Source organism: Ctenopharyngodon idella, chromosome 12 (genome assembly GCF_019924925.1).
Source record: "Ctenopharyngodon idella isolate HZGC_01 chromosome 12, HZGC01, whole genome shotgun sequence".
Taxonomy (NCBI): domain Eukaryota; kingdom Metazoa; phylum Chordata; class Actinopteri; order Cypriniformes; family Xenocyprididae; genus Ctenopharyngodon; species Ctenopharyngodon idella.
This window is the reverse complement of record NC_067231.1, coordinates 5346567-5634924: the sequence shown is the minus strand read 5'-3', so window position 1 is coordinate 5634924 and position 288358 is coordinate 5346567. Positions and strand designations below refer to the sequence as shown.

The 288358-nt window shown below is 37.3% G+C and overlaps 1 protein-coding gene across 3 annotated transcripts; it reads left to right on the top strand.

The window, feature by feature from the left end:
* The first annotated feature begins 70171 nt into the window (after positions 1-70171).
* On the top strand, positions 70172-284603 carry pcdh15b (protocadherin-related 15b). Of its 3 annotated transcripts, XM_051914968.1 has the most exons (38): positions 70177-70520; positions 82087-82201; positions 97336-97350; positions 97703-97768; positions 120196-120356; positions 121335-121490; positions 126452-126571; positions 127660-127770; positions 128759-128929; positions 143783-143891; positions 144465-144577; positions 154082-154288; positions 161378-161512; positions 170560-170709; positions 172581-172774; positions 176716-176848; positions 178779-178858; positions 183106-183199; positions 193345-193473; positions 204187-204492; positions 206435-206662; positions 212097-212213; positions 222914-223054; positions 224404-224516; positions 246018-246127; positions 249446-249586; positions 251986-252113; positions 256696-256911; positions 259798-259886; positions 261511-261687; positions 265561-265779; positions 266536-266544; positions 267496-267606; positions 275516-275537; positions 278476-278514; positions 278613-278686; positions 279507-279636; positions 283299-284603. In XM_051914968.1, the coding sequence occupies exons 2-38, from the start codon at positions 82105-82107 to the stop codon at positions 283869-283871; spliced, it is 5184 nt and encodes a 1727-aa protein (XP_051770928.1). In that variant the 5' UTR covers positions 70177-70520; positions 82087-82104; the 3' UTR covers positions 283872-284603. The 3 variants fall into 3 exon arrangements, with proteins under 3 accessions (XP_051770925.1, XP_051770927.1, XP_051770928.1); XM_051914965.1 differs by lacking the exons at positions 266536-266544; positions 267496-267606; positions 275516-275537; ... (2 more) ...; positions 279507-279636; positions 283299-284603 and having other exon boundaries at positions 70172-70391; positions 265561-265830; XM_051914967.1 differs by lacking the exons at positions 97336-97350; positions 266536-266544; positions 267496-267606; ... (3 more) ...; positions 279507-279636; positions 283299-284603 and having other exon boundaries at positions 70172-70520; positions 265561-265830.
* Positions 284604-288358: the final 3755 nt, after the last annotated feature.

Sequence of the window (288358 nt, the reverse complement as noted above, 5' to 3'; positions counted from 1 at the left end):
GGAAACTGATGCCCCATTCTATTTCTGACATACTTCAATTGCTTGTGCTACTTCTGACATGAAGAACAATTGGATTTTCAATGTTCCCGTTGTCGCATCCTGTGTAGACAGTGTGTAACGCAAGACAAAGCACTGAGGAAAACTGAGGGTTTAAATACAGGAGTTTAATCAACAGAATATAAACAGGTGCATAACATAATCAGTAACCACAGAAACAAACAAGGATTGGTAACAAAGGCAAACAAGAACAGAACAGAACCAAAATAACATACTCTTGACAGATTTCTATTGTGCACATATTTTAAGCACAAATATTTGCATATGCAGGTTGTAATGATAGATGCAGTACTCTGAGTTCCCAGCAAAGCACTGCTACGTGAATAAGTTATGTGGATTGCTACTACCTTTTCTTTAGTGAGTGATACAGCATAGCAAGACCCATTTAAATCAAATGGAAAGTGCTGTTTGGTGGTGTTGTGAGTCATGTGCTAATGAAGATTTAGCTTGGGGGAAAAACACTTTTGTGTCAAAAGTTAAATGAATGTATGAAAAAAGCAGTATAGTTTCCTTGTAGCACTAGTGGCAGATGTAGAGCAACTAGAGAACTATTATTAAGTAGTGTTGCATGATTGCATTTCAGTTTAAGGCTGATTTAATTGATGCTTATATAGACAGCCTGGTGTGGTCAACAGATGGAAGGGACACGGTTCTGAAAGTATATCAGCTATAAAAATAAACCTGTTTTTGGTCAAGCATATTTAGAACATTTTCTATGTAAATGAATAAAAAAAACAAAAAACAAATTGTCATTCTGCGCCCACAGCCACCCACCCCTCAATCTGATCGTGTATCAGTATTGTTGCCAAATGCTGGCACATAAAAAGTTGGGAAAACAACAACAACAAAACACTTACTGATTTAGCAGATGCTTTTGTCCAAAGTGATTTACAAATGAGGAAAAACACAAGCAATTTATTGAGGAAGTTAAGCATCGAAATTTAAAGTTTTTGCTGTTTCTTACAATATTGTAACTTTTTCTGTAGCACTTTATTTTACAGTTCTGTTTCGCATGTACATGCTATATACTTATCGTAGTATTTACAATAACATAATAACTAGGTACTAGTCCTGAACCTACCAATAAACCTAATCTTAACCCATGTAGTTACCTTATATTAGTATAGTAATTCAGTAATTTCTTAGCAAATACATTGCAAGTGCAAATACTGTCTACATTGCATAACAAATATCTTATTTACAGTACAGTACATCATGTTTTAATATAGGATTTGAGAGGGTTAAAAAAAAAAATTTCGTAGCATTTTTATAATTTCAGTATCGCCAAAGTGTTTTTTTTTTTTTTTTTTTTACAGTAAGAGCAGTAAGCATATTTGGGCCATATAGAGGTGCTGGTCATATAATTAGAATATCATCAAAAAGTTGATTTATTTCACTAATTCCATTCAAAAAGTGAAACTTGTATATTATATTCATTCATTACACACAGACTGATATATTTCAAATGTTTATTTCTTTTAATTTTGATGATTATAAACGGACAACTAAGGAAAATCCCAAATTCAGTATCTCAGAAACTTAGAATATTACTTAAGACCAATACAAAGAAAGGATTTTTAGAAATCTTGGCCAACTGAAAAGTATGAACATGAAAAGCCATCACTGACTGTGGAAACTTTACACTGGACCTCAAGCAATGTGGATTGTGTGCCTCTCCTCTCTTCCTCCAGACTCTGGGACCCTGATTTCCAAAGGAAATGCAAAATTTACTTTCATCAGAGAACATAACTTTGGACCACTCAGCAACAGTCCAGTCCTTTTTGTCTTTAGCCCAGGCGAGACGCTTCTGACACTGTCTGTTGTTCAAGAGTGGCTTGACACAAGGAATGCGACAACTGAAACCCATGTCTTGCATACGTCTGTGCGTAGTGGTTCTTGAAGCACTGACTCCAGCTGCAGTCCACTCTTTGTGAATCTCCCCCACATTTTTGAATGGGTTTTGTTTCACAATCCTCTCCAGGGTGCGGTTATCCCTATTTACTTTTTTCTACCACATCTTTCCCTTCCTTTCGCCTCTCTATTAATGTGCTTGTACACAGAGCTCTGTGAACAGCCGGCCTCTTTTGCAATGAACTTTTGTGTCTTGCCCTCCTTGTGCAAGGTGTCAATGGTCATCTTTTGGACAACTGTCAAGTCAGCAGTCTTCCCCATGATTGTGTAGCCTACAGAACTAGACTGAGCGACCATTTAAAGGCCTTTGCAGGTGTTTTGAGTTAACTAGCTGATTAGAGTGTGGCACCAGGTGTCTTCAATATTGAACCTTTTCACAATATTCTAATTTTCTGAGATACTGAATTTGGGATTTTCCTTAGTTGTCAGTTATAATCATCAAAATTAAAAGAAATAAACATTTGAAATATATCAGTCTGTGTGTAATGAATGAATATCATATACAAGTTTCACTTTTTGAATGGAATTTGTGAAATAAATCAATTTTTTGATGATATTCTAATTATATGACCAGCACCTGTATAACTGTGCACAAACTTCATTGGTTAATTGGTGCATCATTAGTGCAGCAGCTTTGAAATGTGTGAAAGTCAGCTGGATTCTTTGAGAACCACTGATGTAAGCTATATGTTATTTCACATGATCGGTGTTTGGGTTAAGAGAGCTGTGTGTAAAATCTGACAAAGAATTATGTTGCTGATCTGAGCAGAAAGAGGAACAGAATGTAACCTATATAAGAAGCACAGGGGGACTTGCAACACTAATGTTTGATGTGATATTTATTGTCAGACTTGACATACCATCTGTGAATAGTGTAAACATTACCCATTTATGTTATCAGAGAGCAGAATAAGTTGTTCTAGCATAGATCTGTTCTTTGACCAACCCTAAGAGTATGAATAGAGATGAAAATGAGTATTTGCACATAAATTGGAATGTTTTACTGCAACCTTTTCCAACTTTTAATGAATAGTCCAATGCAATAATTAAATACAAGATTTCAGAGGAGCAAACTTCCATATTTGCTCCATTGTATCTTAATGTAAATGTCAAAGATAAAGTGTCTGGAAACTATTAGTTAAGCTCAAAGTGCAGAAAATTTGAGTTGCACATGATGTTTGCAAAGCAGATAAGAAATTGTACCCTGGTAAGGCACACTCTGTCTCCCACAATGGAAATCCATAAAATCCATTTAAAAAAACACAAAAGTATCTCCATCATAGGGTGTAAGCTGTGTAATCTCGCCTCTGTCATGCTGACTAGCTTCAACTCTGGTTTGATTTCCTGTTGACATGAGATGTCTTCTCCATCATACAATACGTTTTAAAATTAATTGCAAGCGGCGATTGTGGCATAATAAGAGCTCCACTGCTCGCGAGGCGTTTGTCGCATTCGTCTCTCATTAGCAATCGCTCTACGTCCTCGTTCAGCTCTCACATCACTCGCCCTGCTCTGCTTCGTACTACAGTAACGTTAATAATCTCATCCATGAATATGATTTCTGCCCGAGTTCCATCCCGATTCTTTTCCACTGACTGTGGCAAAAAAATAAAATCTCGATTTTTTTCAGAACGATTGACCGATTCACGATTTCGATATGATTTAAGTAACATTCTCTTTATTAACAATCTGGTTAAAAAAAAGTTCCATTCCAAGTGCACCACACATGAAGTGATCAACATGGTGTAAATGTAAAACAATTTGTTAAATATCTTTGCAGAAATATGCCTGAAATATGAAGGCAAATGTTGTACAAACTTATCTTGAACACATCCTATATACTCAGAAATAATATAAAATAAGAAAATGCTAAATATTTCTTAGCCAAAAAGTAATAGCAATAAATAACACCAGTAAAAGGCTATTATTAGCAGCAAATGCTTTGTAAAAACAGAAAACAACAGCAGCTTTCAGCCTGTCACCATCATGCAAACATGAAATATCAAACAGATTTACAGGCTTTTACATTCCATTGCGCTATTTGTCCTATCGTTTTTATGTTTGGCGGACATGTTTAGGTGTTGCACTTGTGTCTCGCGTCTTTTGTAGTGTCTCACCCATAAACGGCATTCTAAAAACATGGCGGTCAAGTAAAAAAAAAAAAAACGTTTAATAACTTTGCCTTTTTTTCTCATTCCACTGCCTGCGTCTCATTTTTATAATGCAATTACGCATTTCTGAATGAACAGCCGCTTAAGAATAGTGACGTGTTCTACGTTTATAGAGTGTCACATGAGAGCGGTTAATCAGGCGTGCCAGCGCCATCATGAGGTCGGATCATTTTCTTCTCCTAATACGGTTATCATTGCTGTATTGTCAACATGTCCAATTGTAACACTTGCTAACATTTTTCAGCGATTTCTCGATTGAAAAAATAACAAAATCGAGGCAAAACATTAAATTCGAATTAATCGGAAAAAATCGCCCAGCCCTACAGCATGCAAATACTGAATTGAGCTCTCTTTCACAGCTTCTTGCACTTGAATGGACAAATGCCCATCTTGGCAAGTATCCTAGTAAACATAGACAGTTATATGCTAAGTGAATGTAAACAGTCGAGAAAGACAACACATGTGTAACAGTATTAGTATATTGGAACCAGCAGCAGCCAGTCACGTGACAGAATGAGGGTATAAAAAAAAAAAAAAAAAAAAAATACAGACAAAATTACAGACAAAACACAAATATAGCTTTGACACATTGAATCTTGCATCGCAAGCAGGTTTAAATGTTTCTCGCATCAGTCACTTGCTTGGTCGCGTGAGAAAAGTCGTGGCTTTCTTTTACCGCAGTGCCACAGCAACAGCTGTGCTCACGGAAAAGCAAAAGATTCTTGCGATGCTTTGCCTTAAGAAGTTCTGTCTTAGGCTTCTTAATTCTAAGTTTATGTTAAACTTAACATTTTTTTCAGTGGCAGACAGACCTATTCAGTTGTTAATTTGTTATTTGTTATTAATTTGTTATTAATTTTGCTGTTAACAACAAAAGACTCCCTGCAAAAAATCACTCACAGCTCTTGACTGAATAACTTAACTTTAATAAGGATTCGTTTATATTTGAGTTATACAGTGAAGACTATGCAGTGTTGTTTTACATTTGTTTAATTTATTCAATTTCTGTACCTAATCTACCTAATCTGTATACTGAAAGATCTACCTGAAATTTTGCAAAGCACTTCACCAAACTTCAGTTTATTTCATTTGTATCTTTGTTCTGTTGTGTTTATATTAGCATAATTGTGCTATTGCTTGTAGTTTGATAATTTTATTCTCATTTTATTACAGACTGATTACTTATCTTTAATGTTTGAAGTGTATATTGTATTGTTATATTTTAGATTATATTTATATAAAATTTTTTTTTAAAATAAAAAATTTACTCGCCAATGGGGACTCAATCTTCACTGCGTCTGTAGAGCAGGGGTCTCCAAACTCGGTCCTGGAGGGCCACTGTCTTGCAGAGGTAAGTTCCAACCCCAATTAAACACACCTGAACCAGGTAATCAAGGTCAAACTAGGCAGAAACTTCCAGGCAGGTGTGTTGAGGCAAGCTGGAGCTAAACTCTGCAGGACAGTGGCCCTCCAGGACAGAGTTTGGAGACCCCTGCCGTAGAGGGTTTGCAGAATGTGACAATTCACTGTACAGGACAGAAAAGTCCTTATACTGAGATTGTTTGGGTGTGTAGTATACTAATTATCGACTGCAGGCACATGCTCCCTTATGTAGTATAATCTGGATTCATAAACATTAGAATGAGAGATACAACAACATTATGTATGGGCACAACTGGCAGAATTTACATGAAATTGGTGTAATTGGTACTACAATACATTAACATTTATGATACTTTTATTCAAAGAGACATGAAGAATGGGTGTACAATGCAAGGAATATTATCCACTTATCATTAACAATGGATTAAAATAAGAACATTTCAGAACAATAGGAACAATAAGAGATGATTTGCCTGTGATCACCATTAATCAAATGCAAAAACTGCAAAAAGTAATCGCTCATCAGAGACCCAGTGCTCCCCCCCCCAACACCCCCACCACACACACACACACACACACACACACAAAAAAAAAATATGATTACAATCAGCAGGGCCTATTATTAAATTATGAAATTCTTTCTCCTTGGGAATTCGCAGGCCGCTTCTGCTGAGAGTAGCACATCCAGTCTGCCACTTCCTGTAGTTTCAGTTCAATGACAAATCAGACTCGTATGCATATTACAAAGACTTGTACACCCTGTCAACACAATATCTCACCAAATTTATCAAATGTTTACATTAATAGAACTGATAAATAAAGTTATAGCCATGGTAGCATTTCATTAATTATGACACATGCAAATCTGTCTTTAATATTTCATTAGATTTCTTCGTTCTGCTCGTTACTGAGATGTCTCAGTAGCTCAGCATTCAAATTCTCGCCTTTAAAAGAAATAAATCACTGTACAACTAAATAAAAGGGATAGTTCACCCAAAAATGAAAATTCTGTCATCATTTACTCACCCTCATGTTGTTCCAAACCCATAAGACTTTCGTTCATCTTCGGAACACAAATGAAGATATTTTTAATGAAATCTGAAAGATTTCTGCCCCTCCTTTGACAGTCCACACAAGCAATCATAAATCTAATACAAATGCATTGAACGATTCAGTCCAAATTTTCTGAAGAGACTCGATTGCTTTATATGATGAACAGATTTAATTTAGGCTTTTATTCAGAAGATGAGCAAAAGTCTTACTGGTTTGGAACGACATGATGGTGAGTAATGAATGGCATTTTTTTCATTTTTCAGTAAACCAACCCCTTTAAGGACTTTTTCTTCCCTGTTGTTTTAAGACCTTTCAAAGTGCATGAATTCTCTTATTATTTGTTTTATAAAATGACGTTTTAAGTTCAAAAATGTTTTTCAGTCATAACTTTAATCTAATTAATCTAAAAGAGTAGAGTCAACAAAAAAAAAAAAAAAAAAAAAGACTTTCTTAATATATGTTCCTGGTAATATTGTAAATGATAAAGAAAAATTATTTTCTCTGTAGTATTTGATCAAAGCTTAATAACATTTTCCATCTCTGAAATGACTTTCCACTTTGTCACAAATCCCTGCTATTTTTTAACTGTTTCCCTCCAACCACTTGCATGCTCAGTTCTGCATTTAGCACCTATTTTAACGAACAAGAAATGACTATTATTGAAAAATGTATTACAATTAACAATAAAAAAACATAATCCCCCAGTTTCACAGACAAGGCTTAAGCTAGTCCTAGACTAAAAAGCATGTTTGAGCTGTTTTAACTGAGAGCAACTTGTACTGACATACCTTAAAATGTGTTTGTTTTTAAAGTTATATTTATGGGCATTTTGTGCCTTTATTCAGATAGGACAGTAGAGAGCAGGCAGGAAAGCATTGGGCAGAGAGAGGGGTCAGGATCAACAAAGGACCTCAAGACGGGAATTGAACTCGGGTCGCCGTGAACGCATTTGCGCCATGTGTCAACGCACTAACCACTAGGCTATTGGCGCCGACCTCTTAAAAAATGTTGTCTCAAGATGCACACCAGTAATGTTTTTGTCTATTGTACATTTATAAAACCTACTTAAACGTCCTAATTGAACTAAGGCCTAATCCTGGCTCAGTCTAAGCCCTGTCTGTGAAACCGGCCAATATTAAATATAAAAATTAAATAATGTACAAAAAAATGTAATGTCCTGCCCACAAAACAACAACAAAACAAACACTCTTTTCCCATTATATTCATTTAGACAATTCACTGGCTTAATGGATATTATTGAAATTTAGCTCATTAATTCTATGGCAATGTATTAAACAAGATTGCTCTTACGCTTCAGTGAATCTGAAGGCGCAGAACTGTGAATAGCTGATCACATCAACACATCAATAACAGCCAAAGATGCTTTATGATGTAGTTTAATGCATCGTACATTCAGCAAGCTTCCTGTAGCTTATGCAGCATGTTCATTTCAGACATTGATTTTGTCTCACTTGTCTCCCATAAACTTAGATCTGAGGGCAGACAGGTTGCCTATATATCATTAGACATTGATTGTGCTAATGTGTGAGTTGGTCACACTAGCCCTCTAAAAGATCATTAGTGGTCTTTGCTAAAGCAAGCATCATTATTACTATTGCTCATTCTTAAACCCCTAATGCAAAGTGTTCAATTTTGGTGTATCGGCTGTGCTATGGACTTGAATTAATCAAACCCAGATTCAGCGTGCACTTGGGGCAAAGCCTCTTTACTACTGGCTGTCAGAGGTGTCAGTGTCTATAGCAAGAGTTTGCTGAGTTTCTTACTTTAATACTTACTGGAGTTTTCAGTCTTTCAGGGTGCTTTCATGCTATGAGCTTTTGACGTGGAGAGTTTGTTTGACGTCAGAGTTCAGTTTGTTTGGTGTGAAAGCCTTTGTCTGAATGCAGAGTCCTCTTGAAAAGGTAAACTAGTTGTTAACAATTGGTTCGAAAGCAATCCGTCCTAACTCGTGGAAGTGCTGACATATAGTTGGCATCTTTACAAGCTAATTAAAGTTTAATGTATTTCTCATAGCTGAGAAAAAAAAAAAAAAAGAGCAGCTTGCCTTTTTCATATCTCCTCCAATGCATTTGCAGCAGAGAAACACGAGTGCTGTTCTGTGAAGTTTTGGTTGTAAATCCAAAGGGACACACACTTTAATAACAACTGCCTTCTTCTTGTCCTGAGCTGTTATCTGGTGACAGTGGTAAACAGCTGCCACTAGCACCCATGGTGATATTCACATTTATGATGCAAAGTCTACTGTAGATATAGACCCAAAATTTGTGAAAGCTTTATAGCTCAGATATATAATCACATCAATAATATACTTAAAAAGAGAGAGAGAACCAGTATGAGTTTAACTTGTATTGAAATATTAATTTAAGCCTTTTCAGCAGGGAAGCTACTGAAATACATACAGTACTAAATTCATTTAACATTCTCCCAACATTAACTTAACGAATAGTTCATGTTTGGTTCCCAAATTCCCAGCATTCTAAAAACTTTCTCTTTAGAGTCTTTTTTTGTAACTAAAAAAATCCAGTGTTCTCAAAACATTGCAGAAAGGGTTTTTTGTGTGTGTGACAACCTCTGTCTGTGTGTGCGTGTGTGTGTGTGTGTGTGTGTGTGTGTGTGAGATCAACAAATAAGAACTTACACAGAGCATTCTCTAATGCTTATTTTTAGGTTTTTATTTTTATGACCAAAAATAGGACTGGGCTGACATGTGGGTGATTATAATTGCAGGTATATTTTGTGTCCAAAGCCATTTTTTTCTGCTTTTTTCAGATGGTTATACTGTATTTTTAATTATTTTAATAATTTGGTACTCATTGTCATGGATCACAAGGTGTTACAGGCCATTATATAATATTTTCTGTAAAAAGTGTCTTATATAGCTGAAAAACGTGATTTCCTGTTGTCCGAATTAGTCAGTGTCAATTCTGTTATTGTCAAACTCTGTTACAAAGGTAGAGTAACAGTGTTGAATTAAAAACAGTGTGTAATTAAAAATATAACCATTTGAAAAAAGCTGAAAAAAAAGACTTTGTGTAAATGCAGCTCAAGCATTTTTTGAAGTTTTTGACATGTTAGAGCAATGAAGAAACATGCATGAACAAAACAATGATGTGCATGATGTTACAAAAGAGTTAAGCACTATATGTTGTGATTTAAAAACTGAAAGGGCCCTATTTTAATGATCTAAGCGTGTGGTGTAAAGCACACGGCGCAAGTGCCCTTAGGGCATGTCCGAATCCACTTTTGCTAGTTTAAGGATGGGAAAAAAGGTGGTCGGCGCGCCCGGTGCATGGTCTAAAAGGGTTGTCCCTATTCTCTTAATCAGTAATGGGTGTGTTTTGGGCGTAACATGCAATAAACCAATCAGAGTCTCATCTGCCATTCCCTTTAAAAGCCAGTTGCGCTCATGCCATGCCGGATTCGCTATTTACATGGCGGAATTTGCAAGTGGAAAAATTTTCTAGTGAGGAAACTACAGAGCCCATAAAGGGTAGTGGTGGTGGAAAAAATTTGGGATGGGACGAATTATTTATTTTTAAATCTTTTGCGTTCCCTCGCAAATATATTTGCATGGGAACGCAAAACTTTTGCGAGAGAACACAAAAGATTTGAATTTTTTTTCCCTCCCATCCCAAATTTTTTCCACCACCACGTCTCTTTAGGGGCTCCGTAGGAAACGGATCTGCTCAGGGATGCGCAGCAGCACACAAACTTTAACCTCGCGCATGAGCAGACCATTTACGGGAAAAGCTGGATTCCACCAAAGCATTTTTATCTTTACGTACACAATAATAATCTTTTACATTGTAATCCTTTTATTTTTAATATTTGGCATGTTTGTGTGCTGCTGCGCATCCCTGTGTGTGTAGTAAGCAGAGTGTACGCGCGTTGTGCACCCACACATAGCCGCATATTACTAACACGCTCTTTAAATAACAAAGCAAATATTGTGCCATTGACTTTAGACAAAGTTTCAGTTGGCGCAGTCTATTTCAGTTGCCTCAAAATTGTAATGCGCCAACAATGGGCCTGAACACACCTCGTTTTCAGACCAGCACGCCCATGGGTGCACAAATGGGCGCAAATGCATTTGCTATTTAAAAACGTGGAGAAGGATGTGAAAATGATAACTGCGTCGGGCTGAAACTAGCATAAAACACTTGTGTCGCGCCTGGCGCCGCATTGCGCAAGGTGTATGATAGGGCCCAAAGTGTTTAGTAACTGAGTTTAGTTTTTTTAAGGCAACTGATTTCCTCACTTTTTTTTTTTAAGTAAAGTCAACTAATCACTTTTTACACCACAATGAAAAAAAAAAAGTGTTTCCTTGACATAGTGATAAACACTTCCTGGTCTTTTAACTACCTTTGTTTGAGCGCGAGCCAAAGTAGCCAGCAAGCCGACATTATGCAAATGTGTTACATGGTGATGTTACATCACGGAAATAATGGCAGGACTACAAATGATGCATTTCAGGCAAGTGTTTTCTGTTAGAGAGATTCACTCCCTTTGGCAAAGACTTTGTGCTTTTGCAGATTGTTTACATGCACAGCCAGCAACATTCCACACTAAAGGAAAGGTAAAAAAAATAGCTGGGTAACTGTAATGGCTATGGTATTTTGGGTTAAACTATGGTTGCATGGTTGACCTACAGTCTATGAAGTCTCTCAACATGCATTCCTTATTATTTCATTTACTCAGCGCTGGCGACGTTCATGATGCTGAGGGGATTCTGAATTTGGACGCAGCTGAAATCTTAATTGAATTTGCTCGTGTGCGCTTACGGAAAATCCATGCTCATTCTGTTTTTGTAAATTGATGCAAGTTGGAGCAAATACAGCCATCTGCTGTGGAATGGAAATGGGTGGAGGTAGAGTTGGCTGCTGAAAAAATCTCCCCCTTAACTCTCATTATGCTAAAATTGTTGAGTGGGTGTGTGTTTTGCATACTAAATTTCCAAATGGAAGACCACTCTTTTAACATGCTCTTTTTCGGGTATTGTACCAGATGCTTTTTGCCTGATATTGCATTTGTGCAACCTGGATGCTGTGATATACACTATGTAACTTTTGTATTTGCTATATTTCAGCTTTTCAATGCCTTATTAAGGTGATATGCACTTCCTCCAACATAGAACCTCTTTAATGGAGACATTAAAATGCATGTCTAATTTTGGATCTTATACAGCAGTCGAGCATCACATCTCACAGCAGACTGTTCATATAAAAGCCGTATGTTCATTTGTATTCCTAAGTCAAGAAGGAGCATTTTATCTTTGTCAAGTTTGGAGGCGGTGAACCTTTAAATAAACCCACGGTGGTATGCCATGCGCACTGGGGCATACAGCATAAATATGAATATTTTTTTATTAAGGTCCAGTTGTTTGGAATACATGGACACCGCAACAGTAAAAAAAAAATATTTAAGACTAAATTAATGTATTTAAATTGCTTATAAATTGTCCATACATTTTTAAATAATCACATATTTAAATAATCATATTAACAAAATGCATGCATTTGAATGGCTTAGAATCAGCATAAATTAAAACTAAAAAATTATGAACATTGTTAAACTATGACTAGCTATGGGACAATATTCAATTAGTTAACATTTATGAGAGAAATCGAATATGAAAGAAACTGATTTATTGATAATAAACATATAAACCTGGTTATTGTGTATTTACAGTTTATCAGTACTATTACCGAAATTTTACCCATTATATTCTTTATGACTGACAAATATGCATGGCATTAAGTTTATTAGTTTATTTAAAAACTGTAATCCAAATGCAATTCAAATACATAAATCTTAAATTTAGGCCTAAATATTTTTTTTTTTAGTGAATGCAAAATTTCACAAAGCTCCATACTGTGTATATTTTACTTTACACATATTTTATTAATAAATAAATTAAAAATAAAGGTATGATAATTATATATAAATTCAATAGGTTATATGCTATTTTTATCTGCACTTACAATGTTAATTAATTCAATATAGACACAATATATACTACACCGTTTAATTTCCCCTTCACTAACAGTACAAAAAAGAGACCTGGTTAAAATGGATTGTATGTGGTTAGTGTATAAGACACATGCCTTTGTACTGAAACACTCTATGCATTAGTCTATCTTGTATCGATGCCTGCTTGATGCAACACAAGTATTTAACTTAATTTCAACTTGAACACCAAAATTTGTGTGCAGGGCCAACTCAAGCACTAGAAAAATCTATTCTAATATGTCTGAGAGGATGTCTCAATTAACTTGAGGTCATTGTTTAACACTCTACATTGATTCACAGGAAGAGGGCACCATCGTTGGTTGTTTATCCTTAAATATGGGATACAATGACCTTCACTAAGAAATGTGCCTGAGGGCAGTAACTAATACCAAACAACGACGACATGGGTTAATTCATGTCGAAGAGCTTTAAGTCCGAAGAGCTTTAAATATCACCTGTTAAATAACTGCACCACGCTTATACGGAAGTGGTGTAGCATAAGTATCTTGACTATTAGGTAGATATTAAGCACCGTGGTGCAAATTCACTAAACATTTCTGTCATGAAAATTCTCAGAATGTTTGGCATGGGAATAGATATGACAAAGTAGATTATTTTGGAATAGATCTTATACGCTGCTGCTGCTGCTGCTTCGGAGCAAGTACGGGACTGTACAATACATGAATTAACCATAGCAGATCTATACAGGTGAAGCTGGGGAAGGTGGAGGGTTTCTGAAAGTGTGCTGCAAACTGCTACATTATGTCACAAGTGAGGCTCCCGCACTTCCTTCCCCGCACCACCGGAGGGAGCCTTCACCGGAATACTGAGACTATCATTCAGACTACATTTCCCATAGGCCCTCATTCCTGGGACTGATTGCGCACACACCTGCATCACATCACACTCACACTATTTAAGCAGCACGCACACACACACACTGCGAAGTCTTGATTTGCCCCGGTGATCATTTCTAAGCGTTTTCTGTGGATTGTTTATACTGTTGCCGATTGGACTGTTTATCTCCTGTGATTCTCTGCTGCCTGCCTTGATCCTTGCCTGGTTACTGGACTGTGTTTGTTTGCTGCCTGCCCTGATCTCTGCCTGCTTCCTGATACCGTTTGTCTGCCGCCTGCCTCGACCATTGCCTGTCTCCGTTTACGTCTCTGCCTCTGCCCTTACCTGTGTATATACTATTCTTAATAAAAGCTGCAAATGGATCCCCATTCTGTTGACCCATCATTACACATTAGATGCTGACCAAGTATTTGAAAGTTGAGTAGCAAGCTCATTTGCTACTGGCCCTATAGAGAATTATGTGATTGTAAGCAGATTGAGTTAAGGTAGAAAGAAAGTAGAAAGAAAACCATATACCGGTTTGGAATGACATGAAGGTGAGTAACTGTTGACAGAATTTTTTTTTTTTTTTTTTTTTTTGGAGAACTATTCCTTTAAATCATTGTCATTCATGTGAGCACAAACGTCTCTTTCCATGCAAATGAGGTTCGTTATATGTTGTGGCATAAATTCATAAAACTGTGGTAAATGAAATTTCATTTAAAAGAGATATTTGAGATATTTGAGTACAGCCGACTCAGTTGCCATAGTGGAGCAAAAGTAACATGGTCCTAGCCTAGCATGCTAGGTTGGGGTAGTCTGTTACATCGTCTACAACCAGAACCAACCTTCGCATGGGGAATTCCAAAGTGCATTTAGCATTCATTTTGTGGGTGCATTCTCGCTTTGTCTGATTTGCATAATTCCTTTAGTAAATGGGGCGCTAAAACAGCACAGACAGCGCATGAAAATAAATAGAATTATCAGCAGCCTCAATTCATTCATAGTGAATTCTCCCGATCTCTCATTCATTTCTTCACATACATTAGCAGTTAGATGTTTGTGTTAAACACAGCAGCATTGAACTGTGTTTCACATTCATTTACTGATTTACAGACTTTCTCTTTAAAAATCTTTAAATCCCTATTCATGCTTTCGTAATTGTTTACGTGCACAAAACCTTCCCATCATCCTAAAATTGACAGCAAGAAAAATCTTAGAATACATTGCTCCCATCAGTGTAACTTTCCTTCAATCTCCATTCTTCCAGGTCGCTTCTGCTGAGGATTTGCAATTTGAGTAAGAGGGATTTTCACCCTAAATATTTGATGGTCCTGTTGAGGTTTGATCCAGCACAAAGCTGGCATGAAAAATTGTGTCAGGCAACATGTGAGAGGCCTTTTGGAATTTGGAAATAAATCAAAGCTATCAGCATGGTGTTGGCATCCTTGCAATATTTATGAATTAAATGGATTAATTGGTAAATATTGCATCTGGAACCATAGGTTTTATTTAGAATCACTCGCCTGAGTGTTGTTTTGACATGTTTACTGTAACTTGCTGATTTTGATAATCAAATGAAAAATTTCTTGATATGTTAAAGTCAGCATGAAATGAAACTTCACCCTATCTGTTTTCTAAATGCATGTTATAGATCTTATTGTGAACTATATGGTTATGCATACATTTCATTTTTTTAAATTTGTTTTTGACCTAGTAACTTTTAAAATCATAACTTAATTTTCGGTACAACAACACAGTCTCTATAGTGACGTACCTTAGACTTCTCCAGTCAGTTTCTTACAATCGACTGCAAACTCGCATTCAGATCTACCTCCATCCAATCAACAACTGACAGATAGAATTCCCAGATAGAATTCCTTGGATGTACACTCACCGGACACTTTATTAGGTACACCTGTTCAACTGCTCTTTATATCATATGTCTGATCAGCCAATCACATGGCAGCAACCCAGTGCATTTAGGAACGTAGACATGGGCTGTTAATCAATTCCAAGAATACAAAGAACAGACTTGCATTTTCGTGGAGACCGGTCTTGCCAGGCTACATTGAAAGAACGAATTCGGAAGGATGGAAGGACACAGAATGACACAGAACAGCATCTCTGAATGCACAAAACATTGAACCTTTAAGCAGATGAGCTACAGCAGCAAAAAGCACACCGGTGCCACTCCTGTCAGCGAAAAACAGGAAACTGAGGCTACAAAATTGGACAATAGAAGATTGGAAAAGTGTTGCCTGGTCTGATGAGTCTCGATTTTTGCTGCGACATTCAGATGGTCGGAATTTGGCGTAAACAACATGAAAGCATGGATCCATCCTGTCTTGAATCAATGGTTCAGGCTGCTGGTGGTGTAATGATGTGGGGGATATTTTCTAAGTAACAACTGAACAACGTTTAAATGCCCTGAGTATTGTTGCTGACCATGTCCATCCCATTATGACCACAGTGTACCCATTTTCTTCTAGCATGATAACACGGCATGTCACAAAGCTCAAATCGTCTCAAAATGGTTTCTTGAACATGACAATGAGTTCACTATACTCAAATGGCCTCCACAGTCACCAGATCTCAATCCAATAGAGCTACTTTTGGGAGATTCGCATCATGGTTGTGCAGCCGACAAATCTGCAGCAACTGTGTGATGCTATCATGTCAATATAGACCAAAATCTCTGAGGAATGTTTCCAGCACCTTGTTGAATCTAAGAGTTAAGGCATTTCTGAAGGCAAAAGGGGTCCAACCCAGTACCTAATAAAGTGGCCGGTGAGTGTATGTCACTATTTTGTTACATTGCAACGTTAAAGAGGACCTTTTTTTCAACTTTCTTTAGTGTGTAATGTTGCTGTTTGAGCATGAAAAAGGTTTGCAAAGTTATAAAGCAAAGTCTACTCCAAAGAGAGTTAATCAGTAAGCACTGTTTGCTGAACTCCCTGAAACGTCTCCATTGTAGTCTTGAGTTTTCTTCTGGGAACTTGATTGTAGTCTTGAGTTTTCTCCTGGGAACGTATGTCACTTAATTCCTCATTTAATTCAAACCCAAGGGGGAAAAAAAAGTAGCCTGGTTGAGTTGCATTAGTAGTTTCATGTTTGCTTTCACTTTGAAACAATTTTCACTCAGAAATTGCTAGTGAATTTCACAAATAATTACAAAGTAAATCCTACACCCTTTTTCAGTGTACCATGAAGTGGACGTATCAAACAGTGAAGACATGTATTTAGCTTTAGAACAAAAAAAAAAGACCTACCAACTGATTTGATTCTTTTCAGAAAAAAAAAGAAAAAGAAAAAAGATTGTCTTCAGATGCTCATGGTGAATTTAAATTAGCTCAAAAACTGAGGAACCATGGCGACAGCTTCCAGTTTCGATCAGTTTGACCTTTCCTTGAAAATTGGGAGCTTTTTTATATTAAAGTGACATACACATGTTGACAATTATAAAGCACAGAGAAAGAATACCAACCAAACACCAGATGACAACAAACAAAAAAAGCAGTAAGATGAATAAAATTAGGCACTCAATGTCATAAAATCATCACCTGTCAACACAATCTTTTGTAATATGGGCTTTTATGAAGGAACATAAAATAATAAAGAATTAATAATCATATATTGTGAAGAAATACATCTGTTGGGCTTGATGCAAGTGGCACACATACTTTCCAATTTACTCAGTCTGATTGAGTTCAGACAATTTAAGCAGTTTACAGCAGATTAATTACCATGTGGGTGTAAATACCCCCTCCCCCCATGCCAATTAGGTTTCATGATGATCAAATGTGTTATAATTGCCTGCGCCCAATAACCATATTATAATTTACAGATTTTTTTTTCTGTCTAAATCAGCAGTAAATGTCAGTGTCATCTTAATTATAGAATTTAACCAGATCTCTTTTGTGTATGTGTACATAGTTATGTTATATAGTGTTATTTTATGGTTATCGGTGTATGGGCCACCTGAATTCATCAACTAATCAATAACATATAGTTAAATCTTGTGTGATTGAAGATAACGATGCAATAACCAAAAAACTTTACTTAATTGAAGAGATGGAGCGCTCATCTTAATTACAACAGAACAGAGGAACATACTTCAAATATTTATGAGGATGTTTCCAATGATTGCCTTGATGAACATGGCTGAACCAAAGTAATTATCTGTGGCTGTTGTCAAGTCAGTTAATGTTGTCGTGCACTAGCGCATCTCTACTAGCCTCAATTCACCTAAGCATTTAATTAAAACACTTGATATGCAAACAGAGCCATTTCGTCAGTAGCCTGGGAACCATTTTATTCCGCTGCTTTGTTGTTTGTTTCTCATACCTGTTGCTGGCCCAGGAGATACGGCAGCCTTTCCGAATACAACTGTTGGTCTCTCTTAGTTAATGCACTGTGAACTAACATGAACAAACAATGAACAACTGTATTTTCATTAACTAAAGTTAACGAAGATTAGTGAAAACAGTAACAAATGTATTGCTCGGTTAGTTCATACAGTGTTCCCACTCTAAGCCAAATGTCAAATTCCCTGACTTTTCCCTGACTTTCACTGACTAAAAAGCTGAATTTCCATGACCTATAATGAATATAAAAACAGGCCGCTGTTGTGCTGAGCGCTGAGCAGACAAAAATCATCCTCAGACAGTATTTTAAATCCATCCATTTGCAAGCTTTATTTACTTGTTCACAGACGTTTTTAGTACAAAACTAAGTTAAATACTCATACACACTACTTTTTTTTTTTTTTTTTGCGCTTTTACCCATTAAATGCACTTTGATATTTTTCTGTACTTTTTCTACAGAAATTAATTTATATTTTTTATGCTTACAGGGGTTAAACGCTTTAGAGGATTTTCTGTTTCTCATCAAGTTCATCATTCAGTCTTTTGATTTCTTCACATTTAGTTTTTGCAGAGACCATCTTAGACTGTTTGACACTAGGCTATTTCTGTTATGATTATTTGAGTCTGAAATAAATAATTAATAATTATTAAATAATTAAGTCCCATAATATTTTCCTTCAGAAGTAATGTTGGTAGTTTATCCAATGTGCATTTATTAATTTATTCATATTTATTCATTCTACCATGGTGAATAAACGAAGGTAACGGCTATGCAAGACCAATTTGAAAATTCTGTGCGACTGCCACTAGAGGGCGAAATGAGACAATTGCGCAGTGAAAAGGCGGCTTACCGTGTCCTTTTTTTTTAAGCTTATCGTGTCCTAACCAAAGATTGTATATTATAGGGAGATGAGAGTCTCTGTATTTCTTACCATTGGAGAAAGCGTAACGGCTAACTTAATCACATGCGGCTCCTCTCAGCCTATTGTGTAATGGCAGTGACATCAGTGCCCGCTGTTCAAAACTCCTTCCCTGCATACTGCATATGCGTACCGCCAGAGCCGGAGCGTTAGCATTAGCCGTTATGCTTTTTGGGCTAAAGGTTATAGGCTTGCCTTCCAGTGGCTTTGTCCTAACCAGACTTGGCAAAGCTACAAGACAACAAAATCAATCATAAATCACAGCCAATCATAACAGCGTGTGGGCAGGCTCTGTTCGCAGCTAAACACGAAAACCAAACGAAATTGAACTAAACAAAATTAAACCATAAACATTATTCAAAATACATACTCAGTGACTGATACAATCTTTGTCATGAAATACACTTGTTTGAGCTTTGCTTAATATTAAAATGGTTTGAGCTTGAATATTTTGTATGACTTTAATAGCCACTATGAGAGCAACAATGGATAATTTACCTCAGAGTTTGAAAAGAAATAAAAGGAAACAAGAACGTTCAAACTGTAATACTTTTCATTGTGCATTTATGCCCTTGTTCCCGCTCTATGACCTGAACTATTAGCTGCAAAATCCCAGAAATATAGAAACCATTTCAAAAATAGAATCCTTTGTCGTGTCGCGGCTGGTTAGGACAGTCTTTGAAGTGGTCATTTTGTAGCCAAAGCTCTTGAAATGTACATTTTCCTGGCATGTTTGGCTTAGTTAACAGGTACAGGTGACTGTGTTTGACTTAAGTTGATGAGCGGGAAGGGAATATAATGCCGCTGAAAAATAGCCTAACCATAACAATACGCAAAACATGTGAAACAACGCGGTATAGAAAAATGACATTTTGATAAATGGAAACGTCTCGGTTACGTATGTAACCCTCGTTCCCTGAAGGAGGGAACGGAGACGTACGTCAGTAGTGACCGACGAATTGGGATATCGCTAGAGAGCCCTATCAGCTTCGAGTGAACTACAACAGGCCAATGAAGTTGGCGTGCGATATTTGCATAATGCGCACCGCCCCCGCCAGGTGGTATAAATAGGGGAGCAGATGCAATCGCACTCTGTTTTTCGCTGAGGAGACAACCTAGTCTGCACTACAGCGAGGGTACAGCAACTGTGGCGACGGGACGTACGTCTCCGTTCCCTCCTTCAGGGAACGAGGGTTACATACGTAACCGAGACGTTCCCTTTCAGTCGGTCACGTTCGACGTACGTCAGTAGTGACCGACGAATTGGGATCCCAAATAAAGCGCCACAGTATGAACCCCTTCCAGTGCCCAGCGCAAGCTCTAGCCACCCGGCGCACCAGTGGGACGGGGAAGGGGGCGAGCTTACGCCGAGAGAGTCTACTGCTGTTCCGATATACCCACTAAGTAAACTAGACTACACTGGGGAAGCGAACCCGTAGGGGACGCTGCGGAGACCACTACCCACCTGTAGGGGAGGAATTTACGTGGAGAGTACACATATGGACTGGCCGTGGGCAGTACGCATATGGAGTCCCTGGGATGGCTCCACCTGGGTAGGGGGGAGACTCATCTGACAGGTGACAGCAGAGCTGGCTCTGCTAGGGAAAGACACGGGCTCGCCGTAGGGAGTTGACCGTGGACAAATACACACATGGGACCGCTCACGTGGAGGGGTCACGACATGTGGAACCCAGCCAAACGTCAACGTCGGTGACGGAGGTTTGGCCTGGCATCAGACACTCCGCAATGTCCGAGCCGAAGGGGGAGGCGGAGGAACTCGACAGGGTTCGCCAAGCGGGGAACTCGACTGGAGTAAAAAGGATGCACGTATCCGGCCCAGGGGGCGGGAGTGGCATTGCAAGCCGACACTAGAACGGGCTCTTCGCGTCTACCGGCTGGTGGAAGCGAGTACACGGGAAGATACCGGTTCTACACGAAGGCTATAGAATCTAGCGAACGTGTTAGGTGTCGCCCAGCCCGCAGCTCTACAGATATCTGTCAGCGAGGAGCCGTGCGCCAGCGCCCAGGAAGAGGCCACTCCTCTGGTGTAGTGGGCTCTCAACCTGAGCGGGCAAGGCACGCCCTGGGACTCATACGCCAGGGCGATGGCGTCCACTATCCAGTGGGCCATCCTCTGCTTGGAGACAGCCTTTCCCTTCTGCTGGCCTCCGTAACAGACAAAGAGCTGATCTGAGGTCCTAAAGCTTCGCGTTCTGTCCACGTACAGGCGCAGAGCGTGGACGGGAGAGAGCAAAGCTAGGGCTGGGTCTGCCTCCTCCGAAGGCAGCGCTTGCAGGTTCACTACCTGATCTCGAAAGGGAGTGGTAGGAACCTTGGGCACATATCCAGGCCGGGGTCTCAGGATAACGTGAGAGTCACCGGGCCCGAATTCCAGGCACGATTCGTCAACCGAAAATGCGTGCAGGTCCCCTACCCTCTTGAGCGAGGCCAATGCAACCAGGAGGACGGTCTTTAGAACAGTACTTTTAACTCGACTGATTGCAAAGGCTCGAAGGGAAGACCCCGGAGAGATGTAAGAACCAGGGTCAGATCCCAAGAGGGTACAGAGGGGGGCCAGGGAGGATTAGTCTCCTCGCCCCCCTCAAGAACCTGACGATCAGATCGTGCTTCCCTAGCGATTTACCATCAACTGCATAGTGATGTGCGGCGACAGCGGCAACATACACCTTGAGGGTGGAGGGAGACAGCCTTCGCTCCAGGCCCTCTTGCAGAAAGGAAAGCACGGTTCTGACCGAACATGATCGGGGGTCCTCTCGCTCTGGTTGAGAGGAACACCATTCGACGAATAGGTTCCACTTCAGCGCATAGAGGTTCCTCGTAGAAGGAGCTCTAGCGGAAGTGATGGTGTCTGCGACCGCTTGCGGGAGATCACTCAGAACCTCCGCGTCCCGTCCAGGGACCACACATGGAGTTTCCACAGGTGGGGACGCGGGTGCCAGAGGGTGCCCCGTCTCTGAGTCAGGAGGTCCTTCCTCAGAGGAATGGGCCAGGGAGGTGCTGTCGCGAGGAGCATAAGGTCCGAGAACCAGGTCCGAGTGGGCCAGTATGGAGCCACTAACAAGACCTGCTCCTCGTCCTCCCTGACTTTGCACAGGAGCTGTGCGAGAAGGCTCACTGGGGGAAACGCATATTTGCGTAGGCCCCGGGGCCAGCTGATTGCCAGGGCATCCATGCCGAGCGTGCCGCCGGTCAGGGAATAGAACTGGCAGTGGGCAGTCTCCGGGAGGCGAACAGATCTATCTGTGCCTCGCCAAAGCGCTGCCAGATCAGCTGGACCACCTGGGGACGGAGTCGCCATTCGCCCGGAAGCGGAGGCTGCCGTGAGAGCTCGTCGGCTGCACGGTTGAGCACGCCTGGGGCGTGAATGGCACGAAGCGACCTCAGATGCTTCTGACTCCATAGCAAGAGATGGCGGGCGAGTTGCGACATACGGCGGGAGCGTAGACCACCCTGATGGTTGATGTACGCAACGGCCGCAGTGTTGTCCGAGCGGACCAGTACGTGCTTGTCTGTCAACAGCTCCTGGAAGCGGCCCAGTGCAAGACGTACTGCTAGCAACTCGAGGCAATTGATATGCCAATGCAGTTGGGGCCCCGTCCACAGACCCGATGCTGCATGCCCGTTGTACGTGGCCCCCCACACCGTGGCAGAGGCATCTGTGTGGACCACAGCATGCCTGGACACTTGTTCGAGGGGAACTCCAGCCCGCAGGAACGAAGAGTCTGACCACTTGGTGAGGGTGCGACGGCAGTTCGGTGTCACGGGGACACGGAACGTACCGCGCTGCCACGCCCATCTCGGGACCCGGCCGCGGAGCCAGTGTTGAAGCGGCCTCATATGAAGCAATCCGAGCGGCATGACTGCGGCTGCGGATGCCATATGCCCCAGGAGCCTCTGAAAGAGTTTCAGTGGGGCCGCCGTCCTGCGCTTGAGCGTACTCAGGCAGGTCAAGACTGACTGGACGCGCTCCTCGGAGAGGCGCGCGGTCCAGGCGACCGAATCCAGTTCCCTACTGAGATAAGAGATCCTCTGCCCGGGGGAGAGTTTGCTCTTGTCCCAGTTGACCCGAAGACCCAACCGACTGAGGTGAGCTAACACCATGTCCCTGTGTTCGCACAACTGCTCCCACGAGCTGGCCAGGATGAGCCAGTCGTCGAGGTAGTTGAGATGCGAACGCCCTGTTCCTTGAGCGGAACAATGGCCGCCTCCGCAACCTTCGTAAAGACGCGGGGCGACAGGGCCAGCCCGAAGGGTAGGACTTTGTACTGATATGCCCGACCCTCGAACGCAAACCGTAGGAGTCTGTGACGAGGCAGAATCGAGACATGAAAGTACGCGTCCTTCAGGTCGATCGCTGCAAACCAATCCTGGGGACGGATGCATTTGAAAATGCACTTCTGCATAAGCATCTTGAACGGCAGCCTGAGAAGGGACCGATTCAGGACACGCAGATCCAGGATTGGCCGTAGCCCACCGCCCTTCTTGGGTACAATGAAGTAGGGGCTGGAGAACCCTGACTTCAAATCGGCTGGAGGGACCGGCTCGACTGCATCCTTCGCCAGGAGGACAGCAATCTCCGCCCAGAGAACAGGTGCATTGTCCAGGGACACACGAGTGTAATGGACACCCCTGAACACCGGGGGACGCCGGGCGAACTGAATCGCATAGCCGAGTCTGATGGTACAAATGAGCCAGCGGGACGGGCTGGAAAGCGCTAGCCAGGCTTCCAGACACCGAACCAGCGGGACCAAATGGACCACAGACGTACCGGGCGTGGGGCAGCGAGGTAGAGTGCTGGACCCGACTCGGACGGCATAGCGGCCCGTAGTGTGGTCAGACTCTGCAAGGTGGCAGTGTAAATGGGAGACGGCACATGGGAGGCGGCCTCAACCAACACACTGGGACCTGCTGGCGAAGTGAGAGGGGGCTGAGAGGGGGCTGAGAGTGGCGAGGTGGGGCCTCGCGCACTGCCAGCCGCGCCCTCTTGGGACCTGGAGGGTCAGAAAACAGTTCTACTCCGTGGGCACCGCTGGTCTCCGGAGAGCCAGCGGCGGAACAAAACAAAATTCTCCACCCGGCCCTCCTCCGGAGAGAGAGCGATGCGGGCATCGTCTCCCGAAGAACTGTTTACCTCAGCTCCAGGTCACCAGTTTCTCCAGGACCGCTTCTCGCTAGCCAAGTGGCTTGGCTGCGGGCTGAGCGGGCTGGATTTTAGGCCAGCTTGTGAGATGAGCGCATCGAGAAAGCGTACTTAGACGATGACACACCTCTGCAAGGCTAGCCAGGGGTGTTTCCGGACCACCATGGTAGACATTGTCTGGCCAGGGGCCTGCGCTATGACTTGCATCATGCGTAGCTCAACCCCGACTCAGAACTACCCATATGCAATGAGTGCTTTGGCCTTCCACAGACTTGCCGGGGGCCAAGACCCATGCAGGGCAGAGGTGGTGTGCCCGTAGCACTGCCACCCCACCACAGAGGGTAGTGAGAGAGAAAAAAACTTAATGCAGATATGACCCTTTTGGTGTTCCATATTTGCCACCAAGAAAGGCTTCTAAACTGCCAAGTTTTTCATGCACGTCCAGGCTAAGACAGGGGGCGGGGCAAGGCGAGTACGCGTCACACCACGCCCCCAGGGGCCCGGGAAAGCATGGTCGTTAACTCTGAATCTGATTCAGCATGAGCACATCACAACCGTGGGACGCTCAGCCTCATCTTCATGTCCAGAGCCCAACAACCCTCTCTCCAATGTAGCAGTCGACATCTGATCCTCTGCTGGAGCCCTGACTAAGATGCTAGGTCCCCCATGAGAAGGACCAGCAATCCACCCAGAAGCTACCAGCCATGTGAGAGAGTGAACGTGGTCGTCTAACTGAACGACACACGGCGCTGAGCGCCGACGTGGCCATGTTTTTACCAAACATAAACCACCCACGAACACAGTCACAGCATGTTTGCAATGCGCTAGAGGAGTGGGGGGCCCACGGAGATTGGCTCGGCAGGTAATGCCCCACTGTGATCCTCTGGTCACCCTGGCTTATTCACCAAAAGTAGTACTTTTCTGATTCAGAAAGAGAAACTAGATCGGGGAATAGGTGAGGGGACTCCACCTCGTTTGAGGCACTCGAGTCTCGACCACGCATCTAGAGCGCCGAACAACGCGCTGGGTTGCCATGGCAACGCGCGCTGTCAGCCGGCAGCTCGACGGCACACGGCGCGCTGAGCGCTCAAGCCCTTACGAGAAAGGCAAGACGAACAACGCGCCGACGTGGGCATGCTCTCTTTTTTTTTTACAAGAGAATATGAACCACCCACAAACACAGTCTCAGCACGCTAAGCAGACATGAGAGAAAGTGATTGTGGCCATCAGTGAGGATAGGAAACGACCGCCTCCAGAAACGCACAGACAGAATGACGTCTTGAAAAAGACGCAGTGTCTGTCTGTGAAGCTCTTTTAGAAGCTCTTGTTCTTTGTGCCGAAGCACACAGGGAACAGCCGCGATGTGACTGCAGGTACACTTTTCACTCCCTGAGTCACACACACAGAGGAACCGGCCCAAATCGCAAACCAACGGGGCAAATAATGCTGTGAAAACAGCAGTTGAGAGCTGTATAACAGCTCGAGAAGCTCACTCTGGGAAGCTCGCGGCCTCGCTGTAAGGTGCCATAAAGCCAGCACTGTAGAACAAAAGCTCTTCAAAGGCTTGCGAAGTCACTCTCAGACTAACAGCAGGAACACACAGGTTGGCTCCGAAGCGAAAGACAGAGTGCGATTGCATCTGCTCCCCTATTTATACCACCTGGCGGGGGCGGTGCGCATTATGCAAATATCGCACGCCAACTTCATTGGCCTGTTGTAGTTCACTCGAAGCTGATAGGGCTCTCTAGCGATATCCCAATTCGTCGGTCACTACTGACGTACGTCGAACGTGACCGACTGAAAGGGAACTAAAATTTAAAGCGACAAACAAAAATCCCTGATATTCCATGACTTGGACAAAAAAATATAGAATTCCCTGATTTCAATGTTTGGAATAGACAGATATTCCAAAAATTCGAAACCATGGGCATTAAGGATAAGTCATTTTTCAAAAACACTGTTTGGAAGTTAGTCAGGTCGACACCAACAACAAATGTGTAACCAGTCAGCATTAGGGAGCGTATGACGGTTGAGGAGAGAGAACGAGCAAGAGGGAGATTTGAAGAAAGACTGCAGAAAGAGAGATGAGACACAGTACAAAAGAGCTCAAAAGAATATGACTGGAATGATGGTTTATGACTGAGCAAGTGCTGTAGGACCCGCGTTAATATTAGAAAAGCTTTCAAGCGCTGGAGAGAGCTAAGCGGGAAGGCCTGAACACAGAAACGGAGGCTACTTTGATTCCACTTCACATGTGAGTAACACTGGGTTTGAGTGTCATTGATTGAAGCTGCTGTGCTGTTGGCGGTTAACAACAAACTCTTGTTTGAATTTACTCTTGTGTACTGTACGTTCATTTTTTGTGCTTCCTTGTTGTTCGTTCATCAACTGCGCTTTATTTTTCGTGAAGCATTTTGTTGTGCGTCAGCTGTGATAAACAGACACTCTCGAATTGCGTGTGTAACAGTGGCCAGATAGTGAGAGTTGAGCAGGTAAACCACTGCGCACTGACGACCGCTAGAGAATGCCATGTTTAGCGTCATTGATAGTGCGCTCGCCGTGCCTGTCAGCAGCGTTCGGGCAGGGGTTCAAGACTGTCTTGGAGCAGGGTGGTTAGGATTGGAGGGTGAGTTTTAGAGGCGGAGCAATGAAGAGAGGATTGGGTTTTTTTGGGTTGATTTCAAATATTAACAATGTCCAAGAGTGTTTTTTAAAAATGGCTTACCCCACCTTTAAAGGGTTAGTTCACCCAAAAATGAAAATTATGTCATTAATTACTCACCCTCATGTCGTTCTACAACCGTAAGACCTTCATTTATCTTCGGAACACAAATTAAGATATTCGCCAGCAATAACACTCCCTTTTTTAATGCCCAGAAAGCTACTAAAAACATATTTAAAACAGTTCATGTGACTACAGTGGTTCAACTTTAATATTATAAAGTGACGAGAATACTTTTTGTTCGCCAAAAATAACAAAATAGCGACTTTATTCCACAATATCTAGTGATGGGCAATTTCAAAACACTGCTTCATGAAGCTTCGAAGCTTTAAGAATCACTTGTTTCTAATCAGTGGTTCAGAGCACCAAAATCACGTGATTTCAGTAAACGAGGCTTCGTTACATCATAAGTGTTTTGAAACTTCAATAGTTCATGTGACTCTGGCAGTTTGATTCACGCTTCGAACCACTGATTCGAAACAAAAGATTCATGAAGCTTCAAAGCTGTGTTTTGAAATTGCCCATCACTAGATATTGTTGAATAAAGTCTCTATTTTGTTTTTTTGGCGCACAAAAAGTATTCTCGTCGCTTTATAATATTAAAGTTGAACCACCATATGTTTTTAGTAGCTTTCTGGGCATTGAAAAAGGGAGTGTTATTGCTGGCAATGGAGGCCTCACTGAGCCATCGGATTTTATCAAAAATATCTTAATTTGTGTTCCGAAGATGAATGAAGGTCTTACAGGTGTAAAACGACATGAAGGTGAGTAATAAATGACATAATTTTCATTTTTGGGTGAACTAACCCTTTAATTGTGTTGGTCCTTCCCAAATGCTTCCACTCGTTTTCCACACACTAAAAAATGCTGGGTTAAAAACAACCCAAGTTGGGTTGAAAATGGACAAAACCAGTAGTGGTTGTTATTGCTTGCTTAAAATGAAACCAAAATATGTTGGAAAATAAACATTTATTAATATGTTTAATAAATTAACATTTATTAAATTGCTGATTAATAAATGTTCACCTTTTGATTATTATTGTTGCCTCTAGTAATTGTGTCTGATTTTTAATTTCCAACCTATTTTGGGTTCATTTTAAGCCAGCTACATAGTAATTTTTAAACAATAGTTGGGTTAAATAAAACTGTCCAGCACGTTGGGCAAACATTTAACTCAACCTCTTGGTTAGCTGGGTTTGTCCATTTTCATCCTAGCTTGGGTTGTTTTTAACCCAGCTTTTTTTGAGAGCGCAGTGGATGTTGAAACATGAGTGCAGGGATTTGCTTTTGTTAGGCTTGCTGTTTCAGTTCATCCCAATAGGGGTTCAGGTGTGGACTTTGTTCAAGCTAGTCAAGTTCTTCCACACCAGACTCACTAAATTATTTCTGTATGAGCCTCATTTTGTGTACAGGGGTTTTGTGATGCTGGAATAGAAAAGGGCCCTCCCCAAATTGCGTCTGTTTGTCTAAGGAGACTGTATGGCTGAATGCCTAATTTTATGCACCTGTTAATAATGGCTAAGGTTGAAATTGCTAATTTTCTTAATTTACAATGGTGTCCACACAATTTTGGTCATGTAGTGTAAATTTGGTCATGTAGTATACTATGTAGTGTGCACTTGTCCACTGCAGTAGAAGGTATATTATAGACATTCCAAAATACTTGGTGCATTAATATTTAGTGAGCCATGTTGAATTTAGGGATGGCTAGCTAGCTACAGTAAATAAATAAATAAACAATAACATGTAAAGAGTACAGTCATATTACATTATGGCTAAGGGTTAAAGGTCATCATCCTGTGGTTTGAATGTAAAATCACACCCTGACTGGTTAAAATGTCTTGGAGAGAAGAGAAAGGGTTAAAGTTTAAATACAGTCCTAAAGGAACATAAAGCATTGATTCAAGCCTTATCACAGTATGACACTTTAAAACATGTATATGTACACTTTTGTTTTCTTCAGTCTTGCTTTTCTGCCTGCAGGTTTACAGAGTGTGTGCAGAATGTTAAAATTAGATTTCTGTTATTTCATTGGTGGTGTTATTCAAACAATGACAATTATAGTAGATGATGGCTGTTGAATTAATTCCAGTGCAGGCATTAAATATTTTAGCGCATTGATTTATGAGTTTGAGCAACGGCACAGCAGTGCTTGAGCATTCCAAGTGTCATCTTTCATAATTTTGCTACCAAACTCAAACACAAGTGCGCTGAGGCTTGACTGAAAGGGTCTCGGTTTATTTCATATCTGGCAGAGAAAACCAATTCAGCCACCCTCAGATTTCTCAGGTTAGTTTAATTTAGTCTCAACTGAACGCTGTATCATTTAAAGTGTATTTTTGAGCAAATCTCTTTAAAAGTATCTTGTTACCTGGTGTCATAAAAGTATGTCATATATTTTGTGGTCTCCAATTAGGGCATTCATGTCAACCACCCATTGAGTTTTGAAGCTCAATAGGGTATGACTCATCTTATTTCATGTCTGCACTGCATCTCCTCCAAACTCATACAAACATCGAACACATCCTAGTGCCCTTTCATATGTCTTGGTCTGTTTATTTTATTATTTATAGTGTTTTCTTTTTGTGTGTACAGACTCGTTCCTCAGTTTATAGTTATGTAACGTCAAAGGATATTAAACAAATGTTACTGGGTTTACTGAATTTACATGGCCAAGAGATTACATTAAAAATTGGATTGTGACATAGATACATTTACATGCATCCAAATAATTTGTTAATAATCAGATCTCAACTGGACTGGAAAGCCTTGATGTAAATGTAACCGGTCCTACTCAACCCGCTCTGAGCGGGTTTGGAACCAGCATCTCCGGCATGGGATGCGTTAACAAGGATGCCGAAGACAACAGTCTCTAGCGTCAGTCCCCAGCACGCCTCTTGAGTCCAGGGGAGTGGGGTTTACACGAACAGCCTTTACTAGTTTGCCTCTGTTTCATAAAAACCTAAATCGATCAGAATAAAAGTTTGATTAGACTGAAAGGAGTGGTTTAGAACTAAAGTAATCCAGATACACTTATATCTGAAAATTGTGTCGCTCGGATTCAAAAATACATTATGCACATGTGCAGTGCCGTGAGTATGTTTATTTACCTCTCATGTTTTTTGAACCGCTCAGTTGGGGAAACTGAATATTTACTAAATATATGTACACAAAAAGAAAAAATCTTCTGACATATATGTCAGCTTTCTTTGAAGATATATCATCAAGGAAAAATTGTGCTCACTGTATCTCCAGTGCGGTTGCAGTCATAGTTCTGAACGTGGTGACACTGCGTTTTTTGTTCAGGAGTTTTGTTCAGAATACATGAAATCTACATGTAAACGAATATGTGAATTGGATTAGGTTCATTAACAGAATTTTCAGAATCTTAAACAAGATTGGATCATTCCAATTTACACAAATGAATGCATGTAAACATAATGATGGTTAAATTTTTGGAACAATGCAACAGTTTCAAATTTTAAATGTTTTGTCATTGTGCTATATATTTGGTCCATATGCAGCAGGTATGATAGTCGGTATTGTAGTCCAAAAACTTGAAACAAGTTAGTATTTTAGAACTTCCAGTTCCATCGTCCAAGTCAGTAGGGTTTTTTTGAATGGGTCTTTGGTTAAAAACCCATTCAAGTAAGATTTGAATTGTCTTGATAAAGGCGATTGCTAACAGTTGGCTAAACTGGACTACAAAGGTTGTCAGGTACATTAAACATCATCATGCCAAACAGGTAAACTCATCTACTAACTAGTCCGCTTTTACAGCCTCATTGTGTTTATAATCATGCTTTTGCAAACACCGGAGGAAAGTTTTCTTATAACTATTGGCGGAAGTACCCGCTTTTTTTTTATCCGCAACAACTGGGAACAATTTTAGTTATAGGAAGAACACCTTTTGGGGGAATAGATTAGATCCTACTTCAGAGTAGGCTCTAACCCAGCACAATAAGAACTACAAGTGACGTAAGTGTACGCTGATTGGCCGAACACATGTGAAACAGTGGCACCTGCCATTTTTAAAAAGCTGTGTAAACACACAATTTATAGCCTATATATTTACACCACGAACATGGAGCACAGCGATAGATGGGGAGGAAGGAGGAATTCGCTATGGAGGAATTCCAACACGACTTTGATGGGACCAAGTGAAACGTGATTATGTATCTCTGCTCAGCTTGCGACATTAGGCATCAACCACACGGCAATCCTTATAAAACTTTTTCATATACCGTTTACTTTCTTTGTATAACAATTCTATCTAATAACGTATTAGATAGGAGTGAAAAACATATCGTACACTAATGAAGATGGAGAATGGGAGCGCTACATGCTCAGGTTCTAGAGTTCTCAGTGCCGTCAAAATAAAAGTCCTGCACAACCACCAGAGTGGCAGGATGTAAGTGATGGAATTCCAACTGGCAGTGCAAATACAACCATGAAACTGGCCCTAGGGGAAAATTTAGTTCTCGGGGGACTGCCGTGGTGGCTACTACCTATAACTGAGTACCTACAACTACCAGGTGCTAATTCCGCTATTGGTGCCGTGACCCGGATGGGAGTGAGCTTTGGGGGGTGAGTGTAACAGAGGCCACCTATAGTTTGCAAGTGTGTGATTATAAACACAATGTGCGAGTAAACCTCAATCCCCTGGCCTCAAGAGGCACACTAGAGACTGCGATCTTTACCATACTTTTAGCGCACCCACCTCCTATGCCGGAAACTCTGGTTCGAATCCCGCTCGGAGCAGTGCAAGTAGAACCGGGGGGGTTGCACATAGCTTAATTTCTGCAATAATCCAAAAACCAATAGAAAAATTGGAATTTTTTTGTCAAAGGAATGAGGGTGATAACTTGCAGGTTGGCGGTTTTTTGGTGATGTCACAGTTGATTTAATCCACAATATTGCTTGAAAACACTGTTAACAAAAGATGTGGCATGAAGGAGTTCTGATTTTCATGTTTTACAGCAAAAAAATACTTTTTTCAACAAGGAATTGCAAAACCAGGGTGAAGAAACTGGCATTCTTCTGCACAAAGCAGCTTGATCCACTGTTAATTGCTGAAGCCGCAGTGAAGGAACACAAGACTAAATGAAGAAGCAAAAGTAAAAATCATGCATGACTTCTGTCATCATGGATACTAGGGTGATCTCAAGGCTGACCTGCAGCCACTGACAACACAAATGCTGATGTCTCATGTGGTTCCCAGAAACATCTTTGTCAGGATGTCCAATCCTGCTCCCTGTGGGAAAAATTAATGAGAAAAAAACTTCCGGAAACAAGATTACTGAAAAGGGTGGGCACTGTTATACTCTAGAGATAAGTTAAAGTATACAAATGAGTTTTGCAAGGAGAATGTTCTTACAAAAGCTTCACAATATGTTAGTTATATTAATCAAAATTAACTAGTTGATTTTTAATTGTTGTAGTCATGGTAACGTATGTGAGAGATATAGACAGGTTCGGTTATGTATCTAAGAAAACTGTAACAGCTACTTTAACAAAACCCAGTGCATACATGCATCATTCAGAGAATTATTGTGGAGGTTGTGGTGTTCAAATGGAGTGTCCTTCAGTCAGACTTATTACAAGCAAAAGAAATCAGATAGAGGTCAGGGTCAACATATCAATCTTTTTCATTTGCATATTTAAATTACATATGCTGCCATTGTCCTTGGATTTGTTGTTGGAAGCTCAAATGGATGGAAAGCATTCTTGACTATATGGAACAGGATGTACATATGAATTTAGATTCCCTCCTTCAAATAGTTAAAGGGACTGACTTCACTTTTGCAATTTTTCATCAGGGCTACCACATATCAGACTTGATTCAGTACTGTTCTTTGAAAACACAGACCATTTTATATATTTGGCAACATATGCTTCAAAAAATTGTTCATTTACTTATTTTACACACTTTACGCTGTCCAGAGTATGACGTATGAGGGAACCCACGATGAATCAAACATCAAATAAAGCAAAATGAAAAAGAAAAACTGTGACACATCCTCCACCTGCACGCGATGTCATTAATGACAGTCCTATATTGTTGAACTAATGTAGTTCAAACGACAGAGGTGCGACCGGTTTCGAAAGTAGTCATGACTAGCTAGTTTCTACAACGATTAATCATACTTCGGTGGTTAAGCACTGAGTTATGTTGTTGTATGGGAACCGCACCCCTAATCTGTGGGTTTGATATTTTCAGATATTTTGTATTTCAGTTCTGTAGTGTAATGTGTAGCTGAACAGTCAGTCATATATGAAATGGTGAAACTAATGTGTATAACTTGTGTGCATATAATTAACTAAAGCCTAGTTTGTGCTGAATACAGTGTAATGACACTTTTTCCATTAATATGTTTATGAACAACTGAAAAAAGCACAAATGTCAGGGCATGTCAAAACTTCTCCAGGGCCCCGAAAATCCTCAGACCCCAGAGGGTTAATATCATTTGTTCAATATTGCAAAGCAATATTTGTTTAGATGAGGGTTATTATCTTTCACTGAAACAAAAATTATATACAGTCAAATCAAAAATTATTCAGACAATTTTTATATTTTTGATATATTTTTACTAGTGGGTGCAGGACACTATAGTTCATTTATGTAAGTGAGGATAGCAAAATAAAGTAAACTGTGACATATTATACCCAAAAATTCTTCATACGGTGGACTATCAGTAAAATTGATAAAAATTTGGAACCAAAAATTATTCAGACACTTTGACCTGACCATGTTTTGCTTAAGTGTTATCTGACATAATTAAGAATTTTTTTTTTTTTTTCTGACAAAGTTTAACTTGTCATATTTTATTACCATTTTTTTTTAAACTATTGTGAATAAACTGTATTAATGAATGAAATGTTCAAGGTGTCTGAATAAATTTTGGTTTGACTGTATATGAAAATCATTACATGGAAAAAAAACATTAACTGAATAAAATGAAAAAAAAAAAAAAAAAAAAAAAAAAATATATATATATATATATATATATATATATATATATATATATATATATAAAGCTTATTTTATTTTAGCTACAGTTGCCAAGGCAACATTTCTTATTTTCATTTAGTTTAAGTTGAAGTAGCCTACTAAAATAACTAAAAGTAAATGAACTGAAACTTAAAAAAAAAAACTATATATAAACCTACAAATCTAATAAAAAAGACAAAAAAACACAACCAAATTACTAAAACTTACCAATTAAAATTAAAATAAAATATGAAAATAATATCCAATTCTAAATATTAATAGATACTATAATAGCATACCAATCATACTAAAATAACATTGGTTCAGGTTGTAAAATATCATGTGGGGCGATACCCCAAAAGTCAATATTTATCAATGATTAATTCATAATATTTGTAAAAATATCTTTCTACTTTGTAAAATATTTAAAATCTTTTGAAAAAATTATTAAGATGTGTACACAATGTAAGTAAAATATATTAATATTTTTTACTTGATGATTACACCACATGACATCTTAAGTAGTCAGTAAATCAGTAAATTTAAGTTAGTAAATTTAAACGTTTTTTTTGAAAATGGTGTTGAAAATATTTTTTTCTTTTCTTTTTCCCCCTTGCCGTCTGCAACTTATATAAGACCCATTTTTGGATGTGGCATATTAAGAGCCACCTATATGTTATATGATTGTGCACTTGTTTTATCCATGCACAAATACAACATTCTTCCAAAGAATGTATTAAAAACAGTACTGCAAAGCCGGCATAAATTCCTTCATGGGATATTTTCATCCATCGACCGTATAGCAATTACCAATAAATTGCACCCAGGCTTGTGGAAAGAATTTCAGTCAGCTGGTACGGCTGTGCTTTTCATTTATTGAAGTTTTTAGTTTACAGAACCAGTATTTTTTTTTGGAAGTACCACCCTAGTGGACTACTTTGTTCTAATGCAGTACGTATGAGCATCATACCGCTATGTAACTCTGTGAGAGTGTTTCAGCTGTTTAATGATCAGCAGTGTTGATAATGTTTAAGGATTGTAGGTCAGTTGATAGCATTGTGATAGTCATTGTGGTGCTTCAGTTTTATAAAATGCCCATACTTTAACCTCTATCCCATCTCAAGGTGATGCCTGCACTCTATTCAGCACAGAATATCGGTGTATTATGATTCGCAAGGCTCGTGCAGATACTGACAATCAATCATGCGTCAGGAACCCAAAGGCTATCATTTGTAGAGGATGTCAAATTATGAGCAGTTCGTTCATGTTTCTCTGGCCCTTTGTCCTCTAGTATTCTGTCGTCTATGTGTGTGAATATCATTATGCATGATCTCCTATACATTAGCTGTCAGCTTTTGAATTGATGGGTGGATGAGAGTACCAGACCTTCAAGAATCATGGGAGGTAGGGCTCCCATTTCATTTGATTTAGAAATGATTTAGAAAAGAGAAATGTTAATAATTGCTGCCATATAACCTGATTGTTTTGTTTTATTTTTTTCCCCTAACTTTTACTCAGTGATTGAAACAGATTTTTTTTTTTTTTTATTTGTCAGGAAAGTACTAATCACACCCAGTATGCCGTTTTATGAAACGTTTACAAAATGAGTCCAACTACAGATCCTCATTTTCACATGAGGATTAAAGTTACAAATTCTTTAAGTTATGATTTTATACACTAATGTTTTATATACATTTTATAATTTAATAGTTGATAGTGTAGTTTAAGTTATTGTGAACAATATTTTATGGCTGCTGATGCACAGTTGTATTCCTAGTAACAATTACCTTAGTCTCTGGGGTGTTTTGGCATAAATTGTTGTTGCTACCTGGACACATTTTCATCATAAAATGTAATTAGATCATTTTGAGATCATATGAAATTGGACATTGCATTATCATGGAAACAGTACTTTAAAAACCCTTGAACAGGCTCAATTTTTGTGATATCAGCTTCAAATACGAAACACAACTTGATTATACATATAGCTTTGATTTTCAGCAATTTTCCAAATTATTTAATATATTTGCTTTACAGTAAACTTAAATTTATATAACTTTTTTTACACTTACATTAAGTGCTTTCACTTTTGCAATAATTTGCTGTCTGTCTTCTTCAAAAAGAGACCAAACATAGGTCTGTATTCCAAAGCATTCATGAATTACAACCATTTAAGTTCAGATCTGTGCTTAAAGAGGGGTGACATTTAACAAGTTAATTCTTCAATTAAAGTGTTAATTTTTCTATTAAAGGGGGTTCTCAGGGCAAGAAGATGTGTTTAAACTGTAAGGGTGTATTAGGGTAATGCAATATATTAAGAAAGATATATTTTGCCCTGCTGTTCTTCAAATTTGAGTAAGAAATATCCAGCTGAGAGGCATGTTCGGCCACGTCACTGCTGTGTGTGTGCGTGCGTGCGTGTGTGTGTTCTAATTGAGTTTTAATTAAGATAAGTCTTTGAATTTTGGCATCACTGTATGGCCACCCAAATTTGGCACCAAGTGTACAAGAAGTTCAAACCAACTTTAATATTAAATTATTAAGAAAAATAGGCTCAGTGTCCTATTTAGTTAATCTTCTGTCATAATCATTAATATGTATATTTGGTAATTAACAAGACTGAACTCTGATTCAAATAAAGTAAACTGCCATCTCAGTTACAGTTTCACTTAAACCCCAGGAATTAAATCCTAAAATATAGCATTTCATTGCATATTTACAATATTTGCATGGTATATATTAAACCATCTGTAATAGGGTTATGTTGACAATATTGATTAATCAATTTTCATTTTGATATCTATATATCTATTCTTAAATCCTGAGATGGTTCTTTTAGTCTATGCTGTTTTCTGTTGATATGTAAACAAAATTTGTTTTTTGTAAAGCGCATCCCATTCAAAAATCATAACCTTTGTTTTGTTACTTTTGATATGAAACAAGTCTTCGCTTTCAAATTATATCCATTTTATCACAAAATTCAAACAACAAATGTTGTTTTGATGCATTTTAATGTGTCTGTTCAATAACAGCCGCCTCAGTTTAATTGGCACATGAACGGATAATCTCATCCACTTTACTACTAGTTACAGCCCAAAATGAACATGAATGAACATCGGAAGGTATGTTGAAAGAAATTATACTTATCACTGACATGTATCATGTCTCATGTAATAACTCTGTTATGTAATGTCTATAAAACAGCTTGTAAACAATGTCATGTAACAATTGCCATTCAATGTCCATAAACTCGTTAGTTCACTAGAAAAAAATAACTCTAGAGAGGAGCATTTTGCTAAATATATGCACTACATTAAATATTCATTATATTTTTACTAAACTTACCTGTTAGTGATGTCTTATTTAATGTATGTTTGAATGAATTGAAAATTGATGCATTAATGCATTAGAGTAGAAACATAATTATACCATTAAAAAGTTGATATACTGTAAAACTGCCTTATGTGCAATTTAAATGTTTGCATTTGAGTGTTCATTATTGTATCTAAAAATAAAAAGCAACTGAGTTTGGACTCTGTTGTTAATTTAAACCTTTTATATTATAGTAATGTACCAACTGACAGGGTTCCCTGTGTAGCTTATAGCATTAATTGGGAGATTTTTTTTTTCTTAAGAAAAACTGACATACTGTACCTGATATATATCCGAACACAATTATATATAATCAAATCAAGAGCTTGTAAATCAGAATTGATTTGATTTGAGACATCTGTCAATACCCAGCCATAATCTGTAAGTAACCAAACACCCTAGCAACTGCATAGCAACATGCTAAAAACCTTTCTGAACACCCTAGCATCATGCAGGTGATTTTCACTGACTATGAGAAAGACATAGAGAAATACATTATCTTTATGCGTATAGTTCCAGAGCAGTGATCCAGAATCAGCTTGAATGTTGTGAGGAGTCTGACTTCCGGAATGAACCATGTGCACGATTATACTCCACAAGACAGGTCAGAAGTAGATTTATTAGCCAGAAATGAAGGAGTTCATGCTTGTTTGCACAGTGCAGGTGATCGATGGAGTGACTTGGTGGGCCGTAGCGAGTGAGACAAAGGGACCCTGAGTTAAAAGAATACAATATCTGTCATTTTAAGATGATGGGCCAGCCAGTTCACAGCTCCCAGGCAGCAGTCTCTTCTCACAAATGGCTCACATTTATATCCCTACAAAGCAGTGAGATCTACTGAGTGAGATGATTAATGAGTTTGGGAGCTGCTCTCATAATTCCAGCTTTCCTTTGTGGTCTGTTCAACTGAGCATGACAAACCTGATACTGGATGCTTCTGCAAGCATGTTTTCATCATGTAGCATTTGTTATGGTATTTGTCAGTGAATATTCCAGTGAATTATATTGTTTTTATTATTATTATTATTATTATTATTATTTAAAAGTCATTGTACTATGCAAATGTACTAAAGTCACCATAAAATCAAAATTGACAATTCTTGTTTTTTATGGTATATTGCAGTATTAGTTATAAATAATTTATGATTTATCTTTTTTTTTTTTAATTCATGTGCCTCATGATCTTTAATCAAAATAACTTCAACTCCCTCTTGCAGCAACATCTCTTCTCTGATGACGTGTTTACTGGCGCAACACTGTAAACCCAAATAAGTTGGAAAAACTCAAAAAATTTGAGGTAATCAGTTAAGAAATTGTTTAAGGTAAGAAATTCAAAGTTTAAGTAAGCAGAACTGGCAGATTTTTATTTTGTACTTAAACAATTCAGTTGCTTTTAACTCCGCTTCGCGTAGTGCCTAACAATGCCCTTCAGCCGTGACTTATTCACAATACAGCACCAGCCTCGAGTACCTTATTGCTTTTATAAAACAGTTACCACACAATACAAATATTAATGCCAAAAAATATGTATCAATGCAACTTTCATGAAATAAAATCACTAAAAGCCTTCCTTCCGCCGGAAAAAAATAGTCCCTGACCGTGAACAGCAACAGAAGTTACATTATTACTCCATTAGATGGCGGCAAAGATTGTCTTTATGAGCGAGTCACTCAGTAGCGAAGACTTTTATATTGAAAAGAGTGAATTGTTGTGAACACGGAACAAGGCGCAACTGACAAATGCTTTGACTAGTGCTGTCAGTCACGGGAAAACCCCTTAACTGTTAAAAGGACAAGATATTGCAGAGGACACTTAAACAGATTTTTTATTATGAACATAGGACTGACCTGAAAGAAAATGCTAAATCTGAATGCAGGGAACTCGCTCACTCAATCTCTTTCTCACAATACTCTTCTACATAATACAGTAAGCTTCAATGAACAATATCAATTGAGAACAAACTGTTTATGTTTATGTGGTTGCTAAGGGTGTTGTGTAGTGATACACAGAACCGTTGGGTGAAGTGGTCATAGCCGTGTTTTATCGTGAATAAAACACAGCTATTGACCAATCAGAATCAAGGACAGGAACTAACCGTTTTATAAAGAACAATATAGAACATAATATAGACTCCCCCAAAAACCATAACAAAAACTCCACTTAATTTTAGCATTTACTCTCCTGCTTGTTTCAATATGTACTTCACTTTCTAAAACCTAAATTTGTTGTAGATCAAAGACCATTTGAGTGACTTTAGTAACATTTACAAATGCCGTTTATGCACACACACACACACACACACACACACTTGCTGTAAGACATTTCAAAATCATTAGCCTACAGAAGTGTTATCTCACTTAGGTGTCTCTCATGCCAAAGCAACCACTTCTTGCCATTTTCTTATCACTGAACTCTGAACTAACACTGAAACTCAGAAGTATCGGCTTTCAAGAAGTGCTCTGTCTCTATTATTGCTTCCATTGTTCTCAGACTTTGGGCTCTGTGTCTCTGCTGATATGCTGCGGCTATGAAAATCTGCCAGTAGTCAGGACAGAGAACCATTTCCACAGCCTCTAGGGCTTTAGGACTGTATTTCTTTCAGACTACAGCAACAACATAAGCTGTTGTGCCTCCACAGCTGGGAATAATTTACATTGAATTCATGTAAACATATATTTGCCTCCACAGAGTGTGCAGCTTTGCATTTTAGAGCTGGTCTGCATGTATTATTTAAGAGAGAATTAAGTTTTAATCACAGCAGTCAGGGAACCTTTATTAGACGAAAGCTTGTCTATATAATGATAATGTGTGTGCTTAGTACAAAACCCACATTTCTGACTTCATGAAAGAGATGTATCAGACCTGTAATCTCATGAATACACTGTTGAATTTCAGAAGTATATCCAGATTTCTGGAGTTTACTGGATGTACTTTTATGAGTCTGTATACATCTGGGGCCATATTCACAAAACATTTTATCTTACCACTAAGAGTAGTACCTCCTTAATAGCAGTAAAAGTTCTTAGCTAAGAGTTTTCTCTTAAAACCTATTCACAAAGCTGCTGAAACAAACTTTTACTAAGGAATAGACAAAAGTCTTAAGCGGGCGGGGTTGACCTCATTGCTATGGATGATGTCAACATGCTTACTATCTATGCCCACAGTGATTGGCTGATAGGGGAGGAGTCTCTGTCAGCGATTTAATCATAGAAATATTGTAGAATGAGGCATCATGTTTCCTTATTAAAATAAAGGTTTTAAAATACAAATGTTGCCCTCTTCAAAAAGATTTTTGTTTAATAAAAATGTTGCTATATTCAAATAAAGGTTTTAAAATGTAGGCTAAGTGTCACTAATTAAACTAGTATATGTTCAGTTAATTGTCAGCCTCTTACATGTCTGCGTCTCCAGAGAGATACAGAATTCAAGCAAATTATGTTTTATAAACAAAGTTTGGGAGGAGTGCATTCAAATGGTCTATCTAATCAGCTCGAGTGGAGGTATATATACACAGACGAGAGCCGACTCACCTATAGTTACCTCGGCAGTTTTCTGCATCCCTCCGCAACCCCGTTCCTTCCTCACTCTCGGCTGCGATACGAGGCAGAACTCTGGGTTTGGGCTAAATTCCAAGCTCAGAGCCCTCCATCCCCTTGGACAGCACGCCAAATAGACTTATTATATTTTTTTTACTCTATTCAATCATTTGTAAGTATGAACTCATGAAAACAACTGCCACAGGTAATCTTTTTTTTTTTTTTTTTTTTTTTTTGGTGTCTGATCGTAAATTCAAATGTATAAGTCAAAATATGTATTGCATTTATGAAGAAAAGGTTCAGCACCCAAGGCTCTATTGCTATTGCCTAATGGTGTACAGTGTCTTTGGGTGGATTAGGATCGTTTGCGATTTGGTCTTAGTGACTTAGGAGTCCTCTTGACTACTCCTAACGTTTCACAGATTTAGGAGCTAGTTTTAGTGCTAAAATGCTTTGTGAAATACTCATAGAACAAAAATTTAGGAGTCCTAAAATTAGGACTGACACGCCCATTATTTTTTAAGAGTTTCTCCTAAATCGGCAAGTTAGGAGCTACTTTTAGCCTTAAGATGGTTTGTGAATACGGCCCCTGGAATTCATTTTGGTGTGCACAAAATATGTGTTTTGTACCTGGATGTTGATAATTCAGGTGAAAATACATATTTCCTGGTGACAAAGAAACAGTGGCAAATATTAACTCAACAAGTTTCTCCGGCAATCCGTGTTTTCACTGTTATATGGTAGGGGGCGCTAGGGCTGCACAATTAATCGAATTTCTAATTGCGCTTACAATTACAGATGCCACGATTACAAAAATATCCACTCACATTATTCTGCGTGTTTAAGAGGTGTGTTATGAGCATGTCACGTTGTAAGAGGCGAATCACGAAACTTGTATATTATATTCATTCATTACACTCAGACTGATATATTTCAAATGTTTATTTCTTTTAATTTTGATGATTATAACTGACAACTAAGGAAAATCCCAAATTCAGTATCTCAGAAAATTAGAATATTGTGAAAAGGTTCAATATTGAAGACACCTGGTGCCACACTCTAATCAGCTAATTAACTCAAAACACCTGCAAAGGCCTTTAAATGGTCTCTCAGTCTAGTTCTGTAGGCTACACAATCATGGGGAAGACTGCTGACTTGACAGTTGTCCAAAAGACGACCATTGACACCTTGCACAAGGAAGGCAAGACACAAAAAGTCATTGCAAAAGAGGCTGGCTGTTCACAGAGCTCTGTGTCCAAGCACATTAATAGAGAGGCAAAGGGAAGGAAAAGATGTGGTAGAAAAAAGTGTACAAGCAATAGGGATAACTGCACCCTGGAGAGGATTGTGAAACAAAACCCATTCAAAAATGTGGGGGAGATTCACAAAGAGTGGACTGCAGCTGGAGTCAGTGCTTCAAGAACCACTACGTACAGACGTATGCAAGACATGGGTTTCAGCTGTCGCATTCCTTGAGTCAAGCCACTCTTGAACAACAGACAGCGTCAGAAGCGTCTCGCCTGGGCTAAAGACAAAAAGGACTGGACTGTTGCTGAGTGGTCCAAAGTTATGTTCTCTGATGAAAGTAAATTTTGCATTTCCTTTGGAAATCAGGGTCCCAGAGTCTGGAGGAAGAGAGGAGAGGCACACAATCCACGTTGCTTGAGGTCCAGTGTAAAGTTTCCACAGTCAGTGATGGTTTAGGGTGCCATGTCATCTGCTGGTGGTCCACTGTGTTTTCTGAGGTCCAAGGTCAACGCAGCCGTATACCAGGAAGTTTTAGAGCACTTCATGCTTCCTGCTGCTCACCAACTTTATGGAGATGCAGATTTCATTTTCCAACAGGACTTGGCACCTGCACACAGTGCCAAAGCTACCAGTACCTGGTTTAAGGACCATGGTATCCCTGTTCTTAATTGGCCAGCAAACTCGCCTGACCTTAACCCCATAGAAAATCTATGGGGTATTGTGAAGAGGAAGATGCGATATGCCAGACCCAACAATGCAGAAGAGCTGAAGGCCACTATCAGAGCAATCTGGGCTCTTATAACACCCGAGCAGTGCCACAGACTGATCGACTCCATGCCACGTCATAATCGTGCAGCCCTAGGGGGCGCTGTTACAGATCTTCTGAAATCTTCTCTGGATCCAAAAACAAGTGAAGAAGAACTGTGTAAACCAGAAGGAGAAGATAGAAGCTGTTTATGCACAAATAAGTTAATGTGATCAGCAAAGATTCAACAGCAAATAAATCAAAACTGCCTAATGTTACAGATTTTTTTTTTTTTTTTTGAACCTATGAAGATGTGTAACAATTGTGCAGACTTTGGGGGTGATGATGGACTCGATCTACTCTATCTATGTTTTGATCATCGTTCTGAATCAAATCCGGATTAAGTCTTTGATAAAAACGTGATTTTTCTCAACTTTTTGTTGTAAATTTTGTTACCAACATTTACCAACATTCATCCACTTTTGATATATTGACTGTTTAGATATTCATACAACAATATATTCTGGGGGCCATGAAAGTTTTGTGAATATGATCAAAAATGCTGCCGCTGGCTGGCAACTTAAAAATGAAACATTGACGGGGAAAGAGTTAACCAAGTTAACTTTACCCGAATCCCACCATAATAGCATCAAAAGTGTTTTGCAATACAACATGAACACAATAAGAACACTGTACTTTTTTTTTTTTTTGTAAATACATTACGTAGTAGTTAAAAACACCTAAAGTGTGACCAAAAATAGTTACATGCATTTCTAAAGTTAATTTAATTTTCTCTACCAACAATCTTTTTTTTTTTTTTTTTTTCTTTCTTATGTTTGTTACAGACAGCCTTCAGATGTATATAAATATAAATGTTATATTTTGGTATAATTAATTATTAATCCAGAACTAATTTATACATGGAGCTAAAATATACATTTTTACATGTTTTCTTATGAATTATCACAACTGTAACCTGTAACCTCATGGATATGTAATTCTCTCCTCTGTTTCAATGGAACTTTCTTCAGAGTCTTATTTGTAAAAAATAAATATTAAATAAATAAAGTTGTTTTGTTGAAATTTGGACTGGGATGTCTCAGGGGTCGTCATTATCCTAGCTGCTCTTGTTTTGCTGTGATGCGTTTAAAGTGTTTCAAGAGCAAGTGAACGACTGGGATGAGCTACACTTGATGAATCCTGACCTCTCTGAATAAAAGCACATCACTGCAGCTGGTTTAATGCGTAACAAAAAAAAAAAAAAAAAAAAAAAAAATCTTTGAATTCGTGGAAGGTGTTCAGAATACTGACTACTGTATTTAGGAGCTCACACAATGAGTTTTTCCATTCTGTTAATGTGTGTGGTATTTCAGTTGAATCATTTTTTGCTTAGCAGCTTGTGAAGCAGCTGTGCGGGAAAATCATGATAGAATTAAAGTGGCTCTTAATGACGTGATTCTCAGAAATGTGCAGGGTAAGACACTCAAGCCAGGGTTGCTGCACAGTTTAAAATCATATTTAAATCCTCTAAGATTCTAAGACCTTTCCATGACCTGAACATCTAAAAAACAATACTGTGTATGTCCATTTCAATTCAAACTCAAAATCTCAAAGTACATCATGTGTCATAGATTCAGATTAAAAGAGGCTTGACACTCATTCTGTATGGCCGCAAAACTTGTAACACTGCAAAATAGGGTATTTGCAACAAATTTAAAAGGTAAAACTTTACAATTATGGTCCATTGGTTAACATTAGTTAATGCATTACATTTGTTACAGTATTCCTACTACTACTACTACTAATAATAATAATAATTCGTTACATTTATATAGCACTTTTCTGGGTTCTCAAAGTGCTTTACATGGAAGGGGGGCATCTCCTCAACCACCACCAGTGTGCAGCATCCACCTAGATGATGTGACGGCAGCCATATTGCGCCAGTACGACCACTACACACAAGCTTATTGGTGGAGAGGAGACAGACTGATTGAGCCAATCAGTATATGGGGATGATTAGGAAGCCGTGATGGCCAGAGGCCAATGGGCAAATTGGGCCAGGATGCAGGGGTAAACCCCTACTCTTTTTCGAAGGACATCCTGGGATTTTTAATGACCACAGAGAGTCAGAACCTCAGTTAATGTCTCATCCGAAGGATGATGCTTTTTGACAGTACATTGTCCCCATCACTATACTGGGGTGTTAGGACCCACACAGACCACAGGGTGAGCACCCCCTGCTGGCCTCACTAACACCTCTTCCAGCAGCAACCTAGCTGAAGCAGATTGATATCTTATTGGTCTGGAGTGAGGTTTACATAAGGAAACGTGAAAATAAGCAAGGAAGTCTAAAATCTGCCCCAGTAGCTCTCAATTACAGTGCACTGCAGTTCCATTTTTCACCACAGATTTACATTGGACAATTGTAGGGTGCTGTAGAGCTGGGGAGGGCTTAGGCACCCACCCATAATACACACTTGTTAAAATATCCTGCTCACTTTACGACTTAAAATAGTCTAGAAAGTCTGAAAATAGTTGCTACAGAATGCTGACCACATTTACAATTTATTATTGATTCAGTTTATATAGAGGTCTATGTTTTGGATGAATATTTTGGTGGGAGTACTTACAGACAAGCCATGGCTGTATGCACACATGTTTTGCAAGATCCCCCCACCCCCTCCCTTCAACTGACTCAGTGTGTTAAACTTAGCTGTAAAATTGACATATATATATATATATATATATATATATATATATATATATATATATATATAAAATTTAAGGGGGTCTGAATACTTTCCGTACCCACTGTATATATATATATATATATATATATATATATATATATATATACATACTTTAAGCCTACAGAGGGACCTGCTGAAGTACCCCTGGTTGGGAATCACTGCTCTAATGATAAGAAGGAAATTGTTCACTAACTTCCACGTTTGTAAGAGCGAGAGAGTGTTCGACCCTCTGGGTATTTGACAGATCTTTGATCTCCACCTTTACTCTCATTAAAGGGGTGTTATCCAATGATGCAATTTACAGCTTTTCCTCAAACACTGGTGAGCAGGACAGAGAAACTGATGATCTCAGACTATTTCATGTTGCTGATTTTGGCATATTCCAAAATGCTGAGCTGATATAATAGATGGCTGCATGTGTTATAAGCACTTTTCTCATTTCATGTAAAGCACAGCTAATTATGAATTATTTTTTTCCCTCAATGAATGTAGTCTTTTTGATCAAAATAAAAACAAATAGTGAATGTACTTTGTGTATTTGTCAGTCATGGGTGGAAGGAATTCAGAATTCTGGTATCTTAAAGTCATTGTGAAATGTGGTCAAAAATCGGATGTATTTTTGAGTGAAACAGGATATACAATGAGAAGAAATGTAGAGCAGTACTTGATTTTATCCATCGAGAATTGATTGGATCGTGAAATGTGGATGTTAAATGGAGTCAAGCGGTTCAAGGGGAAGATTTGCAAGCATTTTGGGGTACTAAAGGTTTTTCAAGGACTTCCATGGTGACATTATCCATAATTTTGAAATAATATTAATAATATGCGATTTTTAGTTTTTTTTTAATAATGTGCACCAATAAATCATTGACAATAAGACCAGAAATGTGTATTTAAAAAAAGAAAATGGGGCTAATTTTGATTTCATGTTGATTTCAAATGCCCTTTTTCTTTCATTCACTTCATAATCCCCATAGATTTCCGAATACCATGATCACTTTCCAATGCTTTTTGCATATTTTTATGTTCTTATGGCCTGCACCTGCACAGGTCTGTGTCAATCATCCAGGAGCCCAGCTTACAGATCTGGGGACGGTTATGCAAACAGTGTGTAATTGGGTTTATTAATCAAATATATCACAGGACAAGTCCACATGCTGCCATGAAGGCTTTTTATTTACAGAGAAAGAACCTCTAGCGTCTTCCTCCTTTGATCTCTGAATTGCTGGCAATGCTTGATTTGCTCTGAATGAAAGCCAGTCTGCAGTGCCGTCTCCCTCCACAACAGTCGTTCTGCCGAGCACAAGGCGCAATGTAACAACAAGATTTTCAGCCCATAACAAACCATATAAACCCTAACCCAGAATTTAATAACATTTTTCAGTTTCTTTTCAGGCCAAAATAAGAAAGGTACTTTCATGTTGGTGCTGGTATGGAGATAGAGTTGGTGAGAAGAGTGAGTTCCGTAGACTCGGTTAGTGCGGCTCGCGTATGTTCTTGCTGTTATAGAATGTTTTGAGAGCCCTACCATCTTAGTGCAAGTCTTTCATAGTGTTGCCATGTTTTGAGTTACAGTGATGTAATGATATTGGACTTGCTAAAATTTCTTTTCTTCTATTTCTTTTTAAAGACCCCATGAAATACAATACATTTTTTTACTTTTAGTCTAGTTCAGGGGTGCAATACTCAGTTCCTGGAAGTTAAGTTCCAATCCTGCTCAATCACAAATACCTTTAGTTGTCATATCAGCCTAAGCCTGAAGGACTTGATTAGCTTGATCAGGTGCATTTAATTAGGGTTGAAACTAACTGTGGCCCTCCAGGAACTGAGGCTGTGTTCAAAATCGCCCCCTATACCCCATTCACTATTTCCTACATTACTCTACTAATATAGTTTTCTTTAAGGAGTAAATGTGAGTGAATTAGGACACTGAGTGCCCCGGAAGGGCTACCGCTTTTGCATAGTTTGTGTTTGCTGTCTAAGCCTTTCACATGTAAGTTTAAAATATTCTAGCTGAGTGAGTGAGTTTTTTTTAAGGCGACCGCTATTTTAGAACGTTTGCCCTTATTGTTTTCATGGTGACGCAACACAGCAGCCACAATAACACTGTATGACAGATGTAACACTTTTATTTTGTTTTTCCTTTTTTATTTAAAATATTCACAAACTTGCTTACCATGTCATGAACTATCTGATATTCCGATTCTCAAGTGTGTGTAAGTGAGTGTGCTTCGTCGTTTAAGAACCTTTATAAATGATCTTTATCTTGATCTATAATGCGAGATGGGCGCCGCCATCTTAGTTTGCACCGCAGTTCAGAGAGTCCTGTGAGTCGGATTTACAGCACGTGAATTCATCAGTTTCTCCCAAAATATATGTAAGTAAGAGGCCGGTGAACTAGGAGAATAATAGAGTAAACTTTATAGTTACTTAGGCCCACTATGTGTGTCTGATATGAATAAACATTGGCAAATTATATTTGAATGGATTGTTATTGCTGCTTCCACTGGGGTCTGACACCAGTGTGTATTTTATAAACTCTAAATGTATTGTTTTACTAGTGCTTATGTGTGTTTAAATGTCTGAAATCTAAAAAAAAAAAAAGTTGTGAAACTATATATGACAAGCGCTGAGTGTGTCCGTCTCTGGCTCGGCGCCAGCCAAAGTGCGAAAGCTCAGTTTGAATCTGGCAGTTATGTGACGTCACTGAACATTCTAAATCCCATATGTGGAACCGTACTCTGAGGGGCACAGAAATAAAAATCCCATATGTGGGACCGTACCGCTCAAAAGGTTAATAATCACTTGACACTTAGCAAACTGGCAGCTCCAGTAGAAATGAAAAGATTTATCTTGAACTTTGTCATGGAAACTAGCTTTTATAAACCTTAATTAATCAATTTAATAAATTAAAAAGGAATTTAAACCTGTATCGCTGTACCAACACTGGACCAGCAGTTTGGAAAATGGATGGATGGATGATTCAGCTGCGGGCGCAATCTTCTGATCAGACACGGGAATTCATTCGGCGCGCGACTCTTATGGTACATTATGGGTATTCTTGCTGTACACTCATTATCGTGGTGCATTATGGGATTGAATGAGTGCACTTTATAACGTCCGCTATGGTTTTGGACACCACCACGAATGGCAGTCCCCTGAAATAGTGCTCCAAATAGAGTTTTGCACCCCTGGTCTAGGTCTTGTAAATTTGAGGTCAAAATATGCTAGTGTAATATGCTAAAAATTCACAAAAAGGAGTTTTGTTACACTATAGGGCCTACTATACTATACTATACTATACTATATTATACTATATTCTACACTATACTAAATATCTTGCTGATTAGCATCATTTTTATTTATTTATTTATTTATTTTTGAACAAATACTGTCTGAACAAATGCTATCTAGAATAAAAATGAATGTTTTTGTTTGTTTGTTTGTTTGTTTCTGGTCAATAATTGTTTGCTCTTGTGTGTTTCCCTTTTATACATAAATAAAAATTGTTCTTTTACGTAAAAAATGGAGAAACTCTATTCAATAGCTATGTTTCCATCCGAGGTTGCGAATTTAACTTGTGCACAAAATTTAAATATCGTATAAAACATTCACAAATAAAGCAGCATTTCCATCCCATGTGTTCAAGAGAACAAAATCGTAATTTCTTGGGAAACTGGCGCAAAATATCTGTAATAAAAATTTAAGTTGTACAGACGAAATGCAATAAATGCTGTCATGTTTTCTTTTGCATTCCAGATGATGGTGTTTGGGAACGCAACCATGTGAGATGCTTCTGAGAGGGAATAAAACCAAATCATTTTAATGACAAACACTGGCTCTGGTATTTCAAAATGATCAAACCAACATTTGAGATGCTGTGCAATGAAATTTGTCCACTTGTTAGTCCAATTATCCAATCACATCCACTGTTGAGGCCAAGTCACATGAGTTTTTTGCTGCGCATTGAGTAAGTGTTTCCATTGTAGTTTATCTGCATTCCTTATCGGATAAAAAAATTATCCACCTCAACTGAGCGCATACATGCATTTTTTTAGGATTTATATGCATCTTGACATTTCCATCCAGTGTTTTTTTATGCAATATCCCAAAATGCGCATGAAAATAGGTGGATGGACACATAGCTAGTGTGGACAGACTGTGAAACTTTTTGTGATAAATAGTTAGGACACAGTGTAAGGCAGCATTTTTCTGCTTTCAGACACCCAGAAGAAAGAGTCATTTCATTGGGTCTTTAAAAGACAACACACACTAAGAAGTCATTAAAAAGGATTTAAAGCGTTCTAGCCTATTACCTGTGTAGTACCACCCTTACTTTTTCCGATATTTGTTTTCCAGGTGAACAGTCATCCTGGGAGAGCCATTGTTTTGAACGAAACCGTGCTCTCTCGCTCTATAATAAGAAAATAGAGTCCTATTTTATTCTGCCAAGATTCCAGGTCTCTTTAGAAAACATAATGGAAACATTGTGTCAAGTGTCAGAGCGATGAATAACATTTTGTAGCGTTGAGCTCAGAATGTCTCTTTGTTGGTGAGTCATAATGGGGCGGTGGTGTACTGACTGAAGGACTCTTGGGACAGTGCAAATAAATGCATGCGCTCCCAAAAGGGTAAGGAGGGATCGCTCGTGTCTCTTTGAAGGATGAGCAAGCATTTGCATGCTCTGCACAGCAATCCTTATTTCCAATATTGAAACCGTATGGAATGAGCTGAAATATCCTCAGAGGCCAAGATTCATTTCTGATTAATTTTAATTTCACTATAAACCTTTGGCTTTGCTGTATAAATGGTCATTTTTTTCTATCGATTGTGATGACATGGAGCATAAACGTATTGATTTTGAGTTTGACCATTATAAAACGATACCAGTACGTTATTGCATTTCTTAGCAAAACATGATGCGGATGGGCATTCAGCATTGCCATATGCTGGTCTCACACAGATGACTGGTGTAATAAAGAACCTAGATTGCTTTATTTGTCTTATGAAACAATGCATGTCTGTGATGATTTCAGTGTGTGTGCCATCATGACTTGGTTACTGACTTGAATATAATTTAGCCATGATTATAGACACTATTGAGAAAAACAAAATAATTTAGACCACAACGCAGAGTATTCTATTAAAAATGCATGATCCTTTTTTGTTCATCAAGCCGCAGATCTCTAAGGTCACCTGTGTTTGTGTAAAAATATATACAGCGAGATCAACCAGATTAACCAGCTGGGATTGCGGGCATTTTCCGGGAGCACACACACACATCACATCCAGGAGGTCAGGAGGATACACAACTGTAAAATGCCTATTTTTTTTATTATTATTATTATTATTTATCTATTAAAATCATTCTCTTTGAAATGTTTGTCATATCTATGAACATATTTGTCATCATATTTTGAGTATTTTTGTATTTGAGCATGACTAGATTGTGTTGACCAATCAGAAGGACCATAACTATCATTTTTATCACATAGTGCTTGCTGGTTTATTTTAGCATGATTTTTTTTTTTTTTTTTTTTTTGGCTTGCTTGTAACATGAATCTTGTTATAATGCAGCAATAGTTCTATGTCAGTTATGTAATTGCCATTGATGTGGAAATGATGCTCTATTTTTAAGTTAGGCTTATTCAGGAAGGCTTTCAGAACTCAACCAAAGATTTTTTTTTTTAAATCCGCTATATCTGTGGTCAATACACAACGCATCTGAGGTAAATGATCAGACAGTCTTAAGGGGAATGGAGTTTAGATAGCTTTGGGTCATTTAGCATGAGGCTTTAACATATAAGCCAAAAAAATGATCCTGCCATCCCAGCCTAACAGGACAGTCCAAATGCAAACAGATCGATATGATTTTCCACCCCCAAGAAATCTAAGACAGTTTAACCTTTCAATTGATCATTGAATTCGCCTGCTTTAATTGAGCAGTTATTAGGACTGTCTCCACATGTCTGAATAATATTGCTAATGCTGGTAAAGGTCATAGAAATAGATTGTATCTATTGAAATGATCTAATTTATCTTTATTCGTGTTTTTTGTCTGTTATGGACTGAAACTCTGCCACTCAGTATCATTTTTCTTGGTTTGAAGTGACTTATGGCATGTGTTGGTAATCCTAGTTTCTCCAAGATCATGGTTGGACAGCTCAATGATAATCTATAGTTTAAAGTTTGTTTTCTGAAGCTCAGAGAAGTACAAAGACAACAACAGAATTCTTAAAACCTTGTGTAACACAAAAAAAGATAGATTTGGGTGATAGGAAATATGTCTTATGTGACAACACACAGTGCATCGCACTCTGCAAAGTATGGGGCTGCATAGCTGCAGGCCAATCAGAGTGCCTATGATGACCCCTGTCCACCATTGAAAGGTCCTACAATGGGCACGTGACCATCTGAACTGACCTTGTAGCAGTGGAAGAAGGTCGCCTGGTCTAATGAGTCCTGTTTTCTTTGACATGTACGTGTTATACATGAGCGCCATTTACCTAGGGAAGTGATGGCACCAGGATGCACCGTGGAACGATGACAAGCCGGTGGAGGGAATGTGATGCTCCAGGCAATGTTCTGCTGGGAAACCCTGGGTCCGGCCATTCATGAGGGAGTAAATTTGACTCGTGCCACCTACAGTACCTAAACATTGTTACAGACCAGGTACACCCCTTCATGACAATGGTGTTCCCTGGTGGAAGTGGCCTCTTTCAGCAGGATAATGCAGCCTGCCACACTGAACACATTGTTCAGGAATGGTTTGAGGAACATGATGAAGAGTTCAAGGTGTTGCCCTGGACTCAAATTCCCCAGATTTCAATCCAGTTGAGCATCTGTTGGATGTGCTGAACCAACAAGTTTGATCCACAGCGGCTCCACCTCACAACAGGACTTGAAGGATCTGCTGCTAAAGTCTTGGTGCAAGAAAGCACAGGACACCTTTAAGGGTCTTACTGAGTCCATGTCTCGGCGGGTTGGCACTGTTTTGGCAGTACGTGGAGGACCAACAGCAAATTAGGCAGGTGGTCATAATGTTTTGGCTCATTGGTGTATGTGAGTCACTGTCACTTTATTTATAAAGCACAAATGTCTGTTGACCAAAATGCTGTATGTAATAACATAATATAGGTTAAAACACAATACATATAAGCAGGGCTTAACATAGACTTTTTTGCTCACCAGCCATTGTGGCTAGTGGTTTTCCAAAGTTACTAGCCACTCAGCATTTTCACTGGCCACAGTTTTGACATCGATACCAAGGGGAAAAACTGCCATATAGATATTTTTGATATTATCTCATAATTTGGCAGCAGGTATATTAGGCTGCTGTCACTTTAAGACCTGATGCATGGTACCACAGTGTAAGGCAGCATCTGTTACACATGCGTTTTCTTTCTCAACTGTTTACGTTCACTTAAAACATAACTGACTGTGTTTACATGAATACTCACCCAGACTGGCATTTATTTTTTGTGTATTTGACTGTTTAAGCATCATAAGCAGCAAAAAAGAACTCAATTTAGTACTCAGAGGTGGCTTTATGTGCATGGGAATGAGTAAAATTAAACCCAATACGCGCAATTCCATGCCGAAATTCAAGCCCTGTAACACCAACAATTTTCATCTGTTGTAAATGAAACGAGTGAGTAAGAGGAGGTGGGTTTGTATGTCAATTCGGTGTCTGAGAGATGAGAGAACGGGAAAGTACAGCTGGTATCATGTATCTATTCTGCAGAAACTAATATTTGAAGTGTTTCAGATATTTCAGTATTGATATGTATTGAAAAATTGATATTTTTGACAACACTACATTGTGCTTTTATTTTTTTTCAGATGCCTTTTTAAGAGACAACAATTGAAAAACGTATACATATATAAAATTCAACCCTCCAAAGTGTCTAGCAGGAGTGACTACGTACAGTCATCGCATCATTGATTGAAAATGTAAAGACAACAGATAAGATTTGAGTTTTGATTTAGAGTTATATACAGTTGTGGTGGTTATGATACTAACAGGGATACTATTCTACAGTTTTGGTGCTGCTACTGCAAATGCTCGGTCACCTCTACGTTTTAGTTTGGTCCTTGGAACTACTAATAGTCTCTGGTTTGAGGATCTCAGAGACCTTCCCAAGCCATTTAAAGATTTATAAACCATTAAAAGAACTTTAAATTAATTTCTGTAACAGACCGGCAACTATTTAAATGAGATGAATACAGGGGTGATCATGTCTGGCAGCTACATTTTGAACCATCTGTAGTCTAACCATTTATGTATTTGTTTAAATATATTGTTCTAGACCAGAATAAATGACAATGTGGACCATACCTCATGCTGATAGTCAAAGCTTTGCAACACTAGTGCTGGACTTACATGTGTGCTGGATAAAATATAATTGCTTTTTTTTTTTTTTTTAACAGTGTAGATCACATGACAGCTACATTCATCTCTGCATCGGTGTTCAAAACAGACACTTACTGTTCTGTAGTTAATGCTGAGAGACAATGAACTTGTTAAGTGAGTAAAATCTCATTTCATTTCATTCTGTTTCGACCTGCCTCATAAGACAAATTTAACGCTTGAGGGAGTTTGCAATGGTCTGAAGGATCCAGCAAAGGCCTTTTTTATTTCTTTGAAGGAAATGAGCTCCCAGATTAATTGAGCTTGCTAACATTATAGGGCTGATTTTTAAGGTGGATCTTGTGTTCATCACTCTGCTTTTTAAATGGGATCAGACCATGTGCTATGTGTTCTCACAGGATTCAGTGATAGTGGGATATGCTGTTAAAAGGAAATATGTTTTGTCATTAATATCTAGATGACCTAGCCAAATTGTCTCTTGCCTAAATGCTTTTGCAGATCAATGACATTTGTTAGGCTTACAGCTGGCAGGGACTGACAGGTAATTAAAAATAAAACAAACATGGGTTTCAGGGCCATATAACCAATAATTCCTCATTATCTCCTCAAAGCAGACATTAACGCACAGAGGGAGAGGGGAATTTGTGGAGCGGTGGTCATCCAGCTGAATATCAAGCTCATTTCAGGATGATATAGAGAAATATACAGAGCAATGATGTGACCTTTTTCAAAAAAGGAACTTAAGGGGAAGCTGGTTTGCTTAATATTACCAGAATAACATAGAGCATTACAGAATTATTCTTTTAATGCAATATCTAATAACAACTTCAGTAATTTGGCAAAATAACGGCAACATTTTTGTTTAACTGCGACTGTTTGTACTATTCTTTGCAATTTAATAATGGTAAAATATACATACATACATATTTATTATTTATGGAAATATGGATATGTTGTTTTAGTATTATTCAGATACTATTATAGTTTTTATTTAAGGGTTAGTTCACCCAAAAATGAAAATTCTGTTATTATTTACTCACCCTTGTGTCGTTCCACATCCACAAGATCCACCTTCGCTCATCTCCGGAACACAAATTAATATCTTTCTGATGAAGTCTGAGAGGTTTCTGTCTCTCCATATAGATCCAACACAACTACCACTCCAAGGTCCAGAAAGGTAGGAAAAATATATCATTAAAGTACCCCATGTGACTCCAGTGGCTTTAACTCAATTTAATGAAGCGACTTGAGTGTATATATATATATATATATATATTCAAAACTTTTTAAAATCACTTTACTAACCAGGGAAACTTTATATTGTTCAAATCAGAATGATTAATTATTCATATTTAATACTTCATGTGTGAAACAACCCCCAAACCCATATGCCAAACTTTCCCATTCACAATGCTTTCATAAATGATGTTACCCAGATGGCATAATTTATCATTGGTGGTGTTCTAAAAGTTCTTATGTTTATGAACAGAACTGGAATGTTTAACTTCTGTCACTCCGGTGACTGTGGTGTTCCAGAGCATGTGTGGAGCAGAAATTATCCACACACACGACATGCTATTGTTAAGTATTGAAAGTAATTAAAGGTGCTTAGCTACAAAAGCCTTCATAGATCTCTTTAATGTGAACAAACTTACTCAAGCGGAAGACAACAGCCATTGTCTAAAATGTGCACACTTTCTCTCAAATGAGTTTCAAGCCAGCCGGGTCATAACTTAGTAAGTGGATTGTCTAGGAAGTGGATTGTCACCAGCCATAAAGGAGAAGCATGAATAAAAACAGGAGCAAACAAATGGACTGGAAAAGAATCTTCTATGGCCTGGTGAAGTCATGTGACCTGACTATTGCTGCCACTTTGAACTGCTTGCTGAGTGTGTCTTAACTTGTAATTGAATTCTCAGTTGTCACAGGTACGCACATCCAGTTGTCTGACTCTGTATCGAGTTGAGGGCTCGTAGGATGTATTGACTGAGGGAAAATAACATCCTCTCTCAAATCAAACCAGCAGTTTAATTTAAAGTGAAAATGTTGCCTCATGTTCAGAAATTGGGTGGATGGTAAATTCACTCACCGGTCGTTTTGCTTACATAGCACTACTGAACCTATGCTAGCTTCATAAAGAAACACATATACTTCAGTATGTTTGACGCAAATTTTCTATGTGTCAGCGCTCTCTTTTTAAAGATGCCCAATATATTTCTGTAATGTAAAGCTGTAGTAGATTTTTTTGGGTTGCGTCAGGATATTTATTAATATTTCTCAGATTATGTTCATCAGAAAGAAGAAAGTCATATACACCTAGGATGGATTGAGGGTGAGTAAAACTTGGGCTAATTTTCATTTGAAAGTGAACTAATCCTTTAAAAATGCCTTACCCCTATTCACAATGATTTCGAATTTGAGATATCGGTTCAGCAGAAAATATTATATATATTACTCTTTTACTCTTACTGGACATTCTGGCTTAATTTTTCTACAGTGGAAAGAAGCAAAGTCGCTCGAGTACACTAAACTTTAGTTCATGTAGTTAAATAATGTTTAAAATGTTACCCAATAGCATCCTCCAAAAAAACTGAGAAGTTATGAAATATGAAAATACACAGAAATGCAGTTCTGTGGAAAGCTGTGGGATGTTTTTTTTTTAAACTCCTAACTGCATTTCGCTAAGGTACCCTCTTAATGCCAACTTTAGACAAATCTTCACAGCTATATACACAGCATATAAATTGGACACAGTGCCCAGTGGAGTGGTTTAGAATAAGCAGGTACACCGTAATAACCCCCCTTAAAGTCTGTCAGGTGTCTGAGGAGCAGAATCTCATGAAAGACCTTGTGGCGTCCTTCTAGTTCACTTGTAATTAGCTTCATTATTGCAAGTTCACTGCGGCAGGCATGTCGTCTCTCAGGTGCCACAGACCAGAGCTACAGGCAGGTGGAAGTAATCTGTGGTAATCACCCTTCTGCAGCGTCTTCAGGATCACAGTAATGACTTTTAGCTCCCACAAACTTTCGGACTCACATTTTTTGAGTCATTTGAGTTTCTATGGAAGACTCCAATCTGTGGATTCTAAGGCTGTGAAGTTTCCTGAGAAAAGTTGGCAAGTAAAACATGAATCATTCCTAATTATGCCTCCAGAGAGGGAGGTCAGGAATTAGGTTTTCCGGAGATTAGAGAGAATCTCAGTTATTTGCATGGGCCAAATCTTCAATGATTTTTAATATAATATAATAAGAATTGCATGGAGCTGCTGGCTGACTGTTTGTAAGCAGATTCATAACATCTACATAAATGCCCATATTTTTCATTCACATCAACATCACAACAGTTCAAGATGAGAGGGCCAAACCATGTTCATTATAATTGTGATGGATGCAGTGAAATCCAAAAATTCTGTCCCAAGGATCTGTAATTTTCATGCTAACTTTAATTAGCGTGAACGCACTGTCTTCTTATCCATTTTTGCTGTGCTTTGTTTTATAGTCTCAAAGAAGCACCACTTGCTGTGAGCAAAAACATGTTATAAATGCAAAATCATCAGAAATCTCACTGGACTGAGAATGAGATCCAAATCACAATTCAGTAATATTACAATTTAATTTTGAGCATAAATTGTTAAGTATTTAGTAAGGGTTATGCTTAAAATAAGAAAAAGAAAATAGGAAAAAAATATATATGTTAATATTATAGAGCTAAATCTTAATGGGACAGTTCACCCCAAAAAAAAAATTAAAAAATAGAAAACAAAAATCTTCATCATTAACCCACATGTTGTTCCAAACCTGTATCACTTTCTTATATAGTGATGGCCGATTTCAAAACACTGCTTCAGGAAGCTTCAGAGCGTTATGAATCAGCGTGTCGAATAATGATTCGAATCGCATGTCAAACCGCCAAACTGCTGAAATCATGTGACTTTGGCGCTCCGAACCGCTGATTCGACACGCTGATTCATAACGCTCCGAAGCTTCAAGAAGCAGTGTTTTGAAATCGGCCATCACTATATAAGTCGAAAAAAAAAAAATTTCGTCACTTTATAATATTAATATTGAACCACTGTACTCACATGAACTGATTTAAATATGTTTTTAGTACATTAATGGATCTTGAGAGAGGAAATGTCATTGCTGGCTATGGAGGCCTCACAGAGCCATTGGATTTCAACAAAAATATCTTAATTTGTGTTCTGAAGATGAATGAAGGTCTTACGGGTGTGGAACGGCATGAGGGTGAGTAATAAATGACATTATTTTTATTTCTGGGTGAACTAACCCTTTAAAATATAAGACAAAAACATTCATAGAAAGTAAGACTGTTTATTATAAAGACTATATCTTAATCTTAAGCCAGAATGTTACTTAATGTAGGTCGATATAATATTTTTTGGGACTTTTTACAACTTAATTTCAGCATAAACAAAAGCAAAAGTTTTAGATTGCATACTATTAAGAAAGAAATCTTCAAAAGACCTTAATATCTTTTTTAAAATATTGCATCATATTTTCTGTTCTGTACTAAACAAAGAAAGGAAAAAAAAAACACTAGAAAAATACAAATACCCACAGTAATTTCTACAGTCAGTAAAGCTAGCCAGTGTGTGTAAAGGCTGATTTATACTTCTGCGTCAGACCTACGGCAGAGCCTCTGCGCTGTAGGGTATCTGTCTGTTTTCATTTATACTTCTGTGTCGTTGTCCGCATCGGTGTGCAACATGCAGACCACTAGTAGGCAGTATCCACGTTCATGTTGAGTACCAAGGCAAAAGCCGAACAAGCAGCTTGTCATGTACATTGTCAGAGAAGCTTCAGCAGTGATGGCGGCAAATAGGCAATGACTTTTGTTGCAGATTGATGGCGCGTATCCTCTGAAACAGAGCGTTTTTTCATTCCATTAGAAGTTGAAAACGCTCATTGTTCTCCGCTTGCTCCGCGCCAGTTTTTTTGACCTGAGGGAGGGGTTCTAGCAGACCAATCACAGCGCTTGCAGTTCACGTAGAATTGACGCGTTTTTCCATTTGGAAGAGGTCCATGTCTTGAAGAGGCTACGTCGTTCTACACATAGCCTACACTGTAGCTACGGCGTACACTCGATGCAGAAGTATAAATCAGCCTTAACAGAGGCAAGGCTAGTAAAAGGCTGCGGTCTTTAGAGTCCTTGTTAGCTAACCCGCCTCCCGTGCCAGAGACACCAGTTCAAATCCCTCTTTGAGTAAGACCGATTACATTTGTTGCCGTGACCCGGATGGGAGTGAGGTTTAGGGGGGTGAGTGTAACAGAGGCAGGCTAATAAGAGCTGTGCATGTAAACCTCACTCCCCTGGCTTCGTGAGGTACACTAGAGGCTGCGGTCTTTAGCATCCTCGTTAGCGGCCACCTCCCATGCTGGAGGCACCGGTTCGAATCCCGCTCGGAGTGGGTCGAGTAAGCCTGGTTACATTTGGTGCCATGACCTGGATGGGAGTGAGGTTTAGTGGGGTGAGTGTGGAGGCAAGCTAATAAGAGCTGTGTGTGTAAACCTCACTCCTCATGAGGTGCACTAGAGACTGATGCTAGAGGCTGCGATCTTTGTTAGCGCCCACCTCCCATGCCGGAGACGCCGGTTCGAATATACTAAAAACATATTTAGAACAGTTCATGTGAGTTCAGTAGTTCTACCTTAATATTATAAAACGACGAGAATATTTTTGTGCGCCAAAAAAACTAAATAACGACTTTTCAACGGTACAGTGATGGGCCGATTTCAAAACACTGCTTCTGAGCTTTACGAATCGAATCAGTGACTCAGAGCACCAAAGTCATGTGATTTCAGCAGTTTAGCAGTTTGATAGGAGATCTGAGTCAGATTAGATTCGTAAAGTTCCGAAGCAGTGTTTTGAAATCGGCCCATCACTATATTGTTGAAAAGTCGTTATTTTGTTTTTTTTGGAGGCGGATTTGTCCCTTTTGGAACACAGCCAGTGTTGCTGTGTCAGGCTGGCCAGGCTGCTGCAATGTTTTGAAAGCACTATGGAGACACAGTTTTGACATCTTTTGTTTTGGGTGAATCAATCCTATATATAGCTAAATTATAGTTGTTTACCCACATTTAAGATGGGACGAGAGTATTTTAACATTGAAAAAAATAAGCCAATTCAGCATTAAATAAAGGAGCTGTGTCATTTAATAGTGGTTTTGACATTTGGAAGCAGATCGGCGGTGTGTTTAGCGATCTGTCACGTTGATGACCCCAGAGCCTCCACTCCATCACCAGAAGAAGCGCAATTAGTACTGTGATGATAGACTGCACTGTGGCCTTTTAGTTTTATGGACAAATCATTTGATTGGCTGATTTCATGCTGGGACTTGAGCTCACAGATTTCATAACCTGGTCTGCACATATCTCAGGGTACCAGCATACATAAGTTATAACAGTGCAGATTTTTTATTTTTTTTTACAATCTAATAAAATCGTTCTAGGGTTTGACTCATTATAACTGTCGCAGCTTAATAAATTAAGTGAACATCTTTTCCCTTTAGCCTAATACATCTAACATTTAATATTGGGAATGAAAAATGCACCTTCAATTTAATACAATGTAAGGAATAAAGAAAAAGAAAGAAAGAAAGAAAGAAAGAAAGAAAGAAAGAAAGAAAGAAAGAAAGAAGTGAAAAAGACACTTTTTACACATTTTACAAGACTTTTGCAACATTGTTTTTATAAAATTGCATTTTTCTCACACAGCCTAAATGATTCTATTTTAAAAATTTTCAGCATCATTACTCCACTCTTCAGTGTCACATATCTTCAAAAATCATTCTAATATGGTGAAACATGAATGAAACATGATTTTTCAAGAAAAATTTCTTATTATTATCAATGCTCAAAACAGCTGATATGTGTTTGACAATGTTATGACAATGTTATTAATATTATTATTATTATTATTATTATTTATGCTGCTGCTATTTCTGCTGCTGTTTATTATTGCTGTTGCTGCTGATCAAGTATGGGATTTACCACAACCAATACACGACTTGCTGCTGTGACAAAGAAAGACATGCTGCTGCTGTACAACAGCATACATGAATTATCTGTAGCAGATCTATACCGTCGGATAGTTTGGTTTCTGAAAGCGTGCTGCAAACTGCTACAGCAAATGCCGACCAAGTATTTGAAAGTTGAGAAGCAAGCTCATTGGCTGCTGATACAGCAGGAACCAATCAGCTGTGCCCTATAGAGAACGATGTGTTTGCAAGCAGACTGCAAGTTAAGCACCTATCAGGCTGCGCCATCTAGAGTTTCATGACAGAACTTTGTATACAGTATATATAGTAGAGAAATTGTGAAATGGTGAATAACAACATCTTTATCAAGGTCAGGATAGGGTTTTGTGTGTTTTGTCTAATCTCAATTTCATTTGTGTCCAATTAAACACATCTTCCTTTCTTTAGGTCTGTCAGTGTTGTCCTTGTGCTTTGGGGGTTCATATGTCACATTTCAGAAGGTTTATGAAGTCTCATTGGTCTTTGTTTCAGGGATGTTAGAGATCCAATTAAATTGTAAGGACACATCTTAGATGCTGAAGAAAATGACATGAATGGAATCTGAATGCCAATTATCTTCTACTTTTGATAAATTATATTTTGAAATTGAAAATAAAAAAGCCAGCTCCTTGAGCTGATATGAAGGCTGTATTTTAAACTAATTAAAATGAACAAATACTAAATTATTGAACATTTTTTTTTTTTTTTTATTCAGGTAAAAGCACACACAAGCCAAGTCAACAGACCAGTGGTGATGGATGTAGATTATTTTTATTTATGTATGCTGCAGAACAATGTGGTTTCTTCTTTGATGAAAACGGAAGAATAATATATAGATTTTTTTTCTTCTATGACGAGAAAGGCCATCTATGTTTATGACAGCTTCCTGTCCACCAAATGTTAGAAAAAGCTAGAAGCACTGCTCATTTTCTAAACCTGGGCCTGCAGAAACTGAGAGACTCTCCTCAAAGCCCATCTGAAAAATGTCAGCTTCTTTCTTTTACCCAACTCCACTGCAGAGGAGAGTGTTTTCAGCACCATGGACAGCGCAAGGAGAAAACAGCTCCATCATTGTCTGCCCATTCCAGGCATAGTGGATTTTGGTTGAATTTGCTTTATTTTCAAACTGACATGCGGTATTAATGTTTGTTTCATTTCACAGAGAGTAGCCTCTCTTATTTATCATATATAAATTACATGTAAATTAAAGGTGCAATAAGTGATTTATGAGAAAACACCCCTCCCTTCATTGCTCCGCCCCCAAAATGCACAAACATGAAATGCAAGCGTGAATGTCCCTTTATCATAGCTGATGCAAAGCAAAATAATGCTTCACGAAAAATAAAGTGATATTGATGAATGAATGACAAGGAAGAACAAAAAATTAACATACAGTACATAAGAGTATATTCAAGCAAGAGTTTGTTGTTAGTCCCCAGCAGCACAGCAGCTCCAGACAAACAACTGTCCTGTTACTATAGCTAACATTACAACAACAGCATATCTTGGTTCTGTGAAACATAGCAGAAACAATGCAACCTCTGCTTCCACTGTCAGGTTTTCCAGTTTAGGTTTCTCCAGCGCTGGAAAGCTTTTCTAATATTAACGAGGGTCCTAAAGCACTTGCCTGATCATAACCCTTCTTTTTCCAGTGATATTCCCCTGGCCTTTTCTCTTTGGTAATGTCTCTCAGCATCTCTCTTTCTACAGTCCCCCTGTAGTCAATAATTTTATCCTTTATAACTCATCTTTGATCAACAAAAATACATATTTAAACGTTTTTCCTGTGAAAATTTCTTCATTCCTTAAAATAGCTTGAATGTAACTCTACACCCTTGCCTAATTTAATATACGTGGATGAATATGCAAATTACACCTCCACTTGCTTACGCCAGCTCAGAGATCCATTTAGCCAACTTGTTGAGGTAAACTCTGCACAATGGTATCGCTCTTTACAATATCAGACACATAATTAATACCCGCCATGTTGTTAAATCTACATGATGTTTCATATCAACAGAAAAATAGAAAAACGGGATAACCTGGCTTCTCTCGAAACTCCCCTGCTAGTTCGCTGTTAATGCTATGCAAATTTGCACATGGTTTGTCTTAAAGACGCATATAAAATACTCCACATACATATATAAACAACATTAAAGGGGTGGTTCATTGCGATTCACTTTTTTAACTTTAGTTAGTGTGTAATGTTGCTGCTTGAGCATAAAAAGTAAGTTGCAGCGCTGAAAGATCAGCGCAAACAGAGATATTGTCTTTTAAAGAATTCTCTGTTTAAGGACTACAACAAATGGCTGGTAGGGACTACAACAAGTCTCTTCCCGGGTTAGTGACATCACTAACCTTAGAATTTACATAAACCCTGCCCCCTGAGAACACACAACAAAGGGGGTGAGTCCATGTTACTGCATTACAGTACAAAACACAAATGCAATAGCATGTCATAAAAGCAAGATGACAGCATGACAAGTTATAACTAAACTATATCTGTTCTTTCTTCATGCAGCATATATTCTCTGGCTTACAACAGTTCCCACAGGAGCGATTTATAGATTATCATGACAGAATATGCTAATCAATGAATTTAAGATAGTTAACTCCACATCAGCTACATAAATTCATCAACTAACTGTTCAGAAGAGTCCTGTTGCATTCAAAATGTTGTCTTGAGTCTCTCCATCATTGTCTGACTCCGTTTTGAACATAAATGGCAGAACAGTTTCTGCTTGTCTGCGTGAGGTAATGTGAGGTGCTGCTAAGTGCTAACAGGAGCTCCTGAAACCCCGCCCCCTTTTGAGAGCAGCAGGTCATTTGCATTTAAGGGGACATGCACAAAAACAGAGCGTTTTTGGTCACCCTCAAAAAGTGACAAATTTAACATGCTATAAAAAATGATCTGTAAAGTATTTTGAGCTAAAACTTCACATACACACTCTGGGGACTTATTTTACATCTTGTAAAAGTGGCATTATACCACCCCTTTAAAATCTTGATTTTCACCAAAGGGGTCTTTAAATCTCTCTTTTATCATCCTCCCCTATCATAAGTGGACACGCCTCCTACTGCTGATTGGCTACACGTGGGTTGTGGTCGGTCCGATCCACTTTCAGCAGCATTTCTTTTAAATTCTCACTTACTGCACCTTTAATATATAATACCAAAGGCTATAGAATAACACAAGACGCGTCACTCGTATTGTTTTGAATGGGAGAAAGTGTGGCGGAACGGCGCCTTCTAAAATAAGAGCCAATCGCCAACTGGTAAAGTCATCGCGTCACTGCAGCAGCCATTAAAAGCTCCGGTTCCTATAGAAACAGTCAGACGTGCGCTTTCTATAAAGACACGCAATTAGGACTGCGCATGTGCATTAGCTTGATACAGCCTGAAAAATACCGTTTTTTTTTTTATGATTCGAGCATTTAGAAACAAAATTTATGAAACAGCTGTTCTCAGATTTAATTGGTGATTTCAAGTATAAAATTTAATCAAAAGTTTGGCAAACAGCTTTGGAGAATTTGATGTTTCCCCATTGAAAGAGATAGGAGCTGCACTTGCATGCCCGAGAGGCATTTCAAAGATGGCCGCCGAGTGAAATCACTTGTCTTAAAGGGACTTTGATAATACATAATTAAATACAGTGGGCTCAAAACTCAGACCAATAAAGAAAGTGCTATTGTATGTAAATCCTAAAATTAAATAAAATTATTTTTAGCTTAAAATTTTGAATCCCAGATTTTTAATGCAGACTCGAACCTCTCGAACCCTTCTGTATGTACTTTTACTTAATTTCAAATATATATAGAACTAGGCTATATTTTGCTAATTCACACCTTCATAACTGAAACTTCCACTTTTATGTTGATATGTAAGTGAAAGTATCTCAACATATGACCTAATCTCATCTTACTTATTTGAGGATAGAGGAGGGGAAAAGTAGTGGCAGAATTGCACAGGTTGGGCACATGTCCAAATGAAATTAAGCTACATATAGATCCCTAAAGTAATTAGGCAAACAAAGATGGATATATTGTTACAGTTTCAAGTAATGAGAGATCAGTACTAATCCACTCTTGTGTTGTGTTAGGCAAAAGAAATGAACAGTTTAATCCAAGCCAGCCTGACGTAAGACCTGATTTTATTTGAAGTCTTATTTTTCTACTACACCACACCACTAGTATTAAGCAGCACACAGACGCTCTCATTCATTAGTGTGAACCGCTACTACTAATTTCGGCTTCGACAACAAGCTTTCTGATTGCATGTGCTGGGAAAGCAGGTGAAGCAATAGGCCTTTAAAAAGCCGTAAAATGACCTACAAGTACCTTAATACACATATCGCCTTTTAAATTAGTTATTCGTTACCCCTGACACGCAGCAGTGGAGCTCTGAAAGTTATTGAGGCTGTGTAATTTGAATAAACCCCAGTAAAAAATGTTTTCAATAGTGTTTTCTGGCACCACACCGCCAAGACCTTATTGGCTGTTTGGTTTCACGAGTCTCTCTGGGGAAGAGTCTCTCTACGAGGCTGTGAAGAAAATAGCGGGTTGGTAATGGTAGAGAATTGATATTGTGATAAGCACAACAAAAGCTTTCAGACACACAGGATAAGTCATCTTTGAGCGCAATAACGTCACATGCAGCATGTCAAACACTTCAAGTGCACTTCAAGGGCTGCACTATGTCTGCCGCTAGGCTATTTAGCATCTATAAGCGTTATTCATGGCATCCCTCTTTTATATTGGTGCTGTACATGAACCCATCTTTCTTTCTACAAGTGTGGCCTCTTTGTAGCAGCCATTGCACTACAGATTACGCATTTGAATGCTTCTCTTTGACAAATATGCATATTGAGTGGTATTGCAAGCTCTTCAGGCTTGGGCACATCTGAGCACCTGGCATTAAACAGTAGCCCTCAAATACCTGCAAGCTTATTTTTATGGTCAAGAGCTGGTATTCAGATCATGAGCACTGGAAAAAAAAGAAACGCATCACTTAATGAACAGATGTGTATTGTAAATCACCTATTACGCCTAATGAAACACACATTTTCAGATTGTGAAAGAGCTGAACATCTGCTCTTCATTGTGTAGACTAAACAAACAACACACAGTGTAGCTTTTTACAGATTTTTTGTTTGATTTTAGTCAGACACTCTTAGAAGAAAAGGTTTAATATAGAACTATAAAGAGTTCTGTCAGGCGCTTCAATTGCAGTACCTTTTGCCATCATGGGATCATTTTATGAGTTTAGGTTGCCTTCATCGGAGTGTCTATTTACACTAAGTGCAAATAGCATCCCTTGTTGGCAAACGCTGTTTACACTAGCTCCGCCCACCAATGTTAATATACAAAAATACTGAGGCGCAAATAGTATCTGCCAATATAAAGCATAGATAGCATCAAATTACTGTTTACTCTTATTGCAAAGAACTGATACTTTTACATGGTGTAAATAGAATATATCGCTATTTTCACCTAGTGTAAATAGCATATCGATAAGAAAATGCTGTTATTGTCACTTAGTGTAAATAGAATATATTGCTATTTTCACTTAGTGTAAATAGCATCTACAGCTATTTGCACTTAAATAGCATCTATCACTAAGAAAACATGCTATTTTCACTTTTTTTAATATTTCAATGTTTCATTTTTTTTCTAGTGATAAAGTATGTTAATGAGATGTTTAATTCATAAAACTGAAGAAAATTAAAAACTAAACACTGGCTATTTGCAATTAGTATAAATAGCATCTATCGCTAAGAAAACATGCTTATATGCTCACTTAGCATCTATTGCTATTTGCACTTAGTGCAAATAGCCGCTGTTTAGTTTTTAATTTTACTTCAGTTTTATGAATTAAACAGCTCATTAACATATTTTATCACTAGGAAAAAAATACAAAAATAAATAATGAAATAACCTGTTAGTTATTTAAAAAAATTCTCCTTAAATAGAACCTTTTTGGCATAAAGTGTTGTTTAAAATTGAGTCAAGAACCCTGTGTGTAGTTTTTCATAAATCTTACTTCATTGTCGTATTCCGTACTTTTAGTCAATTTTACTTTGACTAAAATGGCATCTAAATTTAATTCAACAAAAATCTTAATACTGCAAAATGAAAACAAATATTTATATTTAAATTAACAGCATGTGAATCTATATCCTTGTGATTTCTTGAAATAAGATACAATATTGTGAATTATTTTGCTTTAGTTGTTCATTGTCTATTTTTAGTGTGTTGTTATGAAAGCAACGTTTTTCATCGTAACATACACATTCTGAGTATACACATAGAAATTACTGAGTCCTATCTGTTGCAAAATTGTCTGTGAAATTGTCTCTTTCTGTTTTCAGTTTCAGTGTAAACTGAAAAAGTCAAAAATTGACTAATCCAAAACAAATGCTTAATAGCAAACATGTTGAAGATTAGCAAATACTGTATGCTGGCGATTTATTACCTGAATTTTCTGTCAGACACAGTCAATCACTGTGGATCCCATAGAAATAAATGAGAAATGCTGTAAAAGGAATCCTACTTATTGTAAAATTACCTGTAACTTCTCTTATAAAACAGCATTTTTTTCTAACCTTGGAGGTTCGCCTCTGATTTGCATCAGTACATGCATTTCTTCGTAATATTCCATTTATGATGATGATATAATTAATCTCAGATCTACAGGATGCCTTTGGGTGAGTTAATTAACCCACTAGCAAAGCGCTTTAGTTCATCCGTGTTCATTGACTTCTCAGCTTCAGCTCAAGCAGGTCAGTCCTCAACATTACTGACTGATTAGACTTTTTGAAAATCAAACTCAAAAAGCGCTTAATATTTTGCTGTTTTCTTATCATATTTTCATTAACAGTATGTTTTAATTAACATTTTTAATTGTCATCACAATGCACATTTTTCAAATCGTCTTTGTTGTTGCTAACAAAATCAAAAAACCTTTTGTTAACAAACAGCATATTTAATAATTCTGCCTCTGATGCATCACGGCACAGACACTCTTTTCATGGCTTAATCTTAAGTGTATTATGGTCTGTCTCTGCCAACACAATACAATTTTGACTGATCTCATATCCTATTAACATGAGTGTCCTAAAGCATGCTTGTTTAAAGTTCCCTGTATCTTTTGAGCTGTCCTCATACAGCTTATAAATTCCCTTTCTCCTTGGTAGACTATTTGATGGCCGTTTGGTGGATGGTTTTCTTAATACTGGGGCTGAATAGGATTTAATGTAATCCCACTCAGGGAACAGATGGACTGATAGCATTCCCTGCCTTAATACAGACCTACGTTTAACCCATGGGCTATATTTATAAGCCAGTGCAGCCCCTCCCAAAGCCTCTCACTGTCTTGGTTCATATCTAGACATCAGTTTACCCCCAACAATGATTAATTTCAGTGCATGAACATTTAGAGATGGATCTTCATTTTAGAGACTCTTTAATTAAGTACTTACACACACACACACACACACACACACACATATATATATATATATATAGGGCTTGACATTAACTTTTTTGCTCACTAATGGTTTTCCAAAGTTACTAGCCACTCAGCATTTTCACTGGCCACAATTTTGATATTTTAGATATTTTTAATATTATCTCATAATTTGGCAGAGGGTATATTAGGCTGCTGTCACTTTAAGACCTGACGCACGGATGCATTATACTGTTACACGTTTTCTTTCTCAACTGTTTACGTTCACTTAAAACATAACTGACTGTATTTATGTGAATACTTGGCAAGGCATTTTTACATTATTTTGTGTTTAAGCACAATAAGCAGTGAAAAACAGCTCAATTCAGTACTGAGAGGCGGTTTTATGTGTGTGCACTTTGGGTGTAAGCACAAAATCTGTGAGAATGAGTATAATTATGCGCAATAAGCCCAATCCTATGCTGAAATTCAAGCCCTGTAACACCAACAATTCTCATCTGAAGCAAATGAAAGGAGTGAGTGAGGGGAGGTGGGTTTGTTGGAGAGATGAGAGAGTGAGAAAGCGCAGCATGTATCATGTATCTATTCTGCGGAAAATAAGTATTGGAAACATTTCAGATATTTCAGTATCTATCTATCTATCTATCTATATACATATAGATCTATATTTTTGACAACACTACATTGCACTAAGTTTATTATTTCAGATGCCTTTTAAAAAGACTACAGATACAAATGTATACATTAAATCAACCTGCCAAAGTGGCTAGTAGGAGCGACTGTGTTACATGCCACTACGGAAATCCATATATATTGTAAGATCAAGTGGTTCATTAAAGAGTATAAATATAATTTCATTTGGCAACATTTGATGTCACAATGTTGATTACCACCAAAATGGAAGCGAAAGTGGCCAATCAGTAAATGTTAAAATAGACAGCTTCAAATCTATAGCCAAAAGGTGCAAACAATGTGCATGATAATATGATTTTATTGTTAACATTTTTTAATAATTAAGTTATATCCAAGTAAAGTTATATCTAATTTCACAAATTCATTGCCATGACAACGTAATGCGTAATGCCACAAACGAACAGTAAAAATGATGAAAACAACTTTGCAACTCAAATAATTTGCAAGTTTTAATAGAATTATTAAAGTATTGTAATTGCTTTTATAAAATTAGCTTTAGCTATTTACACCATGTAATTAGTGGTAATCAACATTATTCAACATTACTAATACTGAAAGCTACACCATGCAAATTTCGCCCCCCTAGCGGTAAAACAATAAAACTGTGAGTGGCCTACTGGCGGAAGAACATAGCGAATGTCACGAACATTAAAGACCTCTAAATAAATAAATAACAACAGAAAATGATTACCAGAAAACTTTAATCTACAACCGCACCATATGCGTAAAAAAATAAGGCACATCAGACATGCGGTCTTCTCTTTATTTACGGAAACACGCACGGACGAATGACGGAAGTATGACGGAAGTGTGCAATTTCCCGTGAAATCCGTCCCGACAGCTCTAAAATATAAGCGTTCGATATTAATAGGCTCAATGTAGTAAATTCTGTCAAAAAAGTTACATAATGTAAAAGTCATTATGTTCATTTATCCGAGTAGTTAGATATTTGATCTCCTTAGGAGAAATAAAGAAGTAGAAATTATGAGAAATTATGAGAAATTAGTGCTGTACAAATAATACGAATAGCAAAGCTCAGATCATTTTGCGTCTGGAGATTTTTATGGGAAATATTTGAGATTACCTATTGAGATGTCTGACTTTTATTACAGACTTAATACGAACACAGTTTTAGAGCTCCAATTTTCTCAGGAGAACAATCTGATAAGCATGAAGACTCCAATTGTTCTCCGTGTAATCCCATTGGTAGTAACATTTGAGATCTTAAAGAGATATAATTTGTGTTTTTTTCCTCTCATGTGGGTGGCCATGCGCTCTTCACACTCTAATAAGATTACTCCCACGCCACGGCAGGTGCATATTCACCAATTTGAGCTCTCAAAATAGATGGCTGCCATTAAGGCGGATGAGACCTCAGAGGCTAGATCGCATTGCCACCCAACTTCGTGATATTTTCTCTGTGTGGGAATCCTCGCTTTCCTCGGGAGTGAATTAAAGACAGAGGGCAGCAGAGCTCCTAAACCCGACTGCTCGGGATGTATTCGGCACTGAGGAGTTTCTGATACTCTCCAGCCGTCTGAGGAGGATTTGCATGGCTTTACAACTCACGCGGTAAGACTTTCTGCGCTTCTTCAATCGCTGCGCAGTAGCGCGTCAAGGAAAGTTAGTGACACTTCGCGCGCAAAGCGACTCGATTTTTGGATTGTTATTCCGATGGTTGACAAGTCGTTGGATGAGGAGGTGAGTGAATAAGTGAGGGGTTTATTTCTCTTTGGGTCGGCTGCACTGAATCACATTTGGGGCTCGGGTTGTGTGTGATGTGAATAGTATCTCGGTTCTTGGCGCGTAACGGCGCCTGGTAATGTTATGAATTGCACACAGGACGCGTTGACATGCTAGCAAATGTATTTAGAAGATTTATTGATAAAAACCGGCAAGTGGTTTTGATACAGTGACTGACACAGTTTTCCAGGCTGACATGAGGGATGTGTCTACAGGACTCCGGATTACCGTATGCTCATCCTATTACGCCGCACATTCCCGCAATCTGTTGCCTCCGCGTTTAATTCATTTAACGAAAGTAAAAGAGAAATTGATTAGACTTATTCAAACATTGATCACAGTCTAAAACATAAGATCCGTACGCATGAAAACTTTGACTTGCATCCAATCATTTTACTATCGTAAACACACATAATACTATAGTTAATACAGTTATTGCTGCTATTGTTATTGTTAGATCGCTTTCAAACAATACTCTCATTTTAATTTCCATTTATGACAGTGGTGGCTCTTAACCCACTTTTACAGTTGTAACAACTCTAACTGTGGCGTTTTGGCAATGACTATGTTTATCATTTTTGTAAGGAACTAATGGTAAATTATATTGTTAGTGTTAATGAAGATATTCTATACACTGTAAAAAAAAAAAAAAAAAAAAAAAAAGGTGAAAATGTGCAGTTGTTACCTTAGGGAAGCATTTCAACCTGACGTGACCCTTGAAAATGACTTCTGTATGTGTAACCTACTGTAGTTTGGTTGATTTAGTCATATTAAACTGACTTGAATAAAACCAGTTTATTTAGGTATTTCCAAATGAAGAGGACATTCTAAATATTTGAATTTAACAGAACCAGATAGATGTCAAAGAATTATATTCATCAACATTCAAAAGAATACAAGAAACAAAAAAGATATTTGCAGTTTTGATTGGCAAATCCCACAGAAAATAAATAAATAAATAAATAAATAAAATGAAATCTTATTAATATCTCAACTGTTTATTTTTGATTCTGAGAAAGTGTTATTTCTCATATGTTTCCTCTAAGGTTTCAAATGAGATCTCAACAATATCCAAAGGCTATCAATATGAACTCAAACATTTATTATCAAATTCTCCCAAGACCAAATGATCTGAGCTATGGCATCCATATTTGTTTTATTTTATATTTACATCCAAACTGAATTATATATTTAAAAGAAAAAGCTGATACTTAAAATCTACTGTAACTGAGAGTCTCCTGAGCTATACAAAATCAACAACTTCTGAACAATATAATTTTACTCTGGGAAAATGTCCCCATCTCAGTGTTCCTCGAGATATGTCATTGTGATCTGACACCAGTGATGAATTACAAAGTTAGACCATATAGAAGGAGCTGAAGTGGAACTACAGGACCACTAAATGCCAAGTGAACACAATGAAGTGCTGCCGGGCTTCTGATAACCTCTTCTGGAGCACGTATGGCTTCTACCCCTCCTTTCCTCATTAATTATTGACCCCCACCACATGTTCCTCAACTCCCGTGTTATTTGTGATGGTGTCTGTCTCTATGCCGCAGGTTAGGTCAACAGCTTGTGAGTCACCCAGTGGGTCTATTACCATGACGCTGTGTTTACCCCTTTTAAATATTTACAGAAACAGGCATGTGCGGGTGGGTTTTACAGTAAATTAAATACTGCGTGTTTAATGAGCTAATCCAACCTTATCCCCATTTCCTCCACTGACAGGAATATGAAAGGGATAATGTACATCCAGCTGGTTGTTATCGCAAAATAAACCCAGACAGGGTGATCAAGTCTTGTATCAACCTGAAGGGGTTTATGTTGTGCGATAACAACTGGCTGGATGTACATTTTTCTGCTTATTACACGGCTACTCATCACATAAGTAAATAATTATACACTAAATATTGATTTGAGTTGAAATATTTTATTAGCTCAATAAACGCAAAGCTTCCATGAAGAAAAACAGTTCTTAGCAAGCAGCTTTGAGCCTAGATAAATGAACAGGTTAATTTGTACAGATAATGTACAAGATAATGTACAGTCATATCACTTATTACACAGCTTTTCACTATAAATAATGATGGGACATGTAACATTTTAAAACCTGTTTATTATCTTATAGTGTACAAAGCAATTGTTCTAGCAACAAGATGCACACTTCAACAATATTACCATAGACCTACTGTTAGTACTGAAGTCCTCCAGTTTAATTTTCCTGTAAATACACCCTGTTGAAAAAAAAAAAAAAATGCTATGTATACTTGCCGCCAGACTAATTATCAGTATACTTCAAGTGTGCTAATGATTAGTTAACTTGAAGTGTGCTATTTTGGAACAACTAGCTTAATTTTGTACTAAGTATATTTTAGTTGCAATTAAATTGTAGTAAAGTATAATTTTAAGTGTATTTAGAGTACTTTTATGTGCTAAACTGAACAACTTCAAGTGTACTTAGTACACTTTAAGTATATGCATGTGTAGGGACTAATTACATGCTTGATTAGTGATATTAAAGAGTACTTTAGTTTGTGTTATAAGTACATTACAAATTTATTATGAGTGTCTTCAAACCACACAAGCAATATACCATAAATATATAATTTTTGAGGTAATAGTATATGCTCAGTAATACCAGTCAATAACTGATGCGCAAGATGGCACATTCGAATAAAACGAGAGAGAGAGAGACAGAGCCTGTCTGCGGTATTATCCGAAAGACATGAAAGAAGTGCTGGCCTCAAATACCTATATGACTGGTCATTATATAGCGTTGCTATTGACGACGGTCATTATCGGGGAATAACTGACTTCGGAATGTTGCAAATGACCTATCAGAATCAAGCATTTTAGAAAGCCATGTAATAAGGTAAATTAAATACCGTATATTTAATGAGCTAATCCAAACTTATCCCTATTTCCTCCACTGACAAGAATATTACTACATAATTTCCTCACAATATACTATCAGTTCTTTATGCGCATATTCATATTGGCTATTTTGAAATTGCCAATGTGGCCAAAAGCCAAGCATCCATCGCTTTGTAGCTACAGTATGCCCTACATGCTTGGGATTCTGTATATTTCAGTGTAACCTCCCCAACTGTCGTGCTTTGCGTGGGTTGATTCATTGCTAGGCTGCCCATCATTGTTTCACTGTCTCTGGCTGTCTCATTAAAGACACTGGCTAATAGGATTTATCCTGCTCTGAGGCAACCATAGTAAATGCTCATTTAGCTGGAGCACCCTCATCAAATGGGGCCTCTGTAATCAGACACTCAGGGACGTTCGTCCCTCCAATTCATCTCGGCCACCTGGTCTAAACACTGACTAGAGGTGGCGGCAGCATCACGAAGGGCTTGTGGGATACAGAGAGCCTGTCATTGGAAAGCAATGTCGTTTGACACGTTTGACCCATCTGGGGATGGCAAAACCTGGAAGGGGATAAAGTGAGAGAGTTTTGACCCTCTGATGGAGGTCGACCTCTGACAGAACCCTCAGTGGCTTTACATTTGCTCTTGGGCTGAATTCTGTCAAGGCTTAGAGGCCCACAGGTCTTTCTCCAGACTAAATACTTTTCAGCTTGTAGATCTTATGTCAGATTTGAGCTTAATATTTATAGATTATTTTCATTTCTGTGCTACTCTTGCAGGTCACAGGCTCGAAATCTAAGAAAAATGAGACAAAAGATACTTCCACATACTTGCTTGCATGCATTTCAAGAAATAGTTCACCCCAAAATGACAACTCAGACATTATTCACTCACTTTCAAGGGGTAGTTCACCCATCCACCCCCCCAAAGAAAAGAAAATCCTGTTTCTCACCTTCATGTTGTTCCAAACTCATAAGACTTTAGTTCATCTTCGAAATACAAATATCAACACATAAACATAGAGCGCATCAAATACTGTCAACTGAAGCTCAACCTTGCTTGCTTGTCAATGTTTGAGCTTCTGTTGATCCATTGATGTGCTCTATGTATGTTCACTGATCATTGTTTACATTTGAATAAAAGCCTAGTTTAGATATGTTCATCATATTAAGTGTTTGTGCCTCTTCAGAAGACATTACAGTCGGATTAAACCCATCAATTCATAAGGATCTCATTTTAGGGTCTCTGAAGGGCCACTTTCAATGGAGGGATAGAGATCTATCAGGTTTCATTTAAAATATCTTCATTTGTGTTTCAAAGATGAATCAAAAGTGTGATGGCTTTGGAACATTATCAGGGTGAGTAACTAATGATGGGATTTTCATTTTTTTGGTGAATTTCTTTCATGTCATTCTAAAACTGTATACTGTAACCTGTATTTTTTTCATGGAATAAAAAAAAAAAATAATAATAATAATTTTAATATTAGTTTATAAGTATCATTAGAGATCATGAAAATCTGGTAAGACTTTACAATAAGGTTCCATTTGTTAACTTTAGTTAACTACATACCTAGTCCTGTCATGAAACTCTAGATGGCACAGGCTAATAGGTCCTTAACTCAATTTGGTATCGATCACATCTGTGAGCTGTGGCTCAACATTCAAATGCTGGTAGTGTTTGCTGTTAGCTGTCTTCAATGTGCTTTTCAGAAACCCTCCACCTTCCCCAGCTCCACCTGTATAGATTTGTTACAGAGGTTATTTCATGTATGTTACGTGCAGCAGCAGCAGCATGTCTTACATGTTCACAGCAATGTTTGTTTGTTCTTTTAGTATGAATATGTTAGCCTTAAGATTATGAATAAGCTGGTGTGTTCACTGCACACTTCAGCTTCTCATCAAATCTTCTGTCCAATCAAATGCTCTCTAGAATCTGAAGTCCCGCCCCTCCTACACTATAAACAGACGCTGTAGCTGCGACTGAAATTGGTATTTTGTTCACACATTTACTAGTTTCTATATGGTGAATGGCACATATATAGGGGATAGGGACGATTCAGACAGTGTAAATAGGCTTTCCATTGATGCGAATGAAGTCCGTTTTCTCGTTAGTGTCACGTGAAGCGCAGCAGCGTGAGCACAGTCTGCTCCGGTTCAGAGACACGATAGCACAGAGCAGATCATATGCGCGAGTCGGCGCAGACCACAAAAACGTATCAGACCCATTTGAATTCTGCACAGAATACTGTATTTTAAAGCGATATGGAGGAGACAGCATAAAAGTAAATAAATAATGACATTTTATTATTATTTTTATTTTTTTATTTTTAAGTGAACTATTGCTTTAATTTACAGATAATGTGCTTGGATGTAGATTTTAATCCTTCTCATGCATTATTGCACACAGTTGTTTGTCTGTGTGACATCCAAATATAAGTCATAAACTACATAAGTCATTGTTTACATGCTCATGTGTTTTGAGCTAAAAAAAAGTGTAAAAATAATAGAGTCTGTCTTTCTCTCCCTGTGTACAGATGGAATAGATGTAATAAATCAGCAGGATTGATTACTCTCTTTTGTAGGGATTGTTAATAATGTCTCTCTTAAATGATCAGTAACTGGGGATCAGTTTCCAGTTTAAAAAAAAAAAAAAATGGGATGAGATTGGAGATTACGCTTCCGTTAGTTTATCAAGATGGGTTTCCCAATGTTTTTTTTTTATGCGTGATATTTAGATTTGCATTAGTGACCTGTTTAGTTTGCTTAATACTGTTATGGAAAAGAAGTCCGATTGAAGCCATTTTCATAATTTCCCCATTTCATCCTTGATTTTAGAATGCTGAACTGAAACATCTGTGGAAATTACCCCATGAATGCTTTCAGGAACAGAATGAACTGAGGAAAGAATCAATTCAGCTTGTGTTTGAGAGACACTCACACCACACAAACACAAACACACACGCACACACACTGGTGCACATACCCTGCTAATTATACACTGTTAATCACAAAATGGAAAAAAGTAAATCATTTTACCATAAATGTTTTTTTTTTTTTGTGTGTCAATTGAAAAATCAATTGATTTGATTCATTTTTACCCCACATTATGATGGTTCATCTCAGAGCCAGAAACTCATAGGTTCTTGTGTTTTTGAATGAAAGGAAATTGTCACCAAATGTGGATAAAACCAGTTAATAATTTATCCTTATTCATATGCTAAACAGTTTTACTTCAAAGTGGATGTCAGCTCAAGAAGCGTCATTCATCACAAGGCAAATAGTCATTGGTGAGAACAAGTCATGAGTCAGAGAAAAGACTTATTTCTGTTCATTTGCTGTGGCAGATGACGTCCTTCTCTCTAAGAACACACTGCTTGATTACCTCACACCAGAGATAATGAAAGATGATTGATTTCAGACACTCTCTTAATGGACAGTAAAACACCCTGGGCAAGATCAGGCCTTTAAGGAATAGTTAATCCAAAAATTAATTCTGTTAAAAGTCTGACAGTCATGGTCACTGGGAACTGTAGGGAAAAAAAGCTGCATGAACATTTTTCAGAATATCTCATCTTGTGTTTCATGTTAAAAATAACAGAAAACAAGATTGTGTGTGTGTGTGTGTGTGTGTGTGTGTGTGTGTGTGTGTGTGAAATGTGATGTCCGGCCTTGGAAAACTGATGTCTTCACCCTTTACTCAAATATTACTAATAATTTGTTATAGATTTTGTAAGCATATTTTGTAGGTGTGCTTGGATATTGTGAAATATTATTAAAATTTAAATGATCTGTTTTCTATTTAAATATATTTTAAAATGTAATTTATTCCTGTGATGACAAAGTTAAATTTTCAGCATCATAACAGTTTTCAGTGTCACATGACCCTTAAAAATCATTCTGATATGCTGATTAGGTGCTCAAGAAACATTTCTTATTATTACCATTGTTAAAAATGGTTGTGCCATTTAAAAGTTTGGGGTGAGATTTAAAAAAACCCCAAAACAAACAAACTTTATTCAGCACGGATGTGTTTAATGTTACAAAGGATAACTTTTTTTTTTTTTAATGAACTGTCCATTTAAACTTGTATACATTTACTACAGCTAAGCAAAACTATCTAGCGTGGTCAACAGTGGTTGAACAGTATGTTAATTTCCTCATGGCAGAATAAATCACTGCCTCCTGCAGTTCCATCACACTGCATTTCGCCCCTGCCTCATTATGTCCTGACCGTTGTTTTCTACCCGGCGTGTGGCTGAAGTAATGGTGTACTGTTCCACAGTCAGTGAAACAGAGAGGAGTGTAATGGATTACCTATGTTGACAGGTTCAGTGTGGCCCATTACCTTGCTGATCTCTGTCAGAATCTCAGCCCACTCAGTTCAGTATTGAGACTGACTGATTTTAGCGTTACCCACAGTTCTTTAATAAGAGTGCTTTCACTCAGAGTGTCTTGCTTTTTGCCAGGAATTGTAAAAAAAAAAAAAAAAAAAAAAAAAAAAATAGAAGATCGAGCTTTTGGCAGTTGTGCTTATGTGTGTTTCATGTTTTCATCTATCTATCTATCTATCCATCTGTCACTCGATTTATCACTCTTATTTATTTTTCTATGTCTATCATTCAACGTTCACAGAAACAAATAATCACCAACAAAAATGTGGTTCCACCATGAAATTACCCCCAATTTTGAATACCTGGCCCTAAATAAAGGTTCCCTAGTGGCAGTGTAGACATTGGTGGCACTCATGTGCACTCATCTCATAAATGTGAGTATTCTGATTTGAAGGCAGCATATGTTCATCCCCTCTTTGTGTAATTGTGGCTCTGAGAAGCCTTTAAACAGTCAAGCAGGTGTTGTCTCAGTTACTCTGAGAGATTAGGGTTGAACTAGAGAGCGCTGTTTTAGACCATTAGCTTATTGGAGGCCCGTAGCCTTATTGTACATTGATTGTAAGGCTGCACACAAAAGCCTGCACTTAGTTTCATCTAATTTCTCGAAACCAAAAAAAAAAAAGAAATTTCGAAGGAAACGCATTTATAGAACTCGCCCCTTGACATATTGTGTCTGCCGTCAATCCGTTGCATTCTCACAACGTAGCGCTGAAGCATCTCTCATTGATTGTCCTGAGGAAGACCTTTGTATTGAGGAACACAGGGGAGAGATATGCTTCCGTCCTGACAACAGAGGATGAAATTACATTCGTGTCTCCAAAGACTCTTTCAGTTTGGAAGAACAAAGACCATTCATAATGATAGTCAGCCAGCATGGCAGTGCAATGATCGACTCTGGTGTTGAGGGTTTTGATGTAGTACAATTCGAAAGGCTTGAAAGTGCATGTCTCCTCTCTCTCTATATATATGGTTGTCTCTTTTTCTCCAGCAATGGATCTTTTCATCAAGTATCTGTTGATTTGCTGTTTTGATTTGATATCTGGATTACAACAAGTTATATTTTTGTTGCTATTACTTTTTCAAAATAGCCTCTGTACGTTTTGCAAAGCCATGTCCTGATACCTGAAAGTAATCTGTCAAGATTGTATCACAGATGCCAAAGACTAGCTTGTTCTCATCTGATGTTCATTCAGCTCATGTCAGTTGTTTATTTTTGCAAATGAACTTATTTCCATTCATGCAGTATATCTGGCAATGACGTCTAATGATTTATTTGTGTCACTGTTTCTGAGTACTGGGACAAAAATAGTTCACAGAAATTATGTTTTTGTGCAACCAAGTTTTTTAATCACGTTGGAAAGGTCACATGTGATGTAGGCAGAAGTACCGCGGTGGGTCGAAAAACTTCATCTCATTTTCTCCTTCAACTTCAAAATCGTCTGACATCATTCATCATTTTACGTTTTTTTGTAAATGGCATTTGACTTAGTCGCTTTGTAGACACTGGATCTGTACTTTCACCTACGTCACGCATGAAGAAAGAAAGACAAACATCTTGGATGACATGGGTGTGAGTAAATTATCAGGAAATTTTAATTCTGAAGTGAACTAATACTTTAAAAACAAGTAAAGGACTTCAGCTCCATCTATTGAACAAGCTTGACCCACAGTGTTGGGAAAACCAGGAGTGGATCTGGAGTGAAAATAATTGCAGAAGGCTTTCCAAAAACAGGATTAATAGAGTCAGCACATTTCATCTGCTATGAGCTACACAATATCACACAAGCTCAACAGTTGTGCACAATCAGGATGTCAACACTGTCATCCAAACTTAAAAAAAGTATTTTTTAGATAATTTCCCCTCATTTTAGGTAGATCCTGTTAGTAGCTCTATGACCAATAAAAGTTTATGATTCTTACACCTTTTGTTCATTGTGATAGTCTTTTTAAATCATTTAAAAAATATTGCTCATTGTACATCACAGGCACGCAGTGTTGGGGGTAACGCATTACAAGTAACTTGAGTTACGTAATCAGATTACTTTTTCAAGTAACTAGTAAAGTACTTTTTCAATTTACAACAAAATATCTAAGTTACTTTTTCACATTTATTCACTGACAGCTCTCCTATCCCCATGGTGAGAGAAATAAAGTGCAGAGGTGTTGTGTGCGCTGTGAAAACATGATGGTCATTGTAGTTCTAGACTAAATGTGAACATGCATTTACTCATCTCACTTGCACGAAAACATTCAGTATTCCTCAAAATTAATAAAAACAGTGACATACAAACCTGTAATAGTTAACTATATTAAATTATACAAATATACTTTATGTATTTAATGTCACTTTATTAACCAATGTCTTTGCTGCTGATCTTCAATGACTGAATTCAACCATACTAATAAGCAAAAATTACTTTAGATTAGATTTAGAAATAAGATTGTTGAACTTCCTTCTCCTGTATCCTATTCTTCTTTAATCCAGAATTGCAGCACAACTGAAAGGTTTGTTTGAGCTGTGCCCTCTACTGTACAGGTGTAAATATGCATTTCCTTCAGCCTGAGGCTTAAAGTGAAGTAACGCAAGTAACGCAATTAGTTACTTTTAAAAGTAACTTTCCCCAACACTGTATGCACGTATGAACAGAAAAGTGACTTTATTTAAAAGTATTGTTGTTAAATATTGTAGATATTGATATGTTCAAAATCCATGTGAAAACAACTCATATTTAATATACTGTAAAGTGTAAATACATTAGGCTATAGGTAGCACAACTCTATTAACTGTATAAACTTCGCCCCTCACTTCCGTTCTATGGACGCACGTCTGGCTCTGCTGGTCTGCAGCTGGATATATCTCGTGTAATCTGTCAAAATGATGGACGACCTTCAGATTTTTCCATCACTGACAGAAAAATTCAGTCAATGATGGAAAATTTCGGTTAACACAACCTCTGCTTTCTAGTCCCATTTAGCCACTTGTTAGCAACTGCCTTTTCAAGACAAGTAGAGCTTTAACAAAATCACAAGGGGGTTATTACTGAAGTGTTCCATCATAGAATAAAACGTGAAAATATCTTGAGCTTGTGTTAATCACAGACCTTATTTCAGGCATTTAACCAAAAACCCATTAAAAAACCCATTGACTTCAGGAAGGTGGAACAGGAGGTTCTAAACTCATTTACAGGTTTTGGCCTACAAACATTCGTCATCCCTATACACTGCTCTATTGGAATGACAGGAAGAGGAGCTTACTGATTTATAGTTAAAAAAAAAAAATCAATCCTAAATATATTATGGTTTTTACAAAGAGCAATATCACAGCTGTGAAACTTTGATAAAATAGACATAGTAAAGTGAAATTGTATACTTGTTTCTTGATGAAATGGAAGTGCTATTGTCAAAAGTCATGACACGTAAAATTAGCCACCATTTTGTCCCATGTCATGTATTTTTTGAGCATTGTTGTCATTCATTAAAGCCTTATCTAAAGAATTACAATTAAATTGCTTGGATTATCAATACTCTTTCAGATGTTACAGACCTTTATCATTGTTACTATCACAAGTTGACTCCTTCTCCTCTGATTAGTCATAATATAAATAAATTGACTTTATTCCTCTAGGAGCAAAGCTTATCTCTCCCTTGCATCCAGACCTGTCAAAACAGGTCGGTCTTTGAGTCTTTTCCAGGAAGGAGTTGGTTGACCCCTCAGACATGTTGCTGACTTCAAAGCTGCACTTTGCTGTGGATTGTTATATCCCTCACACGGAGAACACTATCTATCTCTCTGCTCACTTCAAAGGGAAAGGTTATATATGTGCAGCAAATGCTTCCTGCCCGCTGTCATTACAGAGGATTTCAGTTTGATGCAACATCCCCAAAGCCAAACTCTCTATTATTTTTATGATGTAAAATGACTCGAGTAATTATGGCTGGGAAATTGGCTCAGCTGGCTTCATTGTCTGTTTTGATACCAGAATTAATTAGAATGTTCTTTGAGTAAACTTCAAAGTCTTGGGATTGCTTTTTCTGGCAAATGGTAAATAATTTTTTCAAAGAGATGAAAATCAAACGGTCACTTGGCATCTGAATCCCCCTGAGGTCTGTTATAAAATGCACCGTATTTAAAGGATACCAATTATACGACTTATGACTCATGCATCTTATATGGTGCGCCATTATGCAACTCATGTATGCGAGAGAAGCACTTCAGTCATAGAGGAGACCGTAATCTGTATCTTTATGTTGGCAGGTGAGCATGCTGTAATACATGAAGATGCGCCAGAGGTCGTGGCTCTTTAAGTGGTTGGGAATAGGCATTGGTGTTCTTCTGCTCACTGCTGCTAGCTATTCTCAAGATTCAGAAGGTAAGTTCTTCCTCATGACGTTTCCTCAATGTCTTGCATCTCCAGTATTTCTGCTTTGGCGCAATTGAATTTTAGATGATGATATCTGTGTTTTCCAAAACTCATAAGCTCTGTTTCATAAGCTGGTGAGCTGCCCACATAGACACACTCCTGATGTTCTGAAAGGTAGGCAGCATGATTATGCTGCCTTTTGAGATAACCAAGGCAGCAACACATGCATTCTTCAAGAAGAAGAAAATCCCAGAATGCATTGCTACAAGCTTAGTCAAAAAAAAAAAAAAAAAAAGAACAAAAAGAAATTCTAAGGTGGCATACAATGTTAGAGAAATGTTGATTGTAAATATAAATAATTACTGAAAAGTAGCAGTAAGAGGCTAGTTTTCTAGTATGTACATCTGTGTATTTTTATACTTATATAGGCCTAAAGAAGCTGCTTATATAAGCTGTTTCGAACTAAAACTAACCTGATTTTGTTCTAAATGAAAATGATGTCACACCAGTTCGTTCTTCGATTTAGCTTGAAGTATATCAGGCATTTAGAGTAAGTTGTTAGATTAGCTAAATGCTATTGTAAAATCTTAGCATCCACAGTGTGGTTCCGAGGTTCAAGTTGAGCAGTATACAGCAAAGTAGCACACTAGGTTTTGGAACAGAGTTCAAGTTTGTGTCATTATTTTTAAAACAAGAAACATGCCTAATGTATTATGTATGAGTATTTTTTCCATTTTTCCATCTTTTGATGTTCTGAAAATGATGGTGGTTGAAATGACTTCCTTAGGCTAATGTCGTAACTATCATTTTCATTTTTAATGCATTTTTAATTTTTATAGCTACAACAGACAGTCATATTGATATAGTTTATGTTTATACAAATTATTTTCACACAATAAATATCAAAATACTTAGATTTAGCTTTTATATACACTCTCCTGACACTTTATTAGATACACTGTTCAACTGCTTGTTAATGCAAATATCTAATCAGCCAATCACATTTGAGCAACTCAATGCATTTAGGCATGTAGACATGGTCAAGACAATCTGCTGAAGTTCAAACTGAGCACCAGAAAGGGGAAAAAGGTGATTTAAATGACTTTGAATGTGGCATGCTTGTTGGTGCCAGACCGGCTGGTCTGAGTATTTCAGAAACTGCTGATCTACTGGGATTTTCACGCACAACCACCTCTAGAGTTTATAGAGAATTGTCAGAAAAAGAGAAAATATCCAGAGTGTGGCAGTTCTGTAGGCGAAAATGCCATGCTGATGCCAGAGGTCAGAGGAGAATGGCCAGACTGGATTAAAATGATAGAAAGGCAACAGTAACTCAAATAACCACTCATTACAACCGAGGTCTGCAGAAGAGCATCCTTGAACGCATAACACGTCAAACCTTGAAGCAGATTCGCTACAGCAGCAGAAGATCACACCGGTGCCACTCCTGTCAGCTGAGAACAGGAATCTGAGGCTACAATTCACACAAGCTTACCAAAATTGGACAAGAGAAGATTGGAAAAAAATTGCCTGGTCTGATGAGTCTCAATTTCTGCTGCGACATTCAGATGGTCAGAATTTGGCATAAACAACATGAAAGCATGCATTCATCCTGCCTGGTATCACCCGTTCAGGCTGCTGGTGGTGTAATGGTGTCGGGGATAATTTCTTGGCACATTTTGGGCCCCTTGGTACCACTTGAGCATTGTTTAAACGATGCATTGTTGCTGGCCATGTCCATCCCTTTATGATCACAGTGCACCCATTTTCTGATGGCTACTTCCAGCAGGATAACGCAACATGTCACAAAGCTCAAATCATCTCAAACTGGTTTCTTGAACATGACAATGAGTTCACTATACTCAAATGGCCTCCACAGTCACCAGATCTCAATCCAATAGAGCACCTTTGGGAAGCCGACAAATCTGCAGCAACTGTGTGATGCTTTCATGTTAATGAAGGCTAAAATCTCTGAGGAATGTTCCAGAACCTTGTTGAATCTTTGCCATAAAGAATAAAAGGCAGTTCTGATGGCAAAAGGGGTCCAACCTGGTACTAGCAGGTGTACCTAATAAAATGGCCAGAGAGTGCAATGAATAATATTTTTTATTTATTTATTTTTTTTAAATGATGGATTTCCATATTTCAAGATTTAAAGTCTGGGACAAAGGTACAATGGGAAAATCGAACCATAAAGGGCGCTTGAAAAGGTGCAAGATGATAAAACCATAGTAAAAATTTTCCAGTTTTAATGTGACCTTAATATGACAAAATAAGTAAATTAATAAAAAGCTTTTATAAAAGTGATATAAAAGTGCTCAAAATGTGAGAAAGATGCCTTTATATTCTCATATATTCACTGTTACAATGTTACACAGTTTGTTTTTTGCATAGTCACTTTTTCATGTGCATTATTAGTAGAAAATGTTCACCTCTGCAGAAACCATAACGACTTGGCATGACAGTAAGATAGATGCTAATTTCATGCAGATTGTGATGTAGGAAACTTGCACAATGCATCTCCAGCTTGTCTAAACACAGCTAGATTCTCTTCTCATGTGCACTAAGCATATCCTGTAATGTTGGACACCACTGGAATTTACTGTACTTCCTTCTTTATGCACAGATATCTAGTTCCTAGTGTTTTATTGATGTAGCACACTGATATGAAATCAGAAAACTATATATTGATCCTTCTCCTACAAAGAGTTGGCAGCAGCTTTTTCATTCAAGCTTCAATTCAGTCATCTTTATTTTATTTCTCTTGAACATGCTCAATATGTCATTTTTTATATATTACATATATATACTCACTGGCCCAATAAAATGGCCAGTGAGTATATATATATATATATATATATATATATATATATATATATATATATATATATGTAATGAATAATAATAATAATAATAATATATATATATATATATATATATATATATATATATATATATATATATTTTTTTTTTTTATTTTTATTTTTTTTAATGATGGATTTCCATATTTCAATATTGAAAGTCTGGGACAAAGGTACAATGGGAAAATTGAACCATAAAAGGCAGTTAAAAAGGTGCAAGATGATGAAACCATTGTAAAAAAGTTTCCAGTTTTAATGTGACCTTAAAGGGTTAGTTCACCCAAAAATGAAAATTCTGTCATTTATTACTCACCCTCATGCCGTTTTACACCTGTAAGACCTTCGTTAATCTTCGGAACGCAAATTGAGATATTTTTGTTTAAATCCGATGGCTCCGTGAGGCCTACATAGGGAGCAATGACATTTCCTCTCTCAAGATCCATAAAGGTACTAAAAACATATTTAAATCAGTTCATGTGAGTACAGTGGTTCAATATTAATATTATAAAGCGACAAGAATATTTTTGGTGCGGCAAAAAAAACAAAATAACGAATTATTTAGTGATGGCCAATTTCAAAACACTGCTTCAGGAAGATTCGGAGCGTAATGAATCAGCGTGTCGAATCATGATTCGGATCGCGTGTCAAACCGCCAAACTGCTGAAATCACGTGACTTTGGCGCTCTGAACTGCGAATTCGACACGCTGATTCATTATACTCCGAAGCAGTGTTTTGAAATCGGCCATCACTAAATAAGTCGTTATTTTGTTTTTTTTGGCTCACCAAAAATATTCTTGTCGCTTTATAATATTAATATTGAACCACTGTACTCACATGAACTGATTTAAATATGTTTTTAGTACCTTTATGGATCTTGAGAGAGGAAATGTCATTGCTCCCTATGTAGGCCTCACGGAGCCATCGGATTTAAACAAAAATATCTTAATTTGTGTTCCGAAGATCAACGAAGGTCTTATGGGTGTAAAACGGCACAAGGGTGAGTAATTAATGACAGAATTTTCATTTTTGGGTGAACTAACCCTTTAATATGTCTAAATAAGTAAATGAATAAAAAGCCAAATCAAACAAAGTAACTATAAGGTAAATAGGTAGACTCCTTCTTTAGTGGTTTTGGAAGCTGTACGATTTTTGAAATCTTATTGCTACACCAAGCATTGACATTCTGGAGAATTTTGGGCTGCCAACTTTGTGGCAATAGTTTAGGGTCCTGTTCTGTTCCTGCATGACATTCTACTCTGTGCACAAAGTCCATATAGAAATGGTTTACTCTGTCCTCACAGATATGATTGGAATAGCCAAACTAGAATTGGAATTGGCCATATAGTGCATTACTTTAACGTAACTAAGCCACACATTTATAACCTATATTAAGTCTGTCTGGGTTGAAGCCTTACTTTGCATTTGACCTCCAGGTTTAATGAAGATAAAGGATATTCTAGACTGAACATTGATTTAGTGGTTCCACCTTTTTTCCAGTGTGGAAACTTTTGTAAATGGATTTTTAAAAGAAACTGTAGAGATATGTACATGTTAGCATGGTTTATTGAGTTTGACCCTGAACGTTCATAGGCTGCTCTCACCATTTTCCAATGTTACTGAGTCCAAATTTTCTCTTCTTTTTGCACTGCATGTATTACCTATACTTTTTCAGATGTTGAATCACTCAAAATAGCCTTAAAGTTCACTTAATGTTCTGCTATAATTACGTCTCGCATTCATATTTACAAACACTGATTCAGTCTCAGCAAAAATGGCGACAGTTCAAGGTGAGATATGGAGTGGTCATAGGGTACTGTATTTTCCGGAAAATTGTTGAGAGGGGAAAGCTTTCGTTTCTGCTCTGATAGCCGCAAGACCACGCTGAACTTGGTGAGTGTGTGCTATAAATCTGGGTCTGTATTCACAAAACATCTTAAGGCAAAAGTAGCTCCTAACTTGCCAATTTAGGAGAAACTCTTAAAAATAATGGGCGTGTCAGTCCTAAATTTAGGACTCCTAAATTTTTGCTCTGAGAGTATTTCACAAAGCATTTTAGCGCTAAAACTAGCTCCTAAATCTGTGAAACGCTAGGAGTAGTCAAGAGGACTCCTAAGTCATTAAGACAAAATCAAAAACAGTCCTAAAATGATTGTTGGTGCCAATCTGCCTTAGCAATCTGCCCAAAGACACTGTACACCATTGAGGCAATAGCGACAGAGCCTTGGATGCTGAGCCTTTTCTTCATAAATGCAATACATATTCATATAGATTTAAATCTACGATAAAACACCAGAAATAAATCTTAAATAAATAAATAAATAAATAAATAAATCCTGATTACCTGTGGCGGATGGATGCAGAAAACTGTCGCGGTAACTATGTGAGTCGGCTCTCGTCTGTGTACATATACCTCCACTTAAGCTGATTAGATAGACCGTTTGAATGTGCTCCTCCAAAACTTTTTTTTATAAAACATAATTTGTCACTTGAATTCTGCAATCTCTCAAGATGCAAACATGTAAGAGGCGGACAATTAGCTGAACATGTACTAGTTTAATTAGTGACACTTTTATGGTGCGTTCACACCAGACGCGAATGAAGCGTTAAGCGCGAGTGATTTACATGTTAAGTCAATGCAAAGACGCGAATAGACATCCTGCAGCGCGGTTCGCACGAATGAGGCAGCGCGAATTGAGCGTTTCGGGCGTTTGACGCGCAAGTTAAAAAATCTGAACTTTTTTGCGAAAATTCGCGCTGCGTTAACTAATCAGGAGCTTGCTCTAGTAGTGACGTGATTACGACATAGCGAGCGGAGGCAGAAATCCGAAACAACAATGGAGGACAAAATCATCGTCGCTGTACATCTTCATACTTTTATAGAAACAGGAATAAAAAGGATCTTGCTTGAAAGAAAGTTAGTGAGGAGGTTGGACAATCTGGTAAGTTGTAAAAAACGGTCTTTACTCAATTTGAGCTATATATATATATATATATACATATTGAGACTACAAGCTAGCTAAAGCCAGCAAATTGAGCTTATTCGGCGTATTTTACAACTACTTTCCCGCTGACGAGTTGTGTTTATTCAGATGAAGTGTGGAGAAAGAAGTGGAAGAGTCTGGGACACATATTTAAAGGAGGGGGCGAGCCCCTCTCATGACGTGAATTCGCATCTGTTGTGAATTTCACGCACGAATGAAGCGAGTAAACTCAAAATGTTCAAGCATCCAACTACATGCGAATAGCGCGATTTATTCGCGCAAGTCGTGTCTGGTGTGAACGCCCCATTAGCCTACATTTTAAAACCTTAAATTGAATATGGCAACATTTTCATTTTAAAATCTTTATTTGAATATGGCAACATTTTTATTTTAAAACCTTTATTTGTATATGGCAACATGATACCTCATTCTACAATATTTCTATGATTAAATCGCTGACAGAGACTCCTCCCCATCAGCCAATCAATGTGGGCATAGTCCATAGCAACGAGGTCAAGCCCACCCTTTCTCTTAACTTAAGACTTCTCTCTATTCCTTAGTAAAAGTTTGTCTCATCAGCTTTGTGAATAGGTTTTAAGAGAAAACTCTTAACTAAGAACTTTTACTGCCATTTAGGAGAACTCTTAGTGGTAAGATAAAATGTTTTGTGAATACAGCCCCTGGAATGGTGAGAGAACATTGTGCATGGTACATTTTTTGTCTTCAAACCAAAGTTAGGTCTTCAGCCGACAAAATTTAAATCATGTCTGGCTAGCGCGCTTCCCATAATGTTTACACATTAGATCAGTAATCGGAGAGTCAGTCTTTAGTGGCATGAGTGTCTACGAAAGCAATCCGGTTAAATGCGGTTTCGACTACTTCTGGAAGTGGTCGAAGTTGGACAGACTCAAAACGTTTTAGACCCCGTTTACACCTGTATTTAGCGTCATCCACTTGTGATTTTATTGACCAAAATGCATCTTAATTCCAGGTGTAAACAGGGCCACAACTTTTGCTGTTCATTTTAGCTTAAGTGAAATGGAGCTGCATTATAATAGATGCCAAAACTCATTCAGTTTGAATAAGACAAAACAACAGTAAGGATCATTTACTGTAATTTTATTATTCAAAGTACAGACTCTGCTTTTGAATGACTTTATCTCTTAAACTTTCTCTGCTGAGGTTCCTGTCCATTACAAAGAGGTCCAGAGAGAGCTATCCCTAAGCATTCCTATTCATCTCGATAGCAGTAGCTCGACTGGAATATTATTTATAGTTGTCCGTTGAGAAAATCCTTCTTTAGAACAGTATATGTAGTTGCTTCTGCTGACAGGCACATGCTAACCAGCTAAACCATGACCTTTTGGTCAACAAAGTTTTTATTCTATTAGATTTTGTATGTCCTCTGGTGGATTCTTACCCCTGCAGACTTGAACTGAACAGCTGACACTTCCCATATTGCAGTGTGCAAGAATACCATTAGACTAACAGGCTAAAGTTGATAGTGGAGTTGGCCTCGTATGCTCCATTCTCACTTGAACCATGACCACTAGAGTTTGGCGGTCCAGCTTCCTAGGCGGTTTCTCTTTCGCCCCTGAAGGTTCAGATGCACCCGCTCCGTTCAGGGACACGGTTCAGCCAGAGTAGGTCAGCAAGGCATAGTGTCCACTGAATGCTAACTAAGGACAAGGCCGAGATTCATTCCAAGAAATATAATCTCATCCATTTTTCATCAGGCTGTGTGAATTCGCAGCTCAGACATGCTTCATCACTAAACATTTCAGTGGTCATTAGAATTGCAATAATGTTTCCCTTCAGGGACACCACACGGTGTGAGTCAACATGTTTATATTGTATCAGGTCAGAGCTGTTCATAATGCATAATATGCTGCAGACTCATTGGAGTTGATGGTGATTTCTCCACTCAAAAGAGGTCAGTCCTCATATAAAGACTTTAAAGTAATTTAAAGTAAATTTGGCTTGTGGTTTAAAGTTATGGGATACATACTTAGCAAAAACAAGCCCGTTATTGTATGTGTGCCATCACTGCAATTCCCTCCACATCGTCCTTCCAATCATTGCATCATTGCATGCAGTAAAACCCAGAACAGTTTCAATTAAAATTATAAAACACTTAAGCAAACTTTTGTACTTTCAAATTCAAAACAAATTAAATTGATTGGAAGTTTTTGCTGAGTGTTCTTATCTTCACACTTATTTTCTGCCAAGCGCTGTGACTTAAGCACAAGGACAGATTGATGTATAGGAGACGTGAAAAGGGCCGATCAGCGGACAGTAGTGAATGGCTCCCCGTGGAGACATCCATCCCACTCAGAAGGTAGAAGTTCAGAACTTTGACCTTAGCTGTGATGGATGTGTCCCGCTGGACAACCAACCATGTGCTGCAGTGTGTTGACGTGGATGTCATTCCTGCACTGCACTGTCCTTTTATTGTTCTCGAGATTCTTCATAGAAACCCTGGGGCAGTAAAACCATATACCAGAGATACTCAAATGGCACAGCACAGGGGCCACTTTCAGAAAATTTAGAGTGCCCAGGGGCCAGTGAGCAAAATGATGAACAAAAGTGAACAAAAAGTCTATCTATCTATCTATTAGGGGTGGGAATCTTTAGTCATCTCACCATCCATTCCGATTCTGGGAGTCATGATCCGATCCAATTGAATGCAGCCTTCTGCTAGTGCGTTTCATATTTTAAATATATAAGTCCACTGCATTCCATACGACATAAATGGTGACTTCGTTGAGCATTTTGTAAGGAAAATACTGATGGGCGAGATCGCACACTGTAAGTGTAACATAAAACAAAGTGCGTGTCTACAATGAAGCCCGCGAATGTCCTTGTAATTCGCTTCATCCTTTCCGAACTTTATGAAAGATTATTTTACGGAAGGTCCGAATGGTTTATGTGTGTGGAATTGGAAGCAAGCAGAATACGGGTGTTTTTAAAGCATATTTAGCGTCATCGCGCATCTGGTTAAAAACTAAGCTCAGAATTGATTCTGAAATTCTCAGAATCGATCCAGAATCGTTAAAGAGAGAATCGCAATGCATCGATGGATCGATTTTTTTTTTTTTTTTTTTCTTCCACCCCTACTATCTATCTATCTATCTATCTATCTATCTATCTATCTATCTATCTATCTATCTATCTATCTATCTATCTATCTATCTATCGTCTGTCTGTCTGTCTGTCTGTGTATCTATCTATCTATCTATCTATCTATCTATCTATCTATCTATCTATCTATCTATCTATCTATCTATCTGTCTGTCTGTCTGTCTGTCTGTCATCTGTCTATCTAGAAATGAAATTCTGTTCTGTGATAGAATTGGAAAATACTCAACAAATTTGCTATAATTAATTTGTATAGTCCAGAACAGCGATCTCCCTTAGTAATTGGATGCAGTGTTTTAGGAATTGTTTTTTGTTAAATTGTCTATTTTGCTGTCAAGCTTTTGACATTTGGGTGCTATTTTCTATTTTTGCTGCTAAATGGAAAACAGTTAAAAAATGCCAGAAGCGGTCTGTCACTATGCACAAATCACTGATGACAGTATTTGCATTTCATAATGCTTTGCTTTACAATAATTACAGGGAATATGAATTGTGAAACCTTTTGTAAATTAATCTGATTACACTACCACTTAAATGTCTTTTAAAATATACTGCAAGTTTTGCACCCCAAGCAAGACATGTGGTGCAGTATAAAGAAACTAGACCTTGTGCATTATGAATTCTTGAGATGTAGACAGCTTTGCTGATTATAAACGCAGTGTTCATGTGTATTGTTGACCCAGAAACTGCAAATTAATTCTCAAATGATGCCCAAATTGTGGAGTGGGTGGGGGGTATATGGTAGGTATACTCTTGTACTTTGAGTATACCTGCCATATACTGTTCAGTTATTACCTTCTATTTTTTTTTTTTTTTTGTTTATAATCTTGACTTTAGCAGGATATGCATATGTCTTGTGTCCTGCTTGAACCTTGGATATTATTTGCATTGATTCATTTTTTTATTGATTTTTATTCATTTTTATTTTATTTAAACATTTAAAATAGACTTATTGCCTACCTGAGCCATAAATTCCATACAAAAAAACCTAAAATAATATTTCATACTAACTGTACGACATTCACAAACAAAACACTCCAGATGAATTATCCATAATCATAGTTACTCAGAGAGGCTACAGTCACATACTAGTAGGTATACACATCATATTGATAGGTATTTAAATAGGACTCAGGAGCAGACATACAAGTGTAATTAGTTTTTTCATCTACATGGCATCTGACATAAATAATAATAACAAGACACTTGCCTTGTGCAGCAAAATCCTTTGATTAGCATTAAACCTGGTCATGTGGTCAACACCAATTTGAAAAGGGATGCCACTGCATGGAAGATGAAAGGAGCATTTTTTTTTTATTATTATTATTTTTGTTTGCATTTTTTGACACAAATGGCAAAATCAGTTTATTTTTTTCCATTAAAAATGAAAATGATTTTTTTTTCAATTCAAACAGCTGCAGCCCATGCTGTCCGCTAGATATACAGTAATTAGAGAATCATATTAGCTTCTCTAAGATGTTTCTTCAAAGAAAACCATTCCCGTCATTAAAAACCATTCCACCCAGAGAATGTCATGTAACATGTATGCTGATCAATGAGATGATTCAATCAGCAACGAGTTGGGTTGATTTATGTAATCACAACTTGAGTAATTAAACCTGTAACTGTACCTTTAAGATCAGAGCTGCCTTAGATACCATGGAAGCTGTTATGTACTAAGGTTTCATGCATGTGTTTATGTAATATTGTTTGCTTATACTGCAAAAGGGAGAAATGGCAAATATTATATTTAGAGATTGTGGTATGTTTCCCCTAATTAAAGGGTTAGTTCACCCAAAAATGAAAATTCTGTCATTGATTACTCACGCTCATGTCATTCCACACCCGTAAGACCTTTGTTCATATTCAGAACCAAAATTAAGACATTTTTGATAAAATTCGATGACTCAGTGAGGCCTGCATTGCCAGCAAGATAATTAACACTTTCAAATGCCCAGAAAGCTACTAAAGACGTATTTAAAACAGTTCATGCGACTACAGTGGTTTAACCTTAATGTTATGAAGTGACGAGAATACTTTTTGTGCCCCAAAAATAAAAATAAATAAATAAATAAAATAAATAATGACTTTATTCATCAATATCTAGTGATGGGCGATTTCAAAACACTGCTTCATGAAGCTTCGAAGCTTTACAAATCTTTTGTTTCGAATCAGTGGTTCGGAGAATGTATCAAACTGCCAAAGGCACATGATTTCAGTAAACGAGGCTTCGTTACATCATATGTGTTTCAAAACATTTCGAAATTTCAATGGTTCACGTGACTTTGGCAGTTTGATAAACGCTCCGAACCACTGATTCAAAACAAAAAATTTGTAAAGCTTCGAATCTACGGGTGTGAAACGACATTTTTGGGTGAACTAACCCTTAAGGCAAAAAGTACAATAAAAGAATTTAAAAAATATAAATAATTTATTTAAATGAAAATGACTCTGTCACTAGGCATTCAGACAGTCTTTAATGAACAATTTAGAGGTTGATATTCTTTGTATCACATTAAAACAGCATACTGATAAATTAACCTCAGTAGGAAACCATTTTTGTAATGTTCATGGTCTGGATTTGTGGCTCTTTAGAGATCTGTTTCCTTCCTGTGTACTGGCTTGTTGCGGAGTATTGATTTTTTTTTTTCTGTGATTACTCCCATTGGCTCCTTTCCAAGCTTTCAGAGGTGTGTTATCTAAGGCATTTGTAAGACCGACTCTCATTGTCTTACTTTTACATGCTTGCAGTGAAACCTGGTGCCATACATTTAAATAATGTTTTACCCAAACTTAAACTCACCCTCACAATCAACCCCACATGACTTACTTTTTGTGTGTGTGTGTGTGTGTGTGTGTGTGTGTGTGTGGAGCACAAAAGGAGATGCTAGACAGAATGTTCACACTGCTCTTTCCACAGTGAAGGTGGCAGGTGACCATGGGCTATAAAGCCGTACCGTACTATGCAGTGGAAAAGCGCCAAAAGATGCGTTTTTAAATGTATCCTGATTAATGTAGATGTAGGCTTGGAGACTAGAGAATCTCTATGCTGTGGTTCTCACCTCTGCTGAAGCTGAGAGAAATTTAGGTCACCTCTTAGGCTAAAAGAAACTAAGAAAATAAAAGCTTATTGGTCTAGGGTGCTATTTGGCACAGCATTTGTCCCAAGTTCATCAATGTTATCTATGCTTCTGTCTGAGTCATGCTCAGTACAAAAAGGGGCCCCACAGCCATGAATCTTTAATGGGAACACAAGATAGTTGGTCTTTCCTTTGAAACCCTGCTCGCCATCATAGGCCCAGTTGCTAAGAGAGCCCAGCTTGCCTCGGTTTAATGTGTCAGCACTTCTGATGTTACGTAAAGCCACACAAATGCTATCAATCTCTAATTCATGAGTGGCAGGCCAGAGACGGGACTTGGAGACACAAGCCCAGATGTAAATGGTCATCGTCAAAACACAGCAAACCAATCCCACAAACTTTTACTGTAGACTTGACCTTCATTTGCTCTTCAAACTATTAACCTTTGTGTAATGGGACAGTATATTTCCTACGTGTCCTCCTTTGTAAATGAAGCATGGTTTAGCACCCCTGAAGAAAACCCATTTTGTTCATAATCACTGATCTGTGTTGCAGAATTCATGGTGTCGATTTTGTGTGATTTATATTCTACTGTCTTCTTCTCATAACTTGCCGTTAATTTCTGGATAAAGGTACATAGGGAGGAGAGACTGGTGGAGAAAAGCCAATGGGTTGAGACCGGATTCGTTGCAACAGCAAGGAACAGCAGCCGTAGATCTCGTCTTGCCTACCGTGAAGGAGCATGTTAATCAAATCAGTCACTCAAGGACTGCAGCGTAGCACTGTCTCATTGCTTGCCACTGTAAATCAAGAGAGTGGATAGTCAGTTCCTGCAATGCTGGGGTGAAATAAAACTCACAGGACTTAAAGGTGCAGTAGGTGATCTGGGAAATGTTAACATTAGCCTGCTAGCATTGAAAGCATACAATCCCACCCTCCCTGCAAGTCGCCGTCCAAAGCCACGCCTCCTCCAAAATACATGAACGCATGAATTTTGATACATACACAGCTGCTCTCGGCAAAGCGTCATAAGACGGCGTTAAACTACCTCATGTCTCAAATCACATAATATTATAATGATAACGAACGTAAACAACTTAGAGAGCTCGAACTTGTACTACCTGACTGGTGCACATTCATGTTGGTGTTGATGCTGTTGACATGGATACGCATAATTCCGAGTCTGAGGACGTGAACAGCTCCAGTTAGAATGTCACGGGTTGCCATTTCTTAATTACGGTAGTTAAGGCGTGAACGCAGCACAAGCTCATTGTAAAAGGTGGTTGCTGTTTGTTTGCGCTGGTGACTGCAGGTCTGTCTGTGTAAATTCTGCATAGCATGAAAAACGTTGTTGATTTATGATGTCTGCGCGAACAGTGTGCATGAGGGTATGTAAAGACATACGTTGGCAGGCAGGTAGGACATCGTTTTATTTCATTTGGACTGAAAATAATAATTGGATGAACATTTTTTGGTCCTACGCCTTCCACAGATGATATATATTTATAAAAATACATTTAGACCGTTTAACATAGTGATTGCTATTAGGATATGAGGAGACTTTCAACCAGTATAACAAAAAATGTTTCTGTAGAAAATCACCTATTGCACCTTTAAGCAAAATGCAGGTCTATGTTAAAGCTTAAAGCAGAATTAGTTTGATGATGTTTAAAGGTACATGGAAAAGGAAACTTTATGAGTTCACACTGACAAATAATTAGATAGAGTAAAAGAGAGAGCGGGTTCTAGTCCCGCTCTAAGCGGGATTTGAACCCGGTCTGCAGGCATGGGAGTCACTAGAGCGCCTCTTGAGATCAGGGGAGTGAGGTTTACACACACACATCTTAACGGCCTACATTCGTTACATTCACCCCCCTAAACCTCACTCCCATCCGGGTCACGGCACCAATGTAATCGCCTGATCTAAGTGGGACTTGAACCTGGGTCCGCTGGCATGGGAGTCAGGCACTCTAACAAGGAGGCTAAAGACCGCAGTCTCTAGCGTCAGTCGCTAGAGCTCCTCTTGAGATCAGGGGAGTGAGGTTTACATGCCGACTCTTTTGACAGCGAAATTCAAAAGTGGACTGTACTAGATTTGAAGGTTTCCCTTATCTTTTGTGTAACATCAAGATGCGACATGTCTGAAGAACATTTGCTAATGGCAAGCCAATGGCTCTGAAAAATGCAATAACTATGGTCAGCAACAATTATATTAATGTCAATCATCTCTTTGTTGTTCTTAATACATGTTGCACTGATGTAGAAATTGCATCAGACTCAAACTGTTTGCAGCCCATTTTGCTGTCAAGCTGTACAGTGATTTGGACAAATAGGACATGTTTAGGATCATAATCCTTGTTGGTCCTAGAACAAAATTACCTTGACCATTTGGGGGTTGGAGTGTGAAGAACTTTCTTGTCAGTCTGTCATTTGATTTTAGAGTTAACGTTAAGGTTGTGGTTGGGGCTCTTCTCAGTCTTGTCAACCAGAGTTTAAGGCAAAGTTTAAGGCTGGAGTTGAGATTCAAAAAATCATTCTTACCATCTCTAAATTTTCATCCGTTTTTAGACTTTGAGTTAATGGTTAAGGTTAGGTGAAGGCATGTATGGTTAAGGGCTCTATTTGTTTGAAAGGAATTCTGTTCCAGGACAAACTAAAGATAATGGTATGGGTACATTTTTCCCTAATTGGCAAAATCATGGCCCAGGTAATTTGTGACCATGGTTTTGCCAATTAGGACATGTTCCTGGATCAACTTTTTTGTTGGTATTGGACCAAATTTATTTACGACTAATTGGATTTTAGATTTGTAGTACAAACATATGATCTGGCAACACATCCTAATTGGTAAAATCATGGACATCTTGAGGTCCACCAGAAAATAAATATACTTGATTGAAGAAACTTGCTCTGTCCATGTATATGTCTCTACTCTTTGGTTATTTTCTCTGTCTTATCTCATGAGCATTGGAGGAAAATTTGATTTTGTGCTTCTTTTTCGTTTTTTCTTCTCTCTCTCCACACCTTTCTGTCACTCCATCCTTCTCCTGCTCTCTGCTGATGACACTATCTGTGACTCCAGACTGGCAGTATGAGGGTAAGACAATGTATCTTATCTTTATGTTAGTCTTTTGTTCTCTCATCGGGCATGAGAGCACAACTCTATTAACCCCTTTGCAACCCCAGTGGTAACAGCTCTCTCTATACACATAAAGAAATCATTTTGTAAATCTATCTTTGACTTGTGGCCCCGCAGTCCCGGTAGTAGATAGGTTACAGTACTCGTAGATCTTTTTTTTTTTTTTATGTGCGGGTTGTGTGACTTAATGTGAGCTGAAATTGAAATGTCTTGTTTAGTATGAGTTACGTCGAGGTCTAGACTTGATGAAATTCTGATGTCTCTTTTTTCCATTCCTGTTTTCCATTTACTCTGTGTCCTTGCTTTTCAGAGTGCAAGCTCTCCAGAACAGGCCCGCCTGCCACCATTGTAGCCATAGATGAAGAGAGCCCTAATGGTAAGGCTATATTGTTGGTTTCCTTTTTTTTTTTTCTGCATTTCATTAAACTAAAATGAAGGACAGTGAGTTTGAAAGTGTGTGGTCAGAATTCAGAACAGCACTTGAATTTAGTCATGAAATTCAAGTCTGCCAGTTTTTGGTTTGGCTCAGATTAGCTGTGGTTGAAAATTCACTAAAAATGAATTGTGCCCGCTCAATACAGCATTTTTTTTTTTTTTTTTGCTGATTCACCAAAACGAATTATGCCAATCAGGTAATGAAACAAACTTGTTCATAAAGAATGTGCTGAATGCAATTGCAAGGTGTAATTCCCGATCTTGCGGGTCTGTTTGGAATGCTGGGTTGTGGAAAATTGTGGTTCGAAAGCTTTTGATTTTATTTGATTTTGATTTAGTTTGGTTCAATTTAGGAATGCACCAATCATGATTTTTCATGGCCGGTTCCGATTGCTGATTTTTTTATGTATTTTTTTTTACAAGAAAATGTTCAGATTCTGATACCAGTTGCTTTTTTTTCTCTTTAAGTTTATTTGCACTATTACAGACCAAAGTGGCCTTAAACAAACAAACAAACAAACAAACAAAAATGTCTTTAGCCTTTTGAAATGAGAGGCAGCCACTGCATTTTAATCACAATCCAAACGAAGATGCTACAGACATGTAGCATGAGTTGTTTTTATTTAAATTAGTTGGTATAATTTATAGATTTAAAGCTAAAACAATGGTCTGACAATAGCTTTGTGAAATTATTGTACATAAAACATACCTGCTCAAAATAAAAACAGCTGAAGTACTGAATGATAATGCAAATCCACTCTCTGACAGTAGATGGCGCTTATGAAACAAGCGGCAATATATAGGGCTGTTGCGGTTAATGAATTTCCCTTGCGGTATTTTCGAATGGCTTAATAGTGCGATATGCGTATATATATATATATATCTGTGTAACAAGGTCATATTCTATAACGAAACTAAATAGCGTTGAAACAGGAAGTGAAGTAAACAGAAGAGAAATAAGTTTAATAATAAATAAATGTCAAAATTAGGGTCTACATAACAGAACATAAACATGACAATAAGCTGGTAGGGCTATTTTTATATGTAAAATAGTTAGTTACGATCCTCGAATCTGACTAAACGAGACTTTCTGCTGATATTTAATGAGTATAAGCAGAACTTCTTGTCTCTGCACATTCTAGACGGGCTGTCAGTCAGTGCAGTTACATTGTTGCACCACTAGGTGGCGGCAAGGGACTGTCTTTGAGTGAGTCTTTAAACCGTTCATTCAACTAGATGTTCAAAAACGCTGATTCATTCAAGGAGAGATGTAAAGAAACAAGCTGTTGAAATCATTTTAACTTTGAGCTCCACTTGACTAGTAATGTGTTGATGCTAAGGCAGAGATTTCGCTATCCTTGGACATGACCTTTTTTCACGAATATATGTCTTGGTCTGAAGGACAGACGCAGGTAATTGCACACGCTCAGTCGATCTCTCTCACATTCGCTGTTTGTTTAGGCTTGTTTAGTGCAAATCTACGGAGCCTCTGTACAAATCACCATGGCACACATAATGCTACACATTATGCTATCATTATTAACTAATTTAATATTTAGTACACGTGCATAAAATGTAAAACGAGAAGGACATAATCTTTCAAAAAATAGAAAACATGCAAATATTGCGGTTGCTGCGTTTTTTGCAGTCCTCTGCGGTTGGCTCGTCAATAGCGCGGTATTACGATATTGCGGTTATCACGACAGCCCTAGCAATATAGCGTTTATTTGGTTACCTCTGTACACAAAGCAGTGCTGCGCTTACAGACACTACTTTAATATAGGCTTCCTTATGTAACCCCGCCCCTTTTCAGCGCTGCACTTGTTGTGTTCTGTCTGTATTTCCACAGTATGAAGGTAAGATCTTACGTATTTATGAATGAACCGCTCATTTTAAAATCTTTCCGGTATACTGACATTTGTTAACACATCTACTTTAAACATTACAATGCTCATGATAGCCTTCGCTACATCTACAATAAGTAAATCCACTTCATCAGCTAATTACTCTTCGACAGCGATGCCATAGAAATATACAGACCTACCGCTAAAACGGAAGTTCAAATATGATATTGTAAAGATGGCTGCACGCTTGTTTCTCTGGCGCATAAGGTCTATAGGCATTATATAGAGGTAAAAGGAAAGTTCCCTTCAGAGATACATGCAAATAAACTCCAACAACCAATTCAATATTTATATTTTTCTTCCAATATCTGGATAATCGCGAACAGTAATCTTGCAGTGCCTGGTACAGTATTTTCTCTGCTGGCACGTCTGTGCATGTCCCATCTCTGGTCTGTTTACATTTCCACACAAATTACATTTTGGGAATTGTTGCAATACAGTTTGTTTGCAAGTCCGGAACAGAGATTGGCCTAAAAAAAAAAAAAAAAAAATTGTCAGGTTGTTGCAGATTGTGTGTTTGGAGCAAAAACTGGCTGGTTCCGATTGATAGCCGGTTGACCAGTGCATCTGTATTTCAATTTCGATTAATTTAAATATATTTCAGTTACAATGTCCATTGTATGAAAGAAATTCTCTCTCCTCTAGCCATCCATGCTTTATTATATTGTATCATTGAAAGTAACTTAATTTTCATTCAGTAACCACTTCAGTGACAGATTCAGTGAGTTCATTCAGTGAAGCATTAATCAGACTGAAATATAACTCCTGAGTCTGTCTTTTTGAATGATTCATGAAAAGAACATGCTCAAAAGAGTCATTTGTGTGTAAATCAAACTACAATGACCATACAAGGACAACTCTATAGAAAGACCTGTTTTCTTGCCATTATTTTTTGGTAATGATCTTTTACATATAAAAGAGGCGTGCTTGTGCTGAAAAAACAATCACGTATTTACATACTCATGATACAGTGCAGAGAGTGCATGGCTAAACTTGATTGTGGGTGGTTAGTTAACAAGAGGCAGATTGAAATACAAAAGTGGCGCAACTCTCCTGTGTGGTTTCCCTTCGATATGCGCTAATTGACAGTGATGGATGTGGACAGATTTGCTTGAATCCATTGGAGATCATTTTTGGACAAAATGATGTGTTTGTTGCACTGATGAAAGAAATTTTTGTTCTTCACACTTATCTTAGACCTCCCATGGTGCACCTCACCAGGGCGCAGATGCACAGATGGTGTACAGTACGTTGCTACTTTGATGGGCTTTTTCAAGTACTGTCTTTTCATCCTCTCTTCATCTGCTTTCTGTATCTGTGTGCTCAAATACTGAGGTGCTATATGAAGGAGAAAGTTGACAGCTACATCTGCCTTTGAACATAATTGGAACAGCTTATAGGTGTGATAGAGGGTCAACACTTTTGCTGACCTCATACCCAGATAACAGGGAACGTTCTCAGAACGTTCTGGCAAGATCCTCTCAAAGTTTTAAGCAAACATTCTTTCGGTAATGGTAACAGAAAGTTCGTTCAGAGATATCTACTCTTTAATACATTTTTCAAAATGTTAACACAAAAAAGTCGTTTATATATCATTCACGGAATGTTTTTTGGGTTGGACGTTCATCTAATGATTTGTTTAATACTTGTTTCAGAACATTCAGAGAACATTCAAAACTAACATTCTTATAATGTTTGCAAAATAATAAAGTAGAATGTTACATGAACGTTCACATTACCCCCAAAAATATAAAAAGCTTTAAAAAAACTGTCATTTCTGTCAGGACCACTATCATCAAATATTATTGATAATTGCATAAAGTTTGTATTGGCGGTATGGTTCTGTTCTGGGCAAGAACTCCCTGCACATCCATGCAACCTAGCATGGATAAGAGCAGGGAGAGCAGCAATAACCCCCATAGGGTAAACAGAACAGAACCAACATATGCAGATATAATTAATGTCTATAATTTAACATGTACACATATTTCAAGAATTAGTTCGATTCAGGGGAATCATAAGGCCAATCTTGACTGAAGAGAGGAGGAGCTGGGGATGGAGAAGGGTAATTAGCTCCTGAGAAATGCAATAGCTGCTGATAATGAGGAGCTTATATATGAATGCCGTGATAGGCGTCGTATTCCTATAGGTAGATGTAAGTCACCTGGAAGTCAGCTGATGCAAGCTTGACTGACATGACCTGCCAGAACTGATGCTAACGCTGGATTTTTAAAGGTGCTGTATATCATTTTTGACTGTACCAAAGCACAAAAATACCATAATATGATACAGTGGCAAGAAAAAGCATGTGAACCACTTGCAGAATCTGTGAAAATGTTAATAATTTTAACAAAATAAGGGAGATAATACAAAATGCATGCTATTTTTTATTTAGCACTGTCCTGAGTAAGATATTTTACATAAAAGATGTTTACATATAATCCACAAGACTGAAAAAATAGCTGAATTTATTAAAATAACCAGTATGTGAACCATTGATTCTTAATACTGTGTGTGGTTACCTGAATGATCTTGTTTTGTGATGGTTGTTCATGAGTCCCTTGTTTGTCCTGAGCAGTTAAACTGAGCTCTGTTCTTCAGAAAAAATCTCCAGGTCCTGCAGATTCTTCAGTTTTCCAGCAATTTTCCTGCATATTTGAACCCTTTACAGCAGTGACTGAATGATTTTGAGATCCGTCTTTTCACACTGAGGACAATTGAGGGACTCAAACACAACTTTTAAAAAAGGTTCAAACATTCACTGATGCTCCAGAAAAAAACATGATGCATTAATAGATGGGGGGTGAAAACATTTGGAATTTGAAGATCAAGGTAAATTGTATTTAATTTGTCTTCCGGGAAACATGCAAGTATTTTCTGTTGCTTCCGAAGGGCAGTACTAAATAAAAAAAAAAATGATATTCAAGCGAAATAAGAAAAATTTGGACCTCTTCATCTTGTTCGAAAGTTTTCACCCCCTGACTCTTAATGCATCGTGTTTCCTTCTGGAGCATCAGTGAATGTTTGAACCTTTTTTAATAGTTGTGTTTGAGTCCCTCAGTTGTCCTCCATGTGAAAAGATGGATCTCAAAATCATTCAGTCACTGTTGTAAAGGGTTCAAATATGCAAAAGATGGTGGAAAACTGAAGAATTTTTGGGACCTGGAGATTTTTTCTGAAGAACAGATCTCAGTTTAACTGTTCAGGACAAACAAGGGACTCATGAACAACCATCACACAACAAAAAAAAGATCATCCAGGTAATGACACATAGTATTAACAATCAATGGTTCACATTCACAAACTTTTGAACTGGGTCATTTTATTAAATTCAGCAATTTTTTTGTCTTATGGATTATATGTAAACATCTTTTATGTAAAATATCTTACTCAGGACAGTACTAAATCAAAAATAACATGCATTTTGTATGATCTCTCTTATTTTGTTAAAATTTTGTACATTTTCACAGATTCTGCAAGTGGTTCACATACATTTTCTTGCCACTGTATTTATGAAAAAAATGCTAAGCTCATTGTTGAAATTGGATTGTTGAAAGTGGCATTAAATACCATAATGAAGAAAATAATTTTGATTTCATGATTTAACAAATCATCATACCATACTTTTGCATTTTTAAAATAATATTTTGGTATTCAAAGTGGTACTACCCTTTGGTTTGAGCTCTTTAAGTACCTATATGTGCATTGCAGAAAGTGTTATAATTTTGACAGTTTCGGTCTGTGTTTTCTGATGTTTGGAGATCATCTCAGCGTACAATTGTATTTTAGTATGAGTGAATCTCTTCTCTCTGTTTGTCTTTAATACCATATCACGGCAGACATAGATGAAACAGTTGAGCTTTTGTCCAGAAGTTGGAGAAGTGTTTGCTTGGTCAAATTAAGGAAAATCTCTTCTCTTAGGCTTATTTCAGAGCTTCTATAAGTTGGCAGGATTTGTGATAATCTCCTTTTTGCAATTTACCTTGAAATTTCTCTCCTACTGCTGTGAATCTCTACGCAATTATTAGAGTAAAGAATAATCATATTCATCCACGAGTATTATCCTCCTTAATGTATGCAATGCGATGCTGCCTTTACCCCAAATTACAGATAATATGCTGTTTTCCTCCATTTTCACTCATTTCATTCTCCCGTCTTTGAGATCCACGCATTACCTTTAAAACCCCTTGAAAGCTACGCCACATTATAGATCATCATTTTGGATAAAAATATCTCAACTTTGGAAAGCTCAAACTGTAATTAAAGTTGTCCCAGGGAAATAGTGATAACTGTTTCAGATGTAAAATGTTTTCTCTCTCTTTCCTTCTCTTTGTCTTTTGTTTAATGCACTTAGTCACACTTTACAATACATGTTTATAATCACAATAGTTAGATGGGCAAGTACTGAGTAAAAAATATTAAATAGCATCTACTTGGGATGGGCAAGATGGCCAATTAGTTGTCCAAAACATGACTAGCCTAAATTATTGCTGAGGTTGACTAGTTTTGGAGTTTTCAAGCTGATAGCTGTAGAGGTGGTGCATTAAAGGGAAATAATTAAGATAAGCAACTTAACCCTGGTTTCACAGACAAGGCTTAAGCTAGTCGTAGACTATCTAAAAATATGTCAGTGCCATTGTTTTGTCTCAATTCACACCAGTAATGTTTTTTTTTTTTTTTTTTTTTTTTTTTTTCTCTAGGGCACGTTTATAAAAACTACTTAAATGCCCTAATTGAACTAAGGCCTAATCCTGGCTTAGTCTAAGCCCTGTCTGTGAAACCGGGCATAAGCATGCTTTTGATTTATGCTATTCGAAAGGATAGCATTTTTTTTAATCGTTAGTCAATGTAAATGTCCATTATTGACCATTTTGTCACATCTCACTGTTTTTATTTTTCTCACGCCATGAGTAAAAATGAGTAAAGTTTTAAACATGCATTTTGCGAATACCCTGCAGTCCATTCCATTTTGTTGTGCTTTATCCATAACACAAAACATTGGGGTTCTGGTGGACCCTAATTATGCAGGTTCTAAATATATGCATGAATTAATTATTAATTCATAAATTTCATTACGTTTTTTGGGATTCACACCATATGACATTTTTTAAACCCTGCACTAACCTTGTTTGCCATAAAAGGTGATATTATCTGATATTTTAAGAAACATGTTGACATGAGGGTCTGCAGGGGTCCTCTCTATGACCTCTCATTTTATTTATTTATTTATTGCATGTTGGTTGCACCACAGGGAAACATAATATGTAAGAATATTTAAAAGGTCTTTTCAAGAATTGTATTTTTTTGATGATATTTAGAAAGTTTCATAACCCTGGTATTTTTACATTATGCACTCAAAATATTAGTCTACATGTTAGTCAGTTGGAGTTTTAAATATTGAATTTAGATGTATTACAACTGAGCATGACTCATTCCAGACTGTGAGATTTCAAATACCCCTAGTCTTATGGGGACGGAACAACAACGATTTCTCAGGTTGTTGCTATTATTGTACTTATCTATGAATTAAATATTTATGACTTGTGTATGAAACTACTCACATGCTACTGCATTTCAATCAAGATACACAAAATCTGGAATGTCCCTGCAATTGCAGGGAAATTCATCTAAATGAAATAAGCGATTTTTCCAATGGCAGGAAAGAAATCAAACTGTAACCTCAAGGACGATTCCACTTAACACTTGTCTCAGCAATTTCTTCAAATGGCTGGAGTTATGAAACTGAATAGCCTTCTACTGAAAAAGGAACAAGAGCCTCTCACCATTATTTAGTCCTGTAAGGCATGGAAGACCATTACACTTTGATCATTATTACATTAGCACCTCATTATTGTTCTTGTGCTCCTTTTTGTACAGTGAATGTGAGATATCGGGGGTGAGGACCCTGGTGTTGATCGAGTGTATGTTGGAGGTTACCGCATTGGTTGCAGGATAGATTAATTGTCAGAAATCAACAAAGTTGGTGGCTCAACGGATGACCAAGACAAACATGGTTTAGCATCCCCTTAAGTGTCCACAATAGCGGAGAAGACAAAGGTGGAAAGCTTGGATTAGCGGGTAATTATTGCTACGTTTGAGTGATGGTTGGGCGGTTGGATAGAAAGACTATTGATCTAGGCAAGATGAGTCTTGAAAAAGTGTGGGATTTTGGTGTCAAGGTAGAGGTGGATTTGTTGGAGGCTTTTGAGGACTCTTGAGAATAAACTGTCCTGATGTCTGACTGCAAGGATGAAGGGTGGAAGGGCATCCATTTATATCCTGACATTCGACATGTCTTGCATCAACTCATCATCTTCATCTGACCGTGCTCTCCTCTGGCTCTTGTTAAACGTCCCGCATGCTCTCTGATCATCCTCTCTGAGTCCAATTAGAGCCACAAAACTGACCTGAAGTGACCCTTGCTTGATGATTAGATTTGCTCATACTTCAGCCAACTCTGTCAATTAGCAGGTTGCATTTGATATGAGTTATTAGTTTTGTCCTCATCTTTAAATTAGGACCAGCATCCATTTCTGTTTTTGAAAAGGTGTTTTCTTGTCTCCTAGACCTACTGAGCTGCCCAAAGTCTGTCTTGAACATCATCTATGCCAGTGGTTCTCAAACTGGGGGCTGGGGCCCACTAGAGGTGCTCAATAGCCTCAAACTTGAACTATTCTGTATTCTGTGTTCCATTAAACTATCGATTATTTTCTGATTAGTCGATTAATCTACATATTGTTTTTACTGTTAATCGATTATTTTCTGGTTAGTCGATTAATCCTTTAGTCAACTTACCAATAAATTACTACAACTTCTCCCATTAATCTTTAAATATTTTATTCACAAATACAGTGCCAAGAATTAAAAGGCATCTATTAGTAACACAAATATCTATGATGTTCACAGCCACTGTTACGGATTGGCAACAACATTTACATACTTACGGGTGTGAGTCTAGAAATGTTTTGATCATTCTGCAGATTAAAGTAGCTGCTTGAATACATATCTCTATGACCGAAAAGTGGAGGAGGGGTCAGGAGAAGCAACTCTCTTGAATATTATGAATTTGGACTGCAATACCTATTACAACCACTAGCTGTCAATATTATGAACTGCACCTTTAAATATTCAGCAACAGCCTTAAATGCTTTCTTTAAAAAAAAAAAAAAAAAAAAAAGGCAGCTCCTTGGTGAACTTGGATGAACGCAACTCATTTTTCTGTCTCTGTGAGTAAACTAATCTAATTAAAGACCTGTTCACACCAAGGACGATAACTATAACAATAAAGATATAGTTTTAAAAATCATTGTAAATTTAGCAGAGTCCACACAACAACTATAACGTTAACAACACAGAGGAATTGGAATCATTGGAATCACTTTCAGAACAAAATTTTTCCAGCTAATGAACGCTTGAGCATTTAAAGTAGCAGACAACAAAATTGCATTTCATACTCATAGTAAACAGAATGTTTTTGTGTTATTGTAAATGTTAATATGTTATTGTCATAATTATCTGACGTAGAACACGGAAGCTCCGCACTGCGTTCAATGCGTCAACTGCGTAGGAGACTGACAGGGAAGAGGAAAAATCGTTGAATAAAGTCATTATTTTTGTTTTGTTTTTGCGCACTAGAAGTATTCTCGTCTCTTCATAACATTAAGGTTGAACCACTGTAGTCAGGTTGACTATTTTAACAATGTCTTTACTACTTCTCTGGACCTTGAAAGTGATAATTTCGTCGCTTTCTGTGGGAGATAAAAAACCTCTCAGATTTCATCAAAAATATCTTAATTTGTGTTCTGAAGATGAACAAAGGTCTTGCGGGTTTGGAACAACATGAGGGTGAGTACTTAATGACAGAAATTTCATTTTTGGGTGAACTAACCCTTTAACAAGGCTAATGAGCAACAGCTGAATGCAATGAGTGCTGATGAGTCAAAGGATTATGGGGAATGTAGTCCATGACTGAATTGCAGAGGTCTGGGGAGGAGTGCCCTCTGATGGCTATCTGGGCACACTAGCTGGTTACTGTGACATTGGTGTTCTTGGTGTGAAGGGTCTTAACACAGGACTAAAGATTATACAGTTCATTGTGGCTCTTACGTCATGTGGCAGAGAAGTTCGGTTCCATTTATACACTGCGGTTGTAAGACCTGAAAATTTGCAAAGTGTCAGTTTGGTTATAGAGTGTGGTTTTCATGGGTGTAATAAAAATAAAATGCAGCGTTGCCATGCTAGGTATTAGCATCTGCTCTATGGAGTCTTGTTTTGTGTGAAACATGACAGGGATTGGGGATGAACATAAACAGTGTGACACATTGTACGCAAATCAACGTATTTACATAATCAGCGTCATTGATTACATCAGCATGTCATTTCGTTCCTAGTCCCAGCTAGCTTCAGTGTTTCCCCCCAGTGTGGAGCATATCTTGGCACCAGACCACCTCCTTCCCCACATTCATTTCTTCTAATGACAACCTGCCAGGCCATATATAGGTTTATAGGGGAAATAAGCCTGTCTCAGCAGCTAGAGTCCTTCCCAAAACCATTTCATCACTGACATCCACCAAACACTAGGGTTTGCATGGCCTCTTATATTTTACTAGCTGACTATTCATCCAGAAATGCACTAATCGACTAGTCAATGTAAAACTGTAGATCCCCAACTTTTTTTTTTTTTTTTTTTGTGACTTTGTCTTATATTTCAACATTTCTCCACTACACGTTCTTTGTTTGCACTGTTATGTAACATTTGCAGTCTGAGAGGCATGTTATGCAATTTTCAGGTAAGATCTTTTTTGGTCTTGGGTTACGGAGGTACTGATGTGAAGGTAGAGGTAAACAATTCTTGAAGACTGCTTGTGTGGTTTGGAGGACAAGGACTATTGTTGACATGGGTCAGCCAGTGTGGTCACAGAGACATTTTTCCATAAGTCAATATTTCTGGCTCCAGCAATGTGCAACAGGGAATTTTAGCTGTAAAATATATGACTACAGTGAAGTAAACAACACATAGGTACTTGATATGTGCATGTTGTGAGAAGAGCTGGTGGAAATGTCATTCCAAAACCATATTACTTTCTTTGTTCCTTCTACCGCAAAAGTTATTATATTATATTATATTATATTATATTATATTATATTTGTTTTCCATTAATTACAGTTTAATTTATCCTGCCACAGTTTCATAATGAACCAAAAACACTTTTCATAAAAGATTTCTAACGTTGCAGCATTTTTGTGGCAATGCGGAAGTGTGTTGGCTTAGTGTGTTTATCAAATCGCAAAAGGCTGCAATTTAATTAAGGATTAATAATGAAACAACAGTCTTATAAATTGATTTTTCACTATTATTTACAACAGGATCTGCATTTTCATGGGTTTAAATAAAATATTTATTTTGTTTTTATTTGTTAAAAGAGACATTAAAACCCACTCCTTTCTTTTAAAGAAAAAAAAAATAAATAAACTTGATATTCAAAAGTCAATACATTTGCAACAGCTGAATATAACATTTTTGACAAGCCAATCATGTTAGTCTGTGTGTAACATAATTTATTTAAGCCATGAAATAAATTTCATGCCGTAATGTAAGTATAATGAACCACGCAAACAGCACTTTGAATGTCTCCAACATGTTTTGTAATGACCCAAACATAGTTCATCCCTCACACAAGTTATCATGTCCGTCAAAAATTTATTCCGGCTGTCGGTTGGAATATTAGAACTAAAACATCGACAAAACACTCATGGGCATCAATCACTTCACTGAATACTTGACGGCTAAGAAATTAATAATTATCACCTTACGATCCATCTGTTTTCAAATTCACATCATTTGAACATCACAACATCGTTGTCTGTCAAAAAATAACGTGCACAATACACGGTGGTATTTACGAGAAGCAGAGAGTACACACATTTCCTGAAAAATCCACACTACCGAATGTTTTGAATGCGTCACCGCTTTCCAGGAAGAGGGAGAAAACAGCAGCCTGGGCGGCTTCAACATGATATCTGTCAGAGATGATAACATACATAATACATAACACACGTGAGTATAAATTTGTTCTTCACTCACTAAAATTTAATCAGGATGATCAGGGAACTGAGTGAAATACTTCACACTACATGCTAAAGAGAATAAATGCCAGTCCAACTGAAAAACCTGGGTTAACATCGTTCAACATGTTGTATGTTATATTTTGACAGACAAAAAAAGATCAGTCAAGAATATATAATTATTGAAAATACTCAAATCAGGAATGTCAGAATGCGTAAAAGCATGAACTGTGCATTTTGACATTCATGATTTGAGTATTTTCAATAATTTTCTATTCATGACTCATCTTTATATATATATATATATATATATATATATATATATATATATATAATTTAGGCAATAGATGAACTGTTGAATGAGTTATCTTGAGATGAGTCCCTGTAGGTGTCTAATTTGACTTTCAAATGCTGATGTAAGATTTAGGAACTTGGCAGGGGATTTTTATAAAATGTAGCTTGATCACTATCTCCTCAGTTGTTTAAAATATTAAGGCAACTATCAAAGTTTGATAAAAAGTTGTTTAATTTTCCAATTAAAAATTATACATTTTTACGTGATTTGTTACATTTAATTACCCCTTAGCAGATTTTGACTCATATAGTCTGTCGAACTGTGCGTTTCAAAGCTGTGTTCACGCAAAATAAAAAGTTCTAGCTGTGAAATATTCCTTTTGCATTTAAATATATTTTACAGTGCAGTTGCAGTACAATTGTAATATATTACTTTCTTAGAAATAATAATAATAATAATAAATACATTATTATTATTTTTATTTTCCTAAAAACATATCATTGTACATGTATTGTAATGTCCAGATGGTCACTGAAAATGGGTTTGGCACTCTTAAAGGGGTCATGAACTACGTTGTTTTATAATGTTTCCTGGGTTGCACTTATAATGTTAGTATGCTTTTTATGTCAAAAATTGTCATATTTTAGAAATAAAAGGCATTTTTTCTACCCTGATTTTAGCCCTCTGATTTGAACGCTCTGTTTTAAGGGGCGTGTCTGCTGTGAGACTTCAGTGTAACCGCCCACTGCTGTGATTGGCTGACATGTTTCCATTTGAAATAGCCAACTTATTACTCTCTCTTTTAGCACGTTTTTACTATTATAGCGCTCAAGGTTAACTAATCGTTTTCACGATTAGTTAACCTTGAACTCTATAATAGTAAAAACGTATTTAGATCATGGAATGAAAGGTTGCAGTGATGAACAGCCGATCACAGACATGTTGTTGAGCGCATGAAAGCAGTGATCTCGTCATTGCAATTCAATTTCTGCACACTAACAAATGATTTCATCATCACTAACAGTGCAAACGCGATATAACTAAGAGATTTGTTGAATAAAACGGGAGTTTTGGCGCGAGTCCAGAACTCAGTCACTGATAAACTCGCGCTGTTTGATTGACAGCTCCAATGATTGCAAAGGGAGGTTCTTTGATCGCTTTCTTTATATGATTTAATCACCATTTGAATAACAGATTATTTTCATCCTACTAAGAGAAACAACATGAAGTTGACCATTTAAGTCACTGGTTTGATATACTGACACATAGACAAAGAACAAATCAAATCAGGCCTTAGAATTAACACAATTACTTACATGTTGTTTCATTAATGTCAAGTCCATATTGTAAACGTCTGTTTGCAAAGCCTGCGCCAAAACGCGATTGATTTACCAAAGAATCCACAGTGAAATACCGAATAGAAATAAATAAAGCTCAACTGAGACATTCACATTGTTGAAAATAAATAAGCATATTCCTAGCATAAAGATCCTTTGCAAGGTAATGTAATTTTTGTCCTGTTGTATCGCTCTTCTCTCCTCCTTATCTCGCTACCATACCAGTGGGCGGGGCTAACGTTGCAATGATGAAGTAGGCGTTGATTTCTCCTCATTTCACCTCATAGATAGGCATATTCCAGGATCAGTCGTTCAATGGGCCTGGTGTCAATAAAAGCTTTTATTGGACTAACAAGGAAGATTTCAGTTCTGAAATGTACAGGATATTCTTATAGTACAATGACCTCTTATATATCAAAATCTCAAAGAAAAGTTGATTTCTCAATTCATGACCCCTTTAATTTAACCCTTAAAGTGCACCAGATTCACAAGATTCATTGGTTAGGTTAATCAATATAAGCTTTTTACCCTTTTTTTTTTTTTGCTGTGTATGTGTGACATTGGAGGACTGAGCCAAATGAAAAGCAGCATTTTTGTTCAAGCACACTGGGTAACATAAAACTACCTCTGGGGGTCAAGACTATTTAGCATCTTCTCCATTTCACATCCCAGCAAAAAAGTAAAGGATGTTTTTTTTTTATTTTATTCCACAAAAAGACAAACAGTTTCAGCTTGCTAATGTTTCAGAAATAAAGCCTTGCAGTCACAACTCGAGAAGCTGTGGAAGTACAAACAAAATATGAATTCTGAGTTATGAGTTTCATGTTTTCGTTATAAGTAGGGAATTGGAGAACAGAGTTTGCTGTGCAGCTTTGTTAGGATGCACAACTTTGGAGATGGTTTAGTATGTCTTTGATCTTGACTGTTATGACAGATTTAGTTGAGTCACAACTAACTCTGGATTCTTGCATATCTGCCCTACTGTGCTGAGTCTTCTGGATGCTTCACAAACAGTGTATTGATATAGACAAGCGTTACAATCTTTATGTCAGTTCTTTGTATGAATACAAATTGTGCCATAATGAGAATGAATATGAGCTAACAGATGTTTTAAAACTAGATTTTACATTTTCTGAAGACAATTTCACTCTGTATGCTAGTGCAAAAGACAGCACCACAATTTTGGAGGTGTTGTGGATGGTTCCCAGGGTGTTGCTAGGCAGTTGCTAAGGTGTTCTTATTGGTTGCTAGGACATTACAAGGCTCTTCTAATGTACATTTATGGCATGTTTATTGTCAGCCAGTCAATGTGACAATAAGTCTGCTTAGATAAGTAATAGCTCACACTTCCTCAACAATCCACACAATTTGTGAAATTTAGGTTTGTAGCACAAACGGTGCGGCACCTTAAAGGGATAGTTCACTCAGAAATGAAAATTTGGTCATAATTTACTCACCCTCAATTTGCCCCAAATCTTTATGAGTTTCTTTCTTCTGTTGAACACAAAAGAAGACATTTTGAAGAATGGTGGTAACCAGACAGTTGACGGTAGCCATTGACTTCCATAGTAGGGGGAAAAAAGTACTATAGAAGTCAACGGCAACTGTTTGGTATCCAACATTCAAAATGTCTTTTTTTGTGTTCAACAGAAGAAAGAAACTTGTACAGGTTTGGGACTGAGGGTTAGTAAATGATGACAGAATTTCCATAAATTCAGCCTTCAAGTGAAGTTAAAAATATAAATAGTTTAAAATAAGTTCCCAGCAATTAAATGACTGAAGTGAAGTCATAAAGTATGCATACATATAAAAAGTATGCATATTATAGTTAACAAATATAAAGTTAATCACTCACCCTACATGGTTTGTTTTGTGCAAAATAAATATTTTAGTTAGAAGCCATACATACTGTATATAAATTATAGCAATGAAACATATAAAAATGTGTGATATAAAATATAATAAAGTATTTTTCAGAATTTGTTGAGATCCCCAACCGTATGAGCAATAGCAACTGAAGCTAGTATTATGTTTTAAGTATTTCTTCTTATATTCCATTTGTTTTTTTGACATTTCTGTCAGAATTGTGGATGAAGTTCAAAGTTTGAGAGCTGTACAATACTTGTATATATTGAACATATAATGAACATTGTTCTGCAGTGTTATTCATCTTTCATTTTGCCTAGTGGAAATTCACACAGAAAAATATATTACAGTGCCATAAAAATCCCTCACTGAGATGATTATTGTCTCATAACATGTATTATTTATAAAAAAATAAATAAATTAACACGTTTACTGCTATTTCTAAATTTTAAATGTAAGTGTATGAGCAAAATTCGCAATGTATTGGCCGAGATATCATATTGTACTACATAAGCATTATGGAACATCCTAGCCTTCAGAATGTCTGTCATTCATCAAGGTGCTTCTGAGTCACCGCATCCGTTCTAAAAAGGAAAAAGCTGACCCTTTTGTTAAGCTAAGGGTCAGTTGCACCAAGATAATTGATTCTGACCTCACTGGGCATCATTATCCTCTTACAGCCATACCAAAGGACAACGACTTTAGCCTGGCATTAACTTTAGAATTGAAATAGATTTGGCTTTGCACTGTAGAGACATGTCTCTCCCAAAGTTGATTAATACAGAATTATAAAAATATTATTTCAATATTTCTAGTTTGATTTCTTTTTTTCTTTTTACAATTAGATTACAGACTGTTTGTAATATAAATTGTTTTGTGTTGTATTTAAATTATTTAATACATTTTTTTTCCCCCTTTATAAATTAAATGAACAGTTACTCTGGGTCATGTGTTACTGGGTTAGTAGGTTACTGGGGTAACTAATAACCTAGTTACCAAGAGCTAACACATGACTCTGTGTGAATTAAGCATTGATGTATTCACTCTGGTGTGAGCTGCTGAAAGGCAGTTGTGCAGAGAAAATATCCGATGAACCAGCTAGAAGCAGTTTGACAATTGTAAACATTTTCCAAAGTCGAATAAAATATTAATTGTCTTCTAGTAGTTGATCATGTACAAGATATGAACCAAAAAACAAAAAGTATCAAACACTAGTAAGTATCCAGTATTGAGGGTAATGCATTACAAAGAGTTACATAATCAGATTACATTTTTTTTTTAGTAACTTGTAAAATAACGCATTACTTTTCAATTTACAACCAAATGATTGAGTTACTTTTTCAGATAACACAAGCTAATTTGTTTTTCCATTTATTGACTGAAACCTCTTCTGACCCCATGTTGAGAGAATTCTGTAGTAAGGTGTAGGGGTGTTGTGTGCGCTGTTTAAACATGATGCTTATTGTAGTTCTAAAATGTGAGCATGCGTTTACTCATCTCACTTGCACAAAAACAGATTGAGTTTTCTTCAAACTAAATAAAAAAAGTGCACACACGCAGCGAGTATCGAACACACACCCGGAGCAGCGGGCAGCCATTTTTGCTGCGGAACCTGGAGAGTGATTGGGGGTTAGGTGCCTTGCTCAAGGGAACCTAATGAGAGTGGAAGAGAGCACTGTTCATTCAGTCCCCCACCTACATATCCTGCCGGTACTGAGACTTGAACCCATGACCTTCAGGTTATAAGTTCAACTCTCTAACCATTAGGCCACAACTGCCCTACAACATGCTATAAAGCAAGAGTGTTGAATTTCAGCACAGCTGAAAGGTTTGTATGTGCTGTACGAGTAATGCATCTTAACAATATGGATTTTTTTTAAATACCCAATGTCGATATCTTTTAGAACAAGGGTGGCTGATGGCTAATAAAGCTGATATGACACTAAACTATTTAATTTAAAGTTCGAAAACAACACAGGCATAACAATATGTTGATATGTTTTTTTTTTGTTTTTTTTTTACATAATTACTAAAATAATTGGAAATAATTTGAAAATTAATCAATTAAAATACTTAAGTTATAATAACTTAAAAAATAAATCTGAAAAAGAAAACATTAATTTCTTAATTAAATTGAAAACTCTTTAATTAGTAAAAGAAATAAAAAAATACTGAAGAAAAAATACTGACTTCACATCAAACTTCACATTACTTTGTAAAGTGTATCGTTTGGGAATTTTTATTTAATATATAAAAGATAGTGTTCAAATACTCAAACACTGTAAAACAAACAACAAGTCAGTAGTAACAGGCAGTTTCTCTGTGAATCTGATGAAAACATGGTGTCCTGTGTAGTTTGATTGAGTTGTAAATGTCCTTATCAATGTTAAAACCAATCCTACGAATATATAAATGATATTCATGGGCTTTAATATCAGGGTCAGGATGTAATAGCCTAGCTCCGCTTAACACGAATGGCTGATAAAACTGCCATTTGGTCTCCAACTGAGGGAATAAGAACAAATGTGCAGTATATTTCTTTTTTATACCGTTATCTATATAAGTGATAAAACATTCACAGAATGTCAGATTCCCCATGCCCAGAGAGTCTCTTTACACCACTGCAGTTCAGAAGAACACAGGAAGTACGTTTTCAGGCAGGGAATGATAAAGCTGGATAGACATAGCGCTTTCTGATGGGGTGGTACCCTGTAGAGAGAACAGTGAGAACAATAAAGAAAAGGAGGAAGACACACATTGATATGTGAGCATAGAGAACTCAACATGCTGTGCCAAGCATCACCCAGCTTGCCCTGCACAGGTGTGCTGCCAGCTTGCAAGGGTCTCGGCCTGCTGCAAACCAGCTGCCAAGGGACGTCCAGGATCAGGCACAACGCTGTTTGAGACAGCCGGGAGAGGGAATGGCGTGCCGCTTCCCGAGATCGTCCCAGTGCTCGCCAAAAACACGTTCATCACCCATTGGTGTGACATAGAAAACCATCTGGCCGCATGCTGAGAGACACGGCTTTAGAGAGAGAGGGAGGAGAAGCGGTTACGTGCAACCTGGAATAGTGCGAAAGAGCTGTAGGTGTACGCTGAGAGGAAGAAAAGATCTATCTATGTTCACTGGTAAACCGAAGTCAAATTAATTAAATGAAATGAGTTCATTTTACTCAAATAATAATGCAAGTTCATTGTACTTAACAGAAAAAGTTGCGTGAACTCAAAATTTGATTGTAGTAAGCTGAACTTAATATGATTGAGTTGCAACATATTTCTAATTTCCAGCATGCTTTGCGTCAGACTGTACAGTATAAAGAAAGTAAATGTTGAAATTAAGTGTTATTTTGTGTGTTTTTGCACAAGATTAACAGGGAGACATAAGTTAGTGTTTAATGTTGTGTTATGTTGGGTTCTATTATGTTAGTTTTGTAGGGTTATCATTGTGGTGAAGAGCCTGTGGTTAGGTTGAGGATGAGCTGCAAAACTTTTAAGACCACATATACTGTATATATGAACTTTATGTAATTAACATGAGTGGGGCGAGGCTGAGAACTGTGGGCCGGTGACGTGATTGTTAATAAGAGACACCTGTGCACCACACTGGCCTTGCTCCGCTTCCACCGCTCTCGGCCCCACCCCACTTGTCACAAAAATGTTAAGTTCTACTAACTTAAAAAAAATGAGTTAGTTTACTTAAATGTTTTGAGGTAATAAGTTTCCTCAAATGTTTTGAGTATTCTGAACTTATTGAGTTCTATCTATCTATCTATCTATACTTTAAGTAAAATAAAAGTTCCTCCAATGTACACCAAGCAACTTACGTATGAAGAGTCACAGGGGACCAATGCTGTGTCCAAAATCACATTATATTGTAGGTACTACATTTGGTTTGAAACTTGCTTTGCAACCATTAAAAAAGTATGTTCTGTAAAGTATGAATGTGTGTATTATGAATGAAATTCTGATGTAGTTGTTTGCTATGTTGTCATTGTCATGTGACCTACAGCATCAGTTGCGTCGCTTTACCTCCATTCACAACTTCTCTCCCGTGGCCTCATGAGATAGTAAAGTAAAGTAAAGTGTCGAATGCACACTTCAGAATGGGTACTTTCCACTTACTGTTTTATGAATACTATGAATTCAGACATACTACTCGGCTCACATACTGTTTTTTGCCTACTATATAGTATGGAAGTAGGCATATTCGGATGAAGTCTGCTGATTTGGGATAGCACATCAATTTCTATTGGCAGCATAAAGAAAGGAAATTACATTAGCATTATAGTGTTATAGTGTGCGTACTGTTCGATGCACTTGGCCCTTTAAACTGGACTTGTGTTCCCGGGCTGTTTTATGCACAGTATTCATTGGGGCTGATGACTTCCAGGGAAAAGATGACTTATAAAACCATACTAGTTTATTTTCTGTTGTTCAAGTTTTTTTTTTTTTTTTTTTGTAGACCCTGCTATGTGACTTGGTGCACTGACTATAGAAGCTGTTTTAGACAGAAATGGTCTGTCTTACAATACAAACCAAGAATATCAAACAATATTAAACAACAACTCAGTGTGGAATTTCCTCTAGGATTTAGTTTGAATTAATAATGTCCTACAGCTGTTTGAAATGAAAGGCTGAAGTGAGCGTGAGATGTTCTGCTCTACTCAGTGAACTGCTGCTGTAGCTCACACAATGTGTTCTTATGCTGTCAGCTGCTTTAAATTACCTGCTGCAGTCAGAGAGGTCTCATTAAACCCACATAACAACACCTGGGTACTGCTGTACAAAGGTTTTGTTTGCATTTTATGACATACCCCCTTTTGAAAAAGAAGTGTGCTTAATGTGCACTTGTATGTCAAATCTTAAGTATATATATGTATTTATAAAAACTGTACTTGCAGATAATAACATTTAATAATTGCAATAAAAGGCCACTTAAATGTATTACAGTGAGTACACTTTCATGACTATGTTTCTTAACATAGTGAAGCACACTTTTAAAAAATTCATTATGTATTAATGTCTAATGAAAAGTTTGAAGGACAATTTAAATTGTTTTAATAATCCTTTGGCATGCTTTAAAGAAGTACACTTTTTGATTTTGATGTGTTGACTAACATACTTAAAGGACATGTAAAATACTTGATTATTTGGTATTTCTTTGAACATATTTTAAAAAGGGCTGGGTAAAAAATATTGATTTCTCGATTTTAATCGATTCTCATTTTTAGGAACCGATATCGATTCTTAAATCCCAAGAATCGATTAGTCTAGTCTGTTTTCAGTTGATGAATGAATAGAACATTGTAGCGCTCTTCCCATCCGATAAATGGCAATAATAAACTTTGTGCTTTGTTACTTTTGATATGAAACAAAGTCTCAGATTTCAAATTCTGTCTATTTTATTACGAAATTCAAAAAATAACCGTTTTGGCGCTGTTTAATGTGGCGTGACAGATGGCTGTAGCCTCAGATCAAGAGAGGCGGCAACGCGAAGCGCGCGTGAACTGAACATCTCCTGAGCTTTAATACCAGTTACAGCGCGAAATAAACATGAATGAACACCCAAAGGTATGTTGAAAGATACAGTACAAATTACTGAAATCCGTATCCTGTCTCATGGAATAGCTCAATCAGTGTTTCAAACGCTAAAGACGTCACTAAAACAGCTTGTAAGCAATGTCACGTAACGTCACATTTACCTCAGAAAACCCCCCCAAAAAAAAAAAAAATTCAGTCACCATAAACTGGTTAGTCAGCTATAAAACTGAACTTTAGAGAGCAGCATTTTGCTAAATATATGCACCATATTACACATTCATTATAATTTATAATGCTTCAATATTTAATGCATGTTTGAATAAATCCGTCAAGTTTTTATAACAGCCACCATTTAAATAATGTATTTCAAAAAACGAATTGGAGTAGAAATATAATTACATAATGGTAAAGTTAGTATTTTAACTTTATTATTATAAAAACTTCCCGAACTTAGACTAATTTAAGTGTTTGTATACAAATCCGTTAATTTTAACCTTCAATATTACAGTAATGTAGAACGGATTCCCATGTATAGTTTACAGCATTAGTAGAGAGATTTTTTTTTTCTTGAGAAAATTTGCCAAGTATTGTTCCTTATATATATATACATGTTTCAATAAAAATTACATTAAAGTATATTTTAGTTAAGTGTCCGAAAACATTACATTTAGTTGACAATTACGTATGTATATTTTAAAGTATATCATTTAGTATGCTCATTTAGTGTTTTTCTTTTTCACAAGGGACAGTGCGATTATAGAACTATAAAATGAATGTGGAAATCAGAGTTCAGGTCATTTGGTCTTGGAAGAATTTGGTGAGAATTTTTTGAGTTTGTGTTGAGATCTGACTTTTGCAAGCCTCGCTTTTGGTGTCTGAAACTTTAGGTGTCTAAAACTATAGAAGAGACACGTGAGATCACTGGGTCTGTTACTCAGGAGAAAATGTTGAGAAGCAAAAGTCTCAGTTTGGACCCTATTTAATCTCATTGCTGTCTAGGAGAACCACTTGAGATATTAAACTTGGAATTTTCTTTCAGTGGTATGTACCTAAATTCCCGATGATGTTACATTAGGTGAACCAGTTTGTTAGTGGTGAGGGGGGTGGGTGAATAAAATATGCATCTGTTTATCTGCTCTAAATCTTAGGTCTCTAATTATCTTTATTGTTTCGTCCCTAATTATATTTGCATATGTGCCATTGTATTTGCATGCATATGGCAAGAACAAGTAATTCATGCATTTTTATGTAATAGTAAATGATTATGAATATGCCACAAGTGCTTTTTGAAAAAGAAACAAATAAGCAATGAGCAAATAAGAATGTTTGAAATAAGAATGTTTGTTTGTTATTATCACAGGGACCCTTCTGGTGGAGAACATGCAGATAAACGGGAGAGCAGAAGATCCTGACAGGACCATCTCTTTATCTCTACGGGACAACCATGACTACTGGGTCATTCTGGACCCGATCAAGCAGCGCCTGTATCTCAACAGCACCGGACGAGTTCTGGACCGAGATGTGATTATCTGAAATCCTTTTGCTATACAAGTCTGAGATCACCATTGAATGCTAGTGGTGCAGAAATGACACACTTCACCTATAAACATGAAAATAAAACATGGAAATATTCAGGATTTTTTACAGTGCCCCTATTATGCTATTTTAAAGGTTGCTAATTTTGTTTTGGATTTACATGCATCTCATAACATACATTTTCAAAGAGTCTGAAAATGGTTTGTTCGAAGTTTCAGTCTCTCTAAACCCCTCCTTACAGAGAGCCTCTGATTGGTCTGATGGCCCAGTCTGTTGTGATTGGTCTACTGCTTACAGCGCATGTTGGAAACAAAACGCCTATTACCATAATCTGAATTTCAGCTCCGGAGGCTTCCACAGCACGTGATACGATCAGTTTTTACATCTTAAATTCCAGCATAATTTGGAAGTAGGGGTAGTACGCTCCGTCCTCGGATACAACAGTGTTTGAGGGCGATTTAAAGTAGACGTTGATTGCGAGCAGCCAATGAAGACCATAAGCTGGCATTATGCAGACTTGTTACATTGTTGCGTTTGTAACAGAAAGTGAGAGTGGAACTGCTGATGACAATACATTTATTTGTTGTGCACTTTGATCTTTAAAACATGGCAGACATTTTACATTCACAAACAGCTATATGACACACTGCATAAAAAGTAATATTCAAAAAAGCATAATAGGGACACGCTAAATCCTAAAATTGTTAGGCTGATAATGTAATTTGTAAAAAAAAAAAAAAACTAGTGGTCTCAGACTTTTGGACACTATTTATCTGTTCATTTATTTTGGTTCAGCCAGAAATATGATATAACAAAAAGCTGGGGAAGCTGTTGTTCACAGCATGCACTTTGTAATGAGCTTCATAATGGACTGCAAGCAAATGGTCATTTTTAGTTTGGCCTGCTGAATGCACACCATGCAAATGAACTGCTCGATTTCGATCTTTTCTTTTTGTCTTTCAGCCTCCCTCCTACATTCAGTCCATTGTCGTGCAGGTTCAGTGTACTAATGAGCTTGTTGGCACGGTGATCCTACACGAAGTGCGGATAGTCATACGGGATCGAAACGACAACACCCCACGCTTTCAGCAGCCACGCTACTATGTAGCGATTAATGAGGTGAGTTTCTATTTAGCAGGGCTTCTTTTGTTCTTCTTCTGTAGTTGTAATGACTTTTTCATGAATTACTTTTATACAGTTTCTGGAGAACATCGAAGTCACCGGCATTCTGTTGCACACGTTATTAGAAGTTTGCAGAAGTGAGTTGGTTTAGCTAAAACTGAACATTTGCCAGCTGCAATTTGAAATTCAACCAGTGGATTGTGTCAGTGTGATGGTTTACCCACAATGGGGTTATTTTGCGGTAAATGAATTGCACTTGTGGGCTTTGGAGCTGAAGCATTTAGCTGTTAACGTTTCTCTGTATGTGACTGCTGTGTAATTACCCCAGAAGTGCTGTAGCTCACTGAATAAATCTGCCAGTCACCTTGTGTGACTTATTTAACTTCTCTTTGTATCGTGAATTCCCATTACACCGTTGTTCGGTATACACAATATTGAAATTTTGCCTGAAACGTTCTTGTGATATACTCTGCCCCTCTACTTTTTGCATCCCAAATCACAACAGTTAAAATTAATCTATTCTGATCCATACTACCAGTCAAAAGTTTGGTAATTATTTAAGGTTTTTGAAAGAAGACTTTATGCTCACTAAGTTTGTCTTTATTTGAGTTATATTTAGAAATATAATTACAATTTGAAAGAACTTCTTTCTATTTTAATATATTTTAAAATGGAATTTGCTCCTGTGATGGCAAAGCTGAATTTTCAGCAGTCATTACTCCAGTCTTCAGCGTCACTAGGGGTGGGCGATATTACAAAAATATCATAGGGAAATCATGATTCACGATTTTATCATGATTTTTTTCATGCTGGTTTTACTATTTTGCAAGTGACTGAGCAGTACAGCCAAACTAATTTCCTTATTTTAAAAATGTAGCCTTACAAGGTAAAATATAAAAAGAATTACATTTTGGCTAAAGTAGGGGTGGGCTGAGATGGAAATATTTATTTCATCATTTTATCTTTGTTATTAAAAATAAGAACAAATATGCACATTACAAATACAATATAATATATAAAAGAAATAAACAGTGCTTTATTTTTTCACAGTATGTGTATTTAACAGTATCGCATTTAAGAAACTGAATAAACAAATGTAAAAATAAAACACTAGACTTAAATATAAATTATATATACACTGATTCTTATTAAAGCTACTGAAGATATTCAGTGAAGAGCAGTAAGTCATTTTCTCTTTGTCTTTTGTTGTTTGATCAACATTAATGATAAACGGCAGCAGGTTTATTAGGCTGCTGTCACTTTAAGACCTCATGCACGGATCTAATATACAGACACGCATCCAGTTTTCCAAATGTTTACATTCACTTAAGACGTAATCGACTGTTTTTATGTAAACCTTGTGTGTATTTGACAGTTTAAGCATGATGAGAAGCGAAAGATAACATAGTTCAGTATTCACGCGCTGTTTGACAGGCTTTTAGTGTGCGCACGCTTAGAAAAGAACAGCGTATGAATAAAATGTTTAACCGGCAATGCTTTAAAATGCATGCAAATAATAAACTTGCGTGATTCTGAATAACTGCAGTGTTATGTGAGTGTAATCCTACCTATGTGTTAACATGTGATGTGAATGTACGTTGCGTTGTTCAGTATGTTGGGATGGAGGCGCCAAAACTGCCAGAGTGCGCTGTAGCTTCACATTATTCTTCAGAAATCATTCTAATATGCTGATATCTTATTTTGGTAGCTAAATGCATTATTAATAAGTCTAAATATAAGAGATATGAAAATGGCAGGATGTGTAAAACTTTGTGAATGACAGTCATGCCAGTTCTGTGGAGTTTCATGCTGCATATTTTGTGAGGGCCTGCAATTACAGTCACGATACATCGCATTCTATGACTCAGTCTTTACCGTTAAAAATGGTGTCCGTTTCTGGAAATCCATTAGCCCTATTTTTATTTTTTCCTTCACTTTGGATTAGCTTCCGAGAACATTCAACATGTAGTGCCATGGCGGGTCTGTAGGAATGCTGCCTCGGTCTCCAGAGATCTTCTCACATTGGATTGACTGCATGGAGAGTGTGTGGCTTTCAGCTAATTGAGAGTTGTTCCCCGGAGAGCTGTCAGTAGAGATTTCCCTCATTAGGAGGCGGCTTCAGTGGCAGGCAGCCTCCTCTCGAGTGGCCTCAAAAAACGTCCGGCTGTATTGCCCACCATCGATTTCAACCGGAGTTTGAAACGTCTGACTGACGCACAGATAAGGGGGACTAACGCAGCTCAGTCCATCAGTCAACAAGCACTGCAGTGTGCACTATATAAGTCCGCCGAGTGCTGAAGTAGCATGCTGAGTTTAAGAGAGATGGCGAAGTAAATAATAATGTTGGGGGGAAAGCATTTGATGGACTTGTGGATTGAATTTCAAGTGGTTCTAAATGGCTAAAGGGTTGTGTGTGTTCATTGAGTGACTGCAGATGCCGTGAAGTTATAGCGAAGATAAGTTCAGGTTAACTTTCCATTAATCAGTGTCACTAACTTAATGTCCTTTTGCCCTACAGCTATTGAGAGTGAGTAAGCTACAAGAGGCTGTGCTATACTGAATATTGTCAGGCAGACGGCTGCGACGGTAGCTACTTGCTATTCTATCTATTCGTTTTTCGATGTTTTTTTTCTTTTCTTTTCATAAATCATTACTATTTTGTCACCCTTTATGTCTGTCTGTGGGTTTTAGCATATTAGCATATTTTACCAATGAAAAGTATTAAAAAGAGCTTGTGACTAAACCTAGCCTTGTCAAAAACCTTGCAACTTCATTAAAGCTTGATTTTGGTAAAATGTTAATAATAGGGTACAACAGGGCTAAAGGCGCCCCTGGGCCCCTTGATTTTATTTTCCTCTAGTCTAAACCATTAGATGGCACAAAAAACTTGACGTAGCACTTTCCAAAACATCCGCTTTTCAAGATGCATGTGGAAATTTGGCTGATCCTTGACGCGATTGCGAGCAGCTGCGCCAAGTTGATTCTGTGCTAATTTGATCTAATATTTGTTGTTATTTAAAATCTTGTAGATTTAAGTAGCAAATGAGAATTGCTGAAATTATTGAACATGTTTTGACACAAAGGTCTATGATTTTCAGTTTTGTTCAAGGTAATTAAAGCAACAGTTTTTCAATAACAGAAGAATATGTTTAAGTATGGTATTTGGGGTAAAAAGCGCATCTGCTGTTGGAGCAAAAGGCGCAATAGATGGTAAATGTCATATATTAAGTTGGTTGTCCACCTTAGAGATAATCACCGTATTTATAATGAAACTATCATATTTAAAAATATGATATTAATCATATCATATGATAAAATATAATTTATTGTTACTACTGTAAATCTATATTGAATTATTATGGGATCTCCTTCAGTGCTTTCAGAATCTTTACTTTTTAAAATAATTTTGCTTCTGTATTTTTATTTTTATTTTAAATTATACATATTTTAATGACAGTATATTTATTGAACAAAAAATATTTTATTTATCAAAATAAACAGAAAATAGTAAAAATTTAGCATTTTAAGTATTAAATTAGACACTATTAAAAACATTATTTTTTAGCTAAAGTATTTGTATCAACCTGTGTGCCACTTTTATTATTTATTTTCACACAAAATCTGTTGCTCCATAAATGTTCAATACAAACATATATATATTTTTTGTGCACTCATACATTATGGGCGTAGTGAAAAGCACATTTTTTCTTAAGATGTGCCTTTAGCCCCGTTGTACCTTACAATGACATTTTTTTTTTTTTTTTTTTCCTGAAAAGTAGTGGTTTTGGGCATAAAAGTTTTCCGTCCGACAGCAACATACCTGTATTGCTGGTGAGAGCAGAAAGGACATTCTTAGTCTAGAGATCATTTGATTGGACAAAAAAAAAAAGAGTGCAAAATGAGTCATCAATATTTTAATCCTATAATACCTACTTTATATTTTATATATCTAAAATGATCAAATCAACATGATCAAATCAACATGATCAAAACCTGTTTTAGCAAGTAAAAGACATTGTAAATGTAAAAATGATGATCTTTCAAATATACATCAGGATTTTGAGGAATGTTTGTTTGTTCATCTCTCAATCATCGTTGTATTGCATTGCATTATATGTTTTCCCCCCACAATAAAAGCTACAGAGCTTTGATCATAAAAATGTAGAATTTAAATATCATCTTACTAAGACATATTATTGGAAGACATACTAATAGTTTTATGCATTTTATGTAAGTACTCTGCTATACTGTTATAAAAAAATCTCATTGATTGCACTTAGTGGAACATATGCTAATAGCAGTGCAGTTGCGCTTTATTTGACCTGCCAGATTCACTCAGGATTTTGTTTGTAGGAGCTCATTATGCATAACAGTCTGTTTAATTATTCTTTGTTCAGATAGCCTTGCATGACCTCTTCATGACAGCAGTCGGAGAGTTTTCCTCAGATCGTGATGGCAGTTATTTTCATCTTAAAGGCTGTCTGAAGCATCTTAACTCTCTTTGCCATTTTTGTTGTCGGGAATTTGTCTTTTTTTCTGTCTAATATGTCTTGTCAGAACGTCAGAGTAGCAGCGCAGGAACTAACGTCTAAGTTCCCAGGTGCCTCTAGCTTCCGCAGCAGACTCGTACCTATTGCTTCCTCTTTTTCTTCGCACTTCTGAGAGCCGCACCACAGCTGGACTTCTTTATGACAGCCAGAATGAGAGAGATGCAGAGAAGGAGCGCTGTGTACTTTACAAGAGCATGTCCATCAAACTCTCCCTCAGAGGAGTGCTGTTTAACACAACGGTCAAGACGCTTGAAGCATAAACTAGTCCGCCAACTTACAAGCTCCAGGAATCAAGCACAAGATGATGAAATGGCAGTAGCAACTAAGAATAAACTGCATTCACGCTGATAGGCGGCCAAGTGAGAGAGTTTTAAAGATGCTTAACTTATGTGTTTCTATCTTTTTCAGTTAACTCCTGTCGGAACCACCATCTTCTCAGGTTTTACAGGGAACAACGGGGCTGTTGACATTGATGATGGTCCTAACGGACAAATTGAATACACCATTCGGTACAACCCTAAAGATCCGGTACGTGTTTTTTTTTTTTTTTTTTTTTTTTTTTCATACATTTTTTCTATATGGTGTGGGTGTGCTGGAGAGGGAGCACAGGGAGTTTCCGCCAGGTTCTTTTCAAATGATTTACTCCACAACCTTACAAATCCTAAGCCTTGGTGAATACATTGTTGTGCATCATTGATTATCACAGAGCATAATTTAGCACAATTTATCAACATGAATATATACAGACAAAATAGCAGTAAATACACCAAATAAAATATAGCAGAAAGTATGTATGTAATGAAATGCAAATACAATTACTCCAGCAAATCATTTAAATGAATATGGTGGTATTACACATGCAAATTGGTGACATTCTCTTACTGCTTCTTAATTAGTGCTGCATTATTGCTGTGAGTGGGGTGAGAGGAGCTAAACACCACTTAACCATTTCAGGAATATTTTATTCACAAAGTTCAAGTGTTTTGTGTGACACCTCCACATTCGAAGTCTCAGCCCCAAAGGAACGCCTTTACACCGCCCAAAGCCTGTTCACTGACCATCTGATGCATATGTTCACTGGAAAGTACTCTCAATGTGACAAACTGAAATCTGTAATTGAATTTTTTTTTTTTTTTTTTTTTAAATAAGTTTGCCTAGAAAAAAAAAAAAAAAAAAAAGTTGCTTGCAAGGTATAAAATTATCAAGATAAATAATTATCCTGTCTAAGTGGGTGGTTCTTGGCCAGAGTAACCTGCGATGTGGATTGGATTTAATGCTGATAGTCAAAGGTCTAGCTATGCAAAGACTACTGCGTTTACTTTCTATTTAATGTTTAGGTAATAGTGATAGGCAGCCATTTACACATCAAACATTTTTATATCAAAAAAGCAAGGAACATCCTGTCTCCATGTCCCTTTTAAAGTGTTACGTATTGTATGTATTACTAATAAGGGTGAGAAGGTTTTGAAAGTCAAGCAGTTTTGTCCCATCAGCATTCTCTTCTTATTGAAGCAGATAGATTATGAATTTCTCATGAGGCTGGAAGTGTGTGAGCCTTTGTGTGTGTGTGTGAGTGTAAGGGAAACCCTTTTGACCTACTCTTTTCTTCTCCACAGACCACAAACAAGACATTCGACATCCCTCTCACCTTGTCAGGATCGGTGGTTCTGAGAGAGAGGCTGAATTATGAAGAGATCACACGCTACCTGGTCATCATTCAGGCCAACGTAAGTCTGCACAGGAGGAGGAGAAATATAGTACAAAAGAATGAAAAATTACTCGCCTCATGTCGTTCCAATCCTGTATGAATTTCACAAGCTGAGATGTTAAACAGAGTGTCCAAGCTTCTTTTGCCTATAAAACAAAAAGTGGATGGTGATTTACATGGACATGAACTCCATAAAAGTAGTCTATACAACTCTGAAGTCATATTTTGTGAGGAACAGACTGAAATTGAAGCTGTTATTCACTGGAAATTTCCTTTGAATCCCTCAAGTCTCATTTGCTGTTGTGTTCAATTCAGAAATGGTGCCTTTAGACACGTAATGCTATGTGTTTGATGTTAATTGGTGCTAAATGGCATTAGATGGACTAAAATTTCAGTCTGTCCCTCACACAAACGCTTCAGAAGACTTAGAATATAGCGGAAAAGAGTTGTACAAACTAGTTTTATGTTACTTTTCTTGTCATTTTGAAGCAAAATTGCAATCTTTAGGTACAGTTGTAATCCACATTATATGGATTTTTGCGCAAAGGCGAAATATTTTCCCAAAGAGATTTTGCAACAGGTTCAACGTGGTCACACATATTTGCTGCCATGGCCAACAGAAAGCTGTTTAATTTGAAAGTGACTTCTGTGATTCATACATCGCAACGCTATTAACAACAGACAATGGACCTTATTGGCCAACAACTTACACAGAAATTTCTCTGATGTGGCCGCACCTTTAATCAGTATCTTGGTCTTGTTTGCGTGTAGAATTTATTTATTTTTTTCATACCTAAACAGCCTTACAGTACAGCCAATTTCATTCACAATAAATTCAACAAGGAAAAATATAGGGCTTGAAGGGACTTGAAAGGGATGGAAAAACTACTCATACTGTCAGTAAAATGTCTTATTTTGACTTTGACTAAAGACTTTGACTAACTTTTTGGCTGGCGAGTAAGTTTGGAATCTTGGAGTTGAATTCAAACGTCTGTGTTTCCCTTCAGGACCGAGCTCCAAACCCAAAGGACCGGCTCACCGCCACCACCACACTTACAGTGGATGTGTTGGACGGAGATGACCTGGGCCCCATATTTCTACCTTGCAGCCTGGTAGACAACACGCGTGACTGCAAACCTCTTACGTACCGTGCCAGCATCCTGGAGCTCACAGATCCGGTGAGTGGTTCCTGATCCTGTGCTTTAAGTAGTAACGTTAAGTCTCCTCATACTGTATCTTGTAGCTCCAGCCTGAGAATTTAACTGGCAATGGTTTGTAGTTTGACTGACGTGCATTTTGCATGGCTGTTCTTGAAAAACATCTCTGTTCTCTATGACAGTCCAAATGGCTTTGCATTGCACATGCTTCAAATGTTAGGGGATCTTTTTCATTCTGGTTTCATTTCCAGTGTTTTGATTATTTTAGTATTTTCTGTCACTTATTGAGTCTCATGAGACTTTTGGCACAAGTTTTGGTTCATTTTGAGTCAGACATCTCGAAAGTAGTGACTTGCGGTTCAGTGAATAAATCGAGAACTGATTTGGTGAGGGAGTGTCTCATTGAAACTAATTCAAATAGATTAAACACGTATCATTTTGAGACTGAATTTTGAGTGTTTATGAGTCATTTGTTGAAGTTTAGTGAATAAGCCAAGAACCACTCCAATCAATTTAGTAAGTCATTAGACTGATTTAAATTGATAACCTTTGAGATTGAGACAAGTTTAATTAAGCAATTAATTTTAAGCAATTAATTAAAATTGCAGGCTCATTTTGTGAAATAAATATTATGGATACATCTTTATCTCAATGGAAATTGCCATATACTCACCTAAAAATCATTTTCTCTCAGCTGTTTTAGAATTGTAACCAGTGATGCCGGATTTGCAAATAAATCAAGTTTCGATTTAATTGGTCAAATAGGTTGGCAAAAAGGTCTGAAATTTTAGCAATTCAGTTTGATTTATTCAGACAGTTCAATCATACACTGAATCATTCGCAGGGATTTCTCACATCTAAATAGTAATGGGATACTTAATCAGACAGCTATTTATTATGCTGACAGCTTGACAACGACTCTGTACTGCAGGTAACGATAATTTATATCCATAACTCTGTTTAAAAAATATATTTATTTTTCTGATGTGGGCCTATGCCCCAGTACTTATAAAAGACTTGAAACTCTCCTCTTAACTCGCCATTAAAATCAAATATTAAATGCCATTACAACCATTGTGGTTCCAGTAGTTTTGAAAAAGCAGACACAGTTCTGCATAAGAACCAGTTCTTGGTTCCAAACCCTACAAACAAGTCGTGTTGTATTGGCATTTCTTTCTAATTACCACTAAAAATGATTTTGTGAAGTGAAACTTAACATAATGTAGATAAATGAGGTGATTAAGGGATTATTTGTGAGTGGGAGTGAATGTGTAGGCGACACAATGCAAGTGAAAAGTGTAAATAATACAAAAGTCTTATTTTTGTACTAAACTTTGTCTGGCTCAAGGGCAAAGTGGTGATGGTGTTCTTAGTAACTCAGTTCACGGGTCACCCCTATCTACGATTGCACCTGCAATATTTGCAGCTCCAGCGCAGAGCCTTGAGCACTAGGATATCGCCACCCGGCTTATGTGATAAATGCTTCTTTAAAAACATGAAATTATGGCCATGGGGCATACAACTTTAAATCAGCATTTCTATTAGCTTCAGATTTGGTTGATGTATTGAAAACTTGATTTATTTTTTTAGCCAACTCTCAACAAAGTGAAATGATGTTTAACTTGAATATTGCACATTGTTGTTTTTTTGCTTTGCATGAAGCTACATCCACAACCTATTTTATTATGGTAATATGTTATGTTTTACAAGTGAAACAGGGTAATCAACCAAAAAAAGTGTAGGAAAGAGCATAATTTTATTCACTAAGAGTAATTGGATAATGAAATGTGAGAGTGACAAGAAAACAATGCAGATGGCCTAAGTAACATTAGTTGTTGAACCTCTGTTATTAGCAATAACCTTAGCCAAGGTTACATGTGTTGGACGTCTTGCTCGATTGGTCTTCATCTTGTACCGCAACAACGTTTGGCCAGATTGAGGTCTGGAAATTTCTTCTGTTTGAGTCACTCTGTTGGGGACGTACTACTTTATATTGAATCATTGTCATATTGCTTGACTCAGCTTTGAAGTTTTACATCACAGACAGGTGCTTTAATATTCCGCTGTGCAATTTTCTGATACACTTTGGAATTCATTTGTTCCTCAATGATAGAAACCCTCTACCAGAAAAAATAACATTCCTATACCATTCCTTTACAGCATGCAGAAAGGTGCAAGAAATTTGTTACAAGTAGAGCAAGAGCATGTAACCAAAATTGCAAACTCTTTTTCTAACCACCTTTTTCCCCAAACACGGAAATTCCTTGTGATTCATTTCATACCAGACGCCTGTAGGCATCAGGTTTTTTTTTTTTTTTTTTTCATTTTGCTTTGCATTTTTATAAAATTGAAAGACATATACACTCTCTTTGTATGTTACTTTAAAGTAACCATGAAATCAAACTTTTGACTATTATTTTTTATGGAATATTGCTGTGTTTATTATAAATTATTTATCTGTGCTCGTCATTATTTTCTTTTAAATTCATGTGCCTTGTAATCTGTAATCAAAATAACATCTCTTCTCTTCTCTGATGACATGTTTACACGAGGGCTGGACAACCTGTCACTCACATGAGATCGACCAATAGCAAACCACAAACACCCCACCATCCAATTAATTCCCCATGAATAAAATCAAGTCCCGCCCTACATTTTCTCCTTGTTCGAATTAATGTTGACATAACTAACTGGGCAGTGGATCCATAGTTCCCAGCGTGCTTTGCAAGGGACTGCATTAGGAGAGCACATTTAGGGATTAAAGTGTAATTTTTTTTTTCGGTAAAGGGAAAGATGTTGTTAGTTTATGTTAGTGTTTAATGTTCAGTTATGTTGGACATTTAGAGGAGTTTCTGTAATGTTTTTTTAAATTTTGTGGTTACCATTATGCAGAAGAGTGGTGCCTGTGATTGGCTGTGAGCACTCATATATGCATGTTTGGGATGTAATTCTTGCTCTCAACTCAGTTGAGTTTGTTCAATGAGTTATTTTTTTGAGTGCATTTTATAGAGCAAATAGTTAATTTAATAAGGTAAATTAAGTGTGTGTTCACCTTACGTAATGAACATTATTAAGTAAACTGCAAATATTAATATTATTTAACAGTGACAAATTCAAATGATTTGTATTTACTTAAAGACATTTTGTCAGCTCTACTTGAATTTCTTTCATTCATACAACTATATTATTTGCACAGATTACTCAATATAGTTGTGTGGAACCACTTGACTGCTTTTTTAAGTAAATCAAACAATTCATTTTTTTTAAATGTTTTTTTTTTTCTTTTCCTCCCTGTGTACGGCAAGTGGCATAGGCATTCTTCTGGAATGTCTTCTTTTACACAAATATTTCTTCTATAGATATTTTCAGCAGCACATTGAATTTAAGCACATATTTGACTTGCATTGCAAACGTTTCAGTTTATATGGTTTGTATAGCTTTTTCAATGATTTTAAATGGGACCAGAAATAGAATCAAACTAAAGAAGGGAGTCATCATTGTTTAGTCACGAAATATGAATTTACAGGCTCTTAAATCTTTTGTACAAACAAAGATAAGAAATGCTGTGAATGTAGTTGCATTTGATTGGAAACATTAGAGAAGCTACATTAAAAGAGATCACGATTTATTTATATTTTACAAGGATAAAAATTTAGCAAATCTCAATATGAATAACTTTTTTCTTTGTTATAAACCCCAGTGTGTTTATACAGTCAAGCTGTCAGTCCGCAAAGCACGTTAATAGTGCTAAAAGCACGGAAAGCTAAAAGCATTACGAGACAGATAATTCACAGGTAATTAGTTTAACACTTCAAACACAAGAGGTGACGGTGATTCATTGATTAAATGTTCCCAATTTAAATGTAAAACAGATAGCTTGTTAACATCCTACTGAAGATTTATTTATTTATTTTTTTAAACAGAAGGGAAAAAAAAAATAATAAAAAATTCTTAGCCTTACTACTTCTCACTGCAGAAGCATTCCATTTTATGACAGTAGCAAGAGTAATTTCCTTATTGTTCCCACATTTCTGCTTTTTTGTTTGTTAATTAGGTTTGTAAAGTCCCACAACCTTCTATCTAGACTTGAAAAAGTTGCATAAAACACATAAAAGTTCTGAATCACAATTTTTTTTTCCCCGCCCGTAGTAAAAGCAACCTAAAAGCTTTTTGTTCATTGTGGGAGTGTTAGTACATTAGCGCTTTAGCTCTTTCAGCCCATTTGCCTTATCCGTGCTTGTCTGACAGCCAGAGTGAGCAAAGAGGTGCTCTAAATCATGTTTACTTTAACATTTGGAGCCGTTTGACTTCGGGCCAGCAGATGCATCCAAGGACACATTTTAGGGGAACCGTGTTGAGCGTGGCCAATGATTAGGTATTCTAAAGCCCAGTCGCCTTTATCAGCTGTCAGAAGAACTGCACTCTGCTCTGTGTGTCATTACTCAGGTGGTCGGTTTACTCCACAGCCAGCCTCTTTTTCACTTCGATGTCTTTCCGTTTGTCTGTACCCTCTTCGTTTTAACACATCTGCGCTCCTCTGTGTTTCTCTGTCTTTTTCCTTCAGCCTACTGCGCTATCTCATGATGTGCTTCCTGGAGTATATCAGTACCTCTGCTACAGCATAATTCAAGTAGTTCATGTACTTAATTATTTCACTCATGTTCTTGCTAGATTAAAAAATGGCATCTTCAGAGTATAAATTTAAATGAAAGAAAGCTTTACATACGCGTGAGTGATAAAAATCATATATCATGCTGTAATTTTTTGTGCAGTAATTTTTATCACGGCAACCGAGCGGTTAGTGTGTGGATATGTAATATAAAATATATTGAAAAATAAGTAAAAAATAAGTATGCATATTATTTATAAAAACATGATACATTCACTATTAAGTTTCAATAAATACATAAGTACATACATTTATGTTTTGCATATATAGTCATCAATTTTACTAATTAATTATAAAGTCTTACATTTCGTCTCTCTAAAAGAAAGATAAAGCAAATATGCATGATATCAGTCAGTTAGTTAATTAAAAAAAAAAAAAAAAAAAAAAAAATATATATATATATATATATATATATATATATATATATATATAATATATATATAATTAAAATGAAAAAAACTACATAATTGATTTCATGCATGTTTGCCTATTAAAGGGGGGGTATAATGCTATTTCATTCTGACTTATTTACACTGTTAAAGAGTTGCATTCTCATGCTAAACATGGCCAAAGTTTCAAAACACAAATTGGACGTATGACGGAGTATTTCTGTGCCAAATACACTACTTCTGGTTTCGGACTGGGTTTCGGAGAGTTTTTTTCGAGTATGGCCTGTATGATGTCAAAAGAGAGCGAATCTCCGAAATATGCAGCCTCCGAAATGAGACGCTGCTCCTGTCACCAAATGAGTGTGTTTTTGGTTGTGAGGGAAAGATTACCTTTTTCAGCTTCCCAAAGAACCCAGCGTCAAGGGAACTGTGGATGAAGTTTGTTTTTCCGGGGCAGCAACGGAGTTGTGCATGTATGTTTTTTTGGTTCCGGGATTTCGGTGACGAATACTTTGTAAACAAGTCCCAGTTCGGCGCTGGATTTGCAGATCGTGGGTGGTGAGTAAAGCTGTATCAGATGTCTGTGTTTTGTTGGCAATCAGCGCGAACTTGCATATAATGTAAACAACTTGAACGTTTTTGTTCCCTTTTTATTTATAACGATGTTGCAGCTAGCAGACGATCTCTACACAAAAGCTGCGCGTGCTTGTGACTCTTTAGCCCCGCCCACGGCACTGACAGCAGGCACGCCTCCAGGAGCTCGGCTTTTTTTGGAAAGACTCGGTTTAGTGTATAAATATGATAAAACTAAAGACTTTTCAGAGATATGAAGGATGCATTGTTACTCTATATGTACTCAAGATTAACTTGATATTGGCAGAAACTGTGTGTGATACCCCCCCTTTAACTAATTGTTATGAATTAACTGATTGATATCATGCGTATTTGATATCAATATATCTTTCAGAGTCGAAATGTAATGTATATATGTATATGGGTCAATGACGTGACGGGTCATTTTTCTGTCCAAAGGCCTTAATAATAATAAAAAAACAAAGATATGACATCCAAAGTATGTAAGGTAGTACAACTAGATCTCTTTTATTGAATCCAAAAGATTTTAATTATATTTTGCTACATATAAAGGTATTTCAAAGATTTTGAAGTGTCAAAAGATCATTCGGTTTAACCATCCAAACGCCAATACAGCCATTTCATTTGTGATTAAAATATCTTAAAATAAAATAAATGTATATAGTTTTTATTCTGGCATGATTTTATAACATCATATATCAACATAGTGCAAAATGGTATTAAAATTATGTGTAGAAGTCATTGCTTTGTTATGAGAAAGAATGTCTAAAAAAAAAAAATTACATTGATGTCATTCGGAGTAACCAATATAAAGGGACCGTTTTGGATCAAGTCACACCTGCACAGGACCACATGGTCATGAAGCAAAGTAACTAACTCTCTCTTAACTCTCTTTTCTATTGCTCATACACATGTCCCGAAACATCATGTCATTCGGTACAACCACTATAAAACAAGGACAATGTTATAATATTTTAAAAACTTGTACTAAATATAAAATGTTTGATTGTCCTTTTGTCAGCTAGCTAGATATCAGTCTGTTAGCATTGTTTGAAAATATCGTCATTCGGTATAATCCAAAATTTTGGTTAAACCGAATGACTTTTTTGGTGTCAAATTTTGTCCATCTTGTAAAAAAAACAAAAAATAATCTCATAATCTCATTGTTAACACTTAATCAAACTTAAAAATGGTCTCCATTATGTTTTTTTTTACACTTTTAAAAACCTTATTCGTCAATGACCCATATGTTTATGTATATATTTATAAATTATATTAATTCTAAATGCTTGTATTTCATCTCAGTTTAGCACTTTTGCTCTAAAAGTGGTTTTATGGATATAGGTATTTTTTTTATTTTTTTTTTTACTTTAAAATAAGACAAGAATACTGATTAACAAATCATCTTTGCAGTGTGCCTTCATATCGGCCAGCACTAGCTCCACAAAACATTTTGAATTAAGAAGTCATACAGCTTGCCTACCGTGTACACACACGCATACACACCTTACCTCAAGTTTACCTCATCCTTACAGTCCTCTATTTTTTTATCAGAAAAAAACGTTTTTTTCCTTTAAAAGACAACATTTCTTTGATCAAATCAGCAGAAGAGAAACACGTCTGTTGCTCTCCTGCACAGAAGAATAGCGTGTGGAAGGTGTGAGGAGAGTAGAGGCTTTCACAAACTGATCATGTCTGACAGGTGTTTTATTCGGCCTCTGAGAGCCTCTCCACTCCTAACACAACATGAAAGGTCAAGCAAAGCCAGCCTCAAGTGGTGACCGCCTCGCGTTTGCCATCTTTCCCCTGCGCAGGCCATCTGAAATGGATACCGCAGCTACCAAGTCAAATACCTTTGGGAAACCAATGAGTGTAAATGTCACATATGGGGGATCCAGGACTGAAGAAATTAATAGCTTTTTTCAGAGTCTACTGCCCATTTTGGCTGAGCTGCGGCTGCTATTTGAAGTCCTCTCCCGTTCCCACATATAGATGATTATTGAGCATACACGCAGGATTCGCTGTAATGGCTTTTCCTCATTTCAACACACAGCTGAAAGGATGAGTGAGAACCTGCAGCAGCCGTTGTGATCCAGGTGCTGTTTTATAAATTCTGTAATGGCGATGATTAGGTAATCTTCTCCTTTTGCCATGTGCGTTTCATGTGTCGAGGGCATCCATTACTGTATCACCGTCAAAGAGGGTTCTACGGTTTTAAATGCTGAAAACTTACATTTCTTAAACTAAACATATTTCATTTTTATGATTATGAAATTTAGCAAATTGATGTTAAATTTACTGTGATAAAATAAAATATAAAATCCTTTTTAAAAATTATTTTAAATAAATACAATTTTTTTTTTTTTTTTACTGATTAAAATGATATTTTCCAGTCAACAGCCAGATTATTTAATCTTTTTTTTTTAATAAGTTCTTTTTATCCCACCAGGGGTCTGAATGTGTAATATTGGAGACTCTCTGTGGAAAGCAGTCTTGAAGTCAGTCCAGTCTTATCTAAAGGGCAGCAAACAGGGATGACACACTTTTTGATACTCTAATTTGGTTATTTGGCCAGTTTATTGCTTCAGCTGCCTACTGTTGGGAGCTCTTGGTGGGAGGTTAATAAAATGCCAGTAATGAGTCACGTTCCTCATTAATTACTGTAATAAAAGACCAGGTTCAAAGATCCCGCATGGACCGAGTTCATCTCAACCCCCTGAACACTTAGGCCAGAGGCAATCTCTTTGCAGAGTCATAAATACATTTTTTTTTGGTAAGATTTATTTTTGTTGCTTTGCTGTTGTTTAGATAGGACAGTGTGGAATGTGGACAGGAAGTAGGAAAGAGATAAAATTAGCCAGGATTGAGAATCGGGTGACCCAAATCTGTGATGAAGTTAATATGACCATAATGACCACAAATACACTACTGTTCCAAAGACTGAGGTCAGGAAGTTTTTTTGTTTTTCTAAGAAATTAATGCTTTTATTCAGCAAGGATGCACTGAATTGATCAAATGTTGACACTAAAGCCCTGGGTATGCTGCTTCTTTTTTTTTTTGTGTGTGTGTATGCTCGTGTATGCTCACAGTCGAACACACAGCATTAGAAAGTATACTTCATTTGACTCGTATGCATACACAGGCAGTCGACGCATGCACAGTTTTGAGCAATCTCTCACCACGAGTTACAACCCATGTAAACATCTTAGTATTATTTCATGCTAGAGTTGTACAAATCAGGGCACTTTCTAACCTCTTCGCACAATCTGTTGTCTATAAAGGCCTCCATTGTCGCAGTAGCTTGCATGCGTTCCGTTCTGTTCTGTTTATGCCGTTTTTCTTTGACTACCTTGTAAATCGACGCCCCCAGTGCACGGTTGCCACCTTGTGGATGAACTAATTACTGCAGAAAAATTTTAAATGCGCATGTGCGACCTGCGTGTACAAGTATGCGTGGTTACGCATATAACAGACAAAAGGTCAAACGCACGTGCAAACAATCCAAATGAGCAACGGGAAGAAAACAGACAGAGAATAAAAAATCCCGAGACACAGGAAACCATGATAACACTCATAAATGCAGTGTAACATCATACAAGACTTCGCAAGGAATGACTAAATAAACAGGGCTTATATAGGCAGAGTTAACAAGGGTAATGAGAAACAGCTGAAAGTAATCAGGCATAATGAGCTAATTATAATGGGTTATAATGGGTGTAATGCTATTTGGGAAATGCAGTCCTTGATGAGATAACTAAGACAGAAGGAAATCATGGGTACTCCAGCTGTTGCATGTAGCAATAATAGACTTATTTCAAAAACATTGTACCAAACCCAAAACTTTGAACGGTTGTGTATAAGACTCAAAACTGTTTCTTAACCATGACAGTACTTGATATTACATTGAAAATGGAATGTTTTACTTAAATGATTAGTTCACTTTAAAATGAAAATTACCCAAAGCTTTACTTGCCCTCAAACCATCCTAGGTGTATATGACTTTCTTCTTTCTGATGAACACAATCAGAGTTATATTAATAAATATCCTGACGCATCCAAGCTTTATAATGGCAGTGAACGGGACCAATGAGTATGAAGCTCAAGAAAGTGCATCCATCCATCATAAACGTACTCTGCACAGCTCCGGGTGGTTAATAAAGGCGTTCTGAAGTGAAGCAATGCTTTTGTGTAAGAAAATATCTATATTTAACACATTATAAAGTAAGATATCTAGCTTCCGCCAGACCGCCTTCTGTATTCAGAAGGGCTTTATCCTTTTAAGCCCACTATAGCACCCCTTGTCTTAATGCTGAGAATTACATTGCATTATGAATTGCATTGTGACACCACTCGGGACACAATGTTGCATTAGTTTTCATAGAGAGAAGCATTTGCATTCGCATACTTAGGTATATTACAGGCCTTGGGCTACATCCGAACAACAGCACTATACAGTTGTCAATGCTGTTTGATAAGCTAAATATGGTTCTGTTCATATGTGACAACCTGCAATTTTCATGGGTCATGACTGAATGTTTAGAGTGTGTTCAGTTGGTAAGCGCTATATTAACGGAACCACAGTCACCAATTAGCTGTCTGTCATGTCACTGACAAACACGTGGCATAAGCGTTTTCTTCGCGGCTTATTGTTTTGCTGTCAATCATTAATATCATTGCCTGTGAGGTTAGGAAAAATGGCAGAAAAATAGGCCTATTGTGTAGGTGTTGAGCGAGACTAAACTCCCGTTCTGTTTGGGTGAAGGAGGACATAAAAGAAAAAGAAAAAAAAAAGCTTTTTCATCACACACAGTACCTTTAGAGAATGAGTGTCAAAAAAATGGTGGCAACAGAAATATTCGATAAATAATTACTTTTTTTATAATCAATTATTCCACATAGCATGCTAGCCAAACATATTCATGTTTATGTGGACAAACATTGCTCTAGCTAATATGAAACAAAGCACACTGAGAATTGTGAGCTACTTCGGCTTACAATGTCTCGCATAAGTAATATCAAATATATTACTGTAAATATGTCATTTTCCCTTGTGTATTTTCTCCCAGGACTGTACAAATACAGCATTTGTGTGCATAATGGATGACTGAGAGAGTATTATGGGTAATCACACCAAGCGAATACCTCACAAGCTTGTGATTTACTGCTGTCAGAGGCATTATAATTGCAGGGGCTGGGAATTACAGGGCAACCATGAGAAATAAATCTTAACCATGCTGATTTTCTGCTGCTGCTTATTAAGTCTTGGAGGAATACATGTTTGTGTGTCCACTTACCATTTTTATGCAGCATAGTCGAGACCAGGCAATGTGTTTGGTTCTGTTGAAATGAGAAATGAACTTTGAGATTGTACTGCTCTCCATGCATTTGGCATTTCTGATCTGTGGGTGTATTTGGATTTTATTTATTGTGCTTCATGCTTATATCCTGTAAGGTTATATAAGCCTATCTGATTACACTCTAAGTCAGTTTTCATTTCATTTTAAATCAGTAGTGTTTTTTTGTTTTGTTTTGTTTTTTTGTCCTAACAGTTCTGCAATTTATGCAGCTTGTTGAGAAGATATTTGCTATTACATTTCTAAGTGATCCCAAATTTTGATTTTTACCTGGTGGACAATAAAACAAGGGGAAACATCCCCCCAAATTACAAAAGTACATAATGAAATGAATAAAATTGACTCTAAAATTAAAAGGAAAACTGAAAATGTAAAAAATAATTGCTAATTCAAAATATTAATAAGTAATTAATTGTATACAAGTAATAAAACAACACTAGAATTCAGTCTTTTGTACTACTATTTTACAATAAAACTCTTTCGACTGAAAAGTCAGTCATAAGCTGCATGTGCAGGTGTTGAACTCAAAGACCTCCTTCATCTCTGGCAGGTTTGATTTCAGTTGATTTTAGATAAATATCCACTTCATCTAGTGCTCTTACTGTTATTTTACAGACTGAGAAACCACTCCAAATGATTTAGTGTGTGAGTGCTTCTGAAACAACAGACTCAAACCATTTTGCTGAGTCATTTGACTCATTCATTGGCACAAAATGACTCAAAAGAGTGATTTATGCTTGAATTAAACATCGCTCATTCAGATTATAAACAAACAATGGAAATTATGGGAGACACAAGTTGATTGCTAAAGTATTTGCAGGAAACATGTAGACATCGGTGTGCACCGGTGTCTGAAGCATGTGTACAAACGCCAATGCAATTGCCTACGGCAGTCATCTGACTTGACTGCCGTGCCGGCATGACTATAAAAAGGGCGCATCCATAAAACATCATCAACTTCGATTTGTCTGAAGGAAGACATGCAGGCATGGCTAAAATTATCAGTGCCAAAAAGGGCAAAACCTGGGAATCGAAGAGGAAGGATTTCTCCTTTCACTTTTATCCTCGAGAGACACCAACTTCCCCATAGTATTAGCAACTGACGCAGCATCTTGTTCCCTTCTCAGGGAACTGGGTTACATGCGTAACCCTAAGATGTTTATTCAACCTTGCTACTTAATCAATAGCTTTGCTTCTGAAAAATTGCTTTGCCAATGAAACTACATGATTTAAAAATGAAACCACATGAAGGTATAAAATTTGTGACACTACCACCTTGCTACTGAGAAATGCAGTTAAACAAAATGCCTCTGTTATTTGTAGTGATGCTATTGTCCAATATTGAGAACCACTCATGTTTTTTTCAAAAGTCAAACTTCTTTCTGGTGATGTATGCAGGTATTTTCCAATCATTTAGTGTGGTTAAACCCTGCCAAGCTTGCATTCATCTGCTTCCATTTTCCAAGGTGCGAAATTGGGTCATGCAACAGGACAATGATCCCAAGCCACCAGCAAATCTACAACAGAATGGCTGAAAAAAAAAAAAAAAAAAAAAAAAAAAGAAGATTCAATGTGTTGCAGTGGCCGGTCAAAGTCCAGACCTCAACCAGATAAAAATACTGTGGCAGGACCTCAAGAGAGCTGTGTATAAACAAATGCCTGCAAGCCTCAATGAACTGAAACAACATTGTAAAGAATAGTGGGCCAAAATTCTTCCACAACAATGTGAAAGACTGATAAAGTCATATAGAAAATGAATACTTCAAGTTATTGCTTCTAAAGGTGGTTCTACAAGCAGTTAAATCATAGGGTGTACTTAGTTTGTCACACATGGCTTCTCCATTTTGGCTTTATTTTTGTTAAATAAATAATGGCACTGGGTAATATGTCATGTGTTGTTCATCTGAGGTTGTATTTACTTAATTTTAAGACCTGCTAAAACTAGATTTTTTTATTATGAACATAGAATTCAAAAAGGGTGTACTTTCTTTTTCACATGACTGCAGCTACAATTAGCATCGAGCTACATATGACAATTTATGAGAATAATACTACGCCTTTACTTAAAACGCACCGTAAACCACCATTGAGTGTTATAATAACTTCCGATTGTGTTCTAATGGGAATTTGGTCATATGATGAGGCAGAAATATGTTATAGCATTTTAGAATTAGCTAATCGCTACACCTGCTTAGCATTTCTCATGTAAACATCCTTTATTCTTATAAAAAATAGCCCAAATCACATGATTTTCTTTTGTGGTAGTCTGTTAACTCTGATGTACGTCACAATATGGAAGAAAATATCTGTCGTTACTTCAATTTCATCGCAAATTTAAGCTTGTATTTGACTTTTTTAAGTGTTGTTTTTCAGAACAGGGTTTTGGCACAGCTGTCTTCAGGATCAGTTTCTTCCTGCTCTTTGCTGACTTGCAGAGCAGCTTTTTTTTTTAGATTTTTTTTTTTTTTTTTTTCTGGCAGCTTCATTTTCACCCGGTCGTCTCAGGGTTCACCCATGCCACTCACTGTAACACTGTCATTTTCCAGAGGCGGCTTGAATTATAGATGAGCATATTTACTGACTGGTGATATTATGGCTGAGACAGAGAGAGAGGCAGAGAGAGATTTACTTATCCCTCAGGCTCAGGAAACGTGAAAGACGGGTCTCCGGAGCTCATAAACGAGAGAGGGGAAATGTGGCCTTGAATTTTGCGGACAAACATCTGCAGCTCATTTGCAGCAAGTGACAGGAATGTTGATGCCGCTTCTCACATGTGATCATTGTGTTGTCGCTTTGTTGCCTGATAAATTTATGTAGCATGGATCTCCCCTTGCCATCTGTTTTGTCTGTATTTGCATGCGCGTTGTAAATGTTGCAGTGACGTAACATGACAATGCCAAAATCTTGTTTTCTAGTCAAAATAAATCCAATTGCACAACGTGCAATTACTTTGTATCTTAAGTGTCTAAATACATGTATCTTTTGTTATGCATGTTTATTTTTACTGGAAAAATGACAAATGGTACATCTATTAATTTATTCCAAAATATATTACATAAATACAATGAGTTGAATACACATGTTCTATGATGAGCATATAATCCAGTTTTTGGGGGCGTAAAGTGAAAAGTCTTAAATGCCATCTGTCCTGAGAAGATAATGAAGAAAAAAATATTAAGAAAGTAGTTTGTCATAATCTGAATGATTGATTGATTGATGGTTGGTTGGTTGGTTGGTTGGTTGGTTGGTTGATTGATTGATTGATTGATTGATTAATGGGTTGATTGATTGATTGATAAGCAGCAAAGCAGTTTAGGGTAAAATATTTTTAAAAAATTGTCTTTGAAGTCATAAAGTCATGTGATAAAAACAGTTAATGATATCAGTTCAAGTTTAAAAAAAATCATTAAAAGGGTGAAAGTAGTTTGGCATAATCTTTTATTATTATTATTTCTTATTAATAATTTCTTCTTATTATTATTATTATTATTATAGATAATAAGCAGTGAAGCAGTTTTGGTGAAGCATTCCTTAACCAATAAAATAATTAAATAATGTCATAGTTTTAAAGTGACTTTTTTTAATATTTTAATATCGAAATCATATATATATATATATATATATATATATATAATGATTAAGATGGATTCAAAGTATAAGGAAAGTATACTGTATGTATCTAAATACATACTAAATAAATACTTTTTGCCTTAGGGTCATTAAATTTAAAACATTTCTTGAAATGTTTTTCAAAATCAACATGAATGCTAAGTGAACATTTTCTAAAAATATTTAAAACTAGATATTTAGCAAGATTTTTTTCCCCAGTGTAAATAATGCAATAATCTTCTCTATGTCTCTTTTCTAGAGCCGAGTAAACCCTGTCAATGTGACTCCTCCCATTCAAGCTGTTGATCAAGACAGAAACATCCAGCCACCATCAGACCGCCCGGGAATCCTGTACTCCATTCTCATCGGTAGGTCTCTGTCAGGCTCTCTGTACTCTATATAGAGTCGCTACCAGCATACAAGGCCTCACTGTGGAGGAAACAGTGGTTTTCCAAGGAAAGGCAGAGCAGAGTGGCAAGTTGGAAATTCAGTGGGAGTCAAATGCATTTATGCCGTGGGCAAGGTGCGCCCACCCACTGTGCTTTGAGATGAAACCTGGAAGCGGAGCAGTGGGCTCGGGAAACCACGCTGCTTGCGACCTGAGCTGAGGAACTAAAGTGCGCTGCCGGAATGGTTAGACCTCCAGTCAGGGATATGTCAGAACATATTGTAGGCCACAGCTGTGCCGGCTCAATCTGACAGCAGCCTTGTGCTTTTAACTCTCAACAAAGCACTCACTATTGAATGTGGCTATTTATAGAGGAAGTGCATTAATGATTTTATTCTGCTTTTCTGTATGAAGTATGGCTATGAAAATGAATACACTATGTTTCAAAGTCATGGTGCCCCAGTGAGTTATTATGTTCAATGGCAAACACTTCAATACGAGTCATTAATCTTATGCATCCCTCCTTTTTACCCCCATTCTTCTGTTTTTGTAGGAAAACCCGCGCCATATGCACAGTATTTCTCCTTGAATCGGACTACAGCTGAGCTCCAGCTCCTGAAACCCATCAGCAGAGAACAGTACCAGCATTTCGACTTGGTAATCAAGGTAATAATGACAACATCAACAACAAAATGGTCACTAATGTAAGCAAGTAAAGTTAAGTAAGCAAGGAAGTGAAATCAAATGTCAAACACCAGCAAATTTGAAATATCTCATTATTTTGGGATAAATAAATACATACATACATACATACATACATACATAAATGCGTGGAAAATAAGAGAAATTAAATGCAAAATATCAAGAAATTTAAAATATCTTCACCTGGGAAGTTCCCATGACAAAACAGCACAGGGCCCATCAGCTGATTAGCTGTTCTTACTAGTGTACTTTTCTGTTTTAAACTTTAAAACTTGCCGTCTCATCAACTTGTGAAATATATCAAGAAAAACAAAACAACTTGAATTGCTCTGTTTGTAAGTTAACTCGAACTCTCCCGCCATCTAGTTTTAAAATGAATCAGAAGTATTCGCTGGGTCTCTTGACCGTAAATGATAAAATTACTTCCTCAAAGTGACCATCGCATGTACCCTTTGCTAACGGCCTTGTGGAAGGGCCCTTCGTAAAGGGATTCAGTTGTTTACTTTCGTTTGGAACACCCCTACAAATGGCGTCCCCTTCTCCAAGTGCACTTCAAGGGCCGAAAATTCTGTTTGGAATTTGCCCTATGGAAATGAACAAGGAACTAGAACACAGACAAACGGGAACAGGGAAAACCGAACTAAAACACAATCAAACAGTGAGCGAGCGAGCAAACAAGCAAGCGAGCAAATGAATGACTAGAAAATCAGTGAAATTAAATGTCAAACATCAGGAAATTTAAAATATCTCATCTTTTTGGAGAAATAAATAAATATGTAATACATACATACACATACATACATGAAAACATGCTTGGAAAATCAGCTAAATTAAACATCAGGAAATAAATAAATAAATAAATAAATAAATAAACAAACAAACAAACAATCAAACAAGGCTGAGAAATCAGTGAAAATTAAATATTTTGAAGTCATAATTTTTATTTATTTATTCTTTTTCCTAAATATTCTCTAAAATATTTCATTAGCTAAAAATTGTGATTAAAAATAGTTTTATCCAGTTTTCACATATGAGATTTGTAGTGAATTTTTTTGTTCAAAAAGTGTGGGAACCCTGAACATGGCAAAATGGCACCATCCAATCCAAAAATGATGATTTAAATATTATTTCCAGTATTTTAAGACATATATAACAGGGGTATGAAACTGTACCGCATACTAGAAATTACTCTAATCCAAGAGGCAAGAGAAAAAGAATTTTGTGGAATTGAGCCAAGCGTGTTTGTGAGTGTAAGAATTGAATGTCAGGCTCTAGAATGATAGTCTATGCAGGTACAGGGTGATGATCTGTAAAGAATGCTGTGCATGCCACCGGCCTTTTCACAGTGAGAAGCATGGACTGGACATGGACTTATGTTGAAGAAACAGGCTGGGTGTTGAACCTCGTCGCTCTTTTCAGGATCAAAGAGCAAGAAGAACAAGACTAGCACTAGTCATATGAAGCATTTTCATGATTCTTGTCTATTTGGTGCTTTTATATCCTTTTTGGAGCTTGACCCCTGGCCACTGTCTGCTTTCAGTAAGAAACAAGAAAGTAAGATATCAATCAAAATAAAATTATTCCGATTTTTTAATTCCACACGTAGTGTTCACATGAACACTAAATAAAGTAATTTGGTTCATGTGCGTGTTTATATGTCACAAGCTTCAAATCAGAATTGATTTTTTGATATGCGCACACTGAACGAATATACAGAGTTTCCCGCTGTTTACACATACCATTCTCCTAGATAAAATAGAATAGATAAATAGAATAAAATGTATCCTTAAAATAGATAAATATTAAAGGATTAGTTCACTTTCAAATGAAAATTACCCAAAGCTTTACTCACCCTCAAGCCATCCTAGGTGTATATGACTTTCTTCTTTCTGATGAACACAATCAAACACAGATATATTAATAAATATCCCGAGCTTTATAATGGAAGTGAGCCGGATGAATGAGTATGAGCTGAAGAAAGTGCCTCCATCCACATCATAAACATATTCCATACGGCTCGGTGGGGGTTAATAAAGGAATTTTGAAGCGAACCGATGCGCTTGTGTAAAAAAAAAAATCTATATTTAACAAGTTATGAAGTAAAATATCTAGCTTCTGCCAGACCGCCTTCCCTATTCAACTTATGGAAAAGGCATAACTGATGCGACGCCAGTTCCGTTTTTTTCATAAGTTCAATACGGCAGGCAGTCTGGCGGAAGCTAGATATTTTACTTAATAGCTTGTTAAATATGGATATTTTTTTTACACAAACGCATCGTTTCGTTTCAGAAGACCTTTTTTAACTCCCCCGGAGCCGTGTGGAGTATGTTTATGATGGATGGATGTGGATGGAGACACTTTCTTCAGCTTATACTCATTGATCCCGCTCACTGCCATTATAAAGCTCAGATGCGTCAGGGTATTTATTAATATATCAGATTGTGTTCATCAGAAAGAAGAAAGTCATATACACCTCGGATGGCTTAAGGGTGAGTAAAGCTTGGGGTCATTTTCATTTGAAAGTGAACTAATCCTTTAATATTTATCTATTTTGGGACCTAATTATGAGACATATGAACCGTTGTGCCATGCTGCTTATATTTATCAAGCAGTAAACACGCCTCTTGCTGCGGCCAAAAGGTGTCTGTGGATGAGAGTCTGAAACAAGGACTAGTGGAACATTGTCCTGCTCCACTTCACAGTCGATGAGTGGACGGAGAATTTTAGAATGACACGACAGTCATTTATGACACTTTATTCAACAACAACAGCTCATTCCACAAGTCATATGTCATTGAGCCATTTCTACGTCACTGCACATGCACAGTACTTTACAGTTTTGGTTTTCAGTCCTCTCTCGATTGGATTAGAAAAGGTTTAAACCACCCCTTATAATCCAAGCAAAATTTTAATTGGATTTGGCCAATTCATTCCCAATTGATGTGGTTACATGTCACTTTATTTATTCTGACTGTGCTACTAGTCCGAATTGTATTATTAGGGTCCATGTAAACACAGTTAGTGTTAAACTCCTTTTGTGTTCCACAGTCAAAAGAAAGTCTTAGAGGTTTGAAACAGCACGAGGTGAGTAAACGATGACTGAATATGTATTTTTGGGTGAAGTAATCCTTTAGAATTCAGGTTTTGTTCTTTTGTTTAGATTCTGTTGTCATTTCTGATTCTCTTTACCTTCTAGCCTGTATTTAAAAGTGTCTGCACTTAGCAGGATTTATTTGGAATTAACAAAATGAGTAGAGCATACATAAGAAAACACTTTTTCCCCTGACTGCTCAAGCCAAACTAACCCCGCTGGCCAGCTGGTCTTAGTCTTTCACACTGGCAGTTATAGTATAATATATTTGGCTGTTAGACCTTTTCCATGCTGTACAAACTAGCAAGTTGTGGAATTGATCCAATAACAATAAAACCACACACTGTAGAGTATGCTGAAAACCACAGATACATAATGATACATACGACCAAGGGCACAGAGTGATGGTAGCATCTTATCTTTCAGTATAGAGCAGTACATCTGTGAATTCATGATTCCATCAATGAAATGCAGCTCCCCGACACCAGCAGCACTCATGCAGCCCCACATAAGGACACGCCGGTAGCATCTTCTCTTTCAGTGTAGAGCAGTACATCTCTGAATTCATGATGCCATCAATGAAATGCAGCTCCCCGACACCAGCAGCACTCATGCAGCCCCACATAAGGACACTGCCACCACCATGTTTCACTGTAGGAAACATGCATTTTTTCTTTGTATTCCTCACCTTTGCGACACCATACAGTTTTGAAGCCATCAGTTCCAAAAACATTTATCTTGGTCTCATCACTCCAGAGTACAGAGTCCCAGTAGTCTTCATCTTTGTTAGCATGGGCCCTGGCAAACTCTAGGAGGGCTTTTTTGTGCCTGGGCTTTAGGAGAGGCTTCTTTCGTGGACGGCACCCATGCGTGCCATTCCTCTGCAGTGTACGCCGTATTGTGTCACAGGAAATAGTTTGGCTTTCTACTTCTTTAGATAACTGCAGTGAACTTGCATGCCGATTTTCTTCAACCCTTCTCATCAGAAGATGCTCCTGTCGAGATGTTAACATGACCTGGACGTCTCTGTGAGATGGTTGCAGTTCCATCTTTTTAAAATTTTTGTACCACTTTTGCTACAGTATTCTGACTGATAAGTAAAGCTTTGCTGATCTTCTTGTAGCCTTCACCTTTCTGGTGTAAAGAAATTATTTTCTTTCTCAGGTTCTGCTGCATACCTGTGTAATGAATAATTAGACTCACCTGTGGTTGAATTCTTGTTAAATTAGACATTTGTAGTCTAAAATGTAGCTTTGCTCCAGAGACTTTCAGTGGGGGGTACTCATTTTTGCATCACCCTAATTTGAGTAAAACTGAACTTTTTGTTCTCTAAGTTATATTATTATCCTTACTTTCATGTTATAAGTTAAACAGATGTTATATAAAACTTAGTCTTGTCAACATTTTGGAAATTGTTTTTGTGTTCATTGAGATATTGTTTAAAATGTTACTTTTCAAAGGGGGTGTACTCATTTACACTGCACTGTATACTGTTTAATATTCCCACAACCAAAATGAAATGTTAGCTGGGTTGTATATATATATTCATGAATGTACTGCTGTCATACACAAGATCAAATGAGTGATATACTTCACAAAGTATCACAGACTGCCAGGTACAGTAGTTTTGCCTCCGCAAATCAGTGTAAGATCAGCAACAGAGTAACTCTTAGTTTTTCCTTGGGGAATTTCAGTTCTAGTACCACACAGATAAAATCAGTCCTATTGTGACAACAGCATGTCAAACTGCCAGTCAAGATCTTAGTTTCAAAGCAAAAGCAGCAAGGCTGAGCCCCCTTTAAATCCAATCACGTAGTCCGTACACTACAAGATTCCCAGAATCCATCAGTTTACACATATCTGTCAGATGGATTCTGTAATATATCAGATATACAGTGGCCCTCAACAATATTTTAACATTTAAGGCACACTTAAAAATGTATGAATGTTATTGCATTAGATCAGTGTTTCAGCAACATTTTTGTTCAATATGCATCAGACTGTCAGTCAGTCTGTGGGTGAACCATAGGTTTTCACTAGACTGAGTCTAGCTTTATTGACAGAAATATAATCTCTTTCTGTAGCTTTAATTATCTTTTTAATAATGCCTCGCTGTGAGCCAGTATACATCAAACCACCAAAATATTATACACCATTTCATTTCACATTTTCATGCATTCCAAAATAAAAAAAAAATGCCTGGGAGGTTTCAATTTGAGCATGAGAGGTAATCTAGCTGATGCAATAAACTTTATATTCTGATGAGTTAAATGTTTATCACACTGGATGCTGTATATTCATCCATATTTACAATTTTCTCAAGTCTTATTGATTCTCAGTCTGTCCTCACTACCTTAATAAGCCACTCTGATCTTGCCCTTCAGCCTAAATTGGTGCTGTCTAAAAAATATGTGCTGTAACTCATTTGGTTATAGCTATATATTTTAATGTGGGAGTAATGATAGTCACTCACATATTACATCAGGACTGAGATCATCTGTAGTCATGCTTGAATAAGGCAGTTTACACCTACAACTTAATGACTTTTCTGTAGTACTCCACTATTGATATATATGTCCATAAACTGGAACAGAACTGATGATGCATTAGTCATGCACACCATTATGTGAAGATGTTTATTTTTATCATGTCATTTTCACTTAAAGTTTGAGTTAGAATAGTTTGCAAGTGAGCGATTTTTATAAGGTTCCATTAAGAACCATGCTTTGAAAGTGCTATAGGACCTCAATAGTGTGATAAAGGTGATTGGTAGGAAACCAGTTACGATTTGAAAGTTAAAATGTGTAGACATTTTAAGAGAGAAATCATTTACCTGTTGAGAGTGTGTTGAAAATCTGTGTAATTGACTGGCTAAGCTCCAGAAAACTAGTAATGATATGGCTTTGACAATTACAGATTTGAAAAACAAAAAGGCGGGAAAAAAGAACCCTAAACTCTAACACAAAGAACCATTTCAGCATGTAAAGGGTTCTTCAGGGTCATGCGGTTCTAAATAGAACCGTTAGTACGCGTAAAGAACCTTCAAAGAACCATCTTTTTTTAGAGTGCACTTGTCAGCAACAGCCTTTTTCAGGATAAGTTACATAGTTGAAACATTTGCCAAATATGAAACATTTATGCGTATTACATTTGCTTTATAAGTCTTGGTTATGGCAAATAAGTTCCATAAGTAAGTTTAAATGCTTGAAGTTAACCACAGTTATAGTTAACAAACGAAACTTACGGTGTTTCAGGTAAATTAATTGTGAATGAATGTGCCATCGTTTGTCGCACTGTCGTTCTTATATTCATGGTTCATAGTTTTCAGTAAAGTGAAAGTAAAGTGAGTAAACGATCTGTAACAGCAATAGTGACACATGGTAAAAAACACTGTTACTCACACTTGTGTGTTGCAACATTACTGTCGGATCAAACTGTGTCTTGTTTAAAAACAAATCCACAATATTAAAGCTGCAAGCTGCCCTCACACCTGTGCCACCGCCACCCGGTGGCTTTAGGGAAACAGCATGGTGGGCAATATGCATTTAGTATATAAATATAGGAGGACAACGTCAGTCATTTGTATTTCCCACACTTCCTGCTACCAGCTGGTGGCGATATGACTATAACAAATTTTTATCATGTAGATGTCTTCAGGCCAGGGCACTTATCAAACATGTGAATTTTGAGGCAGATTGGACATTGTATGCTCGAGTTACAGCAACTTCCTTTTTCATGACTATAATAACTTGCTTTAGCACACAGCTAAGTGTTGCTAGCATGTTTTAGAATGTTTCTAGCATGTTTAATACTCAGTTGCATATTTTAGTAAGTTGCTAGTAGTGCATCACAGTATTAAACACGTCACTTCCTGTTGCCAGTGGGTGGTGCTATTACTATAACTGAATATTGTCACGTAGATGTGTTCAGGGCAGGACTCTTATTAAACGTGAAGTTTGGGACAGATTGGACATTGCATGCCTGACTTACGACAGCTTCCTGTTTTGTGGTGAAACATCAGATTTGTCAGGCCGCCATGGACACGCCGTTCAACAAAAACTCAAGATCTTCATAATTCAACATCGATAAGGCCTTAAGATTAGACTGACCAAATTTGATGTTGATCTGATTAAATCTCTATGAGGAATTAATCACAGTGTAAAACAAGTTATTTCCTGTTGCCCGCAGGTGGCGCTATGACTGTAACTGAACATTGGCATGTAGATGTCTTCAGGCCAGGACTCTGATAAAACATGTGAAGTTTGGGGCAGATTGGATATTGTAAGCCCAAGTTACAACAACTTCCTGTTTCATGGCGAAACATCGAACTTTGTCAGTCCTCTAGGAGGAGTTCGTTAAAATACAACATCTGGAAATGGCAAAAACTGCAAAAATTTTGCAGAGAAAACTCTAAATATCTCACTTACTGTTGGGTTTTCAGATTTTGCACCCATGGACTTTTTTGTAGGTACTGGGCTGTTACATGTGTCTACCGAATTTCATACCTGTCCATGAAACGTAGCGTGAAGGGTGCTTAATTGAAATTTTGTAGGTGGCGCTATCGAGCCATTTTGCCACACCTAATTCTGAAACCCATATCAGATGTAAATTTGCACCACTTCTGACACGTGTGCAAAGTTTCATGATTTTTCGAGCATGTTTAGGCCCTCAAAAATTTCGGAGAAGAAGAAGATTAAGTAAAAATTAAGTGAGCACATAAACAGTGTCTTACTGGCGCGATCTGGGACTTTGTTAAAAATAAAGTTCATTTACTTCTTCCTTATGTTAGGATTACAAGGAAGGCAATGCAAAGATTGTGTTTTTCCACAGCTTGGCACTGCAAAACATCTCGTAATCCTCAGAAGCATCTCTATCGTTTTGTTGCTTGAGTAATCCTGTGTTCGCATCTCTCTGGCCCTGTGTACACCTGGTATTAAGATACTTTTGGTCGATCGGATCACAAGAGTACAAAGGAGATGCATACCTGTTTACACCTTTTTGTCTTTGTCTTTTGTCCACTTTCTGTCCTGATTTCTTTGAGGGGAGGGTCTATGGGCAGGTAGATGTATGGGTTTTTTCAGATCTTTCGATCTAATGGACAAAATAAGCTTGCGCAATTTACATATGAACTCGCCCGGAAACGACTGAGAAACATGGAGAGCATCAGCTTTCATTTCTTCTCTGACAGCTGCAAGACCACGCCGAACGCTGTGAGTGCGTGTTAGAAATCAGGAATGGTGAGAGAACATTGTGCTTGGTATGTTTTTTTGTCTTCAAACCAAACTTGGGTCTTCATCTGAAAAAGTTTAAATCCCGTCTAGCTGGCGCACTTCCCATAATGTTTATGCATTAGGTCAGTAGGCAGAGAGTAGGCAGTCTTTTGTGGCTGTTCAAACGCATTTGACCACATGAGCGTTTACACTATGAAAGCAATCAAGTCAAATGCGTTTTCGACTACCTCTGGAAGTTGTCGAAAGTGGACAAGCTCAAAACATTTTACACTTGTATTAGCATCGTTCACATGTGATCCAATCAACCAAAACGCATCTTAATACCAGGTGTAAACAGAGCCTCTCTCTCATATTAACTCAACTCCTACTACATGCTCACATCAGTGGGCGGGGCTAAAGAGGCAATGATATAGAAGTAGCTGTTGATCTTCTTCTGCAGAGGCACTATGACATCGTACTGAGACAAAATGAAACGAGTCGTTTTGGCACCTTGGTTCTAAAAGCTGTTTGTGGAGTTCTGAAACATGCAGGATATTTTTTATAGTACAATTAACTCTGTGTCAAAAGATCAAGAATAATTTGAATTCTCAATCCATGACCCCTTCAAGCTCAACCTTATTTCAAAATGTCAGAAAAATTGCAAATATTGCAGCCCTAGTATTCAGTCTGCTTTAGAAAGTGTGTAATTTTAACAGTACAAAACTTTCTTCATATCTACATGGAGACCGTAAACCATGCAGTTTTGAAATTCCAAAATCACTGCATGAACTATTAATCCATAGACCTCTGTTCAGGATTTTTAGACATTAAAATTTCATTTTAGTTTCATATAGGTGCTGCTGGTGAAGTAGGAATTTGAGCAATAGTTACTACACTAAATATTCAGATGCTCAGAGCACTTGGGTGCATGCCAGGCTCAGAGAGAATTAAGTTTGTGAATGACCTGAATTAATCAGCCATGGTCTTTATTTAATTTAGAGGGGCAAGTCTGTAGATAGTGTTAAGCCCTCGTATGCCCATAGAGGCTTATCGCATTGCCCTTCTTATATGTGCAGCATGAAAAAAAAAAAAAAAAGCCATGGTTTCACACCACAGTATCCCATCTTAAAGTCAGGATCTCTCAACTTATGGCATTCTTTTCTCTAGGCAGAGCAGGATAACGGACACCCTCTCCCAGCGTTCGCTAATCTCCACATTGAGGTGCTTGATGAGAACAATCAGGCACCGTACTTCCAGGTGGCCACTTATCATGGATTCATCTCGGAGTCTGCTCCGCTGGGCACAACTATCTCGAGCAGTGCCAATCTCTCCACCCCCCTCGCCATTATCGCCCTGGATAACGACATCGAGGAGGTGAGGACTCTCTCTGCTCAGACAGCAATCATTTTCACATGTCCTGAGGGATGTGTGTGTGTGTATAGAAATGTTCCTCTGATGTTAACCAAAGCTCCTGCGCTATGGAGCATTTAGAAAAGCAAATTAAAATTGAAAACAGCATCAGAGGTACGGTCTCAGAGGCTCACACTTTATTGGGGAGGCGCTTACACTGCGCTAATGTTCTCTCTTTGCAATTATCCCTGCTATATAGATTGCAAAGGCAAAGTATTTAGAACAAAGCAAATTCTGATAAACATCTAACTTAAAGGGATAGTTCACAAAAATGAAAAATCATTTATTCTCATGTCATTCTAAATCTGCTGAATACAAAAGAAGATATTTTGAAAAATGTCCATGCTGCTCTTTTCCCTGCTATTTCTCTCATAAGTCAAGTCACCTTTATTTATATAGCACGTTATATTATATATTATAGCAAGGCGCTTTACAGTAATAAACATGAAAAAACAGTGTCAGTGTCACTTTTCATTAGAATTACAGCTTACTATTTCTACTGTAAAGCAGCTGTCCGGTGGTGTGTTCATGTTTTTATTCGCATCTGAGAGGAAAAAAGAAATGAACCAGAGAAGATTTCCATATCAAAGAAGGCGGAGCCTCAGAGCCACACCTATCCATTACATAATCACCACTAACCAATGGTAGTTCAAAGGTGTTTACTTTTCTGGAAAGTTCACTTTAGCTGTTTTGAACTCCCGAAATGAATTCTAAATGAGCTTAAATTTTGGTCTGATTTTGTTCTAAATGATGTCACACCAGTTCAATTTCACTTGAAGTATTTTGTGACTTTTAATGGTGTATATGGAAAGTAGAAGTCACACAGGTCTGGAATGATATGAGGGTGAGTAAACAACAACAGAATTTTCATTTATGGGTGAATTATCTCTTTAATCCCATTAATCTTAAAGTTGAAAAACACTCTAATGTCAAGCATATGTTTTGTCTCCCATCTAAAGCTGAATCCCAGTGATGTGCCTGTAGGTATTAATGAAATTAGTGTGAGGTGTGAGAAGTGAAAAAGCCCTTGTTTGCCTTCTCTCCCTTTCTCATTTTTGCTGTGCTGTCTTTTTGTATTGTTCAATTTACTTAATGCTCTGCATGATTACTGCCCTGTGTCTTGTTTATTGATTTTCATTTACAATTTTGGGCAGACTGGCAGTTGATCTAATGTATCTCATTTATAATTTGGTAAATTTAGAGCAGGATGAGAAATTGCAAACAACATCAGTGTTAAATCTGGAGTGTGTGATTTGTGCGCCACTAAATGTAATTGCAAAATTAATTATATTTTTATATTTATATTTAGCTAATATTTTCTGAACACTATTCCCGTCTTGCATTGGTTAGATAGTCCTGCCCCAAAACTTTTGCACAGTTAACAGGATGTTCAAACAAACTGAGCAATATTTGAACAGTTTTACACTTTTCAGAGGAATCAGCGTATAAATGGTTTACTTTTAGTTATTTTTGCACATTCAGATGGGATTATAGAAGAAACTATTTTAACATAGAAAACTTCTTTAAAGGAAAAGTTTGTTTTCACCTTCACCATGTATGGTAAATTAACTTAGTTAACCAGTTATTATTATTATTTATTTATTTATTTACTGTAGCATTTTTACTGTCTTTTTCTGTAAATAAATTAAACTTTTTTTTTGCCAAAGCCAAAATTGCCAAAATTCTAACTTGTTAAATCATATATATATATATATATATATATATATATATATATATATAAGTTAGATTATTTTTCCTGCAATTGACAATAAGTATTTTTTCTGCAATTGACATTTTGTTTTATTTGACGACTCTGGTGAATGTTCTCCATAATAGGTTATTTCTTTTTAAATCAAATTCAAATGGAATGTAAATAGGAATAAGAAACAAAAAAGACTTTAAAGTATGCAAGGTTAATAGGAAATACTGCTATAACAACCATAAAATCTGTGACCCAGTCTGTGAAAACCCAGCTAAAGTCATTTTGTGTGTTTGTGTGTGTGTGTGTGTGTGTGTGTGTGTGTGTGTATGATTCACTGTTTTCTACATAAAATCACCCTACATAATGTACAAAGCATTCTTTGAAAATATAACCCTGATATCTGTCTAATATTGAATGAGTAAGGCCATGTCAAAGATTTACTAAATTTCAGGCTCAGAAAATCGTATTTTTGAGAAATTCCAATGTAAAAACAAGCTTATTTTTATTTGAACCATAATTCTCTGGAATGATTTGTATAACTTTGTTAGTAAAATGAAATATCAGTACAAAATGTCATTATTAAATTAATTAATATATAAAATATCAGTAGAATATTTCAGTCTCTTTCTGGCTACTGTGAAACATTTGGAGTAAATCTGGGATGGCACAAGAACAAATGCCCCAACAAGTTAACAGGTTAGTCTCAAATGTTGTACACACAGTTACCACACATTCTAAAATCGTCTAGATGCACAATATTTGATAATCTCAGGGATTCTATTCACAAAAGTGTCAATTTTAGTATTAAAAAGTCAGAAATATAATACTTGGTCAAAGCTAAGTGTCATTGGAGTATGTAAGCAGATAACATTGACTACAAAGTCAATGTTCTAAGCCACTTTAATTCTCTTGGCAAGACCACAGGGGTCTTTTTGGTCTTCCAACACCATGGGTGTGGGGTGAGCAGGTGTCAGCACCTCCGCATGGACTACATTGTTATTTTCATCAATCGGAACCTTGTTCTGCGTTGTTGGATTAGGGCATACCAGATCTCTATATCTTTCTGCCACAAATTCCCAAATCTCATTGAAGAGGTACATTTTCCTCTCGTTGCAAAGTCCTTCTGGTACCTGAGTGGCAGGTTTCTCACTGTGTGACTGGCTCTGACTTAGTGGCTTGATTTATGGGAAGTTTCTGAAAAACTGTGACAGGTAGGAATTCCAGCTATACTTGGGGCAATAACATTGCCGATCTCATCACCACAAAGTTGGGGAATCAGCACACCACCTGGAGAAGTCTGGCGCACAACGTTTTTAATATCAGCCTATCAGTCCACCTTTGAATTCCTGTACTTGCGCTTGAACAGGCCAAACATAGAGTCAGGAGCAAACTTTGTGTGACCAGCTACCATGAATAAAAGAGTGATCCTCTGATGCTTGCCTGTTATAACCCGCCATAGAAGGTATTGAACAGGTGCATTGGCCGGATCAATTGTGTCTGCATGTCAGTGCAAGCTGGTCTCCTTCACACCATAGTTATAAAAAAACTGGTCCAGGAGACTGATCACACAGTTGGCCCCATTTCCAGTGACGATTGCCTCATCTAGAACAAAGATCACCATCTGTGGAAGCCCTTCTGTTACAATGCCGAACACAGCGCACTTACAAGTTTTCTTGAAGAAGATTGGTCCTGGCTGCATGGGATCGTGGGGATAATGCAGCTGTTGTGCGAAGTCAGGGCTTTAATGAACCTGAAAAACAATGTGCAAATGTTTACTCACTTTGTCAATGCACCATGTTTCCTGTAAAAATGAAAATCCATTCAAAAACCAGTGCTTAATTGTAGAGATGAAAGACATCACAAGATTGCATGTCATTTTTTAAATCACTGATCGATAACTTTTCTATTTTAGTAACTGTATAGTGTAGTGAAGTTCTGTTTTCTCCCCCAAGACATTATTTGAGGCCCTTACCAATAAAGCACTGTTCTTTTGGCAGGTCTAGCATAGATCTGACATCGGTTTCATTGGCAACACGTTTGGCACATACTGCTGCCAGAGACAATAAAATGCGCGTTCACTCATGGCTCGATGACCGATGGCCTCACAAGAGTCACTATACAGTTTGTGAATGGCAACTTTACAGTAGTTTTAGGTCGTCCCTTTTGCATCATGGAATTCTGCCAGGAAGCAGCACTGCATTTTCTTCTGCATAATTGTGGATAAATGTCACAACTCTCTCAATGTCATTTACATCCAATGCATGCTTGGGCAACTTGCCCTTATTTCCGTTCATCCTAGGGGTCACATCATTCTGCAAATATTGCTGGACCAATACAGCTAGGCAATCCTTGAACACAGCATGCACATACTTTATACAAGTGTCACTACATATTTTATGCCCTTCATAGTAGTAATCTAGACAATGACATTTTTTTTTTTTTTTTTGATTTAAGTTTCTTCCCCACAGTGTAACTTTGTATTTGAGCTGAAACTACCATGTCGAGTATAGTATTGTCCATCTCCAAATGCCTCATCCTGAGTGACAGCACTCCTCCTCCTTGAAAAATGAAGAACAATTTTCCCCATTGAAATACTTGCAGTTGCAAGAAAAAAACTTCCAGCATTAGAAGCAAATACTTCTTGTTGGTGTTCCCTCTTCAGATTTGCAGACTAATAGGTTTGGGTTTAAACACCAAAACTGGCTTGTCTTCATCATCATGTTAGTCACTGCCTGAAAAAGCAAAGAGAAATTTTTCAATTCAAAGCAAGAGACCTAAAAAAACATGATGGCGTAACGTGCGTAACGTGGGAGGCTAATTCCACATTTAAAGTGGAAAATAAAGCATTTTCTTTGAAAATATCAGTCTTTGAGTTTAGTCAGACTGGATCTGATTGATTGAGGGGACAAGGAACAGATAAGAAGACTTTAATTCAGAGTGTAATCAAACTAATAAGCATCATGTCATAAACATAATTAATTTAAACTGACTCAATCTCAATAAACAAATCTGTAATAAACAATAAAATCAACTATTTTTGCATCGCCATGGATGAATTCTGTGTTAGCATTACATTGGCTGAACATTGACAATAGAGTTATCTACATTTAGCATAAAAAAGTTTGTCAGTTTCATCTAAGAATATGTCCTGCTCGTCATCACCATCATTCTCCAGAAAGTAATCCTCTATGAAACTGGTTATATCATAATTTGGGGCAATTCCACCGATATTGATATCATACAAGGTATTTAAACAATTGACTATCTTCTGTTCCTTGCTCTTCAAGTGCCACCATGTCAGATAGGGAATTCATCAACCCAAAACACATCAGCATCCAAAAAATGAAAATTCTGTCATCAAGTTTTTCCAAACCTGTATAAATTTCTTTGTTCTGCTGAACACAAAGGAGGATATTTTAAAGAATGTTTGTAACCAAACAGTTGTGGGGCACCATTGACTTCCACAGTGTTTTTTCCCATACCTGATTGCCGCTCATGCAGATTGATATTAAGGTCTGTTTGCATTTTTTAATGGTAGAAAAGATGTTCGTGAACTGAATGATACAAGAATCAGCAGGTGTTTATGTGCCAAAATAAACCCAGAGATGATTGAACCGTCCTGTGTTTTTTTGCACAAAATTATAAAACGTAGTGTCATCATTAATTTCAGTCTTTGTCATATTTATCTCGAATAGCATTATATCTTGAATCCCTTGGTATAATCTATCATTTACAGCAATAAACACACATTACCTATTTTTGTCATTTTTATGGCTATGACAACTTTGATCTTAATCTCATAATTAGATTTTGCAACTTTAGCTGGGATTTCACAGATGGGGGCACATATATTTGCTCTATATTTTGCAATTAAACCTCACACACAATGTGTGTTGTGGTCTTTTTAAAGGGTTAGTTCACCCAAAAATGAAAATTCTGTCATTTATTACTCACGATCATGCTGTTCCAGACCCATAAGACCTTTGTTAATCTTCGGAACGCAAATTGAGATATTTTTGTTTAAATCCGATGGCTCCGTGAGGCCTACATAGGGAGCAATAACATTTCCTCTCTCAAGATCCATAAAGGTACTAAAAACATATTTAAATCAGTTCATGTGAGTACAGTGGTTCAATATTAATATTATAAAGCGACGAGAATATTTTTGGTCGCCAAAAAAAACAAAATAACGAATTATTTAGTGATGGACGATTTCAAAACACTGCTTTAGGAAGCTTCGGAGCATAATGAATCAGCGTGTCGAATCCGCAGTTCGGAGCGCCAAAGTCACGTGATTTCAGCAGTTTTAAAATCGTCCATCACTAAATAAGTCGTTATTTCTCGTTATTCTCGTCGCTTTATAATATTAATATTGAACCACTGTACTCACATGAACTGATTTAAATATGTTTTTAGTACCTTTATGGATCTTGAGAGAGGAAATGTCATTGCTCCCTGTGTAGGCCTCACGGAGCCATCGGATTTAAACAAAAATATCTTAATTTGTGTTCCGAAGATCAACGAAGGTCTTACGGGTGTAAAATGGCACGGGGGTGAGTAATTAATGACAGAATTTTAATTTTTGGGTGAACTAACCCTTTAAGAGGTCTGCAGCAGCATCTACACTCAGATCACATAATGCACAGTGTGCCATGAAAAATGTATGTACTGCAAGGGCATAATGGCTGATTTAATAGTCTCCATAGATTGTAGTACTGCAGGCATTCTAGGGTCCGGCAGGAATCTGAGCAGGTATAAACCACAATCTGCTCTTTTAGATAATGGTTGGTGGGAATGAGAGCACTACATGAAATACCAGCATTCGTATAGATGAAAAATTCCTAATGTGATTTCGGTAACAATTTACACTACATTTTACTAAGAATCTTTGTTAAAGCAAATATTTCAATAAAAGATAGTAATGAAATATTGTAGATCATACATGATAATATTATGTTTTACCTCAGTGTGCATACGAAACTATTTTAGCAAATTTTGTAAGCATGAAAGTGCTTTTTTAGCTGCTTGCTGAGTCTTGAAATGATTTTGCTCTAGTATAAACTCTTTAGATATTTATCTTCCTTATTAATTTACTTTGATATTGCAGATATCAGTGTCTTAAACTTCACAAGTTGGTTTTCTGGCTCCTGCGATTTCTTTCAGAAGGTTTTGAGTTGTTTATCTTTCTTTTGACTTGTTTTCTGAGTTCCCTCTTATACAGTGTTTCTCTAATGCTATGAGTGTTTTTCCCATTCATAGCAATTTGTGTAGCCATATTCCCAGCTTGCTCTATCTTCTGATGTTTCTGCCTTCTGACACGGGAATTTAAGGTGATTTTTTCTCCACTGCAGATGAAAGATCCCATGGTGCGCATCTCTCTGGACAACTACAACAGCATCTTTGCAGTGACGCCCAGTGGGATAGCACGCTACCTGACACTGCTGAGGCCTGTGGACCATGAAGAACAGCCGAGTTATGCCTTCACGGTAAGAGCTCCGTGCCACCTTTCCTTGACAAGCCTGCTTAGCTCTGTCTCTGTCACTGGGGCTTGCAGCTTTCATGTCAAGGACTTTGTCTAAACTCGCTTCTCCACACACTACCCGATTTTTCGCTCTGGGGTTATTTTTAAAACTGCATAGTGCACTAGAGGAATTCTGATCAACTGCAAGTGAAGTGGTTGTATAGATTCTCATTGCGAGTGGAACTGTTCTGTCAAGTTCTTAGAAATGTAGCATTTGTATTCAAGTTATTTTCATAAGGTTTATTTACACCAGTTTATACCATTTATTATCAGCAAAAGTTTGAATTTAAAGAGGACCTAGTATGCCCTTTTAGAAAGTCTTGATTTTATTTATTTTTTTTGGTTTACTAGAATTGGCTGTCATGCTTTAATGTTCAAAACACATTATTGTTGGCTGGACCAGTGTGATGTGATTGGTCAACTGTGTTGTGATTGGGCAACTGCTTGGTCAAATGTCCTGCCACTTACCATTTCCCACATGGGATCAATAAATTTCAGGGAGTTCAGAAACACACTGATATAGAGAATTACTTTCTTTGGAGTGATTTTGTGCTTTGGAACTCAAGCAGCAACATTACACACAAAAAAATGTAAAAAAAAAAAAAAAAAAAAAAAAAAAGTGTAATGTATGGGATGTAAACATTAAATACATGTGATTGTACACACCCTAACCATTATTTTCAAAAAATGTAATTGATTTTTTTTTTTTTTTTTTTACCAAAAAATCTAAAGTTTTTAATAGTGTTGCTGCTTTTAGTTTCCCTCCAACAATACTGAATATCACAATGCTGCATCAGGTCACAGGGACAATGCAGGCCACTGCGGTGCCATCAGCTAATTCTCTCAGGGTCCCGCTATTCAATTCACACAAAAGCACCATATTTCACTGTTTTTAAAACTGCATTATGGATATATGCAAATCTCAATTTGGTAACATGGAGGTTGCTGTTTTCCCTACATTTTTTTGCTTGGTGGTGAATGGGTTTGAATTAACTCTGCTAAGCACGTCTATGGTTATTTTAGTCTCTGACATATATTACAGTGATACAGTGAAGTGTATAATAGCCCTGTTGGCTTGTTAATGAGAGAGAACAATGGTATTTTTAGGACCGGGGAAATTATGGTAGTATGGGTCATACTATTATGACCTACACAAAGGATACACAACTGCATCTCCCTGGTTAATGGAAACACATTTGCTGCAATTGTGCATGTTGGCGCACTTGCATGTCAATGCACGCTTAACATTTTTAGCAGCATTTTCTATGATGCCAGAATATATAATGAGCTTTTATGATGTACGTTTCATTATACATATGGTGTAGGGGGCTCTGGATAGAGATGGCACCTTTGTTGTCTGGCAGCTGCATTATATGTGATGTATGCAAATAGCATGTAGTCTCAGTAGCTGAGTTAGGTGGAGGTTAGTGAAGTCGCTAAAATCATTTTGAAGAAAAGATCTGTGCACAAAAATTAAGCTCACACAAAATTTTGTTCAATTGAGGCTACCAAAAAAAGTAAAATAATGCAAAGAAGTGTCAAGTTCAAAATGTTTTCAGCTTCAACTGTTCGTCAGTACCATACAATTCCAAGAATACACCTGCATTTATTTAAATGTCAGGGCATTACCATAATGGAGGGATTACAGCAATGTCAATGTAAATTAACGCAGGTGTATGCTTGGAATTGTATGGCACTGACTGAACCCGAAAAAAAAAAAACAACAACTGAATTTTCAGCAGCTATTACTGCAGTGTTCAGTGTCACATGGTTCTGATTTAGCTGTTTTACCGATTTTCATGACAGTAGTAGTTGCTATCCTTCCTTTTCAGTGGCATATACAGATGAAATTTCAACTTTAGTAATGGTGCCTTTCAATAATGCACCTTACACCTTACTGGAGATACAAGTCCTTGAATATGTTTTTTGAGCAGAGGGGACTGACATGAAGGACTCCACCTATGCGGCACCCTGGAAATAACTGAGATGTCTGAGCTTTCTAGTTTGACATGCCAAACTTTGCACATGTGATAAGCTGAGCTCTTGAAGCACCTCGCTGAGATGATGTCATGACTGTATGATTGATTTCCCCTTCACTGTCTTGTTGGCAACATCAATTTCCAATTGCAATATTTTTTTGCACAGTGCACTCTTAACTAGGGATGTGCACCACACCTAATTTCATTAATGTTTAAATGAACATTTTGTAACTGACTAGTCTCTATAAAACAAACAAACAAACAAAAAAACAGTATGTATTTGAATCAAACAGTCTAATCCAGGGGTGTCCAAACTCGGTCCTGGAGACTCACTGTCCTGCAAAGTTTAGCTCCAACTTGCCTCAACACACATGACTGGAAGTTTCTAGTATGTCTAGTAGACTTTGATTAGGTGGTTCAGGTGTGTTTAATTGGGGTTGGAGCTAAACTCTGCAGGTTGGTGGCCCTCCAGGAGCAGGATTGGACACCCCTGGTGTAATCCCATAATGAATGCCACTGAAAAATCATATATATTCAATGTTATTGCCTTGCATTATGATCTTTGTACATTAAATGTAAGCATTCACTTAATGGACATTAAACGTGACATTCTTATTAAAATCAACTGAATCAACAGGCAGTGCTGGACCTTTTAACATACATCACCATGTGATGCACCTTAACACATCGTCAATGATGCTTCCTGGGGTCATCGGGTGTTTTGGGTCTTTCAACAATCAGACACCCTTGCCCAAACGATCAAGCCGGGGTTGATCAAGCCCCGACTTGTGTCCAGGTAGCACTACCCCACCCACGGCCCTCCTCTCCTGATCCACAGCCATCTCGAAGCAACTCCTGCTGCCTTCGTGGCCGACTTAATGCCCCTTTGTCTACTGGCCTCTTTTATGCCCAGCATGTTATAGACCCTGCATAGAGACTGAGCTGTGAATCCTCTGCATCCCACCTCAATGGGCTCGCACCTTGCATTCTAGCCGTTTCTTTGGCTCTCTTGCAGCAGCTCAATGTACTCTTCCTCTCATTGGACCCCTCGATACAGTCCTCCCAAGGGAACTGTAAGTGTGTTGCAGGTTAACAGGCCAGATGAGGTGGTTCAGGAAGCTGGTGTTACCTTCTCCCCAGACCTGACAAAAGTGATAAGTACAATAAGTACAAACTTAATAGCCTATTATAAACAGAATTCTTCAAATAAAAGTTAGCCAACATAAATCAGCATGTCAAGGTGTTGTTCATTACCACAGCAACTGCTTGTGCATACGAGTTTGAACACGATTCAGTGTACAGCCCACAGACTGTTGGCTGAACATCTAACGCATAAGGAGCACAAAATGGGAAACACTTTTGGAGTTTCAAAGTCATCATCTGATTGTTTGAATTGTACAGGAGTTCCGGGAGATGTGTGTGTCACGTTCTTTAATGATCTGCCTGGAAACAAAGCCGCTGTAATGCCAAATCCTCTCATGGAAGAAGAAAGCCATTGTGTTTACAACTGTAACAATGAACGCTTATCAGGATCAACTAAACACTGGATTTTTAAAAGTATGTGAAGTTCACAGCTTAAACTCTTTAAAAGGCATCCGAGAGTTTTACACGCCTGTCTGTTATTGTAGGAACATCGACTTTTGATTTCCCTAAACATGACACTGAACAAAACTAATTCTGATTGGTTGCTTTACATGTCTGTCAGACGTCCTGTTGGGGCGGTCCTTGCCCAATGAATGCTGCTATGAAGTCCAGACCTTCTGCTCTTGTTTTGAATGTCTGGCTACGGAAGAGCTTCCTACTTTGCCCTTTGTTGATGTCAAAACTCCTTAACTAGTTTAAGCCTAAAAATTAAGTCGCACTTTGAAAAATGATGTTATTTTTGCCCATGCATATATATATATATATATATATATATATATATATATATTAGTTTTACAGGAGATTCAGCTTCTTTATTAGATTGATGCAGTGAAGAGGCGGCAGGAAATTGTGAGGGAGAGAGGAGTGGGTTCGAATAATTGCATTCCCTATGCCAGATGGAAACTTGCATCTTCCACAAGACTCCTACAACTCTGACATGTCAAGTGCACAGGCACTACCTGACAGATATCACTGAAATATGTGTCCCAAACAATCACGTCTGTCTCCGTGACAGACTCACAGCAAACAACATTGAGGGGAGCGGCTCATACTCCTTTTCAGCCAAACCCTGATTGCCAGGGCCCTGTTGCACTAGCTGTGGTTACAACTTAGCCTAATTACATTGTAAAGGAGCACTAAGTTACAACTTACGCACTGCTAAATCCATTAAACTTAGTTGAAACTCTGTATAAACTAAATATTTATGGAATCCTCCAATCAGGAGTAACAGTTGGACTGAGACAGTAGATTGATTAATTTGCATCAATAAGCACATGTTTTACTTATTGAGTCGAGCACATAGCCTGTAAGGTCTACTCCATTTGATAGCTTGCGTGAGCACAGGCGGTCAACACATGTGCGAAAGATTCATCCTTGACCAGTGTTTGTGCTATTTCTTATGGAAGCTTGTTTCCACCACTGAATAAAAATACTGACTTTATAACACGCAACTGAGAGTTATAAAGTCTAAAATGTGAGATATAAACTTGCAATTCTGAGAAAAAAGTCAGTCTTTTTCCCTAAGAATTGGACTTTTTCTGAGAAAAGTCAGAATTGAGATATAAACTTGCAATTGTGAGGAAAACAAGTCAGAATTGCAAGATATAAACTCGCAATTGCGAGAAAAAAGTAAAAATTTGCGAGTTTATATCCTGCAATTCTAAGAAAAAACAACAGAATTGTGACATGTAAACTCACAATTGTGAGAAAAAAAGTCAGAATTGTGAGATAAAAAGTCGCCATTATCTTTTCTTTTTTTAATTCTGTGGCGGAAACAAGCTTCCATAATTTCTCTCCAATAATTTCTCTGAGCGGTTAAAAAAAAAAAAATTCTTTGTACTTGTTTAAACGAGATTACTACAAACTAATTAGTGAAAAAAACACATATTTGTAAGCTGGGCTGTGCGCGTACAGTATGCATGCACTGTGCTGACGAAATTCATGTCAAGACAAATTTATTTGTATAGCGTTTGTCACAATACACATTGTTTTAAAGAAGCTTTACAGAAACCCTGATGTTAATATTTATAACATCTTCATGCCTTATGAGATATGCTATATATTATATATCGCCCTATGTGAGTATACTGCATTGCATGTTTGTGGATGAAGTTTGTGTGTATATATATATATATATATATATATATACATACATACATACATACATACATATATATATATACATACATATATATATATATATATATACATACACAATAATACAGTTTATATTTTGTAATGATTTTTTCAGCCAAGATTTGCTATATAGTATTTATTGCTTTACATAAGTATACTGAATGTATGCAGGTAAAATAGCATGTACTATTTAATCAACTTTTAATATATAGCTGGGTAATCATTTTTGACAATATAACAATCAAGCAGTTGAGATTTGAGATGCGTACAGTGTGTAAAAAGCAAAGTATCTGGTGGGCTTATCAGTACACATTTCTCAGCATGTTTTCACTGTTGAAAAGACCTTTGTGCCTGATTCTATAGAAGTGTATAATTATGGTATGAGAAAACTAAATTGCAGAGGCGGCAGTGACTGAATGCTGATTCTCAGTCAGACGTGCGTTGAGGTTGGCTCATGGGACGTGGGCTGCGGGACTTAACATTCACTGCACTCCACCTCTCTCTCGCCGAGTGCTGATTCATTCAAAAACTAAAACCAGCTGGTCTCATCTAAGGGAACAGAAGAGTCCGGGTCCCGCCGGTGATGTTACTGTGCCGTGTTAGGCTAGCGTGTCACATACAAATGGCTGCTTAGAGATGCCATTATCTGTACTGCGACAAGATGAACTTTGTTTGCTGGAGCTGTGGAATATCAAGTACCTCATTTGTCCTGTCTTTGTAGCCAATAAACATTGTTTTCACTCGTTTAAATGAGTCTGTAGGGCCATGCTGATGTACCCATGATGCGGTTAATTTGGAGGAAAGTGTTCCCTGAAATAACAAAGTATTGTACTGTAGTTGCAGTTTATTTTTTTGAGGTCCTACATCCTTGAATAGTGTTTCAAAGCTAACCCTTAATGAAATTTACTGTGGTGATCATAGTTTCTGCCAAACATTGTCGATACACTATAAGTACTGTCATAAAAAAGAGACACTATCTTATTATAATTGGTAAAGAAACTATGCAAAACTAGCTGCCTAAATGCTATGTTAGCATGCTGTGATGTAAGTTATCTATTCATCATGGCACCTGTTTGTGGGTGGGATATATTAGGCAGCAAGTGATCATTTTGTCCTCAAAGTTGATGTGTTAGAAGCAGGTAAAATGGGCATAAGGATTTGAAAGAGTTTGACAAGGGCCAAATTGTGATAGCTAGACGACTGGGTCAGAGCATCTCCAAAACATGCAGCTCTTGTGGGGTGTTCCCGGTCTGCAGTGGTCAGTATGTATCAAAAGTGGTTCAAGGAAGAAACAGTGGTGAACTGGTGACAGGTTCACGGCCAATGCTCATTGATGCATGTGGCGAGCGAAGGCTGGCCCGTGTGGTCCGATCCAACAGACGATCTACTGTAGCTCAAATTGCTCAAGAAGTTAAACTGGACCATAAAGCAATGGAAGAAGGTGGCCTGGTCTGATGAATCGCGTTTTCTTTTACATCACGTAGATGGCCTGGTGTGTGTGCGTTGCTTACCTGGGGAACACATGGTACCAGGATGCACTATGGGAAGCCGGTGGAGGCAGTGTGATGCTTTGGGCAATGTTCTACTGGGAAACCTTGGGTCCTGCCATCCATGTGGATGTTATTTTGACACGTACCACCTACCTAAGCATTGTTGCAGACCATGTACACCCTTTAATGGAAACGGTATTCTCTGGTGGCTGTGGCCTCTTTCAGCAGGATAATGCGCCCTGCCACAAAGCAAAAATGGTTCAGGAATGGTTTGAGGAGCACAACAACGAGTTTGAGGTGTTGACTTGGCCTCCAAATTCCCCAGATCTCAATCTAATCAAGCATCTGTGGGATGTGCTGAACAAACAAGTCCGATTCATGGAGGCCCCACCTCGCAACTTACAGGACTTAAAGGATCTGCTGCTAACATCTTGGTGCCAGATACCACAGCACACCTTAAGAGTCTAGTGGAGTCCATGCCTCGATGGGTCAGGGCTGTTTTGGCAGCAAAAGGGGGACCAACACAATATTAGGAAGGTGGTCATAATGTTATGCCTGATCCATGTATACTGTAGCATAAATGTGAAAAAAAAAAAAAAAACGAAGTATACTTTTGACATTACTGACCAAAGTACTAGCAATAGTAGTAGTGATGTTAACAACTGTCAATAGTTGATCAGAGTATTGCCAAGGCCATTATTTGGCAATTTTAAATTATTGCATCGACATTCAGTAAATATGCATAACAGGTCTGTGAATAGCTAATAAACATTTAATTCTACAAATCTCACAAACTTTGGTGAATTCAGCTGTTAGATCTTCTCGTGTGCATAGCCTGCATTAAATGCGTGAACACTGATAGTATATCCTTGTGAAGGATCCAAGCCATGTGAACTGTATGCAGATAAGAGAGTTGTCACTGGACACACATGAGAGAGCAACTTTAAAGTGTCCCTATTATGCTTTTCTCGAACGTTACCTTAGTATGTTTGTGAATGTAAAAGGTCTGCAAAGTTTCAAAGATCAAAGTGCATGACAAATGGAGTTACTTTTTTCCAAAAGAAAGAACCGAATCTGAACTGCTTGAAATGAGTCGTCAGTAATTCCAGTCTTGCTTCCTTCTCAAATCTACATAGGTTTGTAACAAATTTGCATAATGCCAGCATATGGTATTCATTGGCTGCCCACGAACAACATCTACTCTGAACCGCCCTCAAACACTGTAGTTGTAGCTGAGGCCTGGAAGAGTTTGGTTTGTGTCGTCAACATGACGTCAAGAAGACAATTTCTGTGCTTCGAAAGCAAATCCATTTTGCATGCACTTCCAAAAGAAGGGGATGAGGGCTCAGGCTCGAACTGATGCGGTAAAACTGACGCCAGAGATAGGTGCTGTTCACACAGAACTACTTTTCCATAGTTTTTCTATGTAAACTCGCACTAGATGGATGTGTATGACCATTGCAGCGTCTCGCACATGAGCGCTACGTTTTTAAGACGCCGTGTCAAGTTACTTTTACACGCAGCCCCACTCATCAAAGTCAGATCCATAACAGTGGACCAATCAGATGACCCCAGAGGCGGGGCAAGTGTTGTGAGCTTTTGTTCACAGTAGCAAGTTGGCATGGCAACTGTTTTATTTGAACGCTACATGGCGGAGGAGGCGCTCATAGTGGCTGTGTCTGGATAGCCAGTGTGATTATTTTCTTTTTTTCCATGTCAAAAATAGTAGCTATCTGTTCTGCTGTTCGACTACCAATTATCAACATGTTTTCATTTGTGTTGTCTTTTATTCATACTACTTGACTTGACTACCTCCTTTTGTGCTGGAGCTTCAGCTCTTTTATTCCATGTGGAGGTTGACAGAAACACTTCGCCCTTCTCAGAGCGCAGTCCACAACCTCTCTGTGATATCCCATTAGTCTAGTTGACAGCTAGTGAGGCAGTTGGGAGTACCGCCAGTGGACTGTTCTCTCCACGCAAGAGCATTCATTTGAATAATTTGGCTAGGCCTTTGTTATCACAATAATCAAAGGGAAAATGTGAGATCTGCCTTTTACATCACAGTATCTGTTTGCTGATATGTAGTTATCAGCCATTTTCAAATTTTGCTTTTAGCTTTCCCTTTCTAAAATGGTTCATTTACAGTGATTCATCTGTGCACAATGTGCAATTATGAAATTAAGATGCAAATGTGATTCTTATCAATGCCTTTCTCTGCCTCCTGGTCTGATATCAACAGTTTTATTACTTGCCTGTGTCTGTAGATGATCGCCTCAGATGGAGTTCAGGAGAGCTCTCCAGTCAGTGTTAATATCACTGTGATTGATGCCAATGACAACACACCCACCTTCCCCAACGTCTCCTACAGTGTGAATGTTTACACAGACATGCAGCCTGGGGACACAGTCTTACAGGTAATCAATAAGTTATTCTTTTACTGCAATAAAATCACTTTTTTATTAGCAGTTTGCAGGTTTTCCTAGGAAGACATCTAAGCATCCTCTAAAAGATGGGCAACTTTGGTCACTGTCCTCCTGCAGAGTTTAGCTTCAACCCTGATAAAAACTCACCTGTCTGTATCTTTCTAGCAATCCGGAAGACATTGTTCAGTTGTGTTTGATTAGGGATGGAGGACAGTGGCCCTCCAGGAACAAAGTTGCCCATCCCTACTCTAAAAAGATCATGAATTTAGCCTTATTTCATAAAATATATTATTTTGTGCTTTATATATACAGCCAGAAAAATAAACTATGGATATATTCTCTGAAAATATACATAATCTTAATATTTTACACAATTTTGCTTCTACATTGATCTTGCATTAGTAATGTTTAGATGTCTTTCCTGGAAAACAAGACATAATGATTTTTTTTGCAGAGCTTTTCACCCTTAATCCACTCATTTGAATTAATAGCTGTAGTTCCCACATTTATGAGGGGCTTATTGCTGGAATAATTGCTCAGATCTATGTTTAATCTTTGTCTTAACCGGAATTTTCTTTTGAAATGTGTGCGTAACTGATCTCTCTGCAATCAGGACATGAGCAGAGCACAGATTTGCTCTGACATACTGAAAGATTGACCCCAGAAGTCAAAATTAAAAAGTGCAAGTTATATCATCTAAAAGGTTAACTGCTCCAGTGTATGCTGGTAGTTGTCACTTTATAAAGGTTCTGAAATTAATCCTTATCTTTCTGTCTGTAGAATCAGAGAGTCAGAAACATTGATGCTGCATATTATTAGTGTAATTCTCACAAAACTTGTCTGCACAACTGCAGAACTGCACAAAGATTAAGAAGCATGAAGATTTGTCTATATTTAATTTTTTTTAAAGCATTTTAATTTTAGTATTGTATATGCATATTATTTTTGTAATTCATATTGTTCACATTTGTGATTCTCATTACTGTATTACAGTAATTTTACTATTATTATGATTTATGTAAGTATCCATACTATGTATCTATGTAATTATAACCATCTATGTAAGTATTTAAGTTTTTGTTCATCATTTACAGTGGCAAGAAAAAGTATGTGAACCACTTGCAGAATCTGTAAAAATGTGAATCATTTTAACAAAATAAGAGAGATCATACAAAATGTGTGATTTTTTTTTTTTTTTTTTTAATTTATTTAGTACTGTCCTGAATAAGATATTTTACATAAAAGATGTTTAAATATACTCCACAAGACAAACAAAATAGCTGAATTTATTAAAATGACCCTGTTCAAAAGTTTATGAACCCTTGATTCTTAATATTGTCTAATATTAAATAAATTCTTCAATACAACTTATATATGATAAAATATTATTTTTAGCATAACGATTTGCACTTATTTAATTTTATATTAAATTGCTTAAAATAATAATTGCTTAAAATCTTCATAAATCTGTTAAGTGTGAAAATATTTACTATATACTATTACTAATTATAAACTATCCTGATGTATTAATAATAAATACTTAAATACAACATATATCATAATATATAATTTTTTAGCATTATGGTAATTAGAATTTAGATGAAAAATGCTTAATTGTCATACAAATTTTTGAAATCCAATCAATCAATCAATCAATCAACTGTCATTATTCACAAACCACCAACAATCCAGTGTAGCCATGTTCTGAAATAGTAAATCTGAATCTTTTAGTGAATCTGGGAAACATGACCCGAACATGTACTTGGCAGCCTTCATGATTCAGAAGCTTAGACAGTGGTGAATGTGAATAAGCACCGTTGCAGGTCCTTTCTGAAGTAACGGCACCAATTCATTTTTTTTAGCTGACAGCAGTGGATGCTGATGAGGGTCCCAACGGGTTGGTGAGCTACAAAATCTTGGCTGGGGATCAGGGACACTTCACCATCAATGACTGTACAGGAGTGATCACTGTGACGCCCGGTGTCAACCTGACCGTGGGCCGCTCCTACGCCCTCACCGTTAGGGCCTCAGACAACGGCCCTGCATCCCAGAGAAGGTAAATCAACTGAAAACCCAATGAGGGTTGAAAAAGAGTGTCACTCTCACTCTCTAACAGAAGACTCAACCTCACATGCCCAGTTTTAGATCAATACAATGCCACATGGTGACAGATTTTGCTTCGGAAATATCTCTGAGAACACTCTGCCGATATTGGCCCCTGCTCTTGTCCATCTGACACTTGGAAGAGCGGAAATTAAGGACTTTTCACTCTAATTGCCGCTACCTCCCCTCCTGTCCAATTCATACCAGCCTCTGCCCTCTGTAATTCTTGCTGACTGCTGGATCAATACGGCGGAATGAAGCAGAAATAGAACGAGGGCAAGCGAAGTTCAGGAAATGCATTGTTTCGCTTTGCTGTTCGGGAACTAGTTTAAGAGCCTCTAATATGCACAACAAATCAACAGAACATAAGTTTGAAGTACTTCTCCACAGAGCAATACTTGGTTGGAACTGTGTACCCACTTTATCGAGGTATGCTCCAAAAAATATTTAGGCTTATTTTAAGATTTATGTATTTGCATATAAAATGCAATCCATCCCTTTGGATTTCACAGTTTTAACATAAACTACCAAAATGGTAACACTTTGGTTAACATTAGTTAATATGAACTAATAATGGAAAATAATTCTTAAGCATTTTGATAATCTTACTTAATGTTAATTTTAACATTTACTAATACATTATTAAAATCAAAAGTTGTATCTGTTAATATAATTTAATGGACCTGAGCTAACAGGAACTAACAATGAACAGTTGTATTTTTATTAACTAACATTAACAAATATTATTAAATACTGTAACAAATTAATAGCTCATTGTTAGTTAATTTAGTTAATGTATTAACTAACATTAACTAATGAACCGTTATTGTAAAGTGTTACCAACAAACGAAACATTTCGTGTATGTATGACTGGCAAATGTACATCACAAATGTATATCACATACTTCCAATTTTTTATGTTAAAACTGTGTAATCCAAATGGATAGACATATTATATGCAATACTGTGTCAATAGATTTTTTTTGAGTGTAGAGGTGTGCAATTATATGTGTTGAACAGATGGCGGTTGAGCTTGTGAGAACTAGATAGTTATTTTCATCTCTTATTTTCCCATTTTAAAATTTTATGAGAGCGCTGGCATCAAATTCACCATATTGGATCATTTCCAGACAGAATACTCCCCAATCCAGTTTGCTTCAACCACAGTTCCACACACATTGATGAGTGCTTGATACAATGTGTCATGAAATAATGACAATACCAGGTTGGGTTTTCACTAAACATCCAGAAAACAACCTAAGCAATTGGACTGCTATTGTTAGCTAGACTCTACAGAAAAGTGTTCAGATCTGGGAGAAAGCTTCATGGTGATTTCTTTTGTCAAAAGACAGAAAATCCATATCAGAGCCCATACTAGAAATGCTGCATTTGCTCAATCGACAGCATCTGATTACATCTCCTGATTATTGCAGAAAGTACATTTGAATCGTCTTTCAGTTTAGAAAACTGAAACTAAGCGAAAACAATGTTTACAGTAATGTACTGACAATGGAAGTCTAGGGAGCAAGGTAAGTCAAAAACATCTCTGTGATACATTCATAAAGATTAGCAGAAAAATGCTGGAACTCAAACACAGCAAAACCTTTATTCAAATAAATGCATATGTAACAGAGGCCAACTAGTAAGAGCTGTTTGAGTGAATTTCACTCCACTGGCCTCAAGAGGCACACTGGAAACTGACTCTAGACTCTTTAGTGTCCTTGTTAATGCACCCTCCTCACATGCCAGAAACGCCAGTTCAAATCCTGCTTGGAGCAGTTCGAGTAGAACTGGAGGCGTAAAATTGGTGCCATGACCCGGATGGGAGTGAGGTTTCAGTGATCATTAGCAATTGACTTAAAGCCTACTATTTTTTATACTACAACCCAAATTCTGGAAAAGTTGGGACATTTTTTTTTTTTTTTTAAATTTGAATAAAATGAAAACTAAAAGACTTTCAAATCACATGAGCCAATAATTTTATTCACAATAGAACACAGATAACAACAAATGTTTAAACAGAGAAATTTTACACTTTTATCCACCAAATGAACTCATTTCAAATTTGATGCCTGCTACAGGTCTCAAAAAAGTTGGCATGGGGGCAACAAATGGCTGAAAATGCAAGAAATTTTGAAAAGATTCAGCTGGGAGAACATCTAGCAACTAATTAAGTTAATTGATATCAGGTCTGTAACATGATTAGCTATAAAAGGGATGTCTTAGAGAGGCAGAGTCTCTCAGAAGTAAAGATGGGCAGAGGCTCTTCAATCTGTGATAGAGTGCGTTAAAAGATTGTGGAAAACAATGTTCCTCAATGGCAAAATGTCAAATTGCAAAGGCTTTGCAAATCTCATCATCTACAGTGCATAACATCATCAAAAGATTCAGAGAAACTGGAAAAATCTCTGTGCGTAAGGGACAAGGCTGAAGATCTTTATTGGATGCCTGTGGTCTTCGGGCCCTCAGGTGACACTGCATCACTCATCGGCATGATTGTGTCAATGACATTACTAAATGGGCCCAGGAATACTTCCAGAAACCACTGTCGGTAAACACAATCCACCATGCCATCTGCAGATGCCAACTAAAGCTCTATAATGCAAAAAGGAAGCCATATGTGAACATGGTCCAGAAGCACCGTTGTGTCCTGTTAGCCAAGGCTCATTTAAAATGGACTGTTTCAAAGTGGAAAAGTGTTCTATGGTCAGACGAGTCCAAATTTGACATTCTTGTTGGAAACCATGTACACCGTGTCCTCCGGGGCAAAGAGGAGGGAGACCTTCCAGCGTGTTATCAGCGTTCAGTTCAAAAGCCAGCATCTCTGATGGTATGGGAGTGCATAAGTGCATACGGTATGGGCAGCTTGCATGTTTTGGAAGGCACTATGAATGCTGAAAGGTAAATAAAGGTTTTACAGCAACATATGCTCCCCTCCAGATGACATCTATTTCAGGGATGGCCTTGTGTGTTTCAGCAGGACAATGCAAAACCACATACTGCAGCTTTTTCAACAGCATGGCTTCATCGTAGAAGAGTCCGGGTGCTGAATTGGCCTGCCTGCAGTCCAGATCTTTCACCTATAGAGAACATTTGCCGCATCATTAAACGAAAAATACGTCAAAGACGACCACAAACTCTTACCTATATCAGGCAAGAATGGGATCAAATTCCAACACCAAAACTTCAGAAACTGATAACCTCAATGCCCAGATGTCTTCAAACTGTTCTGAAAAGAAAAGGAGATGCTACACCATGGTAAACATGCCCCCGTCCCAACTATTTTGAGACCTGTAGGAGGCATCAAATTTGAAATGAGCTCATTTTGTGCATAAAGTTGTAAAATTTCTCCGTTTAAACATTTGTTATGTTATCTATGTTCTCTTGTGAATAAAATATTGGCTCATGTGATTTGAAAGTTTTCATTTTATTCAAATTTAAAAAACGTCCCAACTTTTCCGGAATTCAGGTTGTATTTATTTATACTTTTATCTCTTGCAGGTAAGTTTTTTCCACTTGTCTCAGCTCGTCACAATGCATTATGAGATTGTCTTCTCTGTGAAGGATATATGAGGCTCTGCCTTACAGTTGGGCCAAAAGATGGTATCTTAGAAGGTAGCATGATTATAGAATCTCTATTTTTTGAAGCAATCCCTGCATCAGAAGTGCCTGTGTTGCCTTAAAATGTTGCCTATTTATTCAGATCACTATATTTTGGAACAAAGCCATGGTATTTCCAGGTAATTATACTCCATTCCTGATTGTTTTGTGGCTGGTGTGGCATTGTTGGTAGCTGGAGGGGAAGCATAAGCTATCATGTCATACCCTTGACTGAGACAGTTAATACGTTTGTTAAATAAAGGAGTATAAACTGTGTTCCTTTTGTTTCTTCAGAAGTTCCATCACTACAGTGTATATCGAAGTGCTGCCCCCCAACAACCAGAGCCCTCCCCGTTTCCCTCAGCTCATATACAGCCTGGAGATCAATGAGGCCATGAGGACTGGAGCCACACTGCTCAACATACAGGTGACTTACCCATCAGCTCCATTAGTGATTAACCTACTCTCATTAGGATATCGGTGTTTAAACAAAAATGTATTGGATATTATTAAAGGCACAGTATGTAATATTTTTGGATTAAAATATACAAAAACCACTAGAACAGTGTTATATATTTTGTTGACTTGTGTGCTTGATATTATCCCAGATGTTTCCAAGAATGTTTAAATCCAGAGAAATAAGCGATTTTAACCAGGACATGGACAGAGTCAGTGCGTCGCCTATCAGTGACATCATACCTGTGTTACCCTCGATTTCCGGTTATATTTTGTAGAAACCATGGAAACACCAAAGATGCTTTAATATATAATATGTTTTATTAGACAAGGGAACAACTGTTTGAATACATTTATAGACAGAAAACGAATTATTGATATATAGCTCAACATGTTTAGTTTATTATTATTTATTATTTATTATTATGTACATGTTTATTGTTTGAATCTCGTTTACGCCTATTTTGTCAAGTGTCTAACATAGCATAATCAGATGCAGCTTTATTTTTAGTAACGCACAGAGTATTGCTATAACATCATTTTCAACACACTCAAATGTAAGTAATATGATGAAACAGCACTGCTTTACCTCACATATGCTTCATCGGAAAAAGAAGTGGAATTGGCGACTGTGGCATAATAAAAGTTCCGCTGCTCACAAGCTGTGTGTCGCGCTCGTCTCTCATTAGCAATCACTCCAGCGGCCTTGTTCTGCTCCCACAGCACTCGGCCCTGCTCTGCTTCATACTACAGTAAAGTTAATCTCATTCATGAACATGATTTCTGCCCGAGTCACGTTCTGATTCTTTTCCAACGGCTGTGAGGTGAAGATGACATCTCCCATGATTCCGCACTCAAACTCGGCATCATCAAGCTACGCCTTTGTTTTGAATAGGCGACCTCTAGTGGCAAAAAATTACATATTGTGCCTTTAATATTGTAAACATATACATATACACTATCCATCAAAAGGTTGGAATAGTAGTGTTTTTTTTTTAATGTTTTTGAAAAGTCTCTTATGCACATCAAGGCTGCATTTAATTGATTAAAAATACAACTAAAACAGTAATATTGTGAAGTATTATTACAATTTAAAATATTGGTTTTCTGTTTTCAGAAGCTGAATGTTCAGCACTTCATTGTCACATGATCGTTCAGAAATCATTCTAATATGCTGATTTGCTGCTAATGTTTCATATTATTATCAATGTTGATTTTTTTGCTGAATATTTTTGATACATTTTTTGTTGATGAATAGAAAGTTCAAAAGAACAGCATTTATTTGAAATATAAATCTTTTGTAACATTATAAATGTCTTGATTGTCACTTTTGTTTAGTTTAATGTGTCTTGCAGAAAAAAGACCTTGATAATAATAAGAAATGTTTCTTGAGCAGAATGATTTCTGAAGGATCATGTGACACTGAAGTCTGGAGTAATGATGCTGAAAATCCAGATTTGCATCCCAGGAATACATTACATTATAAAGTATAATCGAATAGAAAACAGTTCTTTTACATTGTAATAATGTTTCACAGTATTGCTTTTTTACAGTTTTTTTTTTTTTTTTTTAATTATTATTATTTTTAATATATCAAGCAATTGCAGCTTTTGTGAGCATAAGAATGTCTTTTAAAACATTAAAAATATGAATGATTCCAAAATTTTGACCGATAGTGGAGAGGGAGTGGGGATGAATTGATCTATATATCAGCAAAACACAAAACATATTGAGTATTTGGGCATCTGACTTATATGGACATATGTTTTATTTTATATATATTCCCAAATACAGTGTATATTTTGTGTTTTGCTGTCAGAGGTTTCCTGATGACAAAGTATGGAGTCTTTCTGAGCATAATTGAATTAGTGTAACACAAAAGCGCTTTCTGTCATTTGCAGGCAACCGACCGTGAAAGAGATCCCATTACATATACCATCCTGAGAGGAGATCCAAACAACGTCTTTGAAGTCTCCCAAACGTAAGCTGCCGTTAAAAGGCCGGAAAAAGACTGCTCTGCCAAAATCCACCATTTTTGGCTTTGAATAAGCAAAAAAAAAAAAAAAAAAGGATGTCTTAATTGTGATACAGGCACTGTCTTTATTTTGTGTTGCACTCACACAGAAAAATGCAGAGAAACAAAGGCGTATTCTCTGTGAAATATTTGCGTATTTTGGTTATCCACGTCCTGACATGCACTGGATGCAGATTACATTCTGACACAAACATGATGCATAATTAATAAGAACTGATGAAAATATTAATTCCTCCATTTCAAATAGCAGCTTAAGACATTACTGCTTTTGCTTGCAGTGAAGGACCGATAGTACTTAAATGTTTTTTAGAGCAAATCCTCAGATGCATTTTATTTGATTTAGCACTCCATAAAACGAGTAAACAACATTAGGTGAGGATAGTGGCTGATATCTCACACTCTCTTTCTTTAGTAATGCATTTAGTAAAGCATGTTATACTCCGTAGTCTGCAGGGTACCAAAGGGCATTTCAATCATAGCCTGGAGCAAAGTTTCTGATCCTGTTCTCCAGTTATTTAAGCGAGATATCACAACCAGGATCCGCTTCTAATGAACTGCTGCTGTCCTTTCAATAAGCAGCAGATGAAGAACAGAACAAATGTGGCTTTTTTTTCTTGAACTACCTGTGCTTATCTCGCACAGCTACAGCCCCTTCCCTTCCTCTCCTCCTTCCCACAATGCCTTCTGCTCCCCGCAGAGTTTACGATAGAGCTGTCTGTTAGAGGGGATTGTGCAACTGTGGAGTCTGGAAAAGTCTGGCTGGAGGGTGAATATGATAATATAAAGTATATGTTTATAAAGCACTTTCATGGGGTAGGAAGTGTGGGGTTATCCTTTCATAAAGTAAGCAAAATGGAATTTTAAAAAGTGGAATTATTCAGGAAAGTTCAAAATGAATGTGATAGATTTTCAAGCAGAAGAGATGTAAGAGTTTTAAATGGATTTTAGATATTCTCAACTTAGCTTAGGCTAAAGTGCCAACTCACCTACTTCATTTTGCAAACCAGATATGTCTGATAGCTTTTACATAAAGCATGATAGATTAGATCTATCTAGCATCTTTGTAACTTCAAAGGATCATCACAATAAAAAAAAAAAAAAAAAAAAAAAAAAATATATATATATATATATATATATATATATATATATATAATATTTAAATATATATATTTTAATTTCAAAGTGAACTAATCCTTTAATTCACTAATTTCTAACATTGAGATTCCTCAGAAGGATATGCAGAGTTGTAGGTGCTACACACAGCCAGGAATAGAACAAATGTTTAGCAGATTTTTCTGCATAGTGTATATGGTGTTCGACATGTCATATTTATTTTACCTCAACGTGACTAGAGGGGCAAGTTTCTGTCATTGTTGATGTGTGACTGTGGGGAATCTTGCGTTTATGTGCATTTATTCAAATGTATTCTGCTTGACGTAAGAGAGCTGCAAAAGTAACTTCAGAACAAGTCTCTTTAGTTTCGATTGAGGAGGAAGTTTTGAGTTCTGAAAGTTACAGTATATTTTCAACTCTTTCATTTAAAAAAAAAAAAAAGGTAGACGAAAATAAACTCTGTATTCTCGTTATTACAATTGATGCTGTTCAGTAGGGGGGTCATTTAGTGTGCATGCATGCTCTTAGACATGTGCAGACGATGCTTTGCAGTGAATGCATGATGAATATATATGAGGTCCTCTGAAGCCTTAAAGATGCTGCTTTGAATTTGTTTATTTCATTTGAAGAACGCATGACTGTATGCGGTTGTGTCCACCCTTTTCAAGGATTCTCTGGGGGTTTTAGGGGACATATTGTGTCAAGACAGAATGATTGGCTGTTTGAAAACATGAAAGGGCAAATTCACTAAATAATTGTGGCACATGGTATTTCAGCTCTGCATCTTATTCACTAAACACTCGCAATCCATTTAAGAAGGCATCCAAATGTGCTGAAATATTGGTACACTGTAACAGCATTTTTCTGCACAAATTAGGCCTGTAATATTTTTTTTGGGAGATGTGTGTGTATTTTTTTCTATCAAACAGGGCAGCTGTTATATATCAAATGATAGAAAAGGTGAAATCCTTGAATCTTGAATAACAAAGTCAACTGTATAAAAGTGTGATGAAATTAGTACTAAAGTAGCTTAACTTGAAAAAAATATATATATATAAAAAAAAACTAAATTTAAATTTGAAAGCTGCAGTCCGTAACTTTTTTTTGGTTAAAAATGATCCAAAATCAATTTTTGAGCAAGTACATAACCAGACAGTTTTCAAAACTATCTCCTTACCTTAGCCCGATTCACAACGATAAGCTTATAATAATGTTTTATAATTTGGGTTGTACTGGTGGGTTTCCCCAGGAAAATCGAGTATGCAGCCGTGCGTCATTACGTCGCGTCTGTTTACATGAAGAAGGAGTTCCAGCTAGTAAGCTAAATCACATGTGAGGATGGTGGATCATTTATAGCCTTTTCTCACAGCAGCTGCAATAATTAAACTTATCATTTTGATGGCGGATTGTAATCCAGAAAGGTCCAAATGACAATAATCAGTGACAACTGGAGATTCACCCGTAGTCAAAAGCAAAAGACTTCAGACTGTGGAGTGGCTACAGAAATTGAAATCTACAGGTAACACTAATACACACTAAATACACATAGTCATGCAATGCTGATGTTGTTAACATTAACAATCTGAGAAAAAAAGTATAAAAATGATACTAATTTGCATGGTTTGACATGATCTGAGCTAAGCTAATTGCACCATTGGCAGTGCAATTTATTGTAATGTTTTTTTTTTCTCAGTTGGTCAGAACAAAAGTGGCAGATTTGTTACATACTTGTTCAGATGGCATTTGACAGCCACACATTCTCCTCAAAGCATTAGATTCATCCGCGCTGAGGATCTGTGCAGATGCACAACCCACATAAAGGTGATAATTCTGCAAATAACTGCAATTGCAGGTTTCAAACAGAGATGGCAACAAAGAGGCAAAACTTACAGACTGCAGCTTTAAGTATAAAAGTAATACAATTATATCATGTGGCTGTAACATGTCCTGTGATGCCTCGACCATGCAATACAGGGGGACACAATATCTTTGCACATAATGACCCTTATAAAGGTATAAATGGAGAAAAAAAAAACAAAAAACAAAAAAACCTTTGCTATTCTGCAGTCTAAATTTTAATTTGCATTCAGTGTGTCAATCTACTGTGGACAATTCTATAAAATGTAAAAACACCCTAAAATTGAAAATTGAGTCGTAATTACTTCCCCCTGGGGCAAACATAGCCATTAAAAACTTGTATGACCAACTAGCAGGTAGTCAGGAGTAATTAGTCTTACTTTTAGGTATCTAATTAAACCAATCTACATTTTTATATAACTGACTTAAAAAAATATATGAAAAGTCTTAAAGAAAAAAAAAAAATCCCTTTGTAATAGTTCATGATAAACAGGACAATTTCCACGTTTAGATTGAAATTGCAATAAAACAAAATTAATAAAACTGATAATTGGATAATTTTGTTTCTGGACAAAATTTGTTATTTTTTTAAACATTTATTTATTTATTTATTTATTTATTATTTTTTGAGCACAGTAGAATTATGTCCACTTCCTAACCATAGTATTTAATTCAATGCACTAATAACCTCTGTTAGTGCCATAAATGCCATAACACCTACCAGAAAGTGTGCATGTATGTGTGTATTTTTTTTTTTTTATTTATGTAGCATACTCAAAGTAACCCATCCACCAAACATCCCCAAACTTTCAAATTAAACTTGCATTGCCATGCAAAGGTAATTGTGTGAACAAATGCACTGTGTGCTAGAACTCATTTGAATGGGGCACAATGTTTCACTCATGACTGCAGTTGCCTGACAATTAATTCAGTCCTAATCGTCCCCAGGCACACGTAAAATATCCTCAGCCTTTCACAGTGGCACAAGTCTTGCAAGGAATGAACATATTAGCTGGCCATGTCATTTAGCAGCACATAATTCCATCCAACCTATATTTGTTGAACTAATTTCGGCCGAAAATGATTCACTTTGTCTGGATTTTGGCTGTGGCCTGTTGTGCACATGACATTTTCCAGTTTTGTTTTCTTAGCACATGGTGTGAATTTTAAACTTGTTCCACTCGTGCTTGTCCTCAGGTTTTCAACATAATCTTTGCTTTCAGGTCTGGGCTGTTGTTGCTGGCGAAGAATCTGGACAGAGAAATCACGGATCACTACACGCTAATGGTCACAGCCTCCGATGGCAAACCAGATGGGGTAAGAAAGACTGAAGTCTGTCAATCAATCACACCCCACTGAAGACGAAACACTGCTGTTGGTGCAGTTCAAAAGATCGTAATCGAAACTTCTGCTTAAACAGACATCACATGTAGACAAAGTTCAGTGTGTCAAGCAGAGTCTAGCAGAATCAATCATGCTGAAGCAAAGAAGCGCAGACACAAAAAATTCATAAAGATATGCTGGGAGTATTGTACAGTCATCTTTAGTCCCACAAATCTGTACAACGTTATAGGCTGCATGGATGTTTTTACACAATTGTATATAGATTAGGGATGCATCAATTTATCGGCCAATAATCGGTATCAGCTGATAAAAGCAATTATTTAAAAACAGCTGATGATCAGGGCCGATCATATACTGTCAGTCAAAAGGGGGCGGAAAAACGTGTCAGACTGCAACTCATACTTTGTGTGAAGAAAATATCCCTTGTGTTAAATTTAGGGCTGCCTGAGTTAACACGACAATAACACATTAACAGTTTAAAAGAAGCAGTGTTAAAGCAGGCTTTATATGACCCATGAATCACCTGTGGTTCAAGCCAGAACACCCCTTTGTAACCCCTCCTGTTTGAACTGCCCACTCCAAGCAGGACTCAAACCCAGGTCCGCTGGCATAGGAGTCGGGCACTCTAACAAGGAAGCTAAAGACCGCAGTCTCTAGCGTCAGTCGCTAGAGCACCTCTTCAGTTCAGGGGAGTGAGGTTTACACACACAGCTCTTACTAACCTACGTCTGTTACACTTACACCAAACATTATTTGTAGAGTGTCACATTGTGTGCACGAAATAGACACTGGAACAATTAAAAGTTATTGTTTTGGTCAATGATTTTGGCCCTCCAAAACCATTTTGTCCGAAACCGAAAATTGCAGTTTGTCGAAAATTTCGGTGCATCACTAGTTCTGTATATTCGCAATGGTGGAAATTTAAAATAATTAACTGTATTTTACATATGGCATGAAATTTATAAGAAATAAGAAGAGAAGCCTTCCATTGTTTCATTTATTCAGTCAATCAGTCACTCAATCAATCAAACTGATTGCTGTTTGTTTATTCATTCATTTCATGCAAAAGTGTTTGATTTGTTTGTTTTTATGCTATTTATACAGTAGTGTATACATGTAATTGTGAAAATGGAGAAACATTTTGAATCAAAGAAAAGAGAAGTCTAGCATTGATTCATTTATGCAACAAATCAGTCAATGACATGAGTCAATCAAACAAATGATTCTGTCGCTCGCTGATTGTTCTTTGTTTGTTCCTTTGTTTATTTGCTCGTTTATTTGTTCTTTTCCAAAAGTATTTGATTGCCTTTCATTGGGTAAGTTTCCTAGCAGTCACCAGTGACTGGTCTCTCCTGTGCACTCCACTCTCACAAAGGGCTCATAGTGATTGATCTAAATAGAGGAAAATGAGGTGCATCTTACAATGGAGTGATTATGCCTTAATGATGGAGATAAATGAGCCGAATGGGCTTTTTAATTATGAAGCACCTTCTTTCACTCCGATCTCTCATTGAGCCTATATTCCTTACTGGATGAACCAACAGAGAAAATCTCACTTAGTATTCATCAATAAAAGAGATGCCTGGATTTACAACCCGCTTCAAGGACGTGTGATGTGTTCACCTCCAAACTCAAGGATAATCACTTGCCTTCCTCAGGAAGAAAGTGCATAAAGATCAGGCTTTAAGCACAATGGTGTCCATTTATATATCCAAACTGTCAAGGTGGTTGTCAGGTGGTGGAATTATGTTCATCAGAGTCGCATATCTTTGCCTTCACTGTCACGCTAATGTAGCCTTTACAAACAAATGAAGGTGATTCCAAAACTATAATAACCCCTAGAATAATTCAAAGCACATCTTAATTGGCAGAATTCTCAGAGCCCTGATCTCCTCTCGTTCCTGGCCTGTTGAGAAAGACATCCCTGTGTGCTTAGCTCATGAAAGTAAGATGAGAAAACAGTGCAGCAGGTTTCATTCCCATCTTCCCATTTACCCACGAGTGTCCCTCCATGACCTTTCTGCTTCACTTGCGGCTAAGAACCAAGGGTGAAGTTGAGATGTGAGGCTGGGGGAGCAGGTGCGGTTTGGAAGGTTTTTAAAATTCAGTGACCTTTGCTAAACCACCTGGTCATTAGCCAATTTAATAAATAGTCCTTTTTCTGAAGAGGAGAGTTTGGAAAATGGGTCCCTTTCTATGGGCCCTGAGCGACACTCAGCTTTTGACCTCTGTGCCTGTTTAGGTCACTCGGGCTGCTCTTTGCTTTGCTCAGGGAGTAGAAGCGATATGAGCCAGACAGATTCACAGAGACAAAGTCCACAAGAGAGACTTTTTCATCTCCAAACAGTGGTTAGAGGAACAGACACAGCCAGAAGTCTGTCTTGTGTACACCGTCATTTGACTATTGCCATAAATTCTTTCTTGTTCTCTTTGCAGGGATGAGCAAAATCAATCAACCAATCAACCAATCAATCAATCAATCAGTCAATCAATCAATCATTCAATCAAACAAGCATCAAATCCCCAATGCTATGTTTCTTTTCTTTTATGTTGAACAGACAGTAGTGCATATTACAGTTTGTTCCACCTAGCGGCATTTAGTCCCCTCTGAGGTAGTTGCTACAGTACAGTTTCTTTTAGTGCATTAAAAAAAAGGATTGTTGCTTTGTTACTCTAAATTGGTAGATTGGCCAATGCTGTGCGATAAAATGCAACTGCTGTTTTCAAACTTATTGGTTTGATTAACGTGTTGTGCATAGCCTAATGCTGTCATTTTCTTTGCACGCGAGAGTTCATTAACATGCGGTGACAATGACGGATGCACAAAGTTCAATATTAGTTTTTTTTCAAGAAATCACAGAAAGATAAGCATTAAAGAGAAAAAGAGCCTACTTCACCTTTCCACAAGGAGACAGCGAGTGAAGCTGCACATGAGGCTTCCCATTTCCAGGACACACATATTTCATCACTGGACTGTAGTAGTGAGACTTCCACAACACAAATCGGCACAATGCCAAATGATTTTGTCTCATTATATCAGTGGAAACAACTTAAAATACTCCGTCATTTATGGTCATACAGATAAGAGTAAGACATCATTCGAAACTGTGAAAGGTATATTTTTATTTGTGTACACTCACAATAAAACCAAAACATTGTGTTTTTGTAAAATAAAGAAAACAAGCAGGATGCCGCTTTCTGCCGACCCAGTTTCCTTTCTGTGTCACAAAAATTAATCGAAACTCAGCGTATACGCTACTATCAAGCATGCATCCTTTTTGTTCCTAATCACAAGATGTGAACCTGTGTTTGTTGACAAATTAAATTACCTTGTGTACATTTGCCTCAGCTTAAGATCAGTTTACCTTATGTTACCCCCACAGCGTAGTGCAAACTCAGCAGGCTTTATTGCCAGCACATGAAAAATTTACAGGGCCAGTCTGCAAAATACTCCAGCATTTAAGCCTTTAACAAATAAGTCCAAGCAGCAGGGAAAAAAACATCTGCTAATTTATAGAATATTGGTTTCCTCACTCAATCGTCTGGGATTTCCCTCCAGTGTTTTATGTTTCAGGGAAAGTAACAAGATTGACTCTGACTTGACATAAATGGATGCAGAATGATCTGACAAGAGACTAAGCAACTATGTTGTCAGGGGAACACCCTCACTTCCTTAATTTCAGCTGGTTTTCAGTCTGTGAGTTTTTGGACCGTTTTCCTTCTATTCGTTTGAATGATTTATTTCTAGTGATGGAGTATGTCAGTGATTTGTATATCCAGTGTCCCCAAATAGAATTTAGCCATTTAAGACACCATTACAAATGTGTTTTGCATTATATACTGTATCAACATATGAAACCAACTGTCAATAATTTTAAAGAAATATATAAACACACTGTTTACAAAAAGAAGTTTGATATTAATGATACTGATCATAATGATACACTGCTGATCTGTTTGTATGACTCGCTTGTTCATTCATTCATTTTTTTATTTTTTTTTTGTGCAACCTGGTGTAAAAGACCTGGCTGGATCACCTGCTTATTCATTTGTTTTTGTTTGTTTATTGATTTACTCGTTTGTTGGTTCGCTTTTCAAATCCTTTTTTTTTTTTTTTTTTTTTTTTTTGATTTGCTATAATTGTCATTTGTGGAGTCTGGTAAAAGCATCTAGAAAACTTGGTAGGAGGAGAAGCAATCATTTATATGAAATGGTCTCAGAAACAACTTTCACCCTGTAGACTGTGCAGCTCTAATTTGAATTGACTGCTGCTTCCAACCTAGCCAGCTGAAGTTACACTACCTAACCTGACCTGCAAAAACACATTTGTACTCAGAAAACACACACACACACACACACACAAACAAATGATACGATTTAAAGTCTACTGCAAATAACTTGTGTAAAGTAAAGAACCGGTCAAAAGTGCTCATATTATTTATTTAACTTTTTGATGCTTTTTGACTGAGAAAGAAGAAAACACATGACAAACTTTGCTTTCATAACTACTAGGACAAAAGGTGGTTGTAAATATATTAAAACACTGCATGGTGCTAACATGAGTTAGACCCAATTGGACCATTTGTTTCTGTCAATATCATTACTTATGGGGTTTTATTTCACCCCAAAATCAAAAGAAAGAATATATATAGCATTAATGAGAAATGAGAATGATTTCAGATATTTTGGATTATGGAATTATTTTTATGATGGATTTAATTCATAAATCTTTTACTGTACTGTTGAATTCAAGAGCAAGAACACACAAAAGGGAATTTGTTACTCAATAACAAATACAAATACTAAGTTGAGCTTTCTTTCATGCCATCCTGTGCTTGAACTGACAAATTCACACAAAATAATGTCAAAAAGTGACCGTCTCTGTGAGTATTCTTGTAAACATAGTCAGTTATGTCTTCAGTTGAGAAAGAAAATGAATGAGCCAAGCGTCGATTTGCTCTTGAAGGGACAGCATCCTAATAATCCTGCTACTGTGCTGTCTGCATGTTTAATGTTAATCAAACAACAAAGGAAAAAAAAAAATAAAAATCACAAAAAAAAAACAATATGAAGACTATGCAGATTTATTTATTAGATTAGACTACTTTATTAAATGTATGTACCTGAAAACGTCTCAGGTTATGACTGTAACCATAGTTTCCTGAGAAGGGAACAAGACGCTGCGTCAGTGATTCTTTGGGAATGCCTCTGCGTGATTGTGTTTTAAGCACTTGTGTCAACTAGTCCAATGGGTGACGTCACGACCAGGAAAGGATAAAAGCACATCGCACAGCAAGTCGATCACAGGGATGAAGGAAGTATGGCTGGGCGAAGCAGCGTCTCGTTCCCTTCACAGGGAACTATGGTTACAGTCGTAACCTGAGACGTTCCCTTTCGAGGGAACTCGCACTGCGTCAATGACGATTTGGGAATGATAATACCAAAACGCCATGCTTACAAGTGCCTGTCCGTGTGAATACTGAGAGCACAACTAAGACATGAACACCTGTGAACCTGGGGCAGCACCCAGGTCCAGGTTGTAAAACCTTACGAATGCCGCATACCACATCCTGTAGGGATACCTCCTTATATAATAATACTTTCCTGTAGGGATACCTCCTTATATAATAATACTAAGGGTTTCTCCCCAGGGATACTCTACCCAAAGGGACATGGTAGGCAGCTAAGGCCACCACGTACACATTCAGTGTGTAAGGCGATGACCTTGCGAAAAAACAAACCTGCAGTAACTCCAGCACTGTACCAATAGGGCAGTTAACTGGGTCCCACAGTCAAGATCCGCACCATAAAGTGAAACACTTCAATGCATACCGTTTCCTCATGGAGGGAGCTCTGGAGTGAAGTATGGTCTCCACAACCTTGGTTGAGAGACCAAAGTCTATGAGTTGGGCCCCCTCAGAGGCCAAACCCATAGGTTCCATTTCTCTGGGTGGGGGTGAAGGGTCACCCCTCCCACTTGAGAATGAAGGACCCTCCTGACCGAAATCTCCAAGGGAGAGCCGTCGAGGCGGGACACCAGGTTTGAGAACTACAGTCGTTTCGGCCAGTACAGCGCTACTGGTAGTAGACATATTCCATCCTGGCGGACCTTCTCCAGAACTCCTGGGAGCAGAGCAATTGGGGGAAAAGCATACAGATGTAGCCTTGGCCATGTTTGTACCGTAACTCCCAGCCCCAAGGGAGCTAGGTGTGTGTGGGAGAACCAAAGTGGACAGTGCGTTGTATCCTGAACATCCCATATACGCTTCACCACCTTGGGGTGAAGTTTCCATTCCCCGGGCCTCAGCCCCTGTCTCGACAGGATGTCTGCTCCTAAATTTTGGTACCCTGAAATGTATACTGCTCTCAGGGAGAGCTGTTTTCCTTGGGAACACAGGAGGATCTGGTGTGCCAGTTTGCATAGTGGGCAAGGACACAGATCCTCTAATGCTTTATATAAGAGACCACTGATGTATTGTCTGTGTGAACAAGCACATGGTGGCCTCTAGGTCTGGGAGGAAATGTTTCAACACTGTGAAGACAGCCATCATTTCCAGGCAATTTATGTGCCACGAGAGATGAGCTGAGCGGTATTCTATAACCATTCCCCAGCCTGTGAGGCAAGCATTTGTCATGAGCACAAATCGATGACAATGGGCTCCTAACATGGGACATTGGGACAAGAACCATGGCTTCCTCCATGCTATCAAGGTGCAAGTGGGTTCCTCCTCAGAAAAAACAAAACAAAAACAAAAAACCCTTGGTCTTGAGCCACCACTGCATAAGTCTAAATGATGTTTTATTAACAAAATTCGGGAGGAGCAACGTTCAAATAATCAGACTAATCATCACGTCATTTCAGCTAGCTGTCAACAATCAGTAATCAACATATCTACCCAATCAGCATGAGTGAAGGCCTATATATATAAACACAATCGACTCACCCATATTCCTCAATTTTTTTCCAGCATCCTTCCACCACCCCGTCTCCTCACACTCACCTGGTTACTTCCTAACCAGAAATACAGGGGGAGTACTCTGGGTTCGGGCCAAATACCGAGCTCGGAGCCCTCTCCTCAGACAGCACGCCAAATACGCATACTATTACGAATACTATTTATTATCTGATTATTTGTAAGTGTGAACTTGTGAATGTACAGCAGGCCAAAAGATTCATGTTGGATGCAGCTGCCATCAGACCCAACAGTCTCAGAAACTGTTTGACAGTTAGTGACTGGCCTAGCTTTATCTTGCTTACGGCTGTGAGAATCAAATCAAGACAAGCAGGAGACAGACGTGCCTGCATCATCGAGTCCCACACCAAGCCTAGAAAAGTTGTTCTCTGTGCTGGAGAAAGCACACTCTTCTTGGCATTCAGCCTTAACCCCAGCTCTTTCATGCTGGTGGGGACAACATCTCGATGCCGAACCACCATCTGTTCAGACTGTGCTAAGATAGACAATCGTCGACATTGTTTAAAATGTGGATGCCCCGGGGTCACAGCGGAGCCAGTGCTGCATCCACGCATTTCGTGAAAGTGCAAGGTGATAGAGCTAGACCGAAGGGAAGAACCTGATATGAAAAACCGAACTGAAAAGGGTTTTAATCCGCGGTCTTGAATTCTCATGGCGGAGATCGGGAAAGAATGTAAGGCCTGGAAGTTGAATGTTGTATTTTTGATGACAGGAAAAGCTTGTCTAATTTACTATTTGGCCGAGCACCCTGTCTCTTGGCCGGCCATATAATGTTTCACTTAGCCACGGCCTGAGTTAAAATCTCCACAAACTCCTTATTCACAGGGAATTCAGATGGCGAATCTTCAATTTCCCCCAACTCGATGCTCAGCACATCTACCTCCTCGGAGCTGGACAGCTGCAGAACTATATTATACCATTTAATTCCTCAAAATTAAATGCAGCAAAAGATCAACCAGACAAGTTAACACGGTCTGGATGAAAGGCTGAACTAATACATAAATCTAACTAGTCAAAGTCAGCTAAGTATTTTTCATTTAGATTCCTCAAAATTCTACCAGGGCAGAAGAAGCCACAGCTTGGGCTTCCGATCCTAGAGACAGCGGGTTGGATCCTGGGGTGAAGGCAGAGAAAAGGCGGCACCCATCTCTAACCCCTCTCGTTTGTTTGCTCGCCATAATATCTTATGCTTGTAACTGTTATAGTGACAGACAACAATAAATAAGACAAACAGTTTCACACAGAGCGCTTGCTGAGGCACAGAAGCTAACGGCAGTCATTCCGGATGTGCTTTTATGTTTTCCTGGTCTTGACATCACCCACCCTTGACGTTCAGTCCTGCCATTGAACTAGTTGACACAAGTGCTTCAGACGCAATCACGCATAGGCGTTCCCAAAGCGTCATTGACATAGCACGAGTTCCCTTTGAAAGGGAACTACTGTTAGAACTGCCTAAAAAAAAATCACTCTTTATTATATTAATTTATATATATATAGGGATGCACCGATACCATTTTTTAAGGACCGAGTACGAGTACCGATACTTTTTTTCTAGTACTCACCGATACTGATACCGATGCCTATACGTTTATTAATTTCTCTCTCTCTCTCTTTTTTTTTTTTTTTTTTTTTTTTTTTATGTTGCAGTTTTCCAAGCACAACACAGTGAGACTAATGAATGTAGGACAGCTTCTTCATTATTACTCTAATGAAAAAAGTAATAATTTTTATGTGCTTGTCACAAACTTAAAGAACAAAAATTTCACAGTGTCCAATAACCTTCAAAGGACATAATTACCAATATATATAATTGTTGTTATATAAAAAGAAATTTACAAACAAATTACAAACAATACAACGAATACTATAGAGATACAAATTAAATAAACTTGTTTTTCAGATACAGTAGGTTTATATACCATGTATTCATTTATGTAACATATTTTGTTGTTTTATTAACATAAATGACAAATATAGACTACGGTCCCTTTAAGACCGAATCCATGGATACTGACACATATCCTGTTTTCACCCAAATGTTTACGTCTACTTAAGCCATAACCGACTGTATTTACGTGAGATACTCCACACGATGGACATTTTGACAACTATGTGTGCATTTGATCATTCAGGCGAGGCGAGGAGAACTGATCGCGCGCTGTCTGAGAGAACTGGGATCGCGCGCAAGAAAGAGAGAGCGAGAGAGAGCGCTTCTGGTCTGTGTCATCCAGCGCAATTTCGCCTATCCCGCCTTCACTAATCGATAACGAATTGTGATTGAAAGCATGCAGTTCGCAATGTGTGTGTTGTCAGCATTAATTTTGAAGTATTTCCACACCTCTGAGGCTGACACTGTTTCTGCTGCTGCCGTCAGTGTCTCTGTGCACGGAAAATTCTGTCAGTTACGTCACGTGAGGTATCGGGGGTATTTTTACGAGTACGAGTACAAGTACACGAGCTTGGTGCATCCCTAATAAAAAATAATTTAATCTTAATGCAAAAAAAAAATCTCTCTTTTTTTTTTTTTTTACATTTTGGAGTGAAATATGTGTTCTTGGCAGTTTTAGTGTGATTCACCCATTTGCCAGTGTTCCCCAATCCTAAGATAATCATATGTATGCATGTTAAATAAATAACAGTAGAGAAATGTTAATGATATGTTTGCTGTGCATGTATGAATGTTTAAATATTATGTTTCCATTACTCAACTTTCAAAATGAGACACTTTGTAAAGTATCTGATATGTAGACAGTTAATTGTTGTTACTGAGTAGACGGAATTCTCCCTGCCAGCATGTTAATTTGGTTGCATCCATCAATTTGTTGAGGCGATCTATACTCTGAAACACTAATCCGCTCAACAGCTGTGGATATTTTTCATTAGACCCCATTCATAGCTTGATGATGAATGCAAATATGTTAGCAATTTTGCAAGTTCTGTGCAAATTAATCAGGGGGAATGGATAATTGTGTGTAAAAGCCAAAACTATCTTTTACCAGACAGAAACAAAATCACACAAAGGCCTCAAGGTTCACATTTCAGATTAGTTGACGTCGTTAGATTACTGACTGAAACTGTGTGAAGTTATTTACTTAGAGCTGTCCATGTAACAAGTGAAGTAACCTGAAGGTTTCTTGTTTTCAGACCTCGACTGCTACGGTGAATATAGTGGTGACTGATGTCAATGATAATGACCCTGAGTTCGATCCTCTGCTGCCCCTTAATCTCACAGTTCAAGAGGAAGAGGCAAATGCTTTTGTAGGTCAAGTAAAGGTAAGGCTGCAAGCACAATCAGAATTCTTTATACTTGTTCTCCTCGCTGTTTGATCTCCGAACTATTTGCTCTGCAGCTGTTTTCTGCCCACTGGAGTCACCCCAGATGGAAATCTTGAATCTCTACAAGTTTACTCTTCAGAGTTTAACTTTGTGGTTACACTTTTATTTCTTATATCTTATAGTTGATTTAAAGGAGTAGTTCACTCAGAAATGAAAATTCGAAGTGATTTTCTCACCCTCATGTCGCTCCAAACCCATATGACCTTCTTTTGCGAAACACAAAAGGAAAAACGAATATGCAAAATCATCTTTTACACCTGTTATAGAGCATCATAAAAGTATCATAAGTATTATTATTCACTATATTAAATATTCTAATTCTTTTTTTTTTTTTTTTTTTGTGAGAAACAGACTGTTATTTAGAATCATCACCTCCATGAAGCTATTAACTAAGAACTGCTAATACCAGATTGAATCAGTATTAGCAGAAAATATATGAATCAATCTTGACTCTTTTATGTCTTTTCAATTAATCAGTTTATCCAGTTTACAAAACCAATTTTCCAATCATGTTGGACTACACTAATTATCCCATAAACAAACCTATGTAAAACAGCTCAGGTGGAAGTCAAGGTACTCAGTGAATAATTATGTAGATTTCAATCTGTTCTTCACAAAAAGGTTAACATGACTTCAGAAGACTTTCTGTAAACATTTTTGGACAAAAAACATTGTCTATTGTCAATAGTGTTGCGATGTATAAAGCACAGCTCACTCAGAAGTCACTTTCCAGCCAAGGTTTCATTTGGTCAACACTGGCGTATTCGCGTGACCAACTCAAACCAGTTGCAAAATGTGGGTTAGAAAATCTTTCGCCCTCACGCAAAATTCCTGTTCACATGGTTCCTACTGAAATGACTTGATTTTGCCTGCAAAAAAAAAAAGTTGAATGATGTTAAATGTATCCATACATTAAGGCAAGACAACTAATACTAACTAATAGATTTAACCATACTTTCCCTTGTTGATTAATAACAGTAAGACAACTGTTTTGTATTTCTGAAATGTTACAGTATGTTTAAATATGCAAATGAGGTATTATCTAATTAAATGTTTACTAATTTGCATACATTTCAAGAAGAGAAATCTGAACACTGGATAAAGGTTCAAAATGCTTTTCATTTTGTTGACATTTTTTTTAGGAATACAGCTATATACCAGGTGAATTAAATGTTAACAAACCCATCTGTAAATATATTCAGAATACAGATAGGAATAAAACTGGAAAGTTTGGTGTTCTGTATGTAAGTGCTACAGAAATGGAGATTTCTGGCTCAGTGCATGAGAAAAACAATTTTGCCTGTAATGTCTTGCCTTAAGATGTGGCCTGATCCTAAATATTGAGCAACAGAGTAAGTGAGTGAATGAGGTGTTAAACCAGTTCAAACTAATAAATCATTGGTTTGAGGGATTTGTGAATCATATTATAACCGCTACCCTTTTTTATTTTTTTGAGCTTAAGTTACATAGAGTGAGGACGGAAAGCTTAAAACTAGATACCATTAGATGAATGTTGACCTCCTTTGGTTTATCAAACAAAGCATTTGAAGCAACAAACCCAAAACTTCCAAATGAATTGCATGTATATTATATTCAACACCACAATCAATCACCACAAACATTTACATTGCACAAAACACAACAAAACACCAAATAGAAAATATGAAAAGAAATGATCAAAAATTATCAAGAAATATTCAAGAAATGTTCAATGTTTGGGTGATATGGACCAAAAATAAGAATGGTAAATGATGATAAAGCCAACGAGGTTTAGTAATGGCTGAAATTGTGATGTCCATGCAAAAGTCAACACTTTAGGAAATCAGTGTTCAATTAGTGGTAATCCAATGTTGACATAAGCAAGTCAAACTTGATGCAACAATGAATCCTCCTATCTTCCACATATAAAATCCACCAGTTCTTTGTGTTCGTGTAAAACGCCCCAAGTGTTCACGAGTCCAGCGACAAACAAAGCAGGCCGTGGAAACAAACCTTTTGAACTACTTTCATCATAAGAAAGAAAACATAGGAATAAAGGTCCATCTAAACAAAAGACACATTCACAATTAGCATGCATGATTGTCTCAGTGATCAATACATACACAATACAATTACACATTAAGTTCAAATCACCAAAAACATTCAATGCATAAAAAACAACAACACTACTTACTGATTGACCAAAAGGAAACAAATTCTTCAATCATAGGACCTCAGAAAGAAAGCTTGAAAAGCACCAGAAAGCCATTGCTTCCTCTATCCAAACGCTTGCCTACTTCTTCAGGTATAGTACCTGGCTAAATACTCATCTAAAAAGATGGTTAAAAACCAACCTTTAAAGGTAACAGTGTTAGAGCTGTTACAACATTGAACGATTCACTGAAAAGAATCTGCTCATAAGAGCCATTTGTTTCAAGCATCACAATTACATTTGCTTATACTTAAGATTAAAGCTTATACTTAAGATTGATATACTCACAGTGAAGTTGCTTTTCGATCTTTGCTTAGGGGTAAAAAGACATTCGAAATACCTTTGCAGCGATATACTGTTACTGAACATACCCATGCTGCAGGGAGTGGCTTTTAGTGAATGTGTTAATATATGCTGCGCACTTTCCTCTCAAATAATCACTCTTTCCTCGTAATCACCACAGACCAATGTTAGTTTGAAGGTGTTTACTAACTTTTTTTAGGGAAAGTTTGCTTTGGCAAGTTGTTTTGAACTCCAGAAACAAACTTAATTTTGGCCTTTATTTTCATACCAGTTCATTCTTCAGTTTCACTTGAAGTATATTGGGGCCTTTAGGGATTTGAACAAACCCCTAACCCAAAGTAATTCACTTCTGCATGTAATTACTTCTACAGCATTTGCATTACAGACATGAAATCTCAAAACATGTGCTTGCTCCATCCTCCTGTCTGTCATAGTTACTTGCACTGAGCGTGAATGTTCTTTTGTCCAGTTCTATTTAAGGATTTCATTCCCTTCCGCGGTCTCATATGAGCGGTGTTAATCAGTGCCTGCTGGGGTGTGGGCGTGACGCCAGCAGCTGGAGTGTCTTCCTCTGCCCTCTTGAGCCCTCATCTCACTCTCTTCCCATCACCCAGCTGGCATACACCCGCAGCCTATCCGCCAAAGTCCCTGCCCGCTCCACTGTTTATGATTTTCCAATTAAAGAAATGTAATTTAAATAATTTGTTACCTTCGGGGACGTCCTGTAATGAGCAGCTTTGTTGGGCTCTGTTAAGCTGCGAAGAGTTGTAATTAGTGGTCTAGATTAATAGAGCCGCACTTTGTCATCAGAATAATCGCAGGCTAATGCTGGCAGACTGTTTATTAGCAGAGCATTTCTTAAACATGTATACTTTGTGTCGGATAAATATACATTACACCTCATAAGATGGACAGGCGCCATGTTCCAGGGCTTTTGATTCCTGCTGTCTAGGAATAAGCATACAAATCTATATCATGTTATTTTATTTGATGGTAATGGCAAAAAGCATGATATAGTTGCTGGAAATCAAACTAAATGGTTTATATTTTAAATAACTTTGTGTTAAAGTCCATTTCTGGATAATCCAGTTAAGTAAATGGTTTATAAATGCTACTTCATCTTATTTAATTATTTTCTATTTTATTTGGGACTTGATTGAATGCAAAACCAAAATAAGATTATGCCTAAATGTTATGAATAAGTCTGGCATCAGTGCTGAAACAGCTTCATATTATAAATAAATAAATAGAGACAAAACAGTGAAGCTAATATTATAAAACAGGCTGGATATCAATATAGATTTGATTAATTTCAATTCAAGTCTGAATTTGATTCGATTCAAACTCATTTGGGCATGTTTCCATTACAATGTCATATTTGCCTGAACAAATGAAAGAAATTGTTTATTATACAGCACATATTTAAGACTGATTCAAACTGGCAACTTGTCTTTTGGAACTATTTGGTAAAAGAGTCGTTTGTTTCAGGAATCAGGTACAGTAACACTGGTTCCACTTTATTTTTTTTATTTTTATTTTTTTTTTATTCACTAAAAATATCCAGTTGTAAGAGTCATTTGTTCATGAATTGAACTGGATGGTCGCACTGTTGTTTTTGATTCTCTAAAAAGAATCAGCTCATTATGAGCATTTGTTTGTGAATCAGACTACATTGCCCGCATTGTGTTTGTTTTTGCATGCAGCACACAGAACTCAATAGAAAAATAGAATGTTTTTATTGCTTCTCAATCACTGAACTCACTTTCACATCTTGAATTGGGCCACATCCCGCTCCATTTTTACACTCTGTTTCTTAGGTGTAATTAACGCGAAAAAGTCCCACCCTCTGATATTCATGCCAATATTTATACTGCGGTATAAATAGTATAGCAAAATCTCTACGCTTTCCTACTGACACTGGCGTATACCATGGCACAAAGCCCAGTTCTTTTGCTAATTGTTCACGTCTTGACAAGTTATGTGTGCACCACAGTACGACAAGCTTCATTTACAAACCCTCACTTGTCTTGAATTCATTTGGAGCTCCTGACACGTTTCCCAGCGAGGCATGTTGGATATGGTCCAAAGCTTAACGCTAGCTAAACATCCCCTACGGCTAACATGGAGCAGCAGAGGTTTCCATATCATTAGAGAAATGCCCACAGAGCTCTATCAGCGTTATCACAGCAGAGCCTGCATCGCTGTAGATATTACACCTGGCCGGCGTGCTCATTTCAAATGACTCCAAATAAGCCACAGCATGGGAAATTTAAACTTGTTTGAAGTTGGTTAAGTTCAGGCCAGAGAGTCCCGCCTCACTGTCTGTGGTTGGAGAGCTTGTCAGTTGACTTGCTGTCTAGATTCTTGTACTTGTTTTTCATCAGAAAGCTTTTATGAACTCGTGTACTTGCCGTTTTGATGTGGGCAGAAGTAGACACCTTAATTTTCTTCCGGTCATCTCTTTGATGTGCTTGTCTGCATTCCGTCAATACACCTAATAATGATTTAAACTCAAAGCAGCTGTGAATCAAATAAATGGGGTACTGTTGTTATCAGAGGTGCTACTAATTAGTGTGAAGTATGAGTGCTAATTAGAAAAGATAGTGAGAACTTGTCTTTCTGCCATTATCTGCCTGATAACGCGATCATCCGTCTTAAAGTCAATGTGATACACCTTTCACAACCCATTTGCTTTACTTTTTCCCAGTGAAATAGTATATTCAACAAGAACAAATATAGGACTAGACTTGTTTTTGTCTATTTAAATTGATTGGATTGTGAAAAGTAGGCCTTAAATACCAGAATGGAGTCATGTGTTTGGAAGGAAGAGACTAAAAAGTAAGAGGGATTCGTCATGTCAGCCAAAAAAGAAAATTGTTTTAGTAGAGCAAGTTATTACATTTTGATGAAAGATTACAAAGACCAGAAAAGTGCATTAACATGCCAGATAAATCCAAAATAAAATATAGCTGCAAGCAGCAATTACGGGGTCAAGCCGAATAAGGGCAGAAAAGTAAACATTTGTGGACATCTGTGATCATGAGGTTAGGATAAAGCTGATTAAATTACATTAGTTAAAGCACTTATGACATAATACCATGGTTTATAACTTCTGAGCAGTAGGTGGCACTAAGCCTATGATGACATATACCAAGTTTCGTGTCAATACACAAAACGTTTGCAAAGATACAGCCGCATATCCATTTTGGCGTGCTCGCAGTCAAATTTGTTGATGCAGTATAAAACAACGGTTGGGTCTATCAAACATCTTTTAATAACTTTTTGTCATGAGTGTCTGTAGATGTTACATACCAAATTCTGTACAAATCGGACAAATTGTGTAGGATTCAATATGGTGGATAGTAAGTATGGTAGAATATGGCAAATTTGTTATCGTAGGACTCGGCATAAGCCAACAAATCTAATGATGTAAGTTAAATGTTGAATTTTTCATGTGTTATAAGCATTTTCATAAATCAATGAATCATACCGAGTTTCATAACAATACATTCATGTGTTCGTAAAACATAGCATTTTATGACAAAATTCAAAATGGCCGACCAAAGAAAATTGGATATCTATTGGAAATCTAAGGAGACAAGGCATTCAAAAGTTATAAGCAAAAATAGACTTTTTTTCCTATCTCAGCACCAGTAGGTGGCACTGTGACGATACTGTGCATGTACTCCCAAGTCATGCCTGTATTGACATATACCAAGTTTGGTGTCAATACACCAAATCATTGCGAAGATACAGCATCAAATCCATGTTTGCGTGCTCGCCGTCAAATTTGTTGACACGGTATATCAGAACAGATTTCCCGATCAAAAATCTTTTAATAACTTTTTGCCTGGAGTGTGAGTAGATGCTACATACCAAATTTCGTGCAAAATTTTCATGATGGAAATGACGTCATAGCATGATCCATGGAATCAGAGGGAAAAAAAAAAAAAAAAAAGTGTTTTTAGGACTTAAAGTCAATGTGACATCAAATTAGGGGACTTCGCCCCTTTAGGGCTTGACCCCTAATTTAATGTCGTGTTGACTATATAGCTTCAGTGTTCCCCATTTCATGATTTTGAAAGCATTTAAAAGTGAATTGCCTAGAACAAACTTAAAAGCTTTTTTGATAGTCGTTCCACTTCAAAGCTAGTGAGCCCACAACCAGGTTAGTTTGCTTCACTAGTTTCGTGTGGTGGTCAGTGCAAAGTCTTCTGATTGCCGAAACAATAGTAACATGTCTATTGTCTAGGGCTGTCACAGAGACAGATGAGATATGTAAGAACACACATTTCAGTGTGGTACTCCATAAAAAAATAGTGACGTTAATTAAAAATTTGCATTCTTTATCACCTCCTACTGTGTTTTTACAAGACAAGCATCACAACACGCACCCAAACACAAGCAAGCATCGTGTGGCATTTCTGCTGTGCCCTATATTCAAGTTTAATTAACTTTCGATTGATTACCGAGAAGATGAATGTTTTCATTACCGGCTTTTGCTTACCTTAGCATGCGATAAAGAACGCACAGGAAGTTCTGCCATCTCCTTAATGCTATCTTTATTTCATGTTTATTTTCCATACCATTTTGAATGCCCTTTTTCAGAGGGCAGCTAACCTAAATGTTCACAAATAGCCAAAATAATGACATTCATTTAGTGCAGCAGAAGAAAGAAAAAAGATTCCTTAACATTAAAGACACCATAGCTAACTGCTGTGTTTTGCTGTGTGAATGTACAGTATGTTTTAGGAATCTGTCAAAAACTTGTTTAAAGCTAACAATTGTATTGTCATATATTAGGCAAATAACAAACTGATACAACTAAGTAGTCTTTATTTACACGTAATAACAGGGCAGCTGTGGCACAAACCTTACATTGCTGGTGGTCTAATAAATTTGTTAAGCACTCTATATAACTTTCGGTAATCTGTTATTCCCTAAGTTATCAATTTCAACTTACCATTTGGAAAACTGCAGCAGAATTGCACTTGATGTTGAATGTCAGCATTGTGAAAATCGCGAATGCTTATTTCGCAGAGATAGAGATGTGTAATTTCATGCAAATGTGTTGGAAATGCACATAGATAATGATAAACATTTACTTTTATGCAAATAAAATGCATCAGTGACTCAAAAGTCCCTAAATTAAATTATAATAAAACCTGTTTCTGAAAACATTTGCTGAGCCACAGGTGTATAAAACACGGTAAATGATCTTCTCTGTTCATAATCGCACACCTGCAAAACATATGCTAGCAGTGCCATTGTGTTTCTTAATACATCATCTTCTGAGCAATGGTTAATGGAACATTAAATGTGAAACCAGCTGATTTGTGGTTTACAGTTACTGCTGTCTCTGCATATTCAACTGGGATTAGAGAAAGTACTGTAATGCTGATAATATAACAGTAGTTTTATATAGCAGTCATTGTATACCCATAAAAGTGGCAGCTACTGTAGCTGATGTGATCTTTTCAATTACCAGAAAAAGTGTCTTGTTTGGTATTATTTGACACTAGCTTCATTTTAGAAATTTAAGAAACAGGTTGACTTTTCACTTTTACTGTTACTTTTGACAAGCTTGGTGGGCTTTAGAAAACTTACTGTCACCACCACTTCAATTACTACATGCTAAATCTTTCTCTGAACCGTCTATGTCACTGACATTTTCTTTAAACATTTATCTCTCTTAATTCTATATTAAACTCCTCAAATAGTAGAAGACATCTCTGTAACACATGAATGGAAGAACATTTAAAAGGAACATTTGAAGCAAGCATTGAATGAAGCTTACATCCTTTCACAAGTACATAGTGTAGAGCCTGATTTTTCTAATTCTGTTCCTTTAAACATGAAAAATGTGGCTCTTCAAAGATTGTCTATCAAAGGGTCGAGTCTGTCATTGACTGTGCCATAGCCTACTTGGCCTCCTCTGGGTTTCAGCTTTGCCGGTAGTAAATGAGTTTGGGTCCGACCCTTTGGCGAAGGACAGTGCTCTCTCTATCTATGTCTGTAAAATTTATCGCAGCCGGTCTTTGAGCGCTTTGTTTCAGGCCTTATCAGAAACAAAAGCACTTTGCCTGAGTGTCAATGAGGTGCTTTCTTGCACAAGTGCTGAACGGATAAGAAGCGGATAACACAGTTGGGAGTTTGTTTGATGGCATTTTTAAGACTTGTCTAAATGGAGAAACTTGAGAGGCCACAGAGGGGAAGAGATACTTTACTGATGGTACATTTGTCATGGACCATGTCATTCCATATGACTTTCTTTCTTCCATGAGAAACAAAAGGAGAGTTTTTGAACAAAATTTGGCTGCTCTTTTCCATATAATAAAATGTCCGATTTGCGAACAAGCTGATTCTTTTCAATCAACCTGTCAAAATGGTTCACAAAACGCACTGAATGATTCAATGATTTTTTCATGAATTGGACTGATCCAATTGCATCTGTTATCAAGTCAATAACTCACTAAACTAAATAATCCAGTCAGAGCGAATTCACTGAATTCACAAGTCAGACTCAAAATGAGCCAAGAACGGGAGCTCCTTATACAAGCTACTTGAGGGCATGCGTTCCATTGTATGAAATGCTTGAATGTGGACATGTCCACATGTGTTTATTACCGTCTGAACAGGGTAGGTCTTAGGTAAAAACTTAACATAATGTTAAAATAACGCAAATTAATGCTCATGCATCTTCCCTGCTTCTGTTGCAGACTGATGTAAAACTAGTATGTTTGCATAGCGTTCTTCTTAGATTTGTGTAGTTTGTCCACCACTGCATTAGAGTGAATATATGACAGTTTTCATTTTTGGGTGAACTATTCCTTTACCGTTATGATTTAGTATGACTTTTTATTGGTGTCTGTGAACTGAGTGGGGATAATTGCCATGAGAATGTCAAACAACAACTCCGTGCACCTGTCTGCGCCACTGCAGGGAGTCACAAATCTTGCTGGTGTTTTTGTTGATTGTCTCATCACCCCGCTGATGAAGCAGGTGTCTCTAGGGGTGTGTGTGGTTTGGTGACTCTGCGTGGTGACGTGTTGAAATTATAAACTAAGGTTATATTTTCACAGCCATATGGACAGGTTATTTATCCCTGTGTGTGGCGAGAATCCCACAGTCAAGGAAAACCTGAAAATATGAGAGAATTTTAAAATTATAATAGAAAACTATGGTAATTTTGGTAACACTTTACTGTAAGGAACAATGCAAAAAATGATGTTGGGTATCATTTATCAAGAACTTACAATGAATATTTGTATCTGTTGTTCATTGCTAATTCAAGTTTATTTGTAATATTAACTGTTACTTAATAATATCATTCAACTATTTTTTGTTCATAATTTTAACTATTAATTCACTTTACATGAAATGTTAACGTGTACTAGTAATAACATAGTAATAACAAAATAAAATACTGTAATTGTTCAATGTTAGTTTGTGATACCGAATGCTTAATTTTACCAAATTCTACCAGAAGTGACACCAAAATTGACTACAGTTCAAAAGATTGTGGTCAGTAAGATTTAAAATAATACTATTTCAGCATGGACGCCTTAATGTTACAAAAGATTTATATTTAAAATAAATGCTGTTCTTTTGAGCTTTTTATTCAGTGAAAAATCTTGAAAAAATATATAAATATATAATATATATAATGGTTTCAACAAAAATTGAGCTGCAAACATGGATAATATTTTTTTTAGCATCAAATTAGCATATTAGAATGACTTTTTAAAACAGAAAACAGTTATTTTGAATTGTAAAATTATTTCACATTATTACCGTTTTTACTGTATTTTTGATCAAATAAGTGCAGCCTTGGTGAGCATAAGTGACTTCTCTCAAAAAATTTAAACAATCGTACTGCCCTCAAACTTTTGAACAGTTGTGAATATATGAATATATTTTGGAGAAGTATACTGTATATTTTCCCAGCAGTCTCTATATAAAGATTCCTAAAAGAAAGAATCCTAATCCAATAATCATGAATAACTGGAAAAGTTATATAAGTTCCAATCAGTTAAAAATTAAATGTCACAAGCACATATAACTGTGAAGACCAGGTATCCACATTATTTTTCTGTGTAGTGTATGTCTATTTTTAGATATGGTAAATTCGTGTATGTGTGTGTGTCCTCATTCAGGCCACTGATCTGGACCTGGGCATTAACGGACAGGTCCGTTACCGACTGGTCAGTCACACAGATCTCTTCAGGATCAGCACTGATGGCAGCATCTTCACAGCTGTGCCTCTGGACCGTGAGGAGAGGGCTCAGTATGATTTGGTTGTGCAGGCTTCAGATGGGGCCAAGGACCCTCGCCGGACCACCATTACACTCTCCATCAAAGTGCTGGACGTGGATGACAACAGCCCAGTCTTCTCCCAGCCGGCCTATCACGTCACACTGCCAGAAAACAGCCCGGTGGGCATGGTCATCCTCAATATCAGTGTAAGTTACACACAGGCAAACACACACACCGCACATGCATATTCAACACATCAAACACAGCCAGATCAAAAACATGACTCCATGAAATTAGCCTCTGGAAAACATTTCTCTGCTAATGTTATGTCTTAACATGACAAGTCAGACATGTTTCACATTGGTTGGAAGTTAATTTATTTGGAATATGTAGCTTGTTAACTTGACTTACTGAGAGAACTTTAACTATTACGTATGTTTGTAGCTTGCCTATAACACTAGCTTAGACCAATTTTTTGCTAGTTAGTGCTGGTTTTGACCTGGTTTACCAGCATACCCTTGTAAAATAAAATAAAAAAAGAGTATACTTTATCACACTTTTAAATATAATACTTATGGAAATAATATACTTTAAAATGATATATTTAAGTGCTAACTGAATGGGATGTTGTCGGACACTTAATTGCATGCTAACTGCAATTAAATGAAAAAGCGTTATAGTTTAAAGTGCCGTTTGATCCTATTAAGTAGAACTTAAGTACATCTTTATATGTATTTTTGTAATAAAAATGATTTATGGTAAACTAAAATTTCTTTAATGTATTTTCTATTGAAACTTGTATGTCATGTTTTTTTGAATATATTCATAACTATATATTTGTAATAATGAAGTTGCAGATTAGTACTTTTTAAAGCTTATCAACTTTAAATAAAATAACACTACAGGTTATTATAAAGCAATACAAATTATTATCAAGTACTTTAATGTGTTTAAGCACTGTAAAAGAAGTAACCTGCAATTGTTACCTTAAAAAGCTGTTTTTGTTACTTGATTTAATGCATACAAATGTATTTTGTTGGTGTAAATTAATGTATTTAGGTTGATTTAGGAATTTGACCTGCAGTCCCAAACTAGTTTTTGTTAATACAATAAAGTTAGTAAGTTGGATTTAGCCACCACAGTCTTTTAAAAATATACAAAATAACACAAAGTGAAAATAAAGTCCCATTTAGGGATTACGGAAGCAAAAGTTACCATGGTAAATATATAATACTAACGTGAACTGTTAACGAAACATATGGAAACTGTTCCTGATGAATAGAATGAACATCATACCTGCATGCAAATCCTTCCCAACTAACACATGATGTACCAGTTACATAATTTATTGGTACTTTTTGGTAATTTCATGACTTACTAATTGACAACATGACTACGACGTTGCAAGCACGTAATTTCTTTTGCGCTTTATTTATAATGAAGTGATATACAGTGAGCGCCACCATATTTAAGAGCACAGTATAAAGTCTGACAGGACAGGAAAGTAAATTTTTCTGATGAGAGAGACTTTTTCTTGTAACAAAGTTATGAAAATAAATGTTTTAAATGCTTCATGGATTTCAACAGTTTCATGGTCTCTGCAGCCAACAAATCACTAGTTTTCACTTTGAAAATGTCACAAAAAATGCAAGAAGCAATCTAATATTTGGCGGAAATTTTTCCACAAGCACGTTTTTCCAATAAGACTTGGTTGGATTATATGGTTAGTTGCATTTTATCATTTGCATTTAGCAGTGTTTTTCACTGATGTCTGTGACTCAATCAGAAAAGTCCTGCTGCCTATTTTTTGTGGTGTTTACCCACCATTTGATAACCACTGTGCTACAGTACAAGACCAGACACAATTTTGTCCTCAGAACCTTCACTCTGCCTCATATAAATATCCAAAGGCCTGTGTCCTCTGGGATGTTGTTCAGTTTGACGTGATGGTGAATGTTTGAGTTCCCGCTGCTCTGTGCCTGGCTGCTGGTTCTAATTTACTCATTGCTTCAGGGTCACTACAGGATTCGTTTCAATCATTAATGTAACCCGGTCATTTGGTTTATTCAGAAAAAGTTTAAGAGTTTAATTAATGCTGAGAGTAGAATTACTCATCCATGTTTTGAACTTAATGATTGTCTCACACAGGCACTGGACCCCGATCTGGATGCGAACATCACGTACCGTATCAGGAGCGAGGAGGCCAGAGAGCTGTTTTCAGTGAACCCCCTCACTGGAGAGCTGATGGTGCTTCGCTCACTTGATTTCGAGAAACTCTTACCTAATGGGACGACACGCACCTTCATAGTGGAGGCTGTGGATGGCGGAAGTGGCAAAATGCCCCCAGGGTTGGCCTCTGTTACCGTCACTGTATTGGTAAGAGAGTCTTGATTATGTCCCTCAATCCCTGACTAATCTATAGGGTTTAACCAGTTAACCCTGGGTCATTCTAAACCCCAGGTAAACAGAATCTTGGATTATCTTGCTCCACATTTTCTCACACGGCTCATGATTTACCTGGGGTTAACAATTAATCCTGGGTATTCATATGCTGACATTTCACACTGTAAATTCCTAAACCCTGGATTATTGTTCTTGTTTGTATATTTGCGGTGTCAGTGTGAATGATTGGATGAATGCAGCATGTGATATGTTTACATTAAGGCTTTAGCATTGTGCATCCTCATGTTATATATTGCATGTTGTTTATCCTCATGGACTTTTAAGACTATGGGCCAGATTTACTAAACAGGGCAAATTAGTGTGAGAGCGCAATTTCAAAAAAGCAGACACAGCCGGATCATTTCCATAATGACCAATGAGCAGCGCAAATTAGCTGGTTTAAGACATGCTTTTTTGGGCAGTAAATAATGGCACAAATACCAGTAAATTGACTAGCGCAAACCTTAGTAAATCACCTTGCATGAGGCATGGTGGGTAAAAGTGGGGGTTAAAGCGACAATAACCCAGGGTTAAGGGTACAGTGAAAAGCCCTTATCTGTATCCAACCAAACAACTTTAAGCCTACTGTTCTAACCTGGCAAGCAAGGAGATTCATACTGGTCTAAGCTGGTCTTTTCAGGGGATATCCTGTGATTGCTCTCCATAGCCACTCCTAAGGCCTGTAGACACTGACAGCTAGAGACTGTATTATGTCTGAAATTGTCCACAAGACCTCTGTTGTGTAACTAGCTGATTTGTAAGGTCTCAGAAGATTAAGTTCTACACGCTGGATGAATGTCAATTAGCTCTTGCTGGAAATGCTGCTGTCGGTTAAGTGGGTGGAAGAGATTGTTGTGGTAGTATTTCTGTGATGGTTACTGTGACACCGTATTTGCCCAGGGGGCCTGTGAATCATCTCTTAAGCTACCTTTCCACAACATACTACAAACAATAGCCAATGGACCAGAAGTCATTCAGTTTCCAAACAGAGTCAGCTGCGTGTAGTATGGGAGACCTTTTTGTCTTTTCCATAGTTTTGAGAACATGTTTTAACATTCAAAGTAATTAAGACATGGTCTTTATGCCATCACAAACTGTAAAGGTGCGGTCACATTTACCATTGTATGGTGAATTTTCACGGGCAAAATCCAGTCATTTGAATAGGAATCCACACAATCAGTAATTTTGTGTGAGGACAAAGTTATAATGTTTCACATTATAATAGCAAAAATCAAATTAGTCGAAGCATTGTACTTTTATACCATAAAATTTTGTTTTGCATTTTGTGAAGCATTACTTTTTTCCAACAAGTAGTAGAGCAGTATGTCAAAGAGCTGCATTGCCTTTTTTTGCCACAATCTTTTCATAGACAGTATTTCAGTGAAGCGACTTGACGCAATAATCAAATGTGCTCTCCTAAAATGTCCTCACATTAAAATGTCATTTAACACATTTAGTGAATTTTAGTGTATCGCTTCATTCTGACAGTTCAAATGAATAAACAAGTTCACAAAAAAACGATTCAGCGATTTAAAGTCTTTTTGAAGCAGACTGTCCTCCAAAAAAAATGACCCTAATGGTTGTTTTTCAAGCACCTTATTACGACCTATATTTACGTTTTAAAGTCACGCGCCCTCTAGCTGGTGTAAAAATAATGACAGTGTAGTGTTACGTCTGTTGTCATGAAATGACGTATGACTGTCGTTACCAATCAAAATGCAGGTTAATTTAAATGCAATGTGTGGACTTTTTACTCCATTTGTCCTATTTCCATTTAGCAAAACTCATTTTTTATTAACGACTACACCCACCCCCTGTCTTACCCTATTCATATAACTGTTATTTTCCTCTCTGATCAGGCTTCGACAAGAGAGCTAGGGCCCTTACCTAGGGCATTGTTAGACATTTAAACAGTTGTTTAAAATTACATCTGTTTTTTTTTTTTTTTTTTTTTTTTTTTTTTTTATGTTTATTTCGGTTAGCAAACCGCCTGCAGTTTCAGCTTCAACTTCAAAGATAAAGAGTTTAAGCAAAAGCATTTTCATGCAAGGAAACACACAGCTTATTACGTCCTCTACAGTCTCCCAAGAACCCCTAATTGTTTCCGTGTTGGGATTATTTATTAATTTTCCTTCTGTGCACGGTGTGGCTAATTGAAAATTAGTTGCTGTGGAAAATGAAAAAGCAGAAGTGAACAGTAGAAACGAATGTGCTACCTGATGCATGGAGACTTGGGATATCATAGTGATTATGATGGGATAGAGGCCCCAAGGCACCATCCTGATGGAGAAAACGGCCCCGGTGCGACTAAGAGCACCATCGTGAACTCACTACACTTTGCAGATTTACTTTAAGGCTTGACAGATTTTATTTTTCATCTGGGGACAGAGAAGACACACAGAAATGTGTGGGACTGGAAAATAAGAGAAAAAAAATACCAATTTCGCTCCAAAGTACTTTCCTCAAGACCTTTTATTTTGGGGATGTGAGCAATAGCAAAGTTTTATTAGTCGGTACTCAAGACTCAAGGGCATCCTTGAATAAGCGCATTCTCACAGGAAGGACGAAGGGTGGGGGGAATGACAGGGGAGGGAGGTGTAATTTGGATACCTGAACCCGCCTGGCCTCTCCTTGGACTCGGAGACGGCTGCTCTATTGAGTGTATTAGGTCGCATCGCGTCTCTTGCATCTCCTGGAATCACCTGTGTCATCAGCATTCATGGGAGCCAACCGTACTTTTCCTCTTTGCTGTATCTTTCACATACATAACTTTGTGGGAAAAAGTTAATGCCCTCTGGAAAGTGAGCGCCCACTATTTCAGAGTTCAGAGAGTTTTAAACCATGAACCAAACAGCTCAACAGCATTAAAAAATGTTGATTTAAATAATAAAAAGCATTTAAAATTTGAGGGAAAATTTCCATAAGGTATACCAAATGACACAATGGACTATGCATGCCGACTGCCTACATATTTCCTCTACAATCTCTGTGATAGTAGCAATCTTTTTCTGTCATATTTCTAATAACTGTCGATCAGAAATAATTACACTATATCATAATATAATACATCATATATTAACTATAGTAAACAAAACAGTTTAGTATATTATACAATAATGTTTTAGTAGTGAGTTCCTGAAGCTTTAAATACCTTTAGTGTGATTGTAGATCTTATCAGTATTGCTTTGTCCTTTCGTGTAACACTTTCTAATAATTTAATTTTATGCTTAATTTTCTCAAAATTTCCATAAAATGCACTGCACTGGAAGTTTTGGTGGCCATTGAGGCTAAATTCGGAAGTGGTCTTACATAGAGTCCGTTGTATGAAAGTGATGGTATGATATAAAACTATTCCCTTTTAGAACATAAAAACAATACAAAAACTATATATACATGTATATACAACAGTTCTTTCTGGTTCTCGAATCTGATTGGCTGAGAGATCTTTCCAGCCATGCGATATTCTACCAGTATCGCCACGGGAACCGTTTCACTGTTTGAATCACTGTGCTGTCAGCATTCTCACAGCGAGTGTGATGGCGGACGAGCAAACTCACCATATTTTTTATAGACATTACTGTTATTTTGTAACTGAATGTAGATTTAAAAGTTTTTTTTAGGCGAGAATATTCAGATATGCGCTTTATATGTAAACATCAGCGACCATTCAGCGCTCATGTACCCGCAGAGAACAGCTTCATGTCTGCCACTCCTTCGGGAATTTGCCGCTGGCTCTTATGTAGATAGTGTTTAAACACGAGGTATAATTCGTTTTTGGTAAATCAAACGGGCAATCTTTGGTCTTATTAATCTATTACTTGTTCCAGAGCTAATAGATTTGGCTTGAGGGCTATATTAAGTTTCATAACTTTATATTTACATTGAAATTAAATCCTGCTTTTGTATGTTTGACTGAACTGTTTGCTTGTGTTTATTTCCTATTTTACTTATTATACTGTTATAATGTTGTTCATTTAAATATTATTGTTCAAAAAATAATATTTTAAAGAAATAACATGCCTTATTTTTTGGTAATGAGAAAGAGTCCATTAGTGATTTCGACTTCAGTGAAAGTTACATTATTGCACCATGAGATGGTGGCAAAGACTGTCTTTATGAGTGAGTCAGTCAGTCGCAAAGACTTTTATATTGAAATGGACTGACACAAGGAAACAAGGATGTAGTTTTTACTTTTAACAACATCTTACGAGACACAACTGACAAATGCATTGACTAGCACTGTCATGGGAATGTCTTAAATGTTAAAAGGACAAAGACAAAGATATCACTTTCCTCAGCGGATATTCAAACTGATTTTGTGATTATGAATATATATATATATATATATATATATATATATATATATATATATATATATATATATATATATAATATGTATATATTTATATATATTGACCTGAAGAATATCAGCTAGATGCTAGATCGCTCAGACGATCTCTCCCTCATAATACTCAACATTCTTTTGTTACTAGTTTTAAAGTGATGTTTTAGAATTAGTAACAGAAGCTTGGGCTCAATTGTTAAACTGTACATCTTGAGATTTGAATCTGTGGCAGAAGGAAGTAGTCCCTCACAAAAGAAGGTTTTTAAAGACACTCCGTTGTTGTTCTTATTTATTTACACATGCTGTCGGACTGTTGTATAAACGCAATATCACACTCGTAGCCATGCAGTACAGCTACTCGTGTGATATTGCTCATATATTACTCTGAAATATTTAAATATTTTCGAATATATCAATGACTTTAGTGTTAGAAGACTTGATAAATATTTGCAATATTTTATGGAGCTTTTTTGTGGTGATTGTCATTTCTAGAACAGCAACTTTTCTGATTGGTGGATATCTGTTTAGAATTATGGGTAATGTAGTTTTTCAGTGTATGTTTAATGAAGTTAAAATGTCTGTTACAAATGTCTGAGGGCATGGTATATGTTATCATTAAAAATGAATGTCTATATGGAGAAAAAAAAAAAAAAAAAGTAAAAAAAAAAAAGAATAGATTTTTTAGTTCCCGAACCCTAATGTTGCACTATATTTGCACCCCCTTTTCAGCTTTGGCTCTTTATTCTTTCTAGTAACCTTTTCATCTGCCTTTTGCAGTCTCTCAGTGACTATAATTATGTCTCACCCAACTTTTTCCCCAAAAAGTCCCTGGGCACATAGCACTGTGACACATCCTTAATGCACTGCATGATCTACTATTGAATAAATGCCATTTTGCTTAGTGTTTTAGTGTTCAGGGCAAGCTAATGGGGACACAGTCTGACAGTTGCAAAAGGCTAAAGGCAGGCGAAGAGAGCAGGAATCGAGGCACTAATCGGAGTTTGATGTTCTGTGTCTGGACAGGACATGAACGACTTCCCGCCAGTGTTCAGCCAAATGCTGTATCGGGGGGTGGTGGCACCCAACGCAATCAAGGGGACCGTAGTGACCACCGTGCATGCCGAGGACCTGGACCCACCGGTGAGTTGGCTTGATTGTGTGTGTTCCTTCATCACTAAGGTATTTCAGTAAGTTTGAAAAATCAACAACATTTGTTTATGCCCACATCATACACATGCTTAGTAGCAATGAGAACACATGAAATGTCATTGTGATAGTCAAACATTATGCTTCACAAGACAACAGTCACCTTGATCTTTTTTTTTTCTTTTGTTTTTTTTTTTTGCAAATTGTGACTGAAAATATATCGAGTGTAGCATCAAGTCTCTTATGATTAAGCTTGAGTGTCATTGACAGTCTTTATTGCTGTGACTGTGAATAGGTCTGACTGCGGTGTGCACTGAGCGAATGTGTGCTTTGTGGCATGACTTCAAAGGGCTAAACACAATAAAACAAAGATAAGAGGAGAAAAAACATCAGCAAAATACTCAAAGCTGTGTGTGTGTGTTTAACTGAAGAGGCAGCTCCACCAGCCAAACCGGCGAATGGCACGTCTCCAGCATAAAGCCCCAGACTGTACACAATCGCAAACAAACACAACCAGCATCACACGACACCTTATACTTTACACAACCACAGTCCAGTGCTATTGTAGTATTGATTTTTTCCAGTTTAGTTATGGATAGTTTTAATAGTGCAGCTTTGTTTTGTTTTTTGTTTTGTTTTGTTTTGCTTTTGTTTTATTGCTTTGCTTTGCAACTAGTTTTTTGTTGTTATTATTGTTCTGTTCTGTTTTGCTGTGCTTTACTTTTTTAATAATGTTTTTTTGAATTACTATATTGAATTACTGATACATTTTAGGTTAGATGTGCCATTCATGTGTCATTTTGCTGTAAAATTAAATAAAAAAAGTAACTTTTTTTTCTTTCTTTTTTTCTTTGAACAGTTTGATTTAAGTTTGCACGGTTTTGTTTCGGGCTATATGTTTTGTATTTTCGTTTTCAGTTTAGTTATGGATAGTTTTAATAGTGCTGTTTTGTTTGTTTTGTTTTGTTTGCTATGTCTTTTTGGCATTTTTTGTTTGTTTTTTGTTTGTTTTTTAGTTTTTTGCTATGTTTTGCTACTACTTGTTTGTTTTTGTTTTTTTGTTTTGTTTTTTTGCTCTGTTCTGTTTTGTTTTGCTTTGCTTTGGTTTACTTTGCTTTGCTGTTTTGTTTTGCTTTGATTTGCTACCTCTTGTTTTGTTTTTTGTTTTTTGTTCTGTTCTGTTTTGCTGTGCTTTTTTTAAATGATAAAAAAACTTTTTGAATTACTATATTGAATTATTCTTCTTCTTCTTCTTCTTTCTTCTTTGAACAGAGTTTGCATGTCATGTAATCTGAAATATATTCAAGAGTTTTGTTTTGGGCTATTTTAATCAACTAAACAAGACATAGATTTATTTTACAACGTATAATGCGACGATCGCTTAGTCTTATAGGGATCTATCAAACCAGAAACCCCCAGAAGTGTTTTATACTGCAGCTGATGACATGCTAGCATGATTGTCAGGCTAAATTCAATTTAGCTTCCCTTTCTCCAGATATACTTACCCCTAAACATCACATATATGTTATACTGTACATGTCAATCAAACACCTCCTTCTTGTCGAATAGGGCAGCACACACTGATAGTATTAGGAGCTAAAATTAATTATCATATAATATATATATATATATATATATATATATATATATATATATACACACACACACACACACACACTGCTTGTTTTCATTTATGTTAATAACTTTGTCACTGTCTCGCAAATCCCACATTGCCACCACACAAACCTTTCTTCTACTTGTTGTCAATTTGGCTTTATTCATTCCCTCTCTTTCATGCTTTCTTTTTTTCTTTATCTTTCAACCCAAATGCATATTCTTGTGGAGGTCTGCAGATGTAATGGTTCTCTATGCCCTCACCTTGTCAAAAAACCTCAACCTTAAAAAGATCAGTTGTGCTTCTCTATTCAACCTGTAACTCAGCGCACATGCCAAGACTGGTCAGGGGCAAAGCAGGCCAACAGCCCCAGCTGTGGCTGGAAATTGAATTTAGCCTGGCAGTCATGCTTGCACGTCATCAGTTGCAGTATAAAACACTGCTTGTGGTTTCTATTTCACCACTTCCCCATAGGAATAAGCAATTGTCATATTGTACATTGCTGTTATACTGTAGGCTAATGGAAATATTTCTGTTTTCATTGGTGAACTGTAAGCTACTGATCATTTTGTTCAAAATTATAATCGCAACGATTGTTGTCATTTGAGAATATTTTTTTTAAATACATTTCATCAGAATTATTACTCTTTCACCTATAAGCACAAATCAAGAGAATGGTTTATTTGACCTCATCTAGTTTCCTGATTTATTATAGACTATTTTTAATTTAAATTATTCCGCAACCACTATCGCAAACAATATAGTCCAGATCCATGTTTGGATTATTACAGGTGTTTTGAACACAGACTAGCTGTATGACACTTTAATTTGACCAGAATATCTCAGTGGAGATAGCTAAACTCCAGCTTACTTGTTTGTCTGTGTTTTCAGATCATCTGCACTTTTTTCGCAGTGCAGAGAAAGTGCATGGTTACCAGATTGCAAAGATAAAGTAAAACACCAAGCAGTAAATGTATCCTTTTAAGAGAAAAGTTGTGGGATTTAAAATATTGACATCTGGCAACTGCAAACTTGAAAGCTCATAGTGGCTTATTAAAAAAAAAATACTACATTTTTATACTATGTTTTTTTTTATACTACATTTTAGTCTTGTCTTTTTCCGTCAATGGTATGTTGATATAGTCACAGTTATTGCTTAATGATGTTGGTGTCGTCTCGTCATCGTTGTGTCTTGGTCATGGGAGAAAAAGGTAGTCGATGAACAATTTTTCGTGATTGATTCAATTTACAAAATTAACACTAATCCAAATGAATTGATACAGAAAATGATTTTTTTTTTTTTTTTTGCAATGACATTTCTCTTATATGCCTCTGCTTGCTCAACAGCAGCATGTGAAATGCAGCTTTGAATTGATGCCATATAATGTGACATTAAAACACAGATGTTGCATTTTGTCACCCTGAGCTGCTGTCACACTACTGAAAAAGAGTTAGTAGCATCGCTGCTTGTGGTTAGCTACTTAACACTGGGACTACATGAGTGATTTGAACAAATAATTATTCGAGCATACATCTGTCGTGGCGCTAAACCTAAATTGAATTTCTGACTCCGACGTCAAGTTGAGCGATACACAAGGACTTTATTAGTGAGCGTTCTGATAAATGGCACAGTATGAAATGTCAGCTCATTGCATTCACAGGAGCAAGGTAAATTTGTGTAAGCGACACCGTTTATCTGTCTTTGAAACTGAGGGATACTTATCTTCTTCACTGGATCTGATCATGCAGAAAGCTGCTATCATTCATAGGAGCTGGAGCACTTTGTTGCAAATCATGGTTGTTGAATGGCAGTTATTTTTTAGCATGAGTCAGAGTCTAGACGCTACACAACCTCTCAGTTCCTACCATAAATGACATTTCAATGGGTCAATTTTGGCAGGAAAGCACTACTAAGGAATAAGGGTCTCGGTTTTAAATCGTTTTACATTTGCAATGCGTTTTAGACATTTTTAGAATCTGAAACTTCATAACATCATTCATATTTCGGCATTGTGCTTATTACCACCTTGTCTGTCACATGCTGAATAAGGTTAATTTTGACTTTTGAGTTGTTATTTACAGGGTTTTCATTGTTCTGGAAAACCTGGAAATATAATGGAATTTCATAAATGTGATTTCTAGGCCAGGAAAAGTGATGGAAATAATTCTAGGAAATTAATTTTTAATTCTAAAGTATTTGAAGAGTTTAGATGCAAAAGCCGCTAAACACCACCTCCGTCAAAAATGAGATAATGATATTGAGCGAATGCTCTCCACACATAGTATACATTCATTAAATACTTTTGCTTCAAATCCGCTATATCTCAGCGTCAGCCCATTCAGAAATACCGGTTTGTTGACAGAAACCGCTAAACGCTACTTCCCTTTGTCAGCAAAAGCCTCTAAGTCCACAGAAGATCCAATCGGAGCACACAAATTGAATCATATGATTTCAAGATGAATGGCGGTGTGCGTATGAGCCGGCTTTCAATTGCTGAGCTGCAAGTTTTTATCATGTTTTGTCCATCGTTACAGTGGCACTGACAGGATTTCACGCGTAGCAAGTAAACACAACAGTGTTCCTTTTGCTGCTGTAAAACTGACAGAAATGGCCGTTTTACTATGTCTTGTCCAAATAGGTGGATTTAGAGATTTTTGCAAAAAAAAAAGAGTTAAATACCAATGAATTGACTAAAGTGACATTTTTGAAAATAAGGCATTTCAATAACTGACTAATAATCTTTTCATTGCCGTTAAAGTGAAATTACTGAACCTAAACATAGGAGCCTGGTAAAAAAAAAAAAAAAAAAAGCAAATTTAAAAGAGACATCAGATGGGTTTTTGCAATGGAACTCTTCAATTCTTGACTTAAAATTTCTTGACTTTTTAGAGATTTTTCATAAAATCCTCATCACAAAAGTAATGGAAAAAAGAAAGTGAGGGAATTGTTTATTTTTAATGTACAGTCAAACTGATACTGGATCAGATTGGAGCAGCAAAATGAATACCCGATCAAAAAGTTTCTAAGACTTTGTATCAGAAAGTGTCCTTTTCCCTCTTTAAATTGTGTTTCTGTTTTTGGTTGTTGTTGGTTTTTTTCCCGTAATTCGAGGATTAGACTACTTGTGATTACTCGTTATGCATACAGAAATGTCGGTATCATTAGAAAGTCGCATTTCTTAATGAGAGCAGGATAATCACAGTCTACTGGGCTTTCAGTATCAAGAGTTCAATTACTATTCTAATTTACCATCTTGCCTAATAATGTTTTCAATGTGATGCGCAATTAACAAAATCCTATAAACAGCTTGTGTGGTAATCATTCACTGAAGTGGTATGAAGCAATGCATCCAAGAGTGAAAGACATTTCCCCATTAAAATGACTGATTTGCTCAACAGATAGACACGTGTTGTTGTGGACCATTTTAATTGCGAGCCCCTTCATGAGCCTCAGGGTATATGTACTCCTCAGTGGATTGTGCCTCCTTATAGGATGTTCTTTATGTGTTTGTCACTGTTGTGGTACTGTGAGTCTGCATTTGTACCTGTGTTGGCGCTCACAGGTCCAGATGCAGGTATATTTGTGTGCCCCTTGTCCCTGAGGTCTTCTGTAGCAGATGGGGATTGAGTTAGTTTATTTCTCACATTGCAATGTTTTGCAAGACATACTGTATGCCATCTCAGCACCTCTCTGAGACTGCAGACTAGCTTGAAAGAGCATTCTCATCTCCAAGTGATTGGCATTTGTCAGGGACGGATCATGGTCCCAAGAGGCCTGTGAGCACAAGCGACAAACAATTTGGCTGAACAAATTTAGAAATTTATTTTTTTGCAGGCTTATATTAAAGAACTAAAAATAATAGTATTAGAGTTCAACTCACAGTGCACAGAAGGGCCCAGGGAAGAATCAATGAAAACGTATATTCTAGTGATATGTTCACACTGTAAACTCCAAGGGTTCCAAGGACTGTAATTGTCAGCTCACAGTGTATACACTCAGGGGCCCTAGAGCCATAGTGGTCAGCTTATGCTGAATAGGTTAAGGGGTCCATGGCCCTAAAGTACCATTGGTTAGCTCACATTGTATATGGTCCAGGGACCATAGCGGTCAGCTCAAACTCTGTACGCAAAAGGACCAAGGGCCCCAGGAGCCCTAGTAGTCAGCTCACTCTCTATACACTGAGATGCCCTGGAGCCCTAGTGACCAGCTCACGCTGTAAAGGCAGAAAGGCCCAGGGGCCCTAGAGCCTTATTGGTCAACTCGAAATGTATACACAGAAGGGCCCAGTGTGCCAGGAGCCCTAGGGTTCTTATATTGTATACACTGAGGGCCCTGGAACCCTAGTGGTCAACTCACACTATATACACTGAGTGGTCCAGGGGCCTTGGAGCCCTATAGCGCTTAGCTCACGCTGTAAAGGCAGAAGGGGCCCAGGGGCCCTAGAGCCCTATTGGTCAGCTCACAATGAATATTCTGAGAGGCTCATGTATACATTTAGAGTCCCTGGAGCCCTAGAGGTCAGCTTATGTTGTAAAGACAGAAGGGCCCTAGGTCCTTAGAGCCCTGTTGGTCAGCTTGCACTATATATTCTTAGGCGCCTGAAGGGCCCTAATGGTTAGATTGTGTTTTATGAGCCAAAAGCACTGGTTCAGTTTTCTTTGACAGTCTGAGGCCATGCACCCTGAGGCTTTGGAGGCCTCTGGCCAGTCTGAGACCCTATAGTACTTGCCCTATCCATAATTTAACCATAATTTTGTTTCCTCAAAAAATTCAGATTGCATATGAGGGACTCAGTGAGTTAGATAATTAAATTCTAATTTGGCACATTTGACCTCATGTGAAGCACTTTGTTATCCTCTTGCACATTAAGCAATTAACAATAGCACTATCAATATTTTACATGGAGATATTTGAGTGAGCAAATGTTTTAAAGCTAATTTGACAGCATATTACTTCCCAGCCTGTTAAAACATGGATGATAGTCTTTTGCAGATTTTCAGACAGAAATCATCACCCTGACCACATTACCCATAAATTACTTCAATCTTGTTGATGGCCTTTTGCAAATTCTCTTGGCAAATTAAATACATGGATTCAAAAAAAAAAACACTAAGCAACATCGTTTTCAAGGGTTATTTTGTACTCATATTGATTTTGTTTTGCGCAAACAGCAGTTCTTATTTACGACATCTCTTCAACCCGCTGGTGACCGGGTGTGTTTTGCTGTCTATTAATGTGGTTCTGGCAACTCTCTCCTTTTCCCTATTCTCTGAGCATCTGTCAGATGGCACTTCATACTGGCATCGGACGTCTTCTCATGCCTATCAGTGTGTTTTATTCATTAGCCATCCTCACCCACACAGAAATAAATCAGAATTAAACCCGGACGCTATCTTTGCCACGCCTTCCTTAATACCTTGTGAAAAAAAAGAGAAAAGCTCTGACTCTTTCTGGGCACGGTGCAATCATATCTGTAATTATAGAGTCTCTTCAAACTAAAAAGACATCAAATATTAAAGCAAAGTGATTGGAGAAAAAAAAAGGTGGTGAAGAAATGAGAGTGATGTTAATCAAACTGCTCAGGATTTTAAAAGAGCAGCGAGGAAATGTAATGTACAATAAAACACAGTGTGGCATAACTCCTCGTGCTTTCGAACGCCCCATGACCCCAATCCTCTCCATGCGCCCTGAAGACACAGGAGTGAGCTGAAAAATCATTTGTAGTCTGATTTCACACCAAAACACATGCCCCGACTGGCACTATGTGTGGTGCTGTCCCTACCCGTGGGTGGATGGATGAGTTTTTCAGCACATTCTCACGAGGACAGGCCCACCCACAGGCTCCATTTCTCACCCGGCATCACCCTCGTAATTATCTCCATCTCAGCAGGGTTACAAACCCTTTTGTCCCCGGGCCAACGCTACACATCATCTCATGGACTCATAACTTATGAAACTCACAGCGGGAGGCGTGACTTTAGAAGAACAGAATAAAGTGAACAAATTGAGTCTGTCAGATTTATTTGAATCCTGCTAAGAGTGCTCAGCAGAAGAATTTAAGTTGACCATTGCTTGAAAGATTTTGATTTAAACATGTCTGCAACTTTACACCTAATAGACTTGGGGCCAGATTTACTAACAGCTTGCATCAGCGCAAACCTTCTTTTGGCATTAAAAAAACTACTGTCAGGATTGACTAAAGACACGCAGTGAAAAAAATTAGTGCTCAAGAGGCGTGGACACAGTTATTTTTTGCGGCTGACCTTATTGCATTTGCATTTGTAGGAGTTTCACAAAATTTATGGGAGGAGAGTATTTAAATGAATCATGCAAGGTGATTTACCAAGGTTTGCGCTAGTCAATTTACTGGTATTTGCACCATTATTTACTGCCCAAAAAAGCATGTTTTAAACCAGACGTGCAGCCGGATCATTTCCATAATGACCAACGCAATCTACCAAGAGCAGCACAAATTAGTCTGTGTTCTTTAATTTGTGCATTGTCAGTTGATCACGCACAGAACTTTCCACTCACATTGCACTTTATGGAATTGTGCTCTCAGGCTAATTTGCCCTGTTTAGTAAATCTGGCCTTTGATGTCATGTCAAGTCACCTTTATTTATATAACGCTTTTTACAATGCAGACTGTGTCAAATCAGCTTTACAGTGAAAATAACATTCATTGTCTAGCTTAAGTAAGTTCAGTGTTGATTCATTTCCATTGTAAAAATCATTAGTTATTATTTTAGTTCATTTATCTATACAGCAGCTCTGGAAAAAACAGTGATGTCATCGTCCAGTTCAGTTCAGTTCGTATACTATGGTGTCAGTGCAGGCAGATCAAAAACATTGTTGAATATCAAGTGTCCCCAACTAAGCATGGTACCCAAACTCCATCAGGTGACAAAAATGGAGGAAACCAGGCTCAGTCGGGGGTAAGTTCTCCTCTGGCCAACAACGAACAGTGCATGATTATGATTCAGGCAGCATTACGGGTTACAAGTCAGATTTGGATCGGAACAGTCAAAATATTTAATCCAGTTCCATCTGGTTGAAGATCGGATTCATCACACCTGTATGGAAACGGTTTTGTTGGGGATCTGTGCCACTGGCTGTTGTGTCGATGAAGCCTTTACAGGGGATAGTTGACTCAATCTAGCTGACACTTCAGGAATGCATTGTGGTCGTGTCTAGGCGCAGGTCCTCCATCTGATCCGGATCCGGCTGACTGCGGTAAACCTCGGGATAAACAGAGAGACTAATATTGCCATTCTTCTTATGATGTAACAGGTACATCAGTTGTTAAAGGAAGTGTTCCTGGTTCCGGCTGACCTAATTTATGCAGCCTAACAATCTTTTAATGGATGTGAAAATATAAATTGATAATGTGTTATGTGTATGCCAGGTTAAAGAGATGCGTTTTTAGTCTAGATTTAAACTGACAGAGTAGGTCTGCTGCCTGAACAATGCTAGGAAGACTGTTCCAGAGTTTAGGTGCCAAATAGGAAAAGGATCTACCGCCTGCAGTTGATTTTGATATTCTAGGTATGCTTTAAGAGCCTGCTCAAGTACCGGGGAGCTAAACCATTTAGTGCTTTGTAAGTAATTAGCAAGATTTTAAAATCTATATGATGTTTAATAGGGAGCCAATGTAGTACTGACAGAATCGGGCTAATATGGTCATACTTCCTGCTTCTTGTAAGAACTCTAGCTGCTGTGTTTTGCACCAGCTGTAGTTTGTTTATTAAGCTTGCAGGGCAACCACCCAGTAGAGCATTACAGTAATCTAGCCTTGAGGTCATGAACGCATAAACTAACTGTTCTGCGTTTGTCATTGGGAGCATATGTCGAAGTTTAGATATATTTTTAAGATGGAAGAATGCGGTTTTACAGATGCTGGAAATGTGGCTTTCAAATGAAAGATTGGTATCAAAGAGCACACCCAGGTTCCTAACTGACAATGAAGACTCAACAGAAGACTTAACATGTCTTATATCTTGATTTATACCTCTAAAGGCTAGAATACAGTACATGAATTTTGTGCATATTTTTGCTTGGATTTGCAGTCTGAACTTGTCAAAAATATTGCTGAAAGTCAGAGCCAGTCAGAGTGGACAGATTTCACAGAAAAAAGACTTCAGATTTTTTTAGATTTGTACTATGATTCCATCCAATCGGAGGATATCAAACATGTTAGACATTTAGAACACATTCTTTCCATTTGTCTTGTGTATCCTGCAAGAAGGCAGGAGGAGTTTCCTTGAGTTTGTTGCGTTCGGAACAACTTGCAAGTCTTGTAAGGCTAATTCACACGGCAACAGACACTTAATCGGGTTTTGTCAGATCAGTGTGTTACCCCTGTCAGATTCTGTTGTCATTTGACGGAACTTGTTTCACCGATTGAGCATGCTGAATCCGAGTTAGAATTTCTGAGAAGTGAAGTTCTGTAATCTGATGACTGTAGCCGTTGGTCTGCATCTGACAGTGCACTGTGAGTTGGCCTGTAGTGTGACCCTCAGTCATTTAGTGTATGATGCTCAGTTCTTCTCTGTAACCGTCAACCACTGAATGATTTTTTTTTTTTTTTTAAATGTAGTTCCAAACGTAGGTTCGGGAGGAGCCTAAATATTCAGTCCTGTCAATCATCATTAAGAGCGTATATAAGCAGCAGTCACTGCGTCATCCCAGAGACAATTCTTCCAGCATCCCTCCTCCTCCCCATCTCCTCCTCTATTTCTCTTATTCTCCTTCTATGCAGTACTGTTATAGGGGGGTTTAACTCGGAGATCGAGCCGAGCCTAGGGTTCGAGCCTCCTTCGAGGACAGCAAGCCAAGTTTGTTTTACCATTAACCATTCAGACTGAAGGGGCAGGCCAACTTGTGAATCTGTTCAGATTTTAAGGGTCATGTAGTACATTCCAACCTTATCAGAATTATTTCTAATATAATGGCCACATTCTCTCTTTTGAATTTTTTTATTTCATATTTTAATATTAATACAAAATATTGATATAGTTGGAACAAACAAGGGCTTTTGGTTTGTCTTTTTTATTTATTTATTTATTATTTATCTTTCAGGGTACAGCGGCCAGTCGAGTTCACTATAAAGTGGATTTGGAGCAGTTTCCTTACAGCACTAGTATCTTCGACGTGGAGGAGAACTCGGGCAGTGTTCTCACCAGGGTCAATCTGAATGAGGAGCCCAACACTAAATTCAGTGTAAGTGCACAACAATCTTTTCTTAATACATGGCTTGTCAACTAGCAAGCTGCAGGCCATAACTGGCCCGTCAATCATTTTTATGCATCCCACAGATTGATTTAGAGGAAACTGCTGCACTGCCTGATGCTGTTTGAGCAAAACTCAATGGCGAGTTTAGAAACACTCATAATAATGGTTCAAATTCAGGTTTTAAGCTTTTCTGGACATAGTTTCCCTATGCATGAAAACACAATGTTCTTGTCTTATCAGATGTAGAGATGTCACGATTCCACGATTAAATTTGATTACTCAATTTTAAAAAATCGTCTGTTGCAATTTACCTGTGTCAAGTAACCGGCAAAATACCGGAAGTGGCACATTCCACGGGCGAGAATCCACGAAGCACATTATTAGACTGCATGATGTATTAAAACAATTTAAAACCATATTATAACGTAGTGCAATTATGAATTCACAAAGGCTGTGATTCAGTGAAATAAATATATGTCATGCGGGTTTAATATGCGCTTTAATAATTTACATGCACGTAGGTTATGTGCGGCTCAGAGCGGCTCTGTTCACAGTAAATGCTGGTCTAGATTTACATGCATGGAGCACGCCTCAAACTCCGCCTCTGCATATGCTGTGAGTTTGGATTGCTTATAACTTTCATCTGGGAATGCAATGAGTGCCATTTCATCACATTTGTAAGGTAAATCATTTATAAACCTACACCAACACAGGTGAATACATCAATACAAAGTTCTGGCATGAAATTCTAGATGGCACAGGCTGATAGGTCCCTAACTCAATTTGTAGGTCACTAACTCAATCATTACAAATGTATTGGAGTAAATAAATGTAGTCAAGTAGAGAGTAAAAGTTGCTAATGTCTTTGATACTTAGTCAAAGTACAAAGTAGCCAAAAAGACACTTAAATACAGTAACTAATTACATTTATTCAAATACTTTACACCACTGAACTTGTGTTGCCATGTAAATGTCTCAGAGAATATCTTGAAAGAAGTTTAATTTTCTTACCCCGTTGGCAATTTTTTTTTTTTTTTTTTGTAAGCATAAACAAGATCTGCAAACAGAAAAAGAACAATAATCTTAAAAGTGTTATTGTAATGCAATTTTGTTTAATTTGAATGTGATTGTTTAATTTTACTACAACAAAAATGACAAAAATATGTATTATATTATATTATATTATATTACTTATTTACTCGTAAATTAGTTTTGCCCTGTGTTAATACATGAGACATTAATACAAACCCCTTTTTGACTTTGAATAATTATATTTCCCAATGTGGCTTCCAAGTCCTTGTTTTACTTAAAATTAATTTTCTCTTGTTCCCAAACAGTTGGCGATTATTGCCTATGATGACGGGGAGCCGATGAAGTTCAATAAGACTCTGGTGGAGATCACTGTCCTGCAGCCATCCATTATTCCTGTGTTCACGCAGGAGGAGTACAGGTAAGCAAACGCTTAAAATATATATATTGTTCTTATCCCGCTGTTTCCAAAACATCTTCAATATGAGTACTGTCGAGTTGAAAGTTTGATATTAATTAGCAATAGGCAGTACAAAATATAGCAGTTTATATATTGATTTTATAGTATCTGAATGTGTTGTTTAAGTAAGCAATAAGGTACGAGAGGCTGTGCTGTATTGTGAATAAGTCACGCTTTTATAAAACGGTTGCCACACAATACAAATATTAAAGCCAAAAAATATGTATCAATGCAACTTTCATGAAGTAAAATCACTAAAAACCTTCCTTCCGCCAGAAAAAATAGTCCCTGACCGTGAACAGCAACAGAAATTACATTATTATGCCATTAGATGGCGGCAAAGACTGTCTTTATGAGTGTGTCAGTCAGTAGTGAAGACTTTTATATTGAAAAGACTGAATTGTAGTGAACATGGAACAAAACGCAACTGACAAATGCTTTGACTAGTGCTGTCAGTCACAGGAAAACCCCTTAACTGTTAAAATATTTTATAAAGATATTGCAGCGGACATTTAAACATATTTTTTATTATGAACATAGGACTGACCTGAAGGAAAATGCTGAATCTGAATGCAGAAAATAAACTCGTTCAATCAATCTGTTTCTCACAACACTCTTCTACATAATACAGTAAGCTTCAATGAACAATATCAATTGAGAACAAACAGTTTACGTTGCTAAGAGTGGTTGCTAAGGGTGTTGTGTAGTCATACACAGAACCGTTGGGTGAAGCGGTCATAGCCGTGTTTTATTGTGAATAAAACACAGCTATTGACCAATCAGAATCGAGGACAGGAACTAACCGTTTTATAAACATATTTATTTGCTGTTTGCTGATGGTCGTGTGTTTGAAAGCTGATTTTTAATCAAATATATCTATAGTTAGATTACATATTTTTATATAACCTAGAAATGTGTGTTTTTAAAGTATATGTTTGTTTTTATAGGCACAGCATTTGCTTTGACCTGACTTGACGACTTGAAATAAAACAATCGTAATTTTACGGTCTTAAGCCAAAAATCTGAGTATCAGAGGTGGAGTGAGTTCAAAATTGATCCTGTTTTGATTATGAAGCTTATGAACAAACAAGCAATTTTCATATATGGATTAGCATGCAATTGTAGATTTTGCACAATAAGACCAGAAATGTGTATTTTGAAAGTAAATAGGGTCTAAGCACTATGAAAAGAACCTGTTTTAGGTAGCTTTATTCAGTATAAAACCGTCAGCATAGATTTAATCATAAACCTTATGAATATGTATAATAGCTGCAAGGTAAAGTGTGCTGCAAAGGTGCAATGTAATGTTTTATATGCACTGTTGTTTCCTCAAAGGACATTTGCACTCCATTCGAATGCATTATGGCTGCTTTATTAAATTACATATTTCATATATTTGACACATGGGGTAATCAGTTCAATTCACATGGTTCCGGGGCAAATAACACTTGCACTGGCTTGCCTAAATTGATTTAAAGCTAAAAATATTGAAGCTTATTTTGCTCAATTTATCACACAACCTATTTATCTGTACATTCAGAAGAAGACAGCATCATCTGTGCAGATAGATCTGTGATCAAAAATGATTTTATTAACAGCTTTATAGTGAAGTGGTAGTTGTACGCAGACTTTGATGACCAATGGGGTTAAAATAGCCTTGATAACATCCTTATCCATTGATTAATCAGGGCTACAGAGACAGAAACATGGAGATGAAAAGACTTGGCCGAAGGTCTGAATTAATGTTGTGTCCTACAGAGCTGCAGAAAGGTCATAGTTGATAGTAGCTCTGCAGCACTGTGAGAATAACAATAGCTTTCAGATGCAGCCCTCCGCCAGCTCTTGATTTCTGCCGCTGGACACATTAGCCAGGTGTCTGTTGCCCCTGTGTGGTGAGCAGGATAGAGTTCGTCTGATCTGCCTGGCTTTGCCGGTTCAGGAAACTGCTCTGGGGGATCATCTAGAGGTGGACTAGAGATAAACCCGCCTCCATAATACCTGCTCACAGTACAGTCTTCAAGTAGTTTACATTCAACTGTGTAAGAAATTGCTTGTTGAGGAGATGCAAATTAGTTTTCGATCATTTTATTTAATTTTTTTTTTTACTTTAAAATAGGTGAAAATGCAGTAGACTGAGGCATTCCTGCTGAAAACCAAACTAAAGTGGTTTACTTGGCCACCAACCTGTTTTGCAACACATAGCCTGGTCTAGTTTGATGGTTTTACATTTATACGTATGCATTTGCAACCTAGGCTCATTGGAAGAATGTGCCTCTGTCTACATTTCTGCAAAACTCCAAAATGTACCTACAATTCACTGCAGTTTCCAGCTGAAATAAACACTAGTGGAAGTAAAGAAACTTTTAATCCTTTTCACACAAATTATGATTAAGGGGCAGATTATCGATTAATAACGATTTATTTTTGCCTGGTTGCTTGCACAATACTATGTTATGACCTCAAAACACTTAATTGTGTATGATTTGTAAACTAATACATTTTGATATTTGATCACATAACAAACTCCATATATTTGGCTTTTCTATTACACTAAACTTGCTCTGTAGCTCTTCTGGTACAGCATTGCACTTGCGATGCAGAGGGTACGAGTCCCATGAAACACGAGTTCCAATAAAAGTTCCAAAAAGAGCTCAAAGACTTAAAGCAGGTAAAATGTCATGGTTGCTTCAGCAAATGTGTTTTTATTTTTTCAAAACGCCACAGAGCATGAACCTTTTAGCGCCACACACCTCCACTCACTCCAAATTGCCGTGATACCTGCAACAACAAACAATAAAATGGTTTGCAGATTCACATTCATCTGCTTTGGATAAAACTGAACACCATTTTAGCGACACTCACTGAACATTTCACATCAAAGTGTCATTTCAAAGTGTCACAAAACATACAAAAAGAACAAAATACCATTTTGCAGAAATGTTGCCACAGACACATTTTTGCAATCAGCCTGCGTTGCATTTATGCATTTGCAGTTATCCATTTACATTTATACAAAATGACTTATTCAAAACATGCAAGGTATACATTGTTTTTAATCAATTGTATTCCCTGGGAATCGAACCCACGACCTTGGCATTGTTAGCGCCATGCTATTCCGTTTGAGCTTCAAGAAAGCTACCATTTTAGAGGGGTTCGGGTCATGCTGGGAGAATGCCTGGCCAAACAGCTCCACGTTATCTTGTCCAGGTTAGAAAAAACAGCTTAACCAGCTGTGATACCATATAAACCATTTTAAATCAGCTAAGACCAGCAAACTACCTTATAGCTGGTCATTTCAGCAAAGCAGAACACTTTAACAGCTGCATAGCAACACTCTGGAAACTATCCCAGATGGATTTTTCACCATCAAACAGCAAAATTTCTTTAGAAAATGCAAAAATAAACATCTAGTCTGTCAGTTTCACTGTAATGTTTTATTTGGTCCTTTTTTTTTTTCTTGTTTTCTTTTTTGCATAGCATTCAGATGATGGCACCCAATAAAAAAAAAAAAAAAAATCACTTCAGTGCAAGAAAACAAAACAAAAACAAAGCATATTTGATAATGGCTAAATAAGAGTGAAATTATGGAATAAAAGGCTACAGTGATTCGACAAAAAACAAAGCATTGCATCTTGCTAGCAGCAGTAGAGTTTGTGTGATTGCTAACTAAAATGTGCCGCCTGTGCATTTTCGCACAGCGTATCTCATAAAAATGCTTAATGAATCTCTGTGACTCTTCTAAATCACCCACAGAGCATCCTGCCACTTCTGTTTTTCATTCTGACAATCACACCCATCACTGTCTCATTTTTATGCTTTCCTTTTTGTGAATGTTTTTTATCAATTCAGTTTCCTCTTCAGTCATGCAGTAAAAAAGCAGGAAACAAACTTTATCTGCATGCTAAGCTTATGCCAAAACGAACATTGTTTCGGCCACACTGGCATGAATTCCAGAATATTTTAATTATTTTACTTTTTTATTTATTTTCTTAATTAAAATTTCTGTTCATGTTTCATTGGTGCATGTTAAATGTATCAAAAGTGACAGTAAAGACATTATAATGTAACAAAATGTTGTTCAGATTAAGCTATTATTTTAAACTTAATTACAGTTTCCACAAAAATATTAAGCAGCACATTTTTTTTTTTTTTTTTTTTTTTTTTTTTTTAATCAACATTGATAATAAATGTTTCTTGAGCAGCAAATCAGCATATTAGAATGATTTCTGAAGGATCATGTGACACTGAAGACTGGAGTAATGATGCTGAAAATCCAGCTTTGATCACAGGAATATATTACATTTCAAAATTTTTAAAATAGAGAACAACTATTGTAAATTGTAATAATATTTCACAATATTACTGTTTTTCTGTATTTTTGATCAAATAAATGCAGCCATAAATGACATCTTTCAAAAAAATTTTAAGAATCGTACCACCTCCCAAACTTTTGATCTTTTGGTAAAGCACCTGTTCCACCTTTCTTTCCTTTTCATTAAGAGTCATTTTTTCCACTAACCATTTAGCTCATTCTGGAATGTAATGCTGAATGATGACCCAATCAAAAATTCAGATAAAAGTTTTTTTTTGTTTGTTTTTTTTTTTTTTTTTTCTTACTGATTGTCCTGTTTTGCTTTAAAATATGTCAAGTAAAATCAGGCGTGGGAGGCGTTTCACATTGTCTTTAAGACAAGTAACCTATATTGATTAAATCTTAATTTAAAATAAAAATAAACCTGAAACTGTAATAAAATGGCTGTCAATCATCTACCTATAGCTAATAGTTTCAATTATAGAAGCTGTGTTTGACATCAAGTGACATGGACATGTATCGTAGAAGAGCGCAGGTTGTTTCAGCACTGAAATTGGAAATTATTAGTAATTATGTAAAGAGGACATCATGAAAGCACTCTTCAAGCCTAAGGGTCTGCAAGAATGAGTTTAATTAGCATGTATTGTGTAGTGGTGCAGAATGGCTATAGATAATTACAGGTTAGTTTAAAAATGTTTAAATTAGATGTTACGTGTCCTGAGTGTCATGCTTTAGTTTCTGGGCTCAAGGTTTCCCCCACGGGAACCATACATGAGTGAAAGTTTATAGTAGGTGTAATGTAGGTCAATTTGCAATATTGCAATTTCCCATTCTTAGTTTTAACATCATGCCACACCTGTATTGGAACGCCCAAGCAGATGAACCTGTAATATGAACACAACCTGTTTCACATTAAGTGTTGTCCCCTAGAAAACCATTATAAAGAAAATGCTTAATGTGGCTTAATGCATTAAGACAGGACCAAATTTATACAAAGCATACTATGTACAAACATTGAACATACTATCTGATTGATGTTAATCTTATTACTAGTCTTCTCCTCATCCTCTTATTTACCTTCCGCGACAGCGGGGACCCTGTCGTTCATTTAGTGCTTAACATGGCAGGTGTGCCTTTAAGTGTGAAAGATGTTCCAAACATTTGAAGGAACTGTCACTGTCCCAATCGGGCCAGTATTGCATGGTCACGAAAGTTTATAATTTGCACAAGTTTTCAAGCCTTGCCAATTTAAGCATTCAAGCAAAGGAGATGAGGAAGAGAACTCTTGCGCTGTATGAGAAGTTTTGTGTGCGCAAACAGAAAGCTGTGCATCTTAGACAGCATGCAAATAATAAAATGAATTTTATTTCCCGTCTCCTTGTGCTTAAACCGGCAAATTCACAAAGATTTATCTTAAAATGCTCACCTTGGTGAGTATCCTAGTAAACATAGTCGATTATGGCTTAAGTGAAAGACAACGCATGTGTATCAGTATATTGGATCTGTGCATTTGTCTTAAAGTGACAGCAGCCTAATATTCCTGCTGCTGTCTGTTTTTAATGTTACTCAAACTAGAAAAGACAAAGAAATCACTCACTGCTCTTCATTGAATTACCTTTTTTGTAACTTCAATAAGGATTAACCTTTATTTAGTTTGTACAGTGAATATTATATGCAGTGTTTTTACATTCCAATACTTTATTCAATTTCTGTACCTGAAAACTACTGTTAGACCTACCTGAAAAACTTTAAAAGCACTGATTATTTCATTTGTATCTTTGTTCTATTGTATTTATTTGTTTGTGCTGTTGCTTGTAGTTTGATTATTTGTTCTTTTTTTTTTATTAATGACTGTTTACTTGTCTTTAATAATCTTTGAAATTTATATTAGTTAGTTAGTAGTTTTAGCTATGGTATCAAAACTGGAATTTAAAATTTTGGTGTCTAACCTTATTTATTATAATACAAGGATACATATGTCCAAAACAACAAAAACAATAACTATTTTATTCATTTATTACTTTATTATTATTATTATTATTATTATTATTATTATTGTTTGTTTGTTTTTTGTGGTGGGGCCAGAGAAAATTGAATAATTGAATTCATTGAATCTAATTGAAAATCGAGAATCTAATCAAATCAAGATCTTGTGAATCGGAATCTAATCGAATCTGTATCAATAACCAGTCCTAGTTTTTAACCATCAGAGTATTGGAGGGACAGAGAAATCTCTTAAGATTGCAATAAAAATATCTTCATTAGTGTTTCGAAGATGAACGAAAAACATCATGTGATTAAATGATGACAGAATTTTCATTTTTGGATGAACATTCATTATTTTGCCTATTACTGCTTAGCTTTCTGGGTTTTTGTGCCATTTAAAAAACTTGAATATGGTGCTCTACAAACTTTGACACATTTCTGCCTGCTGTGCAGTAGAATCAACGTTCAGTTTTCAAGTATGTGATAAATCATTCCCACAAAAGCGGTTCCAGAGTAAATGTATTTATAAATGCAGAATTTATTTGGCCTCTGCAAAGGTTCGGGTTCCTGTACACTTGTGTGTCTCTTTCTATATGGCAATAATACACTGGATATGCGATGAGACCGTCGATCATACGGCTCCGGTTCTCCCTCCATCACCTCCAATGCTGGAGTGCAGATTGGGATCCTCTTTGCGCAGCTTCATTTGGCAGTGAATGAGCAGCACTTGAGCCGCCGCTGAACCGAATTATGATTAGTTTCTGTGGGTAAAGTCATGTGAACAGCACTAGAGTTCCTCTCTTAACAGAAACTCATGACTTCAATATTCTTCTTGAAGTATCTTTTTTTTTTATATATATTTGAAGATTTACGAACAATACCTAAAAGCGTTTGGCTCGCAGGTGGAGAGTGTGTCATCACGGCAAGTTTTGAGACTAGTTTCGTTTGGAGTGCCGGCTGACGATTGCATCCTTTGATCTGAAGTGCTGTTATGCTGTCAGGTCTTGTACAGTGTGTCGCTTTCATGTGAGCTGAAACGTCGCATTGCTGAATGTAATCTGCCATGAATTGCTGCATCGGGACTCCAATTAGCCACATGTGGAGCTCTTTTCTGATGCCCTGTCGTCTCCACCTCCAGTCTTGCGGAGGTAATGGAAGCGCTTGGCCTGCGCAGGAGTCCCCGTCTCTGCTGCACCTGCAGGATTAGTATGCAGACACTGGTGGTCCCTTTGTGCCGTCCCACCAGCTCAGGGTCAGACAAACAACCACACCATTAGCACAGCGCTCCTTATTAACATGTAAAGCTCTGCTGCTGCTGTCGGTTTCAGACCGCCACACTGGCATACTGGCATTAGACTCGATAATGAATGTAACTGAGATGTTTTTAGATTCTGGTTGTGTGATGATGTATCATTATAATGTAGTTAGCATACACATATACAAACATGTTATTTAGGACTGTGCAAAATGACATTTCGTTTGGTAAGTTCTGGTTGTTCTTGTGTTGGATTATCTATCATCATCAAAAAACATTAGTTTCGATGTTTGGGAGTTTTCATACAATATTTGCATTGGTGAATCCTTTTTCAGATGTTGATTCTATGAGGCATTGCTAGCTAATGCTGGCTAACAACCAAACAAAGGTTTTCATTGCTTTTATAGTGAAATCTTGTTTGCAAAATGTTAATCATTTTAACAAATAAGAAGAATAAAAAAATTGCATGTTTTCTATTTTCATGTCATCAGTTATCTCCCTGAATAAGTTATTTCACATAATCTCTGTTACTATTCTCTACCATTATAAAACTTGGAAGAGTCAGAATATATATATATATATATTTTTTTTTTTTAATATTACCCCGATTGTGTTGAAAGTCATATACACATATGATGGCTTGAGGGTGAGTAAATTATGGGATCATTTTCATTTCTGGGGGAACTAACTATTTAATTTACAGTAGTAAAATTTACATAACATATTGGTTTATAACAAGTCTATATTTCAAAAAAGTTTGAGAGCTTTTGATGAAATGATTCATATCTGTAGAACTTTAGTCATCAGGTTTTCAGACTTGCTCAAATGTGAGAAGAAATGTTCATTACAAAAATAAACCTAACATTTACCATGAAATCAAAATGGACTTTTTTAATGGTATATTAAAGTGTTTATTAAAGAATTTATCTATGCACATTATTATTATTATTATTATTATTATTATTATTATTATTATTTTATTAAAGATGTGCCCTTGTAATCATCTTCTATATTGTTTATAAGTTTAAAGGTACAATAGGTAGGTGTACTACACTTTTTCAAAATGACATTATTTAACAAAATTTAAATAATGAGTCAATACACCATCAATCCTTCTTCCAAAATGTGTTTTTGTCTTATCCTGATTTACTATGGCAAGCCTGTTATAAATGTTTATATTTTAGACCCAACGGGATGCTTTTCACGCGAAATTGCGTACTTATGTCACTTGTCCGTGTGTGTCTCGTCATATATGTAAATAGACAAAAGTTGTTCCGGCTACTTTGACGCGTTTCAAAAAGAAAAGTTGACATAGAGCAGCTAAATTTGGAACCTCCTGGGAATCACCTGTTAAAAAAAATGGCAAACTGAGGAGCTTCTGCTCTCAAAAAGAGAATGTGACAGAGCTCGTAATAAAACAAGAATCAACATTGGCTTGGTTTTTCAGAGCTGGTAAGTACTGAAGGATTTGAACTCTTGTAAAAGCGACTCTATTAATGGGTATAGCTACAGTAACATCTTCAGCTAGGCAGCTTAAGATCCTTTCCATCTAAACTGGTTATATCTGTTCAAGTGTATATGATTATCATCTTTCAGACAAACACAATCGGATTTTGAAGCCAAAAAAAAGTGCATCCATCCACCATAAAAGTAATCCATGCGGCTCCAGGGGGTTAATAAAGGCCTTCTGAAGCGAAGCAATGGGTTTTTGCAAGAAAAATGTCTATATTTAAAACTTTATTAACTATAATAACTAAGTTCCGGCAGACGGCCATATGCATCGATTTGCAGCGGAAGAGTAACCTCTGACCCGATGTATGATGTATTGACGAACGCGGAAGCACAGAGGATAGAGCAAAACAAAACACCAGTCACAAATTAGAAGACTAAAATGAGAAATTTTAAAGATAAATGGATAAAGATAAAGGATTTCGATATAAGAAAAGAGGAGCTTTCGTTTGTTGCCCAGCTCTATTTGTTTGAACCGCGAGAGGCGTCTAAGCTTACTCTACTCCTACATCGTACGTCATACATGACGCCAATGGGTTAATCAATTTGAATTTATAAAGTTATAAATATGGAAATTTTTCTTACATACAGCTTGGAAGAGCAAGGATATTTTTTAAATATATCTATGATTGTATTCGTCTGAAAGAACATAGTCATATACACCTAGGATGGCTTGAGGGTGAGTAAATCATGGAATAATTTTCGGGTGATCTATCCCTTTAAGCCTAGCAGTGAATGTTTTATGAGCAGTAGGATAACCATATTCATCCGCACAGTCACGCAAAGCCAAAACACGACCACAACAATGTTCTTCTGCAAAATGCATGCGGTTTTATTTTTTAACTACTACAGGGCCAAAAGTTACATAGTGTAAAAAAGATTGTCAGGCATTTATTTATCATATAGTCAATATTTTGACAAATGTATTTATTTGTTTGTTTAGTTGGTTGTTTACTTTTTTTTTTTTTTGAGGATTTTTAAAAGTATAAAATTGACTGTCTGCTTTTGACATCACAGCTCAGGATAGTCTGGTGGCTATGATAAGTCACATGGCATTTACAGCTCGGATGACTGGCCCAAAAAGTTCCTATAAAATGATAAAATTCAAACTGGCTCCTTCAAGGGGGCACCCGAGTAACCGCCACTGAGATGAATATGAATGCTAATGGATTGTTTCTGCAGCAGGCAGGCTGTTGTAAACCTCCTTGTTTATAATGTGCCACCCATCTCCCCGAATTAAAGTTTGGTACAGATATATAAATTATCAACACCTATCGTCAACAAAAAAATGATTTCCCTTTCAAAGTCAGCATCCACACCTTGCGATACTTAACTAAATCTTCATCCTTAATTAAAAGTTATGCTTCCATCAGGGCCATAAAACAGCTAAAAGGTGCATTTGTATTGACTCTCAAAACTTTGTGACCTTGCAGTACTTTAAGTCATATAAACAAAACTGTTTCATGTCTTTAATATATAACCCTTCAAGATGTTCTGTTCTGGCTAATCTCATCTCCTTTTTTTTTCTGTGTCTTGTTGCAGTCTAGTTTAGAGTGCTTGCTGTGTTTGTCTGTCACCCGTTTGAGAGAGAATAGAAGGCAGCCATGAGGTCCGCTTCCCATTAATCATCTCAATGAGCTTTTGTTACTTTTTTTTTCTTGCCAGAACGGGTCAATCAAACCGAGATGCTTTACCGCATTTTCTTTTGTCTGTGTCTTTCACCAGGGCCGCTCATCAAATATTCATAGCTTTTTCAATAATTTATCTCTCGTACACCCTTATCTTGTTTTAGGACACTCGTGCATGTGATTAGTAAACTTCTGAAAGTGTGCTATGTATGTAAATGAGGCCGACATTTTCAACGAGACCAGCTGAGAGTTTATAGCTACTCAAGCTTTCAAGTACAGCTATTCATCTCTCTTTGCCTTCACCAGCTTTTATGTCATTTGCACATCATGTAGAAGCACCATCCCTCATTGTTATTCTCCTCTTATGTCTTCAGCTGTCAGTTTTTGCCATTGACCCTCAAGCCTAATATCCTTATTAAGGTTGTAACGATACTAACATTTCAGTAGTCGATACCAGTGAAATTTCATGATTCCCAAAACCAATTTTAACACCACTGCTAAAACTAATATGCTACTGAACACACACTTCAAATGAAATATTAATATAACAGAGGTGTTATCTCAAATGGGGCAAGGGTGGCAGCAGCACCTCCTAAAATTGGATGAGAATATAATTTAAAAGAAAAAAATGATAACTTGATGAGAATTTCAAGTGTTTTGGTTTTATTAAATAAATGTTTATAAAAATAATTATATTAGTTGCTTATTGATCATATCAAATGCTAAGATAAAATGCTGTTTTATATGACATTAACGCAGAAAAAAATGTTTTTAATGTTGTTTATATGTCTGTGGTGTTTTTAATATGCTTTAAGACAAACCATGTACAATTTCATAAGTCAACACCATTGCTGAGTGTTCAGTATTACAGTCTCAAAAACACAGTTTAAAATCGCCGGTGTAACCAATCACATCAATGTGTGGGCTTTAGTGTATCATTAAATACAGGTATGCCTGAAGCAGGGGAGTCTCAAGAGAAGCTTATCCCGGTATATTTTTTCTGTTAATATGAAAAATCATGTACATTTAGCAATATAGTGGGTGAATTAAGTACATGATGTATATTACAATGTATTGATGAACTATATGCCTTTCTCCACTGATGTTCTAAGTTGTTTCAAGCATTTCTAAGAAGGCAGACTGAGATGGTGAACGTGAATATGGTTTGTGTAACATTAGCAACACGTTATTAGCTGTTTAATAACATAGTCAAGCAAAAGGCTAATCATATTAATTACTGTTATGTGTCTGACATTGTAAAGAGCGATGCATAAAACACATTACCATTCTGATACATCGAATCAGTTTCTGGTTCAAACATATATGGCTGAATTAAACCAGTATTTCCACCTGCTGTTGAGCAGCATTTAATGCAGTAAAGTTGACCAAGTGGATCTCTGAGCTGGTGTGAGTGAGTGGAGGCAGGGCTAATTTGCATATTCATGGTTCTGTGTATACTAAATGAAGCAAGGGTGTGTAAAGTTACATTTAAGCTATTTTAAGGAGAAGAATTTTTTTACAGGAAAAAAAAAAAAAATTAAATATGTCATTTCGGTGATCAAAGATGAGTTTTATATCACTATATCTAACTTTATTACACGGCTCTGTGGAATACTTGATTCTGATTGGTCAATTGCGCCATCCAGCGGTACGTTATCCTGACAACAACCTGTAAAAACTGATAACAGGCTCATCCGGGTAACTGATGTTTAGTCTAGGGGTGCACAATATATCGGCCACCATATTGGTATCGGCCGATATATGTTAATTTTTAATTTTATCATTATTGGCCCGATAAGAAAATTTGACCGATATATTAAAGCCGATAAATAATGGATTATTTCTTTCAGCTGAGACACTTCAGACGTGCACTGTTCACCATGATGGTTTTGAATTGCTTGAAATATGATTGGAGTCATACAGAAAATACAGTCAAGTGCAACATGTGCAGCGAAAATCTGTCATATAGGCTACATAACATTATAATGATATAAAATTGTGTGCTTGGGACATCGCTTTTATTGGTGAAACTTTTGTAATCAGGCTGTCAAAAATTCTAAAAAAAAAAATTGATTTATCGGCCAATATATCGGTTATCGGCTTTCAAATATAAACAATTACCGGTTATCGTATCGGCCAAAATGTTCATATCGGGGCATCCCTAGTTAAGTCGGTGCTTTAGGCTTGCTAGAAACGTTTTTTTTTTTTTTTTCTTTATGGGAGTTTTGCATTTGGTAAGCTAATAAAATATTAAAGCTCAAATCAATATTTTGTGAACAGTTATTTAATTATGTCATCCGGTATCTTTTATACAAATGCAGCTGCTGCCATTTTGAGACATTGTAATGGATTATAAGATAACAAACAGGTATGATTTTAAATCAGTTTCATCTCAAATCAGTATCTCTTATCCCCATAATTATTATTGTTAAAATACTGTGTAATAAGTGATATGAGTGTACCATACGCCTTAAATGTCCGTATAGTTTGCCACTTGCTAGCAACTGCTTTGTTTGCAGAAGTTTTGCGTTTAATTTAAACTCTAAAGAACAATATTTCATATCTAATTATTTACCTATGTGGCAAGTAGCCGTGTAATAAGCGGGATAATGTACATCCAGTCGGTTGTTATCACAAAATAAACCCCTTCAGGGTGATGCACGATCGCGATCACCCTGTCGGGGTTTATTTTGCGATAACAGTCGGCTGGATGTACATTATAAATGCCAGATGTATAAAATATAATATTTTTTTTGTATTTATTTATTTATTTTTTATTTTTTTTTCATAATTTTATATTGTGTCTAAAGGATTAATAAACTGTTAGAAAAAACATAATAAAACCATTTAAAAATACTTTTTCAGACTATTATTTTATATGTTAGGCTTATTATTTTATATTACAAGGTTAATCAGTATTTTTGTCTAACTCTTACCATTTTTTTTTAATACTTAAAGCAAGGAGGAAAAAATACTTGAAAAAATCTAAAAGAAGTCTTGGCACAATTTTGGATCTAAAAGAAATATTGTTTTAAATATGTGTAGATAAATATTGTTTTAAAGATGTTAGTTATCAGTATTACCAATGCTGTGCTGCTATTGTAACTTTTCTTTTTTAACTTGACTTGGTACCAAATTACCTCCACTTTTGACATCCCTAATCCATATTTAGACTTACTGAGGGTGTGTAGATTTCCTTAGTGAAGTACTAAACGCTGGGGAATATTGATTTGCCCTTTGTAAACCCATCCAAGAGCAAACAAACCCATTTGTTGTACACTGGCTGTGCATGTAATGTGCTGCTCTTTCAGTATTCATGTATTCTGCTGGAATGAAAGTTGTTTTTGAATGATGGAAGATGAGCAAGCCTCCCTACCCTAATTTCAGCAGGAGAAAATTTGCCCTTTGCCTCTTGTTTAGAAAGGACAGACACAGTATGTCACGCGGTTGCCAAACGCACTGATCGCAAATAGTTTGAAAAGGTCAGTGGCTAATCCACAGGCAGAACCTTTGAAAGCAGTGGAAAGGCTCTTTCATTTTGAAGAGGGGCTGGTGGTTTTGCAGTGTCATGATGTCGGCTCGTTTTTGTCCAGTGTTAAGTGCTGATTTAACAAAGTTAACTCAATAGAAAGTATATCTATCTATCTTGTCTGTCTATCTAGATCTAACTATCTTGTCTGTCCATCTGTCTATAGCTGCCTTTTTATATTTTTACAGTATGTTTGGGGGCATTAGCATACTAGCATTAGCATATATGACCCATGCTGGCAAAAATGAGTCCCAATGAGCAAATGTTCAAAAATGAGTTATTGTTATTATCATATTCTCTACTAAAAAAAACTTCAAAATGATGTATGATTTGCTGGAATCCGACAAAAAAATGACTGAGCTACACCTGTTTGAAGTCGATAGAGTAAGCAAAGTCAATTTTGAGAAAAATCAAGTTTTCTGAAGGTTCCAAAACAAAATCACCTAGCAACCATACCTTAAAATCCATGGTAATACCATCAAATTTGGGACAAACCAAGTCAAAACCCATATCTATAGTAAAAATATATATTTATTCAACTTTTTTTTTCCATGATTCCACAATTGTTTGATTAACATTAATGGAACACATGTTAAGACCTACTGTATCAAACAGATATAATGTTACGCATCAGATGTTTTTCCCCAACAGTTAACCATACTTTCATTTAAGACATAACAGATAATGTTTGCGTGAATACTTGCCAAGACAGATTTTTTGAAATACTGTAATTCTGTTTATACACTACATTGCCAAAAGTTTTGGGATGCCTGCCTTTACGTGCACATGAACTTTAATGACATCCCATTCTTAATCTGTAGGGTTTAATATGGAATTGGCCTTTGCAGCTATAACAGCTTCAACTCTTCTGGGAAGGCTTTCCACAAGGTTTAGGAGTGTGTTTATGGGAATTTTTTACCATTCTTCTAGAAGCGCATTTGTGAGGTCAGGCAGTGATGTCGGTGAGAAGGCCTGGCTCGCAGTCTCCGCTCTAATTCATCCCAAAGGTGTTCTATCGGGTTGAGGTCAGGACTAACACCAAACTCACTCATCCATGTCTTTATGGACCTTGCTTTGTGCACTGGTGCGCAGTCATGTTGGAACAGGAAGGGGCCATCCCCAAACTGTTCCCACAAAGTTGGGAGCATGAAATTGTCCAAAATGTCTTGGTGTGCTGAAGCATTACGTGTTCCTTTCACTGGAACTAAGGGGCCAAGCCCAACCCCTGAAAAACAACCCCACACCATAATCTCCCCTCCACCAAACTTTACACTTGGCACAATACAGTCAGGCAAGTACCGTTCTCCTGGCAACCACCAACCCCAGACTCGTCCATCGGATTGCCAGACAGAGAAGCATGATTCGTCACTCCAGAGTCTCCACTGCTCTAGAGTCCAGTGGCAGCGTGCTTTACACCACTGCATCCGACGCTTTGCATTGCACTTGGTGATGTAAGGCTTAGATGCAGCTGCTCAGCCATGGAAACCCATTCCATGAAGCTCTCTATGCACTGTTCTTGATCTAATCTGAAGGCCACACGAAGTTTGGAGGTCTGTAGCTATTGACTCTGCAGAAAGTTGGCAACTTCATCGCACTGTGCGCCTCAGCATGCGCTGACCCCGCTTTGTGATTTTACGTGGCCTACCACTTCGTGGCTGAGTTGCTGTTGTTCCCAATTGCTTCCACTTTGATATGATACGACTAACAGTTGACCGTGGAATATTTAGTAGTGAGGAAATTTCACGAATGGACTTATTGCACAGGTGGCAATCTATCACAGTACCATGCTTGAATTCACTGAGCTCTTTTAAATTCTTTCACAAAAGTTTGTAGTAGCAGTCTGCATGCCTAGGTGCTTGATTTTATACACCTGTGGCCATGGAAGTGATTGGAACGCCTGAATTCAATGATTTGGAAGGGTGTTCCAATACTTTTGGCAATATAGTGTATGTGTATATCGGGATCACACGTTGTCTGAGGCGTCTCTGTGAGTGCGCTTTGGATCTGTCAGTCAGCGTGAGTAAGCTCGCTTTGTTTAAATCAGCATGAGTTTGAAAATTTCATTGGTTCAGACTCATGCCATCGAGAATTCGCTATGTTGGAATTGTTATTCGCTAAGTTAGAATGCTGCGCTTTAAAACGATACTAAACTTCGTCGAGAAGCAAGCAGAGAAACACAGCATTTTTCATAGTCAAAGGAAAAGTACTTCTCTCAGAAAACATACAAATAAAGAAACGTTTAGATGTTTAATTGCTATTTGGAGCATTGGGATTGCTAGACGAGGGCTTAATGAACTAATTTTTGTAAAAACCTCAATTTCAACCAAATTTGACTTTTTCCACTTGTTTTGCCTGTAGCTCGAAATTAGCCCGTGCGCATTCTGACTCATTTTGTCAGCATGGGTCACATATAAACGTTAGTCTCAAAGCTAACATACATGGGCTAAGAGCCACAAATCTATTTCATGGAGCCTTTCATGTTGAAATGAAATATGAAAGGACATATCCTTGTTTCTCAATGAAGAGCGGCACATTCTTCCTGATGCACAGTATTCATAAGGGACAGATTTGCTGCTTATCTATAAGCCATGTTGCTTTAGGGATGTTGTGGTTAACCTTCTATATTGATATAATCAGAGACTGATACAGTAGTTCTCTTATCGTAAGCCAAAAAAAAAAAAGCCTGGAGAAACCAGAGGCATTTCAAATAAAACTGTAAACATGCCATATGCAAACAAGGATATTTATATTCAGATAAGTGTATATGTTATTCCAAAATGTCATGCAATTAAGATCAGATCCATTTGTGTTGCCAGAGCTCCTGTGTTTGGGAATTCGATACAGAGATTTTAAAGACAGTTGGTTTTGATTCATAAAGAACCATTTTACATTCTAAATGAATTTGTTTGAGTTTTAAAGAGATTGATGTAGATACCTTGAATAACAAGTGTCTTATGTTTTATTAAATAGCAGGATTAAATAAGTCCTGATAGCGGTAATGTATTGCCAGTGGAGGCCTGTGGTTTTTACTCATTTTATAAAAGACAGAGATCAAAGAACATGATACAGGGATTAGACTTCGACCATTTCCAGAGTCTCACGTCATCAAAGTAAAACACAGCAAATCTACATGAAAAAGCCTGTGATCTATTGTTGATTAACACAATCTTTGATATCACAATTATTTTTATGTCTCGATGCGAAGAGGCCAAAGGTTCTGAATTGCTATTTTGATATCACATCTTAATCTAACAAACAGAAAATCTAACATCTAACAAATGGGAAAGTAGTTAAAAGCTGCCCTGTGGCCCATCCTCATCTTTTGGATTAAACACGGTTCAGTCTCTATTGAACGCCATAGGCAGCATCCCGGGTTCAAAAACTGGTCCAATAAAATAATGACATTGGATTGGAGGTTACGGGGATGCGAGGTTGCCGGCTCAGTGGACCTCATTAGTGTCGAACACTTGAGCATGTGCTTGTGTGAAGCGACCATTAGATCGCTGTCAGAACAGAGAACGTACAAGGAGTTTTTTTCCTATTATCTGCAAGCACAGCACACCATACACCAGGCAAGAAGGCGCCGCCATACAGGGTGAACATGTCGATATGCGTATGGAGGGATTATATAGAAGGTACTCTGTCATCTTTCTGAATAACAAAAACCTGTGTATCTTCCACGCAGCAGCCCAAGGGAGACAAATCACCCTGTAAGCCTGTGTACAACAAACTCTAAGCACTCCAAACCGAGGATGAAGGTTGTCTTGTCACCAAGCCAAGCGCGAGAAACGCAGTGTACGAAAGTGAAAATCACGGAACAGCCGATTCTGTGACAGGATTATTAGCTTCTGTATTCAGGGTGTCCTTGAGGTGGGGGGGGATGGGGGGGATGGGGGGGTGTCCGTGTTGTTCGATTCAATAGGAGAAAACACTTGCTGTTCTGACTCAGAGATTTTCACCTCACTGTTTGCATGCTGTAGGTTTTCAGTATGTCCTACAGACATATAAGCAACATGCCAACCGAAATAAATGTTCTTTATTTTCATTTAACAGTGAAACTGAAAGTCAGAATTACAAAATGTTTGTCCTTGTGAGGCTGTATATGTCAACAATATTTTATGTTTTCAGAGAATGGGAGCTGGGACCGGCTTAATTATGCCTGTTAAATTATGCATTGCAATATTTGCCCAAAATAGGCAGGTACATTTGACAAAATTATAGACTTACTCTTAAAACTGTTAATCGGCATTCATCAATTATTCACCAACATGCGCCTTTCTGGAGCTAATAGAGTCCAAAATCTAATTTATGCTGCTTTAATAACTAATATTGGGGTAAAACAAAAGGCAGCGCGTGGAATTTGCTAATTATATTCACCAGAGGCCTTTTAGATTGCACACACATACAAAATTGGTAATTAAGGAATATTAACAACAATATTGACATGAAAAAGAATAAAAAACCCTCGCTGCCCTTGGTTGGTTAACTTTAGTAGCTTTAATAAGCTATTTAAAAATGAACATTAACATGAAGTTCAACAAGGCTGCATTTATTTGATACAGTAATATTAAGAAAATTTGAATTTAAAAGAACTTTTCTGTTTTAACATGTTAATTTATGAACAGAAGTATATTATTCCTGTGATGCAAAGCTGAATTTTTACTCAGCATTATTACTTGGTCTTCATTGTTACATGATCCTTCAGAAAACATTCTAATAAGCTGATTTGGTGCTCATGTGACATTTCTTATTGTTGTTGAAAGTTAAAAAATAGTTGAAAACAGTTGCACTGCTTAATATTTTTGTGGAAACTGATACATTTTATTCAGGATTCTTTGATGAGTAAAAAGTTCAAAAGAACAGCATTTATTTGATAATGTAACTTTTGATCAATTTAATGCACCTTTGCTGAATAAAAGTGTTCATTTCTTTAATAATAATAATAATAATAATAATAATTAATCACACTGACCCCAAACTCTCATTTTAACGCAGTGGTTGATTGACAGATTATCCATGTGGGATGCATCAGGATGCATTTCTGCAAATTCAGTGTGATCACATGCATCTACCTCTGAATGTGGTTTGAGTAATTGCATCATAAAAACATTTACACTATTTAAAGGTGCAGTAAGCAATTTCTGAGCAGCACTGTTGATATTTTAAATCAACCCAAACAAACACACCCTTCCCTTCATTGCTCCGCCTCCAAAATGCACAAACATGCAATGCAAGAGTGGATGTCTCTTTATCATAGCTGAAGTGAAGCAAAATAAGGACAAAAAAAATGAACATGCAGTACGCACATGTATATACTACAAACAAGAGTTTATTGTTAGTCACCAGCAGAACACCAGCTCTACTATAGCTAATATTACAACAACAGCATATCTTGGTTCTGTGAAACACAGCAAAACCAATGTTACTCACATACGAAGCAGAAACAACCTCATCATCTGTTTTCAGGCCTTCCCGCTTAGGTCTCTCCAGCGCTGGAAAGCTTTTCTAATATTAACGATCTGATCATAACCCTTCTTTTTCCAAGGATATTCCTCTGACCTTTTCTCTACTGTAATGCCTCCCAGCCATATCTCTTTCTTCAGTCTTTCTTCAAATCTCCCTCTTGCTCACTCTCTCTCCTCCCCCATCATGAGTGGACACGCCCCCTACTGCTGATTGGCTACAGGTGTGTTGTGGTGCTCGATCCAATCCACTTTCAACAGCGTTTCTCTGAAATCGCTTACTGCACCTTTAACACTGCCCACTCGTGATCGAATCACATGAAACCAATGTTAATACTAGATGTAAACACGGTCACACTGTCTCTGATAGCCACCTCCTAAATCTTTTAAAATGATTATTTGTCTATAGTCCAAATTGTGCTCTTCTCACCCACTGGCTCTGAAATACAGTATGACTTGTAGTCTAACGTATGTTTGTTCTGGAGAGGCAACAACTGATTTCAAACATATGTTTCATAATGGATCAGTTCTGCTGCTGGGTTCGCTCTCACGCTCACATTCTATTAACACTCTTTATTCTGCTTAGTTTAGCAACTATGTAGGATGCCCAATTAACACTGTGATCTGGTTAACTTCTTGATTGATTAAATTCCTGTGAATATTTTGTCTGGGCAATTATGGACCGGAATCCATTACAGCTCAAATTAATTGAGTTTGTTTTATAAAATAAAACAGAGATATGTTGTCCGCTTGATTTCGAAATGTGAAATAATCATGCTGACTGGCAATTGATTTTCTGTCAGACCTCTATGTGTACATTAAAATCTGTTTGATAGTGCTGAATAGCCTACAGTGCATTTATATCATAATCAAGGAGCAAAAGTGCACCATTTAGATTGTCAGTAGATTCCTTAAAATGCAGCTTTGCAGTTCCAGCAGTTCTTGAAATGCAAGCCATGGCTTTGAATGACCATTTTCCAACTTTGCCTCAGGCTTTTCTTCTGTACCTTCAAACATTGCCTACAGCTCAAACAGTAGAGTAAAGCGCTAGCAATGCCAAGGGTCTGATTCCAAGGAAATGCTAAAATACTGATATACAGAAATTATATACCATTTAAATATAACAGTTAATGTATTTATACACTGAACATTTTAACACAATTTCCTTCAAAAATCATTTTAATATGCTGATTTGCTGCTCAATAAACATGTTACACAAATAAACTGATTTTTGAGAAAACCCTGATACATTTTTCCTGGAATCTTTTAAGAATAGAACAATCAAATTTAATTAAAATTAAACTATCGATGTCTTTACTGTCACTTTTGTTAAAGTTAGTGAATCTTTCCTGATTAAAATGAAATCTGCACATTGGTGTACATTATGAACAATAATTTTGTGCATGTACATCACACAGAACTCACAATTAAATTCAGGTTGTATAATTTAACTAAACTAAATAAATATACACTTGTGTGTGTGTGTGTGTGTGTGTCCATATTTTGCCAAAACAACATCCAGTTCCCCCTCTCTGGACCTTATGGGTGGAGTTATGTTTAGCAGTAGGGATAGGGTGTAGGTGGATCGTCTAGCTCCACCCATTACTTCCAGCGAGGGGGAGCTGGACTTCAAATAATTTGCCACTTTTACTGTATTTTACTTTTACAGGCCCAGAAAGTTTTAAAACACATTCTAATGTGGAACGACTCTCCAGAACCACTGTTTTATGTATGATTTGTGTTGTGATACATCATTAATGCAGTGCACTGTGTATGCGCAGGTTCTCTCCGATCAGCGAGAATGCCCCCGTGGGAACGGTCGCAGGAGTCATCTTGGCGGCTGCCATAAACCAGACCATCGTCTACTCCATCATCGAAGGAAATGAAGGCGGTGAGCACTTAACGGATTTGCATAATTTGTTTAGTGAATCAAGTGCTAAAACGATGCAGAAAGGGCATGCAATTAAACCGCCACTGGCAGTTCTCATAAATGCTGGCCCTTCAAGTATATACTTCAACTAGACTATGGTTTATTCCTTTATCAGAAACCTCAGTGAAAAAAGACAAGATTGCGGGAAATGTCACACTGGTCTTTTATGAGCTGGATATTATTGTATTGTAATAAATTATAGTTTGTAAGACATCAAGCATGGGATAATGACAGCCCACACACTCCTAGACGCCATTTCTTAGGTGGCTGTCAGCTGCAAGATATCAAAAGCTCTGTGAGAGAGAAGGTTTTGTTTGAAGGAGTGTACTTCCTGTTGCCGTGTGTCATCGGAGAGCGTGTAAGAGCAGGAAGAGGGAGGTGTGCGTGATTAAATCCTCTCTCTGTTCAGAATGTGTGCAGCCGAAATCACATTTGAATACATCTGGCGCTGGTTTAGAGTGAAGGGGAAATCGTTTCGGTACATTCTCATTAGACGGAATCAAAGAGCGTAGATAGGTAATCAAAGGGCTGTTTTCATTAGCGCAAACTAGAAAAAGCGAGGAAGAATAAGGTAATCATCCCACCCTTCAAACCGCCTGGATCCAAGACGTTTATTGCGATGACATCAACCAAGATCAGAGCTAATCCTTTATGAATGTTAATGAGACTCAAGAGGAGGGTAGTGCACTCTGGACCTGAAATCCCAATATAGCTAAGTGTATTACCGATACGGTACACGGAGGCGGTTAAAGGATGAGTCCTAAGACCTGGACTTAGAAATATGATGAGCGAATTCTTATATCATGGTAGGAGTAATGTCGTCATATGGTAAAGGTATGAATAACAATTGAGTTATTTGTTTGTAAATTCAATGAAAAAGAAAAATTATATAGTAAATAATGTGGGAATACCTATTTTGGATAATCCGGTGAATAAAATCCAGTAAATGCTTTACAAATGAAAGGTTTTTCATCTCACGTGATTATTTGGTAACATATCATTAATAATAAGGTCCCATTAGTTAGCGTATAATGATGTACTGTATGAACTAACAATGAGCATTACATTTGCTACAGTATTTAATAATCTTTGGTAACATCAAATAATAAAAATACAGCTGTTCATTGTTAGTTCATGTTAGCTCAGGACCATTAAATAATATTAATAGATACAACTTTTGATTTTAATAATGTTTTAGTAAATGTTGAAATTAACATGACCTAAGGCCCCGTTTACACTAGTGCGTTTTCGTTTTTTTGCTAGTTACTCCTGTCTTTTACACTACTCCGCCATTTTCGACCCTCAAAAATGGAGACTTTCGAAAATGCTGCAAAGCCCATTTTTTGTTTGAAAACACTGGGGTTGCGTTTCAGTGTAAACGGACCACAACTGAGACTTTTGAAAGCGATGGCGTGGCTGCCCACGTTTGCTCTGCATATCCTTGACGACTGTATAAACAATAACATGGAGACTGAATCTTTGCTGGCTTTGTTGTCATTTTTAGCAGCCATTGTGCAGTTAAACTCTGCATTTTTTAATACTGCAGCTGCCTACATGCGCAAGCGACAAGTGTTTACACTTGTACGTGCATGCCCAGTGTGCACGAACGGTCATGTGACATGCGTTTTCACCGTTGTAGTGTAGACGGAGATCGTTTCTGAAACGCTACCCTAAATCAAACCCTAATCACTCAGTACCTAAATGTATAATTACAATGTAACAAGGACACCTTAAAATAAAGTGTAATAAATGCTAAAAATAAATGCTTTAGAAGTATCTTTAATTGCTAGAGGTCCTATGATGTTTTTTTGTTTGTTTGTTTGTTTTTTACATTTTCAACTTTCTTTAGTGTGTAATGTTGCTGTTTGAGCATGAAAAAGGTCTGCAAAGTTACAAAGCACCTGAAACAACTTGATTGTAGTCTTCAGTTTTCTTCCAGGAACATACACATCATAATTTCCCTCATTTAAATAATTCCCGCACAAGACATATTCAAAATAAAGAGAGGAAGCCTGGTTGAGTTGCGTTAGAAGCTCGCGATTATGGTAAGGAGTGTGACATTTCCCAAACACACTAAAAAACGTTTAATCAGAGTAAATTGTGCTTTTCAGAAGGAGGGGCTTCATAGAGACATGAACTAAACAGAGCGTTACTGACAGATTGGGAAGAGAGGTGCTGCGACAACGTAAAATATGTGAAAAAAGGTGTTTTTGATCATTCAAGCAAAACTTATTCTAATAGACCCCAAAAACAAAATCAAGACTTTTAGGACTTAATAGGTCCCCTTTAACTAATGTGAAAAAATTGAACCTCATTGTAACCTTATTGTATCTTAGATTAAAAATGCTTAAAGGCACAATATGTAAGATTTTTGGATTAAAATATCCAAAACCCACTAGAACAGTGTTATATATTTTGTTGACTTGTGTATTTACATTATCCCAGATGTTTCCAAGAATGTTTAAATCCAGAGAAATAAGCAATTTTAACCAGTACACAGACCGTGTCCGAGCGTCGCCTATCAATGACATCATATCCGCATTACCCTCGGTTTCCGGTTTTATTTTGTAGAAACCATGGAAACACCAAAGACGCTTTAATATATTATGTGTTTTATTAGACAGGTGAGCAACTGTTTGGATACATTCATTGACAGAAAACGAATCGTTATATAGCTCAACACAGTAAGTCTTATTTTTTAAATCTCATTTTCTTATTTTACAGCGAGTACCATGTTTTACCATGCCTAATATCGATCTAGTGTCTCATAGTAGCCGCCAAGCGAACACAGAGTAGCACTATAACAATTTTCAACACACATATGTATCTAATATAATAAACAGCGCTGCTTTACCCCACATACGCTTGACTGGAAGAAGCGGAAGCGACGACTGTGGCATAATAAAAGTTCTGCTGCTCTCGAGGCGTGTGTCGCGCTCGTCTCATTAGCAATCGCTCCAACGGCCTTGTTCCGCTCCCACAGCACTCGGCCCTGCTCTGCTTCATACTACAGTAACATTAATAATCTCATCCATGAACATGATTTCTGTCCGAGTCCCGTCCCAATTCTTTTCCACCGGCTGTAGACGTGAAGACAACACCTCCCATGATTCCACGAAATCAAGGCGTCATCAAGCTACGCCTTTGTTTTGAATAAGCAACCTCTAGCGGCTAAAATTTACATAGTGTGCCTTTAATTCTGACACTAAAAATCTGATCGTGAAGCTGTTGTAAAATAGCATGTAAACATACCCGCTGTTTTCTCTCCCGTTGCGACAGGCGAATTCATCATGAACAACATCACTGGAGTTATCAGCACTGCCAAGCCACTGGACTACGAGAGCAACAGCAGTTACGTCCTCCGCGTGGAAGCCGACTCCATGAGGGTGGTGTCGTCCAATCTACGAGCCCCATCCAAAAGTGAGGCTTCTTTTAGTGCCTGTTCACACCTATAATGATAATTATAAAGTTTTAATAATCTGTGAGAATAGGGAATTTCACACCACAACTGTAACAATGACGACACAGATGAACAATAGCGTTAAAATCACTTTGTTTTCCAGCCAATGAATGATAAAAACACTGACAGTAAATGAGAATCCATTATGCTTTAAAGAGTGGAAGCATTTAATTGGCAGATGACATGCAGTCCGTGCAAATTCTTCAGAGTGGATTTAAGTTCCCAAATGTGTTAAAAAAAAATTAGTCTCTCTACACATCAGTCAAATTATCCAAAATAAAGAACATTGGATCGGCTTTTGACCCTGGGACATTTTATGTGGCTTAAAAGCTTGTTTAGGATGTTTTTTCATTTCATTTTAGAGTGAATAAAACACTTCCTTTCCAGCGTGCCAGTGCAGAGTGCCTCAATATAAAAAAGATATAATCATAAATGACTTCCTGTCATCTAGTGTTCTGTGAACACGGGGGGATGGGGCTTCTTGTCTGTTTCTTCCATGTGGAGGTGATTATGGAAAATCATTATTTGAGAAAAGCATTTCTGATTAACCAGAATCTGATTTACCATTTTTATATTCAAAGTATGCAAACCTGATGATAAAATCTAATGATTAGTTGAGTCCAGTCAGCCTGTCAGCTTAGTGGTTATAATTGATTATTAAAAGCAAGATTTAATTAATTATATCTTGTCAGTGTGCTTGAGCGAGCTGCCAGGTCCTTGTTTTAAATAAGTCCTCATGGGTCTCATAAATATCTAGATGGAGTAAATATGCATATTATTGCACAGATCAATTTCTGCTGATAAAGATTGTGGCAAACGAATGCCTTGCAAAATGTGGCTTTAAATGTCAATATATAGCTTGTTTTATTATAAGCGTTAATTTAAAACACTTGTTTTGTGTTCTCAGGTGGCGTTTTTGCTCATTTTATTCATTGTCTTTGGCTTTCAATGCTCTTCAGTGGTACTCTTGTGCCGTGTCACTCTACTCTGTGCAGAGATGCTTCAGTGCTCCACTTGGAGTGACTGTGCAAAAATGAGCAGAAGGCTCTGGAAACCCCTTGGCATGAGCGCTGAAGTCTGTCAGATGATAAATTGTGTTGTTGTTCTCATGCCCCCACAAAATATGACTCTGCCTTTTACTTTGAAAAGTGACAGATGATGGTCTTGAAGGACTTGATGAAGAAATGTTGTGCTCCATATAGAAATGTACTTTAGCAGCTTAGATGTGCAGAACTGAGGGTGATGAGCTGGGTTTTGATGATCTCCTGAATTTGATTGTAATTGCTTTCAGGCATTTTCCATGAATGAAAATGCAGTCGCAGGAAAAATGACAGAGCTACGGGTTGCGTTTTTTGGCCTACTTTTACAATGTACTATGGCTGTGGAAAAAAAAAAAAAAGTTTATCAAAAAAGGTAATTGGGAAGAGGACAATACATGTTTTAAGGCAAAAACTGCCATAGCATTTTATGGGTGGCTCTATTTTACATTGTGAGTGTTATTCATATTTATAGCTCACATTTGAAAGAATTTAGCATGAAAAGTGCTGAAAATTTAAATCAAATTTAAATGTATATCAACTGAAGAGGAATAAAATGCAGATTAAATAAATATATTCTATAAAACAAGTATAGCTAAAATCATCCAAATAAGATGACATAAAGCAGAATAAATAAAGTCAAAAAGTTTATTTTAAGGTTTTTTTAAGGGAATCCCACAGCTAGATTTTATTCCTTTTGGGTGGGTTTGAATCAGTTTTAGTTAGCTCATACTGACAGCTTAAAGCGTTAGTTCACATAAAAATTATGTCATTTATTACTCACCCTCATGTCGTTTTACACCTGTAAGACCTTCATCTTCATCTTCATAACACAAATTAAGATATTTTTGATGAAATCCAATGGCTCAGTGAGGCCTGTATTGCCAGCAAGTTAATTTATACTTTCAGTGCCCAGAATCAACAGTTCATGTGACTACAGTGGTTCAACCTTAATATTATAAAGCGACGAGAATACTTTTTGTGTGCCAAAAAAAACAACAACTACTTTTCAAAAATATCTAGTGATGGCCGATTTCAAAACACTGCTTCAAATCTTTTGTTTCGACTCAGTGTTTAGGAACGCCAAAGTCACGTGATTTCACTAGTTTGGCAGTTTGACACGCGATCCAAACCACTGATTCCGATTTGGATTTCTTCAAAAATATCTTAATTTGTGTTCCGAAGATGAATGAAAGGTCTTACGGGTGGTCTTAAAGCGCCTTGCTATAACATGTTCTCTGATGTTCTGTATGCCTTATACTTCCTCACTTTATTTTAATGATCTTTTGTATTTTGTGATTTATTCTTTCTTTTTCTCTTAGGCAACACAGCAAAGGTCTTCATTGATGTGCAAGATGAGAACGACCATCCTCCGGAGTTCACTAAGCCCTTTTACCTCGGTGGGGTTGCAGAGGATGCCAAGACCTTCACCTCTGTTTTACAGGTCCAGGTAAAGTGTCTCTCCCCTGCAGGATTGTAACGATATCCATGAGGCCTCACGCAGGCAGCACTTCCACGGATAAGCCAACAATCGTTCACTAACTGATGCACGTTGCATCAGAACAGCAAAAGCTGGCTAAATCTCCAATTGTAATCTGATTGGCTGGCTGGTACGCATACATAATAAGATGTCAGTCCAGCACCAATGAAAACATTTCAGAGAACAAAGCTGCACAGCAATGAATAATAATTCAGTTCTTCAACAGGAGGAAATTGCCCATTTTCATGGTCACGGAAGACCTGGAAATATCAGGGAGTTTTAAAATTGTGCTTTCCTAGCCTGGAAAAGTCATGGATATTAATCAAATCTTAAAAGTCATGGACATTTCTGTGGTTAATATACATTTTTCAAAAGTTTTAGTGGTTTGATATTGCTCTTGTGTGGAGAAAAACTTGCTTGCGCAAGCCGTAATGATGTTTGATTTGTAAGCAAATCATACTTTTGAGTCAGTTATTTTCAATTAATCAGATTCACCTGAATGATTCATTAGTGAATTGATCTGAATTGGAATAATTCTTAAATTACTGTAATACGGTGTTCTAAACAGATACGTCGCAGAGTAATAATCAGAGTTTTTGTCCTAACCAGCCACAATAGCGATACACAACAAGCGAAAAGGGTATCAGTTTGATTATGTACTTATGCACTTACAGACAGAGCTCCACCCACACACTCTTCTGATTGGCTGTGTTTTTTTGATTGATTTGGTCTCGTCTTGTAGTCGTGTTGCGTCATGTCTGGTGTGGTCAGACCAATTGCTTGTCATCGTAATCTCACCGCATTGCGTCTGTTTAGGACACGTTTTAATGAAATTATGGAAAAGCCATGGGAATTCATTGTCGAAAAAGCCTGAAATGCTAGTTTTTGCTGGAGTATATCACACTAGTTTTCCTCTGTGCCAGTGGTTCTTTGTCTGTGTGAGGTGTTGTTCTCTGGTTGGTCAGATTGCTGGTCTCAGCTGAGGAGCTTAAGTCTGACCAGCTGGGGTCTGAAAGATTGGATCATCTTGAGACAGCTTATAAAATGCCACGGCTGCGGAGGCTCGCTGATAGAGATCTCAACACAACTGTCAATAGCGTGGACAAGGGCACCGCATTCTCTGAGAAAGAAAATGAATCAAAGATCCTCATAAACCATCCAGGCTTTCTCTTAGAGCACAGATTCTGTCCTTTTCCAGCCTCTGTTTTTCTCTGTAGTATCCTTTTCTTTTCTCTATCTGCAAGTTCTTTTCTCTCGAAATGACTTTCTGTGTTCTCTGACTTACCGTTTCTCATTCATATCTGTTTTTCAAGCCTTTATTCTACAGGTAACCATGAGCCTGAAATTTACCCTATACAAGTAAATAAACTAGTTTCTCCAATCTCGATTTTATGAATTTTTGCAAATGTTATTTGTAATACACAGATTTCATTATCATTGTAGCAGCGAGGCGCTATAGCAGATGTTTGCAAAAAAATATCTTCATCAGGTCAAATCGTTTCATGGCAGAGGAAAAGTTTCTCCGTTAAATTGAGTTAAACTGTAGGCATGTTTATGGCTAACTATTAGAATAATAGAGTGCTGCAGGGATGGTGTATTTTTGTTGGCCAAAACCCGGAAATGAGTTGACCCAGAAAGTCAGTGGTTTTTTTTGTTTGTTTTTTTTTTTTGGATGGGTTTTTGGTTAAATGCCTGAAATAACGTCTGTGGTTAACACAAGTTCAAGAGATTTCACCCTTTATTCTACCACATAAAATACATCAGTAAATACATCAGTATTTTTTTTTAAAGCTTTAACTTGTCTTGAAAAAGGTGGTTGCTATTAATTGAATAAATGGAACTACAGATGTTGTCATGGACATTAAACGCTATCACGCTGAACAGGTAAACTCATCTGCTTTCACAGCCTGGCTGTTTATAACTATGCTCTTGCAAACTATTCATTCGCAAACTTTCAGGCAAAATGTTTTAAATAAAGATTGAAAGAGTTGGCTTAATGGTGGTGACATTGTAGTTTGTCACCATCATTAATAATAATATTGTCACCCAATGTTTGATATTTCTTAATGCTGCTCTCCATTATGCACCGCTTTGTTTGTTTTTAAGATGACAGTTTAAAAAGTTACATTTTTAGGCCTGCCTCAGTGGTCTAAAAGCGCTCGGCAAAGTCAAAATGATGGCCAATCAGATCAAAGTGGCAGGGCTTAATGTTTACTGAAGACGAGTGTGAATTGCGACGCTTTTAGTTTTTACAGTGGAAGAGTGTGTGTGTGTTAAGATATAAGTAGCTAAACATTTCATATTTGACAACTGTTTTACAATGGATATGTTTTAACGACCCACAAGAACATACAGTTATCCAAACTACTCAAGTCTTTTTTATGGAATTTCTCCATTTTGAATTGAAAATATGCTAACATTTAAATGATGTCATTCATAACTGAATGTGATGTCACGAGACATTTTTTACATTTTTGACATATTAGCCATACAAACAAGAGTGAATGTGTGCATATTTTTTTAAATAAAATATTATTTGCGAAGAGTTTAAATGGACTATTTCACAACTATAGGCTATAATTAGACCTAGAACTTTTTCCTGTTCTTATTTCTTCTTTATTCCCTAAATCCCTTTTAATTCTTTAATTATTTAATTTCTTTAAATAAAAATACCAACCCCCCCCCTCAAAAAAAAAAAAAAAAAACTTGGTCAGAGCACATTACCTACTGTTTTTCGGCAAACTCAGTGGTCTTCTGAGAAATCTAATCCCGTACGAATACGAATGTCTGTGATTGCTGATATTGTATTATATGAACGCTTTTTGACCTACGTGAGCTATCGTATGCGTACCGATCTTCCGTATACTTTTATTTAATTTCAGTAGTATGGATAGTAGGCCTTCTGTAATGCCCACATCCAGAACACACACTCTATATAAACACGGAGATGTTAGTCCCATCCAAATCGGTACATGAAATGACAGTCCTCGAGTGTTAAGAATTGTAACTCAAACATTGTTTAGAAAACTAGTCCCGTACGAATAGGGCTTTAAAGGGACTTTATTACTAATTTTAATAATTTCTGCTTCCCCTTTGCCAATAATTTAAGTATTTAATTATAATTGCTTAATTTCGCAATTATCATTATTATTATTTTTTTTTTTTTCAATTTCTGACTGTTTACTTACTTGATAGTGATGTTAAATACCCAGAAAACAAGTACCGCTTATTTCATTAGTTCTAATAGCATATTAGTTAGTACTGTGGTATCAAAACTGCAATGTATTCAACAGCCATTTAAATTTCTGGCCTCAGAACTACAACCTGTAAAAGTCGTCCATTTAATTACATCAGCGTTACTCTAATCTGACATGCAGGCCACATGCTGACACTCACACTGGGTTTCACCTCATATGGCTTCACCCTGCCTTAAGTTCATGTGCAGACTATAAGAACAGCAGCAGTGATGCTATCAGGTGACGGCATCCTGCGTTTGTTCAAGGAGACCTTATTAGCCAAGACCCCAGACTGAGTTAAGCCACGCAGCAGAAGTCCAGGGTTTTATAGGGTCACATTCACTGCGGATACAGATTATCATCGTCAATGTCTTCTGTTTACTTGTAGACACATCTGAGATGTGAAGTTCAGCGGGCAAAAAGCCAAATATGCTGCTTTGACATACACAGTCATGCTTTTTGCCCATTTCTCAGGTGTCACAGGAATCTCTTACTACGGATTTTTGTTCAAACAGCTCAGGGGCTCGTAGATTACACTACTTTAATCTTCTTTGAGATCCGTCTTTAAATAGTTTTGAGGTGAAAAAGACGAGAAAATTGAAACCGTTCTTTGCTCTGCCAACCCTAAGGACAGGGATGTCGGTGATTGAAATGCTTTTACTTCGCGTTGTGGAAGCGCCTTTTCCACTTCTCCCTGCATTCATTGTTCTCTCCTGATCTCATAATTAGTTTAAGAAATCTATTGACCTTCTGAGAAAACATTTCCTTACGGATGTTCCTCGGGTTTAATCTGAGGTTGAAACGCAAAGAAAGAAAAGAAAAAGAGACTTTTGTGGAACTACAAATTGAATTTCAAACTGTTTCGGCTCAAGATCTACGCCGCAACGGCGATCAAAGGTTTTCGCACACTTAGCCTCACTGAATGACCAATTAAGAGACAGACCTTTTGTTTGCAAGGGCCTTAATACACACTTACTGTATTTATTGAAATGGGTCTCCCAGGCATATTGGAAAAAGCCTCATTTGTGTTAATGACTCTGCCTGGTCCGGGGCACCCTGCTGCCCATGGAGCCGCCAGTTTCCCTCTCTTGTAAAAAGCCATTATAAATCATTGTCACTGCAGTGGAGTGCTGTAATGTTCATCTGAGATGAGCCAAAGTGACGTTGGTGCTGGTAAATCGGAGCTTGGAGCTCCTCCTATGGGCTGAAGGTGGAATGGCGGGTGACGGCAGAGGTTGAGCAGCTCTGTGTTGTAGGTGATAAGTAGCTCGTGGCTATTCCTCTCTTTGACATGTCTGCTCTATTGTTTCTGACAGGCTCTGGATAAGGACACAGGGAATTTCAGTGCCATGCTGTATAGGCTGATTATCCCCCCTACTACTGACGGAAAAGACGGCTTTGTTATTGAGCCCTTCACAGGCGTAATTAAGACAGCCATCATGTACAGGAACATGCGGCGCTCCTACTTTAAATTTGATGTGGTGGCTACAGATGACTACGGGAAGGGACTCAGCAGCAGCGCTCAAGTGGTGGTATGTATGTGATTGGGAAGCATAAAGTTTTTGTAATTTTCCATTCAAAAATCAGATTTGAGAATAGACGAGCCAGTTATTTTTAATGAATCACTCAAAAAGATGGTTTGATTACAAGTCCCGCTAAATCAGTCTTAAATGTTACATCTGACTCATTGAATGGAACGTTCAATGTCTGTCTTTACTTTCATTCGGATTTGTTTTTATTACTGTCTGGTTGTTCATCTGACATCGTGTAGTTAAACATACACATCCAGGGCAGCATTTTGTTTTAATAAATGGTACTTGGATTAAGTAATAATATGTTGCCTAAAATTTAATTGTTTTTGTCCCCGACAGAATTTATGTAGAAAGTTGCCAACTAGTTCCAGCATTTTTGATGATATTCACAAAACTTCCATGGCCCCCAGAATATTTTGTTGTATGAACATGTAAACATTTAGTATATCAAAAGAAGGAAAAGAGCCTCTGCTTTTAATCAAACAAACAAACAAAAAATATTCTAGCTTCATTCACTCATGTTTTATCAACACTTGAATGTTTCATAAAAAAAAAAACTAAAAAAAAAACATTTCGATTAAAAAAAGCTGAGAAAAGTTTTTGTCCAAGACTTTGTTGGCATCAGATTCAAAATGAGTAGGTCGAGTCCATAAACACCCCCAAAGCTTAAATGTGCTTAAGCAATCTTCGATCCGCTCCTTCTGGTTTGTGCAGATCATATTCTTTGCTAGTTTTTGGATCCGGAGATGCTGTACTCTTTCAGAAGATGTGTAATAGCGCCCACTACCGTATAACATTGAAAATATGGAAAGCCGGAAAAACTCATCAATTGCAGGGAATCGTTGTCATAAATTGGTGGGGAAGGAGTTAAATTGAATCGTAAAGGAACAAGAATCATTAAGTGGCATCAAAATCAGGGTGATTGCGGATGAGGTGCAATTCTGCTGTTGCAAGAAGGATAGAAATTATACACTTTGCCTTTAAATACACTATCCTGAGCCAGTTTGAACAGATTGATTAAAGTTTAAAGCAGTAATCTGTCCTGAGATGCAATCCATCATCTGATTTTACCGCAGTGGCAACTCCGTTAGCTGATTTTGATTAGAAAAATACAGTCCCTTTAAGCCTTCTTGAAGAACATCCAAAGCTGATGCAGAAGAGGCATCGATTTTTTTGTGGGCTGAGGGGCTCTAGCAGTATTTAAACCCATAAATCAATCTCTCAATAGCACTCAGTATCTTGAACCTGTGCTTGGTCTGTGAGTTAAATAAATATGTAGAGATAGGGTATTTAGATGATGTCAGCTAGACCGCTCCATGTACAGTATAGAGCTTGATTTAAATACAGACTAAAATGGAAGGGAATCGCAAGGAATTTACAGGTTACAAGTCCTTAACGGTTCCATGATTCTAGTACTTTAGAGGAAGATCCTTCACCATTATTACTCTATTTTTGGTGACACACTTATGTTAAGTTACATTTAATGTCTGAATTTCATTGCATTCAAAATATTAAACCAACTGGCATCTGTAAAATAGTGATGCTAGAGCTTTTCTCAGATCTAACAGACTTTAATTAAGTCTCTACAAGTTCAATATATGAGGGAAATATATATCAAATATTTTAAATATTGAAGAATAAGCAAAAAACTAAACTTGGTTAAGGTATTTATCTGACAAAATAATTTGCCAAAATAGTCAAACTACAGCTTGAAACTACAGGTTTTATTTTACTATGCAAAAAATTGCATAGAACAACAGAAAGCTAACAGGAAAAAGCATACATTGGCTACAATATAATCAGTTATTAATATTCCATTGGTTCTCTCGTTTTTTTTTTAAATTGGACCTATAACGCCTCATTTACAAGATGTAATATAAGTCTCTGGTGTCCCCAGAATGTGTCTGTAAAGTTTCAGCTCAAAATACCCCACAGATCATTTATTATAGCTTGTCAAATTTGCCCCTATTTGGGTGTGAGTAAAAACATGCTGTTTTTGTGTGTGTCCCTTTAAATTCAAATGAGCTGCTGCAGAGGGCGGAGCTTTAACAGCTTGCGCTTCAGTTGCTCAACAACAACAAAGCTGGAGAATCTTATGCAGCTAAAATGACGATTGTCAGTAATGGTGTTCAGCCTTACATTGTTCAAAAAGTCGGACACTGATGGAGAGACTCAGGAAGAAGTTACAACTTTTAGAATGCAACTGGGCGTTTTTTAATGGTTAGTGGATAAATTTATGTAGTTGCTGTGGAGTTGATTCAACTCATCGACTAGCATGTGTCGTCATGTTAATCTTTTGTGCAAATCCAGCGTTGAATTGACCCTCGTTTGTGAAGCAGTTCGGTGTAAAATGACAGCATGGCAACAACACTACTACAACAACTCTTCCTCTTCTCTAAAGCAGCCCAACATGGCCTCACCCCCTTTGTTGCATGTTCCCAGGGGCAGGGTTTATGTAAATTTTAGCGTTAATGATGTCACTAGCCCAGGAAAAAGCTTGTTGTAGTCCCTACCAGCTGTTTGTTGTAGTCCTTAAACAGCAAATTCTTTAAAGAAAATATATCCCCCCTTTGCATTGAGCTTTGAGCGTTGTAACTTTGCAGATGTTGTTTACACTCAAACAGCAACATTACACCCTAACTAAAGTTAAAAAAAGTGAAATCATAATCAACCACCCCTTTAAGTGTTCATAATTTCTTTGTATGACAGTCTGGCCAAAAATTATATCCTTATAAAGTTCCTGGTTTAATTTGACTGAATTCTGTCTCCTAGTTTCATCAACCACATGAACGGCATATATTTGAAATGTTACACAGTTCAGAACCTTCATGCTACACCATAATTTTCCCTTTTATAACTAGAGATTATTTTTGTCCTATCTCCCAGGTGTCAGTGGTTAACCAGCTGGACATGCAGGTGGTTGTATCCAATGTGCCGCCCACTGTAGTTGAACAGAACAAGGATCAGCTGATTGGGTAACTCGTTCTATACAAACACACTCTTCACCCAAACATAATTCCCAATGTAACATTCCAAGCAGCCAGAAAGTGCTTGAAGCTATAATGTATGCATGAGTACTTGACTCCTGCGGGTGCGGATGTTTATGTTGGGAATAAATCAGTGGGCTGCTTGATTCTGTCAACCCCTCTCAGATAAAAGCAGGACCCACACTGTTTAACATCTGCGTCAAGAGCAGAATAACCAGAAACACCACCTTCCTCAGTTAGCCATGGGATAGCACTTATCATTGATTAAAATGCTCAAAGAAATAGTTCACCTAAAAGTTATGTTATCATTTACTTAGTTTATGTTGTCACAAACCTAAATTACTTTTTTTTTTAATGAAAAATAAACATAAATGGAACTTAAAAGACTTAAAATATAGAGCATAAGTCATATAAACCACTTTTATCATACTTTTAGGATGTTTTTTTATGACATTTTGGTGGTCAGCAGCACCCATCTCCATTTATGTCCATCATATGGAAAAGAGCAGCAGGAACCTTTTTCAGAATATCTCCTCTCACAGAAGGAAATTTTTTTGGTTTTGGAATGACAAAGAGTCATCATTTTCACATAGACGGGAAAGTGCTGAGATGTAACAGTGCTAATATGACATAAACCCATCTTTATATTATACACACACATGAACGCACATTTTCTGTCTCAGGTAAAAGAACTCACAGCCCAAACCTCCTCATCATCTCTTGTCAGTCTGTTTCCTCAGCAAACCTGCTCCTTGTTCCTTTTTTTCCAAGTAGAGTCATCATTCCAGCCTCTGTTCTTTTTTGTCCCATGTTCTTATTTCACCTCAGCAGCTGTGAATTGGGATATCTGAGGCACTGCAGGTAATTGGCTGAGGAGGGCTGGCTGCTCTGAGATGTGAGCTGAGGGGTAATAAAGGCGCCTACTGGGAGACAAGGACGGCTGCTTTGAAGCAACACTGTCTTACAAGCTCATTTTAGCCTTTGCTTTGTATTTGTCCTCCATGCATCTCTGCGATCAAAACAGCTCCCGTTCAGTGTAGCCTGACAAACATGGATAATATAGGGGTTTGCAGCACATGTGTTATATTTAGGAAGTGTAATTGTTGCTCTTGTGCAGTTTTTCCTGTTTTATTTCTCCAATTACTGCAATTAGTGTTTGTTGTGCATGTTTGCAATCGTGTGGAAGTTGATTGTTAGTTTATTTTCTCTGATATATGCCCACCAATTAATGGCTAAGGGGGCTCTCAAATTGGCACACAAATAACTCGATTCAAGATTAATTTTTCTTTCCATTTTGAGTTTTATTCATTGTTCTGACATGAATTGATAATTTTGGTATGTAACAACTTTATATTTGTTCTCATTTTCAGACATATGCAGTATTTTTTAATTGTTGGTGTATACACATGTGCCAGTTGAACATCTTTGGGTGTTTTTGTTTTGTAACACAAGAACACGTCCTGTGTGAAAAGGGCATTCTTTACAGGGCTATTTGTGTAGAGCATTCCTTTGAGAAATTAATAGACTGTCGAAGAACGGTAAATAGATCATCTTTGGTATGTCAGGAAGTTCTGTTGTAGATCTTTCATTTTCTGTCTGTCTCTTAATTCAGGATTTTAGAGCGCTACGTCCAGGATCAGATTCCAGGAGCTAAAGTAGTTGTGGAGTCAATCGGGCCCCGGCGTTTTGGTGAAGGTTATGAACAGGAGGACTACTCCAAATCTGACCTGATGGTATATGCAATCGACCCTCTGACCAACAGAGCTCTCTCAAGACAGGAGCTCTTCAAGTAAGTGCAAACTCCTTTTCTGCTGTGCTCTTCTCCATCTTAACCTCCTGACTTTTCCCTCAAACCTGTGCGCCTAACAGTTTGAGATATATCTACCCTTCATACACTCTTAAAAATAAAGGTTCTTTATTGCCAATCGATGGTTCCATAAAGAACCTTTAAAGGGTTAGTTCACCCAAAAATGAAAATTATGTCATTAATTACTCACCCTCATGCCATTCCACACCCGTAAGACCTTCGTTCATCTTCGGAACACAAATTAAGATATTTTTATAAAATCCAGTGGCTTAGTGAGGCCTCTATTGCCAGCAAGATAATTAACACTTTCAAATGCCCAGAAAGGTACTAAACACAAAATAACGACTTTATTCAACAGTATCTAGTGATGGGCGATTTCAAAACACCTTCATGAAGCTACAAAGCTTTACAAATCTTTTGTTTCGAATCAGTGGTTCAGAGCGTGTATCAGACTGACAAAGTCACGTGATTTCAGTAAACGAGTTTTCGGTACGTTGTAAGTGTTTCGAAACGTTTCGAAATTTCAATGGTTCACATTACTTTTTTTTTTTACACGCTCTGAAGCACTGATTCGAAACAAACGATTCGTAAAGCTTCAAAGCTTCATGAAGCAGTGTTTTGAAATCGCCCATCACTAGATATTGTTGAATAAATTCGTTATTTTTTTGGCGCACAAAAAGTATTCTCGTCACTTCACAACATTAAGGTTGAACCACTGTAGTCACATGAACTGTTTTAAATACATCTTTAGTACCTTTCTGGGCATTTGAAAATGTTAATTATCTTGCTGTCAATGGAAGCCTCTCTGAGCCATCGGATTTTATCAAAAATATCTTAATTTGTGTTCCGAAGATGAACGAAGGTCTTACGAGTGTGGAACGACATGAGGTTGAGTAATTAATGACAGAATTTTCATTTTTGGGTGGACAAACCCTTTAACATCCATGGAATCATTCCATTGTGCAAAATGGTTCTTCAATGGCATTGCTGTGGGATTCAAGCAAGCTTTCGTAATTTTTCGCGCTTGTTCAAAAGGATCAGGAGAACATTTCAAGTGCATCTTTTGACATTCTTTAAAAAGAAGAGAACAGAAGGTATGATATTATTTTTATTAGTGTTTTAAGAACATTCCCCTGACACATTAGAATGAATAACAACCATAGCTGAAGTGCGATGATGCCGTAAGGGACCGTTATCAAGGTGAATTATTGACAGTGAATGTCATCATTGAGGTGATAATGCATATAGGCTATGTTAGCTACATGTACGTGTGTTTATTTATTTTATTTAATAAAACACTATGGGCTCTGTTTATACTCCACTGTTTAAAACTACATGAACCATCCATTCAAGATACAGCTAACAAAGGCTGTACCACTGATTGTTCAGTTTTTTTTTTTTTTTTTTTGTTTTTTTTTTACAATTCAACTTCTGTTGATATCTAATTTATTCAATTGTTATAAATAATAATTAATTTTGTTTTGCCTCTATCAGTTTCCATAACTGTAGTATAAAATTACTCATAGCGTGAAGGGATAGTTCACCCAAAAATTAAAACTATCCCATGCTTTACTCATCCTCAAGCCATCCTAGGTGTATATGACTGTATCGATTTACCGATATTTTCCCCAATATTTAAGCATTTTACCATAATCGGATATCGGTTTTGTAATATCTGATTTACCGATAAACTCCGCCATCTTGTGGGTGTTTTGAGAATTGTGCACAGGATCGCCATTACAGAGGGGAGACGAGACAACGGCGTGCACAGGTAAAGTATACTTACCTGCTTTGCTGTAATTAGTAAACTTTATTTAACATAACAGCCATTAATGCACAAATTAGATCTGTTAAATAAATTAGATGTGTTAGTAGCTAGTTTATGCAGCTTGTCTCAAAGAAATAGAGACAAGCTCACGGAGTCACGTAAGATAATCTGTCAAGTCTTGTCCCAATAAAGATGTAACTTTGCATGAATTAAATAATACAGCCGTGAATGAGCACATGTTGGAAATAAAAGCACTGAATTTAATTCTCTCTCTGTTGTCTATGTTCATCATTACTCTCGTGAAGTCGTCTGCATTTTGCTGTTCACTCAGCGGGTTGATGCTCGGCCACCGCATGTAACTTTTAACAAGATTCACTTGTTTAAAACACTGTAATTATATAAACATTTACTATATCCATTACTTCGCTAATAAACATCCAAGTAAACACAACTCTATGTAAATTAATTATTTATTACCTCCACAAGCGATCGCAGTTTGAGTATAGTTCTGTGTAAATGCACAGATCATAAACAGCGCTTTGTCAGCAGATATTACATAATCTAGAACGACAAAAACATTATTAATAATTCTGATATAACATACCAGTTGAGAAATGCAATAAAATACGATGTTTTGTTTGTTATATTCCAATATTCCAGAGAATATTATTATTTAACATTATCCAGCGAATTATTCTTCACTCTTTAGCCTATTAAACAGCTTATAAATCTACTAAAACTGTAGTTTAAAATGAAGTATAACATTTCTGCAAAGTTGATATGACTCCTGTCTTTAATTTATTTTCTCCATTTGAAAACATTAGACATTCTACATTTATTTTGCTTATTGTTAACATTTGTGTTGCTGCTGATGCTTTTTATAAATAAAACTTTTTGTAATATGAAGATTAAAAAAAAACAAAATTTATTGGTGTATAAATAAGATTTATTTTGTTTTCTATGCAAGAAGGGAGTGATTCTTATAATAAAATGGTTTGTTCAGTTCAGTGGTGTTGTAATTGTGTCAAAAACAGAAGCATAACAGTAAATAAATATCGGTTCTACATATCGGTTATCAGGCACATAAACACACAAATTATCGGTATCGGTTCTAAAAAATCAATATCGGTCAATCACTATATATGACTATCTTCTTTCAGACGAACACAATCAGTTATATTAAATTTTATCCTGGCTCTTCTAAGCTTGATAATGGTAGTGAAGGGGGCGTGCGATTTTGGAGCCCAAAAAAGTGTATCCATCCATTATAAAATAATCCATACAGCTCCATGGGGTTAATAAAGGCCTTCTGAAGCAAAGTGATGGGTTTTGTAAGCCAAATATCCATATTTAAAACTTTATAAACTGTAATAGATGGCCGGAAGCTAGTTATTCAGACTTCAATTGTGTCTGTCTGAAAGAAGAAAGTCATATACACCTGGAATGGCTTGAGGGTGAGTAAATCATGGGATAATTTTCATTTTTGGGTGAACTATCCCTTTAAGAGATCACCCACCCCTAGTCATTAGTTAGGCTGTTTTTCATAATAACGATGTCTATTTATGTTTGCCTGTTTTTTATCCAAGCAGCATGATAAAGCAGATGGAGTGTATGTTTATGTTTGTTTAGACATTTTCTCATTTTTCATAAAAATGAGACTTGTGGTTAAATGCTTAGCCAGATTGTCTGTTTTGTCACAGTAATTAGCCTGCTCAGACAGCACTGTTTCTAACGCTAGTATGGGCAAATCATGAATTGTAGGTTGTCGAATGTGCTTTAAAACCCTTCAGTTCAAATATAGACAACATTTCTTCTTTTGTCAACTTCTTTTGTTTTGTTTAGCTGTCTGCAATGTGAATGATATTTATAAATTGTGCTTTCATAGTAGCCAATGTAAGTATAAGACTTAAACTTAAAAAAATGGGGACACATTTTAGAACGTTATTATAAAAGTTTGCTTTATAAATTATTACATTTGCTCAGTTATTCCATGATGGGCAAGTGAGATTTCTATTGCCAGATTTATGTTGCTTGCACTGCAGAACTAATCAAATAGCATATGCGACTGTTCGTGTGGTTTTCTACAGGTTTTTAGATGGGAAGTTATTGGACATCAATAAGGAGTTTCAGCCCTACCTAGGTCGGGGAGGACGCATTCTGGAGATCCGCACACCAGATGTGGTGGAGAGCGTGAAGAAGGCAGTTCAGTCTGTTGGATACACCGAAGGAGCCCTGCTGGCCCTGGCCGTCATCATCATCATGTGCTGTATCCCAGCCATTCTTATCGTCATCATCACCTACCGACAGTGAGTGTCACCACTGTAGTCCAGTACACCTTAAAGGGATAGTTCACCCAACAATTAAAATTTTGTCATTATTTACTCACCCTGAAGTGGTTCCAAATCTATATGAGTTGATTTCTTCTGTTAAACACAAAAGAAGATATTTTAAAGAATGTTGGTGACCAGACAGTTAATGGCACCCACTGACTTCCATAGTAGGAAAAAGAAAAAGAAAAATACCATGGAAGTCAATGGGTGCCATCAACTGTCTTGTTATCAACATTGTTTAAAATATCTTTTGTGTTCAACAGAAGAAAGAAACTCATAGATGACTGTAACATAAGGCTAAGTAAATAATGACAATTTTTTCATTTTTAGTTGAATTATCCCTTTAAGCAGGCTGCTTCATTCCTCTGGGATTTCAGTGGAACATTTATACGTACACACATTTTCTCTTTTTCACAATGGTATCACCTTTGAGAACTGCCTGGTCTTGTGTTTATTCTGTGCGAAAGAAGATTAATTAAGGCCATGAAAGGTAAATATGTGAAATCGTCTGTGGTTAAGAGCTAAGTTTTACATGTGGTGCCAGCTGAGCCAGTGCCATATGGCAGACCTGACAATGAGAATTCAGGAATTTGGGAATCAAAGAGCAGATTTATAAATTTTGTGGCTGAAATCCACCATATATTTTTTTGCAGTGTGATAAGTTCATGTTGAAACATTGTCATTGTCTAATATATCTCTTTTTTTCTTCTTTTCACAATGCACCAACTTCAGATTCAAAGAGTAAGTATTGTACAGAGATATGCATGTGTAATGATAGGTTGGTTATACGTCTTAACCATTTCCCTCTCTCAAGCATTATTTAATTCAGTGGTTCTCAATTGATATTGCTTCAAGACCCAGATTTTACATTGAATATAAAATGGCAAAACCCAAATAGCAACCCAACACTATCTAAATAGCTTGTCGTACAAAAGTCAATGATACGACAACGGAAATCAACAGCAGTGAAATGTATTAACATAAAAACCTAATACACATGTTTTTATAGTTTGAATTTGGTTTATGAATGTCTCTAGAATTTTAATGTTTATGCTCTCGACAATCCATAGTTCACTGAAACAAAATACAATGTTGGCACAAATGATGTTTATCCTCATTGCAACCCATATTTAATGTAGTCTGGGACATATTTTTATTCTATTTTGTGTAGCTTTATTAGTTTTCCAAGAATGAGGGCACATCATGCTACCTGGCCATGATGGCATTTGCCAAAATATGACTAGCTTAGATCAATTTTAGCCAAAATACCATTTGATTTGACAAAAAATAAATAAATAAATAAAATTAAAAATAAAAACCTCTCCTTTTAAATATTTTAATGTCTTTTTATTTTTTATTATATGCTTAGTTGCATGTTATTATTTGTATAGCATGTTTTTTGTTTGTTTTTTATTCTATTTTATACACGCTGAGAACCACTGGTCTAATTTATATTATCTAAGGAACTCCAGAATAGCTAAATGTCCAGGGAAAGATAAAGGCTTGTTGATTTCCCAGGACCAGGACAGAAGAGCTTGGAACACAACTTATGTAAAGAATAGCTTTTGTTCCCTAAGTTATCAGATCCTGAATAAGATTTTTGATCTGTGAATCCATGCATAATTAATCAATCTTTCATTATATAAGCACATGCTTTTATTTTGCTCAACTTGTTGACTTTATTATCTAAAGACGGCAGGCAGAATGTGCAAAAACAGCCAGGATCCAAATGGCACTTCCCACCGGCAAATCCGGAGGTGCTGCCACCAACAATCTGTATGAAGAGCTCGGCGACAGCACCATGTAAGTTTTATACCCTCAGAACTTTATACTTGTCAATGTCTCCAAACACTGACTGATGTAGAATATTAATATGTAAAGTAAAATTGCACAAGTCTATTTAAATTAAAATAAATTAAGTCTATTTTTCCTACCACAGTGCCATTTTTAAACAAGAAAGAATCTTAATTATAAATTATAAATCTAACAAAATATAGAGTTGTATGATTAGAACAGGAACTTCAATTTGAGTAAATAGAAATGTTAGTTTGGTTGTTAAGATTCTCTGGCTGCAGTATTTATGTTAATAAACTTATGATTTAACATAACCTAATTTTATGGCTGAGCAAAGCTAGGGTTATAGGGCTAGGGCTTCTATTCATGGTGTCCCAGGTTGAGGTGATCACCATACTCCTTTGTTATCCCCAGGGTATGGTCCCAAACTCAAAAGGTTTCAAAAAAAAAAAAAAAAAAAAAAAAAAAAAAGCCTCCAGTCTTGTTTGGTGTGTTTGTAGTCAACATTTCATAGGAATATCGTTTTTTGGAATATCAAAGATCCACTTTTATCAGAAACTGTCTGATTATCATCTGACCCAAATATGTTAAAAACTGGACTTTTTAGGAGGTTCAGGAAGGTAGGATGTAAACTACTTGTTTATCCCTGCGGCATATAGTAGTCATGACCACTATCAAGTTTTGTTGCCGAGATCAAAATTGTCATATTTTTCACTGTCATACTTAGGAGTGTTTTACATGCCAACAATTTTGGTATTTCAAACAGTGTTTTTGTTGTTGTTTCTTTTAAAGTGTTCAATAACTTTTGACCCCAAAACTGGCATAATAAAAGACAATTTGTCTTCTATGAAGAGTTTTTTAACCATACAGTTCCAGGGACTTCGATATACTCCGAGTCTGAAGAAAGAATAAGCAGAAAACCAACTGATTGCTTGCTGATTTTTGATTTCTAGACTGCTTCGGTGCATATCACCTAATTATGCTTTACGTGAGCATTTTCAATCTTTCTGAACTGGCTGGTTTTCCACTGCTACTACTAGACTGAACAGTCCACGTTTCTAAACATTGAAGTTTAAATTTGGGCAGTCATATTTTAATGTGCTCCTGGTTGAGATTTCACATCAAACTTATTTCAAAAGATCAAGTAAATTTTTTTCATCTTTGAACCCCTTAAACTGATTTCTGCGGAATGGTTGTGTCTGGTGTTAGGCGAGTTTCCCCCTTTAAAAGACTAGCACTTACACAAACTTTACAAAAAAAATGTTAACATCTTGCTAATTTCACTTATATATTTTTTTTTTTTTAATTTTCCTTATCTCTCATTCTCATTTCTTGGATATCAGACCTAAGTAAGTAGGTAGTCATCTGTGTTTCCAAATGTAGAAAATAATTAAGGTAGAGTTGTATTTGTGGTCGTTTCTCAGAAAGCTGTTGAACATTCTTTCCTTCCAATTAGTTGCCTAGCATTGTGATCAGTTGCCGTGCTCCTAATCAGTAGTGATATTAGCTAAGAATTGTGTTAGTGCCCTTCATTGAAACTTGTTGTAGGTGTTTGCCTAGGATTTAATTAGCTCAATCCAGGCAGGTGCTTTTTGTAGCTGGCTTCCATCCTACTTCCCCATCTAACTTGCTGTTCACATCCTCTGTTAAGTCATTCTTTGTCTCTTTTTGCGGTTATGCTGAAAGCAGGACTAAGAGGTGTGTTCTGAAGGATGGCGATCGGCAGCGTCTAATTAGCTCATTTGCCACCCGTGCCATCGCTGCTCACAAGCTGTCCACTGCTAATGGAATCTTGCTGAACAACTTGCCTAAGTCGGAAAGCAACATTACCTTCCTTTCAGATGAGAACCCGCTTACTACAACCAACCCCTTGTACCATGATGACGGCACCCTCAGCAGCCCTGAGCACCAAAATCGAAGGTACCTCCTGGGCATGTATTCACCCAGCGTGAGAAGTCTGAGAAAGTCCATCCTGCGCTTCCCATCTGCAAGCTCAGGACACTCCTGGACTTTACCCTCTAGGTTACACAAGTGTGAGACCAGTGAAGCCCTACGGAGTAGGAGGGTGGTGATGGACCCAGTTCAGTGGGAGCTGCAGCTTCTGAAGTCTGGCCTTAAGGACAGTAAAGAAATGATTGATGGGATTGATGGGTTTGATGGTTTTGATGGGCTTGTGGACGAAGATCCAGAGCCCAAATTGTCAGTAAAAGAGCAGGCACGGCAGTTTGAGCAGCAGGCCATGCTGGACATGAGGCAGAAGCAAGGCCAGGACTCTCGTGGGTCACTCTCCTCTGAAATTATTCTCTCTGTTTTTGAGACCCCACAGTCTTCATTCATGGGACATAACAACAGGCCCCCAGCCATAATCATTACCCAGAGTGATGGAACACCTCCACCCAGTTACAAGCCCACTCCTCCAGTGCTGCGGAAGTACAGCAGATTGACTACCTATCCTGATGAGGAGTCTTACGAGGTCAATGTGGAGATCATCCCTGACCCTCCAGATGTACCTGCTCCACCACCACCACCTCCACCTCCCTCAAGTTCTCCACCACCTCCACCTTCCTCCAGTCCTCCACCACCTCCACCACCTCCACCTTCCTCCAGTCCTCCACCACCTCCACCTCCCTCCAGTCCCCCACCCCAGTCTATTCCTATCCCGCCATCCACACCTGTTCCTCCCCATCCAACCCCTCCACCTCCTCCTCCTCTCCCCCCTCCCTTATCACCAGCCTTTTCCCGTCCCATGCCTCCTTCTCCATTCGTCCTCCCTCCTCTTTCCTCCATCACACCCCTTAGACCGGTGTCCTTACGCCCCACACCACCTCCACTGCCCTCCGAGCCGGAGCCTCCCAAGAGGGAACTCAAGGGGATCCTTAAGAATATCCAGAACATAGCAGATATAGAGAAATCCATTGCCAACATGTACAGTCAAATAAATAAAAAGCAGTGCCCGCCAAAGATTGTCCCCAAACCACAAGTGTCTGTTGAACCAGAGGCTGGCGTGTCAGAAGTGGAGCCTGTACAAGAAGCACCACCACCAGAGCCCAATCCAAACATGAACTCACTAGTGGAAGAACTGGAAAAACGCTTTCCATCTCAGTCCACTATCCTGTGACACTCTCTTTGTCCATGTTGCTATTACTCTTTTAGAGGCTGTTCACTAGGGCTGGGACAATACATCGATTATCGATTTGCGATACAATGAATCTGGAACGATTCTGATCTTTTTCCGAATGCGGATCACGATTCTCTCTTGAATCGATTCTGAGCTTAGTTTTTAACAGCAGATGGCACTACATGCTTTAGAAACACACATAACGTTATCTGCTTGCTTTCAGTTCCTTTACACACATCACTTAAACCTAACATAATCATTCATAAAGTTTGAAAAGGTTGAAGCGAATTACAAGGGTGTTTGCAGTGGGCCATGTTTACATTAATCTCGCATCATAAAAACATTCTGAGCTGGGGTGCAAGTGTATTTAACCACTTACATGACTCAGCCGAATGCATGAGCGCTCTCAAGCAGTCCTCTTTGTGAGCATTTGAGTATGTGGTTAAAAACTAGCCTGGAGCGCCATCTGCTGTTAAAACTAAGCTCAGAATCGATTTGAGAGAAAAAATATCAGGATCGATCCAGATTCATTGTATTGCAAATAAAGGATCAATGTATTGTCCTAGCCCTACAGTTCACACAGGATGCATTCTAGCAAATATTTTAGTAGTGCGGAACTGTAAAGAAGTCATGTTCATATGTAATATATGGACAAGATGTTCCTGTAGCACAAACAGTAAAGCATGGTGCTAGCAATGCCATGCTTCCAAGGAGGGAATGCATACATTTATTAAATGTATACTTTCAATGCAATGTAAGTCACTTTGAATTAAATCATAAATGTTAAAATGTTTATCAAACCCCCAGAAACATGTGATTGTTTGTAACCTGACATTGAACCACTAAACTGTATACAAAATAATTAAAATGTGGCACTTGACACAGAAAAAAGTGTGGGGGGGGGGGGGAATGTAAAAGGTTCATCTAGCGCACATGTACAAAGACCAAAAATTCCAATTTAATAATTAAAAAGCAAGAGAATGTGTCCTGTGTGAATGGCCCCTTAGACTATCACTACATTTTTGTCATCTTTACTTTTTGTCTTACCATTGTGTTTCATCTTACAATAACACAAAATCAAGTGTTTGTGCTTTAAAGTTTTTGTAAAATATTTTTAATCAGTTTTGCAAGAGTGTTTTGTTATTTAGTTGAGTTAAACCATTCATACAGGCAATTCATTTTTAGCACACAAAACACTGTTACTTACTCGTAGAAATTCTCTATATTCACATGCTCTAATGCTGGGCTATAAGTTACTGCCACTGGATGGGATAAATTACCTCTATAAAGCTTTTCACTGAGGTACACTGCATGCTCTCACCTCTCATTTTTCTTTATTTTTTTCCCTCTTTTGTTAAATGTGTTAGCATAGCCTCTGTGGCCACATTTACACTGTCTACCAGTTTTCCCCAATATATGGCACAGGATATTCATGTATATTATGATCAATTTATTAATCAGGTACAGCTGTAATAGGACATTGTGTCTCTCTCAGTGCAAGCTAATGTTGTCTCTGGTAGAAGGACTAGAAAGGCACAGAAGAGAAACAAGTTTGTTTTAATGTTAAATGGCTTTATGTTACGTGACTGTGCACACATTAGGAGGTTTGAGAGGCAACGGAGTCGTCAAGTTGGTTGTAATTACTGGCTAAATCAATTTAGTGTGTATGTACATTTGTGTGTGTGAGAGAGAGAGCTTGTGTGATTGGCGATATGTCCTCCATTTACTCTTTGAGACGGAAACACGCTGCATTCAATTCAGCAAACGTCCTCCTAATCCCAGCTTTAATTGTTTTGATACTAATGGATGGATACTGCACCATTACATCCGATTATTGTTGACTTGCACACAACTATACCATATTGTTTTTGTTCTTGTGCTGTAGCACATTCAGAAGTGTCTCCATGACCTTAAGAAAATTGATCATGTTCAGTTTCTGTAATGATTGCACCTTCTGTTTACACTGAGCAGTCACTGTATTGATGTGACTCGGATATTCTGGTTAGGCTTTGTTTTAAACCTCTTTCCCTATTAAAGTTCTGCAATAAATTCAGCCCCTTAATACAGACTCCATTCAAAATTTGTTTTGTAGGTAACATCATTGTTTGTGTGCAGTTTAAAGAGTAAAGAAATTTAAGAGTGAAGTCAGATAATCTCCCAATGAATGTTTAGGTTTCAAAATGTAACCAACATTATTGCAGCTTTTGTCATTTGAATTGTGATTTGGTCTTCTTTCTTCTATTTATGTGTACACTGAATTGTGATTACGCTTTTCTTTCAAATATATTTAACCATTTAGAGTTCTTTTAACAGAGCAAAAGATGAGTTGTGTTAATACGTGTCACTTCATTAGAAAAGAAAAGCTTAAAGCCTAAAAAAAAAAAAAAAAAAATAAAACTTCACATAAAACACTATTCCTTTACTATCATTAAAGCACTTATTTCCTTCAAATTTTCTTAGCAGATAACCCAGGCATGCCATACTTTCCCATCTCATATCTCGATTTGTTTATCTAATCTGTAGCATCATATTCCATTAGGACTAGCAGTTGCCATCATGACATATTAATAGTGTTAGAGAACAAACAAACAAACAAGCAAACATCTTTATGGCAATCAGAGGGAGGAGGGAAAGCTCTCTGTTAAAATTAGCACAGATCAAACAAGATTCATCTGTCACCACTATTGTCTGTTTAGTCAACATTTCAAAGCAGATGGCAAACTGCAATGTACAACTGTAGAAAAGCATATATGTTTAAAACTACTGCTGCCAACACATTAATTCAGTGTGTTTGATTATAAAAAGAACAATGTGCTAACATGTTTAATCACATACATATGATTACAGGTCATTAATTTAATTAATATGCATATCATAATTGTGATTATTTTTTGGGAGTGACCCTATTTGAAACACTTTTTAACTATTTATACTATAGTAACTTTTACATTATTGATAATAGTAAGAAATAGCGTTATGTTTGTATTTATTACACAAATCAGTTTCTACATTTTTTGATAAATCCAGTTAAAAATGCATTTTTAAAGGGACTTTTGACATATCAGTGGTGTTCATCCTGTTTTTTTCATTTATGATTAGTAGTTAATCAAAAATCAAAAATATTATAATTATGTAATATTGATATATATGGTAGTCTTTTTTGGTTTTATAATACCTTCTATGTGCTTTCAGTGGTGGTTTAGGTTCCCATTACTTGTAATTAACAAACTCCACCTACAAAAAGCAGGCCAGCCAATGGTAAATCATTTCTAATTCTAAAATTAATCAGTGTAATCTTGAAGGAACTGAGAAAAAAGATCAAATAATTATTATAGATCAGTAGGTTTAATACAAGTTTCATTTAAAAAAAAAAAAAAGAAAAAAGAAAAAGAAAAAAGATGGAAATGCCACTGTAATTGTACCTTGACCCTGTTAAAAATATAACATAATTAGTATTCAATCATAGTGTATAATTATATACTTTAATTACAATTACATATCATGTAATACATCATGTTTAATTCATGGACTGGCACATCATTGCACCTGCAAACACGCTCGCATAGAGAGAGAAAAGTCAACAAAACAAAAGTCTCTTGAAAGTCGCATATTATCGTTAAGAGATAAATCTTCATTTGAATCCCTCATTATGCCCACATCAGGGAAGAATTGCTGTAATTTGCTCTCGCTGATCTGCTGCCTGGAGAGAATTTTAATTTGCTACGCTTTCAGTGAAATGGCCCTGCCACTTAGGAAACGCTGGCCGGTCTCCATGTACACTCTGTGTGCCCCTAACACACCTGATAAACTGTAATCAAATGTTTTTTAGGCTGTCTTTGCATGCCAAGCATTGTCACAGATGATATTGTCTAATGTCATAAGAACCTTGAGGGTGTTAACATTCATCTGACTGATAAACAAACAGTGTGCCACGTGTCCTTGTAGCTAAACAATGTTTTCTCCTCTATAGGCATGTCATTCTCTTATTGTCTACTTGAATCAGTAGTGTTAACACATATTCATTATGCGATGAGGCCTGTAAGCTTTATTGTCATTTAGCATTTAACACTGATTGACCCCTAAACTAATGTCCCCCAGACTAAAATATCATAATCAATAGTACAATCCATAAAGAAAAGTAATTTCAGTAGCTGAAAAAAAGAAATGGATATATTAGTAGATTATACTTAATTTTTATAGTCCCCTTTAAACATTCTACTAACTGTAAGTACCTTTTCAACTACATGTCAACTGACTCATTAATTTACATGTCAACTAACATTCATTAGAGCATTAGCAGACTGTTAGGTTAGGGTTACTTTTAGTCAGTAGAATGTCTGTTGGGAGCATCAAAATAAAGTATGAGCAGATATGAAGCAGACAGTCTACTAATACTGTAATGACCGGTAGTTGACATGTAGTTGCAAAGTTACTTATGGTTAGCAGAAGTGGACTATCAAAATAAAGTATTACCTATTACTATCCTAATGCATCATCATAGGAAATTGTAAAGACAACCGTTTGTTTTAGTTTTTTTCCCCCTATTGCATTTCTGCATATTAATCCACACACATATGCTCAGTTCTTCACAGTTATACATTATTTATTACTTTGAGACAGCCATACAAAAGGACATGCTGTCTCAATTTCATGCATTTAAATATGCTAACTATTTAAAGACTTTATAACATCTGACTGTCCAGTTTGAGAAAAAGATTTAAACTTTTCTAGATATTAAATATCAAGGTTTTATCATAATAATCTTACTGACTTTATTTCCATGCTGTTATCTCCTCACAGGAGAGGCTACGGGCATCAAGAGGTATGTGTTTATATTCTTTGGAATAGCATTATGTTTAAATGATGTCTGGAGACAGTTTCATTGGCCATCATTTTTATCAGTTGATGCTGTTTGATAGGGACAGTGATGAAAGAGGAAATAACTATTTGTCAAGATCTCATCTTTAAAATTGCTGAAGGCTAGATCTGTCAGTCTGGAGTTTGACTTGCTGATAACATTTCTCAAATAGTTTTGTTCTTAGGAGGTAAGATTTTATGAATGCCAAAGTGTTTAAATAAAGAAATAAGCACAGACTTGAGTGGCTTATTGCTTTTATAAAACTATAGCAACAGCAATGTGATAAATAAAAAGTTACATTTAAATGCAGTCCATTATTATCCAGTTCTCTAAAATACTTGATTCTATTTGGTCAATCACAGAATACTGTGGCTATATATATATACACACACAGTATCTCACAGAAGTGCGTACACCCCTCACATTTTTGTAAATATTTTATTATATCTTTTCAAGTGACAACACTGAAGAAATGACACTTTGCTACAATGTAAAGTAGTGAGTGTACAGCTTGTATAACAGTGTAAATTTGCTGTCCCCTCAAAATAACTCAACACACAGCCATTAATGTCAAAACCGCTGGCCACAAAAGTGAGTACACCCCTAAGTGAAAATGTCCAAATTGGGCCCAAAGTGTCAACACTGATGCTCAATAGGGTTTAGGTCTGGAGACATTCTTTAGCAAGGCAGTGGTCGTCTTGGAGGTGTGTTTGGGGTCGTTGTCATGTTGGAATACTGCCCTGCGGCCCAGTCTCAGAAGGGAGGGGATCATGCTCTGCTTCAGTGTGTCACAGTACATGTGGCTTTCATGGATCCCTCAATAAACTGTAGCTCCCCAGTGCCAGCAGCACTCATGCAGCCCCAGACCATGACACTCCCACCACCATGCTTGACCGTAGGCAAGACACACTTGTCTTTGTACTCCTCACCTGGTTGCCGCCACACACGCTTGACACCATCTGAACCAAATAAGTTTATCTTGGTCTCATCAGACCACAGGACATGGTTCCAGTAATCCATGTCCTGTGGTCTGCTTGTCTTCAGCAAACTGTTTGCGGGCTTTCTTGTGCATCATCTTTAGAAGAGGCTTCCTTCTGGGACGACAGCCATGCAGACCAATTTGATGCAGTGTGCAGCGTATGGTCTGAGCACTGACAGGCTGACCCCCCACCCCTTCAACCTCTGCAGCAATGCTGGCAGCACTCATACGTCTATTTCCCAAACACAACCTCTGGATATGACGCTGAGCACGTGCACTCAACTTCTTTGGTCGACCATGGCGAGGCCTGTTCTGAGTGGAACCTGTCCTTTTAAACCGCTGTATGGTCTTGGCCACCGTGCTGCAGCTCAGTTTCAGCGTCTTGGCAATCTTCTTATAGCCTACGCCATCTTTATGTAGAGCAACAATTCTTTTTTTCAGATCCTCAGAGAGTTATTTGCCATGTGGTGCATGTGAGGGGTGTACTCACTTCTGTGAGATACTGTGTGTGTATATATATATATATATATATATATATATATATATATTATATAAAATGTTTCTTTTAACCCTAAAAGGTGGAGTGTATAGCTTTTCATTTCTTAAACAACCATGTATTAAGATGTATCATGGCCATATTCCAGGATGACAATTTCAAGGGAGCATGAAGAATCATTTTCACACAAGAATTGGCACTGACCTTAACCTTAGTGTAAGTTTTTGGGATGTGCTGGAGGAGACTTTACAGAGTGCTCACCTCTTGCATTGTCAATACAAGATCTTGACCAAAAAATGATGCACCTCTCGATGGAAATAAATGTTGTGATGTTATTTCCATCAAGAGGTGCATCCATCTTTGGTCAAGATCTTGTATTGACAATGCAAATCCCAAAGACTCCCAGCACATCCCAAAGACTTTCAATTAAATTAAGATCTGGACTCAGAGGTGCCAATTCATGTGTGAAAATGATCCTTCATGCTCTCTGAACCATTCTTTCACAATTTTAACCTTGGTGAATCTTGACATTGTCATCCTGGAATATGGCCATGATGTGTCTTCCTACATGGTTGTTTAAGAAATGAAAAGCTACACACTCCATCTTTAAGGGTTAAAAGAACCATTGCCAAACATATAACATGCTAGAAACATATTAATCACTGTAATAATGATCTATTCATAGATTCTAAAGTATTTGCCTATTACAGCGACTTTGTTTTTGCCGGGCAGTGTGTATATATATATACTTGCTAACTTGCTAATCAGCCATAATCTGTGATAATGCAGGGCTATATTTGTGATGATGTCAAGCTACATATAAACTTGGCACATTATAAAATGTGCGCTTACAGCTATGCATTTATTTGAAACTCTGCATCTATCTGCTTTATAATATTTATAACAATGTTTCTAAATGAATGGAAAACATATTTAAAACTTCACATGCAAACAGATAAAATGATTTCTTCTTTATTTCTATATTTTACAATGGGATCCTTAAGTCTGACAACACTAGTGAAAATGCCTCTATTTTCAGGTTTTCTAATTGAATAGCTATATGAATTTTATAATTTATAATATAATTTTAACAGTATAATTTGAGTGAAAAGTAAAAACTAAAATTAACACAAATTTCAGAACTTCTTAGTATCTGAAATCAAGTAAATCTGACCTTATGTAAAGACATTCTCAAATGTCACAAATTTACTGATTTGATGTTTCTTTGTTAAATTTTTTTTAAACACTAAAACTTCCAGTTGTAAATTCAGATTTTATTTTGAATTGCAGATTTTTCAGAATAATCTCAGACTTGTGGATCCAACTGTATTTATCTTCTATCGTTCACTTTCAAATAGATTCATAAATGTAATATTCCTCCTTTTCTCTCTTGTTTCTGCACTGTTTCTCCTCTGAATGTTGTGCAGCAACAGCAGTTGCTTCGGCCCTCTCTGTTGAGACCAGAGGTAGAGAATCTCAACTTTTAAATGGGCAGCACTTTCATCTGACTTTTCACCTAAACTGATGCACTCTTTTTAACTATAACTCTTTACTCTGCTCACAGGAACTCTCTATGGAATCTGGCATTGACCCAGGACAAGACTATTATACACAGGATTACTATAACTATGACCATGGGTGAGTGTGCGTTCATTGGTTGCAATGTGCTGCTGGCCCAAATCACACCTTTCAGATATATTCCAAGCCTGCTGCTTTTAATAAATCAGTTTGTGTGATTTTAGCACTATTTTATTTGTTCCTGATGATTAATTTTGTCATTTTCCTATAACATTGTGGGCACCCATTTGTGTCTTTTTGACTGTAATAGCAAAGATAATTATTTACTGATGCTTGTGCAAGGTGAACTGCCCATATGGAATCCTAATGAGCTAGAGAAAATAGAAATAGGTGCTGTAAATGAATGCCCTCCTGAGGGAAGTAATAGTAATTGCAGACTATCAAAAGATTTTTGAGCAGAATTAAATGCTATCCAAGTTTTCCTACTGTGTTATAAAGTATAGGTCATACAAATTTGATCAGTAGCAGTCCCCAGCCGTATAACACATCGGTCTTCAATATATCCTTCTATCCTCAATAAATCCAAATGAAAGGCCTCCATGACTACAGGCTGGTGAGGGTCAATATAATCCTGAATTTCAGCCTGTTTTCTGTTAAATGGGCTGTCTAAGCTGTATTTAGGTTCAGACAGCCTGCTGCTCCCCAGAATACTCAAAGTCCTCTAATGAAGGCCTGCTTTGACCTTTTCCATACAGTGTTATGAGGAGGTTCTGCTACTAAATCTTACTTATTGGATTTGCCTTTCATTTCTCTGTCCCAGAAGTTTTATAAAACAGTTTTAGTTTTGATTTAGTGGACAGTAGGGACAAAGTTTTTGCTTTGTTTGCACTGGTGTGTGTGTTTGAGGTATATGCATTAATCCTGTATACCTGCTTTTTAGCTATGACTTGCCTCAGTATGGAAGTCGACGGAAGCTGATCTCTCCAACAGGGATGTATGATGAATATGGAGAGGTGATTATGGAAGATGATGGCAGCTACTATTACAGCCCACACGAATCTGAGGGAGAGGTATCACATTTTTATTTGTTCTGTTTTGTTAGTTTAAGCCAATACAATGTGCAGTATTTTTTAATAAAGTTACATTTATCCTGCCTCTGGCTTAAGGCCATTACACATGACTCATGTCAGGGCTTCAATGCTTTCAGCACTTTGACATTCACTTGAAAAGCATTGCAGATAGCAAGGTGGCAAGAAAGCCGGAAGTTTACACAATGAACAGTTGCACTGAAAAATAGTGCAACCAAATGAAACGTATTTGAGCTTACAACAGAAAAAAAAGGTCCTGGCGATTACTTAGAATCATTGCAGAAAGAAAAAAAATGACTGGTCAAATGTGTTTTACTCTGAATGTAATGATATGCTTTTGATGACATAATCACTCAGTAATATCTAGAAGGTTACCCTCATACAAGAGCACATTTATTCCAAGGTGTAAGGTTGGGGTGATCCTCACAAGATTTTTGCAAAACTAGGGCAGGGATGGACAACCTCCAGTCCTGGAGGGTTCAGGATTCACTGGTCTGCAGATTTTGGGTACGTCTACATTAATCCAGAGACATTTGAAAACTGAGTTCATCCACACTAGCGGCTTCAAGCGTTTTCCAAAAGTTCCTCATACACACTGTAACGTCTGAAACGCTTAAATCCCCTTACTGCATATGCGTAAAACAATACTAAAAGCTCATGAGATGATGCAGAGAGAGTAGATAAAAAAAGTTCTCATGCTATTCTTTTGGCACGATCATTTTATTAGTATACTATCGCATCACTCATTTTTGCGTCCAGGTTGCACTCAAAATTGGGTTTAAAACGCAACTGTCAGCATATTTTGCATACATGACAGCAAATGTGAGTAAATTCTCTGTCATCTTTGCAGGAATGTAATACGAAGATTCTACAAAGGAGCATTTATCTTGAGCAATAATGTTAATGTAAATAGCAGGCACAACAATACCGGTATAACTATAGACATTTATAGGTACAATACGTGTCACATGATTAAACATGCGTCATCTTTTTCAAATACCTCCGTTTTCACCATCCACACTATAACGCGAAAACAGCGTTTTTAAATTTATGCACTTTAGAGAGCGTTTTCAAAAAGGTCAGTTTTCCTCGAGTTGAAACTGTTTGAACTTTAACCATCATGTTGCAGCATTTTCATGCAATGTGGTACGGGGCTAACATTGTACCTTGACAGTCCCCAAAGTGCTTTGGGAATGCTGACATGAATCATGTGAAATGGCCAAAGTCACAAAGATGATGAGTGATCTGAATGGTTGACTAAATATTCTGAATGATAAAAATCTTGGCTAATATCAATGTAATAGGTTGTGAGGCAAGGCAGAAGGCTAGCTCCACCACCAGGAAAGTCTCCACCACGGAGGCCCCCTAGACTAGCTTTTGGAGACCAACCTCCAATGCTTGAGAAACACCTGCCTGGACCAGCTGAGGGCATCACACATCCTTACGGCTCAAAGGCTGAAGCGACACTTAAAGCACCCATACAACTCAGCCAAATGTTTGACAGAAGGTCAGGCCCAGCTCCAGCTCCATTCCAACTCCCGTGGAAGAACAACAAAATATTTCCGATTGTACTTCCTGAGGAGAAAGCAGGAAGTACTGATGACTCCAAACCAACCAGGATGCAGCATTCAAACCTTGTGGACAATGGCATGGTCATTGATGGCAGCTATTTCCAGACTAAAGAAGCAATGCCTTCAGCAAAGACAAGACTTGGCAAAGTTTTGAGTCAGATGAACATCTTTAAAACATTGCAGACTCAAAAGAACACTCTGAGCAGCATTAGTGGGAGTGTAGATCATGGGAGTAATGTGAACGCCTCAATCTCTTGGGTACTCAACGAGTCAGAGAGGGAATCACAGAGAATCCCTGGTGATATTGCGGAGAGTGAGCAAGAAAGAGGTAGAAACAGGGAAGACATCATTCAGCAGTCTTACACTGGAAGTGCCATGTCGTTCACACCTTACCATCCGTACAGACTCCAAGAAGGAGCACATATGAGTAGTTTAGACTCTGATGATGATCAAGACCAGAGTCCTATTGATTCAGACAGGGAGAGCCAAATAAAAACTCCGCTAGATGACACTGAAATAGAGTCAAGGACTGAATCAGACTCAGATCAAGACACAGAGATTGAGACAGAACAAGAGTCAGACACAGAGAGAACATCAGAGACGGAAAATGAATCTGAATCCGGACAAGAGGCTGCAAAGGAGTCAAGCTCGGAAGAAGGTAGCAGTGGAAAAGAGAGTGTCAGATCAGAGGAAAGAGGAACAGTGTCATCTGTCAGGTCTTCCCAGTCCAGACAGAGCAGCACAACCTCTGAAAGCATCAATTTCAAAGCTGGTTTTCCCGGCAGTGGTACCCAGAGATCAGCAACCTACAGGCAAAAGAGCAGCAGATCATCTCGAGAACCTGCAACTACTTTCACCCACACCAGAGCATTAGAAGAGACCATCCTGAAGGAGGATGAGGAAGATAAGGAAGGCAAAGGGCAGTTGAAAGAAGGTGACTCTGAGGGCCAAAATAAGGATCCAAAGTCCTCTATGTCTAAAAGCAGCTATTCTCCGGAAAGTAGACGAGATTTGAGCTTCCACAGCATGAGCAGCTTCTCAACGGCCAGCAGTAGTGTAGCAAGGGCTTTAGAGATCGACAAACTTTCTCCTATAGATGAGAACGAAGAAGGGGAAATGACTCCAGAGAGAGGTGGAAGCCCTGGTGATAGTTCAAGCTCTTCGGATGGAGCAAGAATCCTTAAAGTAGATGGGGAGGATGAGGATTCTAATTCAGATGCAGTTGAGACTGTCGGTGCCTCCTGAATTATTCTGATATGTTCAGTAAGACTAGCCATTGCCTTTATTTCTTGTGTTGAACTTTTTATTGGCCTTTTGAATGCCCTCATCTGATTGGAGTTGTTCTTGTCTTCCTCTCGCTGAGCAACTTGGCATTTCTCAACCTTTGCTGAATAACATGCATGCTCTTTCCTATGTAGTCTTACCTTTACAGGTCACCCTTCAAAAGTTTAAGTCAGCAATTAATGTTCAGATCAAAATTAGGTTGGTTTTTGTTGTTGAAGTAACCTGTAATCCAATGGCATTTGGTCATTGAGCACATTACTTTTAATGAGCTCATGAAAGGACATGAAGTGTGTGTGTGTTTGGTTGTTTTGCAGTGGTGGTCTGGCAGGGAATTTTCTGGAAAAACTGATGTATAAATTTAATATTCATCAAACCTGCTTTCGTTATAGTATTTTGTTGAAATTGTCTTGATAATTAACAACATAATGATTTTCCAGATCACCAGCCCAACGTTTGTCATATGAAACAAAATGGAACATATTACACATTGCCATCTACAAACATGTATGAATGAATGGACAGCTTTATTCCTCATACAAATGGCAATGAGTATATCACACATGAAAAAAAAAAAAAATATTTTTTTTTTACATTTTTATGCATATTATATGCACATTAGTGGTAAATCAATTACAAAAACAGTTAATATTACAGCTTTAGTTGTGCATTTTTTAAAAGGCTCTGCCTCTCTTGCCTCCTCGGACAGAACACCACTGTTGTGTGCTGTGTAAAATAAAAAAATAACTTGTTATTGTGTAGTCGTCTGACACTCCTGTTTTCTTTTTTCAGTACGGTAGAAAAAAGAGGATCAAGCTAATTGTAGACCGTGAATACGAGACCAGTTCAACTGGAGAAGAAAGTGCACCTGAATCGCACAGGAACCGACTATCTAATGTGAACAGCCACAGCAACATTAATGGGAGCATATACTTGGCCCAGAATGGCTCAATAATCCGGACACGACGGGTCGCACACACCAACAACATCAAGCTCAACTCTCCAGTACGACTGGGAAAGCACTTTAAGAAACTGGACAAACTTGCTGTTACGCATGAAGAGCGAATTCCTTTAAACAGCCCCATAATCACAGGCGCCTCAGCAGGTGAACAGAACCTCACGACCAGGCCCTCCAGTGGGTCTCTGGCCTCCAGCACCACAGGCCCAGAGAGTATAGCTTCAAAATCAAATGTGGTGAATGGTGGGGGTGAAAGAATACAAAATGTGGATGAACAAGAGTCCACAGTGGACAATCAGGAGGTGAGGGACCCTTTAGGATCACATAGTGACCGTACCCAGTCAGATGAGGAGGAGCTCTGGATGGGTCCTTGGAATAACCTGCACATACCAATGACAAAACTGTGACTTACAAACAGACGCTCTATTGTCTTAAAGAACGTAAGGGAGATAAACTGAATTTGCAGCATAAAATGATAAAATTGCACTTAAATTCATTCAGTATTATATTTGCTTTTCCATGGCCCTGAACAATGAGCTTCTCAGTGATTGTTGCATTCATAAGTACCTTAAAAATCAAACACTTGTTTTTTGCCCATTGATTGTCGCCTATCAGTACTTCTTTTTAATAATTATTATTTGGAATTTGTTATCAATGTATTGTATGCTTTCATAAATACATTTTTGTGCTTTTTACAGTTTAAAAGGCAAAAACAATTGTCTGCTGAAGTGTATTTTTGGTAAATAGTCAATGAAAATAATTGTGATGAATCTAAGGTGCACTTGTGCGCCTTACATTTGCTTAATGCCACAGTCATTTGAATGGACTTGCACCAGAGTTCAAATTGCTATATTTTTGTGCTTTTTTATACCGAGTTCTATCAAAACAGAATTATTCAGTATATGGTCACATTCTGTTTCAGACACTTGCCAAACTGAAGAGAACAACTTTTGTTGTTGTTTTATTTTTATTTTATTTCATTTTACTTAATTTTTTATTATTATTATTTTTGGCAGGCTGGTATATATATGAGAAAGCAATGCAGAAACTGCTCTCATTGTGCAGCCTTTGATAATATCTGGCTGTTTCTACAAAGCAGAGAAACAGGCACATCAAATAAAACATTCCTGATAAAACTACGGCTTTTCATTTATCCTTATTTTCATCAATATAATGAAACAAGTAGGCGGCACATAATTAGTTTACTGCTTAAAGGTACATTATGAAATGATCTCTGTTGACATCTGTGGTTGAAACAACATTGCAAGTACTAGGAACATGTTTTACATCAGATGTGCTTCAGCATTGCTATTCTAGGTGGATGAATCTGATGATGGTTTGAGCAGAGCTCCAAACTGCATCTAAATGGTTGTATTTTGCATTTTTCTTTCCAGTGATAATGATTTTATTAATGAAAATCCGCATCCCAACTCAAGCTCAGGCTACTGCTGTCAACTCAAGCTACTGTCAAACGTGCATTTATAAGTAACAAGACATTATTATATAAATATTATTAATATTAAATGTGCAGGAGGTGCTGGTGCCACCATTTGTAGAACCTGTTTGAGGTTTATTTGGTTATCAGTGATCACCATATCAGAGCAGATCTGAGTAGCTACATTGCTGATAGTAAGAAGAGAATCCTATAGACGACATGTCATCTGAGCAAGTGAGTATTTTGAAGAATGTTGGTAACCAGACAGTTGACGGTAGCCATTGATTTCCATAGTAGGAACAAAATACTATGGAATTCAATGGCTACCATCAACTGTCTGGTTACGAACATTTTTCAAAATACAACCCGAATTGCGGAAATGTTGGGACATTTTTTAAAATTTAAATAAAATGATTTTTTTTTATTATTATTATTCACAAAAGAACATAGATAACAAATGTTTAAACTGAGCAATTTTAGACTTTTATCCACTAAATGAGCTCATTTCAAATTTTATGCCTGCTACAGGTCTCAAAAAAGTTGGCACAGGAGCAACAAATGGCTGAAAAAGCAAGAAATTTTGAAAAGATTCAGCTGGGAGAACATCTAGCAACTAATTAAGTTAATTGATATCAGGTCTGTGACATGATTAGCTATAAAAGGGATGTCTTAGGCCCCGTCCACATGAAGATGCGTTTAGGTGTATACGCAGAAATTTTGTATCGGATCGGCGTTTCGTCCAGACAAATCCGGCGTTTTCAGAAGGTGAATCCGATATTTTTTGAAACCGGATCCCAGAGTGGATAAATCTGAAAATGACACCCTTGTGTTTTCGTGTGTACAGCCTATCCGTATATTTTGTGAAATGATGATGTCATCACCCCACCCCTTCCAGAAACCACTGTCGGTAAACACAATCCGCCGTGCCATCTGCAGATGCCAACTAAAGCTCTATCATGCAAAAAGGAAGCCATATGTGAACATGGTCCAGAAGCGCTGTCGTGTCCTGTGGGCCAAGGCTCATTTAAAATGGACTGTTTCAAAGTGGAAAAGTGTTCTATGGTCAGACGAGTCCAAATTTGGAAATCACGGATGCCGTGTCCTCTGGGCTAAAGAGGAGGGAGAACTTCCAGCGTGTTATCAGCGTTCAAAAGCCAGCATCTCTGATGGTATGGAACTGCATACGGTATGGTCAGCTTGCATGTTTTGGAAGGCACTATGAATGCTGAAAGGTATATAAAGATTTTAGAGCAACATATGCTCCCTTCCAGACGACGTCTGTTTCAGGGATGGCCTTGTGTATTTCAGCAGGACAATGCAAAACCACATACTGCAGCTATTACAACAGCATGGCTTTGTCGCAGAAGAGTCCTGGGTGCTGAATTGGCCTGCCTGCAGTCCAGATCTTTCACCTATAGATACGTCAAAGATGACCACAAACTCTTCAGCAGCTGAAAACCTATAATCAGGCCTGAATGAGACCAAATTCCAACACCAAAACTCCAGAAACTCATAACCTTGATGCCAAGATGTCTTCACACTGTTCTGAAAAGAAGAGGAGATGCTACACCATGGTAAACATGCCCCTGTCCCAACTATTTTGAGACCTGTAGCAGGCATCAAATTTGAAATGAGCTAATTTTGTGCATAAAATTGTAAAATTTCTCCAGTTTAAACATTTGTTATGTTATCTATGTTCTACTGTGAATAAAATATTGGCTCATGTGATTTGAAAGTCTTTTAGCTTTCATTTTATTCAAATATAAAAAAAACGTCCCAACATTTCCGGAATTCGGGTTGTATCTTCTTTTGTGCTCAACAGAAGAAAGAAACTCATATAGGTTTGGAACATCTTCAGGGTGAGTAAATGATGACAGAGTTTTCATTATTGGGTAAACAATCCCTTTAAGGGCACTGAGCTTTGGCATTTTTCAGACCTGAAAAAGTCTTGGATACTAACTTTCTGTCACGTGCAATGTATCTCAAGTGGACTGCATGTGTAAGTAATGAGACAGGCCCATAATGTAGCTTAGTGTATATAATACCACTCCTCACTCTGTCTACTAGAATGGGAAAAGTCCAAAATCTACTAAACTGTCAAGATTAAGTTCCAGTTACATGTGATATGGGCATCATTAGGCAACGAACACTACATCTTTGCTGCATTCGATATTCAACTGGATGAAGTTATTTTATTAGTCAGGATGGTACACAAACACTGGATTTGCATGTCTACCAAACTGTAGCCAATGTAGTTATGTCCAACCTGGTCATATCACTCAAACAAACAATTCAATTCTGTTTAGTCCCTTTAGTGGCACAGAAATGACACACTTCACCTTTAAGGTAGCAATGAAGAAACACCAAAGCTTGAATGTTCAGAGGTCACAGGAGAGGGGGACCAAGACTATTTCCCCATGAACACACTTTAAGCCCATCTCTGAAATTGCCTCTCCAACCACTGTGACCTTAACCAATGATCCTCTCTCTTCAATTTCCTGTCAAATTAGTTTTATCAGATGATGCCTTAAAAACAACCCAGACCCCCTGGCTATCATAATCCATCATGTGTCAGAAGAACAAGTGTGTAGTCTTAAAAAGAATAGGCTGGTTATAAAATTGTTCCTTCTCTATACAGTACCCGTCAAAAGTTTGGAAACTTTAACAGTAAAAATAGTAATACTGTGAAATATTATTATGAATTAAAAGGACTGTTTTCTATTTTAATATATTTTAAAATGTAATTTATTCCTGTGATGCAAAGCTGAATTTTCAGAATCATTACTCCAGTCTTCAGTCACATGATCCTTCAGAAATCATTCCAATATGCTGATTTGGTGCTCAGGTAACATGTCTTATTATTATCCATGTTGAAAACAGTTGTGCTGCTTACCATTTTCTTCCACAAAAAAAAAAAAAAAAAAAAAAAAAAAATGTTAAAGGGATAGTTCACCCAAAAATGAAAATTCTGTCATTTACTCACACTCAGGTTGTTCCAAACCTGTATGAATTTATTTCTTCTGCTGAACACAAAAGAAGATATTTTGAAGAATATGGGTAACCGAACAGTCGATGGACCCCACTGACTTCCATTCACAATTAAAAAAAACAACAACAACAACAAAAAAAACAAAAAAAAAAACATGCTGGGTTGTTTCAACCCATGTTTGGGTCAAATATGGACAAACCCAACCGGTTTACTTTAAATAAAAATTAAAAAAAATGGCCCAAACATGGGTTGAAACAACCCAGCATTTTTTAGGGTGCAGTATGGACAAAAATACTATGGAAGTCAATGAAGTCTCACCAACATTTTTCATAATATATTCTTTTGTGTTCAGCAGAAGTAGTAAATTTATACAGGTTTGGAACAACCTAGGGTGAGTAAATGACGGCAGAATTTTGGGTGAACTATCCCTTTAAGCAGCAAAAACTTATCCTCATGTTTCAGAGCACATG

What these genes read in the sequence shown, in the direction of transcription:
- pcdh15b (XM_051914968.1), top strand. Translation starts at nt 82,105, where the DNA reads ATGAAGATGCGCCAGAGGTCGTGGCTCTTTAAGTGGTTGGGAATAGGC. An exon ending in GGCCCTGCATCCCAGAGAAG is followed by an intron (nt 172,775 to 176,715) that starts GTAAATCAACTG and finishes TTGTTTCTTCAG; the next exon opens with AAGTTCCATCACTACAGTGT. An exon ending in CCGATGGCAAACCAGATGGG is followed by an intron (nt 183,200 to 193,344) that starts GTAAGAAAGACT and finishes TCTTGTTTTCAG; the next exon opens with ACCTCGACTGCTACGGTGAA.